General features: G+C 39.7%; 2 protein-coding genes and 2 long non-coding RNA genes across 5 annotated transcripts; 2 read left to right on the top strand and 2 right to left on the bottom strand.

Moving 5' to 3' along the window:
- Positions 1–38,401: 38,401 nt before the first annotated feature.
- Positions 38,402–44,296, bottom strand: LOC135320239 (uncharacterized). The gene is made up of 2 exons (XR_010379503.1): positions 44,144–44,296; positions 38,402–41,020 (listed from the first exon to the last, which is right to left on the bottom strand). It is a non-coding gene; the product is annotated as an uncharacterized LOC135320239 (long non-coding RNA).
- Positions 44,297–47,698: 3,402 nt separating this feature from the next.
- USP27X (ubiquitin specific peptidase 27 X-linked) lies at positions 47,699–51,787 on the top strand. Its single transcript, XM_010981275.3, has 2 exons — positions 47,699–47,815; positions 48,540–51,787. Exons 1-2 carry the CDS (start codon positions 47,699–47,701, stop codon positions 50,889–50,891), a joined length of 2,469 nt encoding a protein of 822 aa, XP_010979577.2. The 3' UTR covers positions 50,892–51,787.
- A 41,758-nt stretch (positions 51,788–93,545) lies between these two features.
- Positions 93,546–254,616, top strand: CLCN5 (chloride voltage-gated channel 5). 2 transcript variants are annotated; one of them, XM_031445213.2, is made up of 14 exons: positions 93,546–93,718; positions 96,124–96,289; positions 205,986–206,132; positions 225,717–225,868; positions 228,608–228,707; positions 233,237–233,424; positions 236,739–236,861; positions 237,711–237,917; positions 241,418–241,498; positions 241,728–242,270; positions 244,602–244,788; positions 245,825–246,223; positions 246,383–246,599; positions 247,800–254,616. In XM_031445213.2, the coding sequence occupies exons 2-14, from the start codon at positions 96,274–96,276 to the stop codon at positions 247,888–247,890; spliced, it is 2,451 nt and encodes an 816-aa protein (XP_031301073.1). In that variant the 5' UTR covers positions 93,546–93,718; positions 96,124–96,273; the 3' UTR covers positions 247,891–254,616. The 2 variants fall into 2 exon arrangements, with proteins under 2 accessions (XP_031301073.1, XP_031301075.1); XM_031445215.2 differs by lacking the exons at positions 93,546–93,718; positions 96,124–96,289; positions 205,986–206,132 and adding an exon at positions 223,145–223,386.
- On the bottom strand, positions 178,452–199,538 carry LOC135320152 (uncharacterized). Its single transcript, XR_010379400.1, has 3 exons — positions 199,385–199,538; positions 178,917–179,142; positions 178,452–178,644 (listed from the first exon to the last, which is right to left on the bottom strand). It is a non-coding gene; the product is annotated as an uncharacterized LOC135320152 (long non-coding RNA).
- Positions 254,617–288,358: the final 33,742 nt, after the last annotated feature.

The raw sequence follows: 288,358 nt of genomic DNA, 5'->3' as shown, positions 1-288,358 counted from the left end.
GATTTTTGAATTTTGACTATGACTATATCTGTTTTTCTAAAATCATAAAGAGCAGTTATTAAATTTAAAATATTTTCGGAGAAGCTTGTGGTCACAACCTTGCAGACGTCTCGTGTTCTCAGATGCACATGAGTCCCTATCATGAGAAAGCAGCTCTCATTTGATTCCCTTTTTCGGTCAGGGTGCCCCCAGGCCTGAGGAACAGACATGGAGACATTCTACCAGGGTCACATTAAGATCCTCAGAGGCTCTAAGTCTCAGGAAGATTATGGAGTACCTCCATTTCAACGTGCCATGTATATTTCATGATAAAAATCAATGGTAAAATTTCAAAAATTTCCCCATGTTGATTTTGCTGTTTGAGTACCAAATTCACATGTCAAATGTTTAGACAGTCTCTTATTGCTGGGGACCCCATTTCCTGCTAGTGACCTTAACATTTGCTTAGTAGGCCTTTAGGATCAACCTAGCAAGGATTCTGGTCATGCTTTCAGGCTTTTATCTCTCCCAGTCCATCACCAGGTACTGGATTGCTATAGGATGCAAGAAAATCTAATACCACCTGGACACTATGCTCAGTTTACACAGCTGTCTTCTGGGGGCAGAAGAGAGATATTAGATGGGAAATGTCAGCTAAATTAGATGCCTCATGGCAGCAGGGGACCAATTTTAATGTTTCACTGCAGGCCACAAAGGGCTGGCATTTATTGGAAAGATGCTGGGGTGCATCAAGGAATTGAAGTGAGAGTTGGTTTAGGAAGGGAAGGCACCAGGGAAGCTCTGGGGACCTCAGCTGTAGTGGTTCTACCCCTCCTGTCCTGTGTGGAACAGAACCCCAGAGCTTGGAGGATATGGACCCTCACCCCTGGTCTATCTACTTCACCTGAGGGGCGGCAACCTTCCCTGCACTCTGGGAGAACCAGCCAGAGGCAACCTGTTGGGAACCAGCATGTTAGCCTCCTTAAGAGCTCCCAATTCTCGACAACCAACTCCTGCTGCTCACCCCAGGAGGCCTAGGCACCCCCCTTCCCCAGAAGAAGTGGCCAGGCGGAGGGGTGATGTCCTGTGCTAACCAAGGAGAACTCCATCACAATATAATCAGGCAGCACACTCCCACAGGCAGGGCCCTGTGTACTGGGCCAAGGCCAGCCATCACCGGGACTCAGGGACCAGACTCCTCGTGGAACACGCTCTCCCTGATCCTTGAGCACTGGCTCTCTGCTGCTTCTGAGCCCCATCGTGATGCCTGCCCTGGGCTGCACTGCCTGGGACCAGCACCTACGGCCGCTTCCCGACATCCCCCAGCCGCCCAAGCCCCAAGCCCCGTGTTCTGGGCTCAGTCTTCGTGGGCGCCTTGGTGCTGCTGCCCACTGCCAGCGGCTCTCAGCGCAGGAGCGCCCCTCAGACCCCTGGCCGCCCACTCCCCCCACTGGCAGCTGCACAGATGGGAGCTGCTTCTGCTTCCCCGGCCCGGGACTCTGCTAGGGCTTGAGGGCCTTGGGACAGCGTCCCGTGGTTCAGGCCCCTCTCTCGCCCTAGGGGAGGTGCCGGCAGTAGGCATGGCCTCGTTGTGCCTTGTCCCTCCCGCCGCCCCCGGGGCGGCTCAGCGTCCCCTGGGCCAGAAGGCCGGCTGCCAAATCCTCAACCACCCGTGGCCTTGGGAGCCCGAAGAGGAGGTGAGGAGGGGACGAGGAGCAGGCACAGACTCTGCAGAGCACCGATAAGATGGGCATGGGACATGTGTCTTCGGGCCCAGTGGCCTTGGGAGCTCTGCCCCCCTGGATCTGGGGTGCAGGCCTCCTCCCCCCCCCCGAGAGGAGCTGGGGCTTCACCTCTAAGGGGCGGGGCAGGACCTGGGGTGGGCGGGGAGCCCGGGACAGGGCTGGGGGCAGGCTCAGCCTCCGAGGTGATGGCCTATCACAGCTTCTGCCGGCGCCCCTCAGGACCCGGCCCCCGGGGGGACATCTCTCAGCCCCAGGGACGTTTCTGGACTTGGCCACCCCTCCGTCCCTGGCCCCCGCAGTGGTGGGGGACGCTGCATGGACGAAGGGAAGGACAAGGAAGGTCAGTGGGGTGCAAAGTCTGTACTCCTGGCATATCGCATGAGATAAAAGGTAATCTCTCCCCGGAGGCCTTTGGTGGCGTCCAGTGGATCGTGCCCTGGATGACAATCAAAAGAACGGAGTTGGCTGGTGGTTCTACTTCTTAAAAGCTACGTGTCCATCTGTAACATGTAGATGACCTTCTTTCAGTCTCAGTTTTTTTTTGCCTGTAAACTAGAGATAATTCCTACCTCACAGGGATCCCACAGAGATTAAATGAGATTCAAAGGAAAGAGCTAGGCCTTTTCTAAAGTTGCAGTGGATATTGGTTGTATCCAAATCTGAATTTTTCTAGGACCAGGGCTAGAAGCCGTAGTACACCAGAGGTGAGGGTCAGCCACCTGAGAACTACCCACAGACTCACCTCACACCTGGTCACATCTCCCCACCACCACCCCCAAGCCTGTCAACTCCTTTCCTCTCTAATAGTCACTGTCACCTGGGACTCCAGGGCACCAGACCACACTACTCGCTCTCTAGTGCACAGGAAAGGGCAGCCAGGGTCATACCCGAGGCCTATATATGAGACCCTCAGACAACAGTGGTCTCAGCTGCATCTGATGTTTAAGATGAAATGCTAAGCAAAGGAGTGTGTGGCCTATAGTCCGGGGTGTGTGTAGGATATACATATAAAATATGCTTTGCATGTTCATTTTATACGATTATGGCAGAGTACACAGTTTTCATTTCGATGACAATTTATGGACAAGAACACACAAAAAACCTAACAATAGTTATCACTAGGTAGTGGAACTGGGCTGATGGGAAGGGAGGAGAGGAGACTTTAAAATATTTTTTACCCATCATTATCATTTGAGTATTTTTACCATGAGCATGTGTTACTTTTATAATAAAGAAAACTTTAAATCCAAAGATACAGATGATAAATTGATATGGCAATACAGATTATAGAAAATGGATTTAGATAAATGATAGAGAAAAGATGAGCTGAACAGTCAGACACAGATCTCTCCGTGCCTGTTTCCTCACACATGAAATGGGACCTATTTCATAGGATTACTGTGAGGAGTAGACGACTTAATGCATTCGACCCCTAGGAACAGTTCCTGGCACACACTAGGTGCTCAATAAATGTTCTCTTTCGTGTGATAATGGTGTGGAAGTAGACGGGCTGGCTTGATGTGATAATCTCTTTCGCCACCTTGTGGTCAATGGATGCCATGCAGGAACATCAAAGCCGATAAGCGTATTTTCAACCCTCTTGGTAAGTGAGCACATGAGTTCTGGCCTTAGTGGGGTGGCAGATCTATGAGTTTAAAAATCGAAAGACTTTGAATGAATGAATGAATGAATGACTTTATAAATAGGTAGCTAGATAAGACTTATAGTCCTCTACTTCTAGTCATCTTTGCTTCCAGATTGGATACCCAGCCCTGAAAGTGTTAACGAGAAACAGCATATTAACTGGTTTCCTGTTTGTTTTCAGGTCTATCTTTATCCATCAGGCTTCTTAGTTGCAAGCCACAGAACCCACAGTAGCTTCTTTAATCAGAAAAGAAAAGGGATTTAAAAAAAAAAAAGACTGCTATTAGGTAGAACTCAAGGAAATCTCCAACAGGTGAGAGAATCTGGCTTAGGGGCTAGGCAGCCAGAAATTGGGGCAATCCACCTCCTCTGGGGACAAGTACTGCTGAGGCTGAACTCGGGACTGTACCATTAGGACAGCCACTACAGCTGCTTGTGAAAACTCAGCATCTCTCTGCCATGCTCTACCATTTTCACCAGGTGTGGATTCCACAGGATGATTGTCTCCATACTTGTTTCTCTCTCCTGATCCAAAGTCTTGATGGGGAGCACCTGACTGGTGGAGCCTAGAACCTCCCACACACACACCTCTCCCCTAGGCTGAGTTATCATTTCCACCTTACGGAGGCAGGACTCCTAATGCAAGGATTCTTCAGATTTAAAAAGGCTTTTTAGAAGAGGCTGGATAGGGCAGGAGGTGTCTGGGGACTCTGTCCCTAGCGAGAGGATACGGAATGTGTGTACTTCAAAAATCCAAGTCCTTCCCTGTCTAGCAATAGGTTCTAGATATGGTCCAGGCACTACTGGGAATTTAGGTCTGTCTGAGTCTGTGTGTTACCAAGTCCAAACTTGTTCTACTTGCTGCATGACAGCCCCAAAAATTGGGAGACGAGGTGTTGGAGCAAGGAATAGTGACTTTATTCGGAAAGCCAGCAGACCGAGAACATGGCAGACTAATGTCCTGGATAACCACCTTCCCCAAGTCAGAATTCAGGCTCCTTTTTATACTAAAAAGGGGAAGGAGTATTGGTGTTAGAATCTTTGTTCTTGCAGCTGTCCACATGGGTCAGGTCATGGTGTCCCTGTAAACCTCCAACAAGACAAATATTATTTTCTATTCTGCAACTTTTTAATCTTTATATGAATGGAAAAGTGTTGTACCCTTAAAGGTCAGAGCCTTGAGAATGGGCTGTCCTGGGGGGGAAGGTGTGGCTCAGTGGTAGAGTGCATGCCTAGCATGCACAAGGTCCTGGGTTCAATCCCCAGTACCTCCATTAAAATCAATAAACCTAATTACCTCCCTGTACCAAAAAAAAAAAAAAAAAAAAAAGAGAGAGAGAGAGAGAGAGAATGGGCTATCCTGTATATTTCAGGCTACAGGCAACATTCTTTTATAAAAGGTTCAGAACCAGCATGACTAAGCACAGGAAACAGAGCACAGGGTTAGAATCAAAGGAACAGATCTAATATGGAGTCAAATTTGTTCTTCCCTATTACATGTGGTCTGAGTCCGTACCAACTATCCAGGGGGTAGATCTTGGCAAGACCAGATGGGAGAGTTTTTTTAGGCTGGGCACTCCATGGAGGCAGGGACCACCTCTGTCCAGTTTACCACTGTATTCCCCAGCAGCTAGCTTGGTGCCTGAATACATGAATGAAGGAATGATGGACTGAAGGAACAAATTCAGCTGGCCACTTTCCTTATGTAGCTGTAAAATTTCACTGACACTTCGAGCCCTTTATCCCAGCAGAAGCCTAAAACATGCTGTCTCAGGGATGTCTTGCTAGATAAAGAAGATCAAAAGAGAAGTAGCTCTACTCACACCAAACGACAACTTCGTGTAAGGTTTCTGACTACCCTCTAGGAGGGTTCTGCTCAAGCAGACACGTTCAGTGTCTCCATTCCAAGGGAAAGTACAACCAGGTGTGTGCCATCAGATTTTACTGTCCAGCTAGATACTTCCTTGAAAATAACACGCTCAGAACCTATTTCCAGGAGGAATGCATGCAAGAGGTGGTGGAATTGCTCAAGATTGCTGGCTCTGAAGGCCTACTGGAATGGAACTTTTGCATCTGGTGGTCGGCTCAGCCTGCGGCTTCATATGTGATGGGGTCGACCCCTCTACACATCACTGAGTGATGAGGCCCCTTTCTGGCTGCGACTGTTGAAAGGCACAGACCACCAGAGGGAGCAGGTGTGCCTCCACTGTGGTGGATCATAGCCCTTCCTGTTTGGACCCCCCCCCCCCATCTCCTTTGCTCTGGAAAATACCACCGTTGCTCAGCAACAGAGAAACCAGTCGTGCAGGGCCCCTGCCTCTACCACTCACCAGCCCTAAGTGAGACATAGAAAGGAAAAGCCTACCTTCAGATCCCATCTTCTATAGCCCTTTGGAACTTGCTGGCTACTCAACATGCTGCCTGCCATCCCTCATCATTTGGGGGGTCCCCAAGACCACCCACACGTTTCAGTGAATCCCCTAGAAGGATTCAAGGGACTTAGTATATAATTGTATTCATGGCTAAGGTTTATCACAGCCACAGGATATACAATAAGATCAGCATGGGGGAAAAACACAGGTAGGGTCGGAGGCTTCCTTGTGCTCTCGTCCTCCTGTGAGGGGGCCCACCCAATACACTCTTCCCCTAGAGTGAAAACACACAATACGGGGGCGATGTTTTGGCCCAAGGAAGCTCACTCAGTGTCCAGGAGTTTTTTGTTTTTTTTTAATGGGGGGATGGTCACTGGGCATCCTCTCTGCCTAACGCATACCAACATTCCAGACTCTCAGAAGGAAAACCAGGGGATGGGGGTTTGGGGGAGGTGTAGCTCAAGTGATAGAGAGCATGCTTAGCATGCACGAGGTCTTGGGTTCAATCCCCAGTACCTCCATTAAATTAAAAAAAATGGTGAGCAGGTGTTCGGCATACAGGACATTGTACAAACAGGTTAGGCACAGAAAAACTATATTCATCAATTAGGGAACAGGTAGGGTGCTATATGAATTTTCTGTTACTGCGGCGACAAGCGTTCACACACTTAGAAGTTTAAACTCTCCACATGCATTATCATACAGCAGTTCTGGAGGTCATAAGTCCAGCACAGGTCTCACCAGGCTGAATTCCAGGTGTCAGCAGGGCTGCATTCCTTTCGGAGGCCCTAGAGGAGGCTCCTTTTCCTGCTTATTCAGGTTGGGGGCAGAATTCAGTTCAGAGGTCCCTGTTTTCTTGCAGGCTCTCACCTGAGGGCTGTTCCCAGCTTCTAGAGGCCCCTACATTCCTTGGCTTATGGCTCCCTTTCTCCAACTTAGTAGCCAGAGCAGTGTGTCAAATCCTTCTCAAGGCACATCTTTTTGGCCCCTCTTCCATCGTCCCATCTCTCTGGCTACAGCTGGGGAAGGCTCTCCTCTCTTCAGGACTCATGCGATTCGATTAGGCTCACCCAGATAATCCAGGCTCATCTCCCCATCTGAAAGCCCTGAACCTGAGTCAGATCTACAAAATCTTTTTCTGCGGCGTAAAATAACATATTTCTAGGTTCCAGGGATTAGGAGGTGGACATATCGAAGCAGCCAGTCTTCTGCCTTCAAGTGCTAAGTTCCCAGATGCCAGCCAAGGGCCAACCTTGAAAGCCGGCCTTTCTAAAGACAACTCAAGGTTGTCTAAAGTCAACTCAAGGTCTCAGATCTGTTATTGTAACTATTTTCTGCATACCCATGCATATCTAATGAAAGGTGACATTATGAATGACAGATTCCAATAGTGTATGGCCCCTCTCATGCTTGTAATGTCTTGGACTTTGTAGACAACTGGACCCAGGGCCCAGCCCAAAAAGAGGCCTTTATGCTCCAGACACACTGTAACCTCAGGGCTGCACAGGGTTCTCCTCCCCAACCCTCCAACCCCGAGAGAAGCCAATGTCAAAGAAACTGTTAGGCCATGGTGATTATTAGCATTGGGCTTGACAGAAAATAGATTCCAGTTTAAGTTCTTAAGCTATGTACCAAAAGCAAGTAACTTATTCTCTCTGATTCGCATTTGTTCATCTGCTTATAGGTATAACAAAAGTATCTTACAGATTTAAGTGACAGAATACATACAATGCATGTTTAAGACAATACCTTCTAGATCATAATGGCTGGTGGGCTAGGAGATGGGGCATCCAGTGGGGGCCAAAACAAAGTTAAACCCTCCTATTTCTGAAAAAGAATATGAAGAAGAATATATATATAACTGAATCACTATGCTGTACACCTGAAACTAACACAACATTGTCAATCAACTATACTTCAATTAAAAAGTTTTAAAAATTTTCCTATTTCCATTGGGAGCTTCCCTCTTGGGGGAGAAATAAAAGAGGTAGAGGATCACTTTTATGGTCTATCTTGATTTTTTTTTCTTTTTGAACCCTTATCTCTTTATTGACAAATTTATTTCTCTTTCTTTCTGTGAAAGTGTGACACTGTGAATTATTAACCTTTGTTTTTCACCCACAGTTCCAGCTTGCCCTTGTACTCCTGGTCCTGCCTCAGACTCAGCACGTCCGAGGCTTCTGCCCCAGGGTAGAGTTATTTTAGCAGAAATGCAAATGGACTCAAAGAGCCCAAGATCAGCGCTTGAGTTTCAGGTGGGACTTCAGAAAAGTTACACAGAAGAAACAAGGCTGAAAGAAAGGCTTTCTGAGTTGTGGAATCTTAGGTCTTCTGAATACTAAGAGATAAGGACCTGGTCTATCTACAGGCATAGAAGAATATGTGGTCTGTCCAAAAATTTCCAGCCATCCCAGACTAGATAAAAATGCCACAGACTGAAGGGAGGGCTGAGAGGGAGTCAGGGAAATACTGATGACATTCAAGGCCAGGGAACTCCACCCCACATTTCAGACTTTACTGAAGACTTACGGAGAAACAAATAACTCTCTCGCTCTCTCCGTCTCTCTCTCTTTCTACTCCCTCTCCCTCTCTCTCTTTTTCTTTCTTTCTCTCTTTCCCCCTCTCTCTCTGCCATTCCCCCACCCCCACTGGATTTGGGTTCCTTCTCATCTCCAAATATCACAATGATATGACCTGGAGGACCAGAAAGGCTACTCAATTAGCTTCTAGTCTGGACCTTAGGATTGAGAGAGGAAAAGAGTCTGTGGTCTTCATAGGAGGTCCAGCACCAACGAGGACCAAGTAGGAGGGTTTTGCAGCCAAAGACCTGTATTATGAAAGATTTAGAGTTTGCCTGGTGTGAGTCCTCAGAAAACTACTTGAGGTCCTCTGAGAAAAAATACACTGCCCTACTAGCGTGGTAGACACCATCAGGTAAAGACTCTAGTCCTCCTATTGTGAGAGGTTTCCCGACAGCAAGATGACAATGTCCAGGTCACAACAGGTGCACAAAACACACCCAGACAGAGATGTCCAATCCCTTTTGCCTGCAACTACTAACCCTCCATGGCTTCCAGCTTAACAACCCCCTGAACTCCAGGTAGGCTTCATGGAACCACTGAAGAAAAGAAAGAAGACAGCCTTGAGAGCACTGTGGATCATGGTTAAAAACAAATGAATACTGTTCTTCCAACTGGGTTGTATGCATGCACATCAGAAGGAAACCTGAGTCCCAATGAATTACAGGCAATCTGTAGTGTGTAAGTTGATTTTTGTGCCTTTTTCAGGGAAGAGGGGCTGTAGCTGTGATCAGACTCTCAGAGGGTTCCGAGACTTACGACATTTGGGCAGGAGGGCATCCTGGACCTGTGCTTTATGATCTGTGTACCGTGTGAAAACCTATTTACAGCCCCCATGCCATGCTTTTCCTGCCTGAGGAGTGGGGAAAAACAATCCCGGAGAGCACACTGAGTTATTGTGAGGAATTAATTAGAAGGTGCTTTGTAAATAAATTGATTTGGAAATGAGGAGTAGTCATGTGTTAGCCCTCCTTACCACCCCACAATGAAGAGCTCTATTAAATAATGGATGATGGGTTGAGATTTTTGATATCAGAGATACACATTTGAAAAAAAAAATGTACAGGTACGCAGTTTCTATGTGATCTACTGATGGGTTTAATACTTTTTTTTTTTTCTTCAAGGAATAGTATCATGTGTTATTTGGTATTGTGTGCTTTAAAAATAATAACAGTGGTGATGAGGAGGATGATGATGATGATAATTCCTTGTACTTGCATAGCCAGTAGGCTTCTCATTTATCTCATCGGTTGTTGACAAAGCCCTCCTCTTACTCTTGTAAATGAAATGAGGCTATTGCTGGGTCCGCAGTGTTTGGTTGCCATGGTTTGAGTTCGTTTCATAAGCTGTTGCTTGGCAATCCCACGCGTCAGCTGGCTTTTTCCTCAGCACTCTCACCACACACTGTCTGAAGTATAATGAGACTGAGGCTGGGCAAAGGAGGATAACGGTCCCCAAGCACTTTCTATCTTCCCCCACAGCGCTGTGACCATGATGTCTGATAAACGTGTTGAGAGCAGAGCAATGAAGTGGTTACGAGCATGGGATTTAGAGTCATGCCGACCTGGGTTCCAATTCAGGCTCGGGATCTGGCTCGATGGAGCCTTTAGCTATTCACATAGAGAAGCCCATCTGAGCCTCACTTTTCCGGTGTGTAATGTGGGCGATAATGACACCCAGCTCCTAGAGTGGTTGTGAGGACTGAGGGAGAAAATCCATTTAAAGCACCTGTGCACAGTAGGGGCTCAGTAGCGATAACCCACACTAACAAGGGTGATGAGAGGGTGGTGGAACCATATCTTTCCCCCTTCTGCAGTAAAATGCTCTGATGTCACGGTCAGGTTGGATTTTATTTGTACAGCTATGTGTCACTTTCCTCTATGCATAGAATGAGCGGACCCATGGCAAATCCATAGAAATGAACAGGAATTTATAAATAATCAGGACCAGAGAAAAGACAAGGTGTGTTTTAGTACCGAAAGGAAAACAAGGATGCAGGGATGGAAAGCACAGACAACATATTTTCACCAAAAACTGGTCAATGTGTCTACTCTTATGAATGAAAATCAATAACTGACACCTGAAACTGATCAGGCCCTAAGGGAATTCAGCCCCCCACTGTTGTTTGTTTATTCCAGCTCTCAGAATCAGACTATACTGAAGTTATATTAGATGAAGAAATGGTACAGTAGTAAGGATTTATTTAAAAAGTGATTAATTTTAAAACCGGTTGGTGACTGATTGGTTTAAAACAGGGATGTAGCAGACAGAAAATATCAATAGAAGATGCCCACTCTAGGAAATGGGTGGCTAGGTGCCATGCACTCAAAGGGGCTTGCGTAGGGGAAGTCTGTTTCCTCCCTAGACAAACACACACCCACAGGCAGTGGTGGGCTTTTAAAACATCTCGCAGTGGGGGAAAAACCCTGATTTGTAGCATTTGCCTATTTCCATGGTGTAAATATTTTCACTAGGGCTGATTTTAAGCTGCCGACACGATGTCGGCGACAGAATGTGGAGTTGGAAAGAGATGCCCACAATCTACTTTCAGGAGCCCCTTTAGAGGCTGCTCTACACAGGACTAATCTCTTCCCTAAGGACCGCTTTCCTGTTTTTTTTTTTTTCTTCTTCTCATTGCAGGACATGCCCAACAAGTTCCTGTCTGTTTTTATAGCAGTTTAGGGAGGTCAGTTCTCAAGACTGCTCTACTGACTTTCCATTTGCCCAGACTGGAAGGATACAGCTGAGGAAATCTCTTCTGCAAACCCAGCCCCCACCTTCATAGGCTGATTCTTGTGGCCTTTACTCCCCAGGACCAGGACCCCATGACCTTCCCAGGATCCATAGGAGACTTGGGACCTGGAAATCACCCAGGTGAATGTCCTATTTGAGGCAGTGTCTTCTTTCAAAATTATCTTTATTTATCTTTCTTTACACAACCCAACTCAAACATGCTGCCTGGTCAGTCTTTCTTCTTCTTAGTCAGTTCTGTAATGTATATCACCTTCGTATGTTTATGAGTCACCAAACAGTTCTAGAATTAATTAATCACTTTTTGAGTGATTTGAGTAAATGCATGCCACTGTACCATTTCTTCATCTAATAGAATGTCAGTGTAGTTGTCTGATTCTGAGAGCTGGAATAAACAAACAACAGTGGGGGTTGAATTCCCTTAGGGCCTGATCAGTTTCAAGTGTCAGTCATTGATTTTCATTCACAAGAGTAGACACACTGACCAGCTTTTGGTGAAAATATGTTGTCTGTGCGTTACACTGTACTTGGTCCATAGTTCGTATTTCCTCCCCTCTCAATATCTGACTATATCCAGTTGAATGACTTCTGCAGATACAGTGCACCAAAACACAGTGTCTCCCCTGCAAAGCATCTGAACAATACCAGGATGTTTATGTTGCACAAGTAGCAGAAGAGAAAATTAGATATAATACCACACAACTTTCTAAGGAGGGTAGGTCTATAAACAGAAGATTTTGTGGGTAGGGGAAGGGCTAGGTACAAAGTCATTAACCTTAATATAATTAATGACCTGTCACAGATCTGAGGGGAGTTTTCCACAGTGGGTGGAGTGTATGAGTTTGGAAGAAGAAGCTAGAGGAGACTATAATTTCCCTGAAAGAGCAAGAGGACAGATCAAGAGGACAAGATCCTCTGAGGGAAAAAATGAAACCAGAGAAACTGGAAGGCAGTTGGGAGAGGGTGCAGTTGGTGGGGAGGAGGGGTATCTGATTGCTAGAGACTCAGAAGAAAGTTTTGGGAGAAGAAATAATGTCTAACGGGGACTTTATAGTTAAATTCTGTGGGGGCATTGGCAGCAACACGGATGGACCTAGAGATGATCATACTAAGTGAAGTAAGTCAGACAGAGAAAGACAAATGTTATAGGATATCACTTTTACATGGAATCTAAAAAAAATGATACATTGAATTTATTTACAAAACAGAAACAGACTCACAGACATAGAAAACAAATTTATGGTTACCAAAGGGGAAAGGAGGAAGAGAAATAAATTAAGAGTTTGGGATTAGCAAATACACATTCCTATATATGAAACAGATAAACAACAAGGACCTACTGTGTAGCACAGGGAACTATATTCAGTATCTTATAATAACCTATGATGAAAAAGAATATATATGTATAACTGAATCACTATGCTGTACACCAGAAACTAACACAACATTGTAAATCAACTCTACTTCAGTAAAAAAAAAAAATTTTGTGGGGGAAATCCCCTTAATATATCTCCCCTTAGGAAATCTACAAATTAATTCTACAAACCTCACTGCTTGATGGAAGTGGATTCTTTATAGTGAATAAAAACAAAATCTGGTTTTAAGATTTAGATATGGAGAAAAACAGAGCCTGTGGGTTAGGAGAGCAGACATGTGGCTTATATACACTCCTGTGTGAATGAAGGGGCATCTTTTCAGGAAAAATACCTAGTGTTTACCACCCACTGGTTAGGCTAGGGTGGAGAGGGTATTTACTGTGCCTAGCTGGAGGACCACAGGCTAGAGAGGCGTGGGGAGGACCCAGGCAGAGTCTCCTTGAATGCAAACCTACAGGCTCATGGAAGTCTTCCTCAAGTTGACCACCCAGAAGTAGACCTGGACTTTGTTTTCCCCAAGGAGGCTGCCCAGCAGGGGCCTGCCCCCACTGGGGATGTTCTTGCTAGATCCGGAAGAGCAGCTTATCAGCAGGGATAAGCATACATTCTGTCTTTAAAAAAACACAAAGAGTCAACAATTATTTCACCACCGATGTTTTTCAAATATTTGAAAAATGTGTGTATCAAGGAGCTTGGGGACTTTGACTCTTAATCATTTTTACCTTTCATCCTTTGTATCCAAGTATTTCAATGCTGGCGAGGAGTGAGGGTGCTATTTTTTTATACATCATGAAAAAGTCTTAAAACTTTTCCAGTCCATGTTTACATTTTGTACATTTTACATTCAGAAATTTCCATTTCTGAAAATTACAGTTTTCAGATACTAAGGGGGTTCATTTCAAATTTATTTTCAGGAAATGTTACCTCACTGCCTTTTTATAAAATTAAAAAATTTTATCTCTGGCTATGATAGATTTAGAAGCTAATCATTTGAAAAGGAATAAGGAATGTGTGGCTGAGATGGCTCAGTGGCCAACTAAGATTCATGCTGTCTTTCCATGGCATTGGATTGTGGCTAGAAGCAGCTGCACAGTCGGGGATTATAGTTCTCAGTACCCCGACCCCCCTACTCCATCCAGGTGACTAGTACTTGCTAGTGGAATATGAGTGTTACTACATGACCAAATAAGGGGCTGTACCTTGTCCGTGGTCTATCTCCCCATCTGCAAGCTAAGTGGAGAGAACCCTGGGGCCCTAGAGTAGAGTCAGGTCACAGGATAGAAGGAGGTCACCGCCAGGTAACAACAACATCACTGGGTTTATGGAGCAAGAATCTAATCTATTGTGTTAAGCCACTGAAATCGTTTCAGGGTTTATCTATTAGAGAAGCTAGCAGCACTTTAACCAGTAACAGGGATTTCTCCAGTCAATGATCAATCTTGTTCACAAAGCATAACCTTGGAATACACTCTGCCTTTTCAAACCCTCCAACTTTGAAATGCATTTCAGAAAACCATACAAAAAGAATGCTTAGGGCGATGGTGGTGCTGGGGTACTCATTAGTAAGTCCTCCTTCTGAGCTGGGTCAAGTTCCATCATAGGTGCCTTTCAGGAAAAGCGTCATGGCAAGTAGACCCAGGACTGGGCCCCAAAGAGGGGGTGTTTAGGAATTTATCAGCTGGAAAAGACAGAATGCTAACAGGCAGCTGGTTAATAGGAGTCTAGGAAATGCAATCAAAAGGTAGAAAACTCAAGAATATAGGCTAAACAGAGGTATCAGCCTAGACAAGTAAAGCTTAAAAAGAAGAAAGATAAGTAACAAAACAGCTGAGGATGGGATGAATGCAGAGGTGAGGTGGGGAAGGGCTGGTTAGGACCTGATTTGGCGGAAATACTGTTGATATAGTTATCTGCATGGCCTCACACCCTTTGCATACTTTTCCTTTGGGCTGCCCAGGGCTTTCCCAATCCACTGAGCCTTTAGCCAACATCTGGAAGCATTGCACATACAACCATTCTCCGCAGCAGTGTGCCTTCCTGATGCTCGGATTGATGGGACACACTCTGGGCTGTGAGAATGCAAGGCAAACAGGGAGCAGGGCTGGTAAGTAGACAGCTCGGTCACCCTGAAGGTGTTCATCAGACTGACCCTTCCAGAGCTAGGATCCTGGTGGCTCCAATGTGATGGGGAGAGCCTGCCTGCCCAGCTCCCATATCTTCTATCCTTGACGGTTATAATTTTTGCTCTTTTTAAATATTTCTGAAGTATAGTCAGTTTACAATGTTGTGTCAATTACTGGTATACAGCATAAAGTTTCAGTCATACGTATACACACATATATTCCTTTTCATATTCTTTTTCATTATAGGTTACTACAAGATATTGAATATAGTTCCCTGTGCTATACAGTATAAACTTGTTCTTTATCTATTTTATATATAGTAGTTAGTATCTGCAAATCTCGATCTCCCAATTTATCCCCACTCTAGTTACTTTAACAGGATGTGGATTTAACAGAGGGAATAAGGTGCTTACAAAATCATCGGGAGGGTTGAAGGAGCAACCTGTAGGCTCGGCTCCCAGGAATGATTATTAGAACAACAAAATGAACTGTCCCACTAAGAACATGGCTACCTCTGCCCTAGTCAGGAAGCTGGGGAATCTGAAAGTTTCTTTCCTGACAGCAGGGTTTAGGATCACACTGTCTTAGCCACAATCCTGAGATCAGGAAGCTGCCATCACATCTGATGTTCCAGAGCCACCTGTGCCTTCTAGATTCACAGCAGCAGAATGGAGGCCTCTCAGATTGCCCCCTCTCTCCCCACTTGACTAAATTTTCAAAGATAATTCTCACAGGAGTATATCTGATGAGCAGAACCTAAATGACATCCATTTCCTTGTTTCAAAAGAGGAAGAAAATAGAGCTTTTAGCTCCATTTTGTGTCATAAAGGAAGGCACACTAGAGAGAGATTAGAAGAGACAGTCAGTAAGCCAATCTACAGAGCTCACTACAGCCATTCACTGCCCAGAAAAAAATCCCTCATACCTGCCCCTGACACTCTGAGAGCGGCCTTTCATGATATGAAACAAGCCCAATTAGATAAAAGCTTCAACTCTGAGAGCAGAACAAATAGTAGCAATTTAATATCATTGGGCTAGAAACATTATGTTGAGTAAAGCCTGTACTGACGTAAATGATACAGGCAATCAAACATATAACAAAGCTAGATTTACAAAAAGTGAATATTACCGCCTGGGGGGAAAAAACCCTAAAATTATAAAAAAAAAAAGATTTTTAAGAAAAATGCATTAAAAAGTTGTGACATCAAGCCACACTGTATATTTTTTAAGGATATAAACATATCCAGGATATATTTCAAAAATAGAGTGTCTGTGGTAAAGTGAGGGGAATGAGAGTAGGGATTTGGGGTAAATTAGAAAAAATAATAAAATTTAAAAAGATAATAGCCTGTACTGAGCAATGATAAAAGTGTGCTATATAATCTGTGTGATATGAATAGTTCAACTCCTGCTTTTGTAGCATCTAAATAAGATACATAAAAGTTCCCAGAATTGTTGACTGGTGATTGGAGACATGCATTTGAAACTAATTTGCAACTGAAAATTTCATGAAAACACTGCCGAACAGAGCAGGAATAACTGCCTTAAATTAATTAGATTGAAAAGATAAAAATTGCAACCTACAGAACGGGAGAAAATATTTGCAAATCAGAGATAAGGAGTTAATATCCAAAATATATGAAGAACTCACACAACTCAATAACAAAATTCCCAATTGGATTAATAAATGGGCAGAAAAACCAAACAAGAATTTTTCCAAAAAAGACATCCAAATGACTAACAGGTACATGAAAAGATGCTCAACATCACTAATTATCAGGGAAATGCAAATCAAAACAGCAACCTCACACCTGTTAGAATGGTCATCATTAAAAAGTCCACAAATTACAAATGTTGGTGAAGATGTACGGAAAAGGGAACCCTCATACATTGTTAGTGGGAATGTAAATTGGTGCAGCCACTATGCAGGACAGTATGGAGGTTCCTCAAAAATTAAAAATAGAACTACCTATGATCCAGCAATTCCACTTCTGAGCATATATCCAAAGATATTTCCATGTCCATGTTTATTGCAGCATTATTCCCAATAGCCAAGATATGGAAACAATCGAAGTGTCCACCAATGGATTAATAGATAAAGAAGATGTGATATATATCTATGATGGAATATTATTCAGCCACGAGAAAGAAGGAAATTCTGTCACTTGCAACACCATGTATGAATTTTGAGGACATTTTTGCTAAGTGAGATAAGCCAGAGAAAGATAAACACTGTATGACATCACTTATATATGTAATCTAAAAAAGATGAACTCATGAAAACAAAGAATAGTATGGTGGTTACCAGGGTCTAGGGGGTGGAGAAAAAGGAGAGATGTTGTTTAAGGGTACACACTTGCAACTGGTTCACAAATAAGTCCTGGAGATCTAATGCAGAGTATGGTGAATATAGACAACAATATTGTATTATGGTCATCAAAATTGCTCAGAGACTAGATCTTAATTGCTCCCACCACAAAAAAAGAAATGATAATTATGTGAGGTGATGGAGGTGTTAGTTATCTGATGATAATCATATTGCAATATATAAAGGTATGAAATCAACACAGTGAACACCTTTAACTTACACAGTGTTACATGTCAGTTATATCTCAATTTAAAAATTAAAAGAAAAATTAAAAGGAAGATAAATCACCCCCCAAATTTTAAATACATGTGGATATATAATTTTTTAAAATCTTAGAAAATGTCATACAGGGTTTAAACATTAATCAAACGACTAAATGAAAAGCCCAGGAATGCTCACATCACATCCTCAATTCTGATAGGACAGCATATGGTATCAAAATAATATCAGAGACTGATAAAAATTGTGCTAATGGGAAGCTTACTGAATATGCAAGAAACATACAACACAAAATCATTGTTTCAATTTTAAAAGAATTTTTAAGAATTCACAAGCAAAAAAGTGTTTTGATGCCAGAATAGTAACATAAAATAGTTCAAAAATGGACACAGTCAACAGTTACAAAAGTCTTATAAAATGCTGTTGGGAGATACTTGTTTTCAGCCAATTTGAAAACTTAAAAGCATTATGAAAACTTTGAAAACCAAACAGAATATGGAAACATACAGTCCAACAAGACCGAATCAAGAAGAAACTGACCACTTGAACAAAACGATCACTAGAAATGAAATCGAATTTGCAATTAAAAAACCTCCCTACAAATTAAAGTCCAGGACCGGACAGCTTCACCAGGGAATTCTACTAAACATACAAAGAACTCATACCAGTCCTTCTCAAACTCTTTCAGAAGACTGAAAAGGAGGGAATACTCCCAAACTCATTCTATGAAGCCACCATCACCCTGATACCAAAACCAGGCAAAGACACTACCAAAAAAGGGAATTACAGACCAATATCACTGATGAACATAGATGCAAAAATCCTTACTAAATTATTAGCAAACAGAATCCAACAGCACATAAAAAAGATTATACATCATGATCAACTGGGGTTCATCCCAGGGACACAAGGGTGGTTCAACATACGCAAATCAATCAATGTAATACATCACATCAATAAGAGAAAGGAAAAAAACCACATGATCATCTCAATAGATGCAGAAAAGGCATTTGATAAAATTCAACACCCATTTATGATAAAAACTCTCACCAAAGTGGGTATAGAGGGAACATATCTCAACATAATAAAAGCTATATATGACAAACCTACAGCCAGCATAGTACTCAACGGTGAAAAACTCAAAAGCTTCCCACTAAAATCTGGGACAAAACAAGGCTTCCCACTATCACCATTCGTATTCAACATAGTCTTGGAAGTCCTAGCCACAGCAATCAGGCAAGAGAGAGAAATAAAAGGGATCCAAATTGGAAAAGAAGAGATAAAAATGTCACTATATGCAGATAAAATGTTACTATATATAGAAAACCCTAAAAGGTCCACACAAAAACTACTAGAACTAATCAAAGAATTCAGTAATGTAGCAGGTTACAAGATTAATGTACAAAATTCAGTTGCATTTCTTTTCATTAATGATGAATCAACAGGAAAAGAAAGTAAAGAAACAATCCCCTTTAAAATAGCACCAAAAGCAATAAAATACCTGGGAATAAATCTAACCAAGGAGGTGAAATACTTACACATGGAGAACTATAAAACGCTGATGAAGGAAATTAAAGAAGATTTTAAAAAATGGAAAGATAGCCCATGCCCCTGGATTGGAAGAATCAATATTGTTAAAATGGTCATATTGCCCAAGGCAATCTACAGATTTAATGCAATCCCTATCAAATTACCCAGGATATATTTCACAGATCTAGAACAAATCATAATAAAATTTATATGGAACCATCAAAGACCCAGAATTGCCAAAGCATTACTGAAGAGAAAGAAAGAGGCTGGAGGAATAACTCTCCCAGACTTCAGACAATACAATAGAGCTACAGTCATCAAGACAGCATGGTATTGGTACAAAAGCAGACATATGGACCAATGGAACAGAATAGAGAGCCCAGAAATGAATCCACAAACTTTTGGTCAACTAATCTTCGACAAAGGAGGCAAGAATATACAATGGAATAAAGGTAGTCTCTTCAGGAAATGGTGTTGGGAAAACTGGACAGCAGCATGTAAAGCAATGAAGCTAGAACACTCCCTTACACCATACACAAAAATAAACTCAAAAAAAAACCTCCTAGAAGAAAACCTAGGCAAAATATTATCTCACATATCTCAAAAATGTTTTCCTAGGAATACAAATGATCAATAGGCACATGAAAAAAATGTTCAATACCACTAATTATCAAAGAAATGCAAATCAAAACTACAGTGAGGTATCACCTCACACCAGTCAGAATGGCCATCATTCAAAAATCCACAAATGACAAATGCTGGAGTGGCTGCGGAGAAAAGGGAACCCTCCTACACTGCTGGTGGAAGTACAGTTTGGTGCAGTCACTGTTGAAAACAGTATGGAGATTCCTCAAAAGACTAGGAAAAGACTTACCATATGACCCCAGGAATCCCGCTTCTGGGCATATATCCAGAAGGAACCCTACTTCAAAAAGACACCTGCACCCCAATATTCACAGCAGCACTATTTACAATAGCCAAGACATGGAAACAGCCTAAATGTCCATCAACAGATGACTGGATAAAGAAGAAGTGGTATATTTATACAATGGAATACTATTCAGCCATAAAAATGAGAACATAATGCCATTTGCAGCAACATGGATGTCCCTGGAGAATGTCATTCTGAGTGAAGTAAGCCAGAAAGGGAAATAAAAATACCATATGAGATCGCTCATATGTGGAATCTAAAAAAAAAAAGAAGAAGAAGAACATAAATACAAAACAGAAACAGACTCACAGACATAGACTACAAACCTGTGGTTGCCAAGGGGGTGGGAGGTGGGAAGGGACAGACTGGGAGTTAAAAATTTATAAATACTGATAGGCATGTGTAGAATAGATAACAAGATTATACTTTATAGCACAGGGGAAATACATACAAGATGTTGTGGTAGCTCACAGCAAAAAAAAAATGTGACAATGAATATATGTATGTTCATGTATAACTGAAAAATTGTGCTCTACACTGGAAATTGACACAACATTGTAAAATGACTATAACTCAATAAAAAAATGTAAAAAAAAACCAAACAGAATAAAATTACCTTTAAATGACATTGAAATAAAAAATAAAAATATCAAAAGAGCCACAAAAAGGAAAGACCTCTGCAAAAACCTAAAACAAATCTACTAGATTCATAAAATCACTGCAAACCAAACCTGAAACCATTCAAATTTATTGAAAGATCCTAGTTATTGATTGTAAACATTTCATTGCAAGCCAGTTTAAAATTTCATAATCTTGCCCCATTTGTACAATGCCAGACCCTAAAGTTCTTCTTTCCCAAGTTCTCCTGGGGGGAGGGTATAAGGGGAGGGCAGAGCTCAGTGGTAGAGCGTGAGCTTAGCATGCACGAGGTCTTGGGTTCAATTCCTGGTACTTCCATTAAAAATAAATAAATAAATCGAATTATCTCCCCCAAATAAATAATAATAATAATAATAATGATAAATAAAACAAAACAAAGTTCCCCTGTATCCTATTCAAATGAAATCCCCCATGCAATTCGGCAACTGAGCCAGCCAGGAGGCATTCCTTTGGCACGTACAAACAGAAAAGTCCACACAAGGATCAGGGCTCTCAGGACTCCCACGTTTGCCTTTCACACCATGTCACAGCTTTGCCAAACCAAAACTCCTATGTCTGCTCTTCACATCATGAAATAGCCTTTGCCCAAGAGAGACCCCAACAGTTTCTAAACAGAGCCAGAGCCTCCTACCCTCCTTAGGAGCATTCTCTCTTCCTGGATTGAAACAGGAGCTTGGTCCATAGCTTGTGGCAGTCACAGAGCCCACTGATGTGATGGGAAGGAAAAACCCTACCTGCTTCCATTCCTAGATGGCTGCTGCAGATGGGTGATGATGGTCAACCTTGGCCTTTCCCTCCTTTGCTGGCTTCTGAGGTGACTCTAAGATTCTTTTCTTGTGAATGTCTTCTGTGGACAGGCCAAAGCCTGGAGCAACTGGGTAGGGTGTTGGAGAAAAGGTGAGGTCCCTGGTCTAGGGATCAGAACAGGTTGAAGGGGAGAAGTGCTTCATATTGTGGGGAGCAGAAGGCAGCACTGTGGTCTGGAAGGGAGCTATGTTATGTTGGGGTGAAGGTTGTCTAGGGTGGGCTGCCTCATTCCAGGAGTGGCTGATATGTGGGTCCTCCTGATCTAGGCATGAACATCCTGAAGGTGTAAAGGGCAGAGGTGAATGACTTGTTTCGAGCTGGGCTGTAGGGGGCAAAGATGTTCACCCAGGTCTGGTTAAGAGATGTTCCCAGATACCGTATTTCACCGAATATAAGATGCCATCAAGTGTAAGATTTACCATTATTTTATGTGTCACAATATTAAGAAAGGAAAAAGGTTGCCAATTAAACTGTGTCATAATGTTTTCTTTGCACTTCTAATTTCTAATTTTTACTTAGTGAAAGTTATTTTAGTCTCATATAAACATAGTATTTGTTACTATTTCACTCTTATGAGTGCTTTAAAAATATAAACAATATAAATTGATTAAAGTATTTCTAAAATTTCTTCACATCTGTAACCTGACTATTCTGAATCACTTTTCAGCTCAGAGTTGGAATTGTCCATGTTTTTCCACACGATATTGTCCTCTGTGCCATTAAGATTGTTGGTGATGCAGCATTTGTTTCTTCCTTTCTTCATTTCTTTTTTTAAATGGAGGTACTGGGGATTGAACCCAGGACTTCATGCGTGCTAAGTATGTGCTCTTCCATTGAACTATACCCATACACCCCAGGCAGCTTTTCTTAAAAGAAATGTCCAGGGGATTTTCTTCCAAGTTACAAGTTTGGACATGGACTTACTTGCTTGATTTATGAAAAGCAATCTTGTTGAACATACCTCAGCAGGGAAACAGCACAGAGTTTCAGCTACTTGTAGGTATCTTCCTTGCTTTGGACTCAAAATACACTTTGTTGTTGCCCTGCCTGAAAATGAGAACTTGCAATAATTTCTCCGTGCTGCGGGTATCTATTGCTTCATAACAAACTGCAGCTACAGAGATCATCATTTCTAGTCTGAGGGCAGCCATTGTTCTGAGAGTTGAACTTTACTCCAAAGCTCTTTCGTGTTTTTAAACTTTTGAAATGATTATAGACTCACAAGAAGTTGCAAAAAGAGTACAGGGAGGTCTCCTGTACCCATCACCCAGCTTCCACCAGTGGTTAACATCTCACATAACTTAAAGTGCACTGTTAAAACCAGGAAAGCAACTGACACAACACAATTAACTAGACTAGATCTTAACTCATATTTTACCAGTTTTTGCATGAACTTGTTTATTTTGTATGTGTGTGGATCACTCAATGGCATTTTATGACATGTGTATATTTGTACATACATCACAATCAAGATACAGAAGTGTTCCGTCACCACAAAGATCTCCCTCATGCTATCCCTTTATAGCCACACTTTTTATTGGGGAAGACACCCTCAGCCTCCTCCTCCATTCTTGGCTTTATCTAGTTGTGTTACTGAGTACAAACTCGCTCTGCTTGCAGCACGACAACCCAATAAATTGGGATGAGGTGTTGGGGCAAGGAATAGTGATTTTATTCGGAAAGCCAGCAGACCAAGAACATGGCAGACTAATGCCTGGACAACCGTCTTCTCCAAGTCAGAATTCAGGCTCCTTTTATACTAAAAAGGAGAAGGAGTGTGGGGTATTGGTTCTTGGTGTCAGAATCTTTGTTCTTGCAGCTGTCCATGTGGGTCAGGTCATGGTGTCCCTGTAAATCTCCAACAAGACAAATGTTATTTTCTATTCTGCAACTTTTTATCTTTATATGAAAGGAAAAGTGTTGTACCCTTAAAGGTCAGTACCTTGAGAATGGCTATCCTGTATATTTCAGGCTACAGGCAACATTCTTTTACAAAAGGTGCAGAACCAACATAACTAAGCACAGGAAACAGAGAGCAGTGTTAGAGCCAAAGAAGCAGAACTAATATGGAGTCAGATTTGTTCTTCCTTATTATAATTGTAGATGCTATGTCGTGCCTTTGTTGGCTACCTGTCTATTTTGCCTCCTAAGCATGCCATATTCTATTAACTGTCTCCACAATGCCCTATACCACAAGCCCCTTGGCTCCTCTTTTAACTTTTTGTCAGTTGTTATGGTGGCTGCAGCCTCCTGGCTTCTGACAGTTAATTGTTGCCACCCGGCTCTATTACTTCAAGGCTCTGTGATTCCCATGGACGTTAATAAGCCGTGACCACCTCTCTTACCCTCAGCCATAACCAGCAAATGAGAGCCACCACTGAGCTTCTTAGTGATGCTGGTGCCCCCTCACCAGTACGTTCCTGATGGCTTTGATGAATAGTGAGTCTTCTTGGCCCCTCATGGAACATAATCTTCTGGTAGTATTTCTGATTTCACATGGTATATCCATTCCAACACGTCCAATTCCTTCAGCCTCTTTATTCCTACCTCTACCATCCTCCAGGCAACACAGGCATTTTCACTTCATTCAGCATGGGTCTTTGCCTACATCAGGCTTCTAAAAGCCATTATAGCAGTGAGTTTTCCCCACCCCTGGGGTGCTTGACAGGTTGTTAAATCTCTCTCCCAAGAAAGTATCCTCCCATTGATAAATTCTTGCATTTTCAATGTTATATTCTAGCTACCTTGATCAAGCACCTCAAAATCTAATCTCAGGGGTACTCACCAGGCTCATGCCAATCTGAATTAGTTAATTCTTGCAGCTCCTTCAGTATACAATCTATTTCCTTCCTTATGAGGCCCAGCACATCACCAGTTGGGTTATGCTGGGATTTAACCCAGGTTATTAGCCCAGAAACCAGGAGAAAAGATTGAGGCAGCTTCTGAAAGGGAAACCTTTTTTTTCTTTTTCTTTTCTTTTTTTTTTTTTTCTTTTTTTTTTTTTTTGGTGAGGTGAGGCCTTGCTGACATCTTCCAGCATGAGAGACGCGCTAGCTCTTTCCAGGGAAGAGTGGGCTACTTCTGGAGTTTCTGAGAATTTAGGGAAATCTACATCTTAGGAGCCAACATCTTAGGCATCTCCATCCAGGTATTTCCATCCCATTTTTCAAGTCCCAGGTTTCTCCAACCAGGCTCTGACTTCAGCATGATAGACTTGCCTGGGTTAAGCATTTAATCATCTTGAGGCTCTTACTATCAAGTCCTGAATCTACTCCTCTGATGTATCTGCTTGTTACCAAGTCCAAGCTCACACTGCTCACCACACGACAAGCCAATAAATTGAGAGACAAATTATTGGGGCAAGGAATAGTGTCTTTATTCGGAAAGCCAGCAGACCTAGAAGATGGTGGTCTATTGTCTCAAAGAACCATCTTGTGGGGGTTTGAATGCTAGCTTTTTTTTTTTTTTTTTTTTTTTTTTTTTTTTTTTTTTTTTTTTTTTTTGTAGAACAAAGAGGGGGAGGTGAGGAGGTAAAGTAAAAAAGGAGATGCAATTGTTGGAAATTTTTCCTGGTTCCAGCCAGATTCTGGAGGGGAGGTGTTAATTTCTTCTTTCCTGCAACCATTCACAGGTGGGTGTGGTCAGGATGTTTCCTGTGAATTTAAACAAAGGTATTCTAGTTTAACACTCTGGCAGGGGTGGCAGGGTTTGAGGGATGAGTATTATGTATAGGTAACATCCCTTTAGGGATTAATTTGTAGCAAAAGCTGTAGAATACAAAGGTTAAAGTAAAAGAAACAGATCCAAAGTGGAGTCAGATTTGTCCTTCCCTATTACATTCTCTTCTACTAAAGGAGAAAAGGGTGTCTTTATAAGCTATCAACAAGATCCTCTGGCTCTTACACTTAGCCATTAATTGCTTGTTAACAGCCCTCTATCTCATTATCCCTTTATGGAGCATCAATACAAATTAGTAATAACCAGCCAACTTTGCTGACCTTTCTTTCAAATGCTAGAATCATTGTACCTGCAAGACTGTTCCCTTCCACTGGACATCTTCCCAGGTCACTAATGTTGAAACCATCAGCATTTGCATTACCACCTTGTGGAAAGGAATATCTGTTCCCATCTACAACTCAGGATGGCATCCTCTTTGCCCAGTAGGTGGTGAGTGATCCAGTTCCCCAAAACCCATCTGACCATCTACTTTCTTGGATCCCATCAACAATACAATGTATGTATATTCAGAACCTCCAAGAAGCAGATGTCAAGATGGGATTAAATGTGCAAGAAACTTGGGAGACATGCTTATGAGTGATACAGAGAAAGAAGCAGAGGTAGACAGGGAGAGATTTCAGATTACAATCTAAGTCTGACCCCTGTGGAAGGTGAGGGAGATGGGAAAAGGATTGGCTAGAGAGAGTTCCAGTCTGTAGCACAGTTCAAAGAAGTCTGAGCCCATTTGATGGGTTAGAGAAACATTGTTTCCCACGAGAAATGGCCAGCACTAGTGTTTGCACCATGCTCAGTCAGCGCTATTGGCAGCCTAGGAGAAGCACAGTCTTGGTGCAAACCTGGTGGTGGACAAAGTTAGGTGGAAGCTGGGGCTACTTAGTCAACTATATTTCCTGCAGCAGAAGATCTCAGTGGGACATTTTTATGGCCACTACAGGTGGCATTCTAGGAGCAAGTCTTGCATTTGTCTCTGGTTTTGACCCCTGGGGAGAGGTTGAGGGCTTCTGCCTGAGCTCTTAAATTGCAGTGCATGGACAAACCAGAGATGGTTGATCTTTTCATTCCATTTAAACACATCCAATATGAGCTTCCACATTACCAAGAAAGGATCCCCCATCTTCCACCCCTCACTCAAGTTTGGGAACAGGAATGGTACCTGGAAATGTACCATGACCAATTCTCAATCATTTTAGGGACTTCTCTTTGGCTTGAGTACAGCCCTGGCCTGGACCTTAGATTCTATCATACAGCTCATTGATTTAAAGTGTAAAACCCTGGACTAACTTTTGTAACTCTTTGCCAAACTGTTTTGCCTCTGACTCCCACCCTTGGGCTGTCAGTATATCAAGACATCACACAAGGTAGTCAGTCAGGCCTTAATATATATTGTTTTTACTTCCTCAGGCTCATCAACCTAAAAGGAAGGGCTTTAGCCCAATTAAGCCCTAAAACATTACAGCTCCTAGGCAGCTCAACTTTAGATCTGATTCATTCTCTCAACAATGTCCACAGATCTGGGGATATGAGATATATGTGAGTGTCCATCCAATTCTGTGAAGTTTGCCATTTATCAGGCCATTTCTTGGTTAAAAGTATCCCCCTTGCCTTAGCAGCAAAATATCTTAATTGGATGGTTTCCACTGTGGGTGGGGAGATCCTCCTTCATAGTTAGAATGGCTTCAACTCAACAAGAGTGGCTGTGAACTACCATCTAGAAGAGTCAATCTTTGTGGGAGGGTATAGCTCAGTGGTAGAGTGTGTGCCCAGCATGCATGAAGTTCTGGGTTCAATCCCCAGCACCTCCATTAAATAAATAAATAAATAAATAAATAAATAAATAAATAAATACCTAATTACTACCCCCCCAAAAAAGAGTCAACCTTGAGCAGTGCTTTACCAAGATTACCTAAAGTTATGCCTCCAACTAGAGGTTGCTTTAATGAAATTCTTAGATTGATTTGGGACCATCACAAGGAGCATTCTAGGCAGGTAGAAAAACCAGTCCTCCTCTTCAATGTTTACTTCTTTCCACTATCCAATGTGTGTGATGGCATCATTGTTTCAGGTGTACTAAAATGTTTATTGTGTTAGATCTTGTCATAGGTTGAATTGTGCCCCACAAAAGATATGTTGAACCCTTAGTTTCCAGTACCTTATTCAGATAGGATGTTTGCAGATGTAATCAAGTTAATATGCAGTCATTAGGATGGATCCTTAATCCAATAGGACTGGTCCCCTTATTAGAAGAGGAGGAGAGACACAGAGATAGAGACATGTGACAACAGAGGTAGAGATTGGAGTAATATGCCTACAAGCCCAGGAATGTCAAGGATTGCCAACGACGCCAGAAGCTAAGAGAAAGGCATGGGACATATTTTCCCCTGGAAACTTCAGAGAGAGCAGGGCACTACTGACACCTTGGTTTGGGACGTCTAGCCTCCAGAGCTGTGAGAGGGTAAATTTCTATTATTTAAAACCACCCAGTTTGTGACAATTTAGTACAGCAGTCTTTGGGCCCCTGGAAATGAAAATAGTAATACTACTCAGTAGTACTTATGAGAGATCTTCTTGTTCTGAGGGCTTTTATATTGATAAAGTCACCACTCACAACAATGCTAAAATGGAATCATTGATACTACTATATATATTTTTGCAGATGAAGAAACTGAAACAGAGATGTTAAAAGAAAATCTGTCAAATCTACCATCACCAGGAAATGGCAGAGATAGGATTTGAACACTGGCAACAACGGGTCCAGAGTCTGTGCTTAACTGTTATGCCAGACTCGCTCCTTCTCTAATAGAAAGCATGGCAGAAGTGGTGGCCAATAGAATTCAGCAAGTACTGGATGTTTCAGGAGTCCAACAACCTACTGACTGTCAGAAATAAATAGGCTGACTTTGTTACAATCGTGTCTGGACATCCTCAAAATGGATCGCTCTTTTGGAAGCCCAAAGGTCACAATTTCAACTTCCTAGATCCAATTCCATTTTCCAAGGTAGCTTATTTAGATCCCAGATCCCTGGACTCTGAGTCCAGCTTTTCCTTGTGCAAAGAAGTCATCCTCCAAGTATAATTTGCTTTCTCCTGCAGTTAGGAGTTCAATCCTAAGATTATTTAGAAGAGAATAATAAATAAGTTAGAGATAAATAGACATCAATTGATATTGACATAACTATTTTCAGTGGAGAAGTTGGAGGTGTCTCCAAGAATTTCTCCACTCAATTAATGGTCATAGGCTACTACTAGTGCCAGGGGTTTTGTGGACAAATTGAAACCTCCATAATAGAGAATATTTGTTCACCAAGTTACATTTGGCTTCCAAATCAGACAAGAATGTTTATGGATGAACCGCATATAATAGCTCTATTTCCAAGCCAACTGTTTTGGACTGTTGTTTTCATTTCTTTGATGACATTACAGCACTGGGGTTATGGTTCTGTTGGAGTTTGGGGTAGCTATAGTCCTAACACCAACTCGAGCTCAAGTATGAATGTATGACGTCTTTGATGGATTTTACTATCCAGCTGACTCCTCCATCAACATTAATTGCACTGTGGCTGCTGTTCCTTTCTCAACACTGTTACAAATATTGATGAATCTGTTAGATTAGGGGAAAAAAAGAAGAGAAAATCCTTGAAGTTCTTAAGACATGCCCACTTTAAGCCCAATTCAATCTTGGGTGCTACTTGTGGAATTTCAGGTACTCCTGCCAATTTTCCCATCCCATAAACAATGCACAGTTGAGGAGTTTTAAATAAATTAAATCTGTGCCCAGAACTCAGTGGGAAAGTCCAGGTATCTGTTCCTTTCCGTATCCTTCCCAACAAGCCCATTGTGGCCTTGGGAAGTAATTATGTGCTGGAAACTCACTACTCTTGCTTTCTTAGTTTGAAATTTGTGAGGGCTGAATGTTCAGATGTTTCTGAATATTCTTGGCTCAGAACCAAAACAACTTCTTCCATTTCCCCCTGGATGCAGAGTTTCACATGTAAAGTGCAGAAACAGACAGGCAAAATGTACTGTTCATCATACTGCCTCAGAATATACCCATTCTCCCTGAAGAGAAGAGACACTGGTCTCTTCCCAGAGATGACAGATGAGTTCACCTGGCTTTTTGGTTTGGGGCTCTGCCCTTGATCTGAAAGCAGATGCAAACGGGAACCAAGCCAACCAGATTGGCTTATTTGATCCAACATAGCCTCTTTGAATAATCGGTTTAAAATATGTTCTAACTCAGCATTTTTACAAGTCAGGTTTATTAAGATATAATTTACATATAGTAAGCTTCACCCTGTTTTGAAGCACAGTTGCATGAGTTTTGACAAACTTATGCAGTTGTGTAATCACCAGTACAATCAAGATATTGAAAATTTCCGTATCACAAAAAGATTCCTTCTGTCCCTTGGTAATCAACCCCTCTCCTTGCCCCCCAGAGGCTGGCAACCACTAATCTGTTTTCTATCCCCATAGTTTTACCTTTTCCAGACTATAAATAGAATTACACTGTATGTAGCCTTCTGATTCTGGTTTCTCTTGCTCAGCATAATGCATTTGAGATTCACCCATGTTACTGTGTGTATAAGTAGTTCATTCCCTTTTATTGCTGACAATTATTATCCTTTTGTTGTATGGACATATCAGAATCAATTTATCCATTCACCATGAAGAATTTGGGTTGTTTCCATTTTGGGGCTTCTATTAACATTCATGTACAGATTTTTGTGTGAACATAAATTTTAATTTCTCTGGGGTAAATACCTAGGAGTGGGATTGCAGAGTCTTACAGTAAGTGTATGTTGGACTTCATACAAAACTTAACACCCTTTTATTCTTCCCTAGTATCTGCCCATTCCTCTTTGAAAAGGTAGCTACTGTTGGTTTGTTACAGGGATTCACCATTCCCTAAGCCTTTAGTTCACCACCAAAAGTTTGTTTTCTAGAAGGTTTCTAGAAAGTAATTGGCATCAACCATTCATTTGGACTTTATAGTTCTTCTGTTTGTAATAATTATAAAGTCATATGATTTTTCCATATTTTACATTATTGGGACCAAGTGCTGAATTTTCAAGTTTTCTTTTTGAATGTCCATTGCCACCCCTGGTTTGGGAAGACCAGGGGTTCCATCCTAATTGAAAGGAATGGCTGTCCAGTGTCTAGCCCTTACGATGACCAGCCAAAAGGCTTCCCAGGGATTCTCATGAGGATTTCTCTCTTGATTCACCATTGCCTTATAATTGAAACACTCCCTAAATGCTCCCTGTATGTTTTCTGACCTCCTTCTACAGAGCCCACATCAACTGCCTGAGCAAAGGTCTCCACGACTTCCTCTTGTCTCCAGTGTTATGTTGCCCTGTACCTTAGTTCACTCCATCAGCCACTTGGAAAACTTCTCAGTTTTTAGGGCACCCTCTCTGGTCTTGAAAACCTTCATGGACTCACTGGACTTCAAGGTTTTCAATGAGGAATGTCCACATCAGTGTGAGCGGGCGGCAGGGCAGAGTAGGTTTATTTTGGGTTGCCCCAGGCTGCTCTGTCCCCCTCTCTACCGCAGGTTTGTTGTTGCAAATCATCTTCCTTGTTTGATTCACCTTGACAGATGCATGTGTGGACTTGCCCTCTTAGTAAAGCCCAACTGGTGGTGGGTGCACCATAATGAAAGGGGTTTGTCCCTTGCCTTGGCATTCTTCAAATACCTCATCACTTTCGGATAAATTCTTTCCATTTACTTCTTAGGGCAGAGTCTCTAGTGAATCACTGAGCCGATCTTTCTAGCTCCTCCCAATTTTCTCTCCATTTGTTAGAGCTGTTGCCCTTTGCCCTTTAAAGCTGAAACTGATTGGCCTGCCACTTTCATCTGTCCATAAAAAATTTAGTCGGTATTGTACAACACTTTATTCAGTTTATTCATGCTCCCTCTCCCCACCTCATGGAAAGGGAGAGCTCTGTCACAAATTCTGGTAATATGACCCTTTCTCTGTTTTTAACCTTCCTGGTTTCCTGCCCCTCCACCAGGGACAACAATGTCTTCACCCAAGATAACAAGAGTCTGAGAATCTTCTGCCCATCCGTCCCCAATCAATCTTTTTTTAAAATAACTTTTGGAGGCAGGTAATTAAGTTTATTTTTTTAATGGAGGCACTGGGGAGTGAACCAAGGACCTGTGCATTGCTAGGCACACACTCTACCAATGAGCTATACCCTCTCCCCTCCCCAATCAATCTTAATCTAATTCTTAAGTAAAGAGAGCTCGTCCTAAGAATAAGTCTCTTTTAAGAAACCCCATCACAGTTGATCACTCCACTCTTAGGAAAACTCTCCAAAATTCCCCCAGGATGCTGAATTCCCCTTCATGTCACATTTCTTGGCAGCAGATGTTTCTGGCGTACTTAGTGCTCCTCAAACCCATACTGACAATGTGAAGATGTTAGAGATCTTTCCAATTCTGTGGGAAGTCTGAAATATTTGCCTACTCAGGGCTTGCCTAGTTCTGATCTGCCACCACTGTTGTTTCTGCTAAAAAATAATACTAATTTTTCAAAAGGATGAACTTATAACTGGATAAATGAAGTTCATATGTTTTTTTAAATAAAAGTCACAGAGACCTTTATGGTGATGGACAGAAAGAGCAACCCTTGGAGCTTCTACTGCTCCCACTGCCAGGTCCTGAGATCCAGGTAAATACCTTGCCTAAGCTCACTTACAGTGTGACTTCATGAAACCAGTTCCCCCTTTCATCCCTCCCAGCAGGACAGCATGGTGACCAAGAAATTGCAGAGTGCCAGCCAGGATAGCAGACATGCAGGTTATATATTCAATCAGTTTTGTGTGAATGAATGAGCATGTGCATATGAAAAGATCTAGTATTCACCAGTCACTAGTTAGGCTGGATTGGAGGGAATTTAACTCTGATTTAGCTGGAGGCCTATGGTCTAGAGAAGAACAGAAGAGAGCCAAGTCAGTCTGCTATGTCTCCTTGTTGTGGTGACATGTCTAATGACAGCCCATGTGGTCCTGAGGGCTCCTCCTACAGCTGCAGTCCTGGATGAAGGTCTGGGCTTCCTGTATTCCACCAACATTGCCCAGGGGAACAGCAAAGGACATGTCACATAGATCCTCTGGGGTCAGTCTTATTAGAGCCTCTGGAGACAGTTGGGGACCTCTGCATTCAGGGAAAAACCCTGACATTCTAGTTAGAAACGATATGATCGAAAATTATTGCTGAGAATTCAATTTCCTCTTGTTTTGATTTGAAATTTTTTTTTCAAGACCTTATATCTGTTTTGTATAACCTTCACTCAGTTTCCCCCAGAACTTAAATCTTGTGTGATAGATTGGCATTGGTACAATGTATGCATAGTTCTATGTCATCTCATCACGTGTAGATTGGTATAACCACCACCACAATCAATATACAGAACTGTCCCATCTCTGTGAAGATCTTCCTGCTACCCCTTATATTCACATCCAATCCCCTCCCACCCATCACCCCAACCCCTGGCAACCACTAATCTGTTCTCCATCACTTAATTTTGTCACTTCAAGAATATAATATGGGGGGAGGGTATAGCTCAGCGATAGAGTGCTTGCTTAGCATGCACAAGGTCCTGGTTCAATCCCCAGTACCTCCATTAAAAATAAATAAATAAATAAACAAACAAACAAACAAATAAATAAATAAATCGAATTACTGCCCCTCCCCCCAAAAAGAATGTAATATAAATGGAAACATACCGTTTGTGGCCTTTTGAGATGGACTATTTTCACTCAGCATAATGTCTTTGAGATCCATCCAAATTATTGTGTGTATAGTTTGCCTTTTTTATTGCCGAACAGTATTCCATGGTATGGATATACCACAGTTTGTTTAACCATTCACCTATTAAAGGACATGTTGGTTGTTTCCAAATTTAGCTATCACAAATAAAGCTGTTACGACTATTTGAGTACACATTTTTGTGTGGGTGTAAGTTTTCATTTCTCTGGGATAAATGCCTAGGAGTGAGATTACTGAGTCATATGGTATTTTAGCTACTTAAGAAACTACTAAATTATTTTCCAGAGTGACTGTACATTACATTCCCACCAGCAATATATGAAAGCTCTAGTTTCTCTCCATCTTTACCATCATTGGTATTGTCACTATTTTTAATTTTAGCTTTTCTAATACATGTATGGTGATATCTCATCATGGTCTTAACTTACATTTCCCTAATGGCTAATGATACTGAACATTTCTTCATATGCTTATTTGTCATCTGTTTATCCTCTTCAGTGAGCTGTCTCTTCAAATCTTTTGTCCATTTTCTAACTGGATTTTTTTTTTTACTGTTGAGTTTTGAGAATTCTTTATATACTCTAGATATGAGCCCCTTGTCAGATATCTGTTTTGCAAATAATTTTTCTCACTCTGTAACTTATATTTTAATTTTCCTAAGAGTCTTTTACAAATGTTTTATATTGATTTAGTATAATTTGTCAATTTTTAAAATTTTAAGGATCATGCTTTTGGTGTTATGTTTAAGAATTCTTCACCAAGCCCTAGGGCCTGTAGATCTTCTCTTATGTTTTCATTTAGCATTTTATAGTTTTACATTTAAATCTGTGATTCATTTTGAGTTAATTTTTGTATAAGATTTGAAGTCTAAGTAGAGGTTCTTTTTTTTTTTTTTTTTTTTTTTTTTTTTTTTGCCTGTGGACATCCAATTGCTCCAGCACTATTTGTTGAAAAAACTATCCTTCCTCCATTTGATTGCTTTTTCACCTTTGTCAAAGATCAGTTGGCCATTCTTGTGTGGGTCTATTTCTGGGGTCTCAGTTATATTCCATTGATCATTGATTCTTTATCCTTGATCTCTATTCTTTTCCACTGATATATCTATCTCTTTGCCAATACCACCATTCTTGACTACCATAGCTACACAGGAAATCTTAAAATCAGGCAGTGTAATTCTTTCAACTTTTTTCCTTTATTTCAATATTGTCTTAGCTATTCTAGTTCCTTTGCCTTTTAATATAAATTTTAGAATAAATTTGCCTACATTTGTAAAAAAAATCTTGCTGGAATCATCATAAGAATTGCATTAAATAATGCTGTATATAAATTTGAGGGAGAATTGATATCTCTATATGTTGTCTTCCATCCTGTGAACACAGTATGTCTCTCCACCTATTTAGAGAGAGAGAGAGGAGGCTTTTTCTTTAGTTATTAAACATACTTACCTTTTCACAGTCTGATGGTATCAACAGTTTCCCATTTTGGATGAAATGTGGAAACCTTACCTCCCTTTACTCTATTTTGTTTATAATATAATTGTCTTGTATATTTCCTCTGCATACACTGAAAACCACGTCAGATAGTATTGACAATTTTTGCTTCAACCATCAAACATAATTTAGAAAACTCAGTAGGAGAGGGAAAATCTATTGTATTTACCCATATTTTTACTCTTTCTGTTATGCTTTTTCTCTTTCCTGATGTTCTTAGATTCCTTCTTTTTAAAATTTCCTTTCTGTTTAGAGAACTTCTTTTATCCATTCTTTCAGGGTAAGTTTGCTCGTGGCAAATTCTCTTAGTTTTACTTTATTTGAGAATGTCTTGATTAACCCTTCATTCCCGAAGTATATTTTCCCTGGACATAGGATTCTGGATTGACAGTTCTTTCTTCAGCCCTTGAGAAATATTGTGTCAGTTACTTCTGACCGCTATGGTTTCTGATGAAAAATCCTCTGTGGCTCAAATCGTTTTTCCCCTAAAGGCAAGGCATCATTTCTCTCTGGCTGCCTTTTTATTTTGTCCTTTGTTTTCAGAAGTTTGAGTGTGATAGGTCTTGGCATGGATTTCTTTATGTGTATACACTTTGGGGTTTGTTCAGCTTCTTGAATCTGTAAGTCTTGGGGGGAATTTTCAGCCATTATTTCTTTGAGTACTTTTTCAGCTCTACTTTTTTTCTCCTCTCTTTTCCTAACTTTGATGACACAGATGTTTCATCTTTTGCTATAGTCCCACATGTTCCTTAGGATCTGTTTGTCTTTCCCCTAGTCTATTTTCTTTCTATTGTTCACACTGGATAATTTCTTTTGTTCTATTTTCAAGTTCACTGATTCTTTGTCTCTTCCATTCTGCTCTTGAGCCATCTATTAATTTAAAAATTTCATTTATTGAATTTTTTAGTTTTAAAAATTCCACTTAGTTTTTTTATATCTTCTATTTCTTTGATGAGACTTTCTTTTTTAAAATTTATTTCTATTATGTTTGTAATTGCTGTTGAATCATCTTTATGAACATCTATGTCATACTGTTTCTATATTTTGGCTGTCTTTTCTCATCAAGTGGAGATTTTCCTGGCTTTTGATATGGTAAGTGATTTTTGATTGAAAAATGGACTTTTAGGGTATTATGGTGGGAAGGGACAGACTGGGAGTTCGAAAGTTGTAGATACTGACAGGTGTATGTAGAATAGATAAACAAGAGTATACTGTATAGCACAGGGAAATATATACAAGATCTTGTGGTAGCTCACAACAAAAAAAAAGTGACAATGACTATATGTATGTTCATGTATAACTGAAAAATTGTGCTCCACACTGGAATTTGACACAACATTGTAAAATGATTATAACTCAATAAAAAGAATGTTTAAAAAAAAAAGAAACTTGATATTATATAAATCCTTTGTTTTTATCATGCTTCTGATGCTGCTCTGGCAGGGGAAGGGGAATGCCACTTCATTGCTGCCAGGTAGAGTGGAAGTCCAGGTTCCTCATTCAGCTTCCATTGACACCTGGGGGTGAGGGTCTCCTCATTACTACTTGGCAAGGTGGGAGAAGTTTGGGCTCTGCCCTATGCCTCTGCTGATATCACCTTGGCGGAGAGGAGCAGGAACACCTTGTTCTCATGACCTCCACTGACAAAACCATGGTGGGAAAGGGATGCTTGTTACTGCTGGATAAAAGTGCTATTTCTCTACTGGGACTCCTCTGACACCATCTCAGTGGGGAGAAGAGGAGGGGCCCCTTGTTTTCACCAGGTTGGCATGAACTCCAGAATTTCCATTTAGTCTTCACTGACACAGTGTCAGAGGGACCTTGTTACTGCTCAGGAATGAAAGTTCTGGCTCCCAACTTGTCCTTCTCTGACACCATCCCAGCAGATTGCAGCCTGCCAAGGGTGAAAGTTTAAGTCCCCCATTTGGCCTTTGTTGGCATGGATGGTGGCTTATTTTTTTCTGTGGGGTTTGGTTGGAGTAGAGTGCTTATTATCTAAAACTTTTCTGTCTTGCAAGGTTGCCCTTTTCCTGGTCCTTTGCCTAAAGACAGCAGGGTTTTCTTGAGACATTTAAAAAAAAATTGGAGTTGGGGTTGTGGTTTTTTAGGAGGTGGAAGTAATTAGGTTTGTTTGTTTGTTTGTTTTGAATGGAAGACCTCACGCATGCTAGGCATGCACTCTACCACTAAGCTATTCCCTCCTCCTTTAAGGTTTTTTTTTCCTTTTCCTTTCTTCCTTTCTTCCTTTCTTTCTTCCTTCCTTCCCTCCCTCCCTCCCTCCTTCCTTCCTTAATTTCTTTCTTCCTTTCTTCCTTTCTTTCTTTCTTTCTTTCTTTCTTTCTTTCTTTCTTTCTTTCTTTCTTTCTTTCTTTCTTTCTTTCTTTCTTTCTCTTTCTCTCTTTCTCTCTTTCTCTCTTTCTTTCTCTCTTTCTCTCTTTCTTTCTTTCTTTCTCTCTTTCTCTCTTTCTCTCTTTCTCTCTCTCTTTCTCTCTTTCTCTCTTTCTCTCTTTTTCTTTCTCTCTTTCTCTCTGTCTTTTTGCCTATACCCATTGATGTTTCCAGGTTTTCAGCTTCTCCAGCACCCAATCTAAGATATATGAAGCAAAACTTAACCAAACCAAACCAAACCTCAGGGAACTCACTGCTTTGCCATTCCTTGGGTTCTGAGGTCTATAGCCAGTCTGCCTTCTGTGTACTTTTCAGAGTCTTCTTATTTTTTTTTTAATAACCAATGTCCAGGGTTTTTAGCTATACTTAGCAGGAGAAATAGGGAGAAGTACACCTACTATATCTTTCCAGAAGCAGAAGTCTCACTTGGTTTGTTTTTAAACTTCATCTTTTTATGGAACAATTTGAACACACTCAGAAGTAGAGAGATTAGTAGAATGAATCCCCTTTACTCAGCTTCAATGATTTTCAATGTTTTGCCAATCATGTTTTATTTATTCTCCCCACTACAAGGTTTGTTGCAGTCTTTTAACTGAAATCGTAGATATAATATTATTTCATTCAATATGAGACTGTATCTCTAACAGAAAATATTTTTTGCATAACCACAATGCCATGATCACAATTTACTAGTTAATAATTTCTTAATGTAATTAAATATTAATTCATATTCAAATTTTCCTGATTGTTTCAGGAAGTGTTTTTAAAATTGATTTTGTTTTTCAAAATAAGACCCAAATCAAATGTAATATTGCATTTGTTTTTTATTTTTCTTAAGTCTCTTTTAAAAATCTATACATTTCCTAACCTAGGCACAGGAAAGTAAGCATATGATGTCATTTATATGTAGAATCTAAAAAAGTCCAACTCATAGAAGCTGAAAGTAGAATGGTGGTTTCCAGGGACTGGAGGGTGGGGGAAACAGGGTCATGTTGGTCAAAGGGTACAAAGTTTCAGTTATGTAGGATGAGTAAATTCTGGAAACCTAATGTACAACATGGTGACTATAGTTAATAATGATGTACTGTATACTTGAAACTTGCTAAGAGAGTAGATCTTAACTGTTCTCACCATTCAGAAAGGTAACTGTGTGAGGTGATGAATATGTTGACTAGCTGCATTGTGGTAATCATTTCAGAATGTATACATATATCAAAACATTACATTGTACACCTTAAATATATACAATTTTATTTATAAATTATACCTCAGTAAAGCTAGAAAAGAATCTGTTAGCTTCCCATCTTTCTTTTCCTCACCCTCTTTTTTTTTTACTTAAAAAATAGACTTTATGACACCTGCACCCCAATGTTCATAGCAGCACTATTTACAATAGCCAAAACATGGAAACAGCCTAAATGTCCATCGACAGAAGACTGGATAAAGAAGTTGTGGTTTATTTATACAGTGGAATACTATTCAGCCATAAAAACGACAGCATAATGCCATTTGCAGCAACATGGATGTCCCTAGAGAATGTCATTCTAAGTGAAGCAAGCCAGAAAGAGAAAGAAAAATACCATATGAGATCGCTAATATGTGGAATCTAAAAAAAAAAAAAAAAGAACATAAATACAAAACAGAAACAGACTCATAGACATAGAATACAAACTTGTGGTTGCCAAGGAGGGTGGTAGGAAGGGACAGACTGGGAGTTTGAAATTTGTAGATACTGACAGGCATATGTAGAATAGATAAACAAGATTATACTGTATAGCACAGGGGAAATATATACAAGATCTTATGGTACCTCACAGTGAAAAAAATGTGACAATGAATATATGTATGTTCATGTATAACTGCAAAATTGTGCTCTACACTGGAAATTGACACAACATTGTAAAATGACTATAACTCAATAAAAATGTAAAAAAAAAAAGACTTTAATATTTAGAGCAGTTTTAGGTTTACAGCAAATCTGAGTGAAAGGTACAGAAAATTTCCATATACCTGCTGCCCGCATACATGCATAACCTCCTCCATTATTAACATCCTCCACCAGAGTGATACATTTGTTACAACTGATAAACTTAGCATTGACACATCATAATCACCCAGAGTCCATAGTTTACATTCAGGTTCATTCTTGGTGTTATACACACTTTGGATTTGGATACATTTATAATGATATGTATCCATCATTACAGTATCATACAGAATAGTTTCAATGCCTTAAAATCATTTGTACTCAGCCTATTCATTCCTAGCTCTCCCTGACAACTACTGATATTTTTATTGTCGCCATAGTTTTTCCTTTTCCAGAATGTCATAGAGTGGAATCATACAGTAATGGTTTACTTTAAATGTATTTAAACATTTATTGTTTTCCTCATCCTCTTTTAAATGCCATTTTTCATTTTAAAAAAACAAGTCATTTTTCCTATAAAAAATTCCACGTTTTGGATTTGGCTGATTGCTTCTCCGTGGTAACACTGAACTTGTTCTTCTGTTTCGTTTATTTACCATCAACTGGGAATTAGAGCTAGATGTTTGATTAGATTTAGGTTTAGTTTTTATTTTTTACATCAATATGTCATTGTTGGTGCTGTATGATTCCTACCGCATCACCTCAGGAGACATAATATCTAGCTGTCCCACTCTTAGTGATGCTGAATTTGATCAGTGGGTTCAGGTGGTATCAACCTGATCCCTCCATTGTGAAGTTCCCCATCATTATTTATCTAATTTTTTTAATCCATTCATGATCATTGCTCTAGATTAGTGGTTCTCAGCCAGGGATGATTTTATCCCTCAGGGGACAGTTAACAATGTCTGAAGACATTTTTGATTGTCACAACTTGGGAGAGGGGGGACTAATGGCATCAAATTAGTAGGGGCCAGAGATGCTGGTAAAAATCCTACAATGTATAGACAGTCCCAAAATAAAGAATCATCTGGCCTCAAATGTCAACAGTGCTGAGGTTGAGAAACCATAGCTTAGATTTATTATTTCATTAGGGATTATAAATAGTGATATATCATTCTACCATTCCTTCTGCATTTGCTATCTGGAATTGTTGCATAAAGAAGAATATCATTAACTATTTGGATGCCCTGAATTACAGTTCATATGGGAAAGGTGTGATAAGTTCTTGATTTTTATCTTTGTTAATTTTTGCAACAATAATTTGGTACCCTAGCATCATACAGGGATGACCAATGTTTTTTAATGTCATTATGAACTCGTATTTTATACATTTGATGCTTGATTAATTGCAGATTTTTTATGCTCTAATTGTCCCAATACAGGCATATGAGAACTCCCCTTCATCTTGGACCCTGTATTCTTTTGACATGACTACATTAGGCTTTGATGTCTCCCTTGCTTTTTGGTTAAAAAAAAAAAAGCCCTAGGATCGTTTTGTACATTTCCTGTTATACACCTATAAGCAATTATTTCTTCAAAGAAGATTGGCTCCTTTTGGTAGGATATGATATTTAGAGACCACAGTCTAGGCATTAGATATACTCATTGCTAGTAGGCTGTCATTGCTGCTATGTCTTTTCAGTGAATGGGAATAATATATTCCAAACATTATTCCTAACCATTACATAGAAATCTATCTCATTCTGTATTATTCCATTTTATTTTATTAAAAAAATTTCCCCAGCTTTCCATATTATGGCTCCACTATAATTTATTCAACTGGTCCACTAGTGGTAGACTTTTGTTTTTTTTCCCATTCTTTTGCTATTAAGCATAGTGTTGCAGTGAATGGCCTTGTGCATACATCATTTCATACTTTTGCTGGTGTATCTTTGGGTTAGATTCCTAGAAGTGGGACTACTGAGTCAAATAGCGAGGGCACACGTAATCTTTTTAGACATTGCTAAATTTCCCTCTATTGAGGTTATGTAATTTTGTCTGTATTTCTTTCTGTGGTTTTTACAAGGAATAACATTTTCTTGCAACTAGGAGATAAGTAAATCTTGGAGATCTAATAGTGCACAGTGTAGTGAATATAGACAACAATATTGTATTATAATCATCAAACTTGCTAAGAGACTAGATCTTAATTATTCCAATCACAAGAAAGAAGTGATAATTATGTAATATGATAGAGGTGCTAACTCTCTTTACAATGGCAGTCATATTACCATATATAAATGTATCAAATCAACATGTTGTACGCCTTAAATTTACACCATGTGGTATGTCAAATATATTCCAATAAAAGTGAATAAAATAAAATAAGAATTAAAAAAATAAAAACAAGAATCAGATTCTGAAGAAGAGTAGAAAGCATGAGCAAGATTTTTAACTACCAGTTTTGGTACAATATCCCAAGATTGACCCTTCCCCCTCTTCAGACTTGAAAGAGACATTTAGGACAAGCACAAGAAGTCAGATTCCACACTTTGGTGAGTAGAATGGGAAAATATGTCCTTCATTGTATCTCTGTCTCAGCTCAGGCCCAGGGCCATGCTATACTGCACAGGGCCAGCCTCCAGCACTGGACACAGATTTGGGGATTCCAGTGTTTTCCTAAAAGGCAGAGGGAAGATAGGTGGTTGGACAGATGTTGTAAGGAATCAAAAGTATAGGTCAAATGGGGCAGCCGTCTACAGAGGTATAAACAGAATTGCTGAAGACTGAAGGATGCTAAGAAACACACTACTGCAACCAATATGTGGTGAAAGCCAGGAAAATGGCTGGTTAGGATATGATGCAGTATAACCTACATCTTTGCTGCCATCCCTCACAAGCCTGACTTTGCTCTCTCTGTGAGCCTTTCATTTCTTTCAGCCAGAAAAGGGCCTGGGCCATTGGAATTACATGGATGCAGGCTACCCAGAGCTAGATGTGTGCTTGAAGGAGGACTTGACCTCAATTAGCTGCCCCCTTCCACACCCCTGGGCCTACTGCTTCTTTCTGTAAGGCTTGCATCTTCTGGAAGCCCATGGTGGATCCTGATGAGCCCATCAGTCAGTTCCCTGGTTGCTAGTATGACTCCGGGAATGCAGGGTGCAAGCCCTCGTCCTGCTGCAGTGAGAAGTAGGGCTGCTGATCAACAGATGACTGGATAAAGAAGTTGTGGTATACACACACACATATATATACACACAATGGAATACTACTCAGCCACAAAAAGAATAAACTAATGCCATTTGCAGTAACATGGATGGACCTGGAGATCGTCATTCTAAACCAGAAAGAGAAAGAAAAATACCACATGATATCACTTATATGTGGAATCTAAAAAAAAAAAAAAAGGACACAAGGACACAAATGAACTACTTATTATTTATAACTTAGATGATTAATTTCTTGAATATGTGTAAGCACATTTGACTGTCTTTTATCATTAGATTACTGCATTCTGTTGGTTCTTATTTTGTGGTTGGTTTTATTCCTTTGATAAATATGTAAGTTTAAAAAGCTAAAGCTCTAATCCGTTCTTAGAAACAATGAACAGTACATATACGTATATTTTAAAATGGTTTTATCTCTCAATGAGTTGCTCTTCCTAGAATAAACTTTGTTTACCACCCCCCAGCCAAATAAAAGAAGCATGGCTGCTGAACTGGCTACCTTGGTCATCATGAATGGGCCAGGAGGCTGGCTATTCTTGAGCTTAGGGCTGCTTGGCATGGTCCAAATGGGATGCAAAGAGCCCATCTGACCAGCTCTCAGACCTAAGGGCCTTAGTGCTGAGTGGACTTGCCTTTCATTTCATAGTGAAGACTTGCAGATCACTAGTGGGACATCAGAGGCCTGTACCAAGTAGGTGTCAGATATCTCATTGTCAATAGTAGGTATATTCTGAATGGGAGCAGGTATAGAAGCAGAGAGTAAGCATAAGCAGATTCAGTGTATTAATGCTTTTGTGCCTTGGTTTCATTTGTATAGTGAAAAATAATATTGGGACCTATCTCATCAAGGTGTTATGAGGTTTAAACAACTTATTAAAGTACTTAGAAAATAGTGCCTGGTGTGTCATAAGCAATCAATTAATGTTAGTTCTTTTACTATTATTTGATTATAATTATTGTATATAAATCATCAATTATGTCATTCCCTTGTTAACCTCCCCCTAAATGATTCCCATCATAATTGGGATAATATTCAAATCCTATACAATGGTCTGTAAGGCTCCAGGGATCTGGTGCCTGCCTATAACGCTATCCTCACCCTCATCTTGTACCACTCTCCTTCTTCTTGGTCACCAAATTCAAGTCATTCTGGCCACATTTTCCATTTTTTTTGCCTCTGGACCTTTACACTTGCTCTACATTTTTATAATCAGAAAAACAAAACAAGACAACAACAAAAACCCTACGAAAATCCAGAATCCATAAAGAAAAGTTTGTGAATCTTGACTACATAATAATCTTAAGCAGCATATGGTGAAAAAATGAAATAAAGTATAATCGTCAAAAGATAAATGAGAAAATAGACACTAGAATATGACAGATGCAGGGCTAATAGTGCCTTAGGAGTTAGGAGTCCAAACTCTAGACTCCGACTGCTGGGTTTGAATCTCAGGTCCATCACTTATTAGCTGTGTGACCTTGGGTTTCACTCAATCTCTCTATGCCTCAGTTTCCTCATCTGTAAAACGGGGATTATAACAACACCTACTTCTTAATATTGTGGTGACGGTTAAGTAATTTAATAGAATGACTCTCGATATACTTCAGGTGCCATTTAAGTTTGACTTATTACTATGGTTAATAAGAAGCCAAAAGAAAAATAGGCAAAGGATGTGAACACGTCATTCACAAAAAAGGTAATAGAAAATAATCAATAAACATGAAAATATGGTTGACTTCACTTGTGATGAAAAGCATGAATTTGTTGATTTCACAAATATTTAAATATATATAAAGTGCCAAAGAAGCATTGGGAATAGAATAGTGAACATTGTACTCTCAGGGTGTTTACATGATAGTAATTGTTTGTGTGTGTAATATTTAATACAACATGTGATAATAGTGTTTGAAGAAAAATAAAGCAAGGATGGAGAATCATTATATATAGAGGTCAAGGAAGGATGCTGAGATAAGATGATATTTAAGCAGTGATCAGAAGAAGTGAGGGAGAAATATGAAAACGAATATATGTGTGTATATGCATGACTGGGACATTGTGCTGTACACCAGAAATTGACACATTGTAACTGACAGTACTTCAATAAAAATAATTTTTAAAAAAAGAAGTGAGGGAGAAAGCTATGAGGATTTCAAGGAGAAGCACTTCCCAAGCAGAGGGAACAATCAGGGCATAGGCTTGGAAGCAGAAGCCAGCTTAGCTTAGTCAAGGAAGAGCAGTAAATCTAGTTTGTTTGAGGCAAGGCTGAGTTGATAGGAAGTGAAGTCTAAAAGACTGAGGCCAGATTCTGCAGGGCTTTAAAGGCCAAGATAAGGACTTGGGACTTCACCAGGAGTGAAATTGAAAGCCTGCTGTCACTTAGCAATTGTATTCAGCTACACATAACAGGATCCAAATAACAAAGACTTAAATAGGATGATATTTCCAGTGTTATATTGATTGATTCTAGGACACGCCATTATTTTATGTACCAAGAAAGAGGGGAAAATGCTGGTAAATATCATCACAAGCTGTCATTCAAACATTTCAGAGATGTTGAAGCATAAAGAGATATACCTCTTAAGAGTTGGTATTTTTTCTTTGTCATGTAAGAACAGGGCCAGAAATAATCGGTTTTTTGGTTGCAAGGTGGCTACTCAGCTATAGCCATTAAATCTTCGTTTCTAGGAGGAAGAAGGAGAAATGAGGAAGGGGGGAAATGCCTTTTATTCTTCCTTATTAATTTTGTAAAAGTCTTCTCCAAAAAACTCTTTGAAATTTTTATTGGCACTGCATTGGTTGTGTAGGTCAACTTGGAGAGCACTGCCTGATGTCCAGTATATAGTGCTAAGTTGTTGATACATATGTTTATTACCATCTCATTTATATTTCATAAAAGGATAAGTGTATTAGAACATGCTTGTATTTGCAGAGAAAATTTCTCAAAGGATGCATTAGAAACTGTTGAAAGTAGTTATTTCAGGGGAATAGAACTGGGTGTGACTGGCAGAGGAGAAAAGGGCTTTAACTTTTCATGTTATGCCGTCTTTTATACCTTTTTTTAAAACTACAAATTTAGGAGGGAGGGTATAGTTCAAGTGGTAGAGTGCATGCTAAGCATGCTAAGGTCTGGGGTTCAATCCCCAGTACCTCCTCTAAAAATAAATAAATAAACCTAATTATCTACCCCTTCAACAAAAAAAATTTTAAAAACCTACAAATATTGTACATATTATCTTTACAATAATAAATATAAACCAGTAACCTTAAATGTGGAGTGTGCATTACTCTGGGGGTGTAGTAAGACTTTCCACGGGGGTAAATTAGCACTTAGAGTTTTCAGGGGATCAATTTCAACATCCTCAAATTTCATTTTCATATTTCCTAAAATTGATCTGCCAGAGAACACACTAGCAGTGGAGGAATCAAGCTGTTTCTCTTTTCCCAACACCCTTTTCACAAAAATCCTTTTTGCACTTGATAAAAGAAATGCATATCTTTGAACCATCCTGAATGTTACCTGGGTGCACTGCCCCGTGGTGTAAAATCCTCAGTGTACCAGGGAGACAACTCCAAACACTGCTGTCAATGGTGAAGGAACAAATTGCTCTAACGAATGAATCCGTATCAAATCCTTTTGCAACTCAGATGGCTTCCAGTAAAATTGAAGGAGAACCCAATGAAACTGTCAGCTGATCAATATGAGAAATAATTTTGAAGATAAATCATTGTATAATCACCCCCATATATCTCCAAAAGAATTCAAATACTTGAGTGGCATTGCTAAAACAAAATGTCCATTCCCATTTACTTATTTTTATAAATGAGGTTTCTGTGTGCTAATGTTTCCTCAAAAAAGTAGGAAGAGAATTGATGCTGAATCCTGTCTCATTCTAAAAACAAGCAATATTTATCTATGGATACACCCCGTAACCTTTTGTAAAAAAGACTTATCTATCTCTAGTACATTTTTGTTTTTGTGTTTAATAATTACCCATCAAAATTTATAATATGTTCACAATTTTTTGATCCCTTGTATTCCAATACTAATTGTCATGATAACTCAAGCAAGAGTAAAAATTTTAAACAACACTTAGAGCTTTAGGATCACAGGAATGTTTTAAAAGCATTTTAATAGCAAAATATGTACCTTTTTTGCTGCAGGGAAATACAATCCGATAATCAATAAAATCATTTCAAGTGCAAAAATGTATATTATTGGGATAAAATTCTGTTAGAAGAATAAAATGGAATTGAGAACTCAAGCAGAAAAGGGAAAATGTACAACTTCCCACTATCAAAGAAGAGCTCGGTTATGAATTTTTAAAACAGATGACGGTGGCTGCTCTCAAATCACTAACATATTTAGGTTTCACTGCTTTCACGTAAAACCGTGACGTTTTGTTCGTGACTGTTAATATTTGTCAGAAATCACTTTCTTTGCAGCCTGACATTTTGGATGCAAAATTTTAGATATGAACCTCAAGACGTGTGGAGGAGCACAACGTCAAAGAAAATATTTTTAGAGAGCATTTTGATATAAACCAATAGTTTTACATAAACATACAAAACAAATATCGGAGGGAGCGTCACTGACAATTTTGCCATCTTGTGGTCAGAGTTGTATTCAACCCCCTGCCCCGCGGCTGCAATGAGGAGGGGGTCTCTCCTTAGGTCAGCTCCCTCAGCTAACCCTCAGTCAGGTCTTTGTGAGACAGAGGCAGTGCCATTCGCCCAGGACTGAATCCAGACCCATACAAGCACGAAGCATCAAAATGATTATGCTGACAACCCCACCGCCAACCCCAACCCTCAGCAGGTGATTCAGAGCAAAAGCAACATGCAGTCAGGAAAGGAATGTAAGAAAGTACAATAAAATTCAGACTTTTCCCATAAGGACTGCTTTTAAAAAATCAAATGTCATATTGCTTCTGATTTTTTTTGGGATTCTTTTGTTTTTGGTGTATCTTCTCTGCTAGTGACCTAGACACTTCCTCAGTCTGCCTTTTGTGGAAGCCAGCCCTGATTCTGGTTCTGGGGTGAGTCTGTTTGGTTCAGAGCTGGGTCCACAGCTCCTGGTATAACGCCTGGCTCTAGGTTGGTGGCTGAACAGACATTTGTGGAGTGAATGATGGCAGACCCCTCCCCTTCACTTCCATTACATGCTGGATGTGGGGGCTTTGGCAGGAAGTTGATCAGTAAGGCAGTCAGTTTGCCATGGTTAGTCTTCAGTGGTAGATAGTCCCAGGTATACTGAGATCCTTAGGTCTCTTTGATGTCTGTTACTCCTTGGAGGCGTAATGAGAGTACCTCCTGTGCTCCCCCTGCCTCCCCACCCCTCGCAGGAGCAGGACTCCTTCAGCCAGTGCCCTAGTTGCAGTTCCTCTGGTTACAGGTCACAAAGGGCAGGCATTTATTGGAAAGATGCTGGGGTGCTTCAAGGAAGGAACAGTAGGCACCAGGGCAGCTCTGGGGACCTCAGGTGTATGGGAACTAGCATGTTAGCCTCCTTAAGAGCTCCCAATTCTCGACAACCAACTCCTGCTGCTCACCCCAGGAGGCCTAGGCACCCCCCCTCTTCCCCAGAAGAAGTGGCCAGGCGGAGGGGTGATGTCCTGTGCTAACCAAGGAGAACTCCATCACAATATAATCAGGCAGCACACTCCCACAGGCAGGGCCCTGTGTACTGGGCCAAGGCCAGCCATCACCGGGACTCAGGGACCAGACTCCTCGTGGAACACACTCTCCCTGATCCTTGAGCACTGGCTCTCTGCTGCTTCTGAGCCCCATCGTGATGCCTGCCCTGGGCTGCACTGCCTGGGACCAGCACCTACGGCCGCTTCCCGACATCCCCCAGCCGCCCAAGCCCCAAGCCCCGTGTTCTGGGCTCAGTCTTCGTGGGCGCCTTGGTGCTGCTGCCCACTGCCAGCGGCTCTCAGCGCAGGAGCGCCCCTCAGACCCCTGGCCGCCCACTCCCCCCACTGGCAGCTGCACAGATGGGAGCTGCTTCTGCTTCCCCGGCCCCTCCCACCTGCTGCCTGGCCCGGGACTCTGCTAGGGCTTGAGGGCCTTGGGACAGCGTCCCGTGGTTCAGGCCCCTCTCTCGCCCTAGGGGAGGTGCCGGCAGTAGGCATGGCCTCGTTGTGCCTTGTCCCTCCCGCCGCCCCCGGGGCGGCTCAGCGTCCCCTGGGCCAGAAGGCCGGCTGCCAAATCCTCAACCACCCGTGGCCTTGGGAGCCCGAGGAGGAGGTGAGGAGGGGACGAGGAGCAGGCACAGACTCTGCAGAACACCGATAAGATGGGCATGGGACATGTGTCTTCGGGCCCAGTGGCCTTGGGAGCTCTGCCCCCCTGGATCTGGGGTGCAGGCCTCCCCCCCCCCCCGAGAGGAGCTGGGGCTTCACCCCTAAGGGGCGGGGCAGGACCTGGGGTGGGCGGGGAGCCCGGGACAGGGCTGGGGGCAGGCTCAGCCTCCGAGGTGATGGCCTATCACAGCTTCTGCCGGCGCCCCTCAGGACCCGGCCCCCGGGGGGACATCTCTCAGCCCCAGGGACGTTTCTGGACTTGGCCACCCCTCCGTCCCTGGCCCCCGCAGTGGTGGGGGACGCTGCATGGACGAAGGGAAGGACGGGGAGAGGGGAGGAGACGATGAAGGGGGTCAGAGCAGCGATTGGAGCCGAGAACTGGAAGCGCCTTAAAGAGACTGCGCGGTCCCCGCCCCCCTTCCCGCCAGCCTCAATGAATTAGAGCTGTGTTTCCCAAACTTGCCTGATCATAGGAATCCTCTCGGGCCCTAGTTAAAGATACAGGTTCCGGAGCACGTCCCTTCGAGATTCTGATTCAGTGGGGCTGCGGGTGGCGCCGAGGAATCTGTAATTTTTGCATGCTCCCCACGTGATTCTCGTGAACCAGCAAGTTTGGGAAATACTGAATTAAAGGAAACCGGGCCTGGCGGCAGAGCGGCCTCCGCTAGGGGGCTACGGCGGGAGGATTCCCGGGGGCGTCGCCTGCTTCCGCCGCCGCCTCCTTCAGTGAAAGTCCCTTTTGGGTCCAGCGGCCAGCGCTGCCGCGCTCCCTCAGGCCGGGCGGGGGACACCCCAGGTCTGCGTGGCCCCCGCGCCGCCACGCCCAGTGGCCGCCCGAGCCCGGCGAGCAGGGGGAGGAGCCGTCGCCAGTGGAGGCGGAGGAGGCAGAGGAGGCGGAGACGGCGGAGACGGCGGAGAAGGCGGAGAGGAAGGTGGAGGCGGAGGCGAAGGTGGAGGGGAAGGTAGAGGCAGCCGGGAAGGTGGAGGCGGCGGGGAAGGTGGACGCTACCGGGGAGGTGGAGACGGCAGGGAAGGTGGACGCCGCCGGGAACGTGGAGACGGCGGAGGGTCCCGGCCGCCGGGTTGAGCTCAAGCTGGAGCCCGAACCCGAACCCGAGCCGGCACGGGAGGCGGAGCAGGAGCCGAAGGGGGAGCCGAAGCAGGAGCCGGAGGATGAGAACCCGGCGAGGAGCGGCGGCGGCGGCAGCGACGAGGTTCCTCTCCCCACCCTTCCCTCCGACCCCCCGCGGCCCCCCGATCCCTCTCCGCGGCGCAGCCGTGCCCCCCGCCGCCGACCCCGGCCGCGGCCGCAGACCCGGCTCCGTACCCCGCCGCAGCCTAGGCCACGGCCCCCGCCCCGGCCCCGGCCCCGGCGCGGCCCTGGGGGCGGATGCCTGGATGTGGATTTCGCGGTGGGTCCACCAGGCTGTTCCCACGTGAACAGCTTCAAGGTGGGAGAGAACTGGAGGCAGGAACTGCGGGTGATCTACCAGTGCTTCGTGTGGTGTGGAACCCCAGAGACCAGGAAAAGCAAGGCAAAGTCGTGCATCTGCCATGTGTGCGGCACCCATTTGAACAGACTCCACTCTTGCCTTTCCTGTGTCTTCTTTGGCTGCTTCACAGAGAAACACATTCACGATCACGCCGAGACGAAACAACACAACTTAGCCGTAGACCTTTATTACGGAGGTATTTACTGCTTTATGTGTAAGGACTATGTATATGACAAAGACATTGAGCAAATCGCCAAAGAAGAGCAAGGGGAGGCTTTGAAATTACAAGCTTCCACCTCGACCGAGGTGTCTCACCAGCAGTGTTCAGTGCCCGGCCTCGGGGAGAAATACCCAACCTGGGAGACCACCAAACCTGAGTTAGAACTGCTGGGACACAACCCGAGGAGAAGAAGAATTACCTCCAGCTTCACCATCGGTTTAAGAGGACTGATCAATCTTGGCAACACGTGCTTTATGAACTGCATCGTCCAGGCCCTGACCCACACTCCCATCCTGAGAGATTTCTTCCTCTCCGACAGGCACAGATGTGAAATGCCAAGTCCCGAGTTGTGTCTGGTGTGTGAGATGTCGTCGCTCTTTCGGGAGTTGTATTCTGGAAACCCGTCTCCTCACGTGCCGTATAAGTTACTGCACCTGGTGTGGATCCACGCCCGGCATTTAGCAGGGTACCGGCAGCAGGATGCCCACGAGTTCCTCATCGCAGCGTTAGATGTCCTGCACCGGCACTGCAAAGGGGATGACGCCGGGAAGGCGGCTAACAATCCCAACCACTGTAACTGCATCATAGACCAAATCTTCACAGGTGGCCTGCAGTCGGATGTCACCTGTCAAGCCTGCCATGGGGTCTCCACCACTATAGACCCTTGTTGGGACATCAGCTTGGACTTGCCTGGCTCTTGCACCTCCTTCTGGCCAATGAGCCCCGGGAGGGAGAGCAGCGTGAATGGGGAAAGCCACATCCCAGGAATCACTACCCTCACGGACTGCTTGCGAAGGTTTACAAGGCCAGAGCACTTAGGAAGCAGTGCCAAAATCAAGTGTGGTAGTTGCCAAAGCTACCAGGAATCGACCAAACAGCTCACGATGAATAAATTACCGGTCGTTGCCTGTTTTCATTTCAAACGGTTCGAACACTCAGCCAAACAGAGGCGTAAGATCACTACATACATATCCTTTCCTCTGGAGCTGGATATGACACCGTTCATGGCCTCGAGTAAGGAGAGCAGGATGAATGGACAGTTGCAGCTGCCAACCAATAGTGGAAACGACGAGAATAAGTATTCCTTGTTTGCTGTGGTTAATCACCAGGGAACTTTGGAGAGTGGCCATTACACCAGCTTCATCCGGCACCACAAGGACCAGTGGTTCAAGTGTGATGATGCTGTCATCACCAAGGCCAGTATTAAGGACGTCCTGGACAGTGAAGGGTATTTACTGTTCTATCACAAACAGGTCCTGGAACACGAGTCAGAAAAAGTGAAAGAAATGAATACGCAAGCCTACTGAAGCGACACACAGACCTACCTGTAGTGGAAGATGACAGCACCCTTACCACAACTGGCATCGAGATCTAAAGGACCTACTTGCATGGCCTGTGGGCCTGACAGAGTAAGAAATGAACAGTTCCCAGTGTCTAAAAAGGTCCTGATTGCAAGAGAAATAGAAGGGGCGGGAGAAGAGGCTCTAGTCTAAGCCGTCACTTAAAGGAAAATTAAATGGCAGGAATGCTCTGGGCGGGGAAGGCAGGAGCAGGGAAATCTTGACACTGGTACATATTCCTATATTCCTCCAAAAGATTGTGTGGGGAAAGTGTGGGGTGGGAGGGGGGTGGTGTGGGGGGGGGTGTGCCCTTGTAACCATAAAACATCTCTCTCCATGGGTGTTTCAGCTTCAACTGACCAATCACATAACAGTTATATGTTTGTGGGGGGAAAGAACAGTTTCTACAAGTGCAGCCCATTACATGTATGGGTATGAAAGTGGAAAAGTGGAGGAGGCAGGGATATCTCATTGACAAACACCTTTGCCAGTTTCTTTGTATTCGTGATTTTTTGTGCTATTAAATGCAGTATTAAACAAAGAAGAGCCCACGTGGGCTCATGAAACAAGAAAGAAGGGGGCTTGTATAAGGGGAGCAGATGCTCCAAAGGTAGAGAAGACAAGAAACACTGTAAGATAAGCAACCAACACAGACAGGCCTCAATTAAGAGTATAGTGTGTGAGTGTTTAAAACAAAACAAAACAAAAAAAAGCTGTATGATATACTTGAGCAAATCAACGAACCTCTTTGCGATTGTTTTCTCATCTGTACAATGCAGATAATTCCTACCTTAAAGGGTTATTGTTAAAGATTAAATGATATAAAATGTGTCAAAGTATAAAGTAAAAGGCTTGGAACTTTGTAGGGGCTCAGTAAACGTTTGTTGCATCTGAAACTTCTTTGGACCAGGACCAGAATGCATCAGAGGTGAGGGTCAGTCCTACCCGAGACCCATGGACAGAAAGGACATGCGTGTCACATGCAATCACACAGACACACACACCCACACCCACTCTTACAATTCCCTCTCCAGTAGTGTCGACTTGGGGCCCCAAGGCAGTGGACTCCACTATTGTCTCTGTGTACAAGGCATCGGTGCCACACCCGGGATGGGGGAGGGGGGAACCACAACTGGCCCCCAGAGTCATTATTCTGTCCATTTGGAAGACGTGTTGTTATCATGACTCAGCACCCCAGGGGTGGGACTCGGGGCCCGTAGGCTGCCTGGCTTCCACGTGAAGGGTATCAGTGGTCTTTGCCCTCCAAAAGCATTATGAGCATAGCTGCTCCGTTCACCTGCAGGCATAGATCACAAGAAAGACTATTCCAAAGCTCACTGGTCCATCAGCCTGGGGATAGTGATGGAGTGGCACATTGGCCTCACATGGGAAAGAGCAGCCTGCAGAGGGCTAAGCCAAGACAGATGGGATGTGCCCAGGATGGGTTAAGGGCTGGTGGGTCCTCTTTTTCTCCTCAGCATCAGTTAGAAAGGTACCCATTATCTAGAAAATCCTGGTGGGGGCAGGGTGGGACTGAATGTTTCAGACCCATGGGGCTTGGATCCACTGGCTCTGGTAAAAGGCTGGGTTCCCCCAGGGCTCCGCAAGTCTACTTCATGGTCAACTCCTTTGGAAATAGATATTTACTTATTCAGTTGTGGATACATCCCCAACTAGCTCAGAGGCAGTTTTGGGGCGGAGGTGGAGTCTCCTCTCGAACCCTGGGCTGTGTTCTGGACCCCTAGCACCATTCCTGGCACGTATTCAAAACATGTTCTGGTGGATGAATGAACCAATACACCTTCCTTTCACAACCAAATTTTCATCACCACTCAGGACTCATAATCCTCAGGAGAAAATGGAAAAAGGGTGGTTTTTGAAATCTTGTAGGAGGTGGGAGAGGAAGAGATGAGTGGCCTCGGATGCCACTTGGCACCTTCGTGCAGGTATCTGACTCCCCTTTGCGATGTGTGGGAGCCCTGCCTGGGAAGACAGCCGTGTCCTTCTTCCTCGTCTCTGCCATGGGAAGCGTTCAGTCAGGCATGCGACACCAGATCCTGCCCGTTTGCACAGACACTGTCTTACATTTTGAAAACGTTTTTGTTTGGGAATAATCTCTAACTTACAGGAAAGTTTCAAAAATACAAATAGTATAAAGAACATCTATATACCCTTTCTCAGATTTACCTATTGCTAACTGCTCATGCTATTTTGCTTTATCGTTTGCATGGATGCCCTCCCTCATGTGTGTGTGTGTGGGCGTGCGCGCACCAAGCAAGGATCAATTACATCATGGCCCTTCATGCCTAAGTACTTCACGGTACGCTTCCTAAAGAGGCATAGTCCCTATATCACAGCAGGGTTAACAGCTTCAGTAAATTTAACATTGATGCAACGCTATTATCTAATCTACCATTTGTACTCCAGTTTTGTCTGGCGGCCCAATAGTGTCCTTTATCAAATTTTCCCTCTTCATCACAGGATCTGGTCCTGGGTGAGCTTTGAGCTGTAATGTCTCTTTAGCCTCCTTTAATCAGGAATATTTCCACAACCTGTCTGCATCTTGTATGGCATTAGTATTTAAAAAAATTAATGGAGGTATTGGAGATTGAACCCAGGATCTCATGCATGCTAAGCACACGCTCTACTACTGAGCTATACCCTCCCCCGGCATTAGCATTTTTAATAGAAGGTTTCTCCTTTGAGGTTTGTCTGATACAGAAACTGTCTTTTAAATACCCTGCTCTCAGGCATAGTTCGGAGAGGTGAATGGCGCCAGAAGGCTGAAGCTGACCTCACTGTCTCCACTGGTGGAAGGCACAGACCACCAGAGGGAGCAGCTGCGCCTGGCACTTCCTGATTGAAGCCCGCACCTCCTCTGTCGGGAAAACACCATTGTCCCTCAGCAACAGGGGCACCATTCAAGCCCAGCCCTATGCCCCTACTCACCAACCCCCAAACTGAGCCATGGAGTTAACAGCAGCAGGGCTTGCTTTCAGATCACATCACGGTGGAATCCAGGGCATCATGTATTTAGCAGGTATGTGTTACCTGGAGCACAAATGGAATTCAGGCATGTTCCAGCATGTCTGGTACATGGGAGGGCATTTCTATGGTTGGGGCTTTTAGAGGGGATCAGGAGGTAGCAGCTTTGGCACCTTCATCAACATGCCCATGGTGGGCACTGCAGCAGTAAGGTGGCAGGAATGGGGTAAACAGCCCTGAAGCAGATTCACGGGCACAGTACACCAAAATGGGGCACAGGATAAGTGAGGAAGAACCTGGGCGATGCCCCAAAACAGATTGGTTTCTGACCTACTGGGGACTTGCAGACATAATTGGGCTATTTTACATGGGGGCTGGAATTCCTGGGTGAGCAGATGTGGGCAAGAGCTGGTGAAATTTCAGCTAATTTTTTTTTTAACAGAGACTCTACTTCCACAGGCTGGTAAGGCCAGGGCAACTCAGTTCATATGTAGATTTATGGAGATTTATTTATGACCTGAGCCCAGAAGGGCAGAGGCAAAAGTTGGGGGCTCACAAGTGGGGGCCTTATCCACCCATAGAGCTCAGAATGAGGGAGCAAACAATGGGGTACTTACCTTTCACCCATTACACATGCTTTCCATGGTTTCTTGGCTTAAGCTGATTGGAAACCCAGAACCCTACCACTTCCCATTTCCCAGAATAACCAGGTGCTGAAAGTTACTCCGGCCTACAGGTCACATTAGGTCACTGCCTCACTTCTTCCCCATCCACAGGCAGTCCTGATCAGGGATGCCATCAACCAAGAGGCCTTTTCCAATCGAAACACAGAGTGGCCCCCATACTATTAGTTGTCATAATGCAAAACACCTGGTGCCAGGAAACTGCACCAAATGTATATTTCACACCCAGAAGCAAAGGCCCTGGTCCTCTGAGAGGATGTAACCCAGCACCCACAACAGTGTGTCATTTACATACCTACCTTCCCCTGCAGGTGACCCACTGCCACTTTTCAACTCTTGTCTTGAAGCATATCAGATATACAGGAAATGCACATATCATCAGGGTCCAACTTCACGAATTTCAACAGAATGAACACATCTCAGGAAACAGCATCCAGATAAAACACTAGAACATTACCCATAAGTCAGGCCCCCTTCCTGCTTCCTTTCAGTCAATAACCCCAAAGAGTAATCCCTATCCTGACTTCTTTCACTGTAGATCAGTGTGGCCTTTTTAAATGCCTTCTTTACATGGAATTATTCAGTATGTACACTTCTGTGTCTGGCTTCTTTTGCTCAACATTTATGAGCTTCAGATCTGAAGTCCTGTTGTCAAGCGAAAATATGAGGAACATCATTATTTCTGTCAAATGAACTAAAAGTGAGGATTCCCTACTCTTCCTAGTGATTCCTCACTTATTAAGTCAGTTCAGAGGGACCCAGGCCATTGCAAAGTTGGACCCCGAGAGGGTCTATAATCTCCTTCCTGTACAAGAAAATGGATGGAAAACAGCCTACAGATAAGTCTGGGCTTCTTTAGGCACCCAGAAATCTTAACCTTGGGCAATATTCCAGCCCTATTCTAGTAAGTCCTCTATTGTGGTTAAGTCCTCAAACTTAAAACGTGCATCAGAGTCACCTGGAGGGCTCGTTAACACACAGATTGTGGGGTCTCAACCCCAGAGTTTCTGATTGTAGTAGATCTGGAATGGGGGCTTGAGAATTTGCATTTCTAACACATTCCCAGGTGATGCTCATGCTTCTGGCTCTGGGACCATACTTTTTTATGTTGTTATGTTTCATACTGTAATTTTAAAAATTTTTTTATTGAAGTGTAATTGATTTACAGTGTTAGTTTCAGGTGTACAGCAAAGTGATTCAGTTACACATACACATACATATATATTTTTTTTTGTTTTCAGATTCTTTTCTATTATATGTTATTACAAGATATTGAATATAGTTCCCTGTGCTATACAGTAGGTCCTTGTTGTTTATATATTTTATATAGAGTTGAGACCACACTTTGAGAATCACTGATCTATTCAATTTGTTTTCATCCCATGGTACTTGGAGCCCAAAGAGTCTATGAAGATGCCCTGGGGTGCACCTTGGGGAGCAAGAGGGAGGGCAAATTGGTGAGGATCAGGAACTCCCAACCCCACTTCAACCAGAGCAACTACCCTCTGATTGATTTTATATTTGAGGGTTCCAAGTAATATTTGAAGAAAGAGTTCTGCTACTAGAATATTTTAAAGTTGATAATCACTCTGCTAAGGAACTTTAGACCCTGGGGGAATGAGGTTTTTAAACTACCTATGTGGAATATCTGGAGAATGATCCAACATGCTACAGAGACCTGGCCTCAGATGTGCCCTTAATCTAGATGGTCCTGAAGGGGACTTAATTTCCTTGAAACTTAAAGAAGTGCATATTTATGAGGATGGAAGTGATAAGGGGGAACGCCTAAGTATCAATATAGCACAAAATACTATGTATAAAGTGAGAGGTTTTTTCCTGGCAATATAGCACACTAAGATGACATGACTAGTACTCCCCATCCTCAACTACAAACACATTAACATTAGATAAATCACAACAAAGATTTTCATTTATAGCTGAGCTTAAAAAAGGGCAAAGTCATCAAGTGGTAGAGTGCATTAGCATGCATGAGGTCCTGTGTTCGATCCCTAGTACTTCCCCTAAAAATAAATAAACCTAACTACCTCCCCCTCAAAGAAAGAAAAAAAATACAAAGTCAAATCTCTGAAGAAAAAGAAAAAGACAGTCTAGTAATTGTAAACGGATGGACACGGTGATAACTGCTTGTGGTATTGGTTCCAGATATGAGGCCCTAGGGGCCAGGGGCTCAGCGCTGGGAATCTAGTGTGCATGCGAGTACTGGTAACACAGCCTCAAGTCCACCACAGGCAGAGAAGCTGGAAATAAAACCTCTGGATAAAGCCTTTAGTATCTTCTCTGTTCATTAGAAAGCGTTTTGGAAAGTAAGTCTTATTGTCTCTCTGGAGCCACCAGAAGAAATAAAATCCCAGGCCTATGTCATACATGGATGTGGGTCTAAATTTACCCTACTGCATATTACGGGAATCACATGCTGAAAAAAATTACAACAAAAATTGGAGCAGAACCATTCAAACCCCTAGAACCTCAGCAAAAGTGAAAATGTTTTTACAACACAGGGCACACAGAACCCCACAGAAAAAGACACTCTCTGCTGAAGATGTGCTCAGAATTAAACAACACAGAGATTGTACTTGCAAATAAATGATACGCCATGAAGGTGAGTCACCCGTTGCCACCAGGAGAAGAATTAGTACCCCTAAGACATACTGATGAGATGAACTACTACTCTTTCTGAGAGTGGAATAAGGACGTTGTCAGAAAAAGCAAATCTAAGAGTTTAGTAATAATAGACACTCACTAAAATAACTACTGAAAGATATACTATAGGAAAAAGGAAATTGAAATCAGAGAGGAGGGATAAATAGGAGATGAGGAACGGTGAACAAAAATTGGTAAATGTGGGGAAATCTAAATAAGCATTAAGTATATAAAACAACAATAATGTTGAATCACATGGCGGTCTAAAAAGAAGCTGGAGCACAGAAACATGTAAAACAGCAGGAGACTATTAATATTTGAAGCGTTCTAAGACTCTTGTATTGTTTGGGAGGAGGGTAGGGATATAGCCTGCATTTAGACCTTGTTAAGTCAAATAGGAATGTTTAAACATTTAAGAGTATGGTCTTCTAGTTTCTTGCTTGGTTATTTTATTCAACTTTCCTTTTAAAGTAATGAAATATGCCTGATAAAAACTTTTAAAACCCCTTTAAAAGCAAAAGGTGGGGATAAATTAGGAGTTTGGGATTAGTAGATACGCACTACTATGTATAAAACAGATAAACAACAAGTCCTACTGTATAGCACAGGGAACTATATTCAGTAGCTTGTAATAACCTATAATGAAAAAGAACATATATATGTATAACTGAATTGCTATGCTGTATACCAGAAACTAACACACCACTGTAAATCAACCAAACTTCAATAAAAAAAATTTTTTACTTTGCAAAACTTATTTAAGGATAAATAGAAAGCCTAAAAGACACAGAAATATTTTTGAAAAATTGAATCCATAGTTAAAAATCTTCTCTCCCCCAGATTAAATTTCTAACATTTTTTAACATACAAACTGTTCCAGGAGATGTAAAGGGAGGAAATACTTCCACATTATGTACAACAAATATACAATCTTTGTGAATAATAACCAATCTTACTTACAAACCTAGATACAAAAATCCACCAAATGCAAGCAAATTGAATTAGCAATGTGTATGACACAGATATAGCATGTCCAAATTTTATTTTTCTCAAGAATGAAAGGGTGGCTAAATATTAGAAAATTCATTGAGCCATTTGGTTGAATTCCAGGTTAGCTTTTCCTCCTTCCCAAGACCTCACTAAATTAATACTAAAGAAATTTTTAAAAAGCAACACATCCACAAAGATAAGGAGAATGAGAGAGGATTTAAAAGCAATAAAATTGGGCAATCTAGAAAGTAGTTCTGGTTTCAGCTCCAATACATAAGAAGCATAGAACTTACTACTCCCATCTTTACCACAAGAAAGCTGGGTCAACTGAAGACAGATGATTTTCTTAGACCCATCAGAGAACTGAAGTCACAGGGCAAACTGCCAGCTTGAAATCTGGAGAGACAGGCAGATTCCAAGAGACTCAGCACCCAAGATGTGCTTACCAGGAATAGAAGCCAGTGGAAGCCATAGCAGTTAAGGCCACTTACTTGACCAGTAATTTTGACATATTGCTGAAAACTGAGTATGGAGAGAGAGAGAATATAGCATATATAATATATATCTTTCTATCTCTTTCAATATATAGCTATACCTATAACTAAATCTGTATTTATGTAGAGATACATACGTTCAGTCCTGTTTCTCTGGAGACCCCTGACTAATACAAGGGCAGAAGAAATATTTGAAGCAATAATGGCCAAAAATGCTCCAAAATTGTTTACATACACAAAACCACAGATCCAGGTAGCTCAGAGAGCACCAAGCAAGATAAACTCCAAACAAAACAAAATAAAACACAAAAATCCCGCACCTAGGCATACTCAAACTTCAGAAATCCAAAGACAGAGAAAGTCTGGTGGGAAGACAGAAAGGAGAGGGATGAATGATAACTGACTTAGCAGTCCCAAGAAAGCTGAATCCTAAAATGGCAGTGGAAGAAGTAGAGAGACAATCCAATTTACACTAAGAGATTCTCAAAACGCTCAGGAATTGATGGCACCAAGAACCTCTGAAATTAGGGGTGATGATAAGACTGAAAATAAGGGGCTTGGTTGAAAATTTAAGAAGCAGTTAGTGCAGAGGGGGAGGGTGTGGCTCAATGGTGGAGCACCTGCTTAGCATGCACAAGGTCCTAGGTTCAATCCCCAGTACCTCCATTTAAAAAAAATCAGTAAAAGAAAAAGAAAGAAAAAAAAAAAGAAAAGAAAAAAGAAGCAGTTAGTGCACACACACACACACACACAAAGCCCAGGAGCAAATGGTTTCACTGGTGAATTCTACCAAATGTTTAAAGTAGAATTAACAACAATCCTTCATAACCCTCCCCCAAAATACAAGAGGATGGAACACTTCCCAACCCATTCTATGAGTCCTGTATTACCCTCATATCAATGCCAGACAATGTCATAAGAAAAGAAACCTACAGACTACTTTATAAAAATAGATGTGAAACTCCTCAACAAAATACTAGTAGACCAAGACCAGCAGCATATTCAAAGGATTAGACACCATGGCAAAGTGGGATTTATCCCAGAGGGTGCAAGGTTGGGTAAACATATAAAAATCGTTCATTGTAATACACCATATCAATAGAATAAAGGAAAAACTCACATGCTTATCAATAGATGTAGAACAAGCAAATGGGAGTAAATGCTAATGGATGCAGAGTTTCCTTAGGTGGGTGATGAAAATGTGCTGCGATTAGATAATGATGATTGTTGTACAATCCTGTGAATACACTAAAACCCATCAAATTGTATCCTTTAAAGAGATAAAATTTAGAGTATGTGTATTGTATCTTAATTAAAAATGTACATTATAATAAAAGAATCTTTCTCAAATAGTTGTTGTGGAGGTTCAAAGAGATAATTCATGTATAGTGTCTAGCACAGTTCTTGGCACCATGATGTGTTCAATAAATTAAAGGTGCAATTTTTCAAAAAAAAAAAAAAAAAAAAAAGCAGTGATTATACCCCAGAACCTGACGTCTCTTCCTGTCTTCAGCCATACAACTTCCTCTCTCCCATCTAAGATGAGATTTATTCTTTGGAGAGGGTAAAAGGGATCTTCAGACCAGGGGACAAAAAGCACAGTTGAAGGTAGGGGTGATACCCTGAAAACAGAGGGTTAAGTGAAATTTTACAAAACAAATGACCCACCTAATTGAAAAGGAAGCTGCAAAAGATGCTGTGTGCCCAGCTTGATTTGGATGAGCAAAACTAACAATCTCTGCTGCAAGGTCAAACCTGACAAAGATTTTTCCCTTGACTAAACTTTAGCCAGGCTCCTCTGAGACCTCTTTTTCAGTAGATCTCACATCCTTGGGCCCTGTCATCTGCCTGCCTAGTCTAGTTTTAGCAGGAATCCTGCTAAGTCATTTTAGAGAGAATCCCCCACTTTGAACTCTGACCACCCTGGCTTGCCTTCAGCAAGAATCCTGTTAGGTCAGTTTAGCAAGAATCTCCACTACCCTTGATGTAATTTACCCTCTTAGTAATTTTCCATCCACTGACCCCTCATTCTGCCCATTGGCTATAGATCTCCACTTAACCTTGTATTCGGAGTTGAGTCCACCCCCCTTCCCTGTTGTGATAGTACTGACACCTATCATGATAGCCTTGAATAAAGTCTTCCTTACCATTTAACAAAGGTGTCAGAATCACTTTTTTTAAAACAATATCTAAATAAAATAACATGAGTTGGAAGTGGTTGTCTCTGGGGAGTGGGAAAAGGGTGAAAGCTAGAGAAGAATGTAGATTTTCATAAACAGACTTGTAGAATTATTTGACTCTAAATGCTTGTATAATTTTGATAAGACACATCTAAATTTCAAAATTATTTAAAGGAAATGTATAAAATTCATCACACTAACAAATTAAAGAGAAATGATATTAATAAATACATTTAAAACATTTTATAAAATATAATACCCATTCATGATTTTTAAAATATTTCAAACTAAGAGTAGAGGAGTTTTTCTTAACTGGATAGAGAACCAAAAATTTTCAGCAGACATCACACTTGAAAATAAAATGTTAGTTTTCCCTTTAACTTCAGAAATGAAACTAGGATGCATTTAATCATCTGATTTAACATTCTATTTTGTATTTACATTGTACTGCCTGGGTAGAGGGGTTCCTAACCAGTGTAGTAAGACCAGGTGAAAAAGGTATAAAGGTTGGAAAAGAGAAAACAAAACTCTCATTATTTAAAGATGATAAGATTAACTAGATAAAGTACTTATCTTAATTAGGGTTCCCCTAAAAGCAGACCCTTAGAATAGGATTTGGGGGCAGGTAGGTTATTTGAGAGGTGATCCAAAGAAGCAGAAGTGAAGGAGTGAGGAATTCACATGAGAAAGGGAGAAAAGCTTATACAAGATGTATTAATGAGCTGGTTAGCACTGTGTATATCTGGGAATCAGCTTCACTAGGACCCTCTGTGTGCCACACATGTGGCATATGTGTCTGAACCATTCCGTTGAACAACAGGGAGACTGGAGCATTTATCCGTTGACTTCTCCCACCCCCACTGGTTGAATATTTACCGGAGAGGTGTTACCACCCCCACACCTTCCCAGTGGTGTCTCCAAGCTCTTACTTTGCAGGACAAAGCCCTTAAGCCAAGAAGCAGAGAGATTCATGCCCTTCAGGTGGGAAGTGGTCAGCTTGACAAAAACTTCCTAGGACAGCTGTAGATGAACTCAGAGATGGACTATGAGGTAGGGGACAGGACATTAACAGCACCCCATTCAAGAGAGTTTCCACCAAACTATTAGAACTAACAAAAGAGAACTCAGTCGCATTGCTGGAAACAAGATCAGTGTACAAAAACTGAGCATTCCTATATGCCAGCAACAACCTATTAGAAAATGGTTTTTAAAAAAACTTTCACAGTAGCAACTGAATGCATAATGGTCCCAGGAATAGCTAACCAAAGATGCAAAACTTATACGGAATATGTGAAAAATTTCATTGTAAGACATAAATATGACCTAAATAAATGGAGAAATACAGCATGTTCATGGATTAAAAAAAAATCCTCACTAATGTAAAAATCCAATACAAATCCCCAAAGCTTTTTTCATGTAACTGGAAAAACAAATTTTAGAATTTATACCAAAAAACAAAGAGTAGGGGAGGGTGTAGCTCAGTGGTAGAGCACATGCTTAGCATGCATGACGTCCTGGGTTAAATCCCCAGTACCTCCATCAAAAGAAACAAACAAACAAACAAACCTCATTGCTTCCCTGGAGAAAATAAATAAATAAAAATAAACTTTAAAAAAGAACTTAAAAAAAATCAAAGGGCCAAGAACAGGCAATATAATTTTGAAATAGAAGAAGGTACAGGAGACAGGCAAATAGATCAATGGAGCAGAACAGAGAATCCAGAAAAAAAAATCCACATGTACACGGAAATTTGGTATTCAACAGAGGTAGCATTACAAATTAGTGGATAAAGATAGATCATTTAATAAATCTGCTGGGACAATTGGCTACTCACATGGAAAAATTAAATTAAACCAGTACTTGACATCATAACCCCGAAAAAAATTTTTAGATAAAGTCCTATATGTGAAAGACAGAACTTTAAAGCTTTCAGAAGAAAATATAGGAGAATATGATAACCTCAGGATTTTTACACAGAACATAAAAAGAAAAAACATAAAGGGAAAGATTCCAGATGTAACTTGACGCCAAGAAAAGCTTGTTTTATATACTGAAATGCTATCAGTCCTTAGAAGAATAAAGTTTTATTTATTATTGTAAGAACAAATTCTGCAATAGTTAATTATTGAGTAAGCTGTTAGTTTTATGTCAAAAGTGATTAAGAAATATCAGATAGTTCAATTGGGACATAGGTGGAACTTTAATGCCAATATTAAGAGAGAGCATGTTAGCTAGACAATTTTAGGAAAGAGTATATGCTTTTTGAACTAACAGATGTTTATGTTATTTTACATAATAATCCAAAGCAGAATAACAGACTTTTAATTATATAATAATTTTGTTCTTTGTAAGAGTTGTTTCCACACAGAACATTCATAACACTGAATAAAACAAAGTTTAAGAATTGTATTTAGGAGGGAGGATATAGCTCAGTGGTAGAGTGCATGCTTAGCATGCATGAGGTCCTGGGTTCAATCCCCTGTACCTCCATTAAAATAAATAAGTAAGCAAACCTAATTACCCCTGAAAACCAAAACAAATAAAAAAATAATTGTATTTAATTTTTAGTTGCTTAGTTCCATTTAGACTATAATCTTTTGAGAAAAAGCCTTCTTTGAGAATTCCTCATATCTTGTGAAGATGGATTAAAAGCAAAATATCATCTTTTCCATGTCAAAATTTAATGTGGTAGGAAAACTCCAAGCTCATACACAACATTTATTATAAATCATCTTTAGTTCAAGCTTAATACAGACTATAAAGAATTCAAATAAAAATGTTTTAGAGAAAAATGAGAAGCCCCTAAATATCTTATTCCTTCACTTATTTCAATTGAAAGCAAGTAGTGTTTAGTACTGAAAATGTGCACTTCAGTGAGCACAGGAGGAGTCTAGCTGGTGACAGTGATGAGAAATCCTTATTACTGTATTATAACGTCAAATTGTTAAAAGTTCATTAATAAAACTGTAGTCATAAAAACCCTTGCTGATAAAATTTCAGAATTATTCTTGTGTTCCAGCAGATTATTCTATGATAATGATATTCAGCTTTGGCCGTGGCTTTGCCTGGACATGGACATCATTCATGTGTGTTCTGTGTGTCTCTATTATGCAGAATATAGGAATCACTCTGAGAAAGGACCAAGAAGGATGTACAAGCCAATGGAAAAAAATGAGCAAACAGATAAGAACAGGCAAGTCACAGAAGGCGGCAATGCACAGAAGAGGAAACCCCGATGGATGATATTCAATGTGACTAGCAATTAGGAAATGCAAATTAAACAATGTTGAGACACCATTTTCATACTCATCAGACTGGAAAATTTTTAAAGTCTGAAAATACCGAGTTGGCATTGGCAAGGCTATGATTAGGATAACTGGGATTTTCATGTACTGTGGGGTGGAGTATATATTGGTACCACTTTAGAGAGCAGTTTGGAGTTTGGTCTTTTTGTTTTGATTTTTTTTGTCACAGGTTTTGAAAGGGACATGGTACTAGGTAGCTACTGGGCTTCTAGGTATAAGCCCTAGAGAACTCTTGCATGCTGAGTATTGCTTTTCATAGTAAAATTTCCACCAGTGAGGGAAGAGATGAATAAATGTTGGTATATTAATCTTGGAATGCTTTATAGAAATACAAATCAATTAATCTGGTCTATATGTAGCCATAAGGATAAACACTACAAACACAATATTGAGTACAAAATAAGTTTGGGAGTTATACATACAGTTTGATATTATTTATATAGATTTAAAAAAATATACCAAACAGCACTAAGTACTCTAAGTACTGTTTTTCTGGACACATACCCATATTGAAAGTAGAGAAACACTGATAGGAAGAATACAGATTAATTTCAGAATATCGGTTACTTTGGGGGAGAGAGAGAGGGGAATAGATCTGGAAGGAGTACAAAGGGGGCTTCATCTCTATCTGTAACATTTTCTTTCTTTAAAAAGAAAAAAATAATGTATGTAAGCATGCCCAAATAACAAAATTTAGGGTATATGGGTATTTGTTATATTAATCAGTGCATTTTTCTATATGTTTGCAATATATCATAGTAAAAGTGTGATTTATTGCTCTAACCCACCATAAGTAATGCCAAAAGACTGATAACAAACTATTAAAAAATAGTTACAATTCATGTCACGTTGGGCTTATTTTTCCAAAATACAAAGAATGCCTGCAAATCCATATGGAAAAGACCACAGGTTAAATAATGTGGGCAAAGAATATTGACAGTTCACAGAAAAAGAATAAAAATAGTTCCTACACATAAATGATCCTCAACCTCAGTCATAATAAGAGAAAGGCAAATTAAGACATGCCGTATTTTACATATCAGATTGGCAAGGATGAAAGAAAGTCTGCTAACTCATCATAGTGGTGAGGATGGCAGAGAGAAATTGTTGGTAGCTGTTAAACAGGTACAGCCTCTGTGTAGAGCAATTGGTCAATATCTATCAATCAAAATCACAAAAGTACATATTTATACTAAATAATTCCATTTGTAGGAATTTACCATACAGATATACTTACACACATGTAAAAGGATGTATAACGTTATTTATTGCAACATTGAAGACAACCTAAATGTCTATCAATAGAGGACTGGCTAAATAAATTACAGTACCTCTATACAATGGACTAAAATGCAGCTGTTAAAACACAAACTGTTGTTCCATATAAATTTTATTATGACTTGTTCTAGTTCTGTGAAATATGTCCTGGGTAATTTGATAGGGATTGCATTAAACATGTAGATTGCCTTGGGTAGTGTGACCATTTTAACAATATTGATTCTTCCAATCCAGGAGCATGGGATATCTTTCCATTTTTTTAAGTCTTCTTTAATTTCCTTCATCAATGGTTTATAGTTTTCTGTATATAAGTCTTAATCCCGCTTCTGGGCATATATCCAGAAGGAACCCTACTTCAAAATGACACCTGCACCCTAATGTTCATAGCAGCACTATTTACAATAGCCAAGACATGGAAACAGCCTAAATGTCCATCGACAGATGACTGGATAAAGAAGAAGTTGTATATTTATACAATGGAATACTATTCAGCCATAAAAACTGACAACATAATGCCATGTGCATCAACATGGATGTCCCTGGAGAATGTCATTCTAAGTGAAGTAAGCCAGAAAGAGAAAGAAAAATACCATATGAGATCGCTCATATGTGGAATCTAAAAAAAAAAAAAAAGAACATAAATACAAAACAGAAATAGACTCATAGACATAGCATATAAACTTATGGTTGCCAAGGGGGCGGGGGATGGGAAGGGACAGAATGGGATTTCAAAATTTGTAGATACTGACAGGCATATGCAGAATAGATAAACAAGATTATACTGTATAGCACAGGGAAATATATACAAGATCTTGTGGTAGCTCACAGTGAAAAAAAATGTGACAATGAATATGTATGTTCATGTACAACTGAAAAATTGTGCTCTACACTGGAATTTGACACAACATTGTAAAATGACTATAACTCAATAAAAAATGTTTAAAAAAACACAAACTGTTTGGGGGGAAGTGTACAGCTCAAGTGGTAGAGCACATGCTTAGCATGGACAAGGTCCTGCGTTCAATCCCCAGTACCCCCTCTAAAAATAAATAAATAAACCTGATTACCTCCTCCCCACCAAGAAAACCCAAAAACAAAACAAAAACAAAACAAAACAAAACAAAACCAACTGTTGATGTACTCCTATGGAATAATTGTCAAGCTATGTTAAGTGAAAAAAAGTGCAAAGTGCAGAATGGTAAGCATGAAATACCACCATCACATGTGAATGTATTATCTATTTCAAAGACATGGTTTCAATTATGTTAGCTGTATATGCACACCTCATATTAACCTTTTGTCCACAAACTTGAGTGAAATAAATACAACTTTATTTTCAATAATTCAACCTAATTTCTGTCCCTGAGTCCCCATTTCACTATGAGTAATACTATCTCAGACCTGTCTCCATTTACCACCAAGATGGTGCCAACAGTCCTGATATTTTAGATAGTGCCAGGATATCGGAGATGGGAAGCTAGTCCTCAATCATCTGTCCACATAGTTTGCTACTGAGTAGATCTTGGGACCTTACAGCCCCATGAAGTCTGGTGAGTCCTTGCTATGTTTGGGACATATGACTATTTGATAATGCTACTTATTGTACCATCTACTGAGAGGCACCACACACCAGTACAGATAAAAGTATGACCATGACTGATTAGATAGATAGATAATCACTGACTATGTGTCAGGCACTGTACTGGACACTGGACATATAGCAGTGAACAAAACAGATAAAAATCTGACTTCATGGAGCCTATCTTCTAGAGGAAGCAGAGAAGACGCCTAACTCCAGAGTGCTTTTATGAGGAGACTGGAGTGGGGGCTGAAGCCCATCTTGCCAGTGGAGTCTTAGACAGGATTTCGGGGTTGGTAAGAATGAGATGTGGGACTGAAAACAGGACAATGGATTATAGATTTGTCTATGGAATAGCTGAGTCTATTGCCCCCATCCCTGCCTATACCCCAAATACACAGAAGCAGCCCAGCAAAACTTGGAAGGCTCTTTTATAAAGATACTGTGTCACTAAGGAGATTAAATTACAGCGATCTGATGAATCAGAGGCATGGGCAGGGAGAGGGGTGGGGGGAGGGCAATAGGAGCATTCCCTGGGGGGAGGAGAATTTTATCACTGATATTTATTTAGAATTGCTGAGGCTTGGTGGTAATAAAAAGCAGATTGCCACGGAGAGAGGTGCGGTGAGGGGAAGAGGGTGTAGCTCAGTGGCAGAGTGCATGCTTAGCATGCATGAGGTCCTGAGCTCAATCCTCAGTACCTCTATTAAATGAATAAATAAATAAATAAATAAATAAATAAATAAATAAATAAAACTAATTACCTCCCCTCCCCCCAAACAAGAATTTAAAAAGAGCAGATTGCATTTTAGTTGTTTTTCATTATTATTTTTAAATTTTCTAAAGATAATATACCCCTTTATTGCCTTGCCACCCAGTACAGAAAGCTGTTCCCACCACCCTTGCCCTTAGTAGAGAGTGACAAAGATACAGATGTTCTCCTAGAACAAGTACATTAATATAATTTGAGATGGTATTTGATACAATTAACCTATATTAAGGATGTGGACTTCTTTATAGTATTTTTCAAGAGGTAGCCAGCCCAACAACACGTAAGTGGTAACTAAAGGAACTAATTCAAAAACCTATGCGTAGAAACAAGGGGGGGAAATGAGGAAAAGAGAAAGAAACATAAGTAAAAGACAAATGAAGAGCATACACAATGAGAAGGCTGACCAAAGAAACACAGGAAGTACTATAGATATCATGACGGTATATTGATAGCATAGGTTGTCATGATGGTATATAGTTACTATAGGTATCATGGTGGCTCTTTAAAAAGAGAACAATCAAGAAATACAAGGGCTCAAAGAAGATATTTTAGACAGTAGGAGATTAAGAAAACAAGTTGATAAGTCTCAAAACAAAACAGAAAAGAAAAATGAATTACAAAGCCACCTGAGAAGCAAACAGAGAGCACAATTAAAAAGGGAGAACCATGGTGAAAATGCACAAGGGCATCACAGCAAACAAAACAGAAAAGATCACTAGCACAATGATTATACAGAAAGAGAACTACAGCTGATAAAGTACATGAAGCTGATGTGTGAAATCCTTCATCCCACCTCAGATACATAGATGCTGGATACACATAGTGGAAACAAAATATATAATAGTTAAGTTTAGAATCAAGGAAAGGAAGTTCCCCAAGCACCAGAGACAAAGAGGGAAGGCTACGTTAGAGCAGTGAGAACGAAAGGGAGGTCTGGGGACCCGAAAGGGAGGTCTGGGGGCCCTTAAGGGTCCCCAAGATCTTTTCGGGGGTTCACAAAGTCAAGACTATCTTCACAATAATACTGAAATTTTCTTTGAATTGATCAGTCTCATCGATCACTCTCTACCAAGTGTTCAGCAGTTTTCCCGAAGCTATGTGACCTATGATATTGCAACAGATTGATGCAGAAGCAGATATGAGGATCCAGCTGTCTTCGATCCAGCCAGACATGAAAGAGATCTGCAAAGATGCAAAACAAGATTACATTTTTTGCATATTTTGAAATATACTGTGACTTCATTACAAGTATGTCTTTTATGGAACACGTCATGTGTTTCCAGTATTGCTATTTTAGGTGAATTAACAAATTGATATTTAGATTTTTAAATATTTTTAACTTCTATAGTGGCAAATATTGATCGATATAACCCACATAAACAAAAGCTCTGTAAGATGTTCAATGATTTTTAGTTTTTATTTTAAAATTAGCCTATAGTAAAATTGACTTTGTGGGCATACAGTTGGATGAATTCTAACACTTGTATAGGTTCATGTAACCATCACCACAAACAGGATAATAAGAACAACCAATTCTATTACCCCCCAAACTCCCTTGTGCTTTTCCTTTGTCATACCATCCCCTCACCCCGAAGCCCTGACAACCACTGATCCGTTCTCTGTCACTATAGTTACATCTTTTTGATAATGCCATATAAATGAATCATACAATCTGTAACCTTTTGAGACTTGCTACTTTCCTTCAGCGTAATGCCTTTGAGATCCATTCACATTGTTGGGTGAATCAATAGTTCATTCCTTTTTATTGCTGAGTAGTACCACAGTTTGCTTATCCATTCATTCTCAGAAGAACCTCTGGGTTATTTTCACTTTGGAGCTGTTACAAAGAAAGCTACTATGAACATTCATGCAGAGGTTTCGTGTGAACATTTCTCTAAGGTAAATACCCAGGAATGGGATTGCTGGATCATATGGTACATGTATGTTTAGCATTATAAGAAACTCCAAACTGTTTTCCAAAGTGGCTGTAACATTCTGCATTGTGAAGAGCTGTGTAAAAGAGTTTCAGTTGCTGTACATCTCTGCTAGCAATTGGTTTTGTCAGTATGTTATATTTTAGCCATTCTCATAGGTGTGTAGTGATCTTAATGTGTACTTTCATAATGGTTAATGATGTTGAAAATCTTTAAAAATTTTTTTAAATTTATTTTTTGTGTTGGGGGAGGTAATTAGGTCTATCTATTTATTTATTTTTTAGAGGAGGTACTGAGGATTGAACCCAGGCCCTCATGCATGCTAAGCATGTGCTTTACCACTGAGCCATACCCCCCTCACCCTGAAAATCTTTTCATGTGCTTATTTCCTCATATGTTTTCTGTTAAAAGTTTCACAGTTTTATGTTTTACATTTAAGTCTATTTTTGATCTTGAGTTAATTTTTGTATAAGGTGTGAGATTAAGGTTGAAATTCATTTTTTTTGGATGTCTAAGTCCGATTGTTCCAATGTCATCTGATGAAAAGACTGTATTTTCTTCATTGAATTGCATTTGCGCCTTTATCAAAAATCAATTGATCATATTGGTACGATTCTACTTCTGGACTCTCTCTTCTGCATTGATCTATGTGTATGTCCCTTCATCAACACCACACTGTCTTGATTTCTGTAACTTCATCGTAAAGTTCAGAATAAGTCTTAAAATCAGGTAGTGTGATTATTTCGACTTTATTCTTTTCAAAATTGTTCTCATTCCTTTGTCTTTTCATATAAATTTTGGTATAAGCTTGTCAACTCTGACAAAAAAATACTGCTTGGCTTTTGATTGAAATTGTATTACATGTATAGATTAATTTGGGGAGAACTTGCATCTTTACTGAGTCTCCCAGTCTATGAACATGATATGTCCTTCCATTTATTTTAGCCTTCACTGATCTCTTCCATCAGCATTTTGTAATTTTCAGCATACGCTTTTGGGTTTTGAGCTCGTATGCGTTCACACCAGGTTACACCAGAAGAAATAAAGTGGTAAAACTTACTGGTAATTCAGTGATACTACAAAGCCTGTTCTATTTACTTCCCAATCTGTTAATTACTTTCAGAGTACTCAAATAGCTGTTCCATGCATTCTGTGCAGGTTTTACAGCTGTATCTAGTGGGAGAGACAGTTTGGAGTTTGTTTACTCCAACTTACCAAAACAACACAATAATTTTTAAGTGTGAATGGCTTCTGAGATGAAAAAGTTTGAAAACAGCTGCATTTTAGGTACTGGAGTTATGATACTCTCCAAGGGATGGAAGATGAGGCCACAAAGAGGGAACTGAGTTCTATTCATTAAGCCACCAGCCCTTTCACACAAAAGGAACTAGTAAAACTTCACCCACAGGGCCAGAAATACGTCAAGGAAGCTCACCATTTGTCTAGGACAATAGGTGGAAAATAGTACCTCCTAAAATAAAGGACATATAAAGAATAACTTCAAAATCCTGAGATAAATAGATAGGGATTATTTATTTGGTTCTTTTGGGGGGGGGTAATTAAGTGTATGTTTTTATTTTGGTGGAGGTACTGGGGATTGAACCCAGGACCTGGTGTGTGCTAAGCATGCACTCTACCACTGAGCTATACTCTCCACCCCCACTGGTAGAGTTTTTTTTAAAGTGATTTAATCCAAGAGAGGCAGGAAAGGAGGGGGGAAAAGAAGAAAATACGATTCAAAGATAACACAGGGACTTTCTCTTCCAATCCTGATGGCGTAAAAGGAACTGAGTTTACCTTCTTGGCTGAAACAGCTGAAAGGAATGGATAAATTATATGAAAACAATGGTTTTCAGACATTGGACATCAGGCAGCAAAGGACACTGATCCTTGAGAAAAAGGAAACAAACAAAGTGAGCCCTATGATTACCTCAGCTTACTGCCTGGAGAGTTTTCAGGATACAGCACAGGCAGGGAGAATCTAAACAGAGCCCAGCAGTTTCCCTGAGTCAAGAAAACTGAGCTGAGCAGGGAGGCTATAGCTTAGTGGCAAAGTGCCTGCTTAGCATGCACAAGGTCCTGGGTTCAATCTCTATACCTCCATTAATAAACAAATAAACCTAATTATATCCCCTCCTAAAAAAAAAGGGACTGAGCTGAATTTACCAGAGGTTCCAGAGGGTTCTCCTAGAATCTTAAGCTGAGCACTGATCAGCACCTATATGTGAGGAAACTACCAAAGGCCAGGAAATGAATTAAAAGAAATGAGCATAGAAAACAAGTTTTTGAGCTCAAACACGGCTTGGAAGAGTTCCTATTCCCAATATCCAGAGCAGATAAATCTTGTAATACATAGGGCTTTGGGTAGAGTGCTCAGAGTAGTGCCACAGTAAAGGCCTTCCTGTTTTACTTACTAGGCTCATTAGCCCTAAACTGCTGTTCTGATCTGTTAGTGAAAAACTAAAAGTAAAATTTCCTGCCAACCCAGGAAATCCTCCCCATGAATGTAGAAAAGAAAGAAAACAGTTTTATTATTTAACAAGCATTAAACAGACTGTAATGTATTACAGGTAATCTGCTAATGAGATTGGAAAGAAAGAAAGAAATCCCATTCTTATGTATGCAATGTATGTATTGCATACATGTTTTTAAATTATAAAATATGTAATAGGGCTTGAAAGTACTGTTTGGTATACATTCTTTCATAGTTCATCCCAAGTTCACCTGGTAATTGGAGTAGCCATCTGTGCTAGTTAATTGCCTTTATCTGAAGAAAAAATACAGGTTCTCATATCTCTATGACAAACAAGTGCTTACAGCTTAGGTCAAAGCACCTAGGCTAAACTCGTAGGACAACAGAGAAATATAGGGGTGCTATCTTACTTGATGTTTACATTTCAAAGAAATGGCTCCCAGTCCCTTCAGAAAAACATTTCTGGGTTATAAGACTGGCAAGAGGCTTATTTAGTCCTTAAAAAAGATTTACATAAACAACAAGTTTCTACTGTATAGCACAGGGAACTATATTCAATATCTTGTAGTAATCTATAATGAAAAAGAATATGAAAAATAATATATGTATGTATATGTATGAGTGAACTATTATGCTGTACACCAGAAATTGACACAACATGTAAACTGACTATACTTAAATTAAAAAAATTTACATACATATCAAAGGAGCAGAGAGGATGGATTCACAAATACTAGGTTTTTCAAGGAAAAATCTCTAAGAAAAGGGAGAGAGAAAAGGTCTTTTTCCTTTTTGGCAATAGGGAGAGTTCAATTTTATTTTTGTTTACCCTTCCAGATTTTACCATACAAAGATTAAAAGCAACTTTCAAAAGGATCAAATTCATTCCAAGTAACTTAACTGTATCCCAGAAAAAGCTAAAAATCATTCAAAGGAATTCAGAAAATTTAGTACCAAACAAGATAAAATTCACAATGTTTGGCATCCAGTAAGAAACTACCAGGTATGCAAAGAAGTAGGAAAATATAACTCATAATAAGGAAGATACAATCAATAGTAGCAGACCCAGAAATGGCATAGATGATAGAGTTATTAGACAAGGCCATTAAAATAACTGCTATAAATACATTCCATGTATGTAAAGGAAAGCAGGAGTATGTTAAGGAGAAAAGTGGAAGATATCAGTAAAGATACTCATTGAATTTGTAGAGATGAAAATACGTGTATGATAGAAAATATACTGGATGGGATTAAGAGCAGGTTGTGGGGAAGGGAATAGCTCAGTGGCAGAGTGTGTGCTTAGCATGCACAAGGTCCTGAGTTCAGTCCCTAACACCCTCATTTAAAAAATAAATAAAAGCCTAATTAACTTCCCCCTCCAAAAAAACCACCCCAAATTTAGTGGGGAGGTGTAGCTTAAGTGATAGAGTGCATGCTTAGTATGTGCAAGGTCCCGGGTTCAATTCCCAGTACCTCCTCTAAAAATAATAAATAAATAAATAAACCTAATTACCTCACCAAAAGAGAGAGAGAGAGCAGATTAAACACTCCAATAAAAAAGACTAGTGAACTTGAGGACATAGGACTAAAAATGATTCCAAAAGAAACACAAAGAAAAGTCTGAAAATAAATGAACAGAACCTTAGTGAGCTGTGGGATGACTGCAAACAGCCTAATATATGTGTGATTCCCAGGAGAGGAGGGAGAAAAAGACAAATAAAAATTACTAGGAGAAATAATGGCCCCAAATTTCCCAAATATGATAAATCTATAAACCTATAAATCTAAGAAACTCAATAGACTCTGAGCATAAGAAACACAAAGAAAACCACATTACAGCACATCAAAATCAAATTTCTCAAAACACAGTGATAAAGAAAAAAAAATCCTAAAAGAGACCAGAGAAAAGACATCTTAGATAAAGAGGAGCAAATATCAAAATGATACACATTTTTCATCAGAAACCATGAAAGGCAGAAAAGAGTGAAGCAACATCTTTAAAGAACTGAGAGAAAAATTGTCAATGTTGAATTCTATACTCAGCAAAAATATTTTCAAAAAGAAGGAAAAATTAAGACCTTTGCTGACATATAGAAGCTGAAGTAATTAATCACCAGCAGATCAGTACTATAAGAAATGCTAAAGGAAGTCTTTCAGGCAGAAAGAAAATACCAGATGGAAACCTGGATCTACATAAAGAAATGAAGAGATTGAAAAAGGAAACTTTGTGGGTAAATAGTTTCTTTTCCTGATTGTTAAAATGTCTTGACTAGATCATTAGTAGCATAAAGCAAATAGAATAACAATGTAATATGGTGTTTATAACATATGTAGAAACAAAATGTGTGAAAACAATTCACAAAGGCAAGGATACTGTTGTAAGTTTCATACACTATACACGAACTGCTATTACCTCAAGGCTGATTGTGATAATTTAAAGATGTATGCTGTAGAGGGCAGGGTATAGCTCAGTGATAGAGTGTGTGCTTAGCATGCACGAGGTCCTGGGTTCAATCCTCAGTACCTCCATTAAGTAAATAAAAAAATAAATAAATCTAATTACACCCAAAAATAAATAAAATAAAATAAAACAGATCACTAAAAAAAGATGTATGCTGTAAATCCTAATAAAATTAATAAAGTAACACAACAAAAAGTTAAATCTAATAAGCTAAAAAGGAGATAATGTAGAATCAAAAAATACTCATTAATCTAAAAAGAAGACAATAAAAGAACAGAATGGTAACAAAGAACAGATAGGATAAAAAGAAAAGCAATAGCAAGATGGCAGATTTAAATGTAACCATGTCAACAATCACCTTAAAGGCAAGTGCTTTAAACACCCCAATTAAAAGACAGAGATTGCCAGATTGGATGAAAAAACATGACCCAACTATGTGCTGCTTGCAAGATATCCATTTTAATAATATAAAATACAAATATATTAGAAATAAAGGGATAGAATATGATATTCTGTCTAATCAGAAGGAAGCTGGAGTGGCTCTTTTAACATAGGAAAAAATGGATTTCAGAGCAAAGAATTTTACCAAAAATAGAATGTCATTCATAATGATAAAATGGTCAATTCATCAAATAACTGAACTTCAAAATGCATGAAATAAAAACAGATCTTCAAGAAGAAAGAGACAAATTCATAAGTATGAGATTTCCACACCCCTCTCTCAATAAATGATAGACCAAGTAGACAGAAAATCAATAAAGATGTAGAAGATGTAAACAAAACTATCAACCAACATGACTCAACCAACATTTATAGAACAGTTCACCCAAAACAGCAGAATATGCATTATCAAGGATCATACAGAATATGACCAAGACACCAAATTCTGAGCCATAAAAAATCTCAATAAATTTAAATGGATTCAAGGAATACAAAGTATGTTTTCTGACCATTAAACAATTAAATTGTAAATCAATAACATAAAGATATCTGGAAAATCTCAAATATTTGGAAACGAATTAATGCACCTGTAAATAACCTATGGGACAGAGAAGAGAAATCACAGTGGAGATTGGAAAGCATTTTGAGGTGAATGAAAATGAAAATATGACTTATCAACCTAAAGGGCAATGATAAAAGAGTGCTTAAAGGGAAACTTATAGCACTAAACATTTATATTACAAAAGAAGAAAGGTCTCAAATAAATTATCTAAGCTTCCATCTTAGGAAGCTAGAAAAAGAGAAGCAAATAAAACACACATTAAACAGAAGAATAAAAATAGTAAATATTAGACCAGAAATCACTGTCATATAAAATAGAAAAAAAATCAATGAAACCAAAAGCAGGTTCTTCAAAAAAAGAATCAGTATAATTAATAAACATCTATTCAGACTGAGTAGGGAAAAAAAGAGAAGATACAATTTACTTGTATCAGGAATAAACAAGGGACCATCACTACAGATCCTAGACATATTAAAAGGATAATGAGGGAATATTATGAACAATATGATGCCAATAAACGAAGCAGCATGGACAAAATGGGCAAATAATCCCAAAGACACAAACTACTGAAGCTCACCCTAGAAGTAGATGAGGTATACAAACCCATAACTAATAAAGAAATTAAATTTTTATTTACAAACCTTCCCACAAAGTAAACTTCTGGAAAGATGGCTTCACTGATAAATTCTACCAAACATTTATGAAAAAATTCAAATCCTATATAAACTCTTCCAGAATATAGAAGATAAAGGAATACTCTCTAACTAATGGTATGGGGCCAGCATTACTTGGATACCCAAAAGAGACAAATACACTTGAAAGAAAAGAAAAGAAAACTACAGATTAAAATCTCTCATAAACATAGATGCAAAAGTTCTTAAAATTTTAGCAAATAATCTAGCATATCATGAACAAGTGATTTATTCCAAAACTACAAAGAGGATTTAATATTTGAAAACCAATCAATATCTTTCACAATATTAAAAGATGAAAAAAGAACAAACAATATGATCACTTCAATAGATTCAGAAAAAGTGTCTTATAAAATCCAATGTCCCTTCATGATAAACATTCTCAGCAAACTAAGAAAAGAAAGGACTCTCCTCAACCTGTTAAAGAGCATCCATGAAAAAACTAAATGTAACATCATACTTATGGTGAAAGATGGAATGCTTTGAGGTCAAGTTCAGGAACAAGGGAAGAATATTTACTTTCAGCTTATATTCACTATTCTACTGGCAGTCCTAGCCAATACAATAAAGCAAGACAAATGAAAGGTATGCAGAGTAGAAAGGAAGAGGTATAACTCCACTCAGATGACATGATAGTCTACGTAGAGAACGCTAAGGAAGTTACAAAAGAAGCTACTAGGACTAATAAATGAGTTTAGCAATGTTGTTGGATACAAGATCAATATACAAAAATCTTCAGTAATGCTTTGGCAATTATAGGTCTTTTGTGGTTCCATATAAATTTTATTATGATTTGTTCTAGTTCTGTGAAATACATCCTGGGTAATTGGATAGGGATTGCATTAAATTTGTAGATTGCCTTGGGCAGTGTGACCATTTTAACAATATTGATTCTTCCAATCCAGGAGCATGGGATGTCTTTGCATTTTTTAAAGTCTTCTTTCATTTCCTTCATCTATGGTTTATAGTTTTCCGTGTATAAGTCTTTCACCTCCTTGGTTAGATTTATTCCTAGGTATTTTATTACTTTGGGTGCTATTTTAAAGGGGATTGTTTCTTTACTTTCCTTTTCTGTTAAAAAAATCAATTACATTTTTATATTCTAGTTGCAAACTATTGGAATTGAATTTTTAAAAAAAATCTATACCATAAAATACTTAGAGATAAAAATCTAACAAAATATGTGCAAGATCTGCGTGTTGAAAACTAGAAAACACTGCTGAAAGAAATTACAAAAGATGTAAATAAATCAAGAGGTATGTCATGATTGTGGATCTGAAGACTCAGTATTGTTCCCAAATTGATCTAAAAATTCAATGCGTTGTCAATCAAAACCCTAACAGAAAAATTTTTTAGAAATTGACAAGCAGATTCTAAAGTTCATATGTTAATTCTAAGACTCTTGACTAGTCAGATACAATTTTTTAAAGGATATGCAGTTGACTGCAGGGTCAGATTCTATCTTTATTTAAAATTTTATATTTTATTCAATATAGATTTTTGTGTTAATTTTGATTATTAGAAAACTACTGCATTAAACTTCTATTTATTACTGAGTTTTGTGGTGCCTGCTTACATTTTTTCCAGTTTTTTTTTTGAGATACAACTGACATCTAACATTGTGTAAGTTTAAGGTGCACAATGTGATGATTTGATACACATATCCAAGCACAATTTTGAAAAAAGAGAATAAAGTTGGAATACTTATAACAACCGACTTCAAGACTTATTATAAAGGAACAGTAATGAAGATAGTGTGGTAATGGCATGAATATTGGTAAATAGATCAATGGAACTGTAGAGAGAGTCCAAAAATAGGTCCACAGAATTGATTTTTGAGAAACATGCAAAGGCAATTCATTAGGAAAGGACAGTATTTTCAACAAATATCGCTCAAATGATTAGATACCCATATGCAAAAAAGGTAAACTTTGATGTATGTCTCTTTCCATTAGTAAAAATTAACTCAAAATGCTCATAAATCTAAAGCTATAAAACTTCTGTAAGAAAACATGGCAGAAAATCTTTTTTTAACCTTGAGTTAGGCACATATTTCTCACATACAATGCCAAAAGCATGGGCCATAAAAGAATACATTGATAAGCTGGACTTTATGAAATAGAAATCTTTTCTTAGAAAGATGTTGTTAAGAGAATGACAAGACAAGCCTCAGATTGGGATAAAGTATTTGCAAATCCATACTTAACAAAGGACTTGTATCCAAAATAGATACAGAGCTTTCAAAAGCCGAATAGACCAGCACTATTAAATAAATCAAATTGGTAGTTTTAAAACAGTCCCCTTAAAGAAGGCATGAAGCCAAAATGACTTTACCATAGTTTTTTTAAGCCAACTTTCAAAAATTATATAACCTCAAATTTCCTGGTGAATAGGACAAATTTACTAATTTCTTGAGACTAAACTAATCTTAATGCCCAAATCTTCTTCTTCTTCTTCTTTTTTTTTTTTTTTTTTTTTTTGGTGGGAGGAGGTAATTAGGTTTATTTATTTATTTATTTAATGGAGGTACTGGAGATTAAACCCAGGACCTCATACAGGCTAAGCATACACCCTACCACTGAGCTATACCCTCCCCCCTCTTAATGCCGAAATCTGACTAAGCCAAGGCATAAAAAATTTTAAAGGCTAATCTTGATTATAAGCATAAATGAAAACTCCCAGCTAAAATACAAGCAGATTTATTCCCTAATATATGTTTAAAAATATGAACAAGGAGGGCTTATCCCATCATTTCAAGAGTGATTTAATTAGGTGATCTGTTAATGTAATTCACCACACTAATAGTTTAAAAAAGATAAAAACCATATGATCATCTTAGTTGGAGAAAAAGAACACCCATTCATAATTTAAAAACAAACAAACAACAAAACATAACAGAGAGAAAGTTGAAAAATCCTACATCAAACCTAGTGCCACTATTATCTAATATTAAACCAGAGGTCCCAACAATGCACTAAGATGAGAAAAAAGGAAAAAAAAAAAAAACAGGAATAAAGATGAAAAAAGAAGATGAAATATATAAAAGTCACAGATGATATGGCTGTCTATGTAAAACATCTGTGAGAATCTATAAAACTATTAGAATAAGAGAATTCAACAGGTTGCTAGATACAAGTTTCCCTTAAGGGTCAATAGAATTCCTATATGGCTACAATTAGCAGTTAAAATGTTATTTTAAAGAAGGATCTCATTTGCAATAGGGAAAAAAAAACCCGGTAAGGTATCCAGGAATAAATCTAAAACCAGTATTTTACTTAAAATGTACATAATACCACTTAAAGTATATTTCTATCTATTTAATTTTTTCTGCTTTTGTCTCCATTCAATCAAAATTTTGAGTACCTGCTATGTACCAGGCACTGTTGTTAGGGCTGTAGATGTAATGATGAATGAGACAAAATTCTAGCCTTCATGAAACTTACATTCTGGTGGGAGGAAGTGATAATAAATAAAATGAGTGAAATACATAGCCTTGTAAAAAGTGCTTGAAGAAAAATAAATTGAGTTAAGGGAATGGATGACATTGAGAAGGAGTGATAGAAGGGAAGGACAAGATATATGAACAGAGACACAAAAGACAGGAGGAGTTGTCAAGGGGATATCTGGTGGGATGGGGATAGGGGAGGGAGCACTTTCCAGGTAGCGAAAGCAGCAAGTGCAAAGGCCCTGAGGCAGGAAGAGCATGTCAGCTCTAAAACAGCCATAGAGGGGAGAGGGTATAGTTCAGTGGTTAGAGTACATGCTTAGTGTGCAGGAGATCCTGGGTTCAATCCCCAGTACCTCCATTAAAAAATACCTAACTAAATAAATAAACCTAATCCGCCCCCCAACAAAAAAACCCAGCCATACAAAGTTAGTGTGTCTAGAGGAGAGTTATGCAGGGAACAGATCATAGGGCCTGTCTTGTAAGCCATGATAAGGAGTATGGATTTTTGTTTGGGTAAGATGGGGAAGCTATTGGAAGGTTTTGAACACAGGAGTAGCATAATTCGATTTGTGTTATAAAAGAATCACTCTGACTTCTGTGTTGTGAGGAATATAGGGTGGCAAGGGTAAAATCAGGGACATCAGTCAGGAGAACATTACAGTAACTGAGGTGAGAGATCATGGCGTTTAGAAACAGTGAGGTAGTGATGGAAGTTAGACGTGGTACAATCCTGGATATATTTTGAAGAGAAAATCAAAAGGATTTGCTAATGGATTGGATGCAGGGTGTGAGAAAGAGAGAAACCAAAGAGAATTGAGGATAGAACTAGGGTGAAAGTTATGGCCAATGAATTTTGGCTTGAGTAACTGGAAGGATAATTTTCCATCAACTGAGATGAGGCACAGTGGGGGTGGAACAAATTTTTAAGGAAAAATCAGGGGTTCAGTGTTGAACATGTTATCTCTGAGACATCTATTAGACATCCAAGTTGAGATGCTAAGAGGGCAGGTAGATCTATGATCTGAAATTGAGGGGGGATATTAAGTCTAGAGTGATACGTTTGGAAGTCATAGACATATTGATGGTAATTAAAACCATGAGAATAGAAGAACTCACCTGGGGAATGAATATAGAAAAGAAAAGAGGAATATAGAAAAGAAAAGAGGAATAATAGACCTTGAGTAGTTCAGCAGCATCTTAACCATTTTGTTCTTGTGCAGTTAGGTTTTTGGATCTCAGTGATGGACTCTGTTTTTTTCCTATTCAGCTTGGTATTTTATACTTTTGTCAATGTTAGTGTGTTTCCCTACAGTTTCTGTTGGAAACATCACCGAGTCCCTTGTCTCTTCCATCCTCAGCTTCTCTATTAATTTCCTCACTTGCAGTCAGCACAGTCCTAGTTCCCAAAACAATTCATACTGGGAGCACAAAGAGTTTCAGAGATATCAAGACCTTCCCCAGTGGGGCTTAGGATCCAGAAGCTGTCGTTGTCGGCTAGGAATAGAACTCCCTTTCCTGGGACTCTGCATCTCCATTGGTAGGAGTGAAGGGCAGGCCCTGAACACCCACCCATTTCTCCCTCTCAACACTGAAAGACTTGCCACAATCTGACTTAATATCACCAGGACTCAGCTCTTTATGTCCTTCAATTTTGTTTATGTCCGTCATCCCTCAAACCCTGGGACTCCTTGGTCATTATCTGCATATTTCATATTCTAATCCCACGCAATTTAGTGTATTCACCTAACCTACCTCATTACTTAGCCCTCTCCAGATCCTGAAATCCTTCCACTTGTCCTCTAGAATTCTAGTCTTGGTTTGCCTAGGACAGTTCCAATGTATACGTGGTGTGCCACTGTCCTGTCTTGCCCAGTTTAACATTTGTCATTCTCAGTGTCTTCCAGATTTGGGTGATAAATTATATAGTCACCTTATCTAGAACTCAAAGTCTTCAGCAACCCCCACCCCAAATCCTTTCCCTATTTGTGGAATGCTTCACTCACTTTCCTATTTCTTAAAATTTTTTGGGGGGGGGTAATGATGTTTTTATTTATTTACTTATTTATTTTAATGGAGGTACTGGGGATTGAACCCATGACCTTGTGCATGCAAAGTATGTGATCTACCACTGAGCTATACCCTTCCCTACTACCCTCACTTTCTTAATCTGACTGAAATGTGGATCAGCCCAAGGACCATACAGCCCTCTCAAGCGGTGGTTATGTTTTCTCCCACAGCCTAAGGTCCCTCACTGCCACTTTCAAATCATTCTCCCTTTATTCTCCCTAAAAGTCCCCATCTTTCAATTTCCTGTCACAGACTGTGTTATATTCATATTGTATAATACGTATCATATATATATGTGTGTGTGTGTATATATATGTTAGCTTCTATCTCACTGTAACCCTCTCCAATTAATCCTGTCATAATTCTTTGTGATTTCAACATCTCAATACATGATCCTTCTAACACCCTAACCTCTCAGTTCCTTGAAATCCTCTTTCCAAGTTCTGTCCTCCACCGAACTGCAATCTCTTGCCTCTATCTTGTCATTACCAATAACTGCCACCCCTCTCCTACCTCCCTGGAGCTGAACATAGCTGGAGCAAAACACAGAATGACGCTCTCACTTCAAATTCAAGACCACGAACCTCAAGTGGGCACTTAATGTTGCCAGGAAATCACATAATATTATCCTAGTCCATTTACTCTCCCAGTTTCCTAGACAACTATTTCATACCTTCTCGTCTCCCTTCAAACCTCTCACACCTCCACCCCCGTCCTCACTCTCAGCTCATGACCTTGCTTCCAATTTCACTGAAAAAACAGAGGCAATCAGAAAACAAAGCTCATAAATTTCTACCACTTCATCCACCTACGTACCTAAATCTATGTATATATTCTACCTTTTCTCCTATGACAATGGATGAACCGTCCCTGCTCTTAGCTGAAGCCAACGTCTCCACTCCTGTTCTGGCAATTCCCCCTCTCTTGCCCCTCGAGCATAATTTTTTTCCCTTCTACAGGGTCTTTCCCATCAGTTTCAACCATGCTATTACTGCTCCCATTAAAAAGCATAAAAAGTCTTATTTTGAGCCACCCTCCCTTGCTCACTACCCACCCCATTTCTCTGTTCCCCTTTACAGCAGAATTCCTCCCTAAAATTGTCTATACTTGATGGCCAATTCCACTATTCCAATTCTTTAAAAAACAAAACAAAACAAACAACACTTTTTATTTGGAAATAATAAATTCACAGGAAGCTGTGAAAATACTATGGAGGTCCTTTGTAAACTTGACTCAAATTTTCCCCAGAGTTACATGTTACAAACGATAGTATAATATATAATTCAGGAAACTGACATTCATACAAAGTATGCAAATACTTCTATGCTGTTTTTTATCCCATGTGTAGATTCATTTTTATCACATGTGGAGATTCGTGTAAGCACCACAGCAATCATGATATAGAATGGTTCCATCACCGGGAAGATCTCCCTTGTGCCGCTCCTTTCTAGCCACACCCCCTCCCTCCTGCCACCATTCTTCCATGGTAACCACTAATCTGTTCTCCGCCTCTATAATTTTGTCATTTTGAAAATCTTAAGTAAACAGAATCCTATAATACGTGACCTTTTGAGATTGCTTTTTTGTACTCACCATAATGTCCTTGAGATCCATTTAAGTTATTGCATGTAACAATCGTTCCCCCCTCCCTTTCCCCGTTTCCCTGTGTTTTATACAAAGGTGGGTGGGAAGCAGCGCACAGGGGTGGTGCAGCGTCCCTGGGTCTAGAAGTGGGTGGTGATGCCTTAGGTCTCTGTCAGCTTGTCCAGGACAATGCCAGGCATCATGCTGATCTTGGCCAGCTCGCGGTGTCCCGCAATTTCCAAGTGAAGGCAGCGGCTGAGCAGCTGGGGGAAAGATGGTCAGCACTGTGTTCTCTAGGATGCGACAGTCCATGGGCCCGCTGCATCCCCCTGTCACGGGCTTGGGGCCAGAGTGGCAGGGCAGTATGGTGGTCTGCCTGTTTAACAGCTTCAGCAGCAGCTGAAGCCCAATGCCACTGTCCAGTGTGACAAACTATGGAAAGTGCTGGTTCTCCCACACTACTGACTTTTTGCCGGGCCCCTCCGTAGCCCTCCGCCCGGGGTCCTCCAGATCATGTTCACTTGGGTGCCTACGTGGAAGTCTGCTCACCGCAGCAGGTACATGCCCCCGGAACTCTCCTTGGCTTCCGGCAGGTGCAGGTAGACCACGATCTGGCGGTCTCGGGCAGACACCCAGAAGCCCAGCTGGGCTTTGTCCACCGTGAGGTCCATGCTGTACACCTCAAGGGGCTTGTCGTCCCAGTACCTAAGGCTCAGTATCTTGCTGTCCTCCTGGTAGCATAGCAGCGAGATGCTCCTCATGGCAGCCCTGGCCAGGATGAAGTGCTTCATGCTTATCATGTGCTGGAAGCACAGCTGGGTGCCAATGAAGGCCATGCCTCTTAGCTCACTGGAGGCAGGCTCCACGGGAAGCTCTTCTGGCTAATGGTTGACACCAAGTGGCTGTTGCAGTGACACTGGGCAGTCACGGGTCCCTTCTGTCCCTTCTCATACAGGACCTTGAACTTGTTCTTGGTCATAGGGTAAATGTATGTGTAGTTTATTAAGAAAATGCTAAAAGATTTTCCAGACTGGCTGTACCATTTTACATTCCCACCAGAAATGTATCCATCCAGTTTCTCCACATCCTTGTCAGCATTTAGTATTATCATTTTTTTTTTAGCTTAGCAGTTCTAGTAGGTGTCTAGTTATATCTCATCATAGTCTTTTTTAAAGGATTATTTTTTAATACCAATTCTACTTTTTAAATTATTTTGGGAGGTAATTAGATTTATTTATTTATTAGATGGAGGTACTGGGGATTGAACCCAGAACCCCCTGTATGCTAAGCATGCATTCTACCACTGAGCTATATCCTCCCACCCTCATCATAGTCTTAATTTGCATTTCCCTAAACCCTAGTGACATTGAGCATCTTTTTATGTGTTTACCTTTTGTATCTCCTCTTCAGTGAAATGCTTCTTCATGTTTTTTCTCATCTTCTCATTAGAGTATTTGTTTTCTTTTACTGTTCAATTTTGAATGTTCTTTATATTTTCTATTCTTTTAGCCCTTGAAAAATGTTGCACCACTTCCTTCTGGCATAATGGTTTCTGATGAGAAACATGCCTTCATTCAAATAGTTCATTTCTCACTTGGTGGCATCAAGATTTTTGTGTTTAGTTTTCAAAAGTTAGATTATGATGTATCTTGGTGTGGATTTCTTTGGGTTTATCCTGTTTGTGGGTTGCTTAGCTATTGGTTTGTGTCTTTTCTCAAATTTTGGAAAATTTCGATCATTGTATTTTTCAGTTCTAAAATTTCCATTTGGCAATCCCTATCAAAATATCTGTAAGCATTTTTCACAGAACTAGAGCAAATAATCGTAAAACTCATATGGAACCACAAAAGACTTTGAATTGCCAATGCAAACTTGAGAAAAAGAACAATTCTGGAGGTATAACTCTCCCAGACTTCAGACTATACTACAAAGCTACAGTAATCAAAACACACACAAAAAGACACTAGGTCAGTGGAACAGAATAGAGAGCCCAGAAATAAACCCACACATCTATGGTCAGTTAATCCACAACAAAGGAGGCAAGAATATACAATGGAGAAAAGACGGCCTCTTTAGCAAGTGGTGTTGGGAAAACTGGACAGCAGCATGGAAAACAATGAGATAAGAACACTCCCTCACATTATATACAAATATAAACTCAAAATGGTTTAAAACCTTAAATGTGAGAATGGAAACCACAAAACTTCTAGAAGAAAACATAGGCAGAACACTCTTTTACATAAATTTTAACAATATTTTTTGGATCAGTCTCCTAATGCAAAAGAAATAAAAGCAAAAATAAATAAATGGAACCTAATTAAAGTTAAAATCTTTTGCACAGCAAAGGAAACCATAGGCAAAATGAAAAGACAATCTCCTGAATGGGAGAAAATATTGCAAATGATGTGATCACCAAGGGTTAACGTCCAAAATATACAAACAGCTCATACAATTCAATATATATATATTAAAAAAAACAACCCAATCAAAAAATGGGTAGAAGATCTTAATAGACACTTTCCCAAAGAAGACATACAGATGGCTAACAGGCACATGAAAAGATGGTCTACATTGCTAACTGTTAGAGAAATGGAAATCAAAACAACAATGAGATATCACCTCACACCTTTCAGAATGGCTATCATCAAAAAGTCTACAAGTAACAAATGTTGGAGAGGGTGTGGAGAAAAGAGAACCCTTGTACACTGTTGGTAGGAATGTAATTTGGTGCAATAATTATGGAAAACAGTACAGAGGTTCCTCAAAAACACAAAAATAGAACTACCATTAGATCCAGCAATTTAATTCTAGAGTATATATCCAGAAAAAAAGAGAAAGTGCTAATTTGAAAAGATGCATGTATCACAATGTTCATAGCAGCACTATTTACAATAGCCAAGACATGGAAGCGACCCAAGTGCCCATCAACAGATGCCTGGATTAAGAAGATGTATGTGTGTGTGTGTTACATTACTCAGCCATAGAAAAGGAAATTCCGCCATTTGCAGCAACACGATTGGACTTAGAGAATATTATGCTTAGTGAAATAAGTCAGAGAGAGGAAGACAAATACTGTATGATAGCTTTTATATATGGAATCTTAAAAAAATGCAAAGGAATGTATATGCAAAACAGAAACAGACTCACAGGTATAGAAAACAGATTTGCGGTTATCAAATGGGAGAGGGAAGAGGGGAGAGACAAATTAGGGGTATGGGATTTTATACTATGTATAAAATAGATAAGCAACAAGGATATACTGTATAGCACAGGGAATTGTAGCCATTATCTTGTAATAACCTATAATGGAGGATAATCAGCAGAAATACTGAATCATTTACTATGCTGTATACCTGAAACTAATATAATGTTGTAAATCAACCATATTTCAATAAAAATCTATATTAAGAGTAAAATTTCTATTTGGTTCTCCTTTATATCATCTATTTCTTTGCTGAGACTTTCTATTTTTCCTTCATTTCAAACCTGTTCAGAACTGCTCTTCAAAGCATTTTTATGTGGAATGCTTTAAGATCCTTGTCACGTAATTCCAACATGTGTGACATAGGTCTGGGTGTCTGTTGCTTGTTTTTTTATTTCAGTTGAGATTACCTTGTTTCTTGTTATGACAAGTTATTTCATTTCCATCCTGGACATTTTTGATGTTATGTGATGAAACTCTGGGTCTTATATTTAAATCGTCTGTTTAGCTGACCTCTGATACCATGTTGGAAAGGGGGCGTGGCCTTGTTACTGCCAGTTGGAGGTGGAAGACCATGTTTCCAACCTGGTTTTCACCCTCGAGCAGAAGAGGCATCTCGTTGCTGTTGGGAAGGAGGAACCAACTCAAAAAGAAAGACAAGATGGGCACGATTCGATTCAGTGATCCCATTTGTAACAGAGAGCAACATTCTTATCCCAGAGCCATGTTCTCTACTCCACCATTAGATGGCGCGCATCCCACGTGATTAGATCACAGAGCAAGTCCTTCATGCGGGTCCTTCTAAACCCAGCCTGATTTTAATAATAGCCATTATTTCTGAACTCTGTAGCTGGCTATTTCCATTCAGCATTGAGTTCTTAGCGCAGCTTTGTGGAGAAGCTATCATTATTCTCACTTTAGAGATAAGGAGACCGGCTCAGAGGTAAAAATCTCTTGCTCAAGCCTAGATTCCAAGCTAGCTCTCTGATCAGACCCTGTGTTCTTTCCATCACGTCATGCACGGTCTTTTGGAAAGCTTAAGGCGAGTTTTTCTAATTGGTGGAATTCTTGGGAGGTTCTCTTTGACTGGAGGGCTTTTTTAATGCCCCTGCTGCCAAGTGCAATAGGAGTCACAGACTAATTTGGATTGTTCAGACCAGGTAAATCACTTAATCTACATGCTTCAATCATTCTCTTCTGTCAAATGGGAACGATAAAATCTGCTCCACTTAATTCTGAAGGTGGTGTGAGGGTAGAAGGGGGAGAGAGATGTGCAAACACTCCGCAAATAGAAAGCACTGGAAGAACGATGTCGCCAACCCCGCATTTTTCAAATGCCTACTGTGAGCTAGGCACTACGGTGGTTCTGTAAGGCAATACTTACTCAAAGTGTGGTCGCTGGCCCAGCGCCAGTCCACAAACTGTTTATGGCTCATCCGCCACAAGAAATTGAGTGTAAATGTTTCGAAACCTTAACAAAAACTTGACAGAGGAGTCTCATGTCTGTTGACTACAATCGTAAAAGAATCGGGCTTGTATTTTGTCTATCTTTGTTTTGATTTCATTTTTCTAGCAATTCATTTTTATTGTATTTTATAAAAGTTTTGGTACACGATGGATTTGGGGGGAAATGGTCCTTTGCCACAAATGGTTTGAAAGGCTCAGCTGTGATGAATAGAAAGGACATGGACCGTGCCCTCAAGGAGCTCTCACGGTAGTGGGTGAGCAGGGATCACACTTGTTCTGAGAAACTACCACCGTTATGCTCTGTGCTTCCACTCCTGCAAAGAACAGAAGGCTCAACACAGTTGGATGGAATACAGATTAGAGACCTGCAAATTCTCAAAAACACTCCCTAAACGAACTCTCCTATTTGCCCCCTTAGATGCTAGCAGCTCTAATCTAGACAGAATTGGACTTCCTCTCAAATAGAGGGCAATCTGATATGGGATTTTTAAAACACCAACTTTCTCACGAAAACCATATGTTAAAAATTCTTCTTGGTCCAACTAGAGAATTATAAAGACGGGGTTTTTGCATAATATAGACCTTTTTAGTATATGCTCACAGGCTAATAGGCTCTTTCTTTAGCTGACACTAAGGCTATAAGCAGACCAGCTCATTCTTCAATCTAAACACTATTCTTGTGGGGGAGGGTATAGCTCAGTGGCAGAGTGCATGCCTGGTATGCATGAAGTCCTGGGTTCAATCACGAGGTCCCGGGTTCAATCACGAGCTCCCGGGTTCAATCATGAGGTCCCGGGTTCAATCCCCAGTACCTCCATTAAAAAAACTAATTAACTCCCCCACACACCCCAAAAAGTATACAATGTGTGTCAATTATGTCAATTACATCTTAATAAAACTGGAAGGGGAAACAAAAGCATGATTTGAAAAAAATTTTAAAAATACTTGACAGGCTATTCAAAATTTTTTATATTACTTTTTAAGATACATAATTGAACAGGTTATACACTTCCATGGTACAAAATTGAGAACGTACACAGCTCCGCAACTTGCTTTTTTCATAGAACTTTACATATAAGTAAACAAAGAGCTTTCTCATTGGAGAGATGTACTATTATTTTATTTGATGAATCCTCTGTTGAGGGAGATCCGGTTGTCTCTCATTTTTTATTATTACAAACAATTGCAGACAACAGTTTACCCCTATGCAAACATAAGTGAAGGAGAAATTCCTAAAAATGGAATTTGGGGATCAAAGCCTCATGTACTTGTAATTTTATAATTATCGCAAAATTGTCCTCAATTGACTAATTGCACTCTCACCAGCAACTTATGAAAGGATTCTTCTGGCCCTCCAGCTTTGTCAACACAGTATATTACCAACATTTGTATGTTTTACTGATGGTATATCACTGTAATTTTCAGTAGTGTTTCTCCAATCATGATGTTACCTACCATTATGTTCTAGAAGCCATTTGTTAATTTTGATACTCAGCTCTCCAGGTACAAGGTGATTACAAATGATCCCAGATCATTTTTCAGAATTTCTTAACCTACTGAGCTAGAGAACTTTGTTCATTTCTTTTCATTTTTCCCATTTTTTTTCTAGAACTGTTCCAGGCATTTCTTGGGCACCCTAGGTATTTTATTTTAAAACTAGTATTTCTCGGGGCTAACACGGTGCCTGGCACAATAGTAAGGGTTCCAAAAAATGTAGAATAAAGAAATAAGGACAATACCAGAAATATTCACTTACTCCTTTATGTGGCGATGGACTCATAACTATTTCAGTCTGGATTTGCAATGACAATTTCAAAATTAAAGATAAAGTTGCTTTGGACAGGCAGTTTGGTGTCACCATGACCAACTGCTCTGGAGGTTTTTCTTTTGAAAAATGAACTCTAAAGTGCTACCTTTTATAATACAGAGAAACTCATTGTTTTATTCTTTCTTTATAATTGACTTCTAAGATCACCTTGTGTTTACTCTTTACTTTGGAAGACCCAAAATGGCTTTTGACCAAAAGTCTGTTGACCACTGTGGGGGGTGGGACAGGACATTGTTTCAATTTTTTCCAAGGAAGGGGGAGGAGAGTACAGGGTCTCACTTATGTTGATCTAGCTACACTCTTTTGCCCAGATCCACTTGTGACCTTGTATAGACACTTGCGGGGCACCTGGCTAAGGTTCTCATGGGCAACAGAACACAGTTAACAGAATCCATACCTCCTGATTAAATTATTAACTTTGCCTCATTAGCTCCACATTCTAACCACTTTGCTTGGATAGGTATTGCTGTACAGGCATTTATTACTCACCATATAATAGCTCTTGCAACACTTGTGGATCCAAAGAAGTTTTATTAATCATCACCACCACCAACAGTAATCCTAGCTCACATTTATTGTGCATTTAATCTTCCCCAACTGTTTTACATCTATTAATACATTTTATCTTATCCAATTTACAGAGAAGAAAACTGGAGAGTGAAACTTGAACGAGGTGACACAGTAAGTGTTTGAGTCCGGTTGGTTCTGAGCCCAGGCAGTCTGGCTCCAGAACCCATTCCCATAACTGGTTTTGTTTTGCAAACTGGAAAAGATAGAATGTTCTTTTTCGAAACGTACTCCTAAAATCCCCAACTGGAGCCCTCCAAATTGTCAGCGGTCAGTGGCGACACCATGTGGTAATCTGTGTGTACTGCAGCCCCTCTCATACTAAATCACTCCTGCCCAAGCTCTCCCAAATAAATCTATACTCCAAGTAAAGCTAATATTTCCTTACTTTACAGAGATAGTTTCCAACCAGATGCTCTCCTTCAACCCTATTTTGATGGTTTCACAGGAAAAGGCATCTTTCCCAAGCTTATCTTGTCTTTTGCATCTCATTTCTATCTCCCCGTGTATTTTATACTCCATTCTTTGCCCCCATTTTTTTTTTTTTTGCCTCTTCAATTTGTTTCAATAGTGGCTCTTCCTGCTTAACTTACAAATAAGCTCTGGTTTCTCCTATCCTGCAGTGACAAAAGCAAACAAGCAAACAAACCTCTCCCTGAACAATTACCCCAATTTACCTTCTTAAAGAAGAGTGACAGATGTTAACTAGACTTATTGTGGTAATCATATTGCAATAGATACAAATAGCGAATCATTTAGCACACTTTGAACTACTATAATGTTGTATGTCAATTATACCCTAATTATGGGGTGAGGGGTATAGCTTAGTGGTAGAGTGTGTGCTTAGCACGCACAAGGTCCTGGGTTCAATCCCCAGTACCCTCATAAAGAAAAAAAAAGCCTTCCAATAAAGGGATTACCTGCTCAAAAACCTTAGTTTTCTTTCAATCACTTTCTTAATTAAGTACATATCTCAGTCCAACACTCAGGATCTTCCAAAATTGAGACTTGATTTACCTTCTGGTTACACCTCCTACAACTTCCGTACACTTGTTTACCCTAAGCTTCAACCACAGAGGACGACTCAATAGGTCTTCATATGTGATTTGCTGCCTGCACACCTTTATAGGAAGTGTTACCCCCACTTACAATTACCATCATCAGAGGATTCAGCACAACCTGCCCCAATTCTTACATACTTATGGTTATTCTCCACCCGCCCACCCACCTATATACTGTGAGTGCCTGAAGGTAGGGACTAAATGTTACCAGGTGAGAAAGTAAAAATGAGCTTGGACTGTGAACGCAAAATCCTGTCCATTCATCAGGCTGCCATAACAGCCATAGATAAAACCAGCTGCAAATTTAACAGGGAACAATATTTCTCCCCACGACATGCTGCAGCTGTAAGAGAGGATAACAACCCTCTTATCTGAGTTACCGCCATGTTTTTTGTTCACTGAGAAACTTTGTTTTCTACAATCATAGACTATCAGAAACTTTGCTGCTTGAAATCGTATCAGTGAGAATAAAACATCCCACATTTTGTCTGGAGGACATAAATTTCTTGGACCCAGAGAAGCAGCCTCAATTTCCAATCCAGGTGCAGACCTTCAGATAAGGGGTATCTGGACACAACATTCCACATCTATCATTACTTTCTGGTTCCCAAGGAAACAGGACTCGGTTCACTTCGAAGTCCAGACCTGTCGTTGACCACTTCACACAGCCCTGTTTTGAGCTTACCAAAACAAAACAATGTTTCATTTAAAATTCACTTAAACTCCACCCTTCCCCCCAATACCATAATGACTCTTTTTCTTTGTTTGGTGAGATGCCCTGTGGTTTCTCTGGTGTGCAATCTCCCTCGTTGCAATGGGTCAAAAAGCCAGAGTCTTCTGATTAGATTTTTTGTCTTTGGTGGCCTTGGGCTGATTGGTTTAGGATGCAGGTTTTGTTTCCCTTACCACTTAGTTTGCCCAAAGTAGGCGTTCAAAATTGTTCACTATAGTAGACTCTGAATTAGAGTTCCAGGGTTCCAGTTAGATTACCTGGATTGATTATATAAATTCCGGTCTCAGTCCTGCCAATTAATAATTAGCTGGATCATGTTAAGTAGGTCAACGTACCCCCATTGGCTTGTTTTCTCTTTTGTAAAACGAGGGGCTAATCCTAGGGCAAGGGCTTTGGAGTCAGGTAGACCTAGGTGGGAATCCCAGTTTCTATCCCTTACTAGTCCTATGACATTTGCTTTTCTGAGCCTCTGTTTTGCAATTCTTAAATTGGAGATAATACCAAAAATTGCAGGGTAGATTTTCCAGTGCTGCTATGAGGATCAAGTTGGCTGTTATAAACATCACTGTATTTGATCACTATTCATACTACTACTGTTATGTGAGCTCGGACAAGTTACTTAACCTTTCTGTGCCTCTGTTTTCTTATGAATAAAAGTGGCGAAATAATAGTACGTACCCCAGTGGGGTTACTGTGCACATTAAATGAGATGAAACAAAGTAAAGGGCACAGAACAGTGCCTGACATATAATTGGAGGCTCAAAAATACGTGAGCTAATGTAATTAGTATTAGATTTCTACTACTAACTATTCGGTGGGCCAAAAGCTCAGGATAAACAGTTTTGTTCTAAGGACAAAACCAAAAAACCGTACCGCTGGCTCGACACAGTGAAACATAAGAGTATTTCTTTTTCAAAAGCAATTAACACGCCCCGCCCTGGGTTAGGACCCGCCCAGTCCTCATTAAATATGGCAGCGAGCAAGGCCGACCTACTGCGGCTGCGCGCGCGGAAACTCCTCCCAGCACCGCCTTCGCCACGGCTCTCCCCGCCCTGCTGCCTCCCGGGCGTGTATCACCTCCTCCCGGGCTCCGCGGAGGTGCGCGGAGAGGGCTGGCCGGGGCGCGCACGCGCAGACGGCGGCGGTGCCTGGCCGATCCCTGCGAGGCGCCTGTCACATGAGCCGCGCGCCCGCTCCGCTCCCCCTCCTCCCGGCTGGGCTGTGAATGAAGCTCTGCCGGCTACGTGGGGCGCTAGCTCAACTTAGTGTCCCGGACGCCAGAGCCGACTGAGCGCTCGGCCCGCCGGCGGCGGACGCGGGCTCCGCCGCTGCTGACCTCGGCGACAGGTAAAGACCAATGGGCTGTCCCGACCCCAGCAGGTCCCTGGTGGGCCGCTGGCCCCCGGCCCACCCTCGGATCACCCCCTGGGCGCAGCGACGCAGGGGAAGCGCTCCCCCGCTGGCTCGACTCCCCGGAGATGGGGCTTCCCCGTGCCCGGCCGCCGCCGCCTGGCACTCGGGGGAGTTAGAGCAGCCAGTTCTGGCCAGTGCAGGGCGGCATCTTTCCGGGAGCCCAGCCCTGTTCTCTGAGCCTGGGTCCCTGCGCTGTCCCAGCGAAGTTTCCTCGAGGAGCCGCGCCAAGCCTGCCTCGCTTTTGAATGGAGGAGGTTAGCTGCAGACGTCCCCCTTCCAGGACTGAGGCAGGGTGACTTTGGCTGGTAAAGCCCTATTGAGGCCCCATTCTTCTCTCTTGCTCTGGACTGGCAGGTTTGTGTGGGTCGTAGTGAAGCAGAGTCCAGACTCTCGGAAAAGTAGTTGCTGCATTTTCCTTTTCCCACTTAACTCGGGGAGCTGGTTCTCTTCAGACTTGCCAGGCTTGCGCTTGAGCGCCTTCACCCAGAAGGGGAAAACTTTACCTTCACGTTGATGCGCCTTTACCGTATTAACCTTTCCGAGCAAATCAGTTTTCTGCAGTGCCAGGTGAAGTTGTACGTGTGCCCGTGTGATAACGTCAGTGTAAGCTACCCCTAATAAGTGAGGGAAATCCAGAAGTGTGGAGCATGAAGAGCCACTAAGAATCTGCTTTACAGAAACTTCTTACGTTTATGAGCAGCTACACGAGTTTGACTTGGGAGATGTTAAATTCTCCTGGCCCCACGAGGCGCGGCTCAGTACTATTTAACTGCACGCTAAATACGAGGGGGAAAAAAGGCAAACCAAAACAAACTGTCCCAGGTTCCAGATAAGTCATCAGAGCGCTTTTTCCTGGCGAATTCATCCTGGGATTTTTGTGAGTTCCTAGTTTTCTTGGACTTTGCGAGCCTTTCCTTATCCAAAGCATTGTCTTTTCTCTCTTGGCTTTTTGGGAAGCACATTCACACTTTCGTCCTTTAAAAAAAAAGTCACTTAAAAAAGGCCAAATGATGGCTCTCATGTTCCTATTAGTCTTCAGTATGTTTGCGTGAGCGCTTTCACTTCGTTGGGTGGAGGTGTTGCTTATAGAAAAGCTATGGACATAGCAATCTGCTTTGAAGTTCACCAGGTCAAAAAGGTGAGGACTTTTTTCATTAGAAAAATCAGATTGGCTTGTATGCCAAATAAGAAAGATCAATGTGCTAATTAAGAACTTGTTTAAATGGACAAAGTGTTTAATATATTATTAAACCTCAGAATCAAACGAAGTAGTCAGACCTATCATTTTTCCCCCTTTCTAGCGTCTTTCATATCCTTGCAAATGGTATTGTCCTAAGACTGAATTTGACATTTTAACAATAGGAATTATCTGAAACAATTTGGCCTTACTTAAATTGGCATTCTGTTTTTGCATTTTTCTTTTCCTTTGGATCTTTTCCTGCCTGATTTGAAAAGCAATCTATGCTCCCTACAGGACATTGGGAAAGTGGGAAAGTATAATGAAGTGGAGTGGAGAGGAAGACCCAAGACCCAAAGGACATTGCTCTTCACTTTTTTAAAAAAACTTGAAGTACAGTCAGTTACAATGTGCCACTTTCTGCTGTACAGCATAATGTTCCAGTGATACACATATATACATATATTCATTTTCATATTTTTCATTCAAAATGGCAATAAACACACATCTATCAATATATATTCATGTTTTATTACACCTCTTTTCTTTTCCTCTATGAGATCTACTTGAAAACTTTAGTTGCAAAATTTGCTCTCCTTTCTAATATTTTTTTAATGTAAAGTTAGGCATTTGGGGGGGGGCGTTGAGGGAAGGCATGATATTATGCTGTTCTTCATTCCCCAAATTGTGACATTTCAATAAGGGAGAGACACTCAATGGTTATCTCATCCAACCAGTCATCCTTTGAGATTCTGAAAGCCATTTACTGGAGATCCAGTGATTCATGCAGAATCAGACAGCACTCGGTTGCAATATTACGCGATCTCCGCATTCTTTCTTTGGCTATACCTTGCTGCTTAAGAGGAAACTCGACCCTGTCCGTGCCTGCAGGAGGTAATTTTCAAGGATTTGAATGTGTTTTTTTCTATTTTTTTGATTGAAGTGTAGTCAGTTTACAATGTTGTGTCAATTTCTGGTGCACAGCATAGTGATTCAGTCATATGTATACATACATATATTCCTTTTCATATTCTTCATCATTATAGGTTACTACAAGATACTCATCTAGTTCCCTGTGCCATACGTTAGAAACTTGTTGTTTACCTATGAACGTGTTTTTGTTTTTCATATAGGTATTCATTTTTCTGTTGACACTTTTCAGGTTTGGGCCTTGAGCATCTTGCAGAAAACAAGACAACACAGCTGCTGTTGCATCTCCATCCCAGTCAAGTCTCCCTCCAAAACTGGAGAGGGGGGCGGGTCTGGGAACCTCTGAGCCTGAGATCCCAGCGTGGAAGAGAAGAGCAGCAAGATGGCCATGTGGCAGGGTAAGAAGTTAGCACTTATTTCTCCCACTGCTTTTTCCTCCTCCTCTATCCTCCATCCCAACCCAACCCCCAAGCCAGTGGCAGGCAGCCAGCTAGCTGGTTCTTTAATTTAACCCTTTGTCTTTGCTGGGACCAAGCGTGTTAGTTTAAAAGGAGTTGCTGCTAGCTAAAAGTTAAGATCATTTTAAAGAAGGGGTGGAGGGGTGTGTGTGGGGGGAGGGGCAGAGTAGCAGGAAAATGTAGTGCCAGAAGCATTGTAACAGAACTCTCTTCATTTGAACATGAGCTTGTGGGGTTTATGTGTGAGGAAACGGAGGACATTTTTTTCATATTTCTGTTTTTTTTTTTAATGGCAGTATTGGGGATTGAACCCAGGACCTTGTGCATGCTAAGCATGTACTCTACCACCAAGATATACCCAACCTCCACCCCCACCCCCATATTTCTGGTTTTTATTTGTTTCTGGCAAATTTCCATCATAATGTTCTCAGAGGTGGGGTAGACAGATGTCAGCACCTCCCTGGCTTCCTCTTCCCAAAAAAGATTTTAAAGGGTATCTAATGTTACAGTGTTTATTTTTGGTAATAGAAGGAAAATGCCTCTTTTCATACTGTGCAGCAACCTGAGAGCCAAGCTCAACTTGCCTAATGGATTATATCTCTTTGTGAACCTGTGAAATCTTACCACATATAAAGTTACTTTGTATTTCTGGTGGGGTTGCAAATTGCACCCTTTGGGAGAGTATCAAAATCTCCAGGGGTGGGGGGCATTTTTATGTTTATCGAAAGGGAGTATGGACTTAAGAAATGGTGGACAAACACTGCCCACATTGATCTGTGACCCGCAAAAGGTGAAGGACCTCTTAGATGGAGGAGAATGACAGGAGCACGAATATCTATAAATAGTCAACAGGTAGGTTTGTTGGTGGTCCGATGTATCTTTGAAAACTGTCTCCTGGTGGTTACAGCTGTCACAAGTATTTTTGATATGCGACGGTTGTCAATTTAAAGATACTCGTTGAAATGAGATTCGGCCTGTTACACCTGCTTTGACTCACACAGTGGGCATTTATCAGGGGCAGTTTGGATATTCTTGTTTAAGTCCTGAGACATCCTTTCATTCAAGAAGTAAAATACAGGGGGAGGGTAGCTCAGTGGTAGTGTGCATGCTTAGCGTGCATGAGGTCCTGGGTTCAATCCCCAGTACCTCCATAATAAATAAATAAACCTAATCACCCCCTCCCAAAAGTACTGATTTAAAAAAAAGAAAGGAAAAAAAAAGAAGTAAAATACAGAGATGCATAAGATGCAGACACCTAGAGAGTTCCTTGTCTTATGGGAGAGACAAGCATATAAACAAATAATGACGTCAGGTTGAATATGTGTTATCATAGGGAGAGGTATAAAATGCGATAGTAACCCAGAGAAAAGTGTGATGAACTCTGAATTTTGAGCTGGGCTGAACAAGATGAGTGGGAGTTTGCCGGAGGGGCGAATGAGAGAATTGCATTCTGGGCAGACAGAGGAGCACTGTTTGGGAACTTCCCAGTTGCTCGGTTGGCCTCGTGTGAGATGTGTGGGCCACGACCTCAGATGAAGCCGGGAAGGTAGTCAGAGGCTGGATAATAAAGAACCTTGTATATTCCAGGAAGGATTTTCCACTTGATCCCGAAGACAAAGATTCTAAACAGAGAAGTCACATAATCAGATTTTGTTTGCGAAAGATTACTTTGGCGGCAGCGTCGAGGTGGGGTTGGAGCCGGGGAGAGTGAAAGCCCAGAGCCAAATGGGATGTGTCCGGCATAGTGGTTTAGGGGAGAGATGGTGAGAGTCTGAGCCAGCAGCAGGGGCAGAGATAGAATGGGATGAATTCTAGAAACGGTCTGTGACTGGATGCCAGAGGAACCGAGCTTGGGTTGACACCCAGTTTGGGTGCCTGGGGATGGCGCCAATGAGATGGCCAACTTACAGGGTGGTGAGAAGGGCGTGGGCATGGTGGGAAGTCAGTGTCCTGCATTTGGTTTGACCTGTTCTGTTTGAGACACCTGCGAGCCGTCAGGTTGATGTTGAAAAGACAGTTCGGAGAGTCTGGAATTGGAGTTTGGGCTCGTGGGGCTCTAAAGTTTTGTTCCTAATGAGGCGTAAAGAGCTGGTGTGTTTTCTTTCTGCTTAATGGCAATGTCATTAAGTGGTTAATGATTTATTTGTTAATGAGACATTTTAATGGATCACAATTCTTAACACGAATGTCATAATTTCTTAATAAGTAATATATTTTTGCCGTCTTAGGCCCTGAAGTCTGATCTGCTTAAAATTACTTCGGAGGAAAACAATTTTTCTTGCATTAGTGAAGAAGGGAGTATTCCATATAAGTAACTGCAACTCACTCTCTGTTTTGTGCAACCTCTGAAGTGACGAGCATAGTTGCAATGATAGTTTGGGTGGTGGTATGGTAGAGGAGTTAAAAGTATGGGTCTGAGCTCAACTCCATTGGTTTCATTACTTGGTAGTTGTGAGATCTTGGGCAAGGCCTTCTCTGTCTCTCGGTTTTCTCCTTTGTAAAATAGAGGTACCAGTAGAACTCACCTTATAAGGTTGTGGTGATTGATTAAATTAATATTAAGCAAAATGCTGGGAACATAGTAAGTGGCATGTAAGTATGTGTGCCACTATTATTAGTAAAAGGTTTAGAATATTGTCTAGCATATAATAAGTGCTCAGTAAAATTTAGCAATGGCTGTTACTATTACTCCTATTCTATTACTGTTACTACTTCTATCACCATTATTTGCTATAGCCCGGAATAGGACTGGGACCCTCTTCTGTGGAGGGAGTTTCAGGTTGTCCTTGGAAGGCCTGCCCTGTAGTAGTCTGTTTGGGTCTTTAGGTAGAGGTTCAGATCTGAAGAGATCCTTAGAAAACGTCTAGCCCAACCCCTAGATGTTAAGCGACAGGCTCACAGTCAAACAGGATGATTGTGGTGACAGGACTGAAACCCAGGTCTCCTGATTCCCTATTCCAGTTTTTCTTTCCGTGGACTCGTGGAAGAGGGAATGTCTGGGTCTGTCCCCAGCTCAGGGAAGCTCTGAGTCAGTCTCTGGAGCTGGTAGAGGAACTCGAAGAGCTAGAGGAAGCCAAGTGTCGTTAATCTCTCGGGTCAGTGCTGTCTAGTTCCTCCATGGAGAATCTGATCAGAAGTCACATTCTTCTGAAAATTGGCCAACATTATTATTTTGGCTTCGTTGGATGGAGTCCTCTAATACATTTCCTGGCCACTTTAAACAGAGTGTGTTGAGCATGACTGAATAACTCAAGGCCATCATTAATAACATCAATTTGATTGGACTGATAGTCAAGAAAATATTGACGAGAGTACTAGCCAGTGTGGAGTGGGATGAGGGTGGAGATTGTGCTGTCAGGTGTCATTTATTTCTTCAATTAATATCAAGCATCAGTTGTGCACAAGGCACTGTGCTGAGGGCTAGAGATGCAATCAATGGTCAGGAAAATCGGCTGTGGTCTCTGCTCTCACAGAACTTACCAACAAGGATAAAGGCAGCATTTCAACTTGAAGAAATGCCTTGCTTAACAAATGTGCTGGAGTAATTGGGGAAAAAGGACATCAACATAAATTTCGAAGGTGTAAAATAGTGTTTCTTAAGAAAGGAGAGAGGGGCATTGGAATTGCTTTTAAAAATATTCCTACCTATAATTGTAAAGAATATGAAAATGAATATATGTGTATATGTATGACTGAAACAGTATGCTGTACACCAGAGATTGACACAACATTGTAAACTAACTATACTCCAATGAAAATAATGCAAATAAAAAATTAAAAAATAAAGACATTAAAATTTTTAAAAAAGGACCTATATGGTCAAAAAAAAAATATTCCTGCTCAGGTCCCATCCTTGCAAATTGAGATTCAATCTTAAGACATGAGCATTTAAAGAACTTCTGTAAGTAATTCTGATGTGTAATCCTGTTTGGGAACTGCTGCATTAAAGAATTAAAAGTTAAAAAAAAAGAGAAATGATAAAGGAACTCAGAAAATATAGGATATTTCTATAATCTTTGTATTTTTATAATTATCTTTATAATACTTGTATAGGGAATATTTATATAACCTTTATATTTTTATAATTATAGTCTCTATAATTATATAATAATAGGGAAGATATTTGTATGCATAATATAAAAGGTAGAATAGTAATGTCATCAACTGTATGAAAATTAAAAATTTCTACACGAAGTCATGAATAAAGTTAATGAGAAAACTAGAAATAAATTGCTAAAAGACTCTTCTTCACTAATTTCCCAATTGTCTTCAGTTTGGGTATTTATAGTGAACTTTTTTTTTTTTGTTCACAATCTTACTATTTTGCTTCTATTTTGCATATCCAATAAATTCTTAATATAAGATATTGAATTTTCAGCTCTAGAATTTCCATGCATTTATTTACTGGCTTTTAATTAATCTATAAAGACTTACAGTACAATAAGAAAAATACAAATATTTTACTAGAAATATGTGCCAAGGATGAGAGGAGAAAAATACATAAAAAAATCCAAATGGCCAATAAATGTGAAAAAATGTTCCCTCTTAGTAGCAAAGAAAGGGAGAAGTAAATGGTGTACCATTTTTTCAAACATAATTTGCAGTAATTAAAAAGAAATGAGAGAACACAGCTTTGGCAGAGACATGAGGAAGCAGGCATTCACATACATGCCTAGTGGGAATGTCAATTTGGCCAGATTTATCAAAAGCTTTTAAAAACGTCTTCACCTTTTGACCCAGTCATTCCTTTTCTTGGAGTTCATCCTAAGGAAATAATGAAGGTTGTGCACAAAGATGTATCAATAAGGATATACGTTGTAGCATTTTCTCTAGTGGGGAAAATTGATAACCCTTGCATTCTGATGAATCAATACAATGGAATTCTATAGTTATTAAAGATGATAATGTGGAGTCATACTTATTAACATAGAAATAGGTTCATGATATGGTGTTAAATGGTGGGGAGTGGGGAAAAGCAGGTCTCAAATTATTAACAGTTTAAAGTGTCGGCTCTAGGCATAGAGCTGGATGGAAATCCCAGCTTTATCAGCCACATGGTTGTGGGAAGTTACCTACCTGAGTGTTCCTTAACTTCCACATCAGTTAAAAAAGGGATAAAATAGCAGCGAACCTAACAGTTCCTACCTTGGATGCTCATCAGGATCACCTGGGGATCGCTGAAGCCCACCCAAGCCCAGGGCTCACCCAGGTGGATTAAATCCGTTATCTCTGGGGATGGGATGCAGTGCTCAGGAATTTTGAAGCCTCCCAGGTGACTCCGATATGCAGACAAGTTTGGGAACTGCTGAGCTAATACATAAAGTGGTTGCAAGGATTAAATAATAAAATCACAGTGCCTGGCATGTGGTAAGTACTCAGTACATGATAACTAGTCTTAGTAACTGTTACTTTTATTATTAATAGTATGATCCCATCTTAATCTATGTGTTGTGTCCATGTATGTTTCATATAAAAAAGTGAGTGACAGACACAAAAGTATTATTAAAAAAGTCTCAGTGATAGACACAAAAGTATTAAAATGAGAAATTACAGTTGACTTGATTTTTGCTTATTTGTGTCTTCCAGTTTTTCTGTACGTAACATGAGTTCCTTGTTAATTTAAAAAAATTTTTTGCATTCTCTTTTTATTGAAGTATAATCATTTTACAGTGTGTCAATATCTGGTGTGCAGCATCATGTTTCAGTCATACATACGTTGTTAATTTTTAAAAGTATAATTTCTGAAGGAAGTATCCGATAGATGTAGACAGCTTTATATACTAAAGTCTTTTATAAATCGTGAAAAATTGAAGGCATAATTTCCATAGTAGGGAATGTAAACAAATTACAGCAGGTCCACAGAGTAAAATATCTGGCTATTAAAAATCAAGACCAATGCTGAGGAAAATCTTCATGATATAATGGCAGAGTATGAAATTATCCCATTTCTGTCTTTTCAATTTAAGTGGGGATTTATATATATCTCTCTGTGTTGACATGTTACATGAACACCCAGGGATGTGACGATAAATACAGAATGGTTGGGAATTATCCAAAGTTGTTAAAGTGGCTATCCCCAGTAGTAGGGTGCATTTATTTTTTTCCTTTTTTATACTTTTATTTTCCAAATTTTATATATTAAATACATATTACTTTTAAAATGAGAAAACAACTTAATTTGGAAATGAATAGAAAATAACAGTGCCTCCAACAAGAAGTGAATTATGTGGGCTTCTGGATGACTGTCTCAGCCACTCTGTGCCCTCCTCTACCCCCAAATTAAAAAAAAATAAACAACCAACCAAACCCCTGGGGGGTTTGGTTAGAGCAGTTTTTTTTTGCTATTAATACTTCCTCAAGTACTCTTGTACTTTTTGTCTATCTCTCTTATTGACTCCAAAAACTCTTTAGGGAGTGAGATTGGAGACAGGGAGATGTACAAAAAGGGGGAAATTACACAGCAGAGCCCTGATTCCCCTCTGTTTTTCTCTATCTGCAGTCAAGTGCTCTACCACTGAGCTGTACCCACTTTTTTTCTTTCTCTATCTGGCACAGTGCCTCATCTGCAGCAGGTGCAAGAAATGAGCTCTTCATCTCTCCTTAGCGGGGCAGAACAGGTGCGGGGTGGATTATGGTGAAAAACATCAAGGGGGTAACCAAAAACTGTCTTTCAGGAAAATTGTCTCTAGGAGCCAGCCATTCCTTCCCAAGCATGCAGTGTGGAAGGAACATGAGCCTTGGAATCCAATACACTTGGATCTGAACCCAGCTCTGCCATTTGGCAACCATAGTTACCTAAACTCCAAAAGCCTCAATTGATTCATGGAGTGGTCAAGGGCAGTCCCTGGAGGAAGACTCCCTGGGTTCATATCCTGGCTCTATCTCTGCTAGCTAAGGGCAAGTTATTTCATCTCTTTGGGCCTCACCCTCTTCTATAAAATGGGGTTAATCATCATCATACCTGGGGTGGGGAACGGATATATGGTTCAAGTGGTAGAGCGCATGCTCAGCGTGCACAGGGTTCAATGCCTAGTACTGCCTCTAAAAATAAATAAACAAATAAATAAATAAATAAACCTAATTATCTACCCCCCCAAAAACCACCCCCCCAAAAAAAACATACCTAAAAGAGTATATGGCATCTCTCTCTACTATTTCTTACAACTGCACGAGAATCTCCAAATGAAGTTTTTAACCTCAAAATAAAATTTTAATTAAAAAAAAAAAACGGGAGCAAGAATGTTCTACATAACAAGAATAGCGTTTACACTCAAGGAATTATCATCTGTTCAATAATTTTATCTAGTATATAGCCTGTAATTAAATTTCATTTTCTCCACTATCCTGAAATATCTTTTATAGCATCTTTTGAGGGGACATTTAGTATCCAATCAACGAACAAGTATTTAATTTGATTATCTTTCCCTTTTCTCCCCTGTTGTCAAGTACAGTTCATTTTCCTTTGTTTATTTGTTTCATTTCAATACATAGATGGTTTTGAAGAGTCCAGGACAGTTGTCACTTAGAACACTCCTCAGTGTGGCTTTGTGTGATTGTTTTCTTGAGATTAGATTCCAGTTATGTATTATTGGCAAGAAAATTACATAGGTGATGTTGTGTATGTCCCACTGCATCACATTTTGGTTGAAGACATGTCATGTCAGTTTATCCCATTATTGGTAATCACTTATTAAGGTGGTGTCTGCCATGTGTCTCCATTGCTGAGGTTCTGTTTTTCATAGATAATTAAATTAAAAAATCTATGGCATGGTACTTTCAGACCTTGTGAATATCCTGTTTCCCAAACCATTCATGTAACAGTTTTAGCATTAATTGGCAATGAATTGTTGAAAAATAATTTTTCTGATTTTATCATCCCTCTGTTTTTTAAAGCTGGAATTCATCTGTAATTGAGTTCCCTTACATTTTAAAATTTTATTTTTTCTAATTTAACTATAGTTGGTTTACAGTATTGTGTTAGTTTCAGGTGTACAGCTTCAGATTGTTTTCCATTATAGGTTATTACAAGATATTGAATGTAGTTCCCTGTGCTATACAGTAGATCCTTGTTGTTTATCTGTTTTATACATAGTAGTGGGTATCTGTTCATCCCATACTCCTAATATATTCCTTCCCCTCCCCTTTCCCCTTTGGTAACAATAAGTTTGTTTTCTACGTCTGTGAGTCTATTTCTGTTTTGTAAATAAGTTGATTTGTATTAGTTTTTAGATTCTGCATATAAGTTATATCCTAAGATATTTGTCTTTGTCTGACTTACTTCACTTAGTGTGATAATCTCTAGGTCCATCTATGTTGCTGCAAATGGTGTTATCTCAGTCTTTTTTATGGCTGAGTAATATTCCACTGTGTGTGTGTGTGTGTGTGTGTGTGTGTACTGTATCTTCTTTATCCAGTCATCTGTTGATGGACATTAATGTTGCTTCCATGTCTTAGCTATTGTAAATAGTGCTTCTATGAACATTGGGGTGCGTGTATCTATTTGAATTAGAGTTGTCATCTTTTCCAAGTATATGTCTGGGAGTGGGATTGCTGTAATTCTGTTTTTAGTTTTTAAAGGAACCTCCAGACTGTTTTCTATATTGGCTGTACCAATTTACATTCCTACCAACAGTGTAGGACCCCCACATTTTTAAATTAAGGGAAACAAATTGCATCCCAAAGATAAATGCTCATTTTTTTTGTCTTGGGCAAATTTTCTTTTTTTATTGTGGTAAAATACACATAACCTAAAAATCACCACTTTAGCTATCTTAAAGTGTACAATTTAGTGACATTTCATACATTCACAGTGTTGTGCAACCATAGCTACTATCTAGTTCCAAAACATTTTCATTTCTCCAAGAGGAAATCCCCTACCCATAAAAATAATAATAATCATACCTACTCATCGGCTTCTTGCGAATCACCAAACTGCCTAGCCTGTTGTAGCTTTTCTGATGGTATTATAATTTCAACAGGAAAAAAAAAATCAGTGTGCTCTTAAAGGGATGTTTTGACACTGGAAAGGATCTGTGGAGGTGATGTTTCCAACATCTCATCTTATGAAGGAAGAAACTGAGGCCCAGGGAGACTCATTCTGGGGCTGTCACATGGTACCCAGAGCCAGGGTTAGACCCTGGGTCCCTGATCATCAGTGCCAGTCTATCTGTCTGTCTGTTTAGCCCTGCTGCCTTACACGCCCCCTCATGCCTCCCCCCTCCACCCCCCATGCCAAGCTTGGCTATTTTATAATTTTCTGCTCAGTGTTAGTCTTTCCCTACTATCGCTTCCCCTCCTTTACTGTGGCTTTGAAAAGATCAGGATTTTTTTTTTCCCCAGAAGAATTGTTTTGTCATTGAGGCTTCCAGGATGTGTGTTGTTTTTTTTTTTAATTCCCGTCCTTCTGTTAGCAGTTTTGAAATAAACTATAGGTTCTCATGTTTTCACCAGAATTATGATTCAAAGCTTCCTGTTTGATGAAATGCTGTGCTGTGTGTGGCAGGGCAGGGGGAGGGGGCACTAGAAAGTTTCACTACGAGTGGCAACAAATGCCAGATTCTTCTACTTCTTCCTACCCTTCTGTTAACACGGAGGTATTTATAGACCTGTGGTCAGAGCCGAGAAGCTGTTGTGGAGTTCATAGGATGAGGTAACCCCGTTAGTAATGACATATTTTCATGCTTTTCAACCCGGTACCATTCAGGGATGAGGTAGCATTTTATTGTATTTATTTAGGATTTCTGCCCTGACTACTTCCGTGAAGAGCAACACAGGAATTGTAACATAGAACCAAATCCAGGACAGGGTCTGTCGAGTGGCAATGAAAGAGATAATACCAGGCATGTGAGTTAGTTTGGGCACTGAATTTTTCTTTTTCTTTTTTCCTCCCCCCCCAACCTTTCCTCTTCTGCCCCCCCCCCAAAAAGGTAAGCACACTAAATGACATCATCGACATCTTCTGGCCAAAAAAAGTGCTCTGATCTAGAGGAACCCCTAGCCTTCTCTATCCTAAGTCTTCTGGTCCTTCCCCTGGCCTCCCTTGGCCTGGCCTGATGTGTGGCCACCTATGACTCAACATTGAATATTCCCAGGTTGAAATCATGATCTTTCCTGTTTAGCCTGAGAGTGGTGAGAGGCAGGTGGGCAGAGGAATGGCCACCATCCAAATGCCCAACACTGCCAAGGGCTTTTTTCCCTTGTGTTATGTATCCAGGTAATAAATATGATAGAACCTCTTCCTCTTCCATTTGCCATATTGAATAATTTAACCATCATCCACCGAGATATCAAAGCCCAAAGTCTGGGAGGCATTACAGTCCTCGCTTTTTCCCACATGTGTTCCACCCTTAGGGGCCTAGAGCATTTCAGTAGGTCGCCTTCCTGGCAAATGTCTACTGACCTTCCAGCCATCATCTCAGAAGTCGTCTCTTCTCTGTGGTCTTTCCTGCAACCTTGCCCATAAAATTCTGGCAAAATTCGCCTTTTCCTTCTTTGTGTATTTCCCCATCAGACTATCTCTCTTGAAGGCATTGGCTGTATTTGTTCAGTACTTTGGTTTTCACGTTTTCTGTGCAGCAGGCACTGCAGAGGGCAGGTGCTGCGGGCATAGTAGTGGCCGTAAAAGCCCTGATTCTTGTCCTCCTAAGCCTTGCAGTTGTGTGGGGGAGTTGGAATGCAAAGAAATACACAGAGATTTCATTACGGAGTATCGTGAGTGCTGTCAAGTCCTATGAAAAGGAATAAGAAATGAAACATAATTTATTGGGAGGAAGGGTCTGAGAAGAAGTGACAGGTTCAATGGAGATTGAAAGATAAGTAGGAGTTAGGGGTAGAGCATCCCCCAGGTGGAGGAAAGAAGGTGGAAATCCCTGAGGTGGAAAGAACCTGGAATCTCCTCCAGCTTGGTCCTGTACAGCTGTACCATAGTGAATGCAGTAGAAAGGGGCACGGGGGTGAAATTGGAAGGGTGGTCAGGGGGCAGATCACACGGGGTTTTGTAGGCCATGTAACCAAGTATCCTGAGTGCTGTGTGGAGGCTTTGTGGATAGATTGGGCAGGGTAACAGTGAATGACAGGGGGTGTCTCATTCATCTTGACAAACCAACTGTCTAGCAGAGAGTACCCGGCACATACTCTGTGTTCATTGAGTCTTTGTTTAATGAGTGATACCTGCCTGGCCTTCCTACCAGAATTGCCATGAAGATTAAATAAGGTAAAATATGCCAAAGTGCTTTGCAAAATGTGAAATAAGTGTTATTGGATGTGTGATTCACTAGATTCTGTGCAGATGTTGATGATCGCCGGGGGGAAAAATAAACCTGATTGTCTTAAACTAGCAAAATCTCTCAACCAGGTCATCCCCTGCCCAAGAACAGGCTGCTGTACTGATTTCGTAACATATTCAAAGTGCACCTCCATTGCCAATGCTTTTAACACATTATGAGTGAGTGGAAACCACCTTCTATCACAGCATTATGTCGCACTCCTGGTGTTAGAGATAATTGTGTTGCCAGGAGCAGTATAAGTTTCTCTTCTGTGCTGAATTCACTCAATAAAATCTCTGAACCTAAGGAATTCCTGACTTAAAGAGCTGGATGAATTGTGAGGATTAGCACCCTCTAAATTTGCATTTGGATGGGGGCAAGGCTAATCACAGCACGGGGTGACTGCCACCAACTGTGGCACATGGTTTTCTAGCCTGTGTTAAAGTAAAAGATGTGACAAAGTCATCAGTGTGCTGCTGTTTTTCTGTTAAATGTCTAGTTCCCTATTTGAGCTGCAGGAACTTCAGACCAGATGACTGATTAAAAAACCCACTCTCTGTGCAGTGTTGGTGGGAGTATAAATTGTTAGAGCCCATTTGGAGGGAAGCTTGGAAGTCCTTATCAAAACGTGAAGTCCATATACCTTTTGTCCCAGTGAATCTTGTCTAAAAAGGAACTGCATAGAAGTCAAGTTGTTACAGGGAGGTTCGTTGCCTCGTTGTTGCCATTTTTTCCCTATCGATAATTGTGACGTCCATCATGAGAGACTGGTTGGAGAGATGGAGAGAATGGGGTTTACGCACTATGGAACGTATTTCGTTAAAAAGAGTGAGGCGGCTCTCTGTGTAATGAGAAAAATGGTGCAGAATGGTATTGTATGATCTCTTATGTTGCAGCAGAAAGAAGAGCAGAATAGGGTAGAGAAAGATGAGTTTGTAAGTACATATACTTACATATGCGTAGATGTTCTCTGGAAGGATGCACATGAAACAATTAGCAGTTGTTACCTTGGAGATTAAGGGTGGCTAGGGGATTTTCATTTTCACTTGACACTTTTCAATACTGCTTGACTAGTTTACAAGCTGTAATGCCTTTAAATAATAAATTCTTAACTGAAACCCATACCTGACTTGATTCTTTTCTTGACACTACTATACTATATATAAAAGGTATAATAGTGGCCGGGGTGAGAGGTCAGGTCTGAAGCACAGGAAGCAGAGCCTGGGCAAATCAAAGGCCTCTGAAAGCTACCCAGGGAATCATCATGATGTGGGGGTTAGGGTGGGAGGTATGTGGCTTTGTTAAAACTTAATGTTAAGAAAGTGAGATAAAATTAGGTAAAAATCATGATTTTATTAGGTTTTTTTTTTTTTTTGGATGAAGCAGTTTTAATTATGTCATTAGTTTTGATCTGTGGGTATTTTAATACCCGTAGCATAGTAATTGTATTCTGGGCCACAATTAAACAAGTAAGTATCTCAGTGTCTGGATAAATAGTTGTTCTTGTTCAACTTGTTTAAATATTGTAAGTGAATGCTAGGCTACAATTTCTTGAGCTTTTTGCTGAAGGACCCGAGGAGGAATGCAGTTATGGTCTTATGTTTGAAGCAGAGAAGATACACTTTGCTTCTATTTGTGTTAAAAAAAAAAGTTTTGATTAACTTAAATTCTCAAGTGCTTCAAGCGTGTTGTAGCCCACTCTTCTCCACCAAAAGAGGCTTTTTGGGTTTGTTTTGTTTAAGTTTAAAAAAATTTTTTTATTGAAATATATATATTTGACATATAACCTTTTGTTACTTTTAGGTGTGCAATGTAATTATTTAATATATGTATCTATTGTGAACATACAATATTTGTCTTTCTCCGACTTATTTCACTTAGCATAATGCCCTCAGGGTCCATCCGTGTTGCAAATGGTTGCCATTTAAAAAAATTGGCTTTTAGTTATTTTTTAATTGAAGTATAATTGATGTACAATATTATATGTTACAGGTGTCCAATGTAGTCACTATTTTTAAAGTTGTACTCTATTTATAGTTATTTTAAATGTTTGCTATATTCCCTGTATTGTACAGTATATCCTTGTAGCTTATTTTATACCTAATAGTTTGTATCTTAACCCCTACCCCTACCTATGTTGCCCCTTCCACCTAAAACAAGGTTTTTGCCTGAGATACAAAAAGTAAAAGGAATGTCCAGTTGAATGTCCTCTTGATTTGCTATAATAAATATTTCCTTCACTCAGTTGTGTGTGTGTAGAGACGAGAGTCACTGGCTAGCCTTAACTGACCCTGGTTCTCTAATATGTGGAATTTTAGCCAGGAGATGGGTGGTAGAAAACTTAAAAAGGGATTAATGTGCAAGAGAAGTTTTACCCTCGGATGTATAATTGTGTGCATGTCTAATTGGGCAGGTGGCAGAGGCTGGAGTGATGGAAACAATCATAAGAGAGGAGAAAGGCTGTCATTTCAGGCTGTAGATGGGTATAGAAAGACTGGAATCGGTAAGAGTGCAACTTTTGAGACATTTTTATGGTTGTGGAAACCATAGAGCCTGAGGAGCTGCCTGGAGCATGGTTTGAGGTTGAACCTGAACCTGTACCTGAAAGTGATGCATAGAGAACCAGACAGGAAGAGTCTCATCTTTGATCAGAGATGAGAGTCTCATCTGGTGATCAGAGAAGCTGTTAGAAATGGCCCCAGTGTGGACTATAGGCATAAAGGAAGGGGAAAGTGGGAGAAGAAACAGACATCTTGGAAAGACAGAGAAGCCCCTGAGCGACAAGGGGGCTAGACTTTGTTATCTGCTGAGAGCCGGCAGTTGACTGCCCTGTGCAGAGAATGTTGCTGAGAGGCCTCACTCCATAGTAAAGAATTCTGATTTGACTGAGCTCAAGGAAGAGAAGAGAACAAATAAGAATAGTTATCACTTATCCATTACTTAATGTGTTCTTTTCCCAAGTGCTTTACATGCATTTTAAACTGGTAACGGATAGAGCCTAGATCCAAGGCAGCCTAGTTCTAGAACCCTTACCATGGTACTAATGAGCAAGTGAAATTATGTTAAGGGGGTAAGAAAGCAGAAGGCTTGAATTAAACAGTCAACGGATAAGTGAAATTCAATTCTGTGGCCCAAATCCTGAATTCTTCCTGAATTGAAGTAAGTAATTTAGTATCTTTTATGTGAAGAACACTGCTCGGTGTCACAAGTGGGACTAAGAGGAACCAGAAGTGGACACTGTCCTCCCCACAGCTGATCTCTGAGGAAGCGAAAACATGTGCATATGTAACCATGATCTAAGCTAGTGTTAGATACACATGATACAAGAGGTTTAGATGAGCAGAGGAGTTGGGCAAAGGTGAGGAGATGGCATCTGAGTTAGACCTTGTAGTACAGGGTAGGTTTTTCTATAGTTGTCAGTGTTGGAGATGTGATTCCAGGCATCACAGTACAAGGTATGTTTGAGAGTATGAGAAAAGACAGCATCATGCCAGGTCTGTTAGAATTATGTGCACTGTCTCATTAAATCCTCATAACAACCTTTTGTGGACTCCATGATTTATTTTCAAAACCAGGACACTTTTGAGAGAGAAGTGGCATGCTAATCAAAAGGGGTAGGCATACACAGGGACTGACCCAGGAAAACCAGGGCATATATATGAGACAAGTTGGTATCATCCTCATTTAACAAATGAGAAAAATGAGAATCTAAGTCACATAGCTAGGAAGTGGTAGAGCCAGGACTTGGATCCAATTCTGGCTCCCAGACTAAGAGATGTGCAGGCAGTGGGATGGGAGGGGGGCTGTTGAAGGGCTTTGAGCAGAGAATGTCATGGTTAGAACTCTGCAAGACAGATTGGAAGGAGATACTGGAATTAGAGATTAGTTAGGAGATTGCTGAAAGAGATTCAGGTAGAACAGTATGAGATCCTGGAGATAAGATGTTAAACTTTGGGGAATTAAATTACGAAGGGATAAATGTGAGAGACTTCACAAAGGAAGAAATGATAAAGCTTGACTCCTGGTCAACTTTGGAGAGAGAAGAAGAGTAAAGGACAACTCAGGACTTCAAATTATTTTAGTGAAAACATATTAACCAAAAATAGCCATTGTAATGTAGAAAGGTAATGTGAGTTTTTAGTAGCATCCTAGACTAAGAGAAAAACCTGCTTCTCAGTACAATTGCCTTCCTGGCTTTTAATCCATCAACAAATTATTTAACCCTTCTTTGCCAGTATTTATTCATCTGTAAAATGTAGTGTTCTCTGTCACTAGAAAGCCCCTGAAATAGCACAGCTTGTCTGAATGGTTTTTTAACCTCCCCATTTTCATAATTTGAGTACTTGTGCTCAGTAATGTGAAATTGAATCCCAGTGTTGAATACACTCATGTTTCTATTATATCAGCAAAACAATAATCATAATATTGATAACAATATATTGTCTCCCTCTTCTGAACTCCTGCTTCTGTTATTGCCTATAACTAACTACCAGATGAATTCTAATGCCCGCTTTATAGTATCTTTTCTATCATTGTCTTCACCTACTTTTAAAATTCTTTATTATGATTTAACTTTTTAAAATGGTTATCTTAGCTCCCCATTAGAGTGGAAAATACTTGAGGGACAGGAACATGCATGTCCCTTTATTGCTCCTAATGCCTTAGAGACACTCGGGAAATATTGATCAATTTGATTTGGCCAGCTCATATGGTACAGTAGGACTGCCTCTCCTTTTGTTTTGTGCATTATACTTTATTAGTATGGCCTCACATAGTATTGGGTGGCAGCTACATGTTACTGTGAGTTCAAAATGAGCCCAAGGCCTACTTCTTCCTTCAGGTATGTCTCTGTCTCTGTCTGTCTCTCTCTTTTTAATTATTTATATTTACAAAAAAACTTTCTGTTCAGCCTTTTACTTAAACATTAATATAGTTAATTTTTATTTCTTGTTCACCTTGTTAGCTTTAGCATTATTATCATACATAGTTCATAAATATCTGTATTCAAGTAATTAATAAATTATTGCTTGGTGTGTTCGTTTCTATTGCTGCATAATAAATTACCGCAAACTTAGTGGCTCAAAACAATACCCATTTATTATCTCACAGTTTCTGTGGGTCATGAGTCTGTCATGGCTTGGCTGGGTCCTTTGCTGTCTCTCAGGTTGCCATCAGTGTGGGCTGGGACCACAAGTCTCATTTGAGGCCTTGGGGTCTTCTTCCAAGCCTACATGGCTGTTTTATTTAGTTCTTCATGGTTGTAGGATTGAAGTCCTCAGCTCCTCGGGGCCACCTGTAGTTCCTTGCCATGTGGCCCTCTCCGTAGGCACATCACATCAGAGCAGCTTACTTCCTGAAGGCTGGCAAAGGATAAAGTCTCTCTGCCTCCATAGCAAGAAGGAATCATAGGTAATCATGGGAGTGACATCCCGTCATCTTCACTGTATTCTGTTGGCTAGAAGTTAGTCACAGATCTCACCCATGCTCAAGGCAAGGGCATGAACATCTGGAGGTGGCTGTTATTGGAGGTACCTACAAGTGTCTGCTACAGTTGGCATAGAGCTGAACGAGGCTAATGGAAGACTTTGCAACTTACCATGAAGCCATTAATGGGCACTCAGTGGGTAAGGCTGCTCTAACAGCTGTGACTCCAACTTTGTCATCTAGTGAATGTGTTTTTCTTTTCCTTGCTTATTACAAAGATACAAAGAGAGGTGATGTTCAATAATTTCCCTAAAATTCTTCATCACATGGGGCCTTACACCAAGACAAAGAGCACTGGAGCAGGAGCAGAGTTGTGGAGATGAGATTTCAGTTTGGATGCCTGTAGATAACCAAGTAGAGATTCATCTCCTGTGGATCTGGGTGCTTAAGAGAGGGGTTGGGGTGAAATAGAGATTTGGGAGCCCTTCATGTAAAGATGGTAAGTGGAGCCTAGAGTATATGCAGAGTTTGAGAGGGGAAAGGAGCTAAGAGTGAAGTTTTGGGGAAACCTAGGTACTTTATGTGAGTCCTCTGACCTCCTAAATCTAACAATCCAAGTGAAAAAGGAAACAGGATATCCAGCTTCCAAGGAAAAGTTGTATTATTTTTGTTTGCTTCCGTCTTCAGTCCCATCTCTTCCTGTCTATTCCAGGTACTCTTTATTTACCGATGCCCCTTTTCTTCTGGGATCTTCCTTCCTTCCAAGTGAACCCATTTGCTAGACTATCTATAAACACCTATGGTCTCCCTTTGCTGTGCTCTCCAGATGCTAATATTTGTCTAGGCAGCCACCTAACCTTTCTGGGTCTCAATTTTCTCAAAGATTGAGGGGCATAATGTAGGGAGAAGGTGATGATTTTTAAGAAGCCTCTTTTAGATCTAACTTTTGTTCTGCCATCTTATTTCTCTCCCCTTTTCCCTTTTTGATTCTGTTGACAGTTCAGTTCCTTTTTGAAACTTCCCTCCCTTGGCCACAGAGTTGTACTTTCCCGGTTCTCTTTCTGCCTGGATCTCTTGCTGTTGCTTTTGCTTCCTTCTGCCCACTAATTATGTCCATTATTTGTGAGCACTGAGTTTTTTGCCTTTTCTCTCTTTATATTCTCTCCCTGTGAGATTTCATCTTCTCTTCTGCCTTTACCTCTTTTGGTTTTTCATTATAAAAGTTATACATGATGACATGTTTATCTTAAAAAAAATCATCTAGAAGCATCTTGAGTAAAAAGTGAAAGTTCCCGTTCAGCCTTCTGCTCCGAGGTAACCACCATTATCATTTGCTGTCCTTACTTCCAGGTGTTGAGTCCCCAAACCCATCAACTTAGCTCTCAACTCTACTTCTTTATCTATAGCTGTGAACAGAACACCCTGAACTTGAATGCTGTGCTTTCGGCCTATCAGACAATACAGCTGAATGACTTTGAGGATGTGGTTGATGTGATTCTTTCTGTGGTTGTTTCTGTTCTGTGGTTCTTTCATGTCTAATATGTATTTATTTTTGTGTCCTCATAGCATTAAAGATATCAGCTGTAAGTTTGGTTGATCCTATTATTTTATGGCTGCTAAGCTCTCATTAGTACTCCTCCCCGGTTTGCCTACATGCACAGATCTGAGGAACTAGAATAACACTCTGTCAAAACTTTAGATGGAAAGTTGAGTGACTGAGATATGGCCCAGTCATTGGGAACCAGAACATGTGAGCGGTTAGGTGAATCCAAAAAAGCATGGGGATTTGTTGGAGGAGTGTAAAGTGACAGATGGGTAGCGTATTACAAACTATGATCAGGAAATTAAAGCCAGGGTGCTAACATTAAAGAAAAATATCATGGGTTCTAAAACTTAAATATAAAACTTAAATATCTTTATCTAAAATATTAGCTACTGGAATCGCTGTTTGTGTGAAAACATTGTTTTGGCTCTGAAAAAAGATGTATAGATAAGCTCTGCAGTGTGATGGGTCACTTTCCAAAAGTATTTTCCACTATAGGTATATTAAATCCAACTTAACTGGAAAGGTTCTGCCTCTTGAGAATCCAGATTGCCAATGGAAATTGATTGCTCCGTGTTGTATTAATGAGTCTGTGTCATAAGCAAATGACACACTGAAAATTGCAGGTCTCTATATAAGCCTAAGTCCAAAGAAATTGAGGGTCACCATCGTTAGATGGTCCATAATAGTGGTTCTCAGCGGGGGGCAGTTTTGCTCCTCTTGGGGACATCTGTCAATATCTGGAGGTATTTTTGGTTGTCACAACTGTGGGGGGGGGGTGTTACTGGCATCTAGTGGGCATCAGGGAAATTGCTAATATCCTATAATGCCCAGGTCAGCTTCCCACAGAAAAGAATGACCTGGCCCAAGATGTCAACAGTGAAGTTGAAAAACCAGGGAATTTGGGGTTGGGAGGAAGCCATGGAGGCGGCATTGGTGCCCCTTTGTGTTTATGCTGATGTCTTATAATTGTTAACCTTAGATGTTATGACAGTTGTTTGGATTTCAGTGATAGCAGCATAAGTATCACGTAGTTGAACCTTATTTGCTTTTCTGGGTATTCTAATTAATATAGATATTAAAGGAAATTAGCCCCAAACTTTGTAATTACTCTTTTTTTTTTTCAGGGGGAACTTATTGCCAGAACACTTAGAGACGAAAAAAAAAAAAAAAGAATGCTAAGACCTGATGTAATTTTATCTTGAGTTATTGCTCTGGCATACTGCATTTTAATTCTTAGACCTAAATACTGCAGGTGACCTTATCTTAAACTGAGATATAGCTCAGGTGTTGAAGCATGTTGCCCAAGGTCACCTAGTGATGTAATCATAAGCCCTGGGCCTGAAATCGGGTCTCTTAATTTCTAGGCCATTGTTCATTCAGTTCTGTCATTGCTTCTATGTTGCTGCTTTTCCTGAAGAGCACAATCAAGTATGTCAGAGTGGAAAGTCTTAGGTGCCAGGTGTTTTGCAAATGTATACAAGAATATTAAGCCTCACTAGCATCTTAAAAAAAAGCAACAGAATAACCCAAAATAATGCAGAGTAAAAAAGGAGTTAGGCTTTTGTCACCAATGAACCTGGATGCCATATTACACAAATGGGGGACGGAACTTAAAGGGAGTGGTAGGGTGAAAGGACCATTAGTATAACACAGCTGGATGGCATTTCTCTAAGCTACCATTTTGCAGAATGTTGCCTTTTGGACTGACTCCCAAACTCCATTTGGCTAGCACTTTGGAATTTTAAATGGGTAAAAAATATGATTTTCCATTGCTCCCAGCTGCCCTGTATGGTTTAATAGAACGAGTATTTAAAAGAGAATAGAACCAGCAATGATTTGCTTTATGAACTTGGGAAATATACTTGGTTCCTTCAGATGCTCAGTTCCTTCATACAGTAAATGGAGGATGTTAATGATAAAGGTAGTTAATATTTATTAAGCCCTTACAATTTTTCCAGATACTGTTCTAAGCCCTTTACACATATTGTTAAACTTCAGTACAGCTATAAGGTGAATACTGCTATTCCTATTTTAAAATTGAGGAAACTGAGGTAAAGAGAGCTTAAATAACTAGTTTTCATAGCTAATAAGTAGTGCCTGGTATGGATTGAGATATGCTGTAAATAGAAAATACCCACTGGATTTCAAAGAATGTATATGATAAAAAAAGAATATAAAGTATTTCAGTAATTTTTAAAATACTGATTACATGTTGAAGTGATAATGCTTTAGATATATTGCGTTAAATAAAATCTATTATTATAATTAATTTCATCCTGTTCCTTTTTACTTTCTTAATGTGGCTTCTAGAAAATTTAAAGTTGCATATATGGTTGGCATTTTTAAATTTAGGTTAGATGGCACTGCTCTAGAGAGTTTTATCAAGCTACCTCCTGGGGGTGGTTGATACCTCACCGTATTATGTACATGAAACTAAAAGCTGAGGAAGGCAAACATATTTAAGTACGTTGGGCTAAAAGTTTGCTGTTGTCACCAGTAAGTCTCTAAGGTGGGCATTAGGGCTATTCTCTGATGGTTGCATTATTACGGGGTGGAGAGGGAAGATGCTTTTCAACTTATGTAATTTCTAAAGTTTTAGTCCTGTACACATCTAATGAAGAACTGTGGAAGACACTGTGTTGATGCTGTGGCTCAGATAAAAATCAATAACTTGCATAGCAGTACTATTTACAATAGCCAAGACATGGAAACAACCTAAATGTCCACCAAAGGATGTCTGGATAAAGAAGCTGTGGTATATTTATACAATGGAATACTACTCAGCCATAAAAATAATGAAAATAATGCCATTTGCAACAACATGGATGGCCCTGGAGAATGTCATTCTTAGTGAAGTAAGCCAGAAAGAGAAAAATACCATATAATATCACTTATATATGGAATCAAAAAAAAAGACAAATGAACTTATTTATAAAACAGAAACAGACTCATAGACATAGAAAACAAACTTTTGATTACCAAGGGGGAAAGGGGTGGGAAGGGATAAATTGGGAGTCCAAGATTTGCAGATACTGGTTGTTATTTATAAAATAGATAAACAAGTTTATACTGTATAGCACAGGGAACTATATTCAATATCTTGTAGTAGCTTATGGTGAAAAAGAATGTGCTGTACACCAGAAATTAACACATTGTAAACTGACTATACTTCAATAAAAAAAGTTAAAGAAAAATATCAATAACTTAGACCTTGCCACCAAGGAGCTTCTTATCTAGTAAAAGAATATGTACACACGTGACTCTCCATAAAGTTGTAGGGAATGAGTGGTAGAAACAAAGGGCTTAGAATCTTAAGAGGACAAGAAGTAATGTGCAACTGTGGTAAGGAGGAGGAAAGGCTTGGGGAGGAGGTGATATTTGAACTGGTTGGAGAAAGATAGATAGGGTTTTAATAGATGTCCCCTGTGTCCTCAAAATGACATGCAGAAATTGGTGACAGTTCATTGAGCTGCCATGGTTTGCTGCTCACCAAATGGAGGCTCTGTGTGGCACAAGATGGAGAGAGGTCCGGTACTTTGACGTGGGGATTCGTTAAGGACCCATTTGTGTTCTGTGTCTTCCTTGACCCACTCGTTTCCTGCATAGATGTAGAAACTTCCACTCAAGGAACAGCTTACTTATCTAAGGCTTTTGATTTCTGATCTCCTGGATTAGCCAGGCAGCCAGTGTTGCTTAAGCACATACCTCGTGCCTGTGCATATATTTTATATTTTTCATATCTTTTAAAAAATATTTAATAGAGGTACTGGGGTTTGAACCCAGGACCTCATGCATGCTTAGCATGCACTCTACCACTGAGCTATAACCTCCCCCACCAGTTGTTCTCTGTCACTATCAGTGTTGCGGTGAACATCCTGAGTCAAATCTTTGTCACATCCTTAACTATTTCTTTGGTATAAATTATAAAAAGTAGAATTGGATACATAGGAGGGTAAAGGTTGATCAGTTTACACTCTTGAACTCTTACAGTCCTGTATATTATCATTTGGAAAATATTAATTTGATAAGTCAGAAAGGGCTTTTTGTTGTAGTATATAACTTTCATTATGAGCGAGGTTGTGCTTTCTTTGTGTGCTTATATTGTTGATAATTCATTATCAGGTCATCACTTTCCCACTGATTTAAGAGTTATTTGATTATTAAGGAGAGTAACTCTTTGTCATAGCATTGCACATATTTATTCTCAGTCTTGATACTTGTTTTAGAATTGTTTTTTAACATTTTTAATTGATTTATAATCATTTTACAACGTTGTGTCAAATTCCAGTGTAGAGCACAATTTTTCAGTTATACATGGACATATACACACTCATTGTCACATTTTTTTCTCTGTGAGTTATCATAACATTTTGTGTATATTTCCCTGTGCCATACAGGATAATCTTGTTTATCTATTCTACAATTTTGAAATCCCAGTCTATCCCTTCCCACCCCCCGCCCCCTTGGCAGTCACAAGTTTGTATTCTACGTCTGTGAGTCTATTTCTGTTTTGTATTTATGCTTTGTTTAAAAAACAAACAAACAAAGCATAGAATCGGTTTGTTTTTAATGTCCTTGAGTTTTCCTTTTTTTGGAGTCAAATGTATCAGCCTTTTCCTTTGTGGTTTATAATTTACATGTCTCTCACCACAGGGCATCTAAGGGCCAAGGAGAGATGCCCTCCCAGAACTGCTGCCTGTTCCTTCCAGACCAGCCTCCGGGTACTTGGAAGCTGAGAATTTCCTGGTCAATCTGCTTCCCGGGCTTGCAAGGACCTCTTTTGGGTTCTCTCCTCCTAACAGGGGGACTCTGCCATAGATGTGAGCTCTCCTAGGTCTAAGGGGTGGTTGTTTGGTGGGAGAAATGTGTGTAGTCCACACAGATATGCCCAAGGAAAGGAGGGGCTCAGGGGAAGGGGGATTAAGATGAGGGGGGTTGTGAGCCTACGTTTGTATTACTGCCTCTGGCCTTACAAATATCAGGGATGGACCTGTTTCTCACAGTAATATTTATGATTTTAATTACACTTAAATCTTGAATCCACCCGGCATTTTCTTTGGGATAAGATACAAGATTGGAGGGGTGGTGGTTATAGCTCAGTGGTAGAGTGCGTGCTTAGCAGGCATGAGTTCCTGGGTTCAATCCCCAGTACTTCCATTAAAAATACATAAATAAATAAAAAATTTTAAAAAAGATATGAGGTCAAAAACAAACTCCCCTCCCCCAGATGTTGCTTTATACATGGAGAAACTGAGCCGTAGGTTGTAATTTAGCCAGAGTCGCTGGGCGGGCTAGTGGCAGAGCTGTTTCTCATCACTGACAGACTAGTGCTCATTCCTTTGAAGTGGACACACCTGGACTGGATTGATTCTGGGGTCGGGTACTAACTGGCCTTTCCTAGGTTCTGTAGGCTAGGTCTTTGATTAATTAAGTAGGAGTATCCTCCCCAGGAAGATTTCTATATAATTTCACCCAGCTAGCTGCATTTTCCAGGTTCTACCCCTTGTGGTCTGGGCAGACATCATCCTCACCATAGGATGTTTTTATAAAGCAGTCCAAACGCTACCGCCCGTAGTTGCAGCCTCTGTTCCTTATGTTCCAGCTAAAACCCAGCGGCTGGGAACACAGATATCTGTAGAAATGCAACAAAACCCTTTTATTTTACAGAGTTGGATTTTTTTTTAAGGCTTCTGATGAGCTATTGTCACCCCACCCTCCAATTCCCTTGAGATACCATAAGCATAACTGTTAATAGAAGTTTGAGATAATTTGGCTACTTCTGAACACAGATTGCTTATTATGATGACCTTGGTTTATTTTCCTCTAATTTATTTTTTCAGAAATTCATCTAGATTTGACTCAGTATTTTATCTTCTGTCTCTACTTTTAATCACATACTGCATACTCCAAAGGCAGTTCAACCTAGCAACTATTAAACTGACTTTCAATAGGGCAGGTTTAGTTCTTTTTTTAATCTTTAATGAAGGAGAACCCTACTCTATTTCCCCAGTGGTAGAACTCTCAATTTACATTCAAGCAGAGAAAATGTGTTAATTAAAACTATCCAAGCGTAGTGAGCTCTACAATTTTAATATACGTTGCATCAGTTGACAGGGACAGGGATTGAAATAGGAAATAGCTCACAGGTACTTTTGTGATTCAGTTATGATGACACTGATATGTTAGATCTTCAGACTGCAAATTTTGGTGAAGCCAAAACTGATCCGAATGTATAGAGAACTGTATCACTACCTCCAAGGTCTGTCTTAGCTCTTTGGACTTGATTGCTGTTGCCTTTACTCTCAGACAACCTGCTTTAGGGCCTTAGAGCTAGTATTTTTGTTCATTTGTTTTGCTTTGTTTTATTTGTTTTCAGTTTAGGGGCAATATGGACATAACACATAATAGCATACCTCTTTTAGTTGCAATGCACGTGAACTATGCTATTTTTCTCAGTCATAAATCTAGGATAAGACCGAAATTGCAGAAATGTGGTCAAAATACTCTGCAAGAAAGCAAAGGAGAGCAGAGGTATAAGGAAATAATATAAACAGCCATTTCTAGACTAAAGATATATGTGTAAGAAAGATTTTGACAGCAGTGTCCCTTACCTTCCTAGTCAACTCTACACTAAAATATTTTGGGGGGGAGGTTATAGCTCAAGTGGTAGAGTGCGTGCTTAGCATGCACGACGTCCTGGGTTCAATCCCCAGTACCTCCATTAAGTAAAAACTAAATACATTTAATTAGCACCCCCCAAAGTGTTACTTTTTTTTTTTTTGCACTAGAGCCATTTGTGTTTCCAGTCCAAACTAGCCTGACATCCAAGATTCCTAGAATCCTACTGTCTCACATACGATCTAGTCCAGCCTCTGACTCAGGCTAGCAGTCCGCTCACCCTGCAGTGGGTGATCGTTTCAGTTACCCTGCAAGTGGTGGTTCTGGAGTGGGGCTGCCTGAATTTGAATTGTATTTGACAGCTGACTAGTTGTGGTTCTAGTTTTGGGCAGATGATTTAACCCCTGTATCTATTAGTTCTCTCACCTGTGACATGGGGATAATGGTACCTACCTCACAGGACTGTTGGTGATGATTAAATTAGATGACAAACTTATAGTGCTTATTCTACTAGCTCGTTCTTTTTTTGTTTGTTTTATTTTTTGGGGAGGGGGTAATTCAGTTTGTTTGTTTTGTTTGTTTATTTAATGGCAGTACTGGAGATTGAACCCAGGACCTCGTGTACGTGATCTACCACTGAGCTATACCCTCCTGCCCCTGCCTCTACTGGCACTTTCTTGTTGCTCTTACCGTTATTGGTATTCTGTTGTCATGAAGATTGAAATATTTGAAAATCCTTCTTTATTTTAAACTGAAATCTGTCTCTTTATAATCTCTAACCATTATGCTGCACAGAAAGAAAAAAAAATCTAAGCCTTTTTCTACTTGCCAGCCTTTAAGATGCTGGATGGGTAAGGACGCTGTATGAAAGTACATTGTAAATTGTAAAGTGCCATGCTCCCTCCAAAGGAGTATTTAATAATGTCATTGTATCATGGTGTACAGTATAGTATTGTCTAACCTGTCCATTGTACCTGCCACATCTTATCTTTTCCAGACTAAATATCTTGTGTTTCTTCTAGTATTCTCCATATAACACGATTTCTAGACCCTTAACCATCTTAGTTGCCTTACTTGGGGTGTACTCTAGTTGATTCATGTCTCCTTTAAAACATGGCCCCTAGGATTTGACTTGGTCCTATGTATGTAGTCAGATTAATGCAGAGCACAGTGATAATATAATAATTACCTCTATCCTCCCTTAACAAATAGATACTTTGTTCTGAAGTGGAAAATTGTGTCAGCTTGCAGGAATATCATTCTTTTGGCTAAAGGGCCTTTTCAGATGAACTTCCATTAAATCTGTTGCATATTTTTAAACTTGCCTTCACTTATTTTTTCACCATTTATTTATTTATTTATTTTTTTTGAGCCCTTTTCTTTGCACCAGGCACTGTGCTGTGTGCTGGGGATACAATACGGTGGCTTCTACCTTTATATTGTATTTCAGTCCTGGTCCAGCCTGTTGATATTTTTGGATTCTAGTTCTATTTGGAAACAGATTAGCTGTGTTTCTGTGTTTAATATCATTCATAAGCTTGATGAACATGCTTTCTCTGTCTTCCTTAACTTGTTGGGTTAAAAATGGTATCTCGAGGTGTGGGAGGGTATAGCTCAAGTGGTGGAGCACATCTTGGCATGTACAAGATCTTGGATTCAATCCCCAGTACCTCCTTTAGAAAAAAAAAAGGCATCTCAGTAGTGCCAGGTACAGAACCCCGAGATGAGTAGCTAGATCTCCTTTTGTGAGGTTGACATTGATCTATTAAGTAGTATTCTTTAAAAAAAAACTTCTGATTTTGAGATAATAATAGATTCAGAGGATGTTGCAAAGAAATGTATAAAGTCCTATGCACCCTCCCCCCATCTTCTCCCAAAGCTAATATCTTACACAACTATAGCACAATATCAAAACCAAGAAATGACATTGGTACAATGCAGAGAGCTTAATTCGGATGGTGTGTGTGTATAGCACTATGAAATTTTATCATATGTGTGGCTTTGTTAACCACCATCATGATCAAGATATTTAACTCTGTCATGAATACAAGACTCCCTTTTCTGCCCCTTTATAACTACATCCCTTCCCCCTCCCTGCGCCTACACCCTGGCAACTATTCTCCATCTCTATAATTACGGTGTTTCACAAATATCACATAAATAGAATCCTGCAATGTGTATCCTTTTGAGATTGGCTCTTTTTTTCACTCAGCATGATTTCCCTGTGGTTAATCCAAGTTGTTGCATTTATCCATAGTTTGTTCCTTTTTGTTGCCGAATAGCATTCCATTTGCATTCTTTTTGAGTAAAGTTAGTCAATCGGTCATAAATCAAATCTACCTGTATAATAGGGCAGGGTGCACCTCACTTTCTCATGTGAATGTAGTCCATGGGGTAAAATGTCTTTAATGACTTACTGAAACTCAAAAACAGTCGATGGCATTACCTCAATCTACCAGTCTCACTATGTGATCATTGCTCATAAACATCAGTTTAATATCCTCCTGTAGACTGGTTTTTTTTTTCATCAAAATCAACGGTCTTTGCTTTCTGAGCTGTTTTAGAAATAATCTGACCTTTGAAAATTAGGCTGTTAGTTGTCCAACAATAGTCATCCTTCATTTCTGTAGTTGGCCGTGAACTTTTGGAGGTGACCAGCAGTGGCTTCTCAATCAGAAATGTTGGGTCTCTCAGTACCACAGGGTGTCCTTGATGTGGGCCCAGAGACCCAAACTCATTTTAAACTGCTGGCTAGTCTCAATATTTCAGTATCTGTTGGGCTTTGTCAAACCATTATTTGTATTTGTGCCACCGTTTCCAATGTGAAAATTATCTTGATCATTGAAGATGGACTAGAAATAGGAACCAAGTCAGCCTTCTGGTGTTTTTACTCCCTCACTGTCTTTGTCACCTGTTCACATATATCTTCTATTTAGGGGTAGTGATCTTACCTTGAAAAATCTGTGCTTGCTGTAGCTACATTAGTTCCTGTAGCCTGCCAGCATGTTTCCTGTGTCGCTACTTTGTGTTCTTTAGTCATTTCTCCTTTTTTTTTCCTTCAAGATCACGGGAGATTGATGCTATTATGAGAACTTTTTCCCTAAAATCTTTTACTCCTCTTAAATAGTAGTCTGCTTAAGTGTCACTGTGGTCTCTTGTAAAAATTTTTGTTCCCGATATCTGGGGGAATATCTTGGTACCTATCACACTTTTTTGTCCTTGGTCATTACCCACCAGTAAGGTGGGAAACTTAAGATGACATGGCCGTATTTCCTAAAGTTTCTTTCACTTCTACTTTTTACCAGTCAGTTCTTCTTTCTTGGTCAAACTTACACAGAAGTCTAGTTCCTCCCGCTGCTTCCTCAGCATCCTAGAGGATGAAATTGTCCCCTTATAAGTTCAGTACAGCCCTTTTCCTTTCATAGGCATATTGCTCCCAGGCTGACACTCCCTTCTCAGATCTCTTGTGGCCTCCAGAAATCCTTACTTTGGTCAAGAAATGTCCCTATATTCACAACCATTTTGCCAGAACTCTTCGCCTTGATGACAGTATTTTTTTTTCCACTACCCTCTTTAATGGAAGCTGCTCACTCTCTTACAGTTCCTCAATCTCAAAGCTCGCTTCTGCTCCAGGATATTGTTCAACACCTTCCTTTTTCCTTATTCTTTAGTGTGTGTGCCATTGCATCATATACAACTGTCCTCATTGGCATAGACTGATCCATGGGTTACCTGCTTACCATTTTTGAGGCCACTGGCATGTAGCTTAGTGTCTTATGGAATCCTGACCCCTGTCATCATCCTAGACCATGTCAGTGGCCACATGGATGCATCATCAAATCTCCAGCATAACACTTCTTTGACCTCCAATACTATGCCGTTTGTTTTCATGCTGCTTCAGTAACTTCACCCAATGGCTACACTTTAAAGGGGCCTCGTCACCAGCTGGAACAATTCTACTTCTGAGGTTTCAAACTCTGAAATCAGTTTTTGGACTAGTACCTCTCGCCTTCCACCTCCCGCATTCCCTTCCTCTTGCCCAGCCTCTCTGACCTCATTGACACTCAAATTCCCTTGTCTCTTTTCTTCCTGACTTCAGTCCTCTCCTGCTTCTACAGTCTTTCCCACTCACCCAGCCATTTCCCACTGCCACTAAACCCTGCCAGCCATTTGATACCAATTCCCACCAGTCTCCTCAATTCCCTCACGTCCCCCTCATTGCCCTGCACCTGCCCTGCCAATCCACAATCCTCGATGGACTTTAGCATCTGTTTGCTTCTGTTCTGTTCCCAGGCTGCTGAGCAGTACTCAGGACAGTCATCTCCCCATGTGGATTATATCCATGACCAAACTGTGATTTCTGACCACAGCTGGATCCTCAACGGCTGCTGGCTAATCCTTTTTTACACATTCCTAGTTGGTTCCTTTTCTAATTTCCCACAGCATCTGTTCCCTTGTTTTACCACACCCCTCCAGTGCCCTAATTTAGCCTTCCCTATCCCCAACTCCCCCAATGCCAGCCCCAGCAGATAATCTAGTTACATACTTCCCGGAGAGGAGAGAGCCCACTGGTCACAAACTGTCTTTCCCTTGTAACATTTATTTCCATGGCTACTTTTATCTTCATTCTTTTTGTATCATCTTTCCCAAGGCTGACCTGTCTTTCTTTTTACCTATCCCCTGATGCCTCCTGAATGATATTCTGTCTTCAGTGGTAGAGCACATGCTTAGCATGCATGAGGTCCTGGGTTCAATCCCGAGTACCTCCATTAAAAAAAAAAAAAGATATTCTGTGTTCCATTAATCTCTTCCTTCTCTCTAGTATCTTTAGTATTTTTCTCAAAGAGCTCTTTCTTCTATCTGTAGACATATCCAAGAAACTCTTTCACCTTCCCCCAAATCTACATTCCCTATAGACTCATAGGAAATCTTTTGCCTTCCATTTTATCTGAAAATTTCTTGAAAGAGCCATCTGTATTTCTTCATTTTTCAGCCTTCAACTCATAAATCTGGCTTGTGCACCCTTCCTGCTACTAAAAACTGACCTCTCATAGGTCAGCATTGACTTTGAAATTCAGATTGGGTGGATTGGATGTCCTGAGATACAGAAAACAGAGGAGGAAAGGGGAAAGGGGTGTGTGTGTGTGTGTGTGTGTGTGTGTGTGTGTGTGTGTGTGTTTGTATACACAAGATTGCCCCTGCTTGTTTAGAGGGGAAAAGAAGTATGAGGAAGAGGGGATATAATTCAATACTATACCTTTCTTGTATTCCAGAGATGTTTGTAACATGACATAATAACATCATTTCTTTCTCTTTTCTTTTATTCTCAACCGTTATTCACTATGTTTCCACCATCTGGCTTGTTAAATTACATAAGAAAGTACCATACCACCTTTTTACTGCAAATGACAGTGATGATAACAATGATGATGATAGTGGCTGCCTTTTGGGTGCTTACTCTGGGCCACACACTGTGATACATATTTGAATGCATTATAGCCTTTAGTTTTCATGTGAGCCTAGTGAAGTAAATATTCTAATACCCATTTTATGGATGGGCTAATGAGGGTTCAGAGAGGTAAGGGTTTTAACCAAGATTACATGGTAAGGAAGAGTCAGCACCCTGGTCAGCCTGGCTCCAAACCTCTCCTTAACTATTATACTCTACTGCCTTCTATGATCTAGTGCCAGATGCCATCTCACTAGCGCTCTCTCTGTCTGTTTTTTTTTTTTTGGTTGGCATTTTACTTACTATCTATCTATCTATCTATCTATCTATCTATCTATCTATCTATCAATATATATATATCTATCTACCTATCTATCTATTTCTTTCTTAGTGAAGTTACTGGGGATTGAACCCAGGATCTTATGCATGCTAAGCACAGTGCTCTACCACTTAATTATACCTACTCCTGGTTTTTGTTTCTATGTCACATTTTTGGTGGTATTTTTTCCTTTCCTTAACATTTTCCAACCATATTTGTCATGTTCATGAATCCCCAGCAAAATCATTTCTTCCCAGTCTGTGTGCAATTTCCTCCATCCCTTGCCAGAAGTTCATCATCCTGAGATCTTAAACGATTGTCCAGAAAACCACATCCTATTCTTTGACATAATCTAAGTAGCAATATATTCACTTCCCATATCCTCCCTTCTAATCAAAAGTCATGACCTTCAAAAGGAAGAAGAGGTAAAAAGCTTAAAGTCTTCAGTTTCCTACCTAAACATTCAAAGTCAGTAGATATAGTCCAGCTTCTTCTTGGTTGTATAATTTGTTCTCAGATCTAAACATCTGCAGGACTGAAAATCAACTGGAAGGTGCAATGCATGCATCTCACCATATCCATCTCATTGAAAGAGTCAAAGACGTCCAGGATGGGAGAATTAGCTGGGACTGAAAAAAAAAAAAAAAAAGTCAGCTCTTGCTGTTCATTGGGCTGGGAGGACAGACACTGCTAAAGAAGACTGCAAAGTTAACAGGAAACATTGTTGCTCCCTGACTCAGGTAGCAGCTATAAAAAAGCATACAGGTACCCTCTCTCAGTGAATGCTGCTTTCTTGTTAATAATGCCCCAGACCCACTCTGCTCTTTCCATCTATCACTGGGGCTTAACAATTGCTGAGCTGCCTTTGCCTCAGAAGAGCATCCAATCCCTAGTTTATCCCCGTTTCTCCTAATCCCACCTCAGAAATAATAAGCAGTCCAGAACCAATCCCCACTTTCCTCAGGCCCACCTCATAATCATTCAGAAACATCCCCCAAAGATGTTCCCCTCCTCCTTCTTGGTAAGCAGTGTCCCATGGTTCCTCTGGAGCGCCCTTCCTTATAATGAGTGTATGAATCTGACTTGGTTAGATAACAGACTTGTCCTTGGTAGTCCCTAGGCGACAACGCCTTAAATATCATGGTCACCTTGAGCTTTCCCCAAATGAGAACTTGGCCTCTTTCATTAAGTTCAAGCCTGGCCCAGTTCCATATTTCTTGTCTTGAGCATGAAGGTCCCCACCCACTTCCTGGCTCAACCCACGTATAGTGTTGATAACAGATTGATATGGTGCCATCTTAGCCTTGAGGTGATAGTATGAGCTGAAAACCCAGGAGTAGAATGAGATTAGGGACTTGACATACCTGAGTCAGTACCATACATGGTGGTAAAAGGAATGCAGACTTAATGAACAGCCAGCCGGTGACTCCAGAAGGAGGTGAGTGGTGAAAAAAGTGAGGAACATGCATTGTATAAAAACATAAAATAGGGAGGAGGGTATAGCTCAGTGGTAGAGTGTTTGCTTAGCATGCACAAGGTCCTGGGCTCAATCCTCAGTACCTCCATTAAACAAACAAACAAACCTAGTTACTCCCCAAAATTATTTTAAAAATAAAAATATTTTTAGCTAGGGAGGGAAATAGCTCAGTGGTAGAGCATGTGCTTCACATGCATGAGGTCCTGGGTTCAATCCTTAGTACTGCCATTAAATAAATAAGTAAACCTAGTTATCTTCCCTCCACCCCCCCCCAAAAAAAGCAAAACAAAACAATATTTTTAAGGAAGTGTTTGACTTAGGGTGGAGTAGAGGGGCAAGAGCAAGTGATTCCAGGAACAGCTGAATGGTTTGTGTAAAAGGATGGAAGCCGGAAGGAACAAGTCATGTTGGAGCAGTAGCCCTCCCCTTGAGACTGGAGAGGCAAATAACAAGAAAGCCCATATTTGTCAATCTTTCTTCTCAGTGAAGTATGTGGTTTGAGGATTGAGGAGAGGCTGATGAGGCTTGAAGAAGAGACTATTGGAACAGGTGGCCATCACAGTAACATAAAAGTAGTCTAGAAAGGTGGAGGTCCATCCATGTTGCTGCAAACAGCATTATTTTATTATTTTTATGGCTGAGTAGTATTCCCTTGTATAATGACTGAAATAAGCCAGAAAGGGAAAGAAAAATACCATATGATATCACTTATATGTGGAATCTAAAAAAAGGGCACAAATGAACTTACTTACAAAACAGAAACAGACTCACAGACATAGAAAACAAACTTGTGGTTACCAAGGGAGAAAGAGGGAGGAGTGTAGGGATAAACTGGGAGTTTGGGATTTGCAGATACTATCATGTATAAAATAGATAAACAAGGTCCTATCCTACTGTATAGCACAGGGAACTATATTCAATACCTTGTAATAGCCCATAATGAAAAAATATGAAAAGGAATATATATATGTATATATACACATAAATATATGTATAACTGAATCATTATGCTGTACACCAGAAATTAACCAATGTTGTAAACCGACTGAAAGAAAGGAGGAGACAGAAATGTCTGACAGACCCCAGGACAAAGTGGTAACCACCTGGCTGATTCTTTTAAGGACACTTTACTTACTACTATCTGCGGAGAGGATGCTTACAACTTCTGCTCACCTGGGGCACTCAAAGCAAGGAAATCTTTCTTTCTGCTTGATTCTGACCTTACATTAGATAAAAGTGAATTTAATTTCTCTTTTTAAAAGGTATCTCAGGACAAGCATTACAAACTAGGTCACTATTCCCCTCAAAAGAGGGGTGACAGGTGAGTTTCATGTCAGTTACTTTGAAGACCGCTGTTTCCCAGTGAGGAAGTTTAGGATATAGTCCATGTTCTTCCTGTTTGTGGGCCATTAAGTCTGTCTTTTTTCTTGTAATCGCCAAAAAGTGCTAAGGAATGCCTGCAATGCATCATCATTTTGGCTGAAACCAAAGCCTTAATTCTACTTTTGCAATGAACTAGCACCTTTCTTATCTTGGGCAACTTCATTGAAGTTGGTTAACTGGTTAGGTGATAACACTACCTTTTTGGGATTATTTCCTACTTAGGTGGGATGCATGTTGCATTTTTAACTCTGACTGTAGAAACAGTAATATTAAGTACGGTAAATTTGCTTTGATCCAGAAGAATGTTTGTTCAGCGACCATTTACTGACCACCGACTATGTGCCAGAAAATGTCAAATGATGTTTTAAAGAATTGAACTTTTTTTGGTGTTAAAATTAGAGCAGCAAACAAGATACGTTCTTTTTTTTAAACTGAGGTATAGTCAGTTACAGTGTATCAATTTCTGGTGTACAACATAATGTCCCAGTCATGCATATATATACATATATTTGTTTTTGTATTTTTTCTTTTTTTTTTAACATTTTTTATTGATTTATAATCATTTTACAATGTTGTGTCAAATTCCAGTGTTCAGCACAATTTTTCAGTCATTCATGGACATATACACACTCATTGTCACATTTTTTTCTCTGTGAGTTATCATAACATTTTGTGTATATTTCCCTGTGCTATACAGTGTAATCTTGTTTATCTATTCTACAATTTTGAAATCCCAGTCTATCCCTTCCCACCCTCCACCCTCCTGGTAACCACAAGTCTGTATTCTCTGTCTGTGAGTCTATTTCTGTCCTGTATTTACGCTTTGTTTTTGTTTGTTTGTTTTTGTTTTTTAGATTCCACATATGAGTGATCTCATATGGTACTTTTCTTTCTCTTTCTGGCTTACTTCACTTAGAATGACATTCTCCAGGAGCATCCATGTTGCTGCAAATGGCATTATGTTGTCGGTTTTTATGGCTGAGTAGTATTCCATTGTATAAATATACCACCACTTCTTTATCCAGTCACCTGTTGATGGACATTTAGGCTGCTTCCATGTTTTGGCTATTGTAAATAGTGCTGCTATGAACATTGGGGTGCAGGTGTCATCCTGAAGTGTATTCTTTTTCATTAAAGGTTATTACAAGATATTGAATGTAGTTCCCTGTGCTATATAGAAGAAGTTTGGTTTTTTTTTTATCTATTTTTATGTATCGTGGTTAACATTTGCGGATCTCAAACTCCCAAATTTATCCCTTCCCACCCCCTTTCCCCTGGTAACCATAAGGTTGTTTACTATCTCTGTGAGTCTGTTTCTGTTTTGTAGGTGAGTTCATTAGTGTCCTCTTTTTTTCTTTTTCTTTTTAGATTCCATATATAATTGATACCATATGGTATTTTTCTATCTTTTTCTGGGTTACTTCCCTTAGAATGACAGTCTCCAGGTCCATTCATGTTGCTATAAATGGCAGTATTTTATCCTTTTTATGGCTGAGTAGTATTCCATCATACAGATGTACCACAGCTGCTTTATCCAGTCACCTGTCAATGGACATTTAGGTTGCTTCCATGCCTTGGCTATTGTATATAGTGCTGCTATGAACACTGGGGTGCATGTAAGATATGCTCTTTTGAAAGAACTTAGGAGGAGTAGGTGAGTGTTTACTTCTGAAAAAATACTTCATTAATTCCATCCAGTTGTAAGTAAAATTACTGTATTTGAGCAAAAAGTACAGATTGAAACAAACTTTTGCCAATCACAGCTTTAATGAACAAGTAGCAATTTAGTGCCAGGCTTTGTTCTAAGCACTTTACAAAGATTAACTCATGAATCCACCAACAACCCTGTGAGATAGATACTATTTTCACCTCCATTTTATAGGTGAAGAAATGGAGTCATGTAGAGGTTTGGTATCTTGCCCAAGGTTACAAGATATGAAGGCATGATGTTAGGATTTGAAATACAGGCAGTCTGTGCTACCTGTATTAAACTGTAAATAGATTCCTTCTGAAGGACCTGTAAGTTTAATTTGCTTGAGTGGATTTCTCATGCCCCCTGAAATCCTGCTCATGCAATTGATGCTTTTATTTAAACTCCCTTGTCCCTATATGAAGATATCTTTCTACCCAGCTGTAATCTAGATTATGGCAAATTTGGAATTAATGGTATTTAATTTTAAATTCTGCTATTTTTATTAAATTATTTTTTGCTAGTTTTTTGAGCATTTACTGTGTGCAGGGCACTTGTCTCCAAGGCTCATTCTTTTAGCCATCACATTGTTCATTTCCACAAGCCCTCTCTTCCATTGTTTCCTCAACAGCAGATTCTTAGAGACCTGATGTGGGATGACTTTATCCTGTCTCAGTCTATTAGTGACTGAGTTGCCAAAGTCCCAGGAAAAAAACTTTATTGAACTATATCAATATGTACAATGTCTAAAAATTGTGTCACATGCAACAACACATATGTGCTTCCAGGACGCCCAGCAGCAGGATGGAAATAGCTCTGTCTTGTGTTGTTGTCTTGGGTTGCTCATTCCACTTAGAAGGTGAACACTGAGGGGTCATAATCCTCAGCTTAAAACCAGGAGTATTGAAGAGAGGGTATAGCTATTGGTTGAGCGTATGCTTAGCATGCACGAGGTCCTGGGTTCAATCCCAGTACTTCCATAAAAAAATGCAATAATATAGTGTATAAAATTTAAATAACCAATAAAGACTTTAAACAAAATTAAAGAAGCAAGCAAACAAACAAACAACAACAACAACAAAAAACCCAGGAGCATCAAAGTAACAAAGGGGCTGAAGGATCTGCCTGGGGTTGGTTTATTGATTTGTGAGATCCTGTTGGCCTTGAGAACATGTGATTTTTATCTATTTTTATCAACTTTATTGAGACATAATGACACACAATAAACGGCACATATTTAACGTGTACAGTGTGATAAGTTTTGTGATAAGTTTTGAAATCCGTCTGTGAAACCATTGCCACAATCAAGATAATGAAAATATCCATTACCTCCAAAAGTTTCTTCCCAGCCCTTTGTTAATTTCTTCCTTCTCAACCAGTGGGGAACTACACTGCCCTCCTAAACTACTTCCTATCGCTATGTGTTAATTTGCATTTTCTAAAGTTTTATGTAAAGGGAATCATACAGTATGTAGTCTCTTTTGTTTCGCTCCTTTTGTTCAGCATAATTATTTTGTGAGTCATCCATGTTGTATGTACCAGTAGTTCATTTCTTTTATTATCCTATTGTATGGACATACCACAATGCATTTATCCATTCCCCTGCTGCTGGACACTGGAGTTATTTTTGTTTTTTAGCTACTATGACTAGTGCTGCTGTGAACATTTGTGAGCAGATCTTTCTAGGACATTATGCTTTCATTTCTCTTGAGTAAATAGCTGACATTGAGTCATATGGTAAGTGTATGTTTAACTTTGAAGAAACTGCCAACCTGTTATACAAAGTTGTTGCTGATGGGAATGTAAAATTGTAGAGTCAGTGAGTTTCAGTTGCTCCACATCTGTCCCAATACTTGATCTGGTTAGCGTTTTTAATTTTAGCCATTCTAGTAGGTGCATAGTGGTATTTCATTGTAGCCTTAAATTGCCTCTTTTATTTGCATCATTTTATTTAAAGTAGGGTTTTTAATAGGCAGCATGTAGTACATAGATTCTTGCTTTCTAAATTCAGTCTGTAGATTTTTGCCTTTAATTGATTTGTTTAGATAGACTGTTTACAATTTAAAGGACTTATTTTGACGTAACTTACCTAATACCATACAATCCACCTATTTAATGTATGACAATTTAATGGTTTTTATTACATTTAGAGTTGTGCAACCATCACCACAATCTAATTATAGAATATTTTCATCACCCTGAAAGACATCCTGTGTCCATTAGCAGTCAGTATCTTGCCCTTCAATCTCCACTCCAGCCCTAGGCCACCATCAGTCTATTTCCTATCTCTGTAGATTTGCCTATTCTGGAAATTTCCTTTAAATAAAATCTTACAGTATGTGGTCTTTTGTGACTGGCTCCTTTCATTCAGCATAATGTTTTCAAGGTTCATCCATGTTGTAGCAGGTAACAGTACTTCATTCATTTTTTGGCTGAATAAGATTCCATTGTGTGGATATTCCACATTTTGTTCATCAGCTGATAGATTTTTGGAGTTGTTTTCTATTTCTTGGCTATTATGAATAATGCGACTATGAACATTAGTGTACAAGTTTTCGGTGACTCTGTATTTTCATTTCTCTTGGCTATGTACCAAGGAGTGGAATTGCTGTCATATCGTAATTCTGTGTTTAATATTTTGAGAAACTGCCAAATCATTTTTTCCCCCTAAAGCAGCTGCAGTGTTCTGCATTCCTAGCAGCAATGGATGAGGGTTCCAATTGCTTCACATTCTTGCCAACACTTGTTATTGTCTGTCATGGGATGTCTTTCCATTTATTTAGGTCTCGTTTAATTTCTTTTAAGAATATTTTAGAGTTTTCAGAGTACACATTTGGTATTTCTTTTGTTAACTTTATTCTAAGTGTCTTATTATTTTGGATGATCCTATAAATGCAGTTGTTTTCTTAATTTCATTTCAGATTGTTCATTAAAAAATTTTTTAATGGAGGTACTGGGGATTGAACGCAGGACCTCATACATACTAAGCACACACTCTACCACTGAGCTATACCCTCCCCCTAGATTGTTCATTGATAGTGGATGAAAATGCTATTGATTTTTTGTCCTGCAGCTTTGCTGAACTCATTTATTAGTTCTAATAGTTTTTTTAGTGACTTTCTTGGGATTTTCTCTATATATGATTGTGTCATCTATATTTGCAGATAGTGTTACTTCTTATTTTCCAGTCTGGATGCTTCTTTCTTTTTCTGGCGTAGTTGCCCTGGCTCGAACTTTCAGTACCATGTTGTAGAGAAGATGTGACATTGTACATCTCATCTTTTTCCTGATTTTAAGGGGAAAGCATTCAGTCTTTCACCATTAATTCTGATGTTAGCTCTGGGCTTTTCATAGTTGGATTTAATCAAGTTGAGGAAGTTCTCATCTATTCCTAGTTTATTGATGGTTTTATCACAAAAGAGTGTTGCAGCCTCTGCCCTAGGAGTGAGCTGGAGTGAGGATGATCCAGGCTCAGTGTTCTTGTCATGTTGCACGTGGAGTAGAGTTTCTACCCTTCAGCTGTAAGCTGGGTGAGAGAAGGGAGACTTGGTCTTCTTGGCTGCACCTGATCAGGATACTTCTACAACACAGTCAGGGGGATAAGGAACACCAGCAACCTCCCCTTCCTGGGGTGAAACTGTAGCCCTAGACTGGCAGCTGGGAGGGGTCTGCGCCCCCATCTTCTTGGCTACCCAGGATAGAGCCTCTGTCATGCAGAGCTTTAAATCATAGCTCAGATGCCATCCATTCTCTCTGTTCTTGCTGAGATTTAATGGGTTTTCTTCAATGTATGTTTCTACATTTGCTGCATGCCCTTAGGACAATTTCCAGAGACTCAAAATGATTGCTTTTAGAGGGGGTGGGTATAGCCCAGTGGTAGGGCGCGTGATTAGCACGTGCAGGGTCCTTGGTTCAATCCCCAGTACCTCCATCATAAAAAAAAAAAAAAGATTGCTTCTAAAAATAATCTTACCAGGTAAACTGTTGCTTTGCTGGGGATATAGTGGGCCAAGCTCTTTCCCCTGCCATTTTATAAGTCCCAACCAATTATTAGAATTTCTAATTTATTTGGAAATAATTTCAAACTTACTGAAAGTTTGCAAAAAAAAAAAAAATACAAAGACCACCCTTACAGCCTTTACCCAGATTCAACTACTATTAACATTTTACTTCATCTGCATGCTCTGGTATGCCTGTGTGTGTGTACACATATTTTCTGTACCACTTGAGGGTAAAGTACATACATCATGGCTCTTTACCTCTAAATAATTGAGTGTGTGTTTCTGAGGAGTAGGGATATTCTGTTCCGTAACTATAAGATGGTTACCAGTTTCAGTAAACTCTGTATTGATTATTGATCTCATCTACCTGTATAGAATCCTGTATTTTTATCTCCTGCTTCCTCCCTCTGTTTTTGTATGCATTTTCTGTTGTACATAATATTGAGACATGAAGAGAGTATAGCTCAGTGGTAGAGTGTATGCTTAGCCTGTATGAGGTCCTGGGTTCAATCCCCAGTGCTGACATTAAAAAATAATAATAAATAAATAAACAAATCTAATTACCCCCTCCCCCACCAAAAAGAAAAAAAGACATGGGAGCCCATTTTTTTTTAACATTTTTTTTATTGAGTTATAGTCACTTTACAATGTTGTGTCAAATTCCAGTGTAGAGCACAATTTTTCAGTTATACATGAACGTGCATATATTCATTGTCACATTCTTTTTGGCTTTGAGCTACCACAAGATCTTGTATATATTTCCCTGTGCTATACAGTATAATCTTGTTTATCTATTCTGCATATGCCTGTCAGTACCTACAAATTTTGAAATCTCAGTCTGTCCCTTCCCACCACCCCCCCTTTTGTCAACCACAAGTTTGTATTCTATGTCTGTGAGTCTATTTCTGTTTTGTATTTATGTTCTTTTTTTTTTTTTTTTTAGATTCCACATATGAGTGATCTCATATGGTATTTTTCTTTCTCTTTCTGGCTTACTTCACTTAGAATAACATTCTCCAGGAACATCCATGTTGCTGCAAATGGCATTATATTGTTAGTTTTTATGGCTGAATAGTATTCCACTGTATAAATATACCACTTCTTCTTCATCCAGTCATCTGTCGATGGACATTTAGGCTGTTTCCATGTCTTGGCTATTGTAAATAGTGCTGCTATGAACATTGGGGTGCAGGTGTCTTTTTGAAGTAGGGTTCCTTCTGGATATATGCCCAGGAGCGGGATTCCTGCGTCGTATGGTAAGTCTATTCCTAGTCTTTTGAGGAATCTCCATACTGTTTTCCACAGTGGCTGCACCAAACTGCATTCCCACTAGCAGTGTAGGTGGGTCATGGGAGTCCATGTTTGAATGTTTTTCTACTGATAGACACATGCAATGAAAAGATCTGTGAAGCAACCCATCCAGAGTTTGACACAATGCTTTCACTATCAGCTCAGCTGATCCGACTGCCAGCCTGTGACACAGGCAAGATGTGTTTCCCCACCCATATCAAATATGAAGAAACACTGAGGATTTCACTAAAGATATAAAGCTTAGCAAGTGTTAGACCTGGGCCTCAACCCCTGGATTTCTGACCCCAGAGTTCAGATCTTTCCACACCAAGTGACTTTGCTGAATAAGCTCTCAGCTGTCTCCATGTGACTTTTCTAGTTAGGAATTTGAAAGCAATTTAAGATCCTATAATTCTAAAACTTGTGCCAGATGCTGCCAATGTATAGATTTGAAGAGATTGTGACTCCATAAGGTTAAGTGGCTGTCGTTTCCTTAAGCAAAGTAGGGAAAAGGAAACCTTACCACTATTTCCCTTCCTTCTCTCAGAATGAGCCCCACAAGTACTCAGAAATGTTTGACTTGACTAACAGCAACATTTATATGGTGCTTGGCCAATTACTATACGTTTTAATCCATCCTTTCATTTTAGATCTACACCAACCCTGTGAAAACCAATCCCCAGCTGATACATGTCCCTTCAAGCCTGAGAAGCACTGCTCTAGGGCACTTGACTTCTACTCAGGCCCGGCTTTCCCTGTCCCCTTATCAACCTCTCTGGCAATGCCCATGAATCCTTGTCATGACCAGTGCCAGAGAGACTTTCTCTATACGCAGACACTTTCTCTTTAAAGGTGGCAGTCTTCCCAGTGGGATATACGAGATAATCTACTAGAATATAGGAAGGAAATGATTAGAAAAAAAAATTTTTGTTTGCCACTTCCCTCGCTGTTGTTCTATTCTCTGTATCTTTTTTAACAGCTTTACTGAGACGTAATTCACATACCATCAACTCACCCATTTAATGTGTATGATTCAAAGGGGGAGGGTATAGCTCAGTGGTAGAGTGCATGCCTAGCATGCATGAGGTCCTGGGCTCAATCCCCAGTACTGCCATTAAAAAAAACCCTATGTATATATGTATATGTGTGTGTGTGTGTATATATATATATATATATACACACACACACACACACACACACATACACATACATATATATACACACACACACACATATAAAATAAATAAACTAATTACCCCCAAAATTTAAATAAAATAAAAGGGCAAAGTTAAAAAAATAAAGTGTATGATTCTGTGGTTTTAAGAATATTCATACTAATTTCAAAACATTCATGTCCTACCAAAAAGAAACTCTGCACATTAGTGGTCACCACCCCTTCCAATCCTAGGCAATCACTAGTCTACTTTCTGTCTCTATAGATTGACCTTTTCTGGACATCACCTATAAATGGAATCATACAATATTCGATCTTTTGTATCTGGCTTCTTTCCCTTAGCATAATGTTTTCAAGGTTTATCCATGGAAGTGTACTTCATTCCTTTTTATTGCCTAATAATGTTTCATTGTATGGCGATACCAGTTTATCCATTCACCAGTTCATGGACATTTGAATTCTTTCCACTTGCTTCCTGTTATGAATAATGCTGCTGTGAACATTTGTGGGGAAGTTTCTTGGTAGATGTATGTTTTCATTTCTCTTGAATATTAGTGTGTTCCTTGATTAGCATAAACGTTATGTGTTAAATTTTGAGGGAAGAAAACAATGCAAAAGTGTATGTGGTTATTTCAGGGAATTAAATTTGTATTTCTTTTTTGGCTTCCCATGTTATCCCTCTCACTCTTTGTCATTTTATTGACCTTGCTATGTAGCTCTTTATGTATCTTCCTGCCTTCTTATTCCTGCCAGGGTTGCTCTGAAGAGAAAGGAAACATTTATTAATTAACATTGAAGTGCTAAGTACTTCACATTTAGCTTCGTAACAATCTATATACGGTTTGTGCTGTTAACCCATTTAAAGATGAGGAAACTAAGGCTCTGAGATTGTAGCTTGTTCAAATCACCTAGTGATTCAGAGACAGAAGTGAGATGAACCCACTTCTCCCTTTTTTTTAATTGAAGTATAATCAGTGACAATATGTCGATTTCTGGTGTATAGCAGTGTCCCAGTCATGCATATATATACGTATATTTGTTTTTGTATTCTTTTTCATTGAAGATTATTATAAGATGTTGAATATAGTTCTATATGCTTTACAGAAAAAATTTGTTTTTTTAATCTATTTTTATATATAGTGGCTAACATTTTGCAAATCTCAAACTCCCAAATTTCTCCCTTTCCCTTCCCTCCCCTCCCCGCCCCATAACCATAAGCTTGTTTACTATGTCTGCGAGTCTGTTTTTGTTTTGTAGATGAGTTCATTACTGTCCTCTTTTTTTCTTTTTGTTAGATTCCACGTATGAGTGATATCATGTGGTATTTTTCTTTTCCCTTTCTGGCTTACTTCACTTAGAATAATGATCTCTAGGTCCAACCATGTTGCTGCAAATGGCATTATTTCATTCGTTTTTATGACTGAGTAGTAGAGCCCACCTTTCTTTGATTCCAAAGCTCATGCTCTTTCTATAGACTGACTCCCAGATGGAGTATTTATTGAGGTTCAGAGGACAGATCTTGCTTCACACTGAAGACTTTAAAATGGTTGTATGGAGTGAGGAAAAGGAGAAGTGAGGGATTATGCCAAGATTTTGATGAGACTGTGTGAATGGGCTATGTGGGAGGGGGAAGGGATGGTAGATGAATAGAGAAGTAGAACCTGGTTTGGGGAAGGAAGGTGTTGGTGAGTGTTCAGTTTGGGACATAAGGAATTTGAGAGCATCATTCATTCAGGTGACATTTGAGCAGGTTGTCTGTGCCCGGCATAGTTCGGGATGCTGGAGATAACATCGAAGAAAGAGATAACCATGGCCTCTGCCCTGATGGAACTTGTGGGCTTAGTAGGGCAGGCAGACAAAGGCAATTATAATCCAGTGTAATGGGTGTCAAGATACAAGTGAAGAGAAGGATTTAATTCAGGTGCCTGGAGAGAGTGATTCTGTAGAGGCTCTGGGGTTAGTAGAAAGAAGTTTAAAATGTCTATAGCTTAAGGTACAAATAGGGGGAAGGACAAAGAATTACTGGAAATGGCTATAGGAAATAAAAAGATTAGAGTTGATAATATTGTTTGCCCCTCCTTTCCCCCTTCCTGCACGGGGATAAAAAGATGATTGCCTGCAGCTACATGGAACAACTGGTAGTTCCCTGACTCTCATGCTTTGTTGCCTTGGTACCTTTGAATGTGGCATGCCCTCTGCCTGGAGTCCTCCTCCCCCATCCCCTTTGTCCATCCAACTCCTGGCCACCTTTATCATCATCTTTCAGAAAGCCTGCCATGACCCCCCTGTTCCATGTCCCCACAGCTTCCTGGGCCTACTGATCCCACTGTCCCTTCTCTTAATTGTAAGTGCTCTCAGAGCTGGGACCTGTTCATCAACCTGAGTGGCCCCCACTAGTGCTTGACAAATAGTAGGATGGATGCATGGATGAATTAAATGCCAATGACCGCATCTTGAGAAAAATGAACAAGAGGAGAGGAGAAATCTTCACCACTTCATAAAAAAAGAGCTTGGGGGAAAAAAAAGGTGCTTGGTCGTCAGTCTAACTCTGGTTCTTAACCTGGGGGGATTTTGCCCCTCCCCCCCACCAAACTTTTGACAATGTCTTGAGACATTTTTGGTTGTGATAGTTGACTGGGGGCAGAGGGCAGGTGGCTACTGGCATCTAGTAGAGGCCAAGGATGCTGCTAAACACCCTACAGGACACAAGACAACCCCCAGCCCCACAACAAAGACTTATCCCACCCAGAATGTCAGTGGTGCTGAGGTTGAGAAGCCCTGGTCTAACCAAGTTCAGTTCTCTTTTACCTAAAGCAGTGGTTCTCAGAGTGTGACCCACCCCCACTGGCAGTGGCAACGTCTGTCTGGGAACCGTCAGAAAAGCAAATCCTAGGGTTCCACCCCAAAGCTACTGAAGGAGAAACTCCAGGGATGGGGTCCCCACTCTGTTTGAACAAGCCCTCCAGGGGGATCTGATGCAGACAGAAGTTGGGGAACCACTCCTAAAGTCAAAAAGCTTGTTGGTAACAGAGTTAGAGCCAGAACCCCAAGAAACGCCAGGGTGGGAGTAGTTAAGGGATATCTTTAGAACAATCCACAGGAAGTGATGGTTTCCAGAGTGAAGTGCTCATTTGGTATCAGATATTCCTGAAATGTTCCTAAATATGAGAACAGGCAAAGGGAGGCAAGACTGCTACTAATAGTTAAGACTCCCAAAATGAAGGGAGACGAGGATAATGCCATTAAAGAAGTGATGGGTTGGAGTAGGGGGGTACCTGAAAGCTTTTAGTTCACAGTCATCTATGCAGAAGAACTGCTTGCAAAAATTTACATTTAATGTTAGACTTCTGGAAATAACTTGGCCAGGACTCTGTTTCCTCGAACACAGCAGCTCTTACTCTTTTTGTGTTTTCTTTCAGGCTTTGTCTATGTACAGAACTATGATTACAGTGGAGTGGTTGCTGTCACAATAAATAAAAAAGTGTTTTCAAAGGCTCTGCCAGAGTGGTAGGCAGCAAAGGTAAATGAGATCCCATGGTCAGTTTGTTCTGCTTGGGGGCAGGATGGTTTGGTGTTATTTGAGATCCTCGGAAAAGCAAGGCAGGTGCCTTAGGCTCATTTTGGTTCTCTGGGAAGAAAACAATAAAAATGCCAACTTCAGAACAGAAATTTTTCTCAAGCCTCATTAAGGAAGCCAAGGATATAGATAAGATAACGAGAGAGGAAAGGTCTCCTTTAGGGGAAAAATCTTGTATCGTAAATAGTAGATACTGAGAGCTATTTGGATTGGCTAGTTTTCTAAAGAAGCTTTTTATTGAGTGGGAGTGGAGGGAGAAAAGAATTTTAGAGCATCATCTATGTTGGAGGAGGGAGAGTTAAAATAGGTGCTAGGGTTAGGGATTGGTTTCCCTAACAAGCTGAGTGTGTGAAGGAAATGCTCCCTAACATTACATATAATTTTTAAAAGCAGTTATTTTGCATAGAAGGCTTTTAAAAAATTCTCTTAAAAAGAAACTTCATGAAGTTAAAAAGAAACTTCATGTGTGTCAGTTACAGTGTAGCGAATCTTAAAGCACTCACTTCATAAGCCAGGGAAATTAATGGTGGTATCCCCAGTTTATAGGATGAGGAAATCAAGGCCCAATGAACTAAAATGATGTGTCTACAGTCAGACAGCAAGTAAGTGTCAGGGCTAGAATTCGAACCCCTGGGATGTTCTTCTGCAAGTCTACTGTAATTTCCACAGTAACAGAGCTGCTGTAGTGATCAGTTTCCTAGATGTATCTGAGATATCTTCATACCTCCCCTTACTGGACTAAAGTCAGTACCCAAGGCTGTATATCAGGACTATAAGGGGATTTTTTAAAACACGCGTGTCTAGACTTCCCCCAAAGAGGACCTAGGGAGAGAGAGAGACTTTAAAAAAAAAAGCACCATCTTCCCCCATCCCCGTTTGCTGCTAGTACCTCTTCTTTCCCAGAAGCCAGGCTGTACAAAGGCTGATTTTAAGAGTGTGGAGCAGGTGGTAGGCAGGGCCAGGCCAGCCATCCTCGAGCCAGTTCAGCTGTGATGGTGACAGCTGCTCCTCTCCAGTTGCCCATAAGTAGCTGATCTCAATCACCTGGAAGAGGGACAGGGTGCAAAAAAGGGTCTTTTGTGGCCATGGGCAACTGTCGTCAAGCTTTCTGGGCTCAGATTTTCCCTCTTGCCAACCAACAGTGTGACCTTGGGTAAGCTAATCCCTTAACTACTTTTTAAAAAAAATCAGTTATTTTTCGTTGAAGACCAGGAGACAGGATAAAGTTGTGGTTGGGTAGGTTTGGCCTGTAGACTCTCCCCAAAGGGTAGACATTTTTTTCCAACCCACGTGGAAGATAAAGGTAGGAACAGAGTGTCTATGGATCGGGCTGCGTGTGTGTGTGTGCGCGCGCGTGCGCGCGCTTGCATGTGTATATTACTGGAGGCAACAGCGGATTAAAGGAGTGTTTGTAGTTGTTTTATTTTATTTTCAAAGAGACATGACTTTTTAAAAAATTATCTTTTAATTTATTTTTGTTGGAGGAGGAGGAGGTAATGTTTTATGTATATATATATAATTTTATTTATTTTATAGATATATATAATATATATATATTATATATATATATATATATATATAATTTTATTTATTTAATAGAGATACTGGGGACTGATCACAGGACCTCATGCTTGCTAAGCATGTGCTCTACCACTGAGCTATACCCTCCCCCTTTGGTTCTGTTTTAAACGGGAGGAGTGGACCACATGTGTCACTGGAGGTATAGGGGTCCCTTAAAGACAGTTGAAGCGCAGGACCCCACAAAGGTGAGGAAGATAATTGAAATATAGGCTAGGGGGCCAACTTTGAAGAGGATGTGGGAATTTCATCCCCTGAAACTAGCAAAAATAGATTGAAGATACTACGATTTTTTTTTTTTTTTACTGTATACTGATAGACATTAAAACAGGGCAGTATCTTCCTCTCAGGGTACTGTTTATACAACTCTAATCTCTGTGTCCTTGTCATTTTTTCTGAAAGACAGATGTTTATGTTCTATCTTTCTTTTATTTTACTGTCTTGTCTACAGCCCACTTCTCTTCACACCCTACACCACGAGCCACACATTTATCATGTTTGATGGCTAGATTTTAGTCCCTCGCTAATATATCAGAGTTTATTTAACCACTGACTGATTTTAAAACATTTGGGAAGCAGGTGATTTATATGAAAGAATGAATTTGTCCACAGTTTTCTTGTATTTTTCATTTCTGCATTCCACAGGGAGTTCGAAGCTTTTTATCTTCCTTGAATTTTTTTGGTCCATTCCTCAGACTCAACAAAATATAGTTCACTTTCAGCCAGTCATACCTATTTACTTGTTTGGCATATAAAATTTTTTTTTTTTTACTTGTTTGGCTTGTCTTCATGAATTTAAAAAATTTTCTCCATTAAGGAAGGGGGAAGTGTATAGCTCAGTGGTAGAGCATGTGCAAGGTTCTGGGTTCAATCCCCAGTACCTCCATTAAAATAAGTAAATAAATAAACCTAATTACCTCCCCCCAAAATAAAAATTTCCTCCATTATTAGGTAAGCATTCAGGTGACTTTTTAGCTTCTCTGCTTGCTTTACCTCTTTAGCTCTGCTTTCTCTACCTTCCCCCACCCTGTAATTCTATTATATTGAGGCAACTTTACTTTTATAAATACTAATTAGTCATGTTAAAAGTCTAGTACTGTCCAATGTCTTTAGAATTAAAGATATAAATATTCTTATTATTGGGATGCTGAATTAATGACATGTCTCTGTGTCTCCTTTAGTTTTATATTACAGAGTTAAAATAACATTTTTTATTGATATAATTGACATATAACATTGTTTAAAGTGTACAACATGTTGGTTTGATACATTTATATATTGCAATATGATTGCCACAGTAGTGTTAGCTAACATTTCTATCATAAAATAATATTTAAGGTCTAATGCCACTTTTAGAATAATAAGTCTGGCCAGTCCTTCAACACTGTTGAAAGCTTTGTTTCTCTTTATAATATGGGCTTTAGTGAAACAAAAGAATTAAAATAGTCCCAAATCCCTTTTTTAAAGTATGTTTTAAATGTTGTAAAATGACCAGAAAGTATACAAAAATTATTTATCAATCCATAAGCTTGTGACTGGAAATATTTTCAACCAAATTTCCAAATGCAGTTTCACTTAATGGCTGAAATAAAATGGAGAAATATTTATGAAAGATTGCCACACAGATAAATGAATACAAATCTGAAATTTAAAAAAAATCTGAAAGGAACTGAAATGGTAAAAACATGCACTGAAAGTTACAAAACCATCCTAGTGGTGCATATAAATGGTCAGTATTTAAAATGCCAGTGACTGTGAAAACTACAGATTTTTCTCCTATTTGTTGCTTTAAATAATTCACCTGGAGCCTATCTAGTACTGTATCCTTAAAAACTAGTATCGTGTGTCAGGAGAGTAAAATGTGGCTGTAGCACTGAATTTTATTATGAAGTTAAACAGTTTTCAGTGTTCCTTTCTTGGTGATGTAATACTTTTAGATTTTTTAGCCACTTACCCAAAGGAAAATAGTATTAACTGTCAGGTTGTATCAGATCTTTATTATTTTTTGCATTAAGTTCTTTTCCCATCAAAGTCATGGCTGCTTTTGTCTGTATTGCTTCCCTTTTAAACTTTGTACTTTTTTTTTAGTATATGAAAAGCTTTATTTTTATTCAGTCATTTTCATCACCTATAGGTGATAATTTCTTCTTTTGCTTTCGTATTAATAAAATTCTTTCACATATTGAGTATAAATGTACCTTTCCATTTTCTTACAGTCTCATAATTTAAAAAAAAGTTTGAATCCTTGACTCATCTGGAATGAATTTTGATCGTTTTCCCAAAAGCATTTATTGAAAGTTCCTTTCCCCAATGAACCATCATTTCTCACACTATAATCCAAAGACATTGTGTGAATTCTTTTTCTGCCATCCATTCTCCCACATAGTTGAAGTTGCTTGAATCCCATTCTAATTTCAGATTTCATAGTAAATGCATTCCTCTGTCTCTGAGCCTTATACGTATCTTTCTCTACTTAAAAAAAAATCTTTCCCTACTTTTTAATCTGGAGACTCAAACCATATACTACACCCTGAGGAAAAGATAATGATAAAGCAAACAAAAAACTGCATCTTGAAATTACATGGAAAGACACCATGGGTATTTTATTTTATTTTTCCATGCCTCAGCCTTAATGTCTCAGTCTTGGCAGATTTTTATTCTATTTATTTACTTATTTTTAAGTGTTGTTTTTAAGTACAGAAGTTCAGTCTTTCAAGATTCAGGAATTAAATCCAAACATTACTAAATTCATTCCTTTCTATTACTAGCAGCCAGAGAGCAGCAGCTGTTGAGCTTTTGAGAGGGTAACACAGAACACCGAGAAGAATGTTTTTGGACTACTGTTAATTGTGTTCAAACTAAATATGAAGCTGAAACCAATATGATAAACCGTTTCAAAATTAAATTCACCAAACTCTCGGTGGCATCATTAAGGAAATTCATCGAAGCCCTTGGGTCCTGTGTTCTTTGCCTCTGAGTCTGAAGGCTTTGTGACGCTCCTAACTAGAGCTGGTGGCCCCGCATGTGAGGGGACCTGGGGGAATACCTTGGCTTTAGTGGCTGTTCCATTCTTCCCTTTGACTGCCATTATTGCCCACGCTCATTTCTCTGTTTTTGATCCCCTAATTTTGAGCTGTTTTTCAGAGTGGCAACAGAGATGAAACATTGTTTTCAATGCAGATGATACTTAGAAACAAAAGAAGTTGGAGGTTTCAAGATGAAACAGAAAGGAGGGTGTTGCTCAGTGGTAGAGCACATACTTAGCATGCACGAGGTCCTGGGTTCAATCCTCAGTACTTCCATAAAAAAATAATAAAATAAAATTTATGAAAAAAAACCCCATAATATCCCTTTAAATGTAGAGGCTCCCCCTGCCCCCTGGTGGGAAGCTTGTAATGTCAACGTTCAGGATTTATTTTTTACATTCCAATAAGTAGCATCATATAAAACAGGATGGGGGAACTTTTATTTTATTTTTTCCATTAAGGGCCACTGACCTACTGAAAGAATTCAATTAAGCATCACAAGTTTAAAAAAGCAACTTTTAAAAAGTAAAGAAATTTAACACATTCCATTCATCTGGTTTTAAAATTAGAAAAGGGAACATAAAACCCCCTAGTCAATAAATACAGCAAGTAATTTACAAGAAGTACTTGGGTTTTATGTTATTGGCAGTTGGAAGAGAAACAGAGGAGAAGGAAAAAGAGGGATGTACTGAGTTACATACATGTAAAGGCTGGTCCCCCTCTAAAAAGTAGAAATAGAAACAGCTAGATAATGCCAAACTTTGAATGCCTTTGAAAACATTATAGAAGTTGCAGTGCAAGTTTGTATGCCTGTGTGGAGAACTATCCTACAGATTTAACACCAGCTGTTTATATTATAGTCCATGTCTTAGAAATTCTTGTCTCCCGCCTTTGTTTCTATTTGTGTGTGTAGAGAGAAAATGTTTCCATGTTTCTTTTACCATTAGTTATGCAGTTTTTCATTTTTGTTGTTCGTAGTCCTTTTCAGCTGACATCATTTTGTACATTTACAGGTATCTTATAGCATGATATAAACATTTATTTCAATGGTTAAATTAAATAATACCACTCAAGTTCCTTGAGATCAGAGACTACATGTTTTGTTCATGTGTGTATCCCTTGAAATGAAAAATCAATGAATGAGGAAAATAAATGCTATATTTGAGTTGGTTTAATCATATCTCTGTGATTAAAAAAAATGTTATGAATGCAGCTGTGGCAAACACCTTTTGTACAAAGCACCCTTTTTATCTGGGAGGGAAGAGATCTAATTCAGGGTAGAGGATATGAACCTGTTCCTGAACTGGGAGTACTGGGTCAGACTGTTGGTTTATGCGGTAGTATAGTCAATGGTGTCTTGAGTGTGTCTTCATTATCCCAGTGGCCCACAGTTATTTGGCTTTGTCTTTATTATTTTACTAACACAGTGAGTGAATATGGTACTAAATAATCATTGACTTGTGGTTCATTTCATTCATTACTTTTATAGCAACTGTCTCTAACCTCTTGTTCTGAGGAACTTGGGCATTAACTTTATAGTTAGATGACAAGCTTTTTGTACATCATGTTGTCACATTATTGAAGGAAAATTGACAGGATTCGGCAAATGTCTAGGTGGAAATGAAGGTCGAAATGTTTCTGCATTGTATTAAACTGTTGTCATTTTTACCATACTTAGTCCCCATAACATATATGTGCCCAGTTAGGGTAACTCTCAGGTTAATTTTCTTTCAGTGGTTGTTGCTGTGGTAAAACAGATTTCTGTACTTCTAGTTCTGTTTGGTAGATGTTTACTTTTTTTTTAAATTGAAGTGTAGTCAGTTTACAATGTTGTATCAATTTCTGGTGTACAGCACAATGCTTCAGTCATACATGAATATACACATATTAGTTTTGATATTTTTCACCGTAAGCTACCACGAGATATTGAATATAGTTCCTTGTGCTATACAGTATAAACTTGTTATCTATTTTATATATACCAGTTAGTATCTGCAAATCTCGAACTCCCAGTTTATCCCTTCCCCCTGGTAACCATAAGTTTGTTTTCTATGTCTGTGAGTTTGTTTCTGTTTTATAAAGAAATTTACTTGTCTTTTTTTTTTTAAGATTCCATATACGAGTGATAGCGTATGTTTTTTTTTTTTCTCTTTCTGGTAGATGTTTATTATCTATTATTATTGGAGTGGGAATTGAATAGATTTTTGAGATTTTATCTTATAATTTGCCGCTTTGTGGAACTCATTACTTTTGTTTCTTGAATATCTTGCTCATTTAGGTTATAGAATTATGTAGTGTGCAAATAGTGCTGTTTTAATCTTACCTCCTTATATTACTCACTCATTTTTCTTACGTGGTTACAATGGTCAAATTTTCTAATGTGATTAATTAGGAATGGTGACTAGACATTTTTGTGTGGTTTTTCTTCTTTTTTTAGATGTACTCCTTTAATATGTCTGCTTTAAGAATAGTGTTAACTTCTTTCAGGCATCTCATTTATAATTAAAAGAAAATCCTTCTACTTTAAAAATCAGAAATGAATGTTGAATTTTCAGATTTTTAAAACCACATTTATTCACTCAATTTTATTTTTACTATTTTCCTCGTGAATCACTGGTCTTAATTAAAATCAGTTTCACAACCTCAGGTGAAAACCTGAATGACCATAAAGATCAGTTCTTTTAAAGTACTGGTGTATTGTTTGCTAAAATTTCATTGAAAATTTTGCATCTATGTTCACAGATAAGACCAATCTATAATTTTCCTTTTCTGAGTTTAGCCATAAGTTGGGTTTAGTAATCAGGCTGATGTTCACCTCATGAAAATAAATTTAATAGAATACTTTAAGGAACCATTTGTGTAATAGGATTACTATTCATTTAATTTTAACATTTAAGTACTATTTCTGTGTTTCCTTTGAAGTTTGTTGATAATATCACTTATTTCTTTGGTCTATTTATATTCCTTATTTCACTTTGGATACTTGGGCTTTTTTCTTTGTTCATTTTTAGAAAATTATTCCTTTTCTTTCTTAAAAAATTTGCATATGGGACTTATAATTCAAATCATCTTTTCATTAAATATTTATCTCCAAAGTCAATAATTTGTATACTTTTCTCTTTTGTTGAATTGTATTAGCAGTTTATCAACTTTATTAGTTTTTTCCAAACTGCCTTTTTCTTTTTCTTTTTTTTTTGTATATATATCTTTTAAATTGAAGTACGGTCAGTTTACAATGTTGTGTCAATTTCTGGTGTACAGCATAATGCTTCAGTCATACACGAACATACGTATATTCATTTTCATATTCTTTTTCACCATAAGTTACTACAAGATATTGAATATAGTTCCCTGTGCTATACAGTAGGAACTTGTTGTTTATATATTGTATATGTATTAGTTAATATCTGAAAATCTCAAACTCCCATTTTATCCCTTCCCCACCCCCCCACTCCCATAACCACAAGTTTGTTTTCTATGTCTGTGAGTCTGTTTCTGTTTTATAAATAAGTTTGTCTCTTTTTTTTTTTAAAGATTCCACATATAAGTGATATCATATGGTATTTTTCTTTGTTTTATGATACGGTATTTTTCTTTCTCTTTCTGGCTTACTTCACTTAGAATGACAATCTCTAGATCCAACCATGTTGCTGCAAATGGCATTATTTTACTCTTTTTATGGCTGAGTAGTATTCCATTGTGTAAATATACCACAATTTCTTTATCCAGTCATTGGTTGATGGACATTTAGGTTGTTTCCATGTCTTCAAGCTGTCCTTTTCTTAAGAGAGGCATGTAGAGGTATAGATATGTTTTGATTCATATTTATATTTTAAATATTTCCTTACTTTCTTGATTTAGTTGTCATTTAAGAAAGATATACTTTACAGTTTCCATGTGGTTTGTGTTCTTTTATCTCATTTCTTATCTTACTGCCTTGTGCTGTGTAAAAATCTTGCCATTTCTATTTATTGAGAATGTTTTTGTATCTGAATATATGATAAATTTTTGTGAAAAAAAATTCCCAACATTTTCCACTTGAATATTATGATAAACTGAATGATTATATTGTATTATTTTGTTTAGATACACTGAATTCTTTCATTGTTGTTTTTGCTGCTAATTTGATTCCTCATATTCAAATAGTTCTCCAACTAGAATTGTGTTTGTCTCTGTCATGTTAAATTTATCAGTTTTTCTTTTGTGAAAAATGATTAGATTTTATTTTATTTCCTGGATATTTTAAACATCATTATCTGGTACCTTTGTTTATTATTTTGTAATCTCTGTTTTTATTTAAAATTTGCTTTTTTTCAGATTCTGTGACTAAAGTCCAGTCTTTTAATTTGTACTAGCAAAGCTAAAAGGTGTAGCATTTTTTTTTAAGTTGAAGTATAGTTGATTTATAATACTATGTTAGTTTTAGGTATACAGCATAGTGATTCAGTATTTTTGCAGTTTATATTCCATTATAGGTTATTATAAGATAATGGATATAATTCCCTTTGATCTATAGTATATCCTTGTTGCTTATCTATTTTATACACAGTAGTTTGTATCAGCTAATCGCATATCCATAGTTTGTCTCATACCACTTCCTTCTCCCGTTTGATAACCACAAGGTTTTTTTCTATGTCTGAGAGTCTGTTTCTGTGCCATTGCAGGAGTAGCCATTTTAAATGTGTATTTTTAAAAAATAATCAGTTAGGGTCAAATTTGTGTAATCCAATCTAAAATTATTTTTATTGTGTTTACTGCATAAAATTTAGCATTATAATTGTATTTAACACTTAGCAGTGAACTTTTTTCTTTTTAAATTCATACTCTAGTGGATTTGAGGGATGGTTCAAAGATAGTCTTACTTCCTTAATTTATAGTATTGCCTCAATTTCTTATAGCTGTGCCCAGTGATTCTTTCATTTCTAATAACCTAATGGTTATTTGCCATAGAATGGTAGTCTTTCTTATGTACTTGTTAGGCCATCCATCTTATTATATTTGTTTTTCTTATATTATCTTAATTGCTGCAGTTTTTACCCTATCCTTGTGACTTTGCATATTTACTTTTAGTTTTGTTAAAACTTTCTACTTTGGCTTGTTTTGCTTTTTAAATAACGGCTGAAATCTTCCCTAACCTAGAGAAGGAAACACACATCCATATCTAGGAAGCCCAGAGATTCCAAATAAGAGGAACCCAGAGAGCTCCACACTAAGACACATAATTAAAATGTCAAAAGTTAAAGAGAAAGAATATTAAAAGCAACAGAAAAACAACTTGTTACATACAGGGGAACTTCCCCATAAAACTATCTGCAGATTTTTCAGCAGGAACTTTGAAGGTAAGGGTGGAGTGGCATGATATATTCAAACTACTGAAAGAAAAATCTTCCAGTACTACCTGGCAAAGTTATCATTCAGAAGTGAAGGAGATATAGAGCATGTGCTCTGCCTCTTGAGCTATACCCTCCCCCATTATTGTAAGAAATTGTGACAGCCATTCCAGCCTTCAGCAACCACCACCCTGATCACTCAGCAGCCACCAACACTGAGGCAAGACCCTCCACCAGCAAAAAGATTATGACTTGCTGAAGGCTCAGATGATGGTGAGCATTTTTTAACAATAAAGTATTTTTAAAATTAAGGTATGTACTTTTTTTAGACATAATGTTGTTCCATACTTAATAGATTACAGTACAGTGTAAATGTAACTTTCATATGCACTGGGAAACCAAAAAGTTGATATGACTTTCTTTATTGTGATATTCGCTGCATTGTAGTGGTCTGGAACTGAGCCCACAATATCTCCAAGGTATGCCTGTATTGGAAATCCTCACCAGAGCAATTAGGCGAGACAAAGAAATAAAAGGCATCCATATTGGAAAGGAAGACATAAAACTGTCACTATTTGCAGATGACATGATATTATATATAGAAAGCCCTGAAGTCTCCATCAGAAAACTGTTAGGGGGACAGGGTAGAGCTCAGTGGTGGAGCACATGCTTAGCACGCACGAGGTCCTGGGCTCAATCCCCATTGCCTCCATTACAATAAATAAATAAACAAACCTAATTACCTCCCCTGACCAAAAAAAAGCCCAAATAATAATTAAGTCGTAAAAACCAAACCAAAATTATATATTAAAAAACTGTTAGAACTAATAAACAAATTCAGTAAAGATACTCTACATCATTAGTCATCAGGGAGGTGTGAAAAAACCACAATGAGATTTCACCTCACACCTGTTAGAGTGGCTATTATCAAAAAGACTAGGAATAACAAGAATTACAAGTGTTGCAGAGGACACAGAGGAAGGGGAGCCCTTGTACACTGTTGGTGGGAATGTAAATTAGTGCAGCCACTAGGGAAAACAATATGGAGGGTCCTCCAAAAATTAAAAACAGAACTACCATATGATCCAGCACTTCCACTTCTGGGTATCTATTTGAAGAAAATGAAAACACTAACTTGAAAAGATAAATGCACCACCATGTTCACTGCAGCATTATTTACAATAGTGAAGATATAGAATCAACCTCAGTGTCCATAAGTGGAAAAATGGATACAGAAAATGTAGTATATATGTACAGTGGAATATTATTCAGCCATAAAAGGAGATCTTGCCATTTGCAACAACATGAATGGACCTTGAGGGCATTATGCTAAGTGAAATAAGTCAGAGAAAGACAAATACCATATGATCCTTCTTATATGTGAGGTCTGATATGTATATATATGAATTATATATATAAATTATATATACACACATATATGATATATATATGTATGTGTATGTATATGTGTGTGTGTATATACATATATATGTGTGTGTGTGTGTGTATATATATATATATATATATATATATATATATATATATATATGTGTGTGTGTGTATATATATATACACACATAAAAAAAATACCAAGCCTATAGATACAGAGAACAGATTGATGATTGCTCAGGGCAGGAGGTGTGAACTGGGAAAAATGAGTGAACTCTTTTTGTTTTAGTTTACATAAATAAAAATATAATTTAAAATAATAAATATGTATTGAGCTAAGCATTGTGCTTACAAGCTTTATTAGGTGTGGAGTTAAGAGTTTTACATGTTATCCCCTCCTCAACCCAAGAAATAAATACTGTTATTATTTCCATTTTATAGATGAAGAGAAAAAAGTCATTGTAATTGCTTCCTCTCTTGATTATTTTTTATTAATAATACCAGTTATTCTTTGAGATATGAAAAAAAATAGTGTTTCATTTCAAAGGATCTGTTGTTTTGCCATCTGCCGAGACGTCTGGCTTCTTGTACAGCTTTAGGTATTCATTTTCTCTATTATTAAAAATTAATATTATGTTTTTAAAACATCTGTGGCATTTTTCCCCTAAGGACAGAAAAATAAGTTGCTTTTCTCTTAGTCAAATGTATGTAAGGGTTTGTTTGTTTAAATTTTAAAAATCCTTGGGTTTTTTTTTTAATCTTTATGTTTAGCTCCTTCATTTGTGGCAAACCTTCAAGAATGATTGTTTCCCTTTGTATTCATGGTTTAATTTTCCATCTTTTCTCATTTTTAATTTTGGAAAAAGGCAGTTATTGGAGAAAATATTAAAAATCTATCTTCTCTGCTCTAGCAGATCTAATAAACTGTCTTAAAATATAGCAGAATACAGCAGTTTTTTTTCTGAAAGCAAAGTGACTGTATTGCCTTCTAGCTTGCTTTCTATGTATCTGAACACTTAAAAATAAAATTATATAAATATATATGTAATATTAATATCATAAATATATATTTATAAGCTTTAAAAATATATCCTCAGTCAAGTCTATTTATGAATGGACAGTTTGTGGCTAAATTTACATCCCACCTGCCTTCCTCCTGCTGCCTGTCTGTTGTTTTGGAAAATGTTCTCCCCCAGTGTCAGCTAGGAATAAAGTTGAAAAGTATGGAAAGTACAGCTGGGAAAGTAAATATACTTTAAAAATATGAAGTGAATTCCAATACGCAGTATAAATGGCTTTTAAAATATCTGCTCTTTTTAAATAAAATTATCTCCACCACACTTTTCACCTCATTCAAATGCATCTGAAACCTTTCATTTTTGGTTTGCGTAATAGAAGTTTAGCGAAGATACAGTGATAGTAATTATACGTTTTTCCAAAAAAAATCACACGAATCCTTTTTATTCCCTTCTAGTGACATCCTTCATTTAGTTTTGATTTTAATATTGATTTTGCTTAGGCAAGGTAGCACTTCCTATACAAAACAGTGTTTTCCATGAGATTCATAAGCATTCTAAGGGAGGAGGGAAAGGTTTTCTGGTTATTTCCAAAATGATGAGGTAAATGAAATTTTAATAGTGTTTCTTTATTGCAAGACTTCTCAGAACTTTTAATACATTTGTGTATTTTTCCAAAAATTTTTTTAAAAACTGTATATCGCTTCTCAGCCTTTTGGCTAAGATCAAATGTAAAAAAAAAAAAAACAATTATATTAAAAAAATTTTTTTTGAGGAACGCAGTAATATCTCATATAACCAAGTGTTCCATAATTCAGAGTTTAGAAAACGCTGGTCTAAGAAATAGATACTTGTACCCATTCTGTGTGCTGGGGGTTGGGAATATAGCTCAATGGTGAAAGCGTGTGCTTAGCATGCCTGAGGTCCTGGGTTGAATCCCCAGTACCAACATTAGAAGAAAAAAAAGAGACTGCAAATGAAGCTACTGGACTTGATAATCTTCCAAACCAGAAGATAAGAAAAAAATGCAAGACACACTCTGTTAACACGGGTGTAGAATAGGTCAAAAGCTTGAGTACCGATAAGAGAACCAGTTTATATTGCCAACACATTTTTGAAATGACATATTCTCATCCTCATTGGTGCCCCCACACCACCCTATGTCTTGCGAATATTTGATTGACATTGCCTGTTATTGAAGTTTCAGGAAGTTTGGACTCTTCGGAGACTGTAGCCCCATAATCCTTTCTTATCTTTTAAACTTGTCCAAGGTTGTTTGTGGTTCATCCTACCCTTTTTCCCTTGGTGGGTGGGATAAATAATGCATTTGTTGTACAAGATAGATGGTATCTTATCTGGTAAGACCTTCTCGCAACCAGATTCTGGAAGCAGTTTGTATATGCTTTTGGAAAAACAGCAATATACTTATATAAAAACAATCTATTAATTAAATCCATCCATTAGAATCAATGCCTAGCATGTACAAGTATGGCAAGGGGGGAAAAATCACTACCCTTTATAAGATATCCTTGGAGGTACTTACGTACCACAGGCTGAATGTTAACAGACCAGTGGTGGTGTAAACTTTACATGAGGCTGTTTTCAAGGTGTTGTAAAACATTCTTCCTGAAAGTCCCCAAGCAGAGGGCATCTTAATTAGACTTCTAAATCTCAGGTAATATTCTGTTCCCTGTGCCTGTGAGAAGGAGGCCTAGGGAAGTATTGATATTTAGACCTTTCCAGAAAGGCCCTTCCTCAAAGGGTGGCCATTTTAACATACACTAACTCCATTGCAGAAGAATCTCAGGGTAGAAACTATATAGATTATGGATTATGCAGATTGGATGAGATACAGCTCCATAGTATCAGTGTTTAAAGTGTTACTTTTCTAGACCTCTTGCTTCCCACGGTTATACTCCTTGCCTTCCCCTACTCCCCAGAAAAAGCTCTCCATCCTCCAAGTAAGTGTTTTGGGTCCTCCACATTCTTTATTAGCCTGTCTTTGCCTGTCATCCTTGGTCAAGGCTCGGCTTTTCCTTTTAGAAAAGTGAGATCCCTCTGTTTCTGGCCTCCAGCAAGAAACCTTGAAGTTCACCTTTTTCACCCCCCAGATAGCTAGCCTACTAAACTGTGCCACTTGTTCTACAGTGCTGTTGTCCACCACCCCAGGCTAGGGGGCAATCCAGTTCATCTTCCTCACCAGATATCCTATCTACTCTAATCCCTTTATTTCCCCAGAGTTTGAGCTCCTATCCAATGAAACCCAACCAGTGGACTCTGCTCTACAAAATAATGGCTTATTCTGGATTTTTTTAAATTGAGATATAGTTGATTTGCAATGTTGTGTTAGTTTCTGGGGTACAGAATACTGATTCAGTTATACATACATATATTCCTTTTCATATTCTTTTTCATTATGGGCTATTATGAAGATATTGACTATAGTTGCCTGTGCTATACAGTAGGACCTTGTTATTTATCTCTTTTATATATAGTAGTTTGTATCTGCAAATCCCAAACTCTCAATTTATCCCTTGCCACCACCTTCCCTCCCTGGTAACTATAAGTTTGTTTTCTGTCTGTGAGTCAATAACTGCTTTCTTCATGTCATTTCCTTATTGATGAACCTAGGATGACTTTCCAAAACTTATTGTCTCCAGCGTAAATTCCTCCATGTGCTTGGGTTTCAAAGCCTTTGTTATCTTGCCTCACCTCATTTACCCAGCTTTGTCTTCTCTTACCTCTACTCCGCACCATGGACCCTTGAGTCAGATGTATTGTCACTCTCCCCAACCAGTGCTTCTCAAGGAGCTGTGCTGAGAGATACACTGTTTGAAATTTTTTTTTAGCTTCTAACCCATCCTGTAGTGATACTTTAGCATAATACAATAAAAATCATTAGGAGAATGAAATTATAAAGACATAAAATAAAGATATACAAAGCTTCATCTTTATTATCAGACTCATGAAACATAAAGTTACTCTGTCAGAGTGCTATAAAGTTTCTAAGTGCTTATTAATTTCTAGGCTCATCTTGGTGAGCACTGGCAGTAAAGTTTGGGGACTGGGACTAGGCTTTGAACTGTACTGTGAGTAGCATAGCTCTGCCTCCTGCTGATTTACACTGCCTTGCCCTTTGATTAGACATCCCTGCCCTGGCTTGGAACACCCTGTCTGTCTTTCTTTGTTTGAAGATTTTTTTTATTGAAGTATAGTCAGTTTACAATATTGTGTCTGTTTCTGGTGTACAGCATCGTGTTTCAGTCATACATGTACATGCATATATTCCTTTCCATATTCTTTTTCATTATAGGTTACTACAAGATATTGAATATAGTTCCCTATGTTACACAGTAGAAACTTGTTTATCTATTTTATATATAGTAGTTAGTATCTGCAAATCATGAACTCCCAATTTATTCCTTCCTACCCTCTTTATCCCCTGGTAACCATAAGTTTGTTTTCTATGTCTGTGAGTCTGTTTCTGTCTTATAAATAAGTTCATTTGTGTTCATTTGTCTTTTTCTCTAGATTCCACATATGAGTGATATCATATGGTATTTTTTTTATTTTTCTAGTTTACTTCACTTAAGACTAATGATCTCCAGGTTCATCCATGTTACTGCAAGTGGCATTATTTTATTCTTTTTTATGGCTGGGTAGTATTCCATTGTATAAATATACTACAACTTCTTTATCCAGTCATCTGTCAGTGGACATTTAGGTGAAAACATAGGCAAAACATTCTCTGACATAAAACTCAGCAGTGTTCTCCTAGGGCAGTCTACCCAGGCAATAGAAATAAAAGCAAAAATAAACAAATGGGACCTAACCAAAGTTACAAGCTTTTGCACAGCAAAGGAAACCATAAGCAAAACAAAAAGACAACCTGCAGAATGGGAGAAGATATTTGCAAACAAAGCGGCTGACACGGGCTTAATTTCCAGAATATATAAACAGCTCATACACCTTCATAACAAAAAGCCAAACAACCCAATCCAAAAATGGGCAGAAGACCTAAACAAGCAATTCTCCAGTGAAGACATACAAATAACTAAAAGGCACATGAAAAAATGTTCAATATCACTAATTATCAGAGAAATGCAAATCAAAACTACAATGAGGTATCACTAGTCAGTATGGCCATCATTGAAAAGTCCACAAATGATAAATGCTGAAGAGGGTATGGAGAAAAAGGAACCCTCCTACACTGCTGGTAGGAATGCAGTTTGGTATAACCATTATGGAAAACAGTATGGAGATTCCTCAAAAGACTAAAAGTAGACTAACCCTATGATCCAGCAATCCCACTCCTGGGCATATATCTGGAGGGAACTCTAATTTGAAAAGATAACATGCACCCCAATGTTCATAACATCACTATTTACAATAGCCAAGATATGAAAACACCCTCATTTTCAGTAATCTTATCTGCTCCTGCAAGAAGGCTCAGACTATTTGCCCCCTCCTTCCTCTACTTGTACAGCTGTACTGAACTTGAACTCCTGCTGCTGCACTTACAGTTAATACCATACCGCTTAGCACCTGATTACATACCATATTTTATTTTTCTATAATTGTTCTGTACTGCCCACCCCACTGCCTTCCCAAGTAGCCTGAGATGCTAAAGAGTGTCAGATGTGTCTTCCAAAAACAATATTGTGTCCTGGCATCCAGCCATCTAAGTCCTTCAATGTATATTGGCTGAATGAATGAATGAATGAATGAATCTTCTTTTATCCAAATAAAAAGAACATTTTCTTCCCCTAAAATGTGTTTTCCACCATATATAGCAGGCAATTGATTAAAACATGTATTTTATTTTTTTAACATTTTTTATTGATTTATAATCATTTTACAACATTGTGTCAGATTCCAGTGTAGAGCACAATTTTTCAGTTATACATGAACATGTGTATATTCATTGTCACATTTTTTTCTCTGTAAGCTACCATAAGGTCTTGTATCTATTTCCCTGTGCTATACAGTATAATCTTGTTTATCTATTCTACAATTTTGAAGTCCCAGTCTGTCTCTTCCCACCCCCCGCCCCCTTGGCAACCACAAGTTTGTATTCTATGTCTGTGAGTCTATTTCTGTTCTGTATTTATGCTTTGTTTGTTTTGGTTTTTTTTAGATTCCACATATGAGCGATTTCATATGGTATTTTTCTTTCTCTTTCTGGCTTATTCACTTAGAGTGACATTCTCCAGGAGCATCCATGTTGCTGCAAATGGCGTTACGTTGTCGGTTTTTATGGCTGAGTAGTATTCCATTGTATAAATATACTACGTTTTCTTTATCCAGTCATCTGTTGATGGACATTTAGGCTGTTTCCATGTCTTGGCTATTGTAAATAGTGCTGCTATGAACATTGGCGTGCAGGTGTCATCCTGAAATAGAGTTCCTTCTGGATATATGCCCAGGAGTGGGATTCCTGGGTCATATGGTAAGTCTATTCCTAGTCTTTTGAGGAATCTCCATACTGTAAAACATGCATTTTAAAAGTATATTAAATTGACGATAGTCAGGGTACATACAGAATACTCACTTTCCAGGATTGCCCTGTTTACATAACCTTTTGGCCACTGTAGGGTTGACTGTGGCACAGGTTTGGGTTGGGTGTCCTGCCTCACAGGGGCCTTTGCTGGTAATTCAGACCAGTTATTCCCAGTCCATGGAGTGTTGCATGTTAAGAATGTTGTGAAACTTCAAAAATTGATCCCTATTTACCCAACGGCTGTTAATTACTGTTACACAGACACGCAGCATGCAATAATGCCTTATTTCCCTTTAGAGATTAGAGGAAACTGTAAACTGACAGAGTATTACAGTTGCCCCACGTTTGAATTGCTGAATTGTCGTGTTCTTGGTTAAACGGCCCAGTCTGCATACGCCTTAATCAATAAATCATTTCTCCCGTATGCATTTAGATGCAAGGTGGGTTCTTATCATCTGTGTGCCACAAACAGTTATATTTCCATCTCAACCAGTGAGTCTTATTCCAAATGACTGACATGCTATGCTGTTCAAGCATTTTTTGCAGCAAGATGTTTAATGATGCTACCAGTTTAGTCAAAGGATTCTGGGAAGTTTTGTGTTTTGTTTTGTTTTTTACTTTTCTATGAAAATAGAATACATGTACAAAATAGCGTGTAAATCCGAAGTTCCAGCTTAGTGATTTATCTCAAAGTGAATATGCCTCTGTAACCGAGGGTGGTGAGAATTTGAATGGGAACTTTCTTTCCTTCCTTTCCCAACCCCAAATGATGGTCTCTTAAACAGATGGCATTGGTGGGAGTGCACATTATGAAGTGTAAATTGTAATCCGTGTGCAGAGGTGCTGCTCAGTTGAATGAATTAAGCCTTTAACTTCTCTCATTGTCCAGAGAGCATTGACGCCATCTGTCTGGCAGCACAAATTCTGACAACTGCCCAAATCTGTAGGGTCTTTCAGTTCATGTCTTTTTTTTTTTTTTTTTTTTAAGCTTTCCAGGTGTTTTGAATTATATTTAGTTGTGGTTTGTGGCAAATTTATGAGCTGGCTGGCTACATCTTCTTGACTTCTGCCTTAGAATCTGCAAAAGGATCACGGGGTCAGTCTCTCCACCCTGCTCCACTCCTGTTTTTGTTTTCCTTCTGAATTTCAGCTTGGAAAAATTACAAAAAGGTTTCTACCTCCCCATCTTTCCACACAGTTACTATTTTCTTTGGGATTTCAAAAAGTGAGTTTGTACATACTATTTTATATGTCCTACTGTGGAATTATACACAACGTTGTGTTCATAAAATACCTGTGCTGGGAAACCTGCCTGTTTTCTTCTTCGAGGTCCTGTATGTGGTTTGTACGGTTGGCATTTTAATCAGTAGCCACATTAAAAGGCCCAGTGGCTATCAGATGCATCATGGGCAGAATCTCCAAAACCTCTGTTTAGGAATCAAAAAGCAATGAAGAGAAGAAATACTTAAATATTATGGTTTGTGTCAAGGAAAAAAATGGCCACACTGCTCAAATCAGTTGCACCAGAACTAGCACTTCGCTCCAGCAACGTGCTGAGTGTTCTGCCCATTGTTTTCTTCATTTTTCCCGTAGCAGTAATTTTTTTAATTGAAGTATAGTCAGTTTACAATGTTGTGTCAATTTCTGGCATACAGCATAAATTTTCAGTCATACATATATATACATATATTTCTTTTCATATTCATTTTCATTATAGCTTACTACAGGATATTGAATATAGCTCCCTGTGCTATACAGTAGAAACTTGTTGTTTATCTATTTTATATATAGTAGTTAGTATCTGCAAATCCTGAACTCCCAGTTTATCCCTTTCCACCTCCTTCCCCCCACCCATAACCATAAGTTTGTTTTCTGTGTCTGTGAGTCTGTTTCTGTTTTGTAAATAAGCAATAACTTCTTAACTCAGTGCTATATTCACTTTGCAATGAGCCAGCAAATTTTTTTTAAAGATTGTTTTGAATGCAAGTAATTTACTTGCCCTTATGATTCATTAAAGGATATATTGCAGTTCAAAAGGTTTGCATATATGGGCAGCTATAATTTTTCCTTGGTTTATAACACAGTTAATTAAGTTCTGCTGACCCACAAAAAACCTAACTGTTGCAGTTACTCTTAGGGAGAGTTCAGAATGGGGTGTGACTGGTGGGCTGTTGTTTCCTTGAGGTTACTGGGAAGGGCTTGTTACTTGGTGGCTGGTGGGAGATGGGAGAAGCAATACAATAGTGTAAACATATTTGAGCATCCAGCCAGCAAGACAAGTGAGGAAATGAGACCCCCCCCCCCTTGAACTTCTGGCTTGACAGAAAGATGTGCTGGGTCCCAATGGATTTGGGTCTCTTCCTCCCTTGGCTTGAGCCCTGGATTCTAGGCATTGAAGGTTTCCTCCCCACACCCACCTTCTCCACCCCCAAGGTCAGCCTCAGAGCAGCGTTTCCCCAGGGACCCGAAGAGGAAGGGTTTCCGGTTGTCCTTGCTTTTTAATTTAAGGGCTTTGTTTAACCTGAATGCTTGGGGGGAGCGGGGGGGTGGGGTGGGATGGGGATGGAGGCGTTTTTCACGTTTAAGGGAAGAATCTAGCTGTATTTTGTGGTCCTTTGTTATTCAAGTTCTCAAATTACAGATAGTATCATGCTTGTGTTTTTCATGTGTTACATTTCACACGTTAAAGGCAAGGAGAGAAGTAGGGAGGTGGACTGGAGTGTCATGACTCTCTTGGGCTCTTCTAGATTCAATACAGTGTGATCAGAGGCTTTCAAATTAAATCATATAGTTTCAACATTAATCATTGTAGAACCACAAAGTATTTCTTCTAGATTTTTTGAGGGGAGGGAAATTAGGTTTATTTAATGAATTATTTTTTAATGGAGGTACTGGGGATTGAACCCAGGACCTTGTGCATGCTAAGCATGCGCTCTACCACTTGAGTTATATCCTTCCCCACCACAAAGCATTTCTTGAGCACCCCAGCATGTGTCTAGCACGGTGGAAGAGGACACAAGAGAAAAATGCCCGAAACCCAGCTTCTCTTGAGCTGATTATTCAAGAAACAACTAGGAGGGTGGAAGATGAGAATATAATTAAGAAGTGAGTACACTGTAGAACCGGAGTTTAGGAAAAGCAGAGCATCGTGAAAGTGAAACTTGAGTTGGGCTTTTAAAGAAAGTTAATATTTGAACACACAGAGAGGGGAGTTGACAGTCCAGTCTAGCCCAGCAACACAAGTCTGGTGGGTGGAGGTTGACCGTGAGGAAGTTGACTTGACTGAGCAAGAGGATTGTTGAGATTCTGAGAAGCAGGACAGGGGAGTGTGAGATTGAATATGGCAGTAGGGATGGGTCTGGGAGAAGAATAACAGATAATGAAAGGTGTAAAGCAACCGGGGCCGGACTCCAATGAGAAGGAGGGTGGGGGCGGACAGAAAGTAAAGGAACAAATATGCAACGTTGCAAACGAGAAAGTTCGGACTCGGTAACCAATTAAATACAGGGATTACAGGAGGAGAGAGCAAAAGGTAATTAATGTTCAAAATTGGTGAACTGAAAATAGCAGTAGCAATTGCAGGCAATTTTGGGGAAAGGAAATTTGCTTTGGGGAAAGGTAATGAGTTTAGCTTTAGGTGTGGTTTTTAGGCATCAACCTTTTTATTTTGTGGTAAATGGCTTGAAATGTCCTGTGGCCTGAATGGGAGAGCAGGAATAGATACTTAGAATTTGTTTGGAAATCATGACGCCTGAAACCTGAAACAGAATTCAGAGAGATGATTAGAAAGGCAAAGATGTATCCTTGTCAGGGGTGGAGGGTGGAGGAGGAGGGGAGATACACACAGTAGGAATCTTGAAGAAGGAAGAAGTGGCAGGAAAGATTGAAAAAAGATCAGAGAGGTAGCAGGAGAACCACACCACAGTATAGAATAATATAAACAAAGGCGAGGGCATGTCAAGAATTGGGGGATCACCTTATGTCAGTGCTAAAAGAGAAAACTGAGGAAAGTAAGAAGTTAAAAAAAATTCCCTTTAGCTGTGTTTGATTCTAGTGTATATTAAGGTCTTTTGACCATGTAAAGTTAGAATCTCACTATAACACAACCTATAATAGTGCAGAATTTGATATACCCCTATTCCATCTTGGACTCCATTCCAAGAAGGTAGATATTCCTAGAAGAATCTTACCCATGACTCCATTCTGCTGCATAAACCCTAGGGACAGCATAAGACACAGGCTTGTGCATATTGTCCTCAAATATAGACACAAAAGTGAAACAAGATTGGGTGAATTTTTCCACCAAGTTTCAGGAGACTGTTTTCCCCTGAAAACAAATGTTTGGTCCTCTCACCATGAGTACGAAGCAGCTAAGATGCAGAGCTGTCAGCCACTTGCTTGAAGATTTAGATCAAGTCACTGATAGGGTTGGAAGTAGAATCCCGTTCCCCAGATGGGTTAGCATGGTTTTGTTTTGTTTTCTCTAGCCCACTGAGAGGATAAGGATTAACCTTTAACTCTACATATCTTATCTCCTGGTCTTAAATTCAGGTCAAAACTTATTCGGAAGTTTACATTTCAGAATTACAGAGTGAGGTGTAGGTGGTATTTGTCATGCTGGTAGTCACCACGCCTTGGGAGGGTGGTTAGGCAGAACAGTGACTGAATGATGGAGTGTGTGTGTGTGTGTGTGTGTCCCCAAACCCGACACACCCCGAAATCTTCCTGAATTAGTAAATCATTTTATCCATATCTTCTTGCACAATAACAGGGAAAAGGATGTGATTTGAAGAGGCACTGAGAAGACATTTGAGGGCTTGGTAATGGCAATACTTCAAACAGAATGGGAGCAGCTGTATTTAGCCTAAAAGCAAACAGATTCATTTCACAGATACTTATGGGGCTTCTACCCTTTATCTGAGGCCTCCAAGGGAAGTCAAGGTCAGTCTCTTCCCTCCGGGGGAGATAAGGCACAGTGCAAATAACCGGAGTGCAAGGCTGACAGTATCTAGGTGCTGTGGGAGCCAGGCAGAGGAGAGACATTCTCAGAGTGGGTTCTTGGAAGACATGTAGAGTGCAAAGGCCTGACAGCTATTAAGAAAAGCACAAATGAAGAGATAATGGGTCTATTCATTCTGCCAGGCCTCCAAGTTGTAAGACGTAATAAGTTTATGTACCAAATGAATGGTGTAACTGTGTCTATTTTTAGAGGGGACTTGAGCTCATGAGTCAAGTCCTTCCAAGTTGTCATTTTTTTGGTTTGTTTAAATTTCCCTTGAGCAATGAAATAAAAACCACTCAACTGCCAGGTTTATCATGTGTTATATCTTGGCTTTTGAGCTACAGGGAAAGGAAGGGAAAATTAGCGTTTCACCTTGGGAACACCAGCACAGATAGGTAGCTTGCCCAGAATTCAGAGACATGAAAGGATATTAAATGCTATAGTGGTATCTGTGCAGGGAACAGTGTTCTGTTGTTTAGTGCTTTGCAGTACAACATGAACGTTTCAGGGAAGGATGCCAAGACCCCAAATACCTTATGCTTAGTCCAAAGCCATTATCTGTATGTTAGAGCTGGAATCCTTGCCATTTGCTGGTGTCATCATGCCCCAGGTTAATCATTCAAGTTCTATAGACTGTATAAACTGTCCCTCATGCCCATCTCATTTATACTGGCTCAGCAACCACCCTCGTCCAAGCCTTGCTCTGAACACTGCCCCCAAGACTCATCTTCATAAAACACCACCTAGAATGAGTTCCAGTTCCTGCCCTTGAAATCTACCAAAGCCCTCCTTACTGCCTGGCATTACTTCCTTTCTGTTCTCACCTCTGCCGTGCCTCGTTCAGGCCCTCCTGAACTCTCTCACAACTGAGAGTTGTAAGAACTGAGCTTTTAAATCCATTCCCCGTATGCCAATCCATATTTCCACTTGCTGCAAGACGAAACTTCCCGAAGAAGCATTTTGTTCCCCATCTTATAAAACTCTACTAACTGCCCATTGCCTGCAGCTGTGTTTCACCAGCATCTCAGTCATTTCCCTGCTGCCTTCCCAATCTTCATGTCTACCTGGACTTGTTATCGTCCTTTAAATCAGCTCATTTTACAGCCAAAACATGGAAGCAACCTAAATGTCCATCGACAGATGATTGGATAAAGAAGTTGTAGTATATTTATACAATGAAATACTACTCAGCCATAAAAAGGAATAAAATAATGCCATTTGCAGCAACATAGATGGACCTAGAGATCATCATTCTAAGCAAAGTAAGCCAGAAAAAGAAAGAAAAATACCCATGTGGTATTTTTGATATCACTTATATGTGGAATCTAAAACAAAGGAAAAAGGGGACACTAATGAACTCATCTACAAAACAGAAATAGACCCACAGACATAGTAAACAATCTTATGGTTACCAGGGAACGGGGGTGGGAAGGGATAAATTTGGGAGTTAGAGATTTGCAAATGTTAGCTACTATACATAAAAATAGATTAAAAAGCAAACAAATTTCTTCTGTATAGCACAGAAAACTATATTCAATATCTTGTAATAACCTTTAATAAAAAATATGAAAACAAATGTATGTATGTATATGCATGACTGGGACATTATGCTGTACACCAGAGATTGACACATTGTAATTGACTGTACTTCAATTAAAAAATCAGATCATTTTAAAAATTAAATATCTCTTAATAAAATAATGCCATTTGCAGCAACATGGATGGACCTGGAGATTGTCATTCTAAGTGAAGAAAATCAGAAAGAGAAAAAAACACCATATATCACTTATATGTGGTATCTAAAAAAAAAGGACACAAATGAACTTATCCACAAAACAGAAACAGACTCACAGACATAGAAAACAAACTTATGGTTACCAGGGGTAAAGGGGGTGGGAAGGGATAAATTGGGAATTTGAAATTTGCTCCCCTTGGGAAGTAATGGAAATGTTAGCTATCTTGATTGTGATGGTGGTTTCATTGGTGTATACATCTATCAGAATTCATCAAATTGTACATCTGAAACGTGTAGTTTACTGTACAGGAACTATATCACAATAAGGTGTTAAAAAATCTCTTTTGGTCTCTGCAGCAGTAAACCTCATACAGGCACTCAGGCGGAGGCATTAAGAGAAACATCAGTGAGCCACCAGAATTTCACTCTCCAGAGTGGTTGCTCACGGCATGATTAATCTTGCAGCATTTAAGGACCATGGCCTTGACCTTATTCATGCTCATCTTCCTGGCAGAACTCTCCACTCCAGCTAAACTGGTTTATTTGTGGCCTCTTAGGCAGCACTTTTACATAGTCTCCTCCGCCTTCTGGAATCCCGTCCTCCACCTCCTCTTCCTCTTGACCTGTCAGCATCTTTCCCATCCCTGTTGGTCGCTCTCCACTCCAAGCCGTCTGGTTTACAGCAATGCCTCTCCTCTCTCAATTCCGGCGTTTTATACCTACTGCCTGGTCTGACTAGTTCAACACTTCCTTTTATCCTGCTTAAGTCTGTCCTCATGGCATCCCAAAGTCTCAGAGCTGGGATGGAGCTTAGAGAGTTTTGCATCGGGCTTCCTTACTTGGTACAAAGTCTTCAAGCTCCTTGAGGATAGTTTTCACATTATACGTTATCAAGCCCTGAATGTTTGGCCCCCTTGTAGGGTTTTCTTCGCTCTGGATGCCATTAAATGTGCCCTGATCACATAATTTTTCAGGAGCTTATTATCTAGCTTATCCTGCTGATCACCAGTGTCATCAGCAGAGCTGTCAAAGGCACAAGGTCATTGTGTCACCTCCTACTCTCTCGTATCCCTATCGTACAGTCTACATCATTTACCCCTTACCTCAGTACCTCTACACTCACCTCCTGAACCCATACATACAGCCGTCTTGGTCTCCAGGCCATTTTGCCACCTTCTCCTTTATTTTGAAATGATCACATTGAATATTTTTTTCCTTTTCTTCTCTTCTTTAATCCTCCGCTTGTGCTTTCTGTTTGTTTGCTTTTGTTTTTGTTTTTTGGTGGGTAGGTAATTAGCTTTATTTATTTATTTATTTATTTATTTATTTATTTATTTATTTATTTATTTATTTATTGGAGGTATTGGGGCTTGAACCCAAGACCTTGTGCATGCTAAGCACACGCTCCACCACTGAGCTATCCCCTCCCCGCATTGTGAATATTTTTATGGAAGTTTCCACTCCCAGGTCTCTCTCCTTAGTTCTCTCTTTCTCTCTCTCCCTTAGCCCCAGGTTGTTGAGCACAGAGTGAAGTCTGGGCCCCCCCTCCTTTAGCAGCTCCTTCCTGGCTCCAGACAAGGGAGGCGGTGGGTGCTTGGGATCGCCTTTCTCACTTACCCTCCCACTGCCTGCCACCGCCGGGCACCCGCATATCCCTGCATAGACCATGTTCCCACGGGAACCTTCTCATGAGCAGCCCCTCCAAAAAGGTACAGGGAAGCAAAGCTTCTCACCTCCTGACCTATAAGCACACGCACTCTCTGATCTGCTCGCTCCCCCACGGACCTTTGATGTTTCAGAGTAGGAATCAGTCCCCTTCCCACACTGAAGGTTTGCAGGCAATTGAGCCTTTCCGGGTCTCCTCACACAGAGAGCCTGAGAAAAGAGCCTTCTGACCCCATCACCCTTTTACATGCCTTGGAGGGAGGAGAGCGAACTTTCCAAATCCCACCCTCACCTGCAGAGTTTACAGGAGAGTGAGACTTCACCCCTCATGCAGGATGGAGATTTCTTCATGCCTTTCTTTATTACAGTGACACCTTCCCCACCCCAACAAACACAGAGATGATGCACACTGGCTGTGAGAGAAGGAGGTGCCTGATTACCCCCGCCTCCCAGTACCTGTGTTAGTGCACGTCCTCTGTCTGTGAGGAGCAGCAGCCTCCTGACCTGTTTGGTCCCTCCTGCCACACATGCTGGATGTGAGCTGTCTTAGGTCCCCTCCCACACACAAGCTTTATGGGTGCACATGCTTTCTGAGCTGTGCCCTGTCTCTTCCACCCAGCACGCCTTCTCAGTTCCCTTCCCACAAGCATGCTTTGTAGGACGGCAGTAGACTTTTAAAAAATACAGAGAAAGAAGGCAAGAATATACAAAGGAGAAAAGACAGTCTTTTCAGCAAGTGGTGTTGGGAAAACTGGACAGCAGCATGGAAATTAGTGAAGTTAGAACACTCCCTCACACCATACACAAAAATAAGCTCAAAAGGCTTAAAGACTTAAACAAAACAGGATACCATAAATCTCCTAGAAGAAAACATAGGCAAAACATTCTCTGCCATAAATCGTAGCAATGTTCTCCAGGGCAGTCTCCCCGCGCAATAGAAATAAAAGCAAAAATAAACAAATGGGCTTTGGCTCAGCCTCACAGGCATGTATATATTCAGATGTGTGCACAAACACACACACACAGTGATGGAGAAGAATCTTTCTGACTCTTAGTATTTGCCTTATATGGTGGAGCGTGTGGAGGAATGAAAAATATCCACCTTTCTTAACTTAGCGGGGAAACAAAAAGATCAGAAACTGGAGTTTATCCTTCCAGGATGGCAGCGAACTTCTAAGTTTTCATCTGTTGGGATTCTTCTTATACTGTTCCATCTCTGCCTCTGCCTCCCCCTCAGTCCCCCCACTGTCTAGGCAAGAGTACAAATGTCTTGAATTGTCCCATCTTTTCCACCTTGAGCATGCAGGACTATGGAACTTGCTTTTTTTTTTTTTTTTTAAAGCATGCTTTCCCACGTGCACACATGGAGAGTGAGCCTGCTGACAATGCATTCTCTCTCTTGTGTGTCCTGTCTGTTGGTGTATGTTTTTCCCACTCTCGTTCCACTTGCCTCTCTCTCTTCTTCTGCACTCCTCTTTCTTTCATTTGCATGCTTGCATGGTGTGCGTGTAAGAGAGACACCTGAGCTGTCCCAGTTCATCCAGCATTGCAGGACTGTGAGCTTTCTGGTGCTGCCCAGTTCCCATCCTATGTGTGGCTGTAACTGACCTAAAATTAACCTTGTTATTACAGCCTCCCAATGCACGCATTGCTTGTGCCACAGTGTCAGTCTCCCTGTTACTCCTCTCTCTGTATCGCGAGCCCCCCCCCCCCACATCTATGACAGCAGCTTGAGCCTTCTTGTTATACATCCTTAATCTTTCTCTCTTCTATTTCCCCCTCCCTCTCCCATAGACGTGCCCAGGATGTGCAGAAAGTGAGTTCTTATCACCTTTGATTCTCTTACTTTCATAGACACACGCAGCTTGGGGTTTGGCGGCTGGGCATGCTATTTCTGCAGTCTACCTGTGATGGAATCCTGGTGCGATCCTTTGCTGGCTTCGTGATCTGGAACAAGTGACTTTTCCTGTCTCAATTTCCACAATGTATATATTAAAAAATGAAAAAAAAAATGAAGTTGAAAAATTAAACAATTAAAAAGAACTACCTCCTTCCTTGACCCAAAAAGCTCCTCCAGTTTCTCCCTATTTTTCTATTCCATTTTACAGAAAAACTTCTTGAAGGAGCTGACCCCACTTAAGCTTCTCCCATCCTCTCTTTTTTTAAACGGAAGGATAGTTGATTTACAATGTTGTGTTAGTTTCTGGTGTTTGCGTGGTGATTCAGTTATATATATATATATACACACACACATATATACATATAATATATATGTATATATATGTATGTATTCAGATTCTTTTTCATTATACATTATTACAAGGTATTGAATATCGTTTCCTGTGCTATACAGTAGGATCTTGTTGATTATCTCTTTTATATATATCCTATTCTCTCTTGAATGCCCTCCAATTAAGGCTTCAATCTTCATCACACCATTAAAATTACTCCTGTCTAGGTCCCCGATGCCCTTCACATCCACTGGGTCATTGGGTAATTTCATCATCTTCCTTAGCAGAGCCACACACAGTTGCTCATTCCCTCTGGTTTATAGGACTCCACGCTTTCTCTCACCTCACCAGCCTCTCTTTCTAAGTCTCTTTTGATGGCTCCTCCTCGTCTCCCTGAATTGTAAACAGAGAGAGAGAGAGAGAGAGAGAGAGAGAGAGAGAGAGAGGGAAGAGAGCTTAGTCTTTGGATGACTTCTTTCTACTTCTCGTTAGTCCTCAGCTGTTCTCATCTTGCCTTGTGGCTTTTCACGCCATCCTATGTGGATGGCTTCCATATGTATGTTTCCAGACCGGACTGTTCTCCCTTGCTTTCTCCTCCTCTTTCTGCTTCTCCTCCCTCTCCCTGCTCCCTCTCCCATATTGTCTGGCTCTCTTTCCTTTCACTGTTCCCTTTTCTCACACTAAGCTTTCCTTTAACCCCTCCCCTATACGCAGTTTGAGCAAAAAGGAGGCTTATTGCAGCCCCTCCACTGCCTTCCAGCCACCATCACACATGCGTAGTGCAGAGCATGGAGGAAAATGAGCCACCTTATTGGTCCAGGGCTTGGCCTTGCTTGTCTACCTGCCCATCCCTGGCTCACGCACTCCACATTCTTCCTGCGTCTTGCCTGGGGCACGTGCACACACACCACACACACACACATACATCAGATATTCAGGAGAGTACATTATCTCACCTCCTTTGCTTGCATCTTTTCCCTGGTGGAGGGTGTGAGTGAGTGAGGCTTTTCTTCTGTTCTCTTTCCGGCTCACATCCTTTGCTGCAGAAAGTTGTACCTTTTAAATCTCCCACCTGTGACCTAGCACCAAAGTGAACCTTCTTAGCAAGATGATCGCCTCATCTTTCCCTCTGACGCTCTTCTTCCCACACCCAGACCCTATCATTTTTCATGGCTCGTGTGTAGGGTTGTGGCCTTTCACACCTACCACATGCAGGCCTCCCTATTAGATCTAGTTCACGTGGAATCCATACCCCCTCCACCTCATTCTCACAGCCACGAGTCCTTCCCGTCATGCAGCATGAGGGGAGTGAGGTGCTCACATATCCCTCGCATGGCCTAAGGAGCCCTCCTCTTTTGCTCTCTGAGATGCATACAATTGTCAGGCTATTGAGCCTTCTTTGCCCTCTTTCTAAACACCAGGTTGTAAGATTCTGAGCTTTCTTACCATGTGTCCTCTCTGCACGGTCCAGCGTTGTTTGATCTATAAAATAGGGATAATGATGATTACTTGTAGACATTTTATGGGAATTTAATGAGTTAATATATGAAAAGCACTTGGAACAATGCCCTCTAAATAATAAATGCCATAATGGTATTGGAAGAAGAAGAAAGAAGGAAGGAAAATAGAGAAAAAATAGGTAGTGAACATTCTGAAAGGTACATGATGTGAATGGACACACAGACACACTTTCTCATTAAAGTGGGAGACACACTGTATGTATGGGGCACACATACATACCTGTCCAAAGTGTCTGGGACACATGCACACATACACACAGTGTACAGGAGAGCGAACCTCCCGACTTGCTTTCCTTCTTACATGCCTTGAGTGTAGGACCGTTGGCATCTTAATTACCCTCCCACACCCAAGGCTTGCAGGAGGGCCAGCCTTCCCCTTTCTCTCCTGTGCACAAGCACGAGTGCAAACACATACACACTGCAGGCGATTGAGGTCTTGATGTAGCCCCCTTACTCATAAGCCCTGTGTGTGCAACACCAAACCCCTCTCTGGATGACTGTCCCATTCCCTGTGTGCCCCTCCTGGCTCACCCGCCAGGACTCCCCCACGCTGGTGCACCTTGCTTTCTAGCGTGTACGCACACCTTGTGCCAAGAGAGTGTGCCTTTCCCTGCTCCCTCTCTCACATCCCTTGCATGGTGGAGGGTGAGCTTCTGGAAACCCCTCCCACATGCAGGGTTTGCAGGATGGTGAGCCTCAGCTTTCCTTGCTCTCTTGTGCATGTGCGCATACACGTACACACATCTTCCAAAAAGACAGACACACACCAGTGGGAAGGAGAATGACCCTCTGCCCAGTGTCCTTTCTCCCATCTCAGTCATTCATAGATCTGGCAGGAGGGAGAATTTTCTCTGACCTTTGTCAACTGAAAAGAAATGCTCAACCTAAAAGTTGAGAGTTATCGTTTTATTTGGCAGACATTTCTAAGGACTTAAGCCCAGGATGTGGCCTCTCAGATTGCTCTGAGAGACTGCTCTGAAGAGACAGGGGAGGAGCCAGGATATGTAGAAATTTTTGCAATAAAGACTGGGTAGTTGGAACATCAAAAGATGACTGTTAATTAAAGAAAACCAGACATCTCAAGGAATGTAGCACTCTTTTGTGTACAGGAAGATGCAAAAGTCTGGACTCACTGAAATCATTCCTTAGCTATCTAAGGCCAGTATCCTGTTCTTTCCCATCATGAGTTCCCTCAGGGGGCACCATTGGGGGGTGACAGCAGAGGCTGGGCTGCCTGCTTGTCACCATCCTGAATTCCCTCCTGTTCACTGTTGGGGGGCAGCAGTAGTGCCTGATGACTTGATGGTCGCAGCATCCTTTGTTTACTGATACGGCAGGCAGTATTTTTCATTCACAGCTTTATCTTGTACAAAGTGTAGGTCCTCACACTCAGCAATGAAGACAACTTAGAAGGAGGGTGAGTCTTTTGACCTGTTCCTTCCTTGTCAGCACCTAGCAGGGGGACGGGGGAGAGCCTTCTCAGGATTCCTATACCTAGGGTGTGATGGTAAGGGAGCCTTCTAGCTAATTCCCACAAATCCAGTGTGCAAGGGAAATAAAGAAGTAAATGCTCCAGGGGGGAGGGTGTAGCTCAGTGGTTGAGCATATGCTTAGCATGCACGAGGTCCTGAGTTCAATCCCCAGTACCTCCTGTACAAATAAATAAACCTAATTACCTCCCCCCCTAAACAAACAAACAAACAAAAAAGAAGTAAATGCTCCTTAATACATACGGAAGTGTACATATATGCACACACACAGGGCGCAGGAAGTGGGATTCCCTCACTATCCCATGCCTTCCTAAATGTGCACTTATTTGCACAAGAAGGCACATGAAGGTCCTTTTTCTTAGATGTTCACATAGACGTGAATCAGAGTGTGAGCTTTCTCTCTTCTCTTCTCAGATGCAGGATTTGCCACTGACTTACTCAGTGCGCCATTCATTCATTCAACAAATATTTATTGAGCATCTACTCTGTGTTGGGCAGTCTCCTATGCACCAGGGATACATCAGTCATCAGAAGACAAGAATTCCTGCCCTGAGGCATGGTGGGGGGTAGACAGGTGGTGAACAAAGTAAGTACATAGTGTGTCAGTTGGTGACAAGTGCCCTGGAGAATCGTAAAGCAGGAAAAGGGGATGAAGAGTGGATGGAGCAGTGGCAGTGGTGATGGTGGTGAGAAGTTTAGGGATCAGGTAGGGCAATCAAGAAAGTCCTACTGTGTTTTAGGAACAGCAAAGAGGCCACTGTGGCAGGAGCAGAGAGGTGGGAAGTAGTAAGATATGATGAAGGAAATGGAAAACTGATTATTAGGACGTATCTCTAGAAGATAAGGACTCTTTAAGCAAATCATAACCATAACACCATTATCATACTTAATCATAGTAATTTCTTAATATGATCAAATATTCATTGTTCAACTTTCTGGTTGTCTCAAGAATACCATAAATTAAGATCCAAATAAAGTCCACTTATTGCATTTGGTTGATAGGTATCTGAAGTCTCTAAATTGTACATTCCCCCTCCATTGATATGTTTTCTTTGCTTGTAATTTATTTGTTGAAAGAAAGCATGCCATTTGTCCTGCAGTTTCCCACAGGCTGGATTTTTCTGATTGCATCCCTGTGGTGTAGTTTACATGTTCCTTTCCTTGTCTGTATTTCCTCTAAATTGATAGTTGTATCTAGAAGCCTGATCAGATTCGGGCTTAATTTTGGGGAAGGGGACAGAAGTACTTCCATCAAGAGGCACATAATGACTGGTTGTCTCTCCTGCTGTGATGTTAGTTGCCACTGATGCTCAATTCCTAGAGCCTTTATTTCATTAGATTTGCAAAATGATGATATTCTAATTCCATTATTCTCTCTTCATTTGGAATACTGCTATAAAGGAAAACTTACCTTGAACTACTGTCTGATTGCCCAATGGTACAGTTTTTATTGGAAAGGCAGGATAAATGCTTGATTCTCTTTATTTATCATTACTCAAAATAATGAGTTGGCTTACTAACTTACTCCAAAGATGATTTTAAAAATTAATATGATAAGCTCATGGATTTAAATATATTTGATCTTTCAATTGCAGTTCTTGTCCTCAGTAAAGCTCAAATATCCCATCTTTAGCCAGGAGAGCTTCTTCACATTGGTTCCTGAATTCTTTTTACATGGCCCCAGTAGTTATTCAATAGCTTCTCTGCTTTCTGGGTTGAAAAATTGTTCCAGGCTTATCTTGGGACATCTCCTTCCCGAGAGCTGGAATCTGCCATGTTGTCATTAAGCCTTGGTTCCTTTTATTAGGCATGGTATTTAGAGACCACATTCTAGACCCTAGGGGTACTCGTTGCCTCTGGATTGGTTACTGTTTTCAGGCTTCTTCAATGGCCAGAACAAAAAAAAAGTATTTTGCTGTTATTGCTTTGTCTTGTTTCTAGATCAAACATGAGTTCATTCTTACACTTCCAATTCAAAGTCAGATCACCAGGGTTTTACACACTTTTGTTTCAAAAGTATCATTCTGACTGTTGTGTGGTGAATAGACAATAAAAGGAAGCAAGTGCAGAAACAGGGAACAATTAGGAGGCCACTGAAATAATTCGGATGAGAGATTGATGGAGACATGGTGGTAGTGATGGTAGTGGTGAAGGCAGTGAAAACTGGTTAGATATGGATCTATTTTAAAGTTAGGACCAATTGGATTTACCAATATAGTGGATGCCAGGTATGAGAGAAAGAGAGGTTAAAGACTGAATGTTCTCTTTCCTCTTTTTTCGTATGAGTTGGGCACCTATGCTGACACTGCTTATGTGGGTCCCTAAGTTTTCTGCTCTGTCCCCTCTTCTCTAATCTTAATACACAGATGCAGGTGCTGTTCCAGTGCAGTATACCTGGGCAAGGACTCAGAGTGTGAGTGTCTTCTGCACAGAGAAGAACAGAGAGTCTGTCCATCACCTCTCCTCATTCCTTGCACAGATCTTTTTGAACATCTCATGAATTTGGGAATCCAAGCAAAGCATCAGGGGCCCTGGGATTACTGTCATGTGAGCTTGTGCCTGAGAATAAAACTTCTCACTCCCATTAAGCCTGTCTCCATGTGTTCAGCGGGCTGGAAAAGTGATGCTTTTTCTGTCTTTCCTCCCACATCACCTTTGGGAGCCCTCTCCTTTGCTCCTGGTCTCTAATCCTTGGTACCTAGCTGCTAGTGCTTTCTGCATGCAGTGCACCTGTGCAGGGATTTAGAGCAGGCTGAGCCTAATCTGCAGATGGAAGTGCAGCGTGCCTGTACAGCGTGCCTGCCTGCCATTATTTATTTGCTTCCTACTGTGTGCCAGACGGTCCACTGTCTGTAGGGAGCCAGCAGGGAATGGGACACTCCTATTCTCCTGCGTATACTGGCTCGTGGTCACATAGAGGATGAACCTCATTTGTACCCCTTGTGCAGGTGTGCACACATGCCAGCAAATGAGTTTATACTCTGTAGTCTCCAGTCGCCAAGCACCCTGCCCCACCCCCCAGGATGGGCAGGCATCCATGTCCAGGTGTGGACCTGCATGCATACAGTCCCACTGACGAGGTGAGCGGGGATGGAGCTTCCTGACCTGACCCTGCTCTCTCACATCTCTCAGGAAGAGCAGTGAGCTGTCTCACAGTTCTTCCCTTGAGAGGTAATTGAATGAAGTTGCACTCTCTTGTTAATGCTCCCTCTCACATGCACAGATACACAGACGCAAGATGCTCATACACACAGGCAAGGTAGACAGGAGGGTGAGCGTGCACGGGAGGCCCACACGTGGCCAAGTGTGCAGCAGAGACAGGCAGGTGGGTGTTCAGAGATGGAAGATGGTGGAGCCTTCTGTTTCCTACTCACAGGGGCAAATGCCCCGTTCTAGTCATTCACTTGTATTGTTCTCTCTCTCTCTCTTTCTCCTCCCCCTCCATGCACACACAGACCCTCACTCAGAGTTCACTCTCTGACTCATTCACCTCTGGTACATACATGCACGGGGAACATTCGGGAGAGTGACCCATCTCACCCGCTGCTTCTCACATCCCTGGCCTGGGGGAGGGTGAGCTTTCGAAAACTCCCTCCAACATGCAGGGTTTTCAGGAGGGCAGGCCTGAGCTACCTCATTCTCTTGTGGGGTTGGCATGCAGAGTGCAGAACTTCATGCTTGATGCATCCCCAGTACGAAGCCACAGGCCCTTGGACTCCAGTGCTCTTGCAGTTGAAAAGTGAGCTCTCTAAACCCCATTCTGCGGGCAGCAGGGTAGAGGGGAGGGTATAGCTCAGTAGTGGAGTGCATGCTTAGCATGCACAAGGTCCTGGGTTCAATGCCCGGCACCCCATGAAAATAAGTAAACCTGATTACCCCCCCTCAAGAACCAAAAATAAATAAATATTAAAGAAACCCATTCCCATATGCCACCTTTGCATGAGGGTACATCTTGTTGCCATGGTTTCCCCTGTCCCCCCTCCCCTTCACACATACACACACTCAGAGTAGAGAAGGGGGAAACTTCTGATGTTTTCCTTCATATTCTTTATATACGATGGGGTGTGAACTTTGTTGATAAGGGAGATGGAGGGAGACTCAGACTCCTCAACTCACGTAGACACGAGGAATTCAAGAGAATGAATCTCTTAATTCCCCCCAGGCAGGTACTCAGTCTCACGGATATTCAGACCTCTTCCCTCTCAAGTGTCCCTTGCGTGCAGGAGTGTGACCCCCGCCCTTAGAAATGCACACTCATTCAAGTACACATGTACGTGCGAAGGGTAGGAGGTACAGGTCCTGATAGCCGTGGGCCAGGTGCTGTGCTCCACTTTGTGTTGATTTGTCATACTATTTCATTTTCTTGGCACCAGTAGGAGGTAGGCTTCATTGTCCCCGTTTTTCAGAAGTGTTGATCCTCTAAGCTAATTTGTGGTGGAACTTGGATTTGAACCAGGGTTATGTGGATGCCGGAGTCCAGGGTTTTCCCACCACATCACTGTAGTCTCAGACCAGTGGCAGGAGCACTGGGAACCTGTTAAAAATGCAAATTCATGGCCTCTGGAATCAGAACTCTCTGTAACCTGTCTAATACCAAGCTCTCCAGGTGATTCTGATGCATGTTGACATTTGAGAACATCCACGCTTAACTATATATGGTCACATGTTCACATGGAGGATTTAGGGGATAAAGAGCCTTGGTGATATATATCTTGATTCTCTCTTTTCCTCGCACACTCTTCTCTCCTCCCAGTGTCTTTGTCCTTGTACATTTATACTTTTTTGTTGCTGTGTTGTTGTTATCTGAGAGGACAAAGTAGGTGTTCAACTAGATTTTTTTTTGGTTTTATTTATTTTATTTTATTTCTTTATTTTGAGGGGTAGTTAGGTTTAATTATTTATTTTATTGAAGTATATAGTCAGTTATAATGTGTCACTTTCTAGTGTACAGCATAATGTCCCAGTCATGCATATAAATATATATTCATTTTCATATTCTTTTTTATTGAAGTATCGTCACTTACGATGTGTCAATTTCTGGTGTACAGCATTATTTTCTTATTTGTAATGGCGATACTGAGGATTGAACCCAGGACCTCGTGCCTGCTAAGCACGTGCTCTACCACTGAGCTATACTCTCCCCCCACCCTCAACTAGACATCTTTAACATGAAGCTCAAGAACCTTCTCTCTCCTCTGTATCATCATAAGGAAGCACCTTCTGTGGGGAAGAGTGAGCCCTCTTGTGAAGCCCACGCTGGGCCTTCTGTGCGGGCTCCCCTCTCTAATCCTTGCTACCTGGGTGAGAGTGCTGTCTGAATGCAATGCACCTGGGCAAGGATTCTGAGAGTGAGAGCCTTATGCTTCATCTGCATATGGGACAGAGCACCCTTCCAGCCTCTTCCCAGCCATTCCACCAACATTTATTGATCACCTCTTCTATACCTGGTGTTAAGCTGAGCGATGAGCCTGCAATCATAAGCCAGGCACTACCGTCACGTGGCTTCCAGTTGAAGGAGAACAGAATTCCTCATCAGACATGATACCCACCTGCCCCGAGAGTGGGTGGGCCACAGGGTGGACTTCTCTTTGCTGGTGTCACCTACAAATACACAAAAGACTGAATCTTCTCTGATCTCACATGAAACATTTTCTGCCTCACTGTACAATCACTCATAAATGACACTGTATATACATGAGACCCAGACTCTGTCATAGCCCCCCGCCACACACACATGGCAGGTGCCTGAGCCTTCTTGCCTGCTCCCCCTCTCGAATCCTTGGAACCTAGGTGTGAGTGCTGTTCTGATGCAACACACCTATTCAAGGATTCAAAGAGGCTGAGCCTTGTCTGCATGTAGAAGGACCGAGTACCTGTCCATCACCTCTTCCACCGTCCCTCCTTCTTTCAAATACTTGAGTTTGCTATGAGGCACAGTGCACTGGGTGGTAGAGATTCACTGGTGAATAAGATGGAGTCCTGGTCCCCGGGCTCTCTGGAGGACACGTGTGGGAGAATGGGCACCATTCCCCGTGGACAGGCTTACACCCATGTCAGGGCATGAGCTTGCTCTTTGTTCCAGCTTCCTCTGTTCAGATCCTGTAATGGGGAAACATACAGCGGGTGAGGAGATTCACACTCGCCATTGTTGCCCTCCCTGAGCTTAGAGTTCAGCAGAGGAATGGAAGGGGATAGAGTAGTCCCATTCTCCAGCGTGTGCGTGCACATATGTGCACCACCCCCCGCCTCCCCACAAAACATCCCAGCCTTCCTGTTAACCCCTGGACACCTGCAGACTCTCACAAACCGTCTGAAAAAGAGGCTGCTCACAGTCCATATTCAGAGGGTTCAGCTGAGAGAGAATGGCCGTGTGACCTTGTGCATGAAGATGAGAACTTACGCATACTTGGCAGAGGGGTCGATCTTATTAAATGCATGTAGTGATGCATTGTGGGGATGGGACCCTGAGAGTTAAATAGTTACATCTGGACACATACAGGCTGCAGGTGCTGGTGCTTTCTGCTCTGTTCCCCTCCTCTCCTTTGTCCCCGGGGGAGAGCATTTTCTGAGTGCAGTGTACCAGAGCAGAGATTCTCAACAGTGAGCCTGCTCTACATGGAGCAGGACAGAGGGTCTGGACATCACCTCTCAGCTGCCTGCTGCATGCCTGCCTGCCGTCTGGCCTTCACTCATCCTTTACTTCCACAAATAATATTTATTAGTCACTGTGCTGGGCATGGGACCCAGAAGATGGACCAGACAGACTTGGCCCCTGCCCTTCCCGGGTCTTAACAGTCCAGGGAGGGGAGCAGGACTTTGTCATCACCCATCATCCGTGCATGTGTGAGGGTTAGTGGGCCACATAGGGGACTTATCTACCCACCCTACTCCCAACTTACAAACAAGCGCGGCACATCTTACTGTTCTCACACTGATATGTATAGAACTGTCTCTTGTTTAAAAAGTTTATTTTTAAAATTTATTTTTAATTGAAGTATAGTCAGTTACATTGTGTTGATTTCTGGTGTACAGCCATCTCTTAAGTTTATTTCAGTCCTGCGGAAATGCACTGGGCGAGAACAGTGAGCCTTACTGTGGAACACACATGGCAGGTATGCAGGGGCTGGAAACTTCTCTTCTGGCTCCCCCTCTCTAATCCTTGCTACCTGGGTGAGAGTGCTTTCTGAATGCAATGCACCTGGGCAAGGATTCTGAGAGCGGGAGCACCATCTTCACCTCGGACGGAGCCCCTCTACCACCTCCTTCCTTCCTTTCTCCAACTGCCTCCTGCTGTGCTGGACAGCTGGCCCACGGGGGAAGGAGCCACATCTGGCCCCTCTCTGCAGGGTGGAGAACGGACTCCTTTTCATTCATCATACCCACATGGGCAGCCTGCACAATGGGGCTTGACATGGTCACTCCCCATCCTGGGCACAGACAGCTGTGTGTAGGAAAATCTTCTCAACCTCAGTACAGTCCCACAGAAATGCACTCTGTGCAGAAGGGCCCAGCTGGGTGCACATGCACAGACACATGGCACAAAGGGGGCCTGGCCAGGTGCATCACCTCCCTCATTCAGTCTGGGAGCCGGTGCTGTCTTGAATCACTGACCCCATTTAGGACTCCAAGGGAAGGAGCATTGTCTACATTTAGAAGGACAGAGCTGCTGTGTGGCGACTCTCCCTCCCCCTTTCCCTTCCTTCCCCGGATACTTGAGGGTCTACTAGATGCCAAGGGACTGTGTCATCACAGAGAATGTAGCAGAGGTCAAAATGGACACGGTTGCTACCCTTCCATTCTGGTGGGGTAATAAACACACTATGACATTTGGATGCTGTGGACTAAGAGGCCACCATTCAGAGGAATGAAGGAGATCTCTATTGTCTCTGTTCCTTGTGCCCGTTCTGCAAACACAAAGACGTGCAGGTTATGCCAGAGTGAATTTCTCAACCTGCCCCCCCCCCCACCTCCCAGACACGCTCAGCAACGTGGACCTGTGGGCTGAGACTCCCACTTGCAGCAAGGGCAGGAGATGGAGCCTGTTGTGCTGTTTGCCCCGCTACCATCAGCTTTCCTAACCCTCCCATCGATAGGGAGTCACTGTTGTTCCCGTTCACGCTGCTGTGTGCGGGAGGGAGCCTTGTCTTTCCCTCTCTGTGTGCTCACACGCGAACACACTGTAGGCAGAAAGGTGAGCCCTCCCTGTACCCACACGTGCACGCACACAGAGCACGCAGGATAGAAACACAGAAGGTGTGTCATCCACACCTGGAGCTTCATCCATGAGTGTGCAGGACACCGACTGTCATTAACAGCATCCTCTAACCTGTGTCCACTGTGCGAGGCAGTGAGCTTTCTACATGCTCTGTCTCCAGCCAGAGCTGGGATGAAAGTTGCCTTTACTTATGGCTTATCTCACGCATGCATGTGCAGAAAGGGTACGTCACCTTTGTATAATCATAGGAAAATCACCTGTGAGCAGGAGAGTGGTTTCTTGTACACACACACATACACACACACGCTGATACACCACCAGTCTGAAGAGACCTGAGCCTTCTTTTCACGCCCTTCTCTCATTCTTGGTACTCGGGGACAAATACTGTCCTGGTCCATTGCCCTTGTACAAAAATTCACAGAGACGGAATCTCATCCATGTTTAAAACAGTGGTAAGTCTGTGCATCACCCCTCCCGTTCTTTCATTCCTTTACTGTCCATTTAGATTGGTGGCTCTCAAAGTGTGGTCACTGCACCAGTGGCCTCCATATCACCTGGGCAGCTGTTAAAAATGCAAATTTGGGGGCCCTGCCCCTGACCTACTAAGTTATGAACCACAGCCTTCTGTATTCTAACAAGCCTTCCTCCTGATTCTGATGTCTGCTCAAGTTTGAGAGTCACTGATTGAGCGTAAATGCTGGGGATGCGGTGACAAGCAAGTTGGGCGAGGGCTAAGCCTCCAAGGGACTTGGCCCCATAGAGGGTGGAAGGGGATGCACTCCCCCATTTCTCATGCACGTGCCCAGTGCTGCATCCCCCCACCCACCGTGAGCTGTGGCGGGGGGCGGAGGTGGCCCATCTGCTCAGGACGACTCCCCACCTCCTCCAGAACCACACACTTGGTGAGCAGAGGAAGTTAAGAGAACTCACAAGACTCTATCAAGGAAGAGCCTTATCGTTACTTTGCAGGGTATGCACAGAACACTGCACATACACGCACACACACGTGACGTGCGGAAGAACGAACTGCTCCTTCTCCCATACCCATTGCATATCGGAGTTGTGAATTCTCAAAGCACCTCCTATATGCATGGATTACAGGAGAGCGAGCCCTGTCCTCGAGCACGTTCTGCTGAACAATCCACTCAGCACATATTCATTGATCACTTTCTTTGTGCCATGCCCTGGGCTGGGAGCATTGTGCTGAGAGTGAGACAGCTTTTCTCGTTACAGGACTTCCTGTCTCCTGGAGGTGTATGGGGAATGAACTGCCCCAAGCCTGGAAAACAAGCGCTCACTCTCATTCTCCTGTGTGTACCCGTGTTCCCTTGGACACACAGACATCCACATGTACACACCTAAATAGAGACACATTTCCACACCAAACCAAAAGGCAGGAGAGAGGCTTGGTTATTATTTACCCTTGTCTGCAGAAGTGCTGACTTCCTTGTACACACACACTCAAAAGGACATCTTGTGTGCAGGTGCCGGGACTGTGATTTTGGCTTCCTCTCCCCTTCCCTGGCAACCTAGGTGTGAGTGCTAGCTTCATACAGCTGGCTTGTGCAAGAAGGCAAGGCTGTGAGCCTGGTCTCCGTGTAGGACAGAGCCTGTACAGAACTTCCCTTCCTGTGCTTGGCTGTTCTTCCAGTCACTTATTTGTGTGTGCATTTCCTTGTCCATCCACTTAACATATTCACTGAGCTCCTGCTGTTTGAGGGCGCCATGGTGAACTAACCAGTCGGAGATACCAGCCTCGCTGTCTAGTGGCCCTGGGACCGTCAGCTTTCTCATGACAATGCCTGTGACTCTGTGGGCTCAGGTTGTGGGGAACCAGGCTTCTGTTTATCCCCTCCCACAGATGTACAGGTAGTGTGTACATCCTGAGTCTCCTGCTCTGCTCCCCCTTTCCTGTCCTTCCCACCCAGATGTGTGTCCTAGCATGATGTGGTGTGCCTACTCCAGGACTCTAGGCAGGGCCCTTTTCTGCAGGGAGAAGGACAAAGCACCTGTGAATCATATCTCCCTTCCTTTCCTCTGTCCTGTCCCTTCCCCAAGTATTTATTGAGCAAATGTGCTGTCACTGGGTCGGGCACTGGGTGTATGTAGTATGCAAGATGAACTTGGTCCTTGTCTCAAAGGATGCTTGTAGGACAAAGGACTTCCATGCCACCTAATCGTGTTGGGTTTGAGTGGGTCGCAGGATGGGGCTTCTTATGAAATCCCCTCCAGATGCACACATGTGCAGACTTCTTCCTGCTCTCATGCAGAGCTAGGTAACAGAGAACCTTCTCAGCATTGAGCGTTGTGGGTGCGTGAGCCTTCTGCCCTGCTAGCCCTCTCTAATCCTTGCTCTCTAGGTGCTAGTGCTGTCTTGATGCAATGCACCTGGGCAAGGATTCAGAGAAGGTGGGCTGAACTGCACCAAGAAGGACAGAGCCTCTACATCCCTTCCCCCCTCCCTTCCTTCTCCCTCCCCCCCTCTCTCTCCCTCCCTCCCTCTTTCCTTCCTCACTCCCTCCTTCTTACCTTCCCTCTTTCCGTCCCCTCTTCCTTCCCAGTAAGACTTTTTGGGTGACTGGTGGGTATTTGGGAAGCGCAGGAAAACAGAAGAGTTAGGGATTTGCGGCTCTCTGTCTGCTGGGCTTATCTGTGTTCTAGAAGCAATGTCCTTATTAAATAACGTCTGTGTGCTCAGGTGCACAGAGTGCCGGAGAGTGAACTCTCTCTTCATTCCCTTCCTGCCTTCCATACACAGGGCTGTGGGCAGGGACCAGAGCCTTCTCACCCGCTCCCTCCTTCCCTCCCTCCTTCTCAGCCCAGAGGTGAGTCCTATCTCAAGTACTGTCTCCGATCAAGGCTTCAGAGAGAGGGAGCCTCGCCTACAATAAGAGTGCCCTTATACAAAGGGCAGAACAGAGTGCCCTTATGTCTCCCTTCTTGCCTTCTTGAATGTGTGCAGAGTTTCCACCACGTGTCAGGCACTGTGTTGAGGTACAGTAATGAACAAGACAGACAGAATCACCAGACAGGCCCTCCGGTGGGCACCTTTAGGAGAATGAATTTCATCCTCTGAGGATGGAGAGATGTGCAGAATCACAGAGAAGCTTCATACCTACTGGATGTGTGGGAGTCTGCGTTCATAAGAGGTCCCTTATCTCCCAGGACCTGCAGGCAAGACTGAACTTCCTTAAGATGCTCGATGCAGGTTCTTTTTGAATTGGATGGGGGTGAAGGGCAGGGGTCCCTTCTTATTTCTCATCTTATACCATCCAGTAGGGAGATGTGAACAGCCTATATCTTTATATTACCATAATATCTGTCTCTGTATTTCCATCTCTCTCTGTCTCTGTGTGTCCCCATCTGTCTTACCTAGGGCGGGCAGGTGCATGGTCAGATTTACTCTGTCTCCCCTGCCCTTGGTACCTGGGCCTGAGTACACAGTGCAGGGCTCTGCTACAAGGATTCTAAGAGGGTGAGCCTTGTCTGACGTGGACAAGTGCAAAGTGTTCGTAGATTACCCTTCCCTCCCATTCATTCATTCATTCATTCATTCATTTCTTTGATAATCATTTATTGAATGGCTTCTGGGTGTTGTCAGGATGCAGCGGCCTTCTTGTCTAGGAGGTTCGTGTGAGAACAAACATCTTTATTATCATCATATTCATATGCTCAGTGTGCAAGGAAATGTTTCTTCCTCTCCACACACAGAAAGGTGAGTCTTTTTTTTAGCAGACTGCTGGAAGCATGTGGAAGAGTAGCTTTCCTCATTACCCGCTGTGCACACATGTAGTGCAAGGGGACGGGCTTTGTCATTGCAGGCAGGCGGTGATGCTCACACACATAGGTTTACACACTATTTGGTACATGAGCCTTCTGATCGCTTCCCTCTTTCCTATTCATTGCATACAGGTGCTGGGCTTTCTGAAGCCACCATGTAGATGCCTGGGTCTAAGAAAAGTGTGCATTGTGATCATACAGGAGGACTATTCATCTTTCCATCACTTCCCTCAGATTTGGTCATTCTTTCAGCAATTACTTAGGAAGCATTTACTATGCGCCAGCCACTGTGCCTGTTGCTAGAAAGGCTGCAGTGAACACAATTGACAGCACCGGCTCTTTGGCCTGCTGAGCACATGCAGGAGTTTCTTAGAAGCTCTTGTTTGTTTTTTTCAGGGGAGGTAGTTCAGTTTGTTCATTCTGTTCATTCATTCATTCATCCATCCATCCATTTGTTCTAATGGAGGTACTGGGGATTGAACCCAGGACCTCATGCATGCTAAGCATGCGCTCTACCACTGAGCTATACCCCGACCCCTAGAAACTCTTAATGTGTTCTCCATCCACCTTTTGGCTTACATACATGTTTGTGTGTAAAGAGAGGTGGAGAGTATTGTCCCAGAGTTCAAAGTTACCTGTCAGCAACACATTTTGTCTCCTGGACATGAGGGGACAGTCCAATGAGTTATGCTATCTAGGATCAATCTTTAAGAGAAAAAGAGGAGGGGTGGAGAATGCAGATTTAGTCTCACATTTTTAGGTGGCCTTAGCAGTGTTCTCCAGTATACTCTCTACTTCAGCTGAGCTGATCGATTCATTCCTCCCTTTACCCATTGTCCAGAACAGATTTATGATTTTCAGGTCAGCATAGCAATACAGTGTTACAAATGGTGAGAGAGGGAGAGAAAGGGTGTGATAGAAACAGACAGACACTACATTTCAGTCTTCTTTCTCAGGTTCTTAAACAGGTGGGACTTGTCCTTCTCTCCCAAATTCTCCTAATATACCCTGCAAAAAAGACTCAAGTTGTTTAATATACCCTAAAACCCCATTTTGGTGACTGCTCAGCCTTGCTCTTGTTTTTCTCAAACTTTGCATCTTTCTTGATGCCCAGGGCCAGTAATGTGCACATTCCCTGGGACCTTGTTAGAAATTCAAATTGTCAGGTCCCACCTCAGACCTAGGGAATCAGAAAGTCGGGGTTGGGGTGGGGTAGGGAGCCCAGCAGTCTGTGTAATCAGCCCTCTGGGGGATTCTGGTGCATGTTGAACTTTGAGAATCACTGGTTTACATAACTTTAATAGAAATTTCTGTGTTACACAGGATGATTTTTTTTTTAGATTTGAATGTTTGTTTTTATTGAGGTATATATAGTCAGTTACAATGTGTCAGTTTCTGGTGTACAGCACAATATGCATGTACATACATATATTTGTTTTAATATTCTTTTTCATTAAAGATTATTACAAGATACTGAATATAGTTCCCTCACAGGATGATTTTTATTTAAAAGTTTTAAAAAGTTCTGGGAAGAGGTGATTAGGTTTGTTTATTTTGTTTGTTTTTTAATGGAGGTTTGTTTATTTTGTTTGTTTTTTAACTGGAGATTGAACCCAAGACTTTGTGCATGCTAAGCATTTGCTCTACCACTGAGCTATACCTTCTCCCCCACAGGATGATTTTTTAGAGTCAAAATTTCCTTATGTGCAAACTGTCCTTTCAGTCTCCTTTGATTTTTTTAACTTAATAGATTTTTTAGAACAGTTTTAGGTTTACAGAAAAATTAAGCAGAAGTTACAGACAGTTACCATATACTTCTCCCACCCCAGTTTCCTCTATTACTCATATCTTACAGTTAATATAGTACACTTGTTAAAATTGATCAGCCAATATTGATACATTATTAATAATGAAAGTCCATAGTTTACATTAGGGTTCTCTCTTTGTGTTGAATATTCTGTGGGTTTAGACGAATGTATGATGACATGTATCCACCACTAGAGTATCATACAGAGTATCTTCACTGCCCTAAAATTCCTCTGTGCTCCACCTATTCATTGCTCCCTCCTCCCACACCCCTGGCAACCACCAATCATTTTACTGTTTCCCTAGTTTTGCCCTTTCCAGGATGTCATATGGTTGGAATTATACAGTATGTAGCCTTTTCAGAGTGGCTTCTTTTATTTATTTAACACTCCTCTGTATCTTTTCATGACTTGATAGCTCATTTATTTTTTATCACTGAATAATAATATTTCATTTTCTGGCTGTACTGTGGTTTGTCTATCCACTCACCTACTGAAAAACACCTTGGTTTTCCCCAGTTTGGGCAATTTTGAGTAAAGCTGCTAAGCATCTATGTGCAGGTTTTTGTGTAGATGTAAATTTTCAAATCATTTAAATACCAAGGAGTGACATTGCTGAATTGTATAGTAAGAGTATGTTTAGTTTTTTAAGAAATTGTCAAACTGTCTTCCAAAGTGTCTATACTGTTTGGCACTCCCACCAGCAATGAATGAGAGTTCCTATTGCTCCACATCCTCCTCAGGATTTGGTGTCAGCGTTTTGGATTTTAGCCATTCTAATAAGCAGGTAGTGGTACCTCGTTGTCTTAACTTGCAACTCTCTAATTAAACCTGATGTTGAACATTTTTTCACATGGTTATTTACCATCTGTATATTTTCTTTGGTTAGGGTCAGATCTTTTGCCCATTTTTAAATTGTGTTGTTTCTTTTCTTATTTAATTTTAAGAGTTCTTTGTATATTTTGAATACCAGTCCCTTATCAGGTATGCCTTTTGCAAATATTTCTCCCATGTATGACTTGGTTTTTTTCATTCTGTTATCAGTGGCTTTTGCAGAGCAGAAGTTTTTAATTTTAATAAATCCAATTTATCAACTTTTCTTCCATAGATCATACTTTTGGGGTTGTAACTAAAAAGTTATCTCCAAACCCAAGGTCACCTAGATTTTCTCCTATGTTATCTTGTAGGAGGTTTATAGTTTTGCATTTTACATGTGGGTCTGTGATGCATTTTGAGTTAATTCCTGTGAAAGTTACAGATCTGTGTCTAGATTTTCTCTTTTGCATGTAGATGTCCAGTTCCAGTATCGTTTGTTGAAAGACTGTCCTTTCTCTATTGAATTGCCTTTTGTCCTTTGTCAAAGATCAGTTGAGTATATTTGTGTGGGTCTGTTTTTGGGTTCTCTAGTCTGTTTCATTGATCAATTTGTCTCTTCTTCCACCAATACCATACTATCTTAATTACTGTAGCTTTTTAATACGTATTGAAGTTGGGTAGTGTCAGTACTCTGACTTTGTTCTTCTTCAATATTGTGTCAGCTATTCTGAGTCTTTTGCCTCTTCATATAAACTTTAGAATCAGTTTGTTGATATCTACAAAATAACTTGATGGGATTTTGATCGGGATTGTATTGAATCTATAGTTCAATTTGGGAAGAACTGATTTCTTGACAGTATTGAGCTTTCCTATCCATGTACATGGAATATGTCTCCATTTATTTATATCTTTGATTTCTTTCATCATATAGATCTTATACATATTTTATTAGACTTATACTTAATTATTTCATTTTTGGTTCTAATGTAAATGACATTGTGTTTTTAAATTTTTTAAAAATTTATTATTCTATTCTTGGTCAAACCTAGATGTGTGATTCTGGAGCTAAGACTTAGCATTGCCCTCAAAGAGTTTATAATCCTCAGTGAGTAGGTTGAGGGAGCAGCTTGATCCTCACATTTTACAAATGTGAAAACTGAAATTTAGAGAGGTAGAGCCACCAAGGAAGAAGGAACACAGTCAGGACTGGGTTTTCTGACAACTGGTCCCAATTTCTTTGCTCTTCTCCAGGCCTTTTAAGTATTTTGTTTTCCTACTATGCTAGGCATTTACATCTTACTCCATCAATTGAGCTTTTGCTACTGGGGCATCTGTTTAGGAAAACACTGCCGGTTGCTCTGTAGGAGTGGTTTAGAAAGAGTCTTCATGACATGATTCTGTTCCTAGATGACATGCATTGTAGAGAGGCTTCCTGCCCTCCAAGCCCTATGGCTTTCTGGGAATCACTAATGTTGTTACAGTCCTCTGATGAGTGTCTCTGTAGCCACAATCTGCAACTGAAAAGCTTTGTTTTAAGCTCTTTCAACTACCTTGGAGTGGCTGTTCATGATACAGGCAAGAAAGATAGGTTCCTATGGTGTGAACGAATGCTGGAGATTCTCCTGGCTAGAAGGAGCAGTGATCTCTGATTCATTTAGCAGTTCATTTTACAGCTCTAATTGCATTGTGCTTGTAATTTGAAGTTTCAGTTGTTCATTGCTGATATACAAGAAAGCAGTTGACTTTTGTATATTAATCTTGTATCCTGAAACCTTGCTAGAGTTGCTCTTTAGTTCCATGAAAGTTTTGGTTGATTCTTTTGAGATTTTCTACATAGACAATCATGTCATCTGTGAACAAAGACAGTTTTATTGCTTCCTTCCCAATTTGTATACCTTTTGTTTCCTTTACTTGTTATTGCAGTAGTGGAGACTTCCAGTATGATGCTGAATAGGAGTGGTGAGCACAGACATCCTTGTCTTGTTCCTGATGTTAGCAGGAAAGCATCTAGTTTCTCACCATTAAATAAGATGTTAGCTCTAGTCCAGGAAATTCCCCTTTATTCCTAGTTTGCTGAGAGAGAGAGATTCTTATCATGAATAAATGTTGGATTTTGTCAGATTTCTTTCTGCATTGATTGATATGTTCCTACGATTTTTCTTCTTTAGCCCTGTTGATGTGATGCATTATACTGATTGATTTTTTAAATGTTGGCCCTGCCTTGCATGCCTGAAATAAATCATACTTGATCGTGGTATTTAATTCTTTGTATACATTGTTGGATTCGATCTGCTAGTATTTGGTTGAGGATCTTTACAACTATGTTCGTGATATTCATCTGTAGTTTTCTGTTTTTGCAGTGTCTTTGTTTTGTTTTGATATTAAGGTAATGCTAGTCTCATAGAATGAGTTGGGAAGTATTTGCTCTGCTTCTGCTTTTTGAAAGAGATTGTAGAGAATTGATATAATTTCTTCTTTAAGTGTTTGGTAGGAATCACCAGTGATCTTATCTGGGTCTGGAGCTTTCTGTTTTGGAAGGTTATTATTGATTCAACTTATTTAATAGATAAAGGCTTATTCACTGATCTGTTTCTCTTTGTGTAAGTTTCAGTAGATTGTATTTTTCAAGGCATTGGTCCATTTCATATAGGTTATCAAATTTGTGAGCACAGATTTTCTAATTCTATTCCTTTATTATCTTTTTAATGTCCATATGATGAATGGTGGTGGTTTCTGTTTCATTTTTGATATTATTAATTTGTATCTTCTTTCTCTTTTTCTTAGTTAACCTGGCTAGAGATTTATTAATTTTATTGATCTGTTAAAAGAGCCAACTCTTGGTTTTATTGATTTACTTTATTGATTTCCTGTCTTCAATTTCATTCATTTCTGCTCTAATTTTTATTATTTACTTTCTTGTGCTTAGTTTGCTCATCTTTTTCTAGTTTCCTAAAGTGGAAGATTAGCTGACTGATTTTAGATTTTTTTTTTCTAATATATGTATTCAATGCTGTAAATTTCCTTCTAAGCACTGGTTTTGCTGCTTCTCAGAAATTTTGATGTTATTTTAAAATTTTCATTTTCTTCAAAATGTTTGTTAATTTCTCGTGAGTTATTCTTTGACACACGTGTTATTTGGAAGTGTGTTGTTTAATCTTCAAGTATTTTGGGATTTTCCAGCTACCTTTCTGTTGTTGATTTCCAGTTTAATTTCATTATGATCTGACAGCACACTTTGCATGATTTCTGTCTTTTTTTAAAATTGTTAAGGTGTATTTCAGGGCCCAGAATGTCATCTATCTTTGTGAATGAGCCATGTGAGCTTGAGAAGAATGTTTATTCTCCTGCTGCTGTTAGATGAAGGATTCTGCAGTTGTCAATTTGATCCAGTTGATTGATGATACTGTTTAGTTCAATTATGTCTTTACTGATTTTCTGCTGTTGGATCTGTCCATTTCCAGTAGAGGGGTGTTGAAATCTTCAACTGTAATGATAGGTTCATCTGTTTCTCCTTGCCAGTCTATCAGTTTTTGCCTCATGTATTTTACACTCTATTATAAGGCACATACACATTAAAGATTGTTATGGTTTCTTAGAGAATTGACCCCTTTATCATTATGTAATGTTCCTCTTTATTCCTGATAATTTGCCTTGCTCTGAAGACAGCTTTGTCTAATATAGCTACTCTAGCTTCCTTTTAATTAGCATTAGCATGTTATATCTTTCTCCATCTCCTTACTTTTAATCTATCTGTCTTTATATTTAAAGTAGTTTTTTTGCAGACAACAGAGTTGGATATTGTATTTTTATCCACTATGGTAGTCTCTGTCTTTTAATTGGTATATTTAGACCATTGATATTTAAAGTGATTACTAATATGTTAAGTCCACATTATCTGCCATATTTGCTACTGTTTCCTATTTGTTGCCTTGTTTTCTTACTTTGTCACCCATTCTTTCTTTGCCTTCTAGTTTTAATTGAGCATTTTGTATGAGTCCATTTTTCCTCCTCTTTTAGTATATTAATTATACTTCTTTCCTTTACTTTTTAAAAAACTTTTGTTAGCAGTTGCCCTCTTGTTTGCAATATACAGTTACAACTAATCGAAGTCTTCTTTCAAATAACACAATACTACTTCATGAGTAATGCAGGTACCTTATTTTCAGAATATTCCTACTTCCTCTCTCCTGTCCCTTGTAACATTTCTGTGTTTTATTTCATTTATCCATAAGCTATCATCACCAAATATTGTTGCTGTTATTATTTTGCAGAAACCGTTATCTGTTAGATTAATTAAGAATTTAAAAAAAACAAAAAAAAAACTGAAAAAAAGAATTAAAAATATTTTATTTTACCTTTGTTTATTCCTTCTCTAGCACTTTTCCTTTCTTTATGTAGGTATGAGTTTCTGCCCTCTATTATTTTTCTTTTTTCTAAAAAGTTTCTTTCACATTTCCTGCAAGGCAGGTCTACTGTTGACAAATCCCCTCAATTTTTATTTTTCTGAGCAAAGTCTTTATTTCTCATTCAGTTTTGAAGGACAGTTTCTCTGGATTCAGAATTCTTGATTGGTGGTTCTTTTCAACACTTCATATTTTTCGCTCTTCTCTCTTCTTGATTACATGGCTTCTGAAGAGATATCTGATGTAATTTTTATCCTTGCTCTTCTATAGGTAAGATATTTTTTTCCTCTGGCTACTTTCAAGATATTTTCTCTGCCTTTAATTTTCTACTGTTAGAGTATTATATGCCTAATTGTAGTATGTATGTATGTATGTATGTATGTATATATGTATGTATTTATCCTCCTTTGTGTTCTCTGAGCTTTATGGACCTGTGGTTTGGTGTCTATTATTAATTTTAGGAAAGTCTCAGTCATTATTGTATCAGATACTTCTTTTGTACCTTGTCTTCTCCTTCTTCCCCTCCTTCTTCTCCTTTTCCTTCTTCTTTCCCATTATGCATATCTAGTTGTCCCACAGTTCTTGATATTCTGTTCATTTTTTTCATTCTTTTTTTCTCTTTGCATGTCAGTTTGAGAAGTTTTTATTGACATTTTTTCAAGCTTGCCAATTCTTTTCCTTCTGCTGTATTCAGTCTATTGATGAGCCCATCAAAGACATTCTTCATTTCTTTTATAATGTTTTGGGTTTCTGATATTTCCCTTTGATTTTTTCTTAGAGTTTCCATCTCTCTGTTTCCATTACCCATCTGTTCTTGCATATTGTCTACCTTTTCTGTTAAGACCCTTAGCATAGTCATCATAATTATTTTAAATTGCTGTTCTGAAAATTCCAACATTCCATCCTTATCTGACTCTGATTCTGATGCTTGCTGTGTCTCTCTATGCTGGTTTTTTTTTTTTTTTGTCTTTTAGTGTGCCTTATAATGTTTATTTGGAAATCTAGACATGACATACTGGATGAAAGTAACCAAGATAAATAGGCCTTTAGTGTGAGGTTTTATGTTTATCTGGATAGGAGTTAAGATGTGTTTACTGTTTGCTGTATCTGTATGTATCAGAGGCTGAAATCTTCTCTAATATCTTTGCTTTTGTCTCCCCTGTGTATTTGGGCTTGTGTAGTTCTTGCAATTGTATTCCCCTGTTGTTATTCATGTGATGTGTTAGTAAGGTGTAGAGGGAGGGACATGTTCATTATCCTATTTCAGTCTGTTAGTAAGCCTGTACCCCTCAGATGTGAACTTCACAAGTGCTTCTCAGGTTTTTCTTTTTGTTTTTCTCTTCCTTACATGAGACAGGGAGGCTAGAGGGAGCTAGAGTTGAGTTTTCTTTCCCTTAAGTTAGTTAGGCTCCGGTAAAATAGTTTCTCTTGAGGGCCAGCCTTGTTAAGAACAGAATGCTCTGTTCATTTTCCTGCCTCCTGCTGGAAGCAAGAGGGAAATTTTCTCTGGTCTTCACTGTGAGAATCTAGTAGGGCTCCTGGAGGTAAAAGTTGCAGAAGTGTATGGTGCCCCTAAGAGTGGGCCTTCTCAAGTTCTTAACTCTCAAACTTGTCCACACTAAGCCTCTGGCTATTCTTCAATTACAATTTAGATTCTCCTACCCTGGTACTGGTTCTCACAGAGGGTTCTGCTAGTAAAACCTATGATTCTCTGTATCCGCTTGTTTCCCCAAGTTTGGGGACAGCAATGTGCCCTGTGAGCTGAGTTATCTGATGGCCTTAAGGAGAATTGTTGCTTTTCAGTTTGTTCAATTTTTTTTTCTCATTGTGAGGATGAGAATGATGACTTCCAAGCTCCTTACATGCTGGACCAGAAAACGGAAGTTCTCCTTTGATTTTTACTTGAATACATGCATCCACCTTTTTTATTACTTTTATCAGTGATGACACAGATTTGTTCCCTTTCTGTTCTTTCTACTTCATTTTATTGCATCCATTCCCTGATGCAAAAAGTTACTTATTTTAGTACATAGGAATGAATCCATTTTGTATCTTTCCGTAGTCAGAAACAATTTTGTCTATTCTCCACATCTGGAATAAATATATTATTCTGTGTTCTTTTAAAAATCAATTCTAAAAAACCTATCTGGAATTTATTGCAGTGTGGTGTATGCTATAATTGTGTATTGTTTTCCATTTTGATATCTAGCAGTCCCTCAACTATTTACCAAAAAGTGATTCTTTCCTTACATTTGTGTTGCTTCTGGTTTATCAACTATTACATTCTTCTGATAGTGTGTATGCATTCCTAGATTCTCTATTCTTAATCCAATACCATAAGGTTTTGATGATTCTTTGTAGGAGATTAAAATCTGACAGGTTATGTTTGCCATATTTACATTTAAGAAAATACATATACTAGTATCCTTGCCTACTTATTTTACTAGATGAGGTTCACTATCAATCTTTTAAGTTATATAAAAGATGCCATGGGGACTTTAGATTAATATATAGTTGTAATACAATTTAAATTACTATTTCATTCTTGCTATATTTAGACCATTCAAGAGCATGAGACATCTTTGTTGATTAATATCATTCTTTTTTTCCTCCTATTTGGATTTTATAAATTTTAAAGTAATATTGTATTTTAAGTTTATGTCTCTAACAGATAAATTATTGTATTTTCTAGTTCTGTGGTAGTACATGAGAATGTAGTTGGTTTTTATCTGTTTACCTTATAATTTCTAAATTCATTTATTACCTTGAGTTATTTTTAGTTAATATTCTTAGAGTTGTATAGATATGCATTCATGCAATCCCAACATCAGAATATGATATTTCTTCCTTTACTATATACATCCTTCACTTTTTTCCTCTTAAAGTTTTCTTTTACCATGTTAAATATAACAGGCAATAGGAGGTATCACTGTCTTCCTGTTTTAAGGGGAATGAGATTTTGTGTCTTGGTTTGAGTTTAAATATTCTGTATCATGTCAAGAAAGAAATCCTCCACCTGGAATATTTTTAAAATTTTAATCTGGAATAAATATAAATTTAAAAACTCCATTCTTGACATCTGTTGAGATAATTATGGCCTTTAAAAATTTATGTGTTAATCTGATAAATGATGTGGACAGTTTCCCTTGTGATATCAGTCTTGTGTTTTTGGAATAAACTCTCCTTATTTGTAGTAGCATATTTCAGTGTAATGCTATATTCAGTTTCTTAAAAGCTTGTTTCAGTGCTTTACTCGTATATTCCAAAGTGAAAGTGATCTATAAAATTTGAGTGGTGTCTTTGTCAGGCCTCGCGAGCTCTTGTCCTTGAACTTCAGAGTACTTTTCTAGCCATCCTGTTTATCACTCTCTTGAAAACCTTTCTAATCATATTATCATTTGAAGAATCATTGAAAGAAATCCAAAGAAAAGCTGATCTGCTAAGGGAATATCACATATTATTGTTTGAATTTTCATTTCTCTGAATTTTTAAAGCCCTTTTCCCCCTCTTCTTTAAGAAATTATCTACTAATATATTTTGCCCTTTCATCTGTTGGGATTCAATTTTAATGATTTGAACAATCTCTTTATATATCAAGGCTATTACCTCTTTGGAGAAATATTTATGGGAAATAATAGTTTGTTGTTTGTTTCACTTGCACATCTGTTAACACTATCTCATCTGACTGATTTGTCCTCTTCCTTCTTACCAATCATGAGTGTTGCCCAAGGATGGTTTCTCCATTCTGTATTCTTCCTCTCCTTCAACAATTCTCAAAGGGTGATCTGGGCTCCCTGAGACTCTTTCAAGGGATCTGCAAAGTCAAAACTATTTTCATAATAATGTTAAGACTTTCTTGGCCTTTTTCATTCTGACTTTCTCATGAGTATACAGTGGAGTTTTCTAGAGGCTATATGACAGGTGCTGATGTCACTGCTCTGATGGCTAATGGAATACGTGTCCTCTGTTAAGGCAGGCATTAAAAAGCTTTGCACGTTGCCTTTAACTAATTTTTCTTTTGCTTTGGAAAATCTAGATTTTTTTCCAAAAGTTAATGTTAACATATAATGAGATGAGTACTATTATATTTAAATGTATTAATAAAGAGTTATTTTAAGCATTTCTGGGTTTGAATTTCTAATACAGTAAGTATCTATAGATAGAACCCTTAAAAAAAAAGCTTTTTAGGTCCCTCAGTAATTCTGAAGACTAGAGGGATCGCGAGACTGAAAAGTTTGAGAATTGTTGTTCTCGTACTGCCTGCTTTGAGTCTGGTCTTTTCTCATAACCCTACTCGTCTGTGAGGATGACTCCTACATGAAGAACACGTTGTGAGAAGAACCACCATTATTTCCTCCTGGGAATTTTTACTCGAAATTTTGGCAGGCAGAGAAGATGCCTTGGCTTAAGGATTGGCCCAAGCCTCTGAAATATGGCATCTCAGAGACTACTATCCAGGATTTGTGTTTCATTTCTGCCTCTCAAAATAAAGTAACTAAAACTGGAATTGGAGTATAAAGTAGATTATTTATGGAGCTCTCTCTTTGTGTCAGGTGCTTAGGAACACAGATTTAAGTCACCCTGTCCTCAAGTAGCTCAAAATACAGTGGGTAGAAAAAGGGTGATTTTATGTACGTGCCAATTCTTATCACCTTCAGTGTTATACTTACCATTGTCTTAATGTTCTATTTGCAATGATAAGACAATACTTGCAACTTGGTGAATTACATAATGCTTCTCAGCGGTTTCTTCCTTTTGCATTCTCCCTTTTCCACATTTGCGGTATCTGGCATGTATTACTCATACAGAATGCCGTATGCAGGTCACTAGTTATCATTGTTGAGCAAAATTAAGAAATAGATGGGGAGGGTATAGTTCAGTGGTTCTGTGCATGCCTAGCATGCATGAGGTCCTGAGTTCAATCCCCAGTGCCTCCATTAAAAATAAATAAATAAATCTAATTACCTCACCTCTCAATAGAATTTTTAAAGATTAAAAAAAGAAATAGGAAAGTATTACTTCTTTGTGCTTGTTAGCATTGGAATATGTGATATACTTTATATTTTTACTTGAAGGGCCATGTGTATCAGCCTACCCATTGGTTTATCCATTTGTTTTTGCCACATGGGCTAGTTGAGATGGAAGTGTTCATTTATTTGTACCAACACATGTCACTGTCACTAGTTAAACAAGATGCTAGTACCAGAATAACTGAAAACTTCCCTAACTTGGGAAAGGAAACAGTCACCCAGGTCCAGGAAGCACAGAGTTCCTCACAGGATCAACCCAAAGAGGAACACCCCAAGGCACATAGTAATCAAATTGACAAAAATTAAGGATAAGGAGAAAATATCAAAATCAGCAAGAGAAAAGCAATGAATAACATACAAGGAACTCCCATAAGGTTATCAGCTGATTTTTCAGCAAAAACTCTACAGGATAGAAGGGAGTGGCACGATATATTTAAAGTGATGAGAGGGAAAAATTTACAACCAAGAATACTCTATACAGCAAGGCTCTCATTCAGATTTGGTGGGGAAATCAAAAGCTTCACAGATAAACAAAACTAAAAGAATTCAGCACCACCAAACCAGCTTTACAACAAATGTTAAACTTTTCTAGTCATCAAACCACAAGAAAAGAGAACAAAAAGAAGAAAGGGGAAAAACAAAAGATTGCTTTGGCAATTGGGGGTCTTTTATGGTTCCATATAAATTTTAGCATTATTTGCTCCAGTTCTGTGAAAAATTCCATGAGTATTTTGACAGGAGTTGCATTGAATCTGTAGATTGCTTTGGGTAGAATGGCCATTTTAATAATGTTGATTCTTCTAACCTAAGAGCAGAAGATATCTTTCCATTTCTTTGTATTATTTTCAGTTTCCTTCATTAATGTATTACAGTTTTCAGAGTATAGATAACCTCCCTGGTTAAGTTTATTTCTGGGTATTTTGTTGTTTTTGATGCAATGGAAATGTTTGTGCCAGTTATAAAATTTTGGTTTTTGAAGTGCAAAAAAAAAAAAAAAAAAAGTGAATGAAGGGCCAAAATGGCAAAATATCCTTTTTTATGGATGAGTTGTATTCCATTGCATATATATACTACATCTTCTTTATCCATTCATCTATTGATGTGTACTTAGGATGCTTCCATATCTTGGCAATTATAAATAGTGCTGTTACTAATAGTAGGGTGTATGTATCTTTCTGAATTAACATTTTTGTTTTTCTCAGATATATGCCCAGGAGTGGAATTGCTGGGCCATATGGTGGTTGTATTGTTAGATTTTTGAGAAACCTCTATATTGTTTTCCATGGTGGCTGCACCAGTTTACATTCCTACAAACAGTGTACAGGGGTTCCCCCTTCTCCATATCCTTGCCAACATTTGTTATTTGTGTTCTTTTTGATGATGGCCACTCTGACAGGTGTGAGATGGTGTCTCATTGTGGTTTTGATTTGCATTTTCCTGATATTGGTGATGTTGAGCAACTGTTCATGTTCCTGTTGGCAATTTGCATTTCCTCTTTGGGAAAAATGTCTGTTCAGTTCTTCTGCCCATATTTTAAATGGGTTGTTTCTTTGCTTGTTAATTGAAGTACAGTTGATTTTAAATATTATATTAGTTTCTGGTGTACAACATGGATAGACTTGGAGGGCATTATGCTAAGTGAAATAAGTCAGACAGAGAAGGACAAATACTGTAAGATATCACTTACACGTGAAATCTAAAATACAACAAACTAGTGAATATAACGGAGAAGAAATAGACTCACAGCTGTAGAGAAGGAACTAGTGGTTACCAGTAGGGAGAGGGAAGGGGGAGGGGTGAAGGGCAAGATGGAGGCGGAGGATTAGGAGATATGTACTATCAGGTATAAAATAAGCTACAAGGATGTATTGTACAACATGGGGAATATAGCCAATATTTTAAAATAACTATAAATGGAGTATAACCTTTAAAAATTGTGAATCACTGTATTGTATACCTATAACATATAATATTGTACATCAACTATACTTCAATTTTAAAAATATGATATAAAATAAATACGTTAAAAAAAAAAACCAAGATGCTAGTATGGCATACCACAAGTGAGCACTATCCCAGTCTATCCCTACGTGGCGCTTTCAGTACCACTGTTGGGAATATGCCCTCGTCTTCCCCTCCCCTCTCCTTCCTCCTCCATCCCAAATCACCTGTATTGAAACTGCAGGTAGCAAACACCCTTCCAGCCCTGTTCTCCTTTCTCTCTTCCAGTCCACTGCTGCAACACTTACCTTGTAAAATTATGTTTTTATCACGTTGCTCCTCAAAACCTACCGTGGCTCCATTGGCTTCCCAGACACTTCATGATCTGTCTCCATCCATTTGCTCACAAACCAGCCATGGGCTGTTTAAAACTTGTACGGTTTTGTTGCTGTTGTTTTTACCAAAAGGAGAGATCAAGTATGAAAACTGTATACCTGACTAGCATCTGATAAGTGACAGTAAAATATTAACTCTCCCCTACAGCTACCCTGTCCTCTAGTCAAGCACAAATGCCAGCCTCATTCTAATCTCAAGCCTTTGGGCATTTTGTTTCCTGGTCCTGGAACACCCTCTTTCCTCCAGGAGGCCTTGGAGGGTGTCTCGCTTACAATCTCCCCTCCATTTTTAGAATGCCAATTTCACTTTGATTCTAACCGTTTAACACTTAGCTATTGTGTGATTGCATTATGTGAAAGTTTCCTCCCCAACTAGGTCATAAATTCCTTGAGAGTAACGACAGGGTAACAAATGCTTTTTGTATCCTTAATCCTCTGCCCTCAGAGGGCAAGGCATAGATTTATTGAGTGTCAACTATATACATATGTTGATTGGCTATTAACCTTCCCCCTCCCTCCAAACTGGAATTTTCCTCAGTAAGCATTTATTGAATACCTTCCCTGGAACAACACCAGAGTTGTTGAGACAACAGAAATGAGAAGGACATGGTGTAGTCACAAGACTCAAGTGGAAGAGATTGTGCAATCAACATAGATGTCTGAACAAAGCGGGTGCTGAGGGAGAAGCCTGTATGAGCCGGTCCTAGATGGATTGAATGGGATTTCACCAGGCTGGAAAGAGGAGGCAGGACTGGATGGGATTACAGATAGAATATCTGACCTGAGCAAAGGCACAGAGGCATAAAAGTACATGGCCAAGGTGGAGTCTAACAAATCTGTGACAGGAAATATGTCTCTTTGGGTAGATGGGATCTAGATTTGATAGGGCTCCAAGTGCCATGCAAAGAAATGTAAACTTGACCCAAAAGACAATGGGGAACCAGCGTATGATTGTAAGCAAGAAGGTGACAAAAGACACTGAAAGTGTCAGCTACATAACACAAATATCAACCAAACAGCCTTTTACCCTATTGCCCTCCTCCCTAACCCTCCCTTATATGACAAGCCCTATACTAATCTACTAGTTGGTATATGAAATCAAATCCCTTTACTTTGTTCCTGGCCTTACCCTAAATTCTGGCTGACCTCAGGCTTGTGACAATCTAGAGGCTGGATTTATTCCAGATGTGCCACTCTCTGGACTGACGTGTTACAGTGAAGCTCCAAAATATTATGGAAAGAGTGTTACCAAATGCAAGTTCATGTGCCTGGCATTCCATGAGGCCAAACTGAAACGTCAGAGTTTAGAGCAGAGAAAGGTTTATTGCAGGGCCAAGCAAGGAAGACGAGGTGGCTTATGCCCAAGAAAACCCCAAAATCCTTGAAGAGTTTCAGCAAAGCATATTTAAAGGCCAAGTAAGGGAGGTGGGGGTCACAGGATACGTGATCAGCTCATGCACAATTCTCTGATGGATTGATGGTGATCAATCCTTAGGCGCCAGAAGGTCTCGGGGAGCACGTGCTCTCAATCATCAAGTAGTTAATTTCTTCCCTTTGGTGGTGGTTTTTAGCATCTGAAAAACTCAGGAAATATACAGGAGATACTATTATCTGGGTATGTCAGAGAGAGGAGTTGCAGCAGAGGATGTGGGGGAGGGGTCTTTCCCAGGAAGGCCCCACAGAGGCCTCCTGCTTGGAGTTCAACTAAATGAGGGATCAGATCTCAACTTTGAGGAACTTTAAATCATTTCCTCATTCTGCCGCTTTAACTTTTTCTCTTGAACTTTTTTTTTTTTTGTTACATCTGCAAAATAAAACCAGAGACGGTACCAGAATGCATTATCCATGGACAAATATCACTTTGATTTACTGATGTTTGTTTTCTTTGTTTGACTCCGATTTGTTGCATCTGTTTTGCTTGCTTCACTGGCTTCTTCTAATTTTCTTTTGTTGACCCTTTATTTCTATGTACTTATTAAGGAAGCACTTTACAACCCAAACACTGAACCAGATAGCTGCTCCAGGAAATGTTTGAAATGAGGCAGCTCAATTTAGCTGGAGTGTTCTGTGTTAGTGTTCTGTGTCAGTGGGTTACAGGAAGGAGTTTGTAAGGTCCCTATGGGGAAACGGAAAAGTTTTCCAACTTCTCCTTTGTTGAGTCTTCATCTTGTAGCGTCATTATTTTGTTTTAATGAAGTCCCAGAACAATAGGTACACCCTCTGAAAATATGACTACAGGACATATTCCAAAGCCAAATGTAAATTATTTTTGGACTCCCCGTACTTTTTCTTCCTATGATTTGTGTGGCTAACGTTGAGTTGCTGGAACTGAGTATTTTAAATCATTTCCTGAATGAAACACGGAACCAAGAGAGGGAGAGGATTCTGCATCGTTTAAAAATTTATTCATGCCAACTTTTGGTGCTAGTCACTGGAATTCAGGGGCGTTTGATGAATTTAAACAGAAAGAAAGTCTCTCGAGTTGTACTATGCTGTTAGCCTCAGTTCTTCTCATCAGCTAAAATGGTGCTTGTTTTATGTTAAGATTTCTAGAAACCTGGAATGCCTACTTTTGAGGTTGACTGCTTTTATAGATTTGGTGAATGTAGTAAATCCCATAGTTAGACAAATATCAACTGCAAATATTGACTCTGATGCCACCTGCATTTAAAAGGGAAAGTTGATGTGGGAGATAAGGGCAGGGAACACGCCTGGTTTCGATTTTATTATTTGTCTTTAGGCTAATGTCATTTCTACTTGTTTTTCATTTTCATCCTGTGAAGTTTGATGCAGCAACAGAAGTGTCAGATGGAGTTCTTGGGAATTTGGGACTGGAGCTTGAGGCAGAGGTGAGAGCTAGAGGTAGTAGGTTTCCTTAAAGGCTAAGATAAAATAATTCAGAGTAAGGCAGGGAAGGATCTGTTATCTCAGTCAGATTCAGAGCAAAGTAGGCTATTTTTTATGGAAAACAGTACAGAGATTCCTTTAAAAACTGAAAATGGAGTTACCGTATGACTCAGCAATCCCACTCCTGGGCATATATCTGAAGGAAACTCTTAATTCGAAAAGATACATGCACCCCAATGTTCATAGCAGCACTATTTGCAATAGCCAAGACATGGAATGTCCATCAACAGATGACTGGATAAAGAAGTTGTAGTGTGTGTGTGTGTGTGTGTGTGTGTGTGTGTGTGTGTGTGTGTGATGGAATACTACTCAGCCATTAAAAAGAGTAAATAATGCTATTTGCAGCAACATGGATGGACCTGGAAATTGTCATACTAAGTGAAGTAAGCCAGAAAGAGAAAGAAAAATACCATATGATATCACTTACATGTGGATTCTAAAAAAAAAGAAGGATACAAATGAACTTATTTACAAAACAACAAAACAGAGACAGACTCACAGACATAGAAAACAAACTTATGGTTACCAGGGGGAAAAGAGGGTGGGAGGGATAAATTGGGAGTTATGAATTTGTAGATACTAACTACTATATATAAAATAGATAAAAACAAGGTTCTTTATCTACAGAACAGAAACAGTTTCACATAGTACACAATCTTATAGTTACCAGGGGGAAAGAGGGTGGTAAGGGATAGACTGGGAATTCGAGATTTGCAAATATTAACTAGTATATACAAAGTAGATAAACAACAAGTTTCTTCTGTATAGCACAGGGAACTATATTCAATATCTTATAGTAACCCATAATGAAGAAGAATACGAAAATAAATATATGTATGTATATGTATGACTGAAACATTATGTTTTACACCAGAGATTGACACATTGTAAACTGATTATACTTAAGTAAAAACAAAGCAAAATAAAACAAAACATAACAAAGCTCTACTGTATAGCATAGGGAATTATATTCAATACCTTGTAATGGTCTATAATGAAAACGAATATGAACAGGAATATATATACATATATATACATGTATATACACATCTGAATCACTATGCTGTACACCAGAAACTAACACAACATTGTAAATCAACTGTACTTCAATGAAAATAAAAAGAGTAAAGACACTTCTTCCTGAATGACAGGAGGGAAGACCGACAGATTCCAAATTGCCTCTGCGTTGTTAGTAATAGGAAAAAACGGCTTAGGACCCTGTGGTAGTCAGGTTAGATTTAGAAGCAGCAGTGGAGGCAGGGAATTGGTGTAAGTACATTTTTGCAGGTGTGCTCAGAGAAGAGAAGGGGAGTGAAGGAAGCAGGATAGAGCAGGGGCAAAAGCCTAGCGAGGATGGAGGACTGGCTAGCAACGAAGGAGCTCGGCTGAGGCCACAAAACATGGGTTCTTAGTATCCTAGGAAATATTTGTTCCACAAAGCAAGGTTAGAGTTTTTGTAGCTGAGGAAATGGTTTTCTGATCCATCCTGGTCTACGTTATTAGTACCTCTGGGTCAATGATCCTACCTTCTCTACTTGACTACATGTCACCATGGAAGCATGGTCACGTTCCTGGGGAATGTATGGTTTCAGTTCATGTCTGTACTGAGTTCAAGCTCTTGGTGTATACTAAAGAAGGTTGTGGAATGCATTTCTTTTATTGATAGTCATCCTTATCCAGAAGTCAATGGCAGATTTCCCTTGGAATGGCCATTCTCTTGGTTTCAGCCATCACCTTGATGTTGACAACTCCCAAAGCTTTGCCTCCCAATCTTCATCTCATCTGGCCTACCCAGCATCATTTTTGTGTCCGTCCTACTATCCCACAATGATTCTTGCAGAGTAGGTGATTCATAAATGTCACTCATGCTGACCTCCTTGGTCAGGCTGACCTCTTTATCACAAGTGAGGGGTTGTGAAATTGAACGTGTGGTTTGGAGCTTAATCTTTTTTTTAAACACTAACTGGGCAAGTTACTTAGCCTCTTTGACCTTCAGTTTCCTCATCTGCACCAGAAGTGATAATGCCTCAGCACAGGAATGCTGGAAAAATTAAGTGAAAAAGAATTCACTTTAAGCACATAGCCCAGTGCCTGAAAATTAATCAAAGTCCTGGTAAATGCTGATTCTTCCTCTTTTATGCTCAATGTTTAAAATATTTAATTTACCTGTTGGGATTCCAATTTCTTAGGCCTAAAGCTTAATGTAACCTACATGGTCTTTGCCATATTCTCATGCATAATTCTGATAACCCAGAGTAAGAATTTTCTTAAAAGAGTTGTAACACCTCAAAAGGAGTATGATTTGCTTAATCCTGAAGAACTTTGCTGACTATGATACTCAAGCAAGATTTCATCAAAAAAAAATTTGAGGGGTAGGGCAGGGCTAGATAAGGCAAAGTTGGCTGTAATGCTGGTTTTTAAAAAATCAGTATACTAAGATTTTTTGAGTAAAATTTTATAACCTGAAGGTTCCCAATTGGGATGTTTCATCTTGGATATTAAATCATTGAGCAGAAAACAACATTGAACAGCACAGTAAATCTGTTTTTCCCAATCTTGCTGTGCATCTATATTGTTAGGAGCTATTAAAGAGTAAGAGGCATAAGGTAGAGTTTTTCCACTCCTAGATGGCTAGCACATTTTTTGATATTGATGTCTAGCTTTTATTTGAGTCGATTACTTGTGAACTCCCATGGGTTTTGTATGTGTGTCCTCATTTGGTTTGCTCATTTGCCTGGCTTCTCAAAAAACTGCTATCAACTACATGGTAAGGGTAGTGTGGTACATTATATCTGGAGAGCAACTGAATATGCTAAGTAGTTTGCATATCTATATTGTCCAAATAAGAGCAGGAAAGAAGACATACAAATAAGTGGTCATTCAAAAGGTGAAAGCTAGAGGAGGGTATAGCTCAATGGTAGAGTGCATGCCTTGCATGCACAAGGTCCTGGGTTCAATCCCCAGTACTGCCATTAAAGATAAATAAATAAAAACATAATTACCTGCCCCCTAAAAAAATGGTGAAAGCTACCCAAATGTCCATCAACTCATAAATGGATAAGATGTGGTATATCTCTGCAATGGGAATTATTCCATCCTAAAAAGGAAGGTACTACTGATAACATGCTATAGCATGGCGGAGCCTTGAAAAAATTATGAGAAATGAAAGAAACCAGACACAGAGGGCCACATATTAGACAATTACACTTATAGGAAACATCCAGAATCGGCAAATCACAGGCACAGAAAGAGAGCAGAGGTTGTAAGGGGCTGGGGTGGTAGGGGGATCGGGAGTTATGTTTATTGGATATAGCGTTTCTGTTTGAGATGAAAACATTCTGGAAATGGATAGGGATGATGACTGCACAACATTGTAAATGTGCTAAATGCTGCAGAATTTCTAATTTCAAAATGGTTCAAATGGTAAATTTTAAAATGTGACAATGACTATATGTATGTTCATGTGTAACTGAAAAATTGTGCTCTACACTGGAAGTTGACACAACATTGTAAAATGACTATAACTCAATAAAAAAAAAACGGTAAATTTTATGTTATGTGTATTGACCACAATAAAAAAAAAAAAAGGAATGGGTGGTAAGGAGTACGGAGGTCATTGTAATAAGCCTTCTATTTTTCTTTCTGCACAGGAGCCATGGATAACAGAGGCTTTCAGCAGGGGAGTTTCAATAGCTTCCAGAGCAGTTCCAGTGATGAAGACTTGATGGACATACCGGAGACAGCCATGGATTTCTCCATGAGAGATGATGTTCCTCCCTTAGATGGAGACATAGAAGGTATCATTACTTCTGATGACAATTTAACTTTTTAAAGATTATTTTCAATATACATACCATAACATTCATTTCTCTCCTGGCACATGGTCCTTTTTTTTTAAACATTTTTTTATTGAGTTATAGTCATTTTACAATGTTGTGTCAAATTCCAGTGTAGAGCACAATTTTTCAGTTATACATGAACATACGTATATGCATTGTCACATTTTTTTCACATACGAGATCACTCATATGTGGAATCTAAAAAAAAAAAGAACACACAGTCCTTTGAATTTTAACACATGTGTAGATACTTGTAACCACCCCCACTGACAGGACACACAATTCAACACCCCCAAAGAATTCCTTTTTATTATCCCTTTGCAGTCAGACTTCCCCCTACCCCCAAGCCCTGGTAACCACTGATCTGTTCTCTGTCCCATAGTTTTTCCTTTTTGAGACTGTCTTATACATGGAGTCACAGAGTCAGTCAATCTTTGAGACTGACTTCATTCACTCAGCTTAATGCCCTGGAGAGTGTTCCAGGTTGTTCCATTCCCTTCTGCTGAGTGGTATACCCCAGAGTGGGATTGCTGGGTTGTGTGATAAACGTATGCTGAGCTTTATAAGAAACTGTCAAACCATGTTCCAGAGTGGCTGTACCATTTTTTTGTTTTGCTTTGGTGGGGGGAGATAATTAGGTCTATTTATTATTTATTTTAATGGAAATACTGGGGGCTGAACCCAGGACCTCGTGCATGCTAAGCACATGCTCTAGCACTGAGCTATATACCCTCACCCCACGGCTGTACCATTTTGCATCTGAACTAGCTATGTACGGTGGTTCCACTTGTTCCGCATCCTCAACAGCTCTTGGTATTTTCAGTAATTTTTATTGTAGCTATTCTAATAGGTATGTAGTGCTATCTCATCATGGTTTTAATTTAATTTCCCTAATGGCTTAGGATGTTGAACATCATTTCATGGGCTTATTTGCCAATTGTATATCTTCTTTGATGAAGTGTCTGTTCAAATTCTTTCCCCTTGTTGTAATTGGTTTTTTATTATCTGGAATATGTTTATAAAATGAGAATTCCCCTTATCTATTATTTGGTTATCCAGTAACGTCATTCTTCTCAGTGGCTGCATGCAGTTTCATGGTGTAACTGTACCATAGTTGATTTAACCAAGCTTCTATTGTTGCACATATCAATTGCTTCCAGTCTTTTGCTATTACAAACAGTGCTGCAATGGACAACCTTGTGTGTGTGTGTGTATCTTTAAGTGTATGAGAACATTTCTATAGCACGACAGTATAAGTGTGCTTATTTCCCCATAGCCTTGCTAGGGGTGAATATTACAATTCTTTTTTAATCTTTACAATATGATAAGTAAAATAAAGAAATATATTCCTATTATTGTTTTAATTTTACTTTTTAAAATTAATGAGGTTGAGCATATTTTCATATGTTTATTAACCATTTAAATTTCTTTTCCTGGAAGTTTCCTACTCATATGATGTTCCTATTTTTCTAATGGGCTGATTATCTTTTCTGATTTTTTTTTATAGAAGCCCTTTATATATTATTATTAATCTTTTGTATAATGTAGGTTGAATATATTTCCATTTCAGATTTGCCTTTTTTACCTGTTTTTCTATCTACAAATATTTAAAATTTTGAAATAGCTAGGTATATCACCCTTTTGTGACTTCTGAGTTTCTTATTGTCATTAGAAAGGACTGTATCACTTTAAGATTAAATTCGTATAATTACTTAAAACTATCATCTGTTTTCCTTAATTAATTGGAATTGCCATTGTCAAAGTAAAGTCAGGGAAGAAGAAACTGCTGTCAGAATTCACTATTTAGCAAACTTGTATTAAGGGTATATGACATGGCAGATACTTTGCTAGGTTCTTGGAATTAGCAAAACTTGAAAGCACCATCCCTGCCTTCATGAAGTTGATTCTAGCTAGCCAAACAGACATTTGAGTACTTATGATAGTATTTACCTTAGAGTCGTTTTCCAGATTAAATGAGATAATAACATATAAAATGTTTATGTACCTGGCATTGAGTTAATGCTCAATAAAAAGTTAGCTATCACTCTTCTTCTTTTTTTCTTTGTTTTTAAATAGAGGTACTGAGGACTGAACCCAGGACCTCATGCATGCTAAGCACGTGCTCAACCACTAAGCTATAACCTCCCCCCAATTCTTTTTCTTATTATTAGTTTATTTCTATTATAACCCTATATTTTAAGTGCTATAGCTCTTATAAGAACTTAGAGGATTCATTATTTGTGTGTGTGTGTGTGTCACTGGAGGATTGGAAAAAATTTCACAGAAAAGGTGTGTTTGAGAAGGGCCTTGAAAAAGAAGTTATTTGGTAGGAAAAAGAGCACTCAAGGCAGAAAGCAAGCTTTTACAGAGTGGAAGGGTATAGCATGCATGAGGTCCTGGGTTCAATCCCCAGTACCTCCATTAAAAAGTAAAATAGATAAATAAATGAACACATAAACCTAAAAAATAAAAGCAAGCTTTTGCAGAGTTTCAACAGGCTTAATATACAGAGGTATAAAAAGGCAGACTGTAAACCCAAGTAAGTAAATTGGGGCCTTGAATGTCATGCTAAGAAGTTTGGGTTAACCTTATTGTCATTATGAGGACACATTCCTTCATTCAGCAAGTGCTTTTTGAGCACCAGCTGCGAACCAGGCACTGTTATAGGCACTGGGGAAGCAAGGGCAGGATGAACATAGATAAGATCCAAGTTGATCTGGAATTTAGATCTAGTTGGGTAAATGAGTAAACAAACAGACTCCCTAGTTAATTACCCATTGTGGTAAGTACTAGGATGGAAATAAACTAACTGATGACAGATGATGACTGGAGAATAACCCTCTAGTTAGAAAGATCAGGGAAGGCCTCTCTGAGGAGGTGACCAACTTGGGATGAACATACCTAGACAAAAACCACACGTTCAAAAGAATGACAAGAAATTTGCCTGGTAAAGGTACCTCAGGGCAGTGACAGTAGAAGAGAACTCCTGAATTTAAAGTTCATAAAAAAAGGTACTCATGGTTTAGTATTTGGTGGTTTTTCCTCTTTGCCTACAAATATAAAAGGGACACGTGTGTATCACTTCCACTTATGTATAGTTACAACCATAGTGAGCCAGTGGTACTAATTACTGGCTCTAGTGAAGTGGTCAGTTAGGGTATTTATAAACTTAAACTGGCCACCCCTGCTTAACCCTTCTGGCTAAACCAGAGTCTTTTAGCTTAGTTAATCAGTATTGCTTGTGCTAGAAAATGATTTCATAGAACGTCTATAACCAGAGTACTTTTTGTGTATTCACATTGCTCTCAGTAGGTGATTGGGGTGAGTATCTGTTATTCCCATCTAATAAACTAGAGGACTGAGACAGACAGGATTTTGCTATTGCTTATGATTGTGGAATGTGTTTTTGCAGGAGTTGTCCTTAACCACTTTTCACTAGCCTTTACGGGAGAATTACTACCTGTGGTTTCCAAGGTCTGACCATATAATAAGGAGGCTGTTTCCCACGAGCCACACACAAAAATCAGCCCACTTAAAACACTCTGTAGTGATAGAATTTTCTTGCCTTGCTTTTTAAAAAAAATTTATTATTTTCTTTAATAAAGGTACTGGGGATTGAACTCAGGACTTTTTGCATGCAAAGCACACGCTCTACCACTGAGCTATTATGCTCCCCCTTGCTTTGCTTTTTAATTGTTCTTACTTTATTTAATGTTTTCATGTGGGATTTCCTGATGAACACAACAACAGCAAAAGAAAAAAAGGTCATAAAGTCCTTGATAGTCAGTGGTGAAACTGCATAAAATACTATGCTTTGTGCCAAACACAATGGCACGTCCTAAAAAGATTAGTTAAAAGGAGCTTGAAAGGCTGTCGAAGTGGTTCTGGTTTTCCAGATGGCTGGAGGAATTGATTTATGAGGAATGAATAAATAAATTATGCGTGGCACAGTGAAATGCATCTGAGGTAGTGTTGTAGTAGTCTGTAAATTAGAAGAAATGTAAACACGGAGATCTGAAAGAAAGGGCAGGGAGAGGAAAGTAGAGAAAGGGTTTTGAGTAGCAGGAGAAAATTCAGAGCTCCCCTCCGAGTCTATCTGTTCTCACTTGCCTGCCTCTGCAGCCTGGAACTCATGGTCAGCGATCCATTCATTCATTTGGGATTTCGGGGAACACCCAGATCAGAGCCCAGCAGAGTGCTGTTTTAGTAATATTTTTCAATTCCCTCCTTCCCCTCACTTCCTTGTCTTTCTTCATGGCATGCCAGGCTCTTGCCCCCCAACTGCAGCATGAGGAGACCTTCCTGGCAGAGAGGGCACTGCATGTAGAGGTACCAAGCAGCAGGAGAGAGCCTTTTGAGGGGGAGGGTATAGCTCAGTGGTAGAGCACATGCTTAGCATGCAGGATGTCCTGGGTTCAATCCCCAGTACTGCCATTAAAAATAAATAAATAAACAAATAAACTAACTCATCACCCCCTAAAAAGGAAAAGAAATAGAAAAAGAAGAATGATTTTAGAAAAAACACTGACTAAAAATGACTACCTCTCTGTAGCTTATACATTGTAGAACCCCATGTCTGAAATCTATGAAGTTGGGGGGAGGGCATAGCTCAGTGGTAGAGTGTGTGCTTTGCATGCCTGAGGTCTTGGGTTCAATCCTCAGTACCTCCACTTAAAAAAAAAACAATTAAAAAAAACTAATTACCTTCCCTCCTAAAAATTTAAAAATAAATAAAATAAGATTTAAAAATACATTTTTAAAAAAGGTTTTAAAAAAAAAAAGAAGAGAGCCTTTTGTACTCCAGAAATAGAATCTGTCTATCTGAGGCCTTGAGGCTCCAAGGGTAGGGACAGTTGGAGCAGGAGGGAGGACAAGCAGGAGATAAGGTGGGGAATCTAGTTAGAAATCTAGGTGAGGTCCCTATTATCTGGCTTTTGGACCTTATCTTGTAACCCAAGAGTAATCAAATGATTTAAAAGCAGAGGAATGATAGGATCAGATTTGCATTTCAGAGAATTTATGGCTGTGTGTGGAGGATGGATTCCAGGTAAGAGTATGTGGGAAGCTGGAAGACCAGTCAAACTGTTATTTTTCAAAACTCTAGGCCAAAGATCAAAGGATTCAATTAAGACAGCAGGAGTAGAGAGGAGGGAAGAAGTGCTGGAGAAATTTCAGAGGGGGGACCCATAGGACTCATACATGGAGAAGAGGCACAGATGACTCCTAAGCCCAGGTGGAGGAGGAGCAGGCCACTCCTGCTTTGCATGTGAGACCGTGCCCAGACCATCCAGGCGAGCCTCAACATAACCTCCCAAGGTCCCAGGGAAGGAAAAAAAAAATCTTTGAAAAATGATGGGGTGTGAAATCCATCCCATAAGTTGTGAAACAGTTCTCTTTGTTCTGCCCCGCTGGAAGGAAAGATCATAGTATTCCTTCAGAAAGAAACAGAAGACATCTTAGGCTCCAGCTCATGGAGAAAGCCATCACCTTCATCCAGGTTTGGCTCTCCCAAGCTGCCTGACTCGAGCAATTGTGTGGGTGGTACTGGGAGGAGAAGGAGAGGGATTCAACCTCTCTAACCACTTAGCCTGGGAAAATGGCAATTGTTACTGCTGCTTTTTGAGCTTGAAAAAAAAAAGAGGGCCAATTGCAAAAGCCCTGCCCGGCCTCAGACCACACCAGTTTTAAATGTTGAACCCTTAAAATGAGGCCTCTGATGATGGTCCACAGGTTTAAAGGGTTCCTTTATGTTTCCCTAATGGGAAAATACCTGGTCACATTTTAGAATGTATGTCCTCTAATCTCTCACCCATTTATAAATTTATATTTTTGTCTTAAAGTATATGCATTATTCAGGTATACTTAGTTTTTTAAAAAATATTGTCACGTTTATAATTTTTATTTATTTTATTTTGGGGGGAGGGAATTAGGTACTTATTTATTTATTGAAGTATAGTCAGTTACAATGTGTCAATTTCTGGTGTACGGCATAATGACCCAGTCATGCATATGGAGATACTGGGGATTGAACCCAGGACCTCATGCTTGCTAGGTACATACTCTACCACTGAACTATACCCACCTTCCCACTCCGGTATGCTTAGTTTTTACCTAATGTCTCATCCCGCTACCACATTGCATTTTGTCATCAGGTCTTCTCAGGCTCCTCTTGGCTGTGATGGTTTCTTAGACTTTCTTTGTACCCGAAGACCTTGACAGTCTTAAGGATCACTAGCCAGATATTTGTAGAATGTCCCTCAGTTGGGATTGGTTTGGTGGTGTTCTCGTAATTAGCCTGGGGTTTGGGGGAGGAAGAGGAGAGGTAAAGTGTCATTCTTAGCACATCATATCCAAGACATATATGGTCAATATGACTCATTGCTGCTGGTGTTAGTTAACCTTGATCACCTGGCTGAGGTAGTATGTGTCAGTTTTCTCCACTGTGAAGTGGCTCTTTTTTCATCCTTTCCATAATATGCTCTTTGGAAGGAAGTCAGTGCATAGCCCACCCTTAAGAATGAGGAAGTTATGCTCTATGTCCTTGAGGTTGAAGTGTCTACAGAAACTATTTGGAATTCTGCATAGATTTCTCTATTCTCTATTCTTCCCTATTTATTTATTCAATCATCTGTTTATATCAGTCAGCACTCATTTGTCTAATACCTTGGGTTATAATCCATCACTGCTTTATTTATTTTGTTCAATTTTTTTTCAGCTTTAGCCATTTGGAGCTCTTTAAATTAGCCCTGTTTCCCTTTGCCATACCCTTATCACCTTGGTTTCTTACCACTCATTTACTTTCTGGCACTACAGTAGGCTCCAGGCCCATGTTATATATTTCTCACCTTAGTCTTAGAATCAGCCATTTCTCCAAGGAACCCTGGTTCCTTTCAGTGGAGATTGGTATTAGAAACCAAGATCTAGGTACTAGGTTTGCTTTTTTCTACTGGGGCCTTGTTACCTCTAGGCATCTCAATAAGGAAATATAAATTTATGTGTATACTGACCCATGTATATGATGCAGGAAAAATGGGGTGTGAGAGGATGGCCATGTCCAGGTCTCGGTTGAGTCCCTGGATGGACCCTGCCAAGTAAGGGTCCTTGCTTCACACAGGAAAAAATTCAAGAGGGAGCCATCATAGAGTGAAGGTAAATTTATTCAGAAAGATAGATACTCGATACATACTCCATAGACAGTGTGGGCTGTCTCCGAAAGCAAGAGAGACAGGCAGACAGATCGTGGGGTGCAAAGTTGTTAATTTTTATGGGTTTGGTAACTTCATATGCTAACAAGTGGGAGGGTTATTCCAGCTACTTTGGGGAAGGGGCTAGGATTCCCAGAAATTGGGCCATCACCCACTTTTTGCCCTTTTATGATCATCCTTGAAACTGTCATAGCACCTGTGGAGTGCCATTTAGCATGCTGTCATACTTCAATGAGCATATACTGAAGCCAAGGTCTACTGGGAGTTGAGTCTTCTGCCATCTTGGTGTTAATTACTGTGTCTTTCTTTTAATGATTGTGCCCTGCCCCCTTTCCTCCTGTCTCATATATACCCATATCTAGAAATAGATATATTATCTATATGTAACCATCTGTATCTATATTAAGCCAAACATGAGATCATACTGCTGTCTCTAATTCTAATCCATTACCACATGGATCATTCTCGCCTCCTCCCCTTGCTTGTATGTAACCTTCCCCTCCAGGTAGTGAGAAACTTGGCTCCCACTAGCCACCATCCATTATTCATTTCCGGTATATGTGCATGGGGTTTCAAATTGTTAACCTATACCCTCCCTGGGAAACTACTTTACCAACTAGAGTACAGGGCTTGTACAAAATTCCTTTGGCCTTTGGTCTTATAGATTCCACTCATTTCCAGTCACTTAGGTCAACATCTTTTTCCTCTGCCTCCTTCAGTGAGGATGTTTTCACAAATGTGCAATATAGTTAGATTTTTTTGTTCCATTCTGCATTCCATCCTGGAATTAAAAAAATTTTTTTATACATTCAGGTCCACTCTTTGCACTATAAAGCTCTATGGATTTTGACAAATGCACAGTGACATGTATCCACTATTACAGTATCATGAAAGATAGTTTCACCACCCTGAAAAATCTCATTTCTTACCTATTCAGCGTCCTTCCCTCTGAGTCCCTGGCAAGTACCAGCCTGTTTTCATCTTCATAAATTTGTCTTTTCCAGAATGTCTTTATGAATGGAATCATACAGTATGTAGACTTTTCAGAGTGGCTTCTTTCACTTAGCAATATGCATTTGAGGTACCTCCATGTCTTTGTGTGGATTGATACCTTTTTCCTTTTCATCACTGAATAATATTCCATTGTCTGGATATACCACAGTTTGTCTATTCATTCTCCTACCTGCTGAAGGACATCTTGGCTCCTTCTACCTTTTGGCAGTTATGCCTAAAGCTGCTACAAACATCTGTATGCCAGTTTTCCTGTGGGTGTAAGTTTTCAGGTCAGTTGGGTAAATATATAGGTGTGCAATTGCTGGATTATATGGTAAGACTATGTTTAGTTTTGTAAGAAATTGCCAAACTGTCTTCTAAAGTGGCTGTACCATTTTGTATTCCCACCAGCAATGAATGAGAGCTCCTGTTACTCCATAGCGTTGTGAGAAATTGGTATTGTTAGTATTTTAGATTTCCACCGTTCTAATAGGTGTGTAGGGGGATCACACTATTGTTTTAATTTGCATTACTCTTAACGACAAATGATACTGAGCATCTTTTCATTTGTCATTTGCCCTCTGTATGTCTTCTTTGGTGAGGTTCAGATCTTTAGATTTTAGGTCTTCTTTCTAATATATACATTGAATACTATAAATTTCTCTTTAAGCACTATTTTGGCTGCATCCCACAAATGTTGGTAGGTTATATTTTCATTTACTTCAAGATATTTGAAAATGTGTCTTGAGACTTCTTTGGCCCATGGGTTATTTGGGAGTATGTTGCTTAATTTCCAGGTATTTGGGCATTTTCCAGCTATTTTTCTGTTATTGGTTTCTAGTTTAATTCCCTTGTGTTAGGATTTATGTTAAATTGGCTAGGAGCTGGGCTGTACTTAATGTTTGGTGTAATTATGGGAGCCAGGGCTGAGATTCCTATAGTGTCTTTGATTTTGTCTCCCCTCTTGATTTTGAGTTTCCTTAAGTAGGACTCCTTGAGAGAGATTCTGTGTCTTGGAGCCCTATTGGTGTGGGGGCATGGTACAGGGGAACATGTAATTTTATAATCTTCTGATTAAATCACAGTGGCTGTTGGACCCTTGTCTTGTGGCTGTGACTTTCACAAGGTTTAATCCAGTGGTTTGGCTTCCTGTTGTCACTGTCCCAGGTCCAGTCCCTGACCTCAGCATTCTCGGGCCATTTCCTGGAAGCTCAGCCCCTATTGACTGCTTTTTTTTTTCCCCTTAGGTGAGACTGGAAGGCTGGGGTGGGGGCTGGAGAGGGAAGAATTCCCTTCCACCAGCTGGGATAAGGCTCAGGCCAAATATTTTCCCCTGGAGCAGAGGCCTTTGTTGAAGAGAATGTTCTGGCCTATTTCACAATGATAACTCTTGTTGACTCTCCTCCCCAGAGCCGGGAGGGGCTCTTTCTCAGTGCTTCAATTGGAGTGCTCGGTGGGGTTCCTGGAGCTAAAACCCTCCAAAGCGTAGGCTCGGGAGTTTTTTATTCTCACCCAAGTCCATGCTCAGCCTTCAGCAATTCATCACAGTTGCCATTTAAGTGACCCTACCCATTATGGTTCCGATGCTTTTTGCCCCAGGTAAGCAAATCTCTATGTGTCTTTTTGGATAAGCCTGTCTTTTCAGATCTAGGGGTTGTCCTCTCCCTTGTAGCCTTAATTCTCTGGGGGCGGGGTGGTGTCCAAGAAAACTAACTGATGTTTCAGTTTGTCCAGCCTTGTCTTGTTGTACAAACGAGAGTGACAACTTCTGAGCTTTCTACTTGCCAGAGCTGAATCTGGAAGCTCCCTGTTTCTTTTCCAATGAGTGAAACCACTTTGGGCCCTTCTTCTTTTTTTTTTTTTTTAATTGAAGTATAGTCAGTTGACAATGTTGTGTCAATTTCTGGTGAACAGCATCATGTTTCAATCATACATATACATACATATATTTGTTTTCATATTCTGTTTCATCATAGGTTTTTAATGAATATAGTTTTCTGTGCTATACAGTAGGAGCTTGTTGTTTATCTATTTTATATATAGTAATTAGCATCTGCAAATCTTGAATTCCCAATTTATCCCTTCCCACCCCCCTTTCCCACTTGTAACCATAAGTTTGTTTTCTATGTCTGTGAGTCTGTTTCTATTTTGTAAATAAGTTCATTTCTGTCTTCTTTTTTTTTTTTTTTAAGATTCCACATGTGAGTGATGATATATGGTATTTTTCTTTCTCTTTCTGGCTGGTCCCCTCTTTTTTTTTTTAAGTTTCACTTTTTTTTAAGTTTCACATTTTTTTAAATTTATTTTTTGGGGGGAGTAATTAGGTTTATTTATTTATTTTTAATGGAGGTACTGGGGATTGAACCTGGCTGGTCCCCTTTTGAAGGAAGAAAAAAATTAGAGGCTGTTTGGCAGTACTGTCAATCCTGAGTGGCTTATTTGCAACCTCACCTTGTTCCAATTTATGGCATTTATGGGGTTTTGGGGTAGAGGAAAGGGTTGCTGTAATGTTTCAGGAGTTCACGCTGGATGTTTCCGGGGTCTGTGGTTAGCAGGTACTGCAGAGATACTGTAGCAATGTTGGTATAGCACTAGTTAGCCATATGCTAGAAGCGTCGGGTCCTAGGTTGTACTGTATTTCACTGCTCAGCTGAGTCTTTTCTAAAGATTGATAGTACCATTTTACAATTTTGCCAGAATACTAATCTCATAACTCTGCAATCAAAATACCATTTGGAATTCCTCAAAGTAAGGTCTTCTCAAAAGTCATTCAGCACAATGTATGAATGACACACAAATAATCATTGCTAAGATGATGAAATATGACTGTTGGAGAGGACCTTAAAAACAATACATGCTTGTACCTCCTCATTTTACAGATGGGGAACGTGAAACCCATAGGGATTAAGGCAATTACCCAAGGTGACACAACTCATGAGTTATGGAGCTAGGGTTAGCATCCATATCTTCTCACTGCTAGACAGTGGGTCTAATCACAAAGACTTTTTTTCCCATTGACTTTCATTAAAAAATTTAGTAAGACATCTTCCTCTTGGTGCTTTTCTCCTGGTGTTATCCAGAAACTGTCACCTGTTTTCTTTGTAGATCCCCCAGTGGCCCGCCCCCCCCCAGAATGGAACTCTTCCCTTTGCAATGTTCTATCTCCACTCTTCTAGCTGTATTATCATTGTTTTTTTAGAACCACTTCTATAACACGTAAATATACCTCACTATTTTTCTTTTAGTGAAGTATAGTCAGTTTACAATGTTGTGTTAATTTCTGGTGTATAGCATAGTGATCCAGTTATACATATATATATTATTCCTTTCCATATTCTTTTTCATTATAAGCTATTACAAAGTATTGAATATAGTTCCCTGTGCTATACAGTAGGACCTTCTTGTTTATCAACACCTCACTATTAAAGAGTCAGACAATATACAAGTATAAGAAATGTGAAAGTCGCCCCTTTTCTTCCCACTCCAGAGATAACCCTTAAAAATAATTCAATATGACCCTTTCAGTGCTTTTTCTATCCAGTTAAGACAGAGACAAACATTTTAACTTAAAAAACATATTCTGCTTATTATCTTGTAACTTGATTTTTTCACATAATATGTTTGGGAGATATTTCTCTTTCAGTACACATCAGTCTACTTTCCTTGTGCTATTCCCCCAATTCCTGGACTCTTTCATTGTTTCTGGTGGTGCAGTGAATAACATACGTACACTGGTGGGCAGAGGTACAATTGTTTCTTGAAGAGCAATTCCTACATTTTATATATATGTTTTAAACTCATTTTTCTGTCCATACTATTCCCATGAATCCAAGAAGAATCTCCTACTTGGTGTTTCCTCCTTTGAATTTTTTTCCCAGCCAAAGAATAATTGCTAACCTCTTGTCCCCAACTTCCTTTTAGAGATTAATAGAAACTGGTGCAGACTCAGGACAGAAGAACTGGAGAATTGCTGCTTCCAATACAATAAGTACCAGTTATTCCACAGGACTGTACTAGCCAAAGGGTTTCTCAATACTCTGGTATGTAATGTACATTTCAGAGCAGAGTCCCCTTACCGATGACATTTCCCAGTCCTCTTATCAGTCTGATGTCTGTGTAACTTTGAGAAGGCAGGAATGAAGAGGCAGTAATGGAGCAGAGGGCTGTTTTCTTTTACATGGACAACCCTCTCAGCAACATTGTCCAGTCCAGCCCCTTTCCTTCCATTTCTCCATTGATTTTGTATGGTGGGAGCCTGCAGATACCAAGCCATAATCTTCATGCCGTTTTTCCTAATGCTGGTAACTCTGGCAATTAGCACCCTGGCTTCACTGCTAATGAAAGTGGGTTGGGTTGGGAACTTCCAGATTAGAGCAGATGCTGGGAAGACAAGGCATAAAAGCAACATCTAGTGGGGACAGAGCTGTATTCAGTGGGAAACAGGGAGTCTGAAGGTGGTGGTATTAGAATCTAGATTCATGCTTAGCTCTAAAGCCTTTTCCCTATCCCTTTCTGCCATGCCCCTGCTTCTGGTATATTTCCCATAACCCTCAAACTTTTAATAGTATATATCATAGATTTGTTGCAGCTTTTGCAGTCCCGTAACCCACCTCTCTCACCATTTCTTTTATTGTTTACCTCTCAGCAGGATTGGGACAGAGAGTTTGCTCTTTGTGGTCCCTCGTGCCTCTTAGACAGCTTCACATTGTAACGTGCTGTGAGCAGGAACCAAAACAATCAGACCTTAAATGAAATGGGGTGCAGGGGTGCCATTCAAAAGAACACAGGCACTGACCTGGCAGATTGGATGTCAGAGAGAGCGCTGGGTCATGTCCCGGAGCCTCTCAATGTTCCAGCTGCTGCATCATGGGAAAGTTCAGGAACTTTTCGTGAACAGTTGTGGGGGAGGAAACTCCTCAGGAAAGAATAGTTCTTTATGTACAGCTACAGAGGTATTTCAGTATGTAACAACCAATGTGGCTGTACAGATGTGTATCAGTGGAATAATCACCCCGGAGAAGTGTCCAGGGGCCAAACTAAGACAGTATATTAAAGTGTAACTTGACCCTGTGATACTCTCCAGGGCTTTGATGGGAGGGCTTACTTCATCAGCATTTGCTTTTCAGCCTCTGGGTTTGGGTAAGTGAGAAAGCAAAATAGAAGCAAACTGGAGGCACAAGTTGATAGAAACATCCTAAAAATGTTGACTGATTATTGGCGCTTCAACTGTAATATATTCTCAAACAGAGAGGTGAGTTGAATGTGAAAAAGGTTCATGACTTATTGGGAGATCTGGAATGGAGGAACCAAGACAGGAAGGGAAAAGGTGCAGGTATGGAAGTGAGAAGTGACTTTATAATAGGCTCTTAGTACTTGCCTTTAGATGACGGTAAAATTTAAATGATCACAGGATGAATATCTGCTGATGTGCTAGGTAGAGTGTTGACTTTTTTGTAAATGTGGTTCTAGCCTTGCAAAAATGCAATATGTCCCTGTAAAAACTGAAATATGTTTTAAAAATAGGACTATTTAAGTCCCATGATACATAGCAATAGCCTTACCACATTTCTTTGAGTGCTTATTTCTTTCTTGAGGCTACTGCCAATTAGTGAGCCCTCATGCAGCTGTGATATTGCTAAAGCAGTACTTAGGGTGCACGAGGTTTCTTTCTATACTCTTTCCCCTTCTGGTTTAGTTAGTGTTTAACTAAATCACTTAATCAGTTACTGTTCAGCCCCCTGGGTAAATTTCTAATGGCATATTGGTTAGAGATTGAAATAAACATTATTCTCACACTAGAATGTCTTTTCTTATATTTCCAGGAGTTTTCTAGTTTTAAGCATCATGTGATTTTTAGGGAAAAAATAGAAAGTGGTTTCCATAAAGGAAAATGAACTAAATACATTCATTTATATGCCTCCTCATTTAAGCAGTGTGCTTTTAAAGACCCATTAGTTAAGTTTTTAGACCTTAAGTGTAACCTTACCAGGAAAGAAAGCTGTTTCAATGTTGACTTTTTTTCTGACTCGTTTTCTGTGCATTTTTCCCAGACTTAAGCAATGCAGGTTAGCCTTTTGGGGCCTTTTATCATTTGAGATCTAATTGTACTTTAACCTGAATCGTTTTCTCGTTAGAACATTAAATTATTTTATATATAACTTAGGGCACACTATGTCTTCGAAACTTAATTTTTATTTTTTATTTTTTTGGTATAGAGGCAAAAATTGAGACGACTTGCCTAAGCACCCCAATCTGATAATTAGAGTCATTGTTTAATTTTTACACTTCCTTCTTTGGCAGAGTATTTACACACTAGAAGCTTAATAACTTTTTTTCATTGAACGATAGTCAGTTGCAATGTGTCAATTTCTGGTGTACAGCATAATGTCCCAGTCATACATATATATACATATATTCGTTTTCATATTCTTTTTCATTAAAGGTTATTTCAAGATATGAAGCTTAACTCTAAAACACTATGTTTTGAAAAGCCTTTTGCATTTTATTACCTTTTTTGTACCTCAGTAGTTGGCCCTGAATGGGATAATCTCTGGTGCCATTCTCGACAATGAAGTTTTATGAATTTCATATTTCTTTCTACTAAGTAAAGAAAAAAAATGCTAAGAAAAGAAACCAACTGGATGTGGAATAAGACCCACAGCTCAAACTATGTACTGGGGATTGAACCCAGGACCTCCTACATGCTAAGCACTTGCTCTACCACTGAGCTTATACCCTCTCCATCAAACTATACATTTTTAAGTACCAAAAAAGATAGTATCGTACAGTATAAAATAATCTAATAAGATAATGTAAGTTTTATTAAAGTGACGATTCTGTAGTGGTTTTCAGATACTACAGGTAGAATCCTATTTAGTAAAGAATAACTTTGAAGGAGGCTTATGAGGTTGGCAGTGTCACCCCCTTTATATACATGTTTCTTTATATATATGTCTAAGACTATATATATCTATCTATATATATATATATATATATATAAATTTATATTATATATATATGTCTAAGACAATCACACTTGGGCCACAAGTAGCTTTTGGTTTTTAAGCTTTTTAGGTCTTTTTTACAATGCTATCAGTTGCCACTTCATTTTTATTCTCTTTAATGCTAGATTAGTTCATCAAGAGATGGAGATTTTATAGTAATGATGGACCAGACCAAAAGCATCTAGGTTCCATGAAGTGCCTCATATTTCATAAGATTTTGTTGTATTAATACTTCAGGATGCATTGAGCCTTAAGAATTGATTAAAGTAATCACAACATTTTAAAGACCTACATTTAAGGTCTGATTATTGGAGCACACTGACTAGATTTTTTTTTAAATTGAAGTATAGTCAGTTTACAATGTGGTGTCAATTTCTGGTATCCAGCATAATGTTACAGTTATACATATACATACATAAACTCATTTTCATATTTTTTCACTGAAGGTTACTACAAGATATTGAATATAGTTCCCTAGATGTTTAACAGTGGCTGTCCTGTGGATTAATTTAGAGAGATTGGAGATGGCAATTTTTTTCTCTTCAATTTTTCCAGCTTTATTGAGAGATAATTGACATGCTTCACCATACAAGTTGAAAAAGCATAATGCTTTGATTTATGTATGTTGTGAAATGATTACCACACTAGGTGCAGCTAACATCTATCTTCCTATATTGATACAATAAAAGGAAAAGAAAGAAGAAAAGGAAAAAGTTTTCTCCTTGTGATGAGAGCCCTTAGATTTACTCTCTTGATGACTTTCCTATATATCATACATCAGTGTTAGTTATAGTCAGAGAAGGCAATTGAATTCTTCTTTACTGGACTAGCCTTACTGCACAATCAATTAAGACCTGCCTAAAAATAGCCTTTGGAATAAGACCAGGGAAGGGAAAGCCTTTAATACAGTGCAAGTATAGTAGTGAATTTATTTTCATGGCTGAAATAGCTACTTTTACCCAGGTTGGGTTAATGAGATCAGATTTGATGTTGCTTTCTGAGTTGAGCACAATGACTAAGAAACAAGTCATTTTCTTGGCTGTATTCTGGGCTTTCAAAGTTACCAGGTGGTATTAAAGAAATGACTTTGTATAGTAAGTTCACATGCAGCTTAGTTTTTCATATTCTTTTCTATGATGTGTACATAGACATAAAAATGTGTGTACAGTTTAAAGAATTATAATGTGGATGCTCAGGTAACCACCGCCCAGATCAAGAAAAATTGCCAGCACTCCAGAAGTCCCACCCTCACAATGTGTGCCATCCTTTCTCTCCTCTGGTTAGCTACTGTCTTTACTTAGGTCATTTTCTTGCTTCTCTTTGTAATGTAGTCCCTTAAATTTGTATCCCAAAATGATGTGATTTAGGTTTGCCTGATTTTGAACTTAGATAAATAGAATAATTTTGTGTGCTCTACTGTGTCTGGCATTTCACTCATTTCACAAATTTAGCTCATTGTTTGTGAGATTTTACCCATGTTATTGATATCCAGTACATTTTGGTATTTTTAAAAAAAGGCTTTCTATATTTGCCTCTCTCCTCCCCCTCTGCTTTTTTTTAAACTTAGGATCCCTGTAACTCTAAATGCTTTCCGATATTTCTCCTTCGCCTTCTGAGATTTTCTGCTAAATGAGATCTGAAAACTGAAACTTGTCTGGATCCAGGTTTTCTGAACCACCCTGATTGCCCCCAGGTGGATGGCTTTTGTTTAGATGAGACTACATCTTTAAGGCATCTGTGCTCGGTTAAAAATCCTCCTTTCTCCAAGGCTGGTCCAAGGGTCTGGTCACGTGATCCCAACAGTGACATCACATTCTGACCGCCAGGGAACACTGGTGATTCTTTAGGTGGCGTTTGTTCCTGTGAAAGGCAGAGAACGCAGCAAGTGCCCTTCTAAAGCAGTTCAGACCGGGGCGCCTTCTGTAAAAACTCCTCAACCTAAATGACCAAATGCGGGCTGTCAAGGTTATTTCTTCCCTGAGGCAGAAAAAAAGAAAGCTGTGATTGAAGGTAAGCAGACTTGAGCCTGGCCAAGGACCGAAGCGTGACCCCAGGGAGAAGGGGATCTGGAGAATCACAAGCAGTCTGTTGTCGGATTCTAATCACTGCCTGCTCTTTCCCAGTTGCCTGACAATTTGCGTTTATAATAGGAGATGATCTACAAAGAAGGATGATACAGCGCTCATGTTACCTAGTGATGTAATAGGATTTTTTTCCCTCCTGTTAGAAAGCTGTTGCAGATCTTCATTTTGTCTTAATATCCTTGGAGCCGGGGGCCTCATTTGATACATAGCGTGACATTTGATAACTGTTGGATGCTTTTACAAATCAGTTTCGCAAAAAGCCTTTTAAAATTTCGCCTGGAGAGAGCACACTTAAACCAGAGCAAATTCAATTGGAGCGTGAACCTGCCTGAAAAAGTAAATTTCTGGTTGGTTGGTGTCCTGTGTTCATGTCAGCATTTGTCTTGAGGATTGAAACAGCTTCGTCCCTCCCCCACACTGTCCCCCACACCTCCCCCCACCACATACTTTAGTCTCTTTCTGCCCTCATTTCCTAGCTGGCTGTTTCCCTCCAAGCTCTCAAACCACACACCAGCATTCATCTTTATCAGTATACAACTGACATAATAGGAAATGCTGGACTGGTGATTCAGCAGCTAACCATTTTACAGCCAGGTACACGTGAAGATATGAAAAGAACTTTGGCTAGGGGTTTTAAGATTTACTTGTTTGCTTCCTCCACTCCGCCTCCACCCTCGCCCCTGCCCCCACCCCCGCCCTTACTACGATTTGGATTCTGCAGAGCTTTTTCTTTCAAATGTGTGTGCTGCTTGGGAAAGGTGCTGACTTAGGTACTCAGAAGACTTCGAATTTGTAAACCCGGTGCAGCTTGGGTGTTAATTCAGACTTACCCAATGAGAGTGCTCGAGTCATCTGTGAGGAGTTTAAAGGGAAGATGGAGATGTAGGCGGGGGTGGGGGAGAGAGGGTCAGCTCAGGCCCGCTTTGGCTTTCTCTGCCGAGTTGGATTCATCACCCAACAGCCCGGGTAGAGCTGTGTCCCTGCCAAGGTTGATGCTGCAGAGGTGAGCGGTGGCTGGTTGAGTTCAGTGATGGCATTACTCTGCATTTTTCCTCCGGGTGCATTTGCATACATTCTTGAAGACTGGTTTCCACTTTGGGCTTACTAGTGGAATCTTGTTCCACCAGAGGATTGTGGAAATATTTTGTACAAGTTTGTTAAGCAATACCAAGTAACCTTTGCATCAGGGCAACTTTTGAGTTTGACTACTCCCTCGTCCCAGCTGTTCATCAGACAAACTTGAGTTCAGCTGCTATTTATTGGGTCATAGCTGAGTGCTAGACACTGGAGAAGCAACAATGAGTCAGATAGAGGGCTACCCTCAAAGATGTTCTGTCCTGAGGGGCAGGGTATAGCTCAAGTGGTAGAGCACATGCTTAGCATGCATGAGGTCCTGGGTTCAATCCCCAGTATGCCCTCTAAAATTAAGTAAATAAATAAACCTAATTACTTCCCCCCCAAAGAAGAGGTTCTGATCTAGAAAAGAAGATAAAGCATTTGCATAAGTAATTGTAATAGAAGTGCTAAAAACGAAGTAGGTAAAGGAGTGTGATCATTGGGCAAATGGGTGTGTTCCTTCCAGTGGAAGGAGCTGGGAGGGACATGTCATTGCTGAGCCACGCTCTTGTCTTTAAATCTCCTCTTGTAAATCTTAGACAGCTTTAACATACTTGTTAAATGTTTCTACAAGCCCATTATATCAGGGATCAAAGTCTTGCATCTTTTGAAGGGAAATATGTACATTCCAGCCATCTTAACTCTGGAAGAGACCAACATGCTTTCTTGGGAGTCCCCACTCAGGCAACAAGCCACTTCTTTGGATTGAATTACTGCCCTATAAATGTACATGATTTCTGACGTGATATGTCTGCAAAGATCTTTGACCCTTTTTTCTTCCTCTCATAACAGAAACTGAAATACCTAAGCCCCTCCAAGCTCCTGTCTTTTGTTTCAGAAATCCTTTCCCACTGCACTTTAAACTCTTGTCAACTTTCCCTTTGTACTATCATTCTCATTTGTCCCTTCACGTTCACAGTGCCTTGAGATGCTCATCATTTTGTGCCTACACCACAGAAACCTCTGCCTGTGGTGGATGTTCCTATTAGGTTCCTATCAGGTTCCTATTTGGCTTTTATCAGCATACCCTCACTGTAGTCACATGATAGTTTGTAGGCCTGCCTCTTAGTGCTCAGAAAGGAGGTACTAAACATATCCAGAGTGTCTGAAGGACTAACGTCTGTTTTCTGTTCAATCCAGAGGACAAGTCGTACAATGGTGGAGGAATAGGTGCTTCTAACAGGATGATGGACTTCTTGGAGGAGCCAATCCCTGGTGTGGGGACCTATGATGATTTCAATACAATTGACTGGGTGAGAGAGAAGTCTCGAGACCGGGATAGGCACCGAGAGGTAAGACCAAAAATATGATGTGAGTGTTAGCAACATTAGGAGAAAAAGTTGATGATACCCATTCTTTCTATGTATTCTTTGCCTCAGCCCTGGATGTGGCTGACTTTGTTTTCTGTTGGCAATGTAGGGTTTTATTTTAAATTTATTTTTATTTTTAAGGCATCCTGTATATAATTTTTAAAACTTTTTAAAAGTTCTTTTTAATGTCTACTACTTTTGGAGGGGGGAGGAGTAATTAGGTTTACTTATTTATTTTTAACAGAGGTACTGGGGATCAAACCCAGGACCTCATGCTTGCTAGGCATGTACTTTACCACTGAGCTATACCCTACCCACTGTATATGATTTTAAAAAGAATTTGTATTTAATAATGATGTATTTTTCTCTAATAAGTGGTTGGAAAGGATCCTTGGGTATAAATGCCCATGCAGAGAGGTGAAACCAAGTTGGTGGGAGGGACCAAAATAAATTTCAAAGATCTTTCTTCCCCATCTCATCTCTCTTTTATGGTTTTTCCTCAAAGCTGGGCGTTTAGAACTAAGAAAGGTAAATGGGCTCTTTTTAAAAGAATAAAAGGAAAAAAAATCTCAGAGCCCTAGTGTTTACTAACGCTTGCAGGATGAACTGGTAATTACAGCTCTTGTACAACCATAAAGCCAAAAGCAAATTTACATATCCAACTCCAGCCAAATGGCAAGACCAATCAAATTCAAATTAATGATATTAATTGAATTTAATAGGTAATAGATGGTACTTGTGGCTTCGGGGCCCAATTTCTTTTTGAACATGACAAGAGAATCTCTCTACTTTTCTCTTTCCAAAGGACTGGGAAAACTTCTCAGAGCAGTCTGGTCATTTGCCTTTAACCTTGTTGCTGTGTATTATTTAACTAAGGGAATCACAGTTTCTAGGAGCAGATAGAGAGCTTAAAACAGTAGGGTCTTAGCCTCAGTCATCCTGATTCAGTAGGTGATCCTCTTGGGAAACCTTGCTTCAGCCAACAGTAGGTATTATTATCATTTTCTTTCGTACTATTTCTCCTTTGAGTCCAAGTGTAAAGTTTAATTTTTCAGTTGACTCCGTTCTCTCCTGAGTCTATGATTTCCTCCTCTCAGACCTGAGGGAATCTTCTGAGCCATCAGCTTCTGATCACTTTTCCTTCCTTTCCCGGCTCCTGACTGGCTTTTTCACGACCACCTGATCAGGTTGTCCCAGGTACAGGTTTTGAGAAATGCCTTTGTCATCCTTGGATTTGTGATAATCCCTCTGAGTTTTCTACCATCTCAAAAAGGTGACCTCTATAAAACATTCTGGTTTTTGTAAGATTTCTGCTCTTTGGGAACATATGCACATATTCCTTTTTTCCCTTTTATAAAAAAAATTTTTTAATCAAATTGAGGTATAGTCAGTTTACAACGCTGCATCAATTTCTGGTATACAGCATAATGTTTCAGTCTTATGTATACATACATATATTCCTTTTTCATATTCTTTTCCATTATAGATTACTATAAGATATTGAATATAGTTCCCTGTGCTGTATAGTAAACTTGTTGTTTGCATATTCTTCCTATTATATCAATTCATGAGGAAGCCTTTAAAATAGAAAATTTTATGGCTTCAGGATTTTTGCTGTCCACAAGTCAGAGTTCAGTTTGTCATAATTTTCTTATTCAACATGTTACCCAGATTGGGACAGCCACCTGTGCTGTGACAAGGGCACATTTCCCATTATGTCAAAGTGATTGCATCTGAGACACATTATATCAACTAATAATAATTCAAAATCAGTTGAAATGTGTTTATCAAACACTCAAAGGAGTGTTTTCTTTTTTTTAGCATTAACTATTCATCATCTAAATGGAAACACTGTCACAGGGAAAAGTGTCACCTCATCTACTTTCAGTCCTTAAATTGGAAATGTAAAGTCATAGGTCATAATGACTTTTTAAACTTCTTTTAAAATGTTATAATAATTTATTACTTGTGATGTTGTTGTAGATGAAGGTGAGGTAGCTAAGTTATAGCTTCAAAGATAAGAAATAGAGGTACAGGGAAGGGGGGGTACCAAAGACAAAGCTGTCAGAATGCTTAGTTTTGAAATGTGGGCAGTTGAGGGTTAAATTGACAAGGCTAGAGCCCAAAAGGTAAAAGTTTCTGCACCTGTTGGTAGCCGCAGATATTCCCAGCAGGTTTTTGAAAATGAAAGAGATCATCGGTGATATGGTTGAGCATCTGTGATCACTGTACAGCGAGGGGTTTGTGGTATCAAGTCTTGGAATTTGCCCAGCCCTGGGGTAGTAAACCTCAAATTGTACTTTCACCACTCAAATAAGCCCAGGTTTGTTTATTCTTGGAAAAACAATCAAAACTATTTGCTGTGAGTCAAGAGACCATCTTTGGAATGTCTGATGTCCAGGCCAGAAAGAATCCACTGCAATAAGCAAAGCAGATTGATGCTATAAGAGATAGCAGCTGACTAGGGAAGCCCTGAACAAGGTACTTGTAAGCATTGCGATACTGTAGATATAGGTGGGGTTCAGTAAGACAAGATTCCGTAGACCTCCAAGTTCTTGGTGGCGTTGGTTCAGTCAAAGATGATTTCAGAAATAACTCTACATTGGTCTCTATTCCCAATGAATAGGTGTGTCTTTGTGTTTCTTTACTCTATTATGTATTTGGAGATGAAAAATCAAGGGTGTGTGTAGAATGTCTCAACGTTTTCTTATTTCTCCCTAGATTACCAATAAAAGCAAAGAGTCAACATGGGCCTTAATTCACAGTGTGAGCGATGCTTTTTCTGGCTGGCTGTTGATGCTGCTTATTGGGCTTTTATCAGGTATGGTAAACTATGTTAGTTTTCTAAACGAATCTCCTAAAATTGTGATGTGTCCTTCCCCCACGTCATGAACTGCATTGAATGCTGTGCTTTGCTGTTTTACTGCATGAAAGGATTTGCTAGTGGACCTTTTGGAAGCTTTTTGCCCCAATCTGCAAAGAGGCACTAATACCTCACCTCCTTCCTTAAATCAATGAGATTAAATGAGGAAATGTATTTAAATGCATCTGTACACTGCGAAATATTGTGTCCATTTTAAGGTGCTGTTAGCACTGCCTTTTGGTTCTTAAGGAGGAGCCTTTCTGTTGGAGAAATTAGCTGCTTCTTTTTTTTTTTTAACACATGAGGTTTAGGAAAGAAGATGTGGAAGAGAACTTCCTAAGAGATTTTTGTAGCTGTTTCTTAAATGTCTACATTTGGTGGTAAATAAAAGCATGTAAGATATGGCTCATACCCTCAAGGAGCCTACAATCTTACTCTTTCATGCTGTCCAAGGAGTGGGATGGTACCACCTTTTCCTATCATCTCCATCAACTTTCAAAGCCACTCCAAGTAACATACAATCTAAATAGGAATAGTACACTTGCCATGCAAATACAGCTATTTTTAAATCTTGTTTTTTTAATTGAAGTATAGTCAGTTATAATGTATCAATTTCTGGTGTACAGCATAATGTTTCAGTCACATATATACATACATACATTTGTTTTCATGTTCTTTTTCTTTATAGGTTACTACAAGATATTTAATAGAGTTCCCTGTGCTGTACAGTAGGACCTTGTTGTTTATCTATTTTATATATAGTAGTTAGTATCTGCAGATCCTGAACTCCCAATTTATCCCTTCCCATCCCCTTTCCCCCCGGTAACCATAAATTTGTTTACTATGTCAATGCAGCTTTTTTTCCCCTTTTTTAAAATAACTTTTTAAATTGATATATAGTTGACTTACAATGTTGTAATAGTTTCTGGTGTACGGCATAGTGGTTCAATTAATGGGTATGTGTGCATATATATATTTTTTTCTTTTTCATTATAGGCCATTACAAGGTATTGAATATAGTTCCCTATGCTATACAGTGGGACCTTGTTGTTTATCTATTCTGTACGTAGTAACTTGTATCAGCCAATCCCAGACTCCTAGTTTATCCCTCCCTCCCCAACAAATACAACTTTAAAGCAGGTTCCCAAGCAGCCTGCCCCTCTCATAGGGGAAGTAGAAAGCCATGAATACCAGGCAAAGATGCTGAGAGTTATATCCTCAGGGCATGAAAAGATGGGCCTAGGGAGGTCTGGCATATTAAGCTAAACTAGAAGTTAGGTGGGAAATCGGGAGATGGTTGGAATGGAATGGTAGTTAGTCAACAGCACAGGTTTTGTTCGTGGCTACCTGGTTTTGAATCCCAGCCACACCACTTGCTAGTTTTGTGATCTTGGCCAAGTTTCTGATCCCTCGGAAGCTTCAGTTTACTGACTTGGAAAATGGGGACGACCAAGAGTACCTATATTACAGGTTCGTTGTGAGAATGGAATGGAGTAACAGCACACATAGCACTCAGCACAATGCCCAGTTGTTCACGATGCTGCTGCTGCTGCCACTACCTAGAGAGAATTCGTGAGCCGTGGAGTGTAAAATGATCACAGCAAATGAGAAATGGTTCCTCCTAGTTTTTAAAGATTATCTGGGCCAGGGGTTGGCCAACTTTTTCTGTAATTTTCTGTAAAGGGCCAGATGGTAAATATTTTAAGATTTGTGGGCCCAATGGTCTCTGTAGCCCCAACGTAGCCATAGAAAGTAAGTAAACAAATGAGTGGGACTGTGACCAAGAAAAACTCTATTTACAAGCATGAAGGCAGACCTACTGTAGAGTACAGGGAATTATATTCAATTTTTTGTAAGAACATATAATAGAAAAGAATCTGAAAAGAAAATATATATGTATGTATAGGTCTAACTGAATCACTTTGCTGTACATGTGAAACTAACATTGGAAATCAACTACATTTCAATAAAAAATTAAAAACAAAAAACCCCCCAAAATATGAAGGCAGATGTGACCCTCGGGTCATACTTTGCCCACCATGGTCTAGGGTGTTCTGTGGCTCGCACAGAAGAGAGTATGTGGTCTGGACAATTTCAAGCTGGCTCGTGATAGACTGAGTGGCCTGTAATGTCAAGTATTGGCAGAGAATGAAGGGGTCAGAGAAAAAGTTACATAGTTTAACAGTTAGGGGGATACCAGTGACCTTGAAAAACCATCACAGATGAATATTTTAGGAGCCAGATTTCAAGGCAAGGCAACCATTGGGGAAATCTTGGAGATGCTGGGTCATCAGTGGAAGGAGGGAAGGGCCAGAAACTTGAAATGATAGCAGGAACAAAAGGAAGCATTTTCTTCTCTAGGGTAAGGGAAACCTGCTAAAATGTGCGTAACCAGGGAAGAAAGAGCCAATTCGGAAAAGAAGGAGAAGGGAATATAAGATGTTAGGTAGGGTAAGACATGCACATGTGAAAACAACCAGAGAACTAGGCAAACTCTTTCCCATCATGTCAGTTTTCTGAATCCCGGCAGTCAGTGCAATAGGAGTTAGAAGGAAGAGAAGGCGGGGTTGCTGGAGTGGCCAGGACTAGGTGTCGAACAATTTGTTGGATTTCACTAGGTTATTCAAGTATGTAAATAACCTGTGTTAACACTCTTAGCACCTACCAAAACAGACCTATGACATGGCCTCCAGCCTGTTGGAACGTAGGCGTAATATCCTCAACTTTTTAATGTATGTCTTGTCACTAGGTGGTCAGTGAATATTTTTCTTTCCCTCCTACACACAGGGTATTTTGTTTTTGAGCAATGGAGAGCAACAATAGAAGCAGTGTGTCTAAAAGCAGAAACAGTCTGGGAATTCAGGGGCTGTGAATTTTATGATGTCTTTGCTCTTTCCCTAAAGCACAATTCTAGACCATTTCATTTCTTTATGCCACAGTTTCTTCATCTGGACAACAGAAATGACGAGAGGGCCAGAATCAAATGTATTCTAACTATCTTAACCCTGTCTATTAGTCATAGTGCATAAGTCTCCTTTCACTATTCATTTTCTTGTAATTTTCTTTTTCTTTTTTGGGGGGGAGGGGGGATTGAAGTCAAAAGAAGGTTTTTATTGGAATATTTAGAAAAAAAGGCAAGCGGGGGAGAGGAAGGGTATAGTTCAGCAGTAGAGTGCATGCCTAACATGCACAAGGTCCTGGGTTCAATCCCCAGTATCTCCATTTAAAAAAATCTAATTACCTACCCCCACCAAAAGGAAAGAAATAAATTAGAAGAAAAGGCAAGAAAGATTCTTACTCAAAATAGAAGGGGAGGAAAAGGGAAAGAAAGGGACGGGAGGGAGAGAAATTATTTGCGTTGGACGGTGATGTCATCAAAGGATTTTTCTCATAATTTTCTTTGATAAATGCTGCGTATAAAATACTGTTTGCTCCTTCTCACTAAGAAAACTTTGATGTATAACTTAAAAATTGTGCTCTACACTGGAATTTGACAGAACATTGTAAAATTATTATAAGTCAATAAAAAATGTTAAAAAAAAGAAAACTTCAGAATGTTCACTTCCTAGGCTCAAAAGGCTTTAACCTGTTTAACCTTCATCGAATCTTCCATGTACATCCCAGTTTGTGCTTTAAAATTTTTTTTTAATTGAAATACAATCAGTTTACAGTGTTGTATCAGTTTCTGGTGTACGGCATAAAGTTTCAGTCATACATGTACATACATATATTCCTTTTCATATTCTTTTTCAGTATAGACCATTACAGGATATTGAATTTAGTTCCCTGTTCTCTACAGTAGAACCTTGTTGTTTATCTATTATTATATAGAGTAGTTAGTATCTGCAAACCTCTTTTTTTTTTTAATTGGAGGTACTGGGAATTGAACCCAGGACCTCATGCATGCTAGGCATGCGCTCTACCACTGAGCTATACTCCTACCCCCAGTATCTGCAAATCTTGAACTCCCTTTTATACATTCAATTCCCTGAGCCTTTCTTCCATTGCTCAAATTCCCTCGTCCATGGAGTCAAATCAGTATTAAGACTAAGCCTTTGTCCCTGTAGTCTTCACCAACTCCTCTCTGCAGGCCATCTCAAATAAATAACATGCAAGATTCTTCAACGTGGGCAATTCACATTTTCCCAATCTTATCTATATGGTGAGAATAAAATCGTCTTTAACAAACTTGTCTGTCTTTATGGAGCAATATTCATCAACCCTAAGTCAAAGCAGACTCTTTACCATGTGAAGCAGCTGAAAGTCACATCCACTCCCCTCTTGCTCCCACCCAACTACTTTGCTCTCCCCTGAGTTTCCACAGAAATTTTGCAGGCACAGTGTTTAATGAAGATGATAGAGATAAGAAGGGAAAATCAGACAAGCAAGAGGTTGCAGATGGAACGAGAAATATATACTTGTCCGTAATTTTGATTCCTTTTCCCTCATTTTCTCTGACAATTGTGGCTTTTCCTTCCTCCAATCAGGTTCCCTAGCTGCCTTGATCGACATCTCGGCTCATTGGATGACAGACTTAAAAGAAGGTGTATGCACAGGGGGAATCTGGTTTAACCACGAACACTGTTGCTGGAACTCGAAGAATGTCACCTTTGAAGACAGAGACAAGTGTCCAGAGTGGAATAGCTGGTCCCAGCTCATCATAAGCACGGATGAGGTAACATGTAGTGAAGCTTTCGGCACCACTGATTTTTATTCTTACATTTACTTCATTTCTTCTACTATCCTTGTGGCAACTGTGGAATCTTCTTTTATTTTCCTTCTCATGAAAAGAGGAACCAGAGCCATCTGCCTTTCTCTGTGGTTTAAATGCAGCCGTATTCTTCTGACCCATGGAGTTGTTTGATGCTTATGCAACAACTTAAAAATTTTTGCGTGATTTAAACAAGCCTGGTGTTTCTCCTTAGTTGTTAGTACACGGTGTGGCTGGATCTTTCTTTCTCTGGTAATTTCAGAAGAAATAGAGTCAGCCAACGGGTAACGGGTAAGCTATAATTTCTAACAAAGGATGGGGTGGGTTAAAAATGTATTTATCATATAGACTCCAAAAGTAGTTTTTCCCTGAGCATTGCATTAGAACACTAAAAAAAAAATTGATGCACTCCATATCAAAATAACAGAAACCGAGGAATAAAATTGCCCACAGTCCCATTTTGAGATGAAATTAAAATTTTCATTGGCCTTGCTTTCTAGCATATCTTTTTCAATGTAAAAGTAACTTTGTTTTCCAGTTCCTTACCTTTCTATTACCACTTGGTTTGCACATTAGATCTCCCCTCTTAAAAACAAAAGCACACAAAACAGCTCTGAATTCCCAATTCTGCTCTGTATTCCACCAACCCAAACAGGTACCATCGCCACTCACTCCTCGTCTGCTCTGTTGGTAAAGTGAGGGGGAGAAGACTAGGACATTTATTTGTATTTTTAAAATTGATTTTCATAACTACTTGGGTCCACAAACAATTTGCAATGGCACCTGGACCCAGAGAATCAATCAAGGTAAAAGAAGGATTAGAAATAATAAAGTCAGAAATAAGAGTGTTTATGTATATATGTGACTGTGCATCTTGGTTTGGGGAAAGAGTTCAGTGAAAGGGTTAGATACATACTATATGGGTGAGAGGTTTTTTTTTAAAATTTTTTTGTTTTTGTTTTGTTTTAGGGGGGAAGTAATTAGGTATATTTATTTATTTGTTTTTTAATGGAGGTACTGGGGATTGAACCCAGGACCTTGCGCATGCTTAAGCATGCTCTCTACCACTGAGCTCTACCCTCCCCTCACCCCCTAGAGGGTTTAAATCTGTGCTTCTCACACTGGGGTAAGGTCAGTGTACGAGAGGGTAAGTGAAACCTCAAGATACATGCTATGTGCCTTCCCAGAATATCCTTTTTTTCCTGAATATTTGGATTTTTCCCCCAAAATTAAATGTAAACAGTCATTAAAAAGGAATGCAAAATCCCCATGTTTAAGATAAAACATAATCTGTTTCAGCTCTGCTGCTGGGTACTCCACTCCCTATCCTCTCTCCTAGATTAGGGATACGTACTTGGGTAGAAAAGTTTGAGAAGCCCTGGAATTTAGGGTGAGTCTCTGTGTGTGTGTGTGTGTGTGTATTTCCTTTGCTTTCTTTTTACTCTTTTATTTTTGAAGTGATTATAGATTCACAGGAAGTTGCAAAGCAATGTACAGGGAGGTCCTGCATACCCTTCATCCAGCCTTCCCCAATGATAGCGTATTCGTACAGTAGCAAAACAAAGAAATTGACATTGGTGCAATCTGTGGACCTTATTCACCATTTGTATAGGCATAGATGTGTGTGTGGGGTGTGTGTGTGTGTGTCATTCTCTGCAGTTTTACCACATGTGTAGATTTGTGTAGCCACCACCACAACCAAGATGTAGAACTCTTATTCCATCACCACGAGGCTCCCCCATGCTATGGCTTTAGAGCTGTGTGTGTGTGTGTTAAAGTGTTCCATCTGTAGCTTTGAAACTGGAGCTGGAGATCTGTTAAAGTGACACACATTTCTCTGGCTCTCCTTTTAAAACGAATGACTGGGTAAAGTGTCTTCTAGATTTTAAAAAGAGTTCTCCTGCAGAGAACTTGACCTCCTGAGCTCTGCCTCTAGCCAGTGTCAGCTGTTTTCCCTTTCACTCCCTTTCCCTCTTTGTTTCCTACCTCTAGAGTCTTCTTCCTCCCTAGCTAGATTTGAAAGGCCAATAGAGAGCAATTACTAGTTCCTCTGAGAGACTAAAATAATGGGAAACGTGTGTCAGAATCATAACTCAGGAATCAATGCTCAGGAAAAACCTGAGCGTTTTGGTTCTCCTTGTCTAGGTCAATGACTTATTTTGATAGTGTTTTAGATTTTAAAAAGTCACAAGACCATTGAGTTTTGTGTTTCATGTAATTTGAGTGAGTTTCGACTTTGAATATTTCTATTAGCAAGCATACCCTGCTCATGTCCAAAATATCTTTTTTGTAAGGCATAGATGTTTACAGGCCCTTTAATGTCGGGGAATCCTTATTAAGAGTCAAAATTAGATTTCTTTCCTGGCAGACTTCCATTATAATGGGGGAGAGTCTCAAAAGTATATTTTCTCCATTTTAATGGAAGTGCTAGGGATTGAACTCAGGACGTTGTGCATGTGAAACATGCACTCTATCACTGAGCTATACACCCTGCCCCCTATTTTCTCCATTTTAAAAGTAGCTGTTGCCATTTTATTCTTTGGGACATCTGGCATCTCTCAGGTTTTGTTTGATGGGCAGAGCCTGCAACTTTCTACTGCATATTCTTGTTGCCCAGTCTACTGAACATCTACCCGTTGGCTACTCCAGAGGCAAAATTCTCTCAAAGCTGTGGTCGTCTCTATAGAATGTACTTGTTTATTTTAAGCAAAACACCCAGGAATTTTAGACACTTTAACTTCCTATGAGAATTTGACACCAAGGTAGGTAGTAGCCAAAGGTGAATGTAATGGAACTTTAGAACGAGTCTTCACTTCAGATGTGTAGCCAAGGTTAAGCCATTCCTATGCCATACACCAGAAACTGACACAACATTGTAAACTGACTATACTTCAATTAAAAAAAAATAAAAATGTGAAGAAGTCTATTAAGACCGAATAAAATTGACAATAGTATCATATATATTGGACTACAAAATCTGTCAGAGCGCTCATATAGAGAGTGAATTTGCTTCTTTGTTCTTGTCTGAGTATCTAAGGATACTTAGAAGCCATTATCGATTTCCTTTGGGTGTGGCAAAGCCTCTCATTTTCAGTAGCAAGTGGGCTGACCGTGGTTCAGTAGTTTCTTTGCTGATAGTCTGGGAAGGAACATCTTGACTAATTTAATATCGTCTTTTTTTCTCTTTCTTACCTCCTCTACTGAAAACCCATTACTCAGAAGCACTCACTGGGGCTGTCTGGGCTAAAACAAGCTTCTCTCTTTTTTCTCTACTCCAGGGAGCCTTTGCCTACATAGTCAATTATTTCATGTACGTCCTCTGGGCTCTCCTGTTTGCCTTCCTTGCCGTCTCTCTTGTCAAGGTGTTCGCACCTTATGCCTGCGGCTCTGGAATCCCTGAGGTGAGTCTCTAAAATGGTTTCTAAATGGGAACAATAATGAATCCTTTTTAGTGAAAACCATCTACTAGGTTTTCTAGCATATACCACAATTGAATATAATGTAGGGCCTCTCGACATCTTCCCTGAAGTCTTCTCCCAGCCTAGGACATTAAAGGGAGTCAATTCCTAGCCTCCTGAGGGTTCCTGGTAAACCAGAGCCCTAAAGACCTCCCCGACTGCTTACCCAAGAAGCAACTAGGGTAGATCCCAGGATTCTGCCCTGAAAAAATAGTAGTACTGTCAACTTTGTGAGAGCAGAAGAAATAAAACAATTTTGCTACATTTCCTACAATATGATGTCGGCCAGAAGGAGGGTGATTCAAACCCTGTTTCTAACTCCTTTTGGTTTAGATTGCTTGACAGTGACCGAAACTGCTGAGATTTTAGGTTACCTAGATGACCTTGCCCTTCTCTATTTCCTGACCAAGTCATAGTTACAAATTTCTTGGCAGAGAATCAAGGTTTTACTAGCCTGTAAGGATGTAAGTAAGGGAAATACCCTCCCTTTCCTCCACCCCTTTTCCATATCCATCGAGGCTCATACTTCTAATACTCTCTTGCTCAGCTATCCCATGGCCACCCCCCTCAAGAAAAAAAAAAAAAGAAAGAAAAAGGGAACATGAAAGTTGAAAGAACAGTTGTTACATTCTTGGGCTCCTGGGTTCCCTCCCAAACTGAGATCACCACGGGTCAAGCATTTATATGTCACTTGGTCCAAAAGGTGCAGTTTCTATAATGAGGACCGGATGATTGCTTCTGAGCCTTGTTTGCTTTCTTAGTGTGTTCACTCTCTCTGTGTTTGACTTGCAGATAAAAACTATCTTGAGTGGGTTCATTATTCGGGGCTATTTGGGTAAGTGGACCCTGATGATCAAAACCATCACACTGGTGCTGGCAGTGTCGTCTGGTTTGAGCCTGGGCAAAGAGGGACCCCTAGTGCACGTGGCTTGCTGCTGTGGGAACATCCTGTGCCACTGCTTCAACAAATACAGGAAGAATGAAGCCAAGCGCAGAGAGGTAATGACAAGAGGCCTTAATAGTCTATTTTTTTGTTGTTGGTGGTGGTGGAGATGCTGGGGGTTAAACCCAGGACCTTGTGCATGCTAATCATGCGCTCTACCACTGAGCTATTACCCCATCCCTCCTTAATAGTCTTTTTTTGGTGACAGCCTAAATGGTACAATCTTAAGGATGAGAATTTGGGCAGTTCCACTTCTAGGAATCTGTCCTACAGACGTTTTGTCATATGCGCACAAGGTGTATGGGGATGGGGATGGTCAGTGCAGTCTCTGTCAACATCGTGAAAAATTGAAACAATCAAAATGTCCATCAACGGGGGACTGATTGAATAAACAGTATTCTGTCCATACTCTAGAATATGATGCAACTATTAAAAAGAATGAGATTGGGGGGAATGTATAGCTCAGTGATAGAGTGTGTGCTTAGCATGCATGAGGTCCTGGGTTCAATCCCCAGTACCTCCATTAAAAATAAATAAATAAATCTAATTACTCAAGCACCCCCCAAACCAAACAAACAAACAAAAATTAAAAAGAATTTAAAAACAGAATGAGATCGCACTATGTATACTGACATGGAGTGATGGCTATAAAATACCATTAAGTTTTCAAAAGCCAATTTCAGAATAATGTGTATAGTAAAATTCAGTTAATGTTTTTGAAAAGGATGTGTGTGTGTGTGTGTGTGTACATACCTAGAAAGAAAATGGCTGGAAAGTGGTTTTACCCCAAACTGTTTAAAGTGTCTGCCTCTGGTGAGTGGGAAAGGGAGATCCTAGCAAAGAAGTCGGAACTGTAACTTTTTATTATATATAATCCTATACAAGGGTGTGCTGATTCTGTTACAAAATAAGTTACAAAAACAGTGGAAGATTTTTAAAAGAAGTTGTTTATTCCCATGAAAGAACATAAATTCAGCATATGTTTCAGATGCCCACTTTTTCATCTTTTATTTCCACCTACCTGACATGCAGAATTAGTTTCTTTCTGTACTGGATCTCTGACTTCTGCCTCAGTCCCACTAAATTAGTCCCACTGCAGCATCTCTGTCCTTGTTCTCATGTTTACACAGTTGTTAATGTGTATCATTTTGAGAAGGAAGAACATTTGAAAAAAAAGAAAGTTCCGAGTCATTGGTTACTTTTGTCCTGCTGTAATTAAGGATTTAAGAAAATAAGGGTTCTTGCTCTGTTTTCCTTGAATTACAAAGAAGTCACATATGGAATGGGTCGAGACCAAGGTCATTGCATTAGAAAGGATCTTTCACAAAATTGGAACCCAATGATTGATTCTGAAAGCAAAAACAAAGCAAAATTAACCATAAGACTTGGAAGGAAGCTCAGAGATATTGAAATTTCAAATATGGAATACATTTTGATAGTTCAAGGGGGAAAGTTCCTGGCAGAAGAGGAAGGTTAGCAGGAGAGAGAAGGGAAATCTGAGTAGTTTGTTTAGCTATCTGTCAAATGTAGAGGGACATAAAGGCAGTATTACATCGGTGAGGTTGTTAGACAAGAATAATGTACAACAGAAGCTAAAGAGATGGAAAAAAAAACATTTTAACTGGCAAGAATGAAGTGCTGATTGTTGTTGGTTTTGCGTAGGTAGAGGCGACTTTGAAACTGTAGGTTGCTGGTTACTTTCATTCCATAAAACTGGCATTTTTGTTCAAAGAGTTCCTTATAAAATGAGAGAGGAGTTTGATTTGGCTGTTTCTTTGTACAGATGTCATATATTTCTCTAACTAAACTCGTGAATATTTGACTATGTCATTTGCTTCCTTTTGCTTATTTAGACTTTGCAGTTATTTTTCCCTGCCACTCTCACTGTCAGCAGTAACCCTTTTACGTCCCAGGGCCTTGTCAAAATGGCCAATGGGTTGAGAGTAAAATAGAGATTTTAGAAGGCAGGGCATTGGTAGGTTCCACTCTCCAACATAAAATTAAAGCAAACTCATCACCTTGATTCATTCTTCTCTCATAATTCATCCTAAACAAAGTCACTGAAATCCCCTTTCTCAGGTTCCGTGTTGAAGGTCCTCATCCTTCTCAGACGAAAGCCATTATTATAGCCTTGGATTTCAGAGTCCTCTCCAGCTAGCCCCAGAGATCACTCGTTCCTCCCCTTCATTTTCTTGGGCCATCCTGCTCTTCCAGAGAAACCTGCCTATTTATTTTGCCAAGAACCATTTTATTCCTCCAAAACTCTTAATTTTATTCAACTTGCTCTTGAAAATAGTTCCCGGCTACCATAAATCATATATCACTCCCCAGCAACCAGAATCCAATGAAAGGACTTGTATTTTTTGACACTTCGCATTAAAAGTTTTATTGGCCATGTTAATCTTCCTCATGGAAGTTTTAAGTTATCTACACATTTTAGAATCTTGAAGTAAGAAGAGAAGAAAACTGATGAAGTTGAAGGGGCGGTGGGGGAAACAGCAACTTGGCAAAGGTCATGCACCTTTTATCTCCACATTCCTTTGCCTACATACCAAGGTGGCGCTCTCTACATATTTCTTGCTCTCTTTCCCTGTCTCCTTGTCCCTTTTAATTTCTCTCTGACAGCTTCTTCCTCCTCTTCTCCCTCCTTACCCTTTTCCTTGCCATACCTAAACACACTCAGATCTTCTCTTCCCTTTCAAATCTGTCGCCACCCTTGCCTCTAGTTGCCTCCTCATTTCCGTTTCCGTAGGTCACTAGGCATGGATTAGGGCACATAGGACAGGAAACCCTAAATACCTACTGTATGATGATTTGCAGCTCCTGAATAGCTGTGAGCCAGTTGTTAACTTCAGTTTTGTATCATTAGAGCCTTCTTTAAAATCTCATTTGAAAAGGGAAAGGGTGGGAGGGATAAATGAGGAATTTGAGATTAACAGATACACATTAATATATATAAAATACATAAACAACAAGGACCTACTGTATAGCATGGGGAACTATCTTCAGTTTCTTGTAATAACATCTAATGAAAAAGAATCTGAAAAAAAATGTATGCATAGGTATAACGAATCACTTTGCTGTGTACACCTGAACCTAACATTGTAAATCAACTACCGTTCAATTAAAAAATTAAAAATTAAAAATTAAAAAATTTAAAATCTCATTTAAAAAGCTTTTCTTTATAAAGTGCTAGGTGAATACATCATTGTAAGTATTTCATATAGGTGGTGGATAGGTCTACAGATTCAAATTCAGTTACTGAATTGGGAGTACTGGGGATGGGGGTGTAATTTGGAATCATGGAGGTGCCTAAATTAATCACAAAGCAAAGGCCCTCTCCCTGTTCCAGCATGTGAACCATCTGTTCAAAATTCAGCATGCGATGTTTGCTCTCCAAGTAAATAGTAAATTGAACTTTGTTTTTGATAAACTGGACGTGAAGTATGGAAGACTTCTTTAAATGTTTGGTAACCACTGACATTCCTTTTAAAAACGTGATCGAAAGTAGGAAAGTCGTAGTATTCCATCACTAATTTTGAGTTTTGGATTGTAGGTCTTGTCTGCTGCAGCGGCTGCTGGTGTATCTGTAGCCTTTGGGGCACCTATTGGTGGAGTATTATTCAGCCTGGAAGAGGTAACAGCTTTTAACTATCTGTCGAGCTTGTGTGTGGTCTTGTGTCAGGCTATCATCTGTGTACGCTGCAGTCCTGACGTGTGCTGTCTGACTCCAGTGCTTTACCATATGGGACCAGAGACCTTTGGGCAGTTTGCATCCTTAACCCTAATTCCCGCAGCACCCATTTTCCACCTAAACCAGTTTCTGCGGATTTACAGAGTTTTCTTTCTCGCTTTCCCTCTTACAGGTCAGCTACTACTTTCCCCTCAAAACGCTGTGGCGTTCATTTTTTGCTGCTTTAGTGGCAGCGTTTACTCTCCGCTCCATCAATCCATTTGGGAACAGCCGCCTGGTTCTCTTTTATGTAGAGTTTCACACCCCATGGCATCTCTTTGAGCTCGTACCGTTCATTCTGCTGGGCATATTTGGCGGTCTGTGGGGAGCTTTGTTTATCCGCACAAACATTGCCTGGTGCCGGAAGCGGAAGACCACGCAGCTGGGCAAGTATCCTGTCGTAGAGGTACTCGTCGTGACAGCCATCACTGCCGTCCTGGCTTTCCCCAACGAATACACCCGGATGAGCACAAGTGAGCTCATTTCTGAGCTCTTCAATGACTGTGGCCTTCTGGACTCCTCCAAGCTCTGTGATTATGAGAACCGTTTCAACACAAGCAAAGCAGGCGAGCTGCCCGACCGACCAGCTGGTGTGGGAGTCTACAATGCAATGTGGCAGCTGGCTTTGACACTCATACTGAAAATTGTCATCACTATCTTCACCTTTGGCATGAAGGTGAGGAGTTTTCTTTTGATACTTGGTGGATATATGTCTGGCTGTAGGTTTGGAAGGCAAAGCCAAGATATCATACAATTCTCGTAGCTTGTGTGGCGCTTCCAACATCACCTAACGTTATCCCTCACTCCCCTCAAAGCCCTTTTTACCCCCATGTGTTCTCATAACTTCTTAGATGATTGTACCTCTATCTAAAATTGCCCAAGCCTAGTTTTAGGCCGAATACAAACCTCAGTGATGAGATTTTTAAGTAGCAATGTTTTTTTCCTTTTCCTTGGAAAACATATTTGTCACTCAAAAAGGATGGTGAGGTATTTATTTCAGTGCATTTTCAATCAAAACAATATCTGACCCTGTGCTATACACTAGAAACCTGTTGTTTATTTTATATAGAGTAGTTAGTTTGTTCAAACAGGGAACTATATTCAATATCTTGTAATAACCTATAATGAAAAAGAATATGAAAAGGAATATATGTATGTATACATATGACTGAAACTATATGCTGCATACCAGTAGTTGACACAGCATTGTAAACTGACTATACTTCAAAACAACAAACAAACAAATAAAACAAAACACAGTGTCTGACTAGCACCTTTTTTTTTTTGGTTCTTATAAGGTAGCTTTAGAGTTTACCAATAAAGTGAAGTATTAGGTTGAACCCAATGAAGTTGTCAAACATTTTGACCACTGAAATAGGAATTTCATATGGTTCAATCCAATATATAGCAAAATGTATATTTTTTACAGTTGTTATCAATGTCTACTTATCAAGAAATTCACAAGTGATCCTAAAGTAATAATAGGATCATCAAAAGCAGACATTGGGCGAGCATCTTTTATTTTCAGTACCCATTGTCATTTTCATGTTTCAGCAGAAACCAAAAAGGAAAATCTGTTCAGGTATTTTCCTCTTCCTTCCTTGGTTTTTATTGGTTTGTTTCTTTTCTTTAGCACTCAACTACCAAGGTAGTTCCCTACATTCTCTATGTAGGGAGATTTGAAATGGAGATTCAAACCAGAAAATAAGAGCTTGCAACTCAGTTTAGGCAGTACTGTAATCTCTGAATTGATATCCATCCTCCTCCACACCCTGGACAGTTTTGCAGGGCTTCTTGAGTTACTTGTCACCTCCTGGCTTCATTCTTTCATGTAAAGTGAATTTGCCAGAGGGGAGGGTATAGCTCAGTGGTAGAGTGCATACTTAGCATGTATGAGGTCCTGGGTTCATTCCCCAGTACCTCCATTAAAACAAACAAACAAACAAACCTAATTGCCCACTCCCCACAAAAAGATCATTAAAGTAAATTTGCAGACCATTAGACCCACCCCGATTCAAGAGTGTTCCAGAATCAGATACAAGCTATTTGAAAATAATCTCCTGTTTGGATTATCCTGGAGTCAAAAAAAAAAAAAAAAGAGGGGAGAGACAGATGAGGATTGGTTCCTTTGGAGGGTAGTCATGCAGCCATAGTCACTACTTCATTTAAAAAATTTTAATCATTTATAGAGGAGGATATAGCTCAGTGGTAGAGTGCATGCCTAGCATGCATGAGATCCAGGGTTCAGTCCCCAGTACCTCCATTAATTAATAAATAAACAAGCAAAGAAACCTAATTATCCACCTAACAAAAAACAAAGTTAAAAATTGTTTATCATTGAATATTTCTTTACACTGTTAAACTGACACCTCATGTGCCATCCTTTTTGCGTGAGCAATGGGTCAAGATTCAGTAGAAGAGAGTGCTTATCAGCATTGTGTCGAAACCCCAGCTCCAGGATTTACTCAGTTTTGGCATTGGGTGAGTTCCTTAACCTCTCTGAATCTCAGGTCCTTTGCAAGTTGGGAATAATAGCACCTACCTCCTGGGTTGGTTGTGAAGAACTGATTGAAATCCCATCTATAGAGCCTCCAGCATAGAACATTGTAAATAGTCAGTAAAGGGTAATTATTGTTGATAAGAATTCAAACTTGGGGAAAATGTCTGCCTATATGAGAAACTCCATCTATTTTCCTTTTTCTTTGGGAAAGGCTTAATTTCTGCCTCCAGTTCTGTGTTGGTCTGGAGAGTTCAGGCTCTTGCCTGATGGACCCCGAATCAGGGTAAGCTTCTTCACAGTCGTCCTTGCCTGCACGTCCCAGAGAACCTCTAGTCCCTGTAGTGTTACACAAATCTTTGCAGCCACTTGCTAGCATAGTGCATAGTTAAACATTCATTGGCCTGTTTGCTTCGCAGAGGGTCGGCCCTCCAGCCCTTACCATATGCCAGGCGATCGATCACATCCCTCATCCCTTCTCACTAACTGTCTTCTGCTTTCTCTTTGCAGATCCCTTCTGGCCTCTTTATCCCTAGCATGGCTGTTGGTGCTATCACAGGTCGACTTTTGGGAGTAGGGATGGAACAGCTGGCTTATTACCACCATGACTGGGCCATCTTCAATAGCTGGTGCAGTCAAGGAGCAGATTGTATCACCCCTGGCCTTTATGCGATGGTTGGGGCCGCAGCCTGCTTAGGTGAGTACTGTTTGCATTGATTTCAAAGAGATTGCTGCCCAGTGGGGGACATAGTAAAGACAAGTGATATTAAACACAATGGGCTGTAGATTTTTAAAAATAACTATCTCTTTCTTGTTGGGTTTGTCATTTTCAAGTGCTTTAAGAAAGCATCTTTACTGTCTAGCTATCTACCTTCCTCCCGTTTGAGAGCAATTCTTTTCTCAAATTATGTCATGTTGAGGAAATAATCTGCGATTTGAACCAAGATATCTGCACAAGAATGTTCATCATGGTATTATTTATAATAGCAAATAACTGGACTCAACCTGAAAGCACCGAAAAGCACGATGAAGGACTGTTAAGTAAATTATGGTACATCCATATCATGCTATATACTATGCAGTGGCCACTGAATGTGATGCTGACATGTTTACTGTCTTTAAAAACAATGTTAAAGAAATTTGTCCTAACATACAAAGTGTTCCCAGTAGAAAGTTGAGAGAAAAAGCATGGTGGGGAATTAAATATCTAACAGAAGCTCATCTAGGTAAAAACACACATTTTTGCAGAGTAAGAAACTTGAAAAAGGCATTGGAAATTTTTACTCTGCATACTTCTAGGCAGTGAGCTGATGGATAATAATTTTCTTTTATATACTTGAAAAGATAAATATTTTCTGAATTTACCACAGTGGGCCTGTGCATCCCAGAGAACCTCTCATATCTCTCGTGTCACATAAATCATAGATATCTTATGCAATTATTTATAATTGGTGGGGGGGGGAGGGAGGAGCAATAGACAAATAAAAAAAAAAAAGAAAGGAAGAGGCAGCTTGTACTTTTGAGGAGGTGATTTCTAGAAATCTGACTCAAGTCCATTGTGAACTGGGCTTGAATGCAGTTGGCTGGGGTCTGTGCAGCTACAGGTGAGGCCTCCTTCTAGCAGTGTTTGTCACAGGCCCATAAATCTAATGAATCCTGTACTTTTCCTGCCTTCAGGAAGTAGCCTGGATCTGTTTTTCTGTGTTTTTTTTTTTTTTTTTTTTTTTTGGCAGGCGGGGTGACTCGTATGACCGTTTCTCTTGTCGTCATAATGTTTGAACTAACTGGTGGCTTGGAATACATTGTGCCTCTGATGGCTGCGGCCATGACAAGCAAGTGGGTGGCAGATGCCCTTGGACGGGAGGGCATCTATGATGCCCATATCCGTCTCAATGGATACCCCTTTCTGGAAGCCAAAGAAGAGTTTGCTCATAAGACCCTGGCCATGGATGTGATGAAACCCCGGAGAAATGATCCTCTGTTGACTGTCCTTACTCAGGACAGTATGACCGTGGAAGATGTAGAGACCATCATCAGTGAAACCACTTACAGTGGCTTCCCCGTGGTGGTGTCCCGGGAGTCCCAAAGACTTGTGGGTTTTGTCCTCCGAAGAGATCTCATTATTTCAATTGGTAAGGATTTCAGAAAGGGGAAAAGGGAATCCACTCTGGAAATTAATAAATATGTAAGACATGGAGAAACAGAGGGGAGAGGGGACCTAGTGAGGGGCCAGAAAGATTGAAGTAGTCCTTCCTTCTTCAACCTTTTTTTCCCCTCTCCTTTTCAAATAGAAAATGCTCGAAAAAAACAGGATGGAGTTGTGAGCACTTCCATCATTTATTTCACCGAGCATTCTCCTCCAATGCCACCATACACCCCACCTACCCTCAAGCTTCGGAACATTCTGGATCTCAGCCCCTTCACTGTGACTGACCTGACGCCCATGGAGATCGTGGTGGATATCTTCCGCAAGCTGGGACTGCGGCAGTGCCTGGTGACACACAATGGGTGAGAGCTCTTTGGTGAAGGTAGATTGGATTGGGGGAGAAAGGAGAACGTGGAGAGAGAAAGAAAGAAGAACCCAAATCACATGAACATTAGTTGCACTTTCAGACTCTTTTGAGATGAAGATGGATGTGTTACTTTTCATTGTCATAATTAAGCAAAAGGGAGTTTGGGGAAGATGGTATGTTTGAGAGATATGAACTGCTGGTGGCACATTATAAATAACAGTTCCTCCCCTGCAAAGGAAACAACTGAGGTCCTATGCCCAGGTGGCCCTGAAGTTATAAGTATTAGGTAGTATATGTTTAGTATTTGCTCCTTACAATACCTTGGTCATTATTATTTGAGGATGAGAAACCAAGTTCCAGTGCGGTTTAAAAATTTACACAAGGACCCTCAGTTAATGTCTGTTAGAGGTAGGCTTTAAACACAAGTCTTCTAGTAGGGAGGGTATAGCTCAGTGGCAGAGCTCTTACTTAGCATGCACAAGGTCTGGGGTTCAACCCCCAGTACCTCCATTCAACTAATTAAAAATAAATAAAATAAAGAAATAATCCCAATTACCCACCCACCCCCCCCCCCCCAAAAAAAGAAAAAAACACACAAGCCTTCTGACTTCCAAGGCTAAGGCTCACTCTCTCTGGGGTATTTCTTATCCAGTAAAGGAAGCCCTGCTGTTTTTATTGGAAAAGAAAGTTGGTTGAGGAGAAGGATGGGGTTTTTGTGTGAATAGGGTCTGGTAATCCAGCAATTATAAAAGAATTTCACCCTCTAAAATTTTGGAAGAGCGTAACAGATGTCTTGCAGTATTTAACTCAATAAGGGGACTTTCCCTGACGAAATCATTCAACATTTTCTGAATCTGTCCTTCTTGTAAGAAGGTATTCCACTAGATTCCAGGGAGAGACAAAAATGAATGAGACCCTTCGCTGCCCTCAAGGAGTATGCCGTGTTATAGGGGAACTGAGAACACACAAGTGCTTATGTTCTTGTAAGCAAACAGAGAAATGCTTGAGCACGCTCAGGGACCCACATGTCATGCCATCTGCCTGGTGCGTGTGACCTAGTCTTATCGCCTCATTTTGTAAGTGCAGCTACTGTTCAAAGACAAAATTGAAAAGGACTGAGGAGAAGTGTCACCTTTAAGAATGTTAGTTTAACTGTAGACTTATTTTCATTTTGTTGTCTTGTTTTGTTTTCTAGGCGATTGCTCGGAATCATTACCAAAAAGGATGTGCTAAAGCATATAGCCCAGATGGCGAACCAAGATCCTGATTCCATTCTCTTCAACTAGAATCACAGGGTTGTACTTGATATGAACTGGAAGGACACTGCAGATCGTGGATATATTTTATTAACTGGGTACCCACAACACATGTCCCACATTTGGATGGTGAAGTTATATTCGTGTGTTGTCTCTTTCCTACAAGTTAACCAGTTGCACTACATAATCTCTGGAAATCTTAATCTTCTCTCTAGGAGAAAATTCAGTTAGGCCTCTGTGATGTTGCATTAGGAAGATTTCATGAAAGAGTAAACAAGATTGCTATGGTTTAATTCTTTTCCTTTTTTTTAAAGATTTTTTTAAATTTAAAGCATAATTGTTAGTTAATATGCAATCACTGAAAACTATGCAAGAAAAATGCCAACCGTCCTGACCTATAGCCTGCAGGAAACTCATGAAAAAAGTCACTTTTTTGGACTCTAACTGTCATTGGTGGAAGATGAAGTGTAAACTTAAGGGGCTTTGCTTTTCCAACCATAGAAAGGAAAGCCACAAGGAAAATAATAATGGTATTTTCCAGACTGTGAATTCAGTTCAAATGTTATCTTGTTCCTGTTACAATATTTAGCAGTCTTAGTTTATGTGTGTGTATGTGTATGTTAATTTTAATATCTGATTATAAGACAATGCTGCTTTGGTTAATCTCCTCTAAATGAATTTAGAGAGGTTGACTTTTATAGCTTGCTTGTTCCTGGTACTCTTTTGAAGTGCACAAAGATTAAGTTACAGAATTTTCTCCTTGTCTGCAAAAGGGGTAATTTTCCAGATGGCCTTTGTTAGCTGGTAGACAAGGGCTTTGCCATGAATTTGTGAGTAGCAAGGAATGATTTCTCCAGCTTCCTTGAAATGAATAATCAGTAAAGTGCTAAGCAAAGTCAATGACTAGGAATTTTCACTTCTTTGTGAGGTCCCAACTAATCCTCTTACCCAGATGCCACCTCCGTGAGTGATGGTGCTTTCGGCTTCTGGAATATGGAAGAATAGTAAAGGGAACCAAATCTAGACTGCATACTGGGGAACCGGGGAAGATCCCAAGCTGTATCTGCATTTTCACGCATTCCTTCGTAACAGCCACCAGTACTAAAATAACCAGGCACTCATGCCTCCTCCCAGTGTTAAGTACGTATCTTAACAGGCCAGTGTTGTCCCTGTGATCGTGAATTTAGACTTGGGGTACTTTCAAATATATTCAAGGCGTTGGAACAGGATAGGCAGCTGTGGACTCCCTGGAGGCTCCTTAGAATTCTCAATAAAAGGCAAAACCATCCTAAGACCCAGGGGGAGGTGGGTAGACCAGGCCTGGTGACACCAAAGGTGCTTGTATCCAATTGAAAAGGTGCCTGTCTCAATTCCATACCATCTTAACTGCAGGAGAAAAACATCACACTCTTGGGACACCCGGTGGAATTACAGAGCCACCACCATCATTCCGACTACTGTTTCATTTTCTACCGTTTGACCCACGTGCAATTGTCCCCTCTCCGTTCTTCCCCCTTTCCCATGCCTCAGTCCTGAGTCCTCTCTCGGGGATTGAGCACGAGGTCTGGTTAATGATTCCTGTTCCAAAAACTAACCCCCAGGGCTAGTTAAAGTGTAAACCAAATCTCAATAATTGTATGGCACATGGACCAGAGGTAATGCACAGCCATTTGCTTTGCCCTGTAGCCCAGTAACTGCTGCCACGCCTCCCTTTCCAGGCTGGTGCCCACAGCAGTGAGACTTAAATGCTAAGGGGTAAGACTTGAGCCGTTCCCATTTTATAAGTCTGTTCCCAGTGCTTCCCACCATCCTTCCAGCCTAGGATCAGCGGTCACTCGGCATATCCTCTCCCACCCTCTGCCTCCCCTCTCCACACACCTCAGCATACCTCATTTTAAAAGTAGCTGATCTCTGATTCTAGGCTTTTTTTTTAACCCCTGGTTCTTATCTTTCCAAAATCTGAAATTCTTTCATTGCCCAGAACTGGGCAACCAGTTCTTATTTTGATTTTTATCTTTCAAATATCAAGGCAGTCACCGGAGCTTCTCCTTCTAACTATATCACTCAAGCATTTTAATGAAAAAGAGAAAAAAAAAAAAAACATCTCCCTAGGTTAAGACTCAGTAACTTCACATCTTTTGTCTCTTCTGTGCCACTGATTCCCTCACACAAGATGAGACTGTTTGCCTGACCAGCCTGTAGTGTGTAAAATCAAAGTTCTTATGTGTATCCTTCTGGTTCACTACCTATCTTTTCTTATCAGCCGTCCAACTGAAGCCTACAAAACGGGAAATGTTAGTATTTCTGGTATTTGATGACAGTGAAAGTTTTGGTCGCATTTCAGAGTGCATCAGTCAACCGGAGGGTGTCTAAGTCTGCCTTTGTCTTTCTTCTCGGCTCTGTTTTTGATTTGCGACAGATGAGCCAGTGTTAAGGTGCTGCTTCAGAGAATAAATTCAAGAAATCAGATAACACTGTGCCAAGGGATGCTTTCTAGATGCTAAGCACCGATTGATCCTCCAGAGAATTATGTCCCTTTGATACCTCACTCTTGGTAAATCTCATTCATTAACCTCAGCTTCTCAGGAATCCTTGTTAACTCATAAACTAGAAGTAGCTTTAGTGTATGGTATCCGTTATTGTTCAGTCCTACGGTTTGGCTCAAAGATTTGCTAATTGTGGCCAGAGGTCTCCACTAGGCCACTAGCTCAGCATCTTAACACGCAGTTTCTTGTCTGAAAGCAAAAGAAAATGTGCTTTCTGCCGTTGCCAGTTCAACAGTTGGACATACTTAACCGACAAAGCCCGATACAGGGAGGTCTGTCAGGGGCCTCCAATGGCCACATACCTCAATGGCAAAAGACTAGATAATCTGTGATTTAAAAATTAGTATGAGTTCGAGACTAGTCGACTTTGGTATTAAGAAAAGAAAATTGCCTGACATAAAGGAAGGGTTTACAAAAGAAGGCCACTAAGTGCTTCAAGAAAGTTCAGGTTTTTCCAGGAAAAATACATCTGGTGGATATCCAGTCATGAAAAGGGATGAGAGTCTATAGATTTGTAAAAGTCTCAGTGCTGTTATATTTTGTATCTTCATATCTGTGATGTGAAGAATTAAAGAAGCCAGAATCGTTAAGGTGTGATTAGTTATACCATTGGCAGAAGCAGGGGGTTGAATGTGCAAGATAATAGCCGCTTTCAAGATCACTTCTATTGGGATGTTTGTTCAGACACTCTCCTCTCTTCTGGCTCCAGAGTCCTTGTGGCTCAGCCCAGCTGTGGAGTAGACGTGGTATCATCCACAGAGCAGATAGCCTCTGGTGGACAGTCTGACACTGACTTTGGTACTTTGGATTTGCCAGCTGGCAGGGCAAACGATGAATTTGCTAATGGAACTGCAAAGCAGTTGAGTCGTTTTGGCACCAGAGGCTGAATCTGAACCCTTTACAGGAAGAGCAGAGCACAGTATAAATTTCTCTAGCCAGTCTTCAATTGTGTTTGAACATAAGAATGATAAAGTAATGGGGACTTTGTGTGGTCTAAGGCTGTGAAGTAATTCTTAATTATGAATTTATGAACCCGTTCAGGTGTGGGGGGAGCAAATATTTTTCAAAACAGCGTCCAATAGAAAGTAATCACGGAAAGTAATCACTACTGTATGCTTTAAGTATTTGAAACTCCTGTCCTGGTTGGGTCTTGATCTTGGTTGGTTTTGTTAGGTGATGAGTAGGAAGGTACTTGTTGCTTCACAGTGTCTTTTGTTTTGTTTTTTAAAATAAATCTCAAGGAGTGCAGGTTTTGAAGTTGAGTTTTTACTAAATGAAAGTGAAGACAATACTAAGATTTTGAAATGGCCAGTGTGTCTTATATTGCCAAAATAACTTACTGATGACCGACCACACTGTATTGTGAGGAATCGGTTTACTTTTACTGAATCAGAGCTAAATGTAGGCCACTCATCAGTTCAGAGAAACCAGGAGAGCATCTTTCATGGTGGTGCATAGAGTATTGAGCTCTAGAAAACTGAGAAAAATGTGAAATTTAGAAAGCAGATAGGAGGTGGAGTATTGAATTCTTAAAAAAAAAAGATGTCTAAATATGTGGTCTGAACTTAAGTGTCCTACAGCCTTGATTATTTTTTAACCACCTCTGGAATTTGCTGGATTCCCTTTGGGGAGAGAATTTAAAGTTAATGGCAGTAGAAAAACCCTAGTAAGAAAATATATGAGTTGTTGCAAGATGGTAGGAGGAAGGCCACCAAACCAAACATCCTGACATTTATGAACTGCTTGATCATGTGCCTCAAGGGGAGAAAAGATTAGTAGTCTCCCAAAGACCAGGCTTTCTAAGCAACCAAGAGTCTCAGAGCAGCATTTGCCTGGATGCAGTCCACTGTCATGGAGAGGGCTGACCCAAGACAAGACACCTGCTCTTGGAGGAAGGCAGCGAATACTGCCATTGCCTAAGTGGTAAGCTTTAGGTAGATTATCTTGAATTTTGATAGCAAAATATTTTAAAAATCTATACTGTTAGCCTCCCTAGTATGTACTTATCGTATATTAGAAAGAGAAAAGTGAGGGTTTCTCATACCGGCGCTCAGGGAGCTGTGGGAATATGAAGCGAAATTGGTGTAGCAGACCTGTGGCAACCACTCAACTTTACTCTGCCTCCATTCTGGTTGTTGGCACTAAGGAGAGAAATTCTTGGAATAGTAGGTGTTCACAGCTTCAAGTTATTCCCCAAAGGTTTGCTGGCACAGCCTCATTTCTAAACATCTGGCTCTGGGCAAAGTTTTGAGGGGATGCAGGGAACAAGATTGGTTTTTCCACTGTGTGGTCTGATATCGCCGGATCAGCCAAGAAAGAAAGAAAGAGTGTGATGGGCGGAGTGTGCGTTTCTTGGATGGGATCTATTGGGTCACCTAGCCCAATCCCGCAGTCATCAATTCCTACCTCTATGTTCCCACCAAAGGGTCTTCAGCCTCTGTGAGCACACTCCTTGAATGAATGCCTTGCCTGAAGTTTGTTCTTTTAAGGAGAAAATGCGATGGTATAAAAATATGAGGGTTTTAAAACATGACCTCTGCCTCTCCTCTCTTCTCTCTGTCTCTCCTCCTCTTCAAGCTCAAAATTCAACATTTTCTCAGTTGTTACAAGTGTACTGTTTTGAATGTGGACCTTGGGGAGGGAGAGCATCATTCTAAGAGTAGAGAGTAGAAGATATTTCTGAGTTGATGGGGCCAATGGGGCTTTGCTCCACTGTCACACCAAAGCCAATGGTATTTGTTGAGTGCGTCCAGGGCTTCTGCATAACAGTACAGACCTGTGAAGTATTCATTGCTGACCCTTATGATTATCTGCTAGTCCAAATCTGTTGAAAGTCAGAGGCAGTCTTGGATTTGGGGAGTTGGAATGCCATCTGGCAAGATGGGGATGAGGGAGTGGCCTGAGATGGTTTCGTCAGGGTGGGAATGCTTAGCCTCATTACCTTCTTGAGTGGACCTCAAATACGCGGTCCTTCAAGAGTGCGCGCCTTTCCCTCCTCCATGTCACTTTATCCTTTCTTCTCTCCCCTCTCTTCTTCTCTGTCCTGCCTTTTTAGTACTCAGATTTTAATAAATATTTACTTTTTTTATTATATATTTGGTCCCTTGGGACTATGTACTGATGAAGAATTAATTTCATTCTAGGTTTTAAAAAAAACGATGTGTTTCATATTTTATTCCTTTAAACTGTCTTTTGACGCTATGCTGCTAACCAGGTACAGGCCAGAAAGGAGTTGGCCCTCACAGACAGCACCCTGGTCATGTCACCTATGGATGACATTGATGTAATGATGGTGACCCTTCTTCATTTGACCAAGGCCGGCCTCCCGCTCTGACCTCTGTCCACTGATTTCTGGCTGTGGGGAAAATACCACCTGTGGGGTGAGTCAGTGAGGCCGGGAGGATCAGAGGGGCTGGGTTCCAGCCCGTGGGCCACTATATGAGTATCTCTGTAATAAGCTGATGTGTCAGGCCAGCTCTAACTGCAGTAGCCAAAGAAAACCTGTCTGACTCGATGTTTTCATTCCCAAGAGTTCTTAAAAGTTCAACTGAAGCTAATGTAGAGAGATAAGCAGTAGCTGGGCGTCCAGAAACTAGCATCAACCAAAGCTAATATAGCCCGAGTTTCCACGGGAAGCTTGGTGCTGAGTTGTTCAGAGCAATTATCTGAGTGTTGCCAACCTTTTAGTCATGCTTTCTTAGCTTTTATTCTAACTTTCAGAGATGTTGGTCCCTGTTCGTAGGCACAGCCTGTCCCAGAGCTGGGGCTACCACTGTACACTTCATTCTGCTCCCAGGTCAAGCATAGCAATGTAATCTAAAAAGGAAGACGTGGGCTGGGGAGTTAGGAGACCTGGTTTCTATTCCCTGTGCTTCTACTAACTAGCCTCGAGATCTTAACCGCTCTGTGCCTCAGTGTTCCCATCTGCAAAATGGGGATAGTGTTACTTGCCCTACCTACCTCACAGGGTTGTTGTGAGGAGAACCTGAGACAATGAAAGGAAAGTACTTTGACAAGTAAGTGCTATGCAAATGGTAAGAAACGGAAACAATCACGTTCAAGGCAATGGAATGGACATTGGCAGAAGGGTTGATGGGACCGTCCAGCCCTTTTCTTGGTGTGGCTTAAACCCAGGTTGCCATTGCTTTATACATTTTTCACTTAGCACAGATTTGTAATTATGCATGTAATAAAGCACAGCCTTATCCGACTTGGTGTCTGGTGTGTTTTTGATGACCCTAAATTTTGTAGCTGTTGATTCCTGATCATAAAAGTGGGCTGTGGGGGTTGGGGGAGGGGGTGTAAAAGGCAGTTACAGATTCCTCCTGGGAGGCTCACTTTAAAATGATTTCTTAAATGCCGAATTATTTCTACATTTACAGATTTAGTAATACTTTTTACCATAAGGAGACAAATGAGGAGTACCTTGTGTTTTACTGAGAGATTCCAGATACCTAATTCTTTTTTGGGGGGGGTGGGTAGTTAGGTTTATTTATTTCATTTTATTATTTTTTAACAGAAGTACTGGGGATAGAACCCAGGCCCTTGTGCATGCTAAGCATATGCTCTACCCCTGAGCGATACCCTCCCCCCTCAGATACCTCATTCTTTATGGCTATTTAAGTGGCCCTGTCTCACACATTGATGATACTCTCCTGATGAAATGAGATTTAACTGTAACTGGGAGCTGTATATTTTTTTTTTGTCTCTTTTTGAGCTTTTACTGATGTAAGATTATGGGGTTTGAAGGCCTCTTGCCGACAGTCAGTTCTTACAAGGAGTTGGATGGGTGATTGAAAAGTTCCACCAGTGAATAGTAGGGTTGGGGGTGCCCTCCTCATGGTGTGTTAGGATTAAAATGTCTTCCGTGGGAAACCCTTTGAAGTGACTGAGGAGTGGGGCTTTTCAGGGAGGTGGTTGAGTATGCAAACATTTCCTTTTCACACCTCTCTGGAGCCCAGAAAAAAAAAAAGGAAAACTCTACTTTGAAGTATGGTTGTCCTGCTTTCTCTGTTTTTCATGAATCTGATTCCTCCTCCTCCTCTCTGTTATCCAGACGACTAAGAAGGCAGTTTACCAGGTGTACCATGTATCCAAGTTTTCATTTAAGAATTTCTCCAGTTGACATTCAATTCCATCTGCACTTGTGTTGACTTGATACCTTGTTGCTTCTAAGAACTTAAATGCCTTTGGCCTTACTTGGTATCATTTCAGGAGAGACACCTCTAGGTAAAACTAACTCCCTCATAAGCCTGAAATTCCACCAGGAGATTTCCGTTTTTGATGTTAGTTATTTCACTAGACCCCTTCCATGCTCTTGCCATCCCTGCCTCTAATCTAAATACCTTTCAAGAAAAAAAACCAGTACATCCAGCTGTTACCAGCTATCAACAATTTGCTGTGCATTCGAGTGTCATGTCTCCCTGCTGTAGGGCTGAGATAAAAGTGGCTTTGATGGAGTACGAGGTAGATTAATCCATCATCTAGCATAGGAGCTGCCCAGAGAAAAACCTGGAAATGACCACCAGATGTCAGTGCAATCATTAAAATACTGATGTAGCTCTGGTTTGGTCAGAAAAGAACTGTCTGAGGGTCGGCAGGGCAAGAAGCATTCATTCATACATACAGCTGGATGCTGGGAATACAAAATTCAATCCCAAGGTATTTCTTCATTTATCAGATATTCTCTTTTTAATGCATATAATAAACTATGCTTTTCTTATTAAAAATAAAAATCACATGGCAGTCCCTGCCTTTAAGGAGTTTATCGTCCTGGTGTCTGAAAGTTATAGTTTCTTTTTGGAAGTGATGTCCCAGATAAAACAAAGAGGAAAGAAGGACTCCAGGTGCTCCTTCATTAGGATGGCCATATAGTTAATTGTGTGACTAAGACGCTTTTGACAGCGGGATGGTGGTGGTAATAATTACCCAGAGACAAAAGGCACAAACTGGGATGATCCTCTGTGTCTTAGCTTGGGCTGCTATCACAAATTACCATAGACTGAGTGGCTTAGAAACACAAGAAATTTATTTCATACAGTTCTGGAGACTGGAAGTCTGAGATCAGGGTGCCAGCGTGGATGGGTTCTGGTGAGGGTCCTCTCCCAGGTTGCAGACTGCAGAGTTGTGTCCTCTCATGGCGGAAAGAGAGTGCTCTCTGGGATCTCTTTTATAAGGGCACTAATCCCATTCCTGTTCAGGCTCCGCCTTTCTGACTCCATCACCTCCCCGAGTACATTGGGAGTTAGGATTTCAATGTATGAATTTGGGAGGCGACACAAAACATCCAGTCTGTAACACCAGCAAACCAAGAAATGTGGTCACTCTCTTCCTCAGGGGTCTCCACCTCCTGTCCTTTGAACTCTAGCTCCAGGACCCCCAAGCTCCTGCCGTAGCATCTCAGTTTCCGCCCTTCCCTTGGGCTCCCAAGGCCCCGCTCCTGGCCTCTCCTCTCTCCTTTATAATAGGCACACTTCATCTTAACTGCTACTGGGACATGGGGTAAGAGAGGTGTTCAAGCAACCACAAGTAAAAAAAAAATCTAAAAAATCTTAGTCTTAAAATAATAATAGAACTCTGTGCAAAGAGCAGCAGTCAGGGTAAGAGAAAGACACATTTAGCCTTTGGGTTCCCTTAGTCCTCCTCAAGCCATTGGGTTGAGGAAGTTCCATGTCGTTACAATGCCCAAAGCGAGTATCTCTAAATAGACATTTTAGGATCTTGATTCAGAGGACTGCAGATAGAATAGAAGGCAGATAGAATGGGAAAAGCACAAAATTTGGAGCCAGGGGACCTGGACTTGAGGCTTCCTGTAAAGGAATTGCTACCTTTCTCCATCAAACAAAATTCAGGGGGGAAGGTATAGCTCAGTGATAGAGCATGTGCTTAGCATGCACAAGATCCTGGGTTCAATCCCAAGTATCTCCATTAAAAATAGATAAATAAAACCCCAATTACCCCCCCCCCCAAATAAAATAAAACACATTTTTTAAAAAATGTGAAATTATTTTAAAAATGCTCAAAAAAGAATAATTGAAAAAAAAAACTCAGGATCTCGAAGATTGGCTTTGGAGGAAAACTCTCCTCTTGAAAAGTGGCTTCTGGACCTCACAGTATGGCTGTGTGTTCCACAAGATTCTCCTTACTCAGGAGTCCATCTTTCTGGTTACCTCACAGGCCTTGGGGTGTCGTGTAGATCACTCTTTTTTAATATTCTAGTCTGAGTGTGCCTCTATAGCATAGCTGAGATAAGGATAGAACTTTGTTTTTGCTTGTTTGTTTTGGTGGGTGGGGGAGGTAATTAGGTTTATTTATTTTTAATGGAGCTACTGGGGATTGAACCCAGGACCTCATGCATGCTAGGCATGCACTCTAACACTGAGCTATGCCCTCCCTGTGGAGGTAGAAGTTTTAATCTAAAAGTTTGGGGAAAATAAAAGGACGCCATCTGATGAGCCATGAGCTCAGCTGGCTGACTCTAACTGGGCCTCAGAATCATCTGAAATGAGTATTAAAATGTAGATTCCTGGAGGTTTAGTGCCAGGTCTTGGACTGGTATTTGGAAAACCATACAGGGATATTACAGACTTGACCCTGCCCTGAAGCTTTATCAGACTTCCATGTGGTGGACACGAACTTAGTATTGCCTGGTAGAACTCATTGTCCCACTTCTTGTTCACTCTTGGATCCCAAGTACCAGACACAGCATCCAGCACAGAGCAGGACTCTGAAAATACAGTATTGGTAGAATAACTGACTGTGGAAAGCTTGCCATCTTTGTTCCTGTTTCCTGCATGAAGATGTATCTCTTCCCTGGATGTATACCACCTGCCAGGGACACCATATTTACCCAGCCCCAAGCGGTTCTTATATTTTATACCACAAGTCGCAACCTGATACTCCATCTCATCCAACCATTTGTAAGTGATGAAGGGCATCTTTATGTCAGGCTCTGCTGCTTACCACATGGTTTGACGTCTCTGAACCTCAGTAACGTCATCTGTAAAGGAGTAATGATGATAAAACCAGCCTCGCTGGACTGTTGAAATGCATGAAACTAGGTAAGAAAAGTGGGTCTTACAAGTTGGCTATACAAACATCACTGTGACTCATTTGGTCCTGAGGGCTAAAGGAAGTAAGGTATGAGAATAGTCAATTCACTCAGCCAATAGTTATTAAGCACTACTAGGCACTGGAAATTCAGTGAAAGGAAAAGAACAGACCCAGTCCCTAGATGACAATGCAAAGCACAGTCAATTTGGAGTGACGTCAACCAGCAGTCTATTCTAGTGACAAAGCAATTTTCCCCCCCAAGTCCAGTATCTATGGGTTTAGCAGCCTCTCCTGGGTATTAGCAGGATCTTGGCACCTCCTCCCCAAACAAAATGTTTCCCAGTTCTTTCTGCTTCAGAGGTTCTGGAATCAGTGCATCCTAGGTCCACTCAAACCAGTCTGTCAGCTTTGGTTGTCAAGAGGGATGCCCCCCCCCCCCCCGCTTTGTTCCCCCTGGCTCCAGCTCCCACTTGACTGCATCTGAAGCCTGCAAAGTCACTTGGAGATCTTCCTTACTCCAGATATCACCCAGCTTGAGAAAGCCAACCCTTTCTTGCCTGTCTCCCAGCATAACTTCTCTTTCTAGTTCCACTTACAAAACAAAAACCCCTCTCGTATATGGATGAATACCAACAGATATGTCTGCATGTATGGCAGGGAGTAGAGAGGAGGGCTGACTACACTAGCAGCAATATCCTAGAAACAGCTTACGAAACAAATACCCTTGAACTTCACAATCCTGTGAAATAGGCAAAATGCGAGGATACCAAGGCAAACGTTTGTCTGTGATTTGCTCAGTATCTCAAAGGCAGGAAGTGTAACAGAAGCTGGAACTCAATGTTTGGGCCCCAAGTCCAATGATCTTTCTACTGCTAATCTTGTGGCTCAGTGCTGCTGTTTCTAGGCCAATTTATGGGAAGAGGATAACAGGAGGCTGCCTGGTTGGTTGGACAGTTTCCCTGGTATTAAAAATTTACTGCGGGTAAGAATCTGTAGAGAGGCATGTAGAGATGATCAGAAGCAATGTTAGGAAGGGGATCTCCAAAGAGGTTTATTTTATTTTATTTTATTTTATTTTATTTTATTTTATTTTTGGGGGGTGAAGGTAATCAGATTATGTATGTATGTATGTATGTGTGTATGTATTTTATTTTATTTTTTAGAATTTTTTTTTTATTGAAGTGTAGTCAATTTACAATGTTAGTTTCAGGTGTACAGCAAAGTGATTCAGCTATACATATACATACATATATTTTCTTTTCAGATTCTTTATTTATGTATTTATTATTTATTTATTTTTAAAAATTGAACTGTAGTCAGCCATAACATGTCAATTTCTGGTGTACAGCATAATGTTCCAGTCATGCATATATATACATATTTATGTATTTATTTTTTAATGGAGGTACCAGGGACTGAACCCAGTACCTCCTGCATGCTAAGTACGTACCAAAGAGGTTTCTTCAAAAACGTGGATGTGTAGGGAAGTGAGAAGTGGGAATGGACTGGGTTTGGGGAGCAGTGTCTGGGGGCCTGTATCTACTAATTGAGTTCCTTTGGTATTATTGGAAGTTTTTACCAGGAGCTTATATCACTTTTATAATTAAAAAAATTAAACATCCTGGAAAGAAAACAGTCTTTTTATATGTGGTTATAAAGGTGGGTTCATCTTCTGCATTGGAAGCTAAATTTGTTTTTCCTGCAATCTAAGGGTAAAGAAAGAAAACTAAAGCCTCAGGTTCAGTAAATGATGTGATGATGAGAATTCCCATCCCTAGCAGGGGAGCCGTATGACTCATGCAGACATGGCGGCTCTTTCCTTTCATATTCTAACACAGCAGACAGAATGAGCTTTTTAAAACATAAATCAGATCATGTAAGTTGCCTGATTTGAAACCCTTTGGTGACTTCCTATTACATACACCCAGAGCAAATCCAAAGCCCTTACCCTGGCCTCTGAGGCCTTCCTTGACCTTCATCTGGCCTATCTTGCTAATGTCATGTTAGGTGTTGAATAGTGTCCACCTAAGATTCATATACTAGCTCACTGGCAGAGTGTGCGCTTAGCATGCATGAGGTCTTGGGTTCAATCCCCAGTACCTCCATTAAAATAAATAAATAAACCTAATTACCTCCACCCAAAAAAATTTTTAAAAAGTCATATGTTAGAGTCCTAACCCCTAGTACCTCAGAATGTGACCTTATTTGGAAATAGGATCCTTGCAGATGTGAGTAAATTAGGATGAGATCATACTGCAGTAGGGCCCTCCCTACTACAGTATGACTGGTGTCCTTCTAAGAAGGAGAAATTTGTAAAACACACACACACAGAATACCAGGTAAAGATAAAGGTGGAGGTTGGGGTGATGCTTCTACAAGCCAAGGAACATCAAAGACGGCCAGCCAACCACCAGAACATAGAAGAGAGGCACAAACAGATTCTCTCTCAGGAACCAACCCTGCCAACACCTTAATCTCGGACTTCTAGCCTCTAGAACCGAGACCATAAATGTTGCTATTGTTTAAACCACCTGATTTGTGGTACTTGTTCTGGCAGCCCCAACCATCTACATCTCATCTCTTAGGACTCATCCTCTCTTTCACTTGCTCCTAGCACACTACCTTTTTATTTTTTTCAATTCCTCACATATCCAGTTTATTCCTGCCCCAGGATCTTTGTACTAGCTGTTTCAGGTTCCTTAAATGTACCTCCCTTAAACTTTTGCATGATTAGCACCTTCTCATTATTCAGTTTAAATGTCCTCTCTTATGGAAGCCTGCCCTGATCTCCCAGCAATTCTTGATTGCTTCATGCTCTTTTTTCCTTCAGTGTAGTCATCATCAGCTGGTGTTTTCTATTTTATGTGTTTATAGTCTATTTCCCTCAATTGGAATGTAAGTTGTACACCATTGTACCCATTGTGTACCCCAGCTTCTACCCAGGTGTACCTGACACACTATAGGCACTCATAAATATTTATTGAAAAAGTGGGATGAGTTCTTCACTTATTAATCTTATCAAGATTCACTTATTAAGCATTTTTTGAATCTCTGCTACTTGACAGCCACTGTGCTAGAACTTGACGCACAAAGGTAAATAAGATAGGGTCCCTGCCCGTTGTCTTCCTGAAAGTCTAACTACTGCCAGATCTCAGTACTGCTGTATTAGAAAGAGCGTGGGCTTTGGAGTCTGACAGGTCTAAGTTCGTATCTCAGCTCTGTCACTTACTAGCTATGTGATCCTGGGCAAGGCACCTAACCTCTCTATACCTCAGTAATAATCTCTTCTGCCAAATGGAGATAATATTAATAACCTAACCCAGAGAGTTGTAGGAAGAAGTACATGAGATAGATAATGTGTGTAAAAAGCTCAGCAGTGCCTGGTAATCAGCAAATGCTAAAACATGGCATTCTACTTCTATTTTGTACTAGTTCAACAGCTGTTTGCCTCCCTTTGGGGGAAATTAACCATTCCCCAGGAGAGCAGTAGAAATAATTTGGCCTAAAGGGAGCCCCTGGATGGCTTCTATGCGGGATCTCTATGGAGCCGTTCAGGTGGAGGAGACACATATTAGAAACTTCCCTTTATGCCCCATATATGAGTTAGTCATTCACTCATTCGTTTATTCATTCATTCATTCATTCAGCAACTACTCATTGAACATCTATTCTGTCCCCAGAACTGTGCTGAGTGCTGGGGAGACAGTAGTGAACAACACAGACGTGATCCTTGTCTTCACAGGGCTTACAGTCTAGTAGAGGTTTTCACTTTTTTCCCATATAGTCTTCCAGCAAATATTTATTAGGCCTGGCAGTTCCAAGCTGTCTCCATCTAGAGAGAATGGTGACATCATGCCATTACCAGATGACCAAGTGGCCCTGGATCTGGGGGGCAGGTATAGGCAACAGTGTTCATCCTTGGGGGTTTGCAGACTTGAGAACACTCTGCAAATGAGCATTTAAAAATGTTCCATATATTGAGTGCTTGGTTTGTTTCAAGCACTAAATTCCATGCTTTACATCTATTATTTTGTTTAATCTCCCCAACAACCTTGGGAAACAGATACTGTTATTAAACCCTTTGATGTCAGATGAGGAAAGGGATGCTTCTGCTGGTGGGAGAGTGAAGTGACTTGTCCTGGGTTATATAGATGAGAAGTGGTGGAGGTGGAATTCAAGTCCAGGTCTGTATGACTCCTGAGCCTCTTTCTACAATATCATGATGCTTCAATATTTCCATGGGCTATGTCTGCTAAGGAAGCATTACAAAAGGGCTGACTTGCTGAAAGCTAGGTGAGATCCTGAAAGAAAAAATAAAGGTCAATGAAATAGATTGGAATCTTCAAGTTTCCATACCTTCTGGTATTAGTTATCTATCTATTGCTGTGTAACACTATTACCACAAACTTAGCTGCTTAAAACAACACACATTTATTATCTCATAGTTTATGTGCATCACGAGTTTTGGAAAAGCTTAGCTGGGTTGTTTGCAAGTCTGCAATCAAGGTATTGGCCAGGGCTGAGCTCTCATCTGAGGCTCAACTGGGTAAGAATCCATGTCTAAGCTCACATGATTGTTAATAGCATTCAATTCCTTGTGGGCTGCCACACTGAAAGCCTTAGTTCCTAGCTTAATGTCAGCCAGAGGCCACTCTGGTTTCTTTGCTGTGTTAGTTAGGCTTCCCCAGAGAAACAGAACCAATAGAATGTGTGTGTGTGTGTGTGTATGTGTACAGATATGGGGAGAAGGAGCGAGGGAGGGAGAGAAAGAGAGAGAGAGATAATGAGGAATTGGCTCACGTGATGATGGATGTGGCAAATCCAAAGTCTGCAGGGTGGGCCAGCAAGCTGGAGACCCAGGGAAAAGCCCATGTTGCAGTTTAAGTCTGAGGGCCATCGGCTGACCTCAGGGGAGGTCAGTCTTTTGGTCTATTCAGGCCTTCAGCTGATTGGATGAGGCCCACCCACATTATGGAGGGTGATCTGCCTTACTCAACTCCATCAATTTAAATGTTAATCCCATCCAAAAACAGCCTCACAGAAACATCGAGAGTAATGCTTGACCAGCTTTTTGTGCACCATGGCCTGGCCAAGTTAACACATAAAACTAACCATTACACGTGCCATTGTGGGCCTCTCCAAAATGCCCATTTGCTTCATCAAAGCCAGCAAGGAAGAGAGTCTCCTAACAGGAGGCTCCTTACAAGATTATGCAACATAATCATAGACATAATATCCTGCTGCTATTGCCATATTCTGTTGGTTGGAAGAAAGTCACAGGTCCTGCCCACACTTAAAGGGATGGCGATTATATAAGAGCATGAATTCTAGGAGGTGGGGGTCCTTGGGGCCATGTTACAGTCTTTCTGCCACAGTCTGTCTCTTGACTTCCAATGATTTGCATCCTTCCCACATTCAAAATACATTCACTCCCTCCCAACATTCCCCAGTCTCATCCCATTATAGTATCTGCTAAAAGTCCAGTATCTCATGATTTAAATCAGGTCCAGGTGTAGATGTGGTCCTTTAAATATAATTCCTTTCAATACAACGATCTATAAAACTAGACAAGTAATCTACCCCTTATACAACCAACATAAAGTCATGAGAAGTCATAACCACTATAGACATTTCCATTTGAAAATGGGGGAAGGGGGTCTTGGGAGACATCAAAGAGTCCATGGCAATTCTGAAATCCAGCTGGGTAAATGTTAAAGATTCCTTGATTATTTCTTAAGGCTTCTCTGATCACTTGGTTCTGCCCTCTGAATTACCCTTCCTTTTTCATGAAAGGTAGCACATGTTTGTAACTGAGTAGTTTTATCAGCCTACTTCCTGCCAATAGAATTTTGCCAGTCCAACAGCCTTCTTTAATTTTGTATCCTCTGTCTCAGTCCAAGCTAACAGCGTTTCTGCTGATGTAACTTTCTCAAAAACTTTATGAGTCTTCAGAGGATTTAACTGGGGTTTGTCCCATTAGAAAGAAAAATACATATTGATAGATCTGTTTGAGATAAGCTCTTCTCTGCTTTGGACTCCTGAGGTGGCTAGGTACACAGTTCTTAAGCTTCCTAGAGGCCCTACTGTTTGAGAGGTTCCATGAGGCATAACCTTCATCTCTTGAAAAGGCCCATTGTGTGACTGAATACCACTCAGATCCTTTGATCTTTTGGGAGTTTTAACAAAACCCAAAAGCCACCCTCAGACTTTTCTCTGTGCCACACTTTCTTAATGGTGCTTGGAAGCCCTTTTTTCTTTCTTTCTTTTTCTCCTCCTTTCTTTTTCTCCTTCCTTCCCTTTTCTTCCTTCCTTCCCTTTCCTTCCTTCCCTTTTCTTCCTTCCTTCCCTTTTCTTTCTTTCTTTCTTTCTTTCTTTCTTTCTTTCTTTCTTTCTTTCTTTCTTTCTTTCTTTCTTTCTTTCTTTCTTTCTTTCTTTCTTCTTCCTTCCTTCCTTCCTTCCTTCCTTCCTTCCTTCCTTCCTTCCTTCCTTCCTTCCTTCCTTCCTTCCTTCCTCCTGTGTAAATTGTGTATTTCTTGGCTTTATTTTTTTAAACCTTTATTGTGGTATGTTCCTGTACAGTAAACGACACATATTTCAAATGTACGTTTTGATGAATTTTGTTACACGTATACACTGATGAAACCACCACCACAATCAATATAGCTAACATTTCTTAATTTCAGCATCTTCTGCCACTTGGAGAGGCTGAGAATCATCGAGTACTGATTCCTTCTAGGTTTAACAGGTCTTCCCTTGATTTATTTCTCCCCTCTCACATTTTACTATGAACAGGAAGAAATAAACAGGCTATGCCTTCAACACTTTGCTTGGAAGCCTTGTTAAGTAAATAAGCAAATCCGTCACGTATGTGTTCTACATAACTTCAGGCAACAACTTCAGTAAGCTTTTTTCCACTACTTAACAGGGATTCCCCCATAGCACTGTGCCTGCCACATGGTAAGTGCTTAATAAACTTTACTATTGCTGTTATTACATATACAATAGGAAAAATAACACCTATCTTCCAAGGTTGTTGTGAGAATTTCATAAAATTATATGTGAAACTGCCTGGCCTATGTATATAGGTATGTAGTCCCCTTCCCTTTGCTTCTGTTACAGAATGAATATTTATGTCCCTACAAAATTCATATGTTGAAGCCCTAAACCCCTCAGTGTGGCTGTCATTGGAGTAAGGAAGTAAGTAAGGTTAAATGAGCTCATAAGGGTGGGGTCCTGACCCAATAGGATTAGTGTCCCTTTAAGAAGAGACACCAGAGATGTCAGCCTCTCTCCCTCTGTGTGTACTCACTGAGGAAAGGCCATTCATGTGAGGATACAATAAGAAGGCGGTTGTCTACAAGCCAGGAAGGGAGCTTGCATCAGAAACTGACCATGTTGGGAATCTGATCTCAGACTTCCAACCTCTAGAACTATGAGAATATAAATTGCTGTTGTTTAAGTCACCCATGCTGTGGTATTTTGTTATGGCTGCCTGAGGTGACTAATATACCTTCCTTGAGTAAAGCTATTAGAATCCAATGTTCAGAACCCACCCCCTCTCAGTTTCCAACTATTCAACAAATGATACTGACAAATGTGAAAAGCAACAATCTGCTTTTTAAAAGTATAATGTTCATTTTTCTCTGATTATAAAATATAGGATCATTGTAAAAAATAATAAAATACAGAAAATCATAGTAAAGAAAGTAAAATTATCTATAATTTCTTATCTCAGAGATACCAATGGTAAGGTTTCAGTGAATTGATTTTTATTATTCTTCTATGTATAACAGTTTGTACACAAACACACACAGAGGGAATTGAAGTGATGCTAATTCATAGTGCCTTATTTTCTTTTTTTCCTCCCATTTAATATTTATTAGAGCAGATTGCTTTCCACAGGTGTTTTTTCCTCCAGAAAGATTTCTCTCCTGGGTTTTTGACTTCCTGTTCTACAGCCTATTCTGAGCCAGCTTCAGCCTGTTTCAAGCCCTGGCTCCAAGCCCAAAGGAGGGTTTGACCCCTGTGGATTTGCCAGGTCATATGACTGTTCAGTAACTCTGTTTTCACCTGCAACCTCGCTGGGGAAGATGAGAGGAAATGGCAGCTCTGGGAACAGGTAGAAGGCATGAACCAGAATCTGTGACTCTGAAAGTCACAGATCCAAGTCCTCTTTTTTTTAAAGCACAGGAAGAGACTCAAAGCCATAGGCTAGGATTTATGGCCTGGGAGCAAGGGAATACAAATGGGCAATGGGTGGATAAGATAGATCCAAGGTTAATAATGATCCAATGATAAATGCCAAAAGTAAGGCACCAAGCTTTCAGTAAAATCTGCTACACACACAGGTGTCTTTTGTGAGTGATTCTGGAGGAAATTAAAGAAAAGACACTGAGTTTCATGTAGGGATTGCTTCAGAGAAAGGAGAAGAGATCAGCTACAGGAGGTAAGATATAAGTAAGATACAGAGTAGTTCAGTAACAGCGAGTTCTTCAAGCCCAAAGTGATCGAGTGATATTGAAAATGTAGACATCTTCAAGAGGACATCAAGCTTTCCAGGTCTGGGATAGGGAAAATTTGTCAATTGGCATATGGAATTTAAGCCTGTGACCTCTGGAGTCAGATATATTAGTTTGAAATTGTGGCTCCAATTCTTACTAGTGATGTGAACTTGGGCAAGTCGATTAAATACCCTGTACCTCTGTTTCCTCATCTATTAAATGGAGATGATAATTGGACCTGTCTCAGAGTTTTGTTTTGAGGCATAAAATTACTTTAAAGGTTAAATGAGATCCTATCTGGAAAGTACTTAGACTAATACCTGAAGCAAAGTAAGTGTTCACTGAAAGTTAATGTCAACTGTTAATTACCATCATCTAGCTGAGTTACAGAAGTAATATATTTGTTGAATGTATAACTACCACATTGCCTCTATGCCTCTATGATTTGCTATTTTTTCAAATTTCTGAAATTGGGACTCATCACACCATTATTTTACATTTGCATTTAAAGTCATTTGCTGAATACTACTCAGCCATAAAAGAAAATAAAATAATGAAGATAATGCCATTTGCAGCAACATGGAGCTCATTATCCTAAGTGAAGTAAGCCAGAAAGAGAAAGAAAAATACCATATGATATCACTCATATGTGCAGCCTAAAAAAGAAAAGACACAAATGAACTTATTTACAAAACAGAAACAGACTCACAGACATAGAAAACAAGCTTATGGTTACCAGAGGGTAAAGAGAGGGTGGAGGGATAAATTGGGAGTTTGGAATTTGTAGATACACACTACTATATACAAAATAGATAAACAACAAGTTCCTACTGTATAGCACAGGGAACTATATTCAATATCTTATAGTAACCCATAATGAAAAGGAATATATATATATATTTATATTATATATAATAAATTTATTTTTATATATTTATATATAATATATATTTATGTACATATATATGTTTAGCTGAATCACTATGCTGTACATCAAAAATTAACACAACATTGTAAATCGACTATACTTCAACTAAAAAAAATCATTTTCTCCCCCTCCTCCCTCAAAATAATACAAAACCTCTCTGACTCCCAAAGCCATGTTGTAGGTCAGTGCTTCTCAGACTTTAATGTGGGGACCTTGTTAAAATGCAGGTTCTGATTCAGTAAGTCTGGGGCGGAGCCTGAGATTCTGCAATTCTAAAATCAGTGCTGGTAATACCAGTGCTACTGGTCCTTGGACCACACTTTAGATTGCAAGGGTCTAATCTCTGGACTATAACCAGTCTGAAGCCAGAGAAATTGTAGGTTGTTATGGTAGCCGTATTGGAGTCAGGCCTCTGAAGCAGCCTTCTTGATGCAGCAAATTCTGGGCCCACCAGGCCTGGGACTGAGGTTTTAGAACAGTGCTGAAATCTGTAGGTGAAAACCAATGTCTGAGGCGGATAGTGAGTGTTCCTAAATTAGCATCTTTGGTTACATGTGACAGTCATGGCAGCCATTCTGAATCAGAACTGTTTAGATGCCAGAAATTCTGGAAAGTAGAACCCAAGACTTTGGCCTTGTTGATTTTACCTCTTGTCAAACCTTGCCAGTTGGAGTCTTCTGCAGTCACCTCCCACATACTCAATATGTAGGGAACAGACTACCAGTCTCAGTCCTCCACCTGGAGTAAAACCAGCCCTCTATCTAGTCTGCAAACAAATACAGTTTTCTCCTCTCCCTCTGTCCCCACCTTAAATAGTTAGGCACCAGGGGTTGGAGTTTTCTTTTCTTTTCTTTTCTTTTCTTTTTTTAATTAATCATGGTAAGAACACTTAACATGATGTCTATTCTCTAAAATTATTAAGTGTTAAGTATAGTATTGTTGACTACAGGTACAGTGTTATACAGAAAACTCTCTACCGCCTATTCCTCTTACTTAACTGAAATTTTATGCCTGTTGATTAATAACTCCCCATTTCCTCCCCTATCCCAGCCCCTGGCAACCACCATTATGCACTCTGAGTCTATGAATTTGACTATGTTAGACACCTCATGTAAGCACAATCATGCAGTACTTGTCTTTCTGTGACTGGCTAATTTCATTTAGCCTGATGTCCTCAAGTTCATTCATGTTGTTGCAAATGACAAGATTCTCTTTTTCTTAAGGCCGAATAGTATTCTGTTTTATGTATATACTGTATTTTCTTTGTCCATTTATCTCAGTTTGCAACATTCTGCCATCTGCTTCCTCCTGTGTTAGTGTACCCCTGACCTCTCTCCTGTACTGCCACAGCCTCCTACTGTCCCCCCTCCCACTGACTTCCCCATCCTAAGCTGTTCTGCCTACTCCTGACAGTGATTTTTGCCTAAAATATCTCCATTTTTCCTACTGCTTCAGTACTTTTCCTCCTCAATCATCCCTTTCCCATCTACTGCACAACTCTTCCACTTCTGGTCAGGTCTCATCATTGTCCTAAGAACATTACCCCCATGACAGAGTCCCCCCCAAAGAAAATTACAGGCCAATATTTTTGATGAACATAGATGCAAAAATCCTCAACAAAATATTAGCAAACAGAATCCAACAATACATAAAAAAGATTACACTATGATCAAGTTAGAGTCATCCCAGGGACACAAGGATGGTTCAACAAAAGAAAGGACAAAATCACATGATCATCTCAATAGACTTGGAAAAAGTTTACGATAAAAACTCTTACCCAAGTGGATATAGAAGGAACATATCTCAATATAATAAAAGCTATTTATGAGAAACCCACAGCCAGCATAGTACTCAATGGTGAAAAGTTGAAAGCCTTCACACAATATCTTTCTGCTTCTAGGAAAGATTTTAGGAATAGCTAATGGTGGCTACCATTTACTGAGTACTTTATGCTTAACTCTGTGCTAAGTACTTTACATAGATTATTATTTATTACAATAGCCCTATGAGCAAGATACTTTGTAATTTATTCTCCTTTGATGTGAAGAAATTAAAGGTCAAATAATTTATCCCAGTCTGTCTCTTACATGTAGACTATGCCTTTGTCTTTTCTCACTAGTTCCCCCTCTCTCTCCCTTTCTATTTAAGTCCCATCTCACTACTTTCAAAGCATACAGGAAATAAATTAACTAAGCTTTGGTTCCTTGAAGTACTTGCGGAGTCTGATTTAATAAACATGTTATTTATAGTTCGCATGTTTGCTGTGGGGAAATGGTGCCTCTAAAGGTTTTGAAAGACTTCTAAGCCATTTTGTTCACATAAATTGTTTAGCCATTTCCCCCCACATAACTTGTTTAGCCATATCATTTGCAGTCTTTATTACCGTGGATGTTGTCAGCAAACGCCTTCTTTCTGGATATTGTAAAGCTGAACCTCAGCCATGCCCCTGTCACAAGCATTCCAATCCTTGGAATGAGAATGAGTGCTGGGGTGTTCACATCTAGCAGAGTGAAAGTCATGGGCACACAACAGTGACTCTGCAGCTCTGAGGATGGAATGGGACTGATGGGGTTGGGAAGGAGAAGAGGGGTTTTACCTTTTACTCTCTGTACTTCTGTATTGTTTGACTTTTCTTTATACAATAAATGTTTTTATTACTTGTGTAACAAAAAGAGGATTATTTATTTAAAAATAAAGGACAACACTACACACTACTAGATATAAAATAGATAAACAGCAAGGATCTACTGTATAGAACACAGAACTCTATTCAATTTCTTGTAATAAGCTATAATTGAAAATAATCTGAAAATATATGTGTGTGTATATATATATGTATATATGTATGAAGATATATAACAGAATCACCTAGCTGTACACCTGAAACTAACATTGGAAATCAACTACACTTCAGTAAAAGATAAAATTGAAAAAAATAAAGGATAGCAGACAGCAAGGAAAGTTTAGAGAGAGACTGCAGAAGAATCATAATCATCCAAAGCTAGTTATCACTAGGAATAAACAAGTAATGCCATTTGTTACCCATCAGAATGGCAAATAAATATTTTAAGTGTGAAAATGCTCATGGTTGGCAAGCATAAGGAGAAATAGGTGGTGTTCTCCACTGTTGTTGGATGGTTGGTATAGGTTCTTTGGAGGCAGTTTTGCAGTGTGCATCAGCATTTACCATTTATGTATCTTTGACCCAACAATACTACTGCTAGGAATTTACCATATAGATAGATACTCAAAAGCATGTCATGATGCAAGTATATTAAGGATACTTCAGAATTTTTCATAATGGCAAAAAACCTAAATGTCTACCATTGAAGTTTAGTGAGTGAAAGAAACTGTGGTTCATCTATTAATACTAAGAACATTAAGCAACTATTTTTGTTATGTTTTGGGGGGGAATAATTAGATGTATTTACTTATTTATTTTAATGGCAGTACTGGGGATTGAACCCAGGACCTCATGCATGCTAGGCACAGACTCTACCACTGAGCTATACCCTCCCCCCTTAAGCAACTATTTAAAAGCAAGAGGTAGAGCTGTAGTGCTAATATATAATGATCTTTTTTTTGACCAATATTTCAAGTATTTTATTTTATATAGAATTATCTAAGTATTCAATAATTATCCACTAATTAATCAAATGTTACATTAACACAAGGTTTTAAAATTAAATAAAAGATTGGAAATTATGTCTAAGCAGACTTGCCAATGAGTATAATTGCTATTGATAAAATAAGTTTGCCAGAATTATACTTCAATTTAGTTGAATACAATTTTTTTTTGGTAAATAATGGCTTTATTTAGGTATACTATTGCTGCTTATATTTCTTTTTTTATTGAGGTATAGTCAGTTTACAAGGCTGTGTCAATTTCTGGTGTACAGCACAATGCTTCAGTCACACAAGAATATACATATATTCATTTTCATATGGAATGATCTTAATGGTGTGTTATTAGGTGTGAAAAGTAGGCACTGTGAATACAGTATGCTACCATTTGCATCTTTCTTTTTCCTGGAAGAAGACACAAAACTGTCAAAAGTAAAATTACGTTTGGCTAGAAGGACTAGACTTCTGGGGCTGGAGAGCTTTTGATCTAAAATTTTAACTATCAGTACTTGACAAATATTTTATCATGTGTGTGTACAGCTTCTAAAGAAAAAAAAACCCCACCATTTAAAAATGTCAAAGAGGGCACTGAGAGACTTGAAAAGCTTGGTCTATGGGCTCCAGGTTAAGAAACTTTGTTTTAAGGTAAAGAGCCTGACCAAATATTTAATGTTCCATCTCTTCAGTCTGGTGGTTCCCCAAGATCAAGGGCTCTAGAGACACTGTGGCAAGGTTTATATCCTGGAAAGTTACCCTTGGGCAAATAGTCTTTAGCAAACAGGGGCCGTGTGAGTGTTAGAACATTAGGGCATAGCTTTAACTACCAGCTCTAAATTTCTTTCTTTTTTTAGACTTTTCATTTGTTAACTATTATGCACTCACAAGAAAATGCAACATTAGCCCAGAAGGTCCTGTGTGCCCTTATCCAGTTTCCCCTAACGGTGACATCTTACATAATTAAAGTGCATATCAAAACCAGGAAATTAATTGGTTTGATACAATTATCTAGACTATAGCTCTTACTCAGATTTTACTAGTTTTTGCATGCACTCATTTTGGAGGTATGTCTTTGTGTATAATTCTATTACATTTTATCACATGTGCAGATGGATCAAACTCTCACCACAATTGAGACAGAAGTGTTCTGTCACAACAAAGGAACTCCCTATGTTGCTACTTTGTAATTACACATTTCTTCTCATTCTCTAACTGTTTTTAGCTATTCTCCATCTATCTATATAATTTTGTCATTTTGGAGAATTTTATATTCTCAGGAGAGAATGGAATCATAGACGGATTCGCTTTCTTTCACAAAAGCCCCTAGGGATCCAGACCTGTTGTTGCCTGGGTCAGTAGCTGGTTTCTCTTTATTACTGAGTAGTAATTCATTGTATGGATGTATTACAATTTGTTTAATCATTCACCCACTGAAGGACGTTTGGTTGTTGCCAGTTTTGTGTTATTACACATCAAGCTGCTGTGAATATTCATGTACAGGTTTTGTGGTGGGAACATAAGTTTATATTTCTCTAGGATAAATACTCAGGAATGCAATTGCTGGGTCCTATAGTAAGAGATTGCCAGACTGTTTTCCAGAGTAGCTTTACCATTTTTCATTCCCACCAGAAACGTATGAGAGTTCCAATTGTCCCTATTCTGGTTAGCACTTGTATTGTTGGTATTTTTCATGTTCGCCATTCTAATGGGTGTGTAGTGATATTTCATTATGATTCGGATTTGTATTTCACTAATGGCTAGTGGTGTTGAACATCTTTTCATGTATTTTCAGATCCATATCATCTTCTTTGATAAAGTGTCTGTTCAAGTCTTTTGCCAATTTTTGAATCAGATGGTTTGTTTTCTTACTGTTGAATTTAGAGCATTCTTTATATAGTCCGTGTACAAGGTTTTGTTGGATTGGAATTTGCAAATATTTTCTCCCAGTCGATGGCTTGTCATGTCATTCTTTTAGCAAGGTTTACCCATTGAAAAAAAATTTTAATTTAAAAACTTTAATTTATCCATTTTTTAATGGATTGTGCTGTTGATGAGATCTAAGAACTCTTCCCCTAACCCAAGGTAACAAAGATTTTCTATGTTCTCTTCAAAACGTTGGTGGGAATGTAAACTGCTATAGCCACTATGGAAAACAGTATGAAGTTTCTTACAAAAAACCCCTGAAACATAGAGCTACCATGTGATCCAGCAATTTCATTTCTGGGCATTTATCTGAAGATAATAAAAACAGTAATTTGAAGAGATATATGCACCCTTATGTTCATTGCAGCATTATTCACAACAACCAAGATACGGAAACAACAGATGTGTTCATCAATGAATGAATGGATGAAGAAATTGTGATATATATATATAAATAAATACATACATCATATATTTATATAATAGTTCTTTAATTCAAGGAACGCGAGATCCAGAGATTACTCACAGGCATTTTTCATAAACTTAGGTCCAGAAAGATTCTGTGAGTTGCCCAAGGTCACACAGCGTCCATTAGGCATGACCTCACTGGAAACTATACGGCTGACCTGTGAGGGGCCTCAGTTTCCTCATGTGTGAAATGAAGATGGTGACTAACTAGCTTTATGTCATTTGGTCTGAAGAGAAAACAATATAGTATCTTCATCAAGACTCCTCCAGTTGTTATCAACAGAAACCTACCTAAGCTAGCTTAGTTAAAAATGGAACTTATTGACTGTAGGGTATAGGGAGTTACATGGAACACAAGGTAGCAAGTACAACCATGTTTCAGGAGGGACTAAAGCTGTGAACTAGAAAGTTATCAGGAACCAAGGTAATTCTCTGTTTCTTTTAACCACACCCTCTCAGTCTGTGTGGTCTTTGTCTTTCCATATTCACTCTGGTCTTCACTTTGCTATCCTGACTTCCGTGTTTTTCCATGAACTCGACTAAATAGAGCTTCCTCTATTGGGTTTACAAGTCCTAGGTTTAAGTGACCAGCAGAGACGGACTAGCATCTCTGTATTCCAATTCCAAATTCTCAGGATGGAATCTGGTTGTCCCAGCTCAGATCAGGGACCCTGAATGGTTCAATCAGTTTGGTCCAGAAGTCAAGAATACTACATGGCTGCCAGGATCTTACCCCTATGAGTAATGTGATGGTGGGTTTGGCAGACCTCTCCAAGCAGATAACATGTGCTTAGTGGATGATCCCAATAATAGCTATCTATTGTTTCTGTCTACTACCTTTTATCTCTTAATTTTTCTGGTAATCGTTTCCATTCATTGGACCATAAGGATTATGGACAAGTGATCCAATGTGAATTGATCATGGTACCTCATCCCTAGGCCAAGCTCACTGTACTCAGTCCTGCCATTTAGCATCTTTCTGGAATCCTTCTCCCCTCCATGATCTAGCCATTCAACCCTTCCCATCCTTTTAGGCTTTACCTTGGGCTCTAGTAGTGTTTATATTCTATCCTGCAGAGTTGCACGATTACATGTTCTCTGCCAATTTTGCATCACATGTCCCTAATGCCATACACAGCGAAGCCTTTGGGAAGGCATCTGGGTCACTAGTATAGGGAGGTAAATGTTTCCCGGAAGTCCCCTAGCTGCCCTCCCTTTATACTTCACTGGCCAAAACTGGGGCCAGTCACTGGCTGAGGGAAGAATGTTGCTGTAATTGTCATAAACCAATTGTGGCTCATCTCCTAAGTGCTGGGCCACCTCCCCTGAGACCAAAAGATCTCTGTTGGAGACTTGATCAATGTTAGCATTCTGTTAGCAAGAAGATAGGATAATGTCTGCCAAAAGTGTCTGTTGCAGAGTGTAAGCTCAGAGAGGATAAATTTATTATGGTATACTCTGTCTGATCCTGGCTTCCTTCTATTTGCAGGCCACTTCATCCAGACCTTCATTTTCTTCCTCTGTTCTCCTCCTGTGGCATGGGATTTGACCAGTTTGTGGCTTCTAGCCCCTTTCCTAGAAAGGGAGCAGCTCTGGTGAAAAGGAATGGATGTGGCAAAGAAAGATAAGTGAAACAGTTTCAAGTCACTTTTTGCATGCTCTGCCTGCCTTTTGTAGGCAGCATTAGGTAGGAAATATCTAACATACAAGGCCACATAGCATAGCGGCAGTAAGTGGGCTCCAGAGGCAGATTTCCTGCATTAAAACTCCAGTGTCAATAGGTAAAAGTTGTAAATTTGGCCAAGTAACTAAAAACTCTCTGTACCTCAGCTGATCACATACCTCAAAGGGTTGTTGTGAATACTGAAATGAGACAATAAATACAAAACACTTAGTATAGTGCTTGCATATAGTAAGTACTCACTAAATATTACCAGTTATTATTCTATTATTCACACTACTAGAAAAGTCTGGAAGGAAACACTGCTTGTGTCTGAATGGTGGATTTTGGGGGATTTTTTTTTGGAGTATACTTGATTTACAATGTTGTGTTAACTTCTGGTGTATAGCATAGTGATTTAGTAATATATATATTCCCAATTTATCCCTCCCTACCCCTTCTTCCCCCTGGTAACCATAAGTTTGTTTTCTATGTCTGTGAGTCTGTTTTGTAAATAAATTCATTTGTGTCCTTTTCTTAGATTCCACATAAAAGTGATATATGGTATTTTTCTTTCTCTTTCTGGCTTACTTCACTTAGTATGATGATCTCCAGGTCCATCCATGTTGCTGCAAATCACATAATTTCATTCTTTTTTTATGATTGAGTAATATTCCATCACACACACACACACACACACACACACACACACACCCCACACCTTCTTTATCTATTCATCTGTTGATGGACATTTAGGTTGTTTCCATGTCTTGGCTATTGTAAATAGTGCGGCTATGAATATTGGGGTGCATATATCTTTTCAAATTAGAGTTCCTTCTGGATATATGCCCAGGAGTGGGATTGCTGGATCATATGGTAAGTCTATTTTCAGTTTTTTTAGGAATCTCCATACTGTTCTCCATAACGGCTGCACCAAACAACATTCCCACCAACAGTGTAGGAGGGGTCCCTTTTCTCTACACCCTCTCCAGCATTTATCATTTGTGGATTTTTAATGATGGCCATTCTGACTGGAAAAGGTGATACCTCGTAGTTTTGTTTTGCATTTTTCTGATAATTAGTGATATTGAACATCTTTTCATGTGTCTGTTGGTTGTCTGTATGTCTTCTTTGGAGAAATGTCTCTTTAGGTCTTCTGCCCATTTTTGGATTGGGATGTTTGGGTTTTTTTAATATTGAGTTGTATGAGCTGTTTTGTATATTTTGGAAATTAAGCCCTTGTTGGTCACATTGTTTGCAAATATTTTCTCCCAGTCTGTAAGTTGTCTTTTCATTTTGTTTATAGTTTCCTTTGCTGTGCAAAATCTTATAAGTTTGATTCAGTCCCATTTGTTTATATTTACTTTTATTTGTTTTGTCCTGGGAGACTGACCTAAGAAAAATTGCTATGATTTATGCCAGAGAATGTTTTGCCTATGATCTCTTTTAGGAGTTTTATGGTATCATGTCTTATTTTTTAGTCTTTAAGCCATTTTGAGTTTATTTTTATGTGTACTGTGAGGGAGTGGTCTAACTTCATTGATTTACATGCGGCTGGGTGACTGACTTTTTACACCTTTTCTAGGCTATCAATCTCTCCTGAATAGAGTATAAGCTCTAGAGGGCATAAACCTTGTCTGTTTTGTCCATTACTGTATCTCCCAAATGTAGAACAATGCTTGGCACATAAGCAGCTGCCAAATATTAATTGAATGAATGAATTACTCTTGGCAAGAGAGATATAAATACTAAAAAGGGGAATGTGACTATCATTATTTGTAAACAATGTGATTGCATAAAAAAATCCAAGGCAATCAATTGAGAAACCATTAGGACCAATAAAAATAGTTCAGCAGAGAGGCAAAATACAAGAGCAACATACAGAAAGCAATAATGCTTTTTATACACCAACAATAATCTACTGGACAATGTAATAGATTTTAAAAAGATCACAGTCACAATAATTCCCAGAACTATAAATTGCCTAAGGAAAAAATTTAATGATAACTGTACAAAAATCTAGATGAAGAGAAATATAAAAAATTACTGAGGAAATGGAAGAATATGTGAGTGAAGTGATGAATATGTTATATTTCACTATGTAAAGCTCAATATTGTAAAGATGTCAGTGACCTCAAAAAGTCTATAAATTTAATCCCAATCAAAATCTTAATGATAATTTTTATAGAACTCAACAAATTGATTCTAAAAATTGCTTGGAATAGAAAATGTGCAAGAATAGCTGAGACAATTTTGAAAAACGACAATGGGAGGAGATCTGCCCAGATGTCAAAACATACCATAGCCAGTATGGAGGTTCCTTAAAAAAATTAAAATAGACTTAGCATATGATCCAGCAATCCCATTCCTGGACATATATCTGGAGAAAACTATAATTCAAAAAGACACATGCACCCCAATGTTCATAGCAGCACTATTTACAATAGCCAAGACATGGAAACAATCTAAATGTCTACAGAAAGATGACTGGATAAAGAAGTTGTGATATATATATACAATGGAATACTACTCAGCCATAAAAAATAATGAAATTATGCCATTTTCAGCAACATGGATGGACCTAGAGATTATCATACTAAGTGAAGTCAGTCAGACAGAGAAAGACAAATATCATATGATATCACTTATTTGTGGAAACTAAAAAAAGATACATTTACAAACCAGAAATAGACTCATAGACATAGAAAACAAACTATGGTTACCAAAGGAGAAAGGGTGGGGGAGGGATAAATTAGGAGTTTTGGGATTAGCAGAGAGAAACTACTATATATAAAATAGATAAACAACGAGCTCATACTGTATAGCACAGGGAACTATATTTAATTTCTTATAATAACATAGTGGAAAAGAATCTGAAAAAATTATACACACACACACACACACACAACTGAATCGCTTTGCTGTATACCTGAAACTAACATCATAAATCAACTACACTTCAATAAAAACAAAATTTAAAAATACCATAGAGATGTAGTCATTAAAATGATGTGGTAATGGAACAAAAGTTGACAAATAGGTCAATGCATCAGAATAAAAAGTTCAAAATAGATCCAAGTACATATGGGAATTCAGTTTTTGACGAAGGAGAAAGGATGAAGTACTCAATAAATAGTCTTAGGAAAGCTGGTTATCCATTTAGGAAAAATAAAGTGAGATCTTTACCTCACAACTTTCATAATAGTAAATTTCAGATAGATTAAAGGCCTGAATATAAAATGTAAAATTATAAAAGGAAATATGGGAGAGTGTTTTAAAACTTGGGATAGGATAGGTACAAAATATAAAGATACAGGTAAAGAAATTTGATTAATTAAAAACACAAAACATCTCTAAGACAAAAACATGAAAACAAAAATACCTCATAATTGTCAAGGACCATCAGATTACTTAATATTTGTTATTTTATGAGTTGAATATTAAAAATGATTTTGACAAGTTTTACTTTGTTTTGTTTTGTTTTGTGCTTTGGAGCAATGAAGAAACAATCTTTGCTTTATGTTTTAAAACAGCAATGCCTCTTTATTTGGGACTATTTGAAAATTACAGTATCTATTTTCATGGGTAGAAAATCTTGTATAACAATTAATAAATAATTTGGGGGATTTTTCAGAATCGCTGAGTGAGGAGCTTGGAGAACACTCTCTTAAAAAAACAAAAACAAAAACAGAACCAATAATAAAACTTTGAAAAATTATCAAAAACAACCCCTGGGGACTATAGAAGATGATGCCAACAGTTAATTTTAGGAGCCATCCACGTAGAAGGCTTAGTAAATGATTCACACAGACCAATTTCTCCTGTGAGAAATTCAGCATTTGATAACACTTTCGATTTAGATTTTGCCTCTTTGTACTGCAGGCACAGGTCAGGGCATGTAGCAGACTGTCAATAAATGTATGCTAAATAAGTGAATTTTATACCAGCCCTACATTCTAGGAGGATGAGGCTGCTCAGAAAATAAACGGTGTCAGTTGGACAGCATCGGTCCCAGGATTTAGCCAACATAGCCAGGCTTATAATGCAGTTGTAGAACAAGACTATGAGGGAGGGATGACTTTGATAACTGGTCCTAATAAGAGCCCATCATTCATTCCACAAATGTTACCAAGTGCCAACCACAAAGCACTGATATTGCAGAAATGAACAAGGCACCATTCTTCTCAGAAGGAGTTCAGTCCAATGTGGATCTGGCTGAAGTTACATATCCTGATTCAGAGGTTGCAACTATAGGCAAACAAAAGGGGGAAATTTTGATAACAGATAAGTTGGTCCCTTCTAGCATTGGTAAGATCTGGTTCTTACCAATATAAAAAGCATGATCATTGGTAAGATCTGAAATCAGATGATCAAATGTATCAAATGATGGGTCTGATCTCAGCAAGGAAAAGCTCTTCCCCCTAGTTATTGGGTATTTCGATTTTTTAAAAGTGAAGTTTCATATTGTGTCTTTGATATCTAGGAAGATGTTAATGAAACCACAGGAAGCAAAATGATACAAACTAGATTTTGCTCATCTATCTGTATATTCAGCAGACAGTACACATGTACGTTTAGAAAATTCCATTCGGTCTATTAAATGTACTAAAGAAAATGAAAATATTTAGCTTGTTACATGTCCTGTGCACCTCGTACACAGCTGCTTAAAACGAATGTGTGTTACTTACCTGTGAAATTAGGGCTTCATAATGAAAGTTTTGGGTCGCTTTCAATTTCTTCAAAACATGCAGAAGCACATAATGAGATTTCGTATTTTATAGAAACAGAAAGAGACAGTCTCCTTAGACATGTGCCTACAAGATGCCTGTCATTGTTGCTGGCCATAGAAAAAGTGTTAGAATGTCAGCCTGACATAAAATCATAATTTCAAAATATAGGACAAGAAGAAAGTCCTTCCCTGATTTAAAAATACATTGAGAATGTGAGTGGAGAAAAGGATTGTAGTAAAACAAATTTATCTACTGTTTCTCCAAAAATGTCTGAAGATCTTTGAAGAGGTCATATGAACCCTAGAAAAGGATGACCTGTCTGCACCTGAGCTGTTTGATGTTAGGTGTACATTGCAACAAAAATTCATATGGCAAGAAAATGACTCATGTTTTTGAAAGAAGACTTCTTCAGGACTTAAAAAAATGTGCCCCAAAAGGGCAGCCACATTAAACCAGGCTGTCTCAATTTCTTTAATAAAACTATAACTTATCTGGAATACAACTTCAATTTCACAAGTTCAAATTACCTCATGCTTTAGAACCATTTTTTCCTGAGAAAGAGAAGTTTAACTTATGACATTAATTTGTTTCAGAGGATTTAAAAATGTTGGACATGCTAAGACTTGGATAGTCTATACATAAATTTAAAGATGCAAAAGATCCAATGGATAAATAGCTGATTTACCAAAAATATATTTTTTTTAATCCTTATGCCTCAGAAGTCTTAATTTGGCTTTGACCTAGAGTATAAGGGTGGAGGGTGAAGTGTGTACTAAATTGTATCTGGCTGGTAATCTCAGGAGGCAAGTTTACATACTCTGTCTGAGGAGAGTCCTAGTTGTGAGGGGGACAAACCAGGAGCTGGGAATCAAGTTATAGCCTTGGGTTCTGTTACTCGCATCTAAGCTAACCTCTGAACTTCTCTTAACTCCATTCTTTTATTAGTCAAAGGCAGATTCCCTACTTTCCTCTAAGAGTAGTAGCAAGGGCTCAGAAATGTAGTGGAATAAAGGGATATGAGAACAAGGTCACTACTATCCCTTGCTTTTGAGCTCTTCCTTCTGAAAAGTATTTCTTCTGCTTTGGGAATCAGTAGATATTCATTCAACAAATCTGGAATGAAGTGAGATTTTTTTTAAATTGAGGTATAATTGATTTACAATGTTGTGTTAGTTTTGGGTATACAGCATAGTGATTCATATATATATATATTCTTTTTCAGATTCTTTTCCATTATAGGTTATTACAAGGTATTGACTATAGTTCCCTGTGCTATACAGCAGGTCCTTTTTGTTTAACTCTTTTATATATAGTAGTGTGTATCTGTTAATCCCAAATTTCTAATATATACCTCCCCCCTCCCACCCCTTTCCCCTGAGAGATTTTTCACTCTTTAGAAATCAAAGTTCTCATTGAGCAGCGGCCCAGTGTTGTTTATATATGTTGGCTTGTGAGGGGTGGGAGGGATGAGGTAGCTAGAGTTGGTGATTCAAGAAGACCTAGTGTCTTTCTTTGGAAAGTACTCAGGTTAGCTTATAGGAAACAAGGTTCATTTCCTGGGTTCTGTCTACAGGAGTGAAATTAATTCCACCCTCAGAGGAAACCCACCACTTGGAACCAGAAGTCAAAATATGGCTCAGGGTCCAAGCAGGAAGCCCTTCCCTATTGGCAGTTCTTCCCTCCAATTCATTGTACTTTGACTCCATAAAACAGCTTTGCCAGCCTGCTGTCCAGAGATTGTTCTTTTCTCAGGTCCCTGTTGCAGACTGGAGGGGAAGTCAGGAGACTAAGCTATTCACGTACTCACTCCCCACTGACCCCAACCCTACACTCTTCCCTGCCTTGCTGAGAGATGTATCTGCTAAACAGGACTGATCATACATTACTGGGTTGTTGAGAGGATTAACCGTGAGTATAAGTGAAGTACCCACACTCCAGATTCTCAGTGCCTATTGGTTCTATGGGAATCAAGAGTTGTCAGGCTTAGGCCCTTGAAAACCAAGATATTTGCCTTCCTTTCCATCCACAATGAAAATAACAGTAAACACTTATCACTGTATATATTAACACATTTTAGATCCCCCAGCAACCTTATGAGTTAGGAACTATTCTCCCAATTTATGGGGAACTCATGAGATACAGAGAGGTGAAGTAAGTTTCCTAGAGTCACATAACTAGTAAGTGATGAAGTTGTTATTTGAACCCAGGTAGTCTGGTGGCAAGGTTTATTCTTTGGGAGGCTCCCAGGCTGAATGCACCTCCTGCTCTTGTCCATATCTGCAGAGTTCATTCCCAGGATGTGGCAGTTACATAATGTTCCCATTTCAGGGGTGGGGCCATACAGACTTTCCAAAAGCTCCTCTTTGCCTTCTGGTCCTTTCTGAGCAAAATAAACTCTCCCACCACTGTCTACCCACGAGATCACATTTAAGCCAAAGTTTGGACCTCAGACCTACCCAAATTTGCATTTGGGTCATAGGGAGGGAACCTCAGAAACCCAGGCCCTTAACGAGTAAAGTATGGAGGAAGTGAGGTTATGGCTGGGGCTCATGAGCCCTAAGAATGTGAAGATTAACCCCTGCTGGTGCCAGACCCTCCCCAGGGGTGACAGTGGTCAAACTTTAGGGCTCCCAGTTCCTCTCACTTGGGAAATGGACATTGCAAAACAGAGAGGTAACCTACAGCACCAACATGGCTTTGGTTGCTGGGGAGAACCCTAAGGACTTACACAACTCTGGACCCCTCCCCCACCAGGTCTGAGCTGTCTCTTCTTTGCCTTTGGCAGTACAGCTGGCAGGCAGAAGAGTCTTTGTTATGGGACGCAGAATACTGCCATAAGGAGGGGCAAGGGCACTCTAGCCAGGAGGGGGAGTGGGGGAGGCTACAGTTTGAAAGGGGCCCTGGGGGTTGCCTAGCAACCATCAGACCGCACAATAGCCTTGAGGAGTGTTTGTATTCCCAGGGAAGTAGACAAGGAAAATGTAGGGGGGTTGGGGTGGGAGACTGGTTTCAGAGTCTCTCCTTGACCAAACTTTAGTCAGGCTCCAACAGTCTTCTCAACTAGGCCCTGACTTTTGAGCTTCTGTGTTCCTCTCTGCATTATCCAATTTTCGCAAGAATCCTGCTAGGCCTGTTTAACCAGAACTGTTCCCCAACCCCCATCTGATCACCCTCAATATTTGATCAGATTCCTAAACCTCCACCATCCCCCAGGTGGTGTCTGATCACCCTGAATGCCTTCAATTAGAATCCTGTTAGGTCAGTTTAGCCAGAATCCCCCCTTATCCCTGATGTTTCCTCTTAGTAAATTTTCATCCACTGAAATACCCGCCCCAACCTTGTTCATTGACTACAAATCCTTACTTTTCCTTGTTGTATTCCAAATCAAGCCCAACCTCTCTTCCCCACTGTAAACCTCATTGTAGTAGTCCCCCAAATAAAGTCTGCCTTACTGTCTTTAACAAGAGTCGTGAACAATTTTTCATGAACACTGGCATGATTGTCCCAAGATAAGGAGCTGAAATTACCAAGCACAGAATGAGACATTCCTCAGAAAGAACACCATTTCATAAAGTTTGTATATGGTCAAGTAATTTTTAACAACTACCCGGAGTAGCATTGCTAGCCTAGATGTTGCCAGCTCTCCTTGGCCTGGGATCCTCTCTATGTGCTGCCAGACTTCTAGAAAATTCAGAAGCAGGATGGGTCCTTTTCCTTCCTCTACATGTACAGCTCTTTCTGTTTGAGGCTCTTTCCTGCTTTATTACAACATCATCTTGACTGCAAGGTCTGCCATGGGCACTTTCCTACCAGACATGGATTGCAGCCAAGTGATGGGAAAAAGAATAAGGGATTTGTGTCTAGAAAAGATAAAGAACACTTACAACTCAATAATAAAAAGATAAATAACCCAATTAAAACATGGGCAAAGAATTGGAATATACAGTTCTCTAAATGGGATATAGGAATGGCCAAAAAACAATGTAAAAGGTGTTGAGACATCATTAGTCACTGAGGAAATGCTGCAAATCAAAATCACAATGAGATACTATTTTATATCTACTAGGATGGCTAGAAGAAAAAATGTCAGATAATAAATGTTGACGTGGAGGATGTGGAGAAACAGAAACCTTCATACAGTACTGGTGGGAACACAAAATAGTACACCCACTTTGAGAAATAGTCTGGTGTTTCCTTAAATGATTAAACATAGGGTTAGCATATGACCCAGGAATTCCACTCCTAGGTATATAGGCAAAAGAAATGAAAACATATGCCCACACAGAAACGTGTACATGAGTATTTACAACAGCATTATTCACAATAACTAAAAGTCAGAAACAACCCAAATGTCCATCAACGGAAAAATTGATTAAAAAATATGGTATATACACAGTAGAATATTATTCAGCTATAAAAAGGAATGAAGTACTAATATATATGCTACAACATGGATGAACCTTGAAAACATTATGCTAAGTAAAGGAAGACAGTCACAAAAGACCACATACTACATGATTCCACTTATATGAAAGTTCAGAAAAGGGAAATATATGGAGACAAAAAGTGGATTAGTAGATGCTTAGTCTGGGAGGAGGGAATGAGGAAATAGAGGGATGATAGCTAAATGGTTTCTTTTTTTTCATTTTTCTTTCTTTTTTAATTGAAGTATAGTCAGTTACAATGTGTCAATTTCTGGTATACAGCATAATGTCCCAGTCATATATATATATGACTGGGACATTATACACACATATATATATATATTAATGTATAATATATATATACACACATATATTCATTTTCATATTCTTTTTCATTAAAGGTTATTGCAAGATATTGAACATAGTTCTCTGTGCTATACTGCAGAAAATTTTTTTAAATCTATTGTTTAGATCTCAAACTTTTGCAGATCTCAAACTCCCAAATTTATCCCTTCCTACCCCCTTTTCCTCAGTAACCATAAAATCGTTTACTACATCTGCGAGTCTGTTTCTGTTTTGTATATGAGTTCATTACGGTTTCTTCTTGATGTGATGAAAATGCTCTAAAATTAACTGTAATGGTTACACATATCTGTGAATACACTAAAAACCATTGAATTGTACATATACTTTAAACTGGTGCGTTGTATGATATGTGAATTATATCTCAAAGATTTTTTTAATTTTTATTTTTATTGAAGTGTAGTTGATTTACAATGTTAGTTTCAGGTGTACAGCAAAGCAATTCTATTATACATATACATACATTTATTTTCAGGTTCTTTTCTGAAAGAAAAGGGAAGGGATAAATTGGGAGTTTGAGATTTGCAAATATTAACTACTATGTATAAAATAGATAAAAAAAATTTCTTCTGTATAGCACAAGAACTATATTCAATACCTTGTAGTAACCTATAATGAAAAAGAACATGAAAATGAATGTATGTATGTACATGTATGACTGAAACATTATGCTGTACACCAGAAATTGACACATTGTAATTGACTATACTTCAATTAAAAAAAAAGAAATGTAGTTTATATCTAAGAATGGATGTATTGGGGATGGGCAAAAGGAGTAATACAATGACTGAAGGCTGTCCACCAGAGAGGGAGAGCGGGGAAGAACAGGGACTAGATGGGCATGGGATGTGGGGAGTGTTCATTCAATACATATATATATATATTCCTTTCCTCTAGGGGGTGGAGCTTAACACCTTCCCCCCTTGAGTATGGGCTGGGCTTCGTAATTCACTTCTAAGCAATACATGTGCAGAATAGAAATGTGTATAGAAACAGAAATATAGTATCTTTATGATGGAGAAATCTGGCAGACTTTAACTTAGAAAGGTGATGAAGGTTGACATCACCAGTGATGTCATGTGGATGTCACAGGTCCCCTGATACAATGAGATGAGAAGGGCACTTCACTTCTGTGGTGTTCTTCCCCCAAACCAATAGCCCCAGTCTAGTTATAAGGAAAACATCAAACAAACCCAAATTGAGGGACATTCTATGAAATACCTGGCCAGTACTCTTCAGAACTGTCAAGGTCATGAGAACCAAGAAAAGGCTGACAAACCGGCAGACCAGACAGAGGAGACTAAAGAGATATGATGGCAAAATACAAAATGGTAGCCTGGATAGAATCCTGGAACAGAAAAAGAACATTAGTGAAAAAACTGGTATAATACAAATAAATTCTGTAGTTTAGTTTACAGTAATGTAACAATGTTGATTTCTCAATTTTGACACAAGGGCCTCAGTTATGTAACATGCTAACGTAAGGGGAAACTGAGTGAATTTTTGGTAGCTTATATGTAAATCTAAAATTATACCAAAATAAGGAGTTTGTTAAAAAGAACAAAAAAGGAAAAGTCTCAATACTCCTTTAACAGAATTTAAAGGATCTTAATTCAACCACTCAACCAGGATTTTTGCAGAGAGATACTAGAGCATAATGGTTAAGAATTGATTGAATCCCAGCTCTGCTGCTTATTAGCTGTGGGGCCACGAGTAAGTGACTTAACCCCTCTACGCCTCAGTTTACTCATCTCTGAAATGAGGATAACAATAGCACTTCCTCCCAGGTCAATAAGAGGTTGGTATCTGTTAAAGGTTAATATTTTCAAGTGCTTAGAACAATGTCTAGCACTAGTAAATGGTATATACATGTTGGTTAAATAAAATATAAAGTAATAGTTACAAAAACTTCTTGATGGGCCCTACCTATGCACAGCCCATCCTATACCTCAGCACATACCCATTGGATTCATGTAACACATCCAGAATCCAATTTAGGGTTCTTTGTGAAACTAGTGACCTATAAGATACCATTTGCAATCTCCCAAAAGGTGACAGGAGAAGCTGTTTTATTATTTATTTATTTATTTGTTTATTTTTAGTTTTTTAAATTTATAAGCCAATGTTTTATTTAAGTAGTAATTTTTTAAGTAGTAATTTTTAATTGAAGTATAGTTGATTTACAATGTTGTGTTAGTTTCAGGTGTCCAGCAAAGTGATTTAGTTACACATATACATATATATATATATATATATATATATATATATTCTTTTTCAGATTCTTTTCCATTATAAGTTATTACAAGATATTGAAAATAGTTCCCTGTGCTATACAGTAGGTCCTTGTTGTTTAAACCTATTGTATATATAGTCATGTGTATTTCTTAATGCTAAACTCCTAATTTATCCTTCCCCACCACTCCTTTCTCCTTTGGTAACCATAGTTTGTTTTCTATGTCTGTGAGTCTATTTTCAGTTTGTAAATAAGTTCATTTGTATCATTTTTTTTTAGATTCCACATATAAGTGATAACATATGATGTTTGTCTTTCAGAGAAGCTGCTTTCGAATAACAGGTTGTCTTGGGGACCTCAGATGTAGACTGGCAGCTAATGGTAGATGATTGTATGTCAGAGAGAAGCCTACTAGACACTTGTATGCCCAGAGATGTACTTATATGCCTTCCTCCACAGATTCACTTGGGTTGCTTTCTTCTTTCAATGTGCCCCCCACTCACTCTCTGATTAATTAAGACTTTCCTTTTTTTAACACCCAACTTAAATCCCACCTCAGCTCTGAGGCCTACAGAGCCTGCCATGATCTTTCCTCTGAAGTGCAACAATGCTAGTTGGTTCCTTCATGTGGCCTGGAGAATATGCTCTCTTAGGCATTTCTATCTCGCCTCATTCAGATCATAAGTACCTCAAGGGCAGGTACTGCCCTCGTGTCTCTCACGGGACAGCTTCCCCCTGTGTGGGAGGTAAATCAACAATTAGTGTTCAAAGGGGGAGGGTATAGCTGAACAGCAGAGGGTGTGCTTTAGCATGCACAAGGTCTTGGGTTCAATCCCTAGTACCTCCATTAAAAACAAACAAACAAACCCACCAACCTAATTCAACCCGCCAAGAAAAAAGAAAAAAACGAAATGTTTGAAAAAAGGTTTAAAAAATATTAGTGTTCAAGACTGAACAGAAAATCCACTCTTCCCTTCATTCTTCAAATACTTACTAAACCCTGTGTTTGGGGTGGAGGATCTGGAGGATGAAAGAGTAAGTAGTCATAG

Source organism: Camelus dromedarius, chromosome X (genome assembly GCF_036321535.1).
Source record: "Camelus dromedarius isolate mCamDro1 chromosome X, mCamDro1.pat, whole genome shotgun sequence".
NCBI classification, from domain to species: domain Eukaryota; kingdom Metazoa; phylum Chordata; class Mammalia; order Artiodactyla; family Camelidae; genus Camelus; species Camelus dromedarius.
The sequence above is the reverse complement of the archived record's forward strand: the minus strand, read 5'-3'. Positions and strand labels throughout refer to the sequence as shown.

Excerpts from the sequence above, each read along its gene's own strand:
- CLCN5 (XM_031445213.2), top strand. Across the intron at positions 242,271-244,601 it reads TCTTCACCTTTGGCATGAAG|ATCCCTTCTGGCCTCTTTAT; the intron begins GTGAGGAGTTTT and ends TTCTCTTTGCAG. Across the intron at positions 246,224-246,382 it reads AGATCTCATTATTTCAATTG|AAAATGCTCGAAAAAAACAG; the intron begins GTAAGGATTTCA and ends CTTTTCAAATAG.
- USP27X (XM_010981275.3), top strand. The coding sequence starts at position 47,699 with ATGGCCTCGTTGTGCCTTGTCCCTCCCGCCGCCCCCGGGGCGGCTCAG. Across the intron at positions 47,816-48,539 it reads CTTGGGAGCCCGAGGAGGAG|GGGGCTACGGCGGGAGGATT; the intron begins GTGAGGAGGGGA and ends GGCCTCCGCTAG.